At 47.6% G+C, this 247,710-nt stretch overlaps 5 protein-coding genes and 2 pseudogenes across 10 annotated transcripts; 5 read left to right on the top strand and 2 right to left on the bottom strand.

Annotated features, from left to right (window-relative positions):
* Nucleotides 1-102,043: 102,043 nt before the first annotated feature.
* On the bottom strand, nucleotides 102,044-105,501 carry LOC138997310 (nucleolin-like; annotated as a pseudogene).
* A 22,778-nt stretch (nucleotides 105,502-128,279) lies between these two features.
* On the top strand, nucleotides 128,280-142,297 carry ACP7 (acid phosphatase 7, tartrate resistant (putative)). Its single transcript, XM_070398578.1, has 12 exons — nucleotides 128,280-128,400; nucleotides 134,190-134,390; nucleotides 134,680-134,862; nucleotides 135,757-135,880; nucleotides 136,103-136,165; nucleotides 136,285-136,399; nucleotides 136,491-136,598; nucleotides 136,682-136,739; nucleotides 136,832-136,899; nucleotides 137,002-137,073; nucleotides 141,000-141,137; nucleotides 142,202-142,297. Exons 1-12 carry the CDS (start codon nucleotides 128,280-128,282, stop codon nucleotides 142,265-142,267), a joined length of 1,317 nt encoding a protein of 438 aa, XP_070254679.1. The 3' UTR covers nucleotides 142,268-142,297.
* A 5,233-nt stretch (nucleotides 142,298-147,530) lies between these two features.
* LOC138997503 (U6 spliceosomal RNA) lies at nucleotides 147,531-147,629 on the top strand (annotated as a pseudogene).
* A 9,915-nt stretch (nucleotides 147,630-157,544) lies between these two features.
* Nucleotides 157,545-211,096, top strand: PAK4 (p21 (RAC1) activated kinase 4). 5 transcript variants are annotated; one of them, XM_070397920.1, is made up of 11 exons: nucleotides 157,546-157,723; nucleotides 196,689-196,783; nucleotides 198,381-198,454; nucleotides 200,145-200,402; nucleotides 203,560-204,021; nucleotides 204,233-204,670; nucleotides 205,355-205,488; nucleotides 205,715-205,841; nucleotides 208,040-208,165; nucleotides 209,502-209,636; nucleotides 210,099-211,096. In XM_070397920.1, the coding sequence occupies exons 4-11, from the start codon at nucleotides 200,199-200,201 to the stop codon at nucleotides 210,252-210,254; spliced, it is 1,782 nt and encodes a 593-aa protein (XP_070254021.1). In that variant the 5' UTR covers nucleotides 157,546-157,723; nucleotides 196,689-196,783; nucleotides 198,381-198,454; nucleotides 200,145-200,198; the 3' UTR covers nucleotides 210,255-211,096. The 5 variants fall into 5 exon arrangements, with proteins under 5 accessions (XP_070254024.1, XP_070254021.1, XP_070254023.1 ...); XM_070397922.1 differs by lacking the exon at nucleotides 196,689-196,783 and having other exon boundaries at nucleotides 200,156-200,402; XM_070397919.1 differs by lacking the exon at nucleotides 196,689-196,783.
* Nucleotides 211,097-217,603: 6,507 nt separating this feature from the next.
* On the top strand, nucleotides 217,604-231,391 carry LOC138996815 (F-box only protein 50-like). Of its 2 annotated transcripts, none has more exons than XM_070398000.1 (7): nucleotides 217,604-217,633; nucleotides 228,461-228,847; nucleotides 229,402-229,464; nucleotides 229,545-229,596; nucleotides 230,196-230,291; nucleotides 230,803-230,941; nucleotides 231,065-231,391. In XM_070398000.1, exons 2-7 carry the CDS (start codon nucleotides 228,532-228,534, stop codon nucleotides 231,203-231,205), a joined length of 807 nt encoding a protein of 268 aa, XP_070254101.1. In that variant the 5' UTR covers nucleotides 217,604-217,633; nucleotides 228,461-228,531; the 3' UTR covers nucleotides 231,206-231,391. The 2 variants fall into 2 exon arrangements, with proteins under 2 accessions (XP_070254101.1, XP_070254102.1); XM_070398001.1 differs by lacking the exon at nucleotides 217,604-217,633 and adding an exon at nucleotides 228,184-228,200.
* Nucleotides 231,392-232,271: 880 nt separating this feature from the next.
* LOC138996923 (syncollin-like) lies at nucleotides 232,272-233,655 on the bottom strand. Its single transcript, XM_070398200.1, has 2 exons — nucleotides 233,261-233,655; nucleotides 232,272-232,440 (listed from the first exon to the last, which is right to left on the bottom strand). Exons 1-2 carry the CDS (start codon nucleotides 233,653-233,655, stop codon nucleotides 232,431-232,433), a joined length of 405 nt encoding a protein of 134 aa, XP_070254301.1. The 3' UTR covers nucleotides 232,272-232,430.
* A 10,059-nt stretch (nucleotides 233,656-243,714) lies between these two features.
* Nucleotides 243,715-245,186, top strand: LOC138997309 (interferon lambda-4-like). The gene is made up of 5 exons (XM_070398908.1): nucleotides 243,715-243,852; nucleotides 244,259-244,330; nucleotides 244,416-244,559; nucleotides 244,788-244,862; nucleotides 245,037-245,186. Exons 1-5 carry the CDS (start codon nucleotides 243,715-243,717, stop codon nucleotides 245,133-245,135), a joined length of 528 nt encoding a protein of 175 aa, XP_070255009.1. The 3' UTR covers nucleotides 245,136-245,186.
* The last annotated feature ends 2,524 nt before the right edge of the window (nucleotides 245,187-247,710 follow it).

The following is a 247,710-nucleotide window of genomic DNA, read 5'->3' as shown; positions in this document are numbered from 1 at the left end:
AAATGTACACTTAAAAGGGCTGAATTTTATAAGATGTAAATTACACCTCAATAAAGCCATCCAAAAAAACCCCCTGCAAATTTTATAGTTAAAGCATACAGGCCTGGCCAGTGTGGCTCAGTGGTTGAGCATCAATCTGTGAACCAGGAGGTCACGGTCTGATTCCTGGTCAGGGCACATGCCTGGGTTGTATATGGAGCATGCAGGAGGCAGCTGATCAATGATTCTCTCTCATCATTGATGTTTCTGTCTCTCTCTCCCTTTCTCTCTGAAATCAATAAAAATGTATTTTAAAAAAAGCATGTAAGACTTACATATGGTAACAGAGCAGACTAGATGTTATCAATCTCGACAGGGTGCAAGCAATTGCATAACCAAGACTGGAAATGAGAGGTGGGGGTAGGAGAAGCCAAGATGCTAGGCTCACCTACTTTATACCGTCATGGGAATCAAAAGCTGCCAGAATAAAAAGAAAATTAGAAGTGAAGCATAACATGTAAAGTTACAAAGGTAAATAAGAAATTATCTAAAAAAGTACACTTATTAAAAACTGGTGGAATGATAAAGCAGGGAAAGATGCGGTGGGTTAAACACCATCTTTCTTAGCAGACAGTAATAGATGGTTTGGAATTTCTCTCTGTTTCTCTGTCATTTCACTGTCATTACCCTCTCATTACCCAGCTGCCCTTTGGGCCACAGCGTGGGTGAAGTGGAGGCAAAGTGACTTCGGCTTTTTGTTATATTCTAATCTAAACGTAATGAACATCATGTGTAATGAAGATCAAGGTCTGGCCCTCGACAAATGTTAGCTGCCATTGTGACCCTGTTACTATGATTAGCAGTCCAAGTCCCGCTATGGGACTGCAGTCCTTCGCACGGTGTGAGGGGCCATGCAGCCACCGCAACCTTGACGAGAGGAACGTGGGCTGGGGGAAGGGGAGACATGCTTAGGAAGTAATGGGATAAGACAGAGCAGAACACAGTGGCAAGATCAGAGTCATCTGAGGAATTTTAAAAAGGAAAAGCGCCCTGGCTGGTATGGCTCAGTTGGTTGGGTGACATCTCATGCACCAAAAGGTCATCTGTTCGATTCCTGGTGAGGGTACATGCCAGGGTTTTAGGCTCGATCCTCAGTAGGGGTGTACAGGAGGCAGCTGATGGATGTCTGATGTTTTCTACCTCACATGGGCATTTCTCTCTCCCTCTCCCTTCCTCTCTCTCTCAAATCAATTAAAAAAAAAAAAAATCTCTAGGAAAAAGAGGGAAGAGCCGAACAGCAGGTAGGATGGTAACAGCGGTTAGTAGCAGGTGACCAGACAATGGTAAAGAAAAACCCTTCACAAAATGCAAACAGCTACTGTTAACTGCGCACCACCCCAACAGGTAGGCACTATTTGTCAGTTGGGGAAACTGCGGCTTGGAAGTGGGACACAACAGATCCAAGGTCCAAGCCGGTGGCAGAATCAGGATTTGAAGCTTGGTGTGGAGGACTGGGTTTGTGCCACTGTGCATATAACTTCATTTCTTTCTTAGTTTCTAAATTGTCTTTATGTTCCCCAAATTTTTACCATAAAAATTTCATCATATGTGAACATCCATTTTGTCACATATGCTTTCTCTCTCTCTTTTGATGAACTCTGAAATACTTCCACATGCATCTTCTAAAAAGAATAAGGGCATTCTACACCGAGACCCCATTTAACAAGAAGGGACATGCATTCTGCCTGCTAATCGTCAGCCCATGAACCATTTCCCCACTGCCCCCAGGTTTTGCTTCTTCCTAATAAGGTCCGGACCTCACACAGTGTTGGGATGGTTTTGTCTCCTTAATTCCTTTCAATCTGAAACACTGCCCTGCCTTTTCCATTTTCTCCTAAAGAGATTATTTTTATCATAGAAAAAAAAGGCAGACTCACTTCTCTTTGATTTGTGAACCATATGTCTAAGTTGACTGAATAAAAAATAGTATTTAAGTAAATATAAAAATTTTATTTGAAAAAAATATTTTTTATGAAAAAATATTTTTTAAGCAGACTCCTTAGCCAGGCCTCATAAAAATGGAAGCCAACAGATCCTATATATATTTACTGGAACAAGAAATACCAGTTAAAAAAATTAGCGTGTCACAAAAGTGGCCAATAGAGAAACGAAAAGAAATGCTGTGATTATGGAGGGGGAAGCTGTGCAGGGATGAAAGCTGTCCCCATCTATTTTTAGCAAGGGATTAGTGGGAATCGCCTAAAAGTTGATAAACTAAGAAATAATCCAAGAATTTGACTTAGAAATTTGGAAATAGTTCCCAGAGAAATAAAAAGCTGAAAAAGGTTTCAAGCGATGCACCACGGATTACAAGCTAATTTTGCCATTTGGGAAAAGTAATTTAATTTAAAAAAATGTTAATTGGCTGCGGGGCTGGGGGGAGCTTTTTAAGGAACTGTGATTTTCACGCCAAGCTTTGTTATGGGGAGTTACTGGGACCTTAAAGAAAGCTGCACTTATTTTAAAAGCAGGTTCGTGACGTGGCAGATTCCGGGCGGAGCAAACAGATGCTGTCTGAGCGACACAGCGCGCGGAGCGTGAGGAACGCGACTGAGCCCGAGCGGGGTCGCGTCTGGGAGGCGCGGCGGCCGGACACGCAGCGCCCGCGGCCGCGCGGAGGGATAGCCCGCTGCCCGGAGCGGCCGCCCCCCCGTCCTTCGGGGCGGGACTGACGTCACGGGGCCTCGCGGACTGCGGGGTGCAGAGACCTGGCTCCGGGGACCCGTTTAGAAAGGAGAGCGATCCGGGCTTTCACACGGGCGTGTGCGGCCTGGGCTTCACCGGGCACGGGTTGGCGGCGACAGCCCGGACGCCGGAGGGCGGGGGGGGGGGCCGCGGGGTACCGCGCTCCCGCAGGTCCCGGGCCTGGCGGAAGTCCCTCCCGGGGCGTCCCGTCCGCGTGGAGACGGGTCCGACCTGGGTCCCTACCTGTCCCGGCGCTGACCTGGCGGCCGGCTCGGAGGCGGCGGCGGGCTAAGCTCCCCTTCCCCACATGGCGCTGGAGGCGGTCGGGGGCCCCCGACGGCGGTGTGGGCAGTCGTCCTCCCCGCGGGCGGGGGGGCGGGCTGAGGTCGGCGCGGGGCGCGGGGGGCGGGGGCGACGGAGGGGCGGGATCTGGCGGCGCAGCTGCGGGGGGAGGGGCCGGGGGGGCGCGAGACCCAGCCCCGCGGCTCCGGGACTTGGGGGCCGCCCGGGAGCGAGTTGGCACTTTCCCCACGTGGTCGCCAGCGATTCGGGCGCCGCCACCTGAGACCCGAGCGCCCGGCGCGCTCCTCGGCGAGAGCCCCCCCTTCCCGGAGCACCCGCCGCGGGAGCCGTCCTGGCCGCCCTTCCCCCCAAATCCTGCTCTTTCCAGCCTTCCGCCCACAGCCGCCTGCGCCGTTCAAACACTCAAAACACCCGTCCCACCAGCTGCCCGCTGCGACTCCGATCCTGGGCCCCATGAAAACGCTTGGGTGAAAGTGCCCGTCCGCATGATTTTCGGTGTCTCCCCGGCAGAGTCTCAGAAAACCCCGCGCCCCCAGTGGAGAACTCGGAACCTTCCTCTGGCTGTGCCTACAGAGGAAAGCGATGTGAAAATGAAGAACAGTTATTTGAGAGATGCAATATTAAACTACTACTTTTTAAAAATTTTAACTGCTCTGGATCAGCAGAGTAGTTATCTTTCCCTAAAATGAAAAGCTACCATTTTCTGGGCATGACCTGCTATGCCCATGGCTCCAGCCTGTGATATAATTATTTAGAAAAAATAAAATCTTTATCAATGGGTTCCAAGTATTCCACAGAAGCCCACAGTTCTAATATGGGATGCTCTTTTTAGAAAGCAGTCCTTGAAAGGTACCTTCAATAGTCACTACCATTTACGATATGCACACTGTGATATGATTTATAATAAAAAATATATATTTGGTCTTCATCCCCATTCCTGGCACAGAGCTCTTGCTGATAGCAATAAAGGCATCTTTTGTTGTGTTAATGGCATGACACTTGGAAAGACCTCAGGTAACCTAAGTTTGGGGGCTGATTTCTTGGGGACTCAACCAAGTGATTAGAGGGTTGGAACCTTCAGTCCCATCTACTCCCCAAGCTAACTTCAGAGGAGAGGAGAGGAGCTGGAGGTGGAACAATGGGCAATGATTTAATCAATCATCAACACTAATCTACACTAATAAAAGAGAAACATGCAAATTGGTGTCACTCTGCTATGCTCACCAGCCAATCAAATGAGTATGCAAATCAACCCAACAAAGATGGTGGTTAATTTGCATACATTGGTGCCCAGCGGCCTGGGTCCTGGGAACATCATTGGCACCCAGGTCACTCCGAGGTAGGCCCCGTGTGGGCCCTGAGCAGTGTAGGAAGGGCCCGAGCCAGGGGGCACCTGGGCAGGGGCGGAGCCGGCCATCGGAGGGAGATGGGGGTCCCCTGCCTAGGCCTGATGCCTTGGCCAAAGGCATCAGCCCTGGGCGAGGGGCCGATCGGGCCATCGGAGGGTGATGAGGGTTGACACCTCTGGCTGAGGCATCAGGTCTGGGCGGGGAGCTGAGCCGGCGATCGGTGTGAACTACAGAGGAAACACCTTTTCTGACCGCCCATTGGCTAAGCTCCCTGTATGCCACTGGTAATATTCTTAGTAACCTGGGTAATAAGAATCCAAAATGGTGATCTAGGGTTTTTCACCACACTCCTGGCAAAAAAAATGAAGGTCGGCTGCTGGAGGACTAAGAAATGTCATTTCCTGCCCTAGCCGGTTTGGCTCAGTGGATAATGCCTCGGCCTGCGGACCACAGGGTCTGGGTTCAATTCTGATCAAGGGCATGTACCTAGGTTGCAGGCTTCTCCCTGGCCGGGGCCCAGGTCAGGGCTCATGCAGGAGGCAACCAATCAAAGTGTTCCTCTCACTTTGCTGTTTCTCTCTGTCTTTCCCTTTCTCTTCCACATTCTCTAAAAATCAATGGAAACATATCCTCAGGTGAGGATAAAAAAATAATAAAGAAATGTCATATCCTATGAAAGATACATCTTGAAAAATGCCTAAAGAAAATTGTCATTTTTTTCATGGTGAAGGGACTGGAGTCCATGTTGATGAAAAAACCTTGGTGGCTGCGGTGACTGGCAGTGGCTGCAGCAGTGGCCTGATCAGCCCTGTCGCCTCCCACAAAGGGAGGCCAGACTGCGGCTTAGGCCCGCTCCCCAAGGGGAGCAGGGAGCAGACCTAAGCTGTCAGTAGGACATCCCCTGAGGGCTCCCAGTATGTGAGAGAGGGCAGGCTGGGCTGAGGGACCCCCCCCCCCCCCCGTGCACAAATTTCATGCACCGGGCCCCTAGTGACTATATAAGAAACCCTCCTTGAAAAATCCAAAAGAACAGGATTTGGAGAGCTTCTGGATTGGTGAACACATGGAGATTTGAGGAGAGTGATATGCTTAGAGCAGTTATGGAAGTTCTGAGCCCTCTCCCCAAACCTTGCACTATGCATCTCTGTTACTGAGTTATATTCTTTTTTTAAAAATATGCTCATATTTTTTATCTTTTTCTTCTTCTTCTTTCTCTTCTTAAAGAATACCCTTCAACATTTCATGTAATACTGGCTTGGTGGTGATGTACTCCTTTAGCTTTTTCTTGTCTGTGAAGTTCTTTATCTGACCTTCAATTCTAAATGAGAGCTTTGCTGGGTAGAATAATTTTGGTTGTAAGTCCTTGCTTTTCATCACTTTGAATATTTCTTGCCACTCCCTTCTGGCTTGCATAGTTTCTGTTGAGAAATCAGCTGACAGTCAAATGGGTAGGTAACTAACTGCTTTTCTCTGGCTGCTTTTAAGATTCCCTCTTTGTCTTTTGCACTTGGCATTTTAAATATGATATGTCAGCTTTCCAACGGTTCTGGATGATGTTTGTTCTGTATTTTAGTTGTAATTTTGATGTGGTTGTGGGAGGTGGCGAGTATAGTCATTGACCTATGCTGCCATCTCTCATCGGTACTTCTCATTTGTACCAACTGCCTTTTTAAAAAAAAAAATATTTTCATCGATCAGCTGCCTCCTGCATACTCCCCACTGGGGATGTGCCCGCAGCCAAGGTACATGCCCTTGACCGGAATTGAACCTGGGACCCTTCAGTCTGCAGTCCAATGCTCTATCCACTGAGCCAAACCGGTTAGGGCCCAACTGCCTTTTGAAGCATTTTCTACTGCAGCTTGTAAAATTATTGTTATTAGTCAAGTTTTTAGTACAGATTCACACACAGTGCCTTATCTGAAAGGCTTAGGGATAGATGGTTTGATTCTGTTTTTATTTTTATTTTAGAATATTTCAATATTCCCAGCAGGGTTGGTAGCACTTCATTATCATATGATACTTCTGCTTCAAAGCATGTGTAGAGAAGAAAACACACTTAGTTATAAATAACCTGAGATCAGTTCAGTCAGGTCTTACTGCTTAAAGAGTTTGGGGGTCTAATTTATGAAGAAACGTTGTGTTAGTGGATAAGAGATTGTATGCCTGCCAGTATGAGGATTTTTTAAAAAATTGATAGTATTTATTATTAACCACCTGCTGTGAATCAGACTACATAGAATTTGTAGGTCACAGGCACTAAACAATCTATTTTAACAAATAATACCTGTGAATTACAGATAAATTAGGAAAAACACAGGGGTCCCAATAAAATAAATAACTGGATTGTGAAAGGATGCTAAAACCATTTGATTAACACTCAGCAGATGACTTCTTCATTATAAAGGGAACAATGTATATACCTAGTGTGTGGAAGGGGGTGTTTTCTGACAGACACCTTCTTCTTCTTTTTTTGAAAAAATATTTTTATTGATTTCAGAGAGGAGGTTAAAGGGAGAGAGAAATAGAAACATCTGCATGCCCTCACTGGGGATTGAGCCCGAAGCCCAGGAATGTGTCCTTGACAGGAATCGGACCCGGGACTCTCCAGTCCATAGGCTGCTGCTCTATCCACTGAGCAAAACTGGCTAGGGCAGATACCCTCTTCTTAACTAAGTGGTCAAACAGTATCCCCAATAGTGGGACAACCTGATATCAAGTGTCCCTTGATATGACACTATAGGAAGTACACAAAATTGCCTATGCAGATTTTTTTTAAAGTTAAATCTCCACTTAAGAATGAGGAAACAGCCCTAACCGGTTTGGCTCAGTGGATAGAGCTTCGGCCTGCGGACTCAAGGGTCCCGGGTTTGATTTCGGTCAAGGGCATGTACCTTGGCTTCAGGCACATCCCCAGTAGGGGGTGTGCAGGAGACAGCTGATCGATGTTTCTAACTCTATCCCTCTCCCTTCCTCTCTGTAAAAAATCAATAAGATATATTAAAAAAAAAAAAAAAAAAAAAAAGAATGAGGAAACAATCAGACTTTGAAAATGGGAGATATACCCAAAATAACTAGCCAGGACTTCTCAAAAAAGTCAATATATGAAAAACAAAGAGAGACCACGGAGACAACAACCAAATACAGTTCATGCACCTTAATTAGGTCCTGAATTGGCCATTTACTTTGGATGCACTCTTTTTTTTTTTTTTTTTTTTTAAATATATTTTATTGATTTTATACAGAGAAGAAGGGAGAGGGATAGAGAGTTAGAAACATTGATGAGAGAGATCGATCAGCTGCCTCTTGCACGCCCCCCAGTAGGGATGTGCCCACAACCAAGGTACATGCCCCTGACCGGAATCGAACCCGGGACCCTTCAGTCCGCAGGCCGACGCTCTATCCACTGAGCCAAACCGGTTCGGCGTTTGGATGCACTCTTGCTCATTGCTCGGTGCTGGTTTTCTTTTCCCATCCGGTGCCCCTTGCGTGCTTCTTGCTGTTCACAAATGACAGACAAGGCTGTAGGTGATGGGGGTGTGGTACCCAGTATAAACGTTGGACTGTTTTCCCTCCAGGCTTCTGCCCTGAGTTGGAGCATGAATGGGAGCGTTGTGCCTGGTTGTGGGCTTGCCCACAGTCTGGCTTCTCATGTGGGTGGGTGAGAGGCCAGGGGCCCCCCTGCTGGCTGCTCCTCCCTTCCTCCACAGTGCCAGAACAGGACTGGCTTTTTTCAGAAGCCAGTACCCACCCTAGTTACCACCTCAAGCTGTCGGAGAGCTGGATCTCTTTAGGGAACTGCCCTTTGGTCCTTGTTTTCCTGCGTGTGAATGTTGAGTGGCCTGGGCCCTGGGGAACGGGATAGGAAAGGGTGCAGGAAGCACCCTTGGTTATCTGTTCTCATTCCTGTCTGCTCCCTACAACACAGGTGGTGCTGCGCTCCTCTTCCCTGTAGTCCTCTCCTGAACGCAATGACCTCCTCTGATTCATGTCCCTAAGCCTCTGGTAGGTTTGTCTACCAGAAATATGTGGGAACCTCTCAAGTGTGGATGGTCTCTAGTAAGCTGAATAATTATCCCCCAAAGATATGCATGGCCTATTCCTTGGAACCTGTAAATCTGACCTTACAGGGCAAAAGGGACCTTGCAGATGTATTGAGTTAAGGAAATGGAGATGGGGAGATTGTCCTGGATCATCTGGGTGAGTCCTGAATATAATCACATGGTCCTTATAGAGGGAGCCAGGAGAGGTCAGTCGGAGGCACTGTGATGGCAGAGCAGAGAATAAAGGTGGCCACTAGAAGCTGAGAAAGGCCAGGACTTGGATTCTCCACTCAGCAACTCAAATAGAAACCAACCCTGCCAGCACCTTGACTTTAGCCCAGTGAAACTGATTTTGGACGGTAAAAGAATAATGTTGATGTTTTAAGCCATTAAGTTTATGGTAATTTGTTACAGCAGCAATAGGAAACTTAAGACTGTCTCCTTCCCAACCTCTTTGACATTATCAGCTGATTCCCTTTTTTATTCCATTATTTTATACAAATGAGAGTGTGTGTCTTCTAGGTTGCTAAGACAGTGGGCCCTGGGGTCAGACTTTATCTTCTGGTTACAGTGCTGGTTACTGAGAGACCCGAGGTGAGACATTCACTTTGTTGTCAGTTTCCTTACGGAATGAGGGTCAGATTGGACAATGCAGAAGTCAGGGCCTGGCAGCCTCCAGTTTATATCACAGATATGTCCTGTTTAGCTTTCAGTGTTTTAAATTCCTCTTTGTATTTATTTTGAATCAGATAATATATATACACTGGATAAAAATGTAAAAGTATGGCCCTGGCTGGTGTGGCTCAGTTGGTTGGGTGTCGTCCTGTACATTGAAGGCTTTGATTCCCGTCAGGGCATGTGCCAGGGTTTTGGTGGGGAGAGTAGGAGGGAGCCAATTGATGTTACATTAATGTTTCTTTCTCTCTAAAAGTCAATTAAAATATATTTTTTCAAAATTTTAAGTATGAAAAAGGTGTCCAGGGCTAATCACTCTTCTACCACTGCTCTCAGCTACCCCAGCTTTTGCCTCCATTCTGACATGTTCTTGCAGAGGTTTTTTATTTTTAAAATTTTTTGTTAATCCTTACCCGAGGATATTTTTCCATTGGTTTTTAGAGAGAGTGGAAGGAAGGAGGAGAGACACAGAGAGAGAGAAACATGGATGTGAGAGAGACACATTGATTGATTGCCTTCTGCATGACCCTGGGTATCGAGACTGAAATCAAGGTATGGTGCCTTTGACTGGAATTGAACCTGGAACCCTTCAGTCCATGGGCAAACACTCTGTCCACTGAGCCAAACTGGCTAGGGCTTGCAGAGGTTTTTATACATTGTCAAGGTGATGAGACTGGGCAGCTCCGAAGTAGTGGTTACTCTGAGACTGTCCTTGAGAATGGCCCTGAACCAGCCCAGCGGTCTTGTTGATGGCACAGCTGTGTGCTCCCCTCAGGGTCACATGTGCGCTGAGTGTCTTCTCACCTGGTGCAGGCTGGCCTCCCTACTCTGAGCTCTTTGTTCTGAGCAGGACCGGACTTGTTTCTATCCAGTTAAATCCAAAACCTTTTATCAGTGTGGCTTAATAAAGCCCCAACCTTTCTTTGTTGTGGTAAAATAGATATAACACATTTGCCAATTTAGCCCTTGTTAACTGTACCATGTCATAGCACTAATTGCATTTATAATGCTTTGTAACCATCACCATTCTGTCCCAAAATTTTCATCACTTCAAACAGAAACTCTGTACCCATTTAGCAATAATTCCCCATTCCTTCCTCCCCCAACTCCAGCCCCTGGTAACCTCTAATCTACTTTATGTCTCTACAAATTTGCCTATTCTAGATATTTTATATAAGTGGAGTCATATAATATGTGTTTTTTTGTGTCCGGCTTATTTCACATAGCATAAAGTTTCAACCCATGTAATAGCATATATCAGTACTTCATTTCTTTTTATGGGTAAATAATATTCCATTGAATGAATGTGCCATATATATGTCTTAAAATTGATTTGAGAGAGAGAGAGAAACATCGATGGGAGAAAGAAACATTGATTGGCTGCTTCCATAAGCATCCTGACTGGGAATTAAACCTGAAACCTGGGTATGTGTCCTGACTGGGAATCAAACCGGAAACTTTTTGGTGCATGGGACAATGTTCAACCAACTGAGCCACAATGGCCAGGGCTGAATTTACTATATTTTATTTATCTATTCACCATCCACTGATGGAAGTTTGGTTTGTGTCTACCTTTTGGCTACTGTGGATAAAGCTGCTATAAACGTTCGCCTACAAGGATCTGCTTTGGTCCCTGTTTTTCAATTCTCCTGGATATATATACCCCCAGGCGTGGAATGGCTGGGTCGTATGATTATAGTAAAGTAATTCTATGTTTAATTGTTTGAGGACCAACCATACCATTTTCCACAGAGGCTGCACCATTTTACATTCCTACTAGCAATGTACAAGGGTTTCAATTCTCTACATCCTCACCACCACTTATTTTCCATTATTGTTATTATTATTATTATTTTAAATATATTTTATTGATTTTTTTTTTTTTTTTACAGAGAGGAAAGGAGAGGGATAGAGAGTTAGAAACATCAATGTGAGAGAAACATCTATCAGCTGCCTCCTGCACACCTGCTACTGAGGATGTGCCCACAACCAAGGTACATATGCCCTTGACTGGAATCGAACCTGGGACCCTTCAGTCACAGGCCGATGCTCTGTCCACTGAGCCAAACCGGTTAGGGCCATTATTGTTATTATTATTATTATTGCCATCCTATTAGGCATGTGGTCGTATACAACCTCAACCTTTATGTTCATCAACCATTAAGACCTGAAATATTAAAACCCTATATGTTTGCTGATTCAGCATATTATCAAATGTTTTATTTTATTTTTAAAAAATATTTTTATAGATTTCAGAGAGGAAAGGAGAGGGAGAGAAGGATAGAAAAATCAATGGTGAGAGAGAATCATTGACAGGTTGCCTCCTGCACGCCCCCTACTGGGGACCAATCCCGCGATCTGGGCATGTGCTCTGACCAGGAATCGAACCATGACCTCCTGGTTCATAGGTCCATGCTCAACCACTGAGCAACACTGGGCAGACTATCAAATGTTTTAAATCTTTGCCTAAGTTGTGGAAAGTGGTTCCTCGCCATAGTCTTACTTTGCATTTCTCTTTTGAGGAGGAAGATGATCACCTTCTCGTGTTTAAGAACCACTAGCATTTCCTTCCCATGATTTGTCTGTTAATCAACCTTTGCCTACTTTTTTGCAGTTACTGGTCATGTGTTGTGTTTTAAAGATGGTGTGTTGGTTGCAAATACTGAAAAACCACAGGGGTGATATCACAGAAAAACCCAATTTTTCAGCTTCTTGTGGAAATGAAGAGGCTAGGTAGTCCTGGCCCACACTCAGATGGCAGGGAGTTCGCTGTAAGTGAGGATACACCATCTCCCACTGTCATGGTCCCACCCTGAAATGTACCATTCCTGGGCCCTTGTGTCACACCTGCCTGGCCCTTTGGGCATTTGTGGTGGCAGCTCTTGAATAATCTATACTAATAAAAGCCTAGGTGGCCCTTGTACCCTTGTATGACACCCTCACGTCATCACAAGATGGCCACCCCCACGTAGTCACAAGATGGCCACCACAAGATGGCCATCCCCACATAGTCACAAGATGGCCAGCAGGGGAGAGCAATTGGGGACGACTGGGCCTGCAGGGGAGGGCAGTTAGGGGCGACCAGGCTGGCAGGGGAGGCCAGTTGGGGGCCATCAGGCTGGCAGGGGAGGGCAGTTGGGGACGACCAGGCTGGCAGAGGGAAGAAGTTAGGTGTCAATCAGGCCAGCAGGGGGCAATCAGGCAGGCAGGCAGGCAAGTGGTTAGAAACCAGCAGTCCCAGATTGTGAGAGAGATGTCCAACTGCCAGTGTATTTCTGTGCTGGGTTTGATGCCAGGTAGGCAGCTGTGGAGGAATAGGGCCTAAACCTGCGGGATTGGGCCTAAACCGGCAGTCAGACATCCCCCGAGGGGTCCTAGATTGGAGAGGGTGCAGGCCGGGCTGAGGGACACCCCCTTCATGCATGAATTCGGTGCACCTGGCCTCTAGTAATTCAAATGCACTTAGCCCAGGGCCTGGCCCTGCTCACTATGTTGTGAGCCCTTAGGAAAGAAAAGAAGTCCCCAAACAGAGCTGGCTAGTCTCATTGTGGTGATGGTGGTTAAGAGACTGTTAATGAATTAGAAAGAGGTGATGGTGTGCAGATTTGGAAGCAGAGAGTTAAAATGAAAACACATTTCATATAGAAAAATATCTGAATGGAAAAGGGAAGTTTCAGGTGATGGGATCCAGGGCACACTATCCCAGAATACGGTATCCTGGCACATTAAATATTTTAAGTTGAGGGAGTTTTTGATAAAATGGCAAAAACAGGAAGATCACTCTGACTTCCTCCCCTCTTTGCCCTTCTTCCCTGAAGCAGGTCCTAAAATGCTCAGGTGGGAGGTGCCCTCCCTGAGCCTGGAGGAAAGGGAGTGTCCCTGTCTCTGAAGACAAAGGGACAGTTTATGACAATAACCCAGACTCCTAATCCACTTTATTCCTTCCTCCACAGCTGCCTACTTGGCATCAAACCCAGCACAGAAATACACTGGTCTGCTTCTTTGGGCTTCATCCTATATAACAACAGCCTAATATGCTAAGTGTCTGACTGTTCCTTAGACCGTTTGACTAATTGCTATGACATGCACTGACCACCAGGGGGCAGACACTCCAACCAGTAGGTTAGCTTGCTGCTGGGGTCTGGCTGATAGGGACTGGGCAAGAGGGGCTGGACACACCCTGGAGCCAACCTCCTGTGGTCTCTCCCAGGCCTCTAAAATATTTCTTCTAATTAATTTCCTTTCACTGTGCATGTATCCGCACACCAGGCCTCTAGTTTCCTTATAAAGGCTCTTGTGTCGCAGAACACTTACACAAACTTGTGTGCTCTTCTCCTGTCAATCTGTCTTGGGCAGTTTAATTTTCAGATACAGCCAGGAACAGTAAGAGGGTCAAGAAAAACTTTTTCCTTCCCTATATAAGAACCGATTTTGGGGGATGTAGGGAACAAAAATACAGATATAGGTATGGTATAGGTATCGATACATATGATCAAGAGCAGACACACACACACACACACACACACACCACACACACATACACACATGGAGCTGTAGGTGTTGTGAGAATAAACAAGTCATCTTTTCTGTCAAAGAACAATTTAGACAGCCGGTATTTTGGACTGTGTGACTTGGCAGCCGCCGTGTTGGCCACATGGCTTGCAGCTCCCCTGGGGGCCACCATCTTGAAACAGCAAAGGCCAACCCCTCCCTTTGAATTAGCCAATCATGAAAGACTGTGCGCCTGAGCTCCAATCAAGAGCAAGGGACAGGTCACATGCCTCAGGGGTTATAAATCTTGAGCAGATCCCCTGCCTGGTGTGCACACCTTCCAGACCATGTGTGCGCACCCTTCTACATAGAAGTAAAGATATTTGCCTTGCTACCTGGCTCCTGAGTATGTTTTGTATTCTACCAGGACCCCTGACTTGGGGGCTCACCTTATTTCTAACAGTACACACATGTAGAGTAAGCTCTGATGACATTCTCAATGCACGTACCACCCAGAGAGAACCCAATCCTCACCTGGTGGGGCCTGGCTCATAGAAGTGTTAGCACTAATGTCAGTGCTGTGGGCAGTTGGCACTGGAGTTAGTGAGGTGAACAAAGTACCAGGTTCTCCCACTCTCTTCCTCCCTCAGCCCCACATACATCTTTCAATCTCATCTCCCTTTATGATCATCTATGGCTGCTGTAACAAACTGCCCAGCTGGTGTGGCTAAGTGGTCGAGTGTGGACCCATGAACCAGGAGGTCAGGGTTCAATTCCCAGTCAGGGCAAATGCCTGGGTTGCAGGCTGGATCCCCAGTAGGGGACATGCAGGAGGCAGCCAATCAGTGATTATCTCTCATCATTGATGTTTCTGAAATAGGAATTTTAGGGGAATATAAGCAGGCTTAGGGAATTTTTAGAATTGGGGTCCATGGAAAAACACAGGGCTACAGATGGGAAGAAGGTACATTTCCATAAGACAAGGAAGCAGCAACAGTTGCATTTACATAAGACAAGGAAACAGCAACAGGCATCTACACTAATAAAAGACAAACATGCAAATTGACCATACCTTTGCTATGCCTTAAGCCACGCCCCCCAGCCAATCAGATCGACTATATGCAAATTAACCCAACCAAGATGGTGGCTGGCAGCCACGGAGCTGGAGCAAGCAGGAGGTTTGGTTGCCGAATGATGGAGGAAGCCAAGCTTCCCAGCTGCCGTGGCCAGCTCTGAGCTCCACTCAAAGCAACAAAGTTTCAATTATAGAAGGCAAATAAACCCCAGATACCTGCTTTCAGCCGGCCTGTGGCCACGGAGCTGGAGAGAGCAGGAGTGGGTTGCCCCTGGCGATGGAGGAAGCCAAGCTTCCCTCCCACCTGCCCAGGCTACAAAGTTTTAATTATAGAAGGTAAATAAATCCCAGAATAAAAAAAAAGAAAAAAGAAAAAAAGGAGAGGCTGGGAGCTTCTGTTGCCGGGGCGGGGCTTGGCCAGCCTGAAAATGGCCCTCAGCCCCTCACCCAGACTGGCCAGGCACCCCAGTGGGGACCCCCACCCTAAAGGGGGTGTGACCAGCCTGCAAACAGCCACCAGCCCCTCATCCAGGCTGGCCAGGCACCCCAGTGGGGACCCCCACCCTGAAGGGGGTGTGACCAGCCTGCAAACACCCATCAGCCCCTCACCCAGGCTGGCCAGGCACCCAAGTGGGACCCCCACCCTGATCTGGGACTCCCTCAGGGCAAACCAGCCGGCCCCCACCCATGCACCAGGCCGCTATCCTATATAATAAAAGGGTAATATGCAAACTGACCTAACAGCAGAAAGACTGGGAATGACTGGTCACTATGACACACACTGACCACCAGGGGGCAGATGCTCAATGCAGGAGCTGCCTGCTGGTGGTCAGTGCGCTCCCATAGGGGGAGCTCTGCTCAGCCACAAGCCAGACTGACGGCTGCTAGTACAGCGGTGGTGGTGGGAGCCTCTCCCACCTCCTCAGCAGCACTAAGGATGTCCGACTGCAGCTTAGGCCTGCTCCCCGCTGGCAAGTGGACATCCCCCGAGGGCTGCCGGGCTGCCAGCAAGTTGTCTGACTGCCAGCTTGGGCCCGATCACCCAGGGAGCGGGCCTAAGCCAGCAGGTGGACATCCTCCAAGGGGTCCCAGACTGCAAGAGGGCACAGGCTGGGCTGAGGGCCGCCCCCCTTGAGTGCACAAATTTTTGTGCACCAGGCCTCTAGTATTTCCATAAGACAAGGGAACTGGAAGTAGCCAAAAAGGTCTATATTTACAAAATAAAGAAGGAGGAGTAAAGCCCAGAGGGAATAGGACAATGAGGGAGGAGGGTCTTAGGAGTCACTATAGTAACCAATTCGAAAGGGAATATTGACCAATCAGAGGGGATATCAGGAACTGCAGCCTTTATAAACCATGGAAACAGGAAGTGGGTGGGACCCCATGGAAACAGGAAGTGGGTGGGACCCTTTCCCCCTCCCCACCTGGGAGTCTGTGGGTCTCTTTCCCTCTCCCCAGGTGGGAGTCTGTCCTTGTTCTTCAATAAATCTCCACCTTTGCTATACTACCCTCTGTCCCTGGATTCATTCTTTGACTCCGGCTGACAAAGAATCGGGTTCCAGTCCAAAATTCCGTATCATTTCCATCTATCTCTCCCTCTCCCTTCCTCTCTCTGAAATCAATAAAAAAATATTTTTAAAAACAAAACAAAACAAAGTGCCACAAGCTTACAGTTTCAAACAACACATTTATTCTCCTATAGTTCTGGAGGTCAGAAGTCCAGTCAGTTTCACTGGGCTAGAGTCACGGTGTCAACAGGACTGCGTTACCTTCAGAGGCTCTGGAGGAAGATGCATTTCTCACCCCTTCCAGCTTCCAGAGGCTGCCACTCCTCGGTGAGTGGTCACATCACTCCAGTCTCAGCCTCCTTTATCATATTGCCTCTTCCTTTTCTGCAGTCAAATCGGCCCCTCTGACACGTGATTACATTTAGGACTCATTGTATAACCCCCTCTACAGCCTTTTTTGCCCTATAAGGTAACATCTACAAACTCCAGGGACTGAGACCTGGATAATTTTAGGGGCCATTATTCAGCCTGCCACAGGTTATAGTCCTTTTATAATAATAGTGGTCAGCATCTCAATTGTTTTTGTTGTTAATCTTCACCAGAGGGTATTTTTTCCATTGATTTTCAGAGAGAGTGGGAGGGAGGGGGAGAGAGAAAGAGACATTGATGTGAGACATATTGATTGTTTGCCTTCCGCACACACCAACCAGGGCTGGCGATCGAACCTACAACCCAGGTACGTGCCCTTGACTGGGAATCAAACCCTTGACCCTTTGGTGTAAGGGCTAATGCTCTAACCATTGAGCACACCAGCCAGGGCATTATCCTAATTGTTATCACACAGTAATGTTCTATAATTGTTTGCTCTAGGATCTTATGTGCCAAGTGTTAGGCCAAGGGCTCGAGGTACATTATCTTTTTTTTTTTTTAAATATATTCCATTGATTTACTACAGAGAGGAAGGGAGAGGGACAGAGAGTCAGAAACATCGATGAGAGAGAAACATCGATCAGCTGCCTCCTGCATACCTCTCACTGGGGATGTGTCCATAACCCAGGTACATGCCCTTGACCAGAATGGAACCTGGGACCCCTCAGCCCGCAGGCCGACGCTCTATCCTCTGAGCAAACTGGCTTCGGCGAGGTACATTATCTTATCTAACCCTCCCAGCAACCCTCTGAGAGGCACCACCAATATCCTGAAGATACAGGGCAAGACAACATAGGACAGGGAGGAGCCCAGATCTGACCAGGAGCCTGTAACCACCATCCTGGGGTGATCTGTCTACGAGCATAGGAACCCTACTCACCCTCATCTGAGGAGGTTTGCTAAGGCTTTGTATGTCGAATCTTATACGAAATTGATTCATTGAGGTGCTGGCTCTCCATGAACTCCTCCTGCCATCATTTGTGAAGTTGGCCTGCTGAATCAGAGAATGCAGGACTGTGGGGACTTCCTCACAACCATGGGCTCAGGTCATGCCCCCACAGATCATCCTTCCAGGTGTTAATGTAAAAAACATTGAAACCTGTAAAGAATTTTTGTGAGTTTATTTGAGCCAAACTGTTGACATATGCTGGGAAGCAGAACCTCAACGAATTGAGATAATGCTCTGGAGAATGGTGGGTTACATCTGTATTTATACACTGCAAGCAAAGGAAGGGATGTAGGTGGGTTACATGAAATCCATTGGTGATAAACTAGAGAGGCGGGAGAAAGCAAAACGGGGAAACCCTTGGGATTGGATAAAAAGTAAAAGGATAGACACATATTTAGGTGGGTGCAGGAACAATTAACATGATAACAATGAAGGAATTTGTGGTATCTGTCCTGGCACCCGGCACATTAGATTGTGCCCCATAGGGTCCAGAAAAAGGGAAGTTACAAGTTATCCTGACATTTTAAAGATATGTTATTACAGATGCAAAAAGACAGATAGGCTCAGTTAAGGTAAAGGTTGACCTATTCAGTGTAGATACCGGCCTAGGATGTAACTACCCACCATAACTGCTTTTAGTTAAAGTTTAATTTCAGACCACCCTTTGTGGTTACTTTAGGTCTCTGAGTTTGCAAGACCGCCATGCAGGCCCCCCTGAGCTTGTCAGGTTAGCATGTGGCCCCTTTTGTCCACACAGGGGAACACTGGGCATAGTTCTCTAGGGCAGTGTTTGCCAAATAGCAAGTGTCTGTAAAGTGGATCTCCTCTGAAGATCCAGGCTTAGGAAGAAGGCAGCCAGTGGCTTTTGTTGAGCTGGCCAGCTGAGGTACTAGGAGCCTGGGGGGCTTCTGGCCCTGAGAACACAATTTGAAAAGACATGTAAGAATCTAGCCTTCATAAGTCATACTTCTCTGGGGCAAAGAAAAGGAAGAGCAGTGTTCCATGACTGATGGCATGTGGGCTGATGATGGGCTGCCCTATGACATATAGGAGACAATAAGTATTTATTGACCATGTTTTCTTGGACAAGCTGCTGAAGGCCTGTATCAAGCACACCAAACTGTAAGATATTGGTTATCATTGATCAGAAGGAGACTATTTCTTTCTAGGTGTCAGATGGCTTTTCACCACTACCACCTCCCCCTGTGACCATGTCTGGCTGCAAACAGTGGTTCTCAACCTTCCTAATGCCGCGACCCTTTAATACAGTTCCTCATGTTGTGGTGACCCCAATTTCATTGTTAGAAATTGAACACAATTAAAGCATAGTGATTAATCCCAAAAACAATATGTAATTTTATATGTGTTTTCCAATGGTCTTAGGTGACCCCTGTGAAAGGGTCGCGACCCACAGGTTGAGAACCGCTGCTGCAAGGGCATGTGGGAAATGTAGGTTTTCTTTCAGAGAGGGATCTTGTGTTGAAGCATAGTGGTCCCTCCTTTGGAAAATCTGCTGTTTGAAACTGCTGTTTGAACTACTCTATTATTCTTAGTCTCTTATTCTGTAGGTCAACTCTGTTATTTTTAGATTGTAAAATAACTTTGTTTTTTGCTTGAATAGAAAAGATAAACTTAACTGTCTGACCTTGCAAGCTAGCCATCTAAAGGGGTTGATACACAGATACTGATATTAATTCACATATTCTGCCAAGTGTTTGTTCATTCAAGGTTACAGGTGCCTATATAGATACTAGTGGCCCGGTGCACGAAATTCATGCACATTAAAAGGGGATTAATTAGAGGAAATATTTTAATATTGCTATTTGCCCTTTCTCTATAATAGAAGTGTCAGAGATGAAAGAAAATTAGTAAAATGCATATGAAAATCTTCCTCCTGTCAGAGTCTGGGGCACACCACAGGACCCAGAGTCAAGTCCCTGCCCACCCACGTGCACTTCAAAATTGCGCGAGACCCAGACCTGGCCGGCCCCCCTGTATTGGGCTAGATCCAGCCCCGGCCAGTCCCACCCTTGTCAAGCCCTGCTGGGCGGGGGCGGGGGGTGCAGCCTCAGGTCCCCTGGCCTGGTGCCAGGGCAGGAGGCATAGCCTGAGGTCCCCCGTTAAGCCCTGCTGGGTAAGGGGCATGGCCTGAGGTCTCCTGTCAAGCCCTGCTGGGTGGGAGGTGCAGCCTGAGGTCCCCCGGCCTGGCACCAGGGCAGGGGGGGTGGCCTGAGGTCCCCCGTCAAGCCCTGCCGGGTGGGGGGCATGGCCTGAGGACCTCTGGCCTGGTGCCAAGGTGGGGGGCACAGCTTGAGGCCCCCTGTCAAACCCCATGGGGGGGGAGGGCGCAGCCTCAGGTCCCTGCTGATTGTTCATTAAAGCTTGTTATGGTAACTCGACCTCCGCTGTGGGTGCCACCATCTTTGTGATGGAGTGACAGTCATTTTGCATATTCCCTCTTTATTATATAGGATGATATGTACTCAAAACTACAAGTTGTCTGTATAGATATGACAGGTGTTTGATTAGGTACAATATGTACTCAAGGTTACAAGCTGTCTGTATAGATATGACAGGTGTTTGATATGTACTCAAGGTTACAAGCTGCCTTACACAAAGAACTAGAAGGATATAAAAAGGAAATACTTCCTCCTGTGTTTGTTCAGATTTGACAGAGGTAATCTGCTCTGAACCTGCACACAATAAAGATGACTCCTAACTAATTGGCTGATTAAGGCATCTTGTCCAGCTCACTGATTTGCAATACAACAGTGTTAGTTAGCAAATTACCCCCTCTTCTCTCCCCCCAAAAAAGAAATGTAAAACAACTAACGTGCCCGGCCAGCGAAGCTTAGTTGTTGAGTATCAACCTATGAACCAGGAGATCAGGGTTCAATTCCTAGTCTGGGCATATGCCTGGGTTGCCAGCTTGATCCCCAGTGTGGGGCGTGCAGAAGGCAGCCAATCAATGATTCTCTCTTATCATTGATGTTTCTATCTCTCTCTCCCTTCCTCTCTGAACTCAATATAAACAACAACAAAAAACAAACACACCATCTTATATTTTCTGTAGTTAGGAATCTGGTACCTTGGCCTGAGGATCTCTCTCAAAACTACAAGTTAGGTGTTGGTAGAGCTGCAGTCGCCTCAATTCAGTGGGGGATCCTTTTCCAAGCTTGTGGGCAGGCTTGTTGTCAGCCTCAGATCCTCACTGGCTGCTGGCCAGACATCAGTCCCCTGCCAGTGGCCTTCCCCCAGGGCAGCTCCCAGCTGGCTTCCCTCTGAGCAAGAGAGCAAGTGAGAGAGAGCAAAACAGAAGTCACAGGCCTGTTGGAGCCTCGTCTCAGAAGTGACATCTCATCACCGCTGCCATTTTCTATTTGTTAGAAGTGAGTCACTGGGTGCAGCCCATGCTCCACAGGAGGGGATTGTGGGCAGCATGAACACTAGGAGGTGGGTCATTGGGGGCTACTCAGAGGTGGCCTCCCACAATTGTGGGCAAAGGAGATCATCAATGTTTCTCTCCCCCCCGCTCCAGCCCTCTCTCTTCCATTCTCTCTGAAAATCAATGGAAAGGAAAAAAAATATATCCTCTAGTGAGGATTAATTTTAAAAAATAAAATAAATAAAAATACTGTCTTCCTTAAGCTTCAAAGATCTACTTCCAAATATTATTCTATTTATAAATCTAGTAGATTTAAAGAGTCACTTTCAGGGCAGTCTTTGATTACTGTTCAATCAACTCCGATTTCAACAGTTTCACAGCCCATGTAGAATCTTTTTTTAAAAAAATATTTTTATTGATTTTAGAGAGGAAGGGAGAGGAAGAGAGAGATAGAAACATCAATGATGAGAGGGAATCATTGATCAGCTGCCTCCTGCAAGCCCCCTACTGGGGATCAAGCCCGCAACTCGGGCATGTGCCCTTGACCTGAATCAAACCCAGGACCCTTCAGTCTGCAGGCCAATGCTCTATCCATTGAGCCAAACCAGTTAGGGCTAGAATCTTAATTAATTAAATTCCCTTAATGTTTTGCTTTCAAAATTTAAACCGTTCAATTTTCTTCAGAAACTCAACATGAACTTCTAAGGAGCAAGACCTTCACAAGTACTTAACTCTTATAATAAATTATAAGAATATCAAGACCTTTTAAACATTCCAGTACAATTTAGTCATTTGGAAAAATTCTCTTTCATGTTTCTGTGAAAAAGTACAAGTCTAATATGAATGCCTCAATTACACACTTTACGTTGAAAGATTTACATTTATAGGACAAATTTGTCACATTTTCTCCTTTGCCAAATTCTCTTAAACATTGCAAATAGTACTTAAATACCAATATCCCAAATGTCTTAAACATAACACAAAAATATTAATTCTTTTGTGGGTTTGGTTGACTTTCTCTCTCTATTTAATTGTATGCCTTCCTTACAACTGGGCCTCAAAAGACACTCTCTAGGAGAATTTTACTAGTGAGGTGAGGTTAATTCTTGGCCAGAGATTTAGGATTGGAAAGGGAGTCTGACTTTCTAGTTATGAAAAAAGAGTCCTTTTAAAATAGTTACCACGACAAAGGGGCTTCATGGCTACAATATTTCGGTCGTCTGGCCTGAGTCCCAGATCTGGTGAAGCATTACCTCACCCGTGTACTGTTTCACAGCCAGTGAAATCAGAGGAAGCCTGTGGGGCTGCCCGCTGGCTCACAGCTGGCTTGGCGTCAGCTGGTCTGTCGACTGCGCAGCTCTATTCTGCATTCTTCCTTGGGTCTTGCAGTCTGGTCTGCCCACAACCCCTGGAGAGAGTTAAATGACACCCTGTGTGTTGATGGCACCGCTCCTCATCCCTTTGCCTCTGCTCCCAGCCAGGCTGAAGTCAGGGTTGTGACCCAACGATGAGCAAGGAGGTCTCAGAGATCCCTCGGGCATCGGGGAATCTAGAGATTGTCCCTGGGATGGACTGTGTCAGTGGAAATCGGGCAGGATAAGCAAGCCTGGAACTGACCAGCCTGGGCAGCAGGGTGTAGGGGAGCTGGGCTCAACTTCTTAAATACCTCAGAGCTGTGAGGGGCCACTTGAGGGGAGATCAGATAACTGTTATCTGATAACAGGCTCTGGTGGTGGTGGTGTGGGAGGCTGGAGGCCCAGACCTGCCCCTTTCACATGCACGGACATGAACCCAGGGAGGCAGTTCAGGTTCTCAGCTGGGATGATTTTGCTCAGGCAGAGTCAGCCCTACTGTGTGCAGCACCTACTACATGCCAGGCTCTCTTCCTTGGCCCTGCTCTTGTGGAGCTAAGCAAGTCAGCCAAGATGAGAGGGGATCCTGCCTGGGACCAGAACCGCGTGGCAGCAGAAGTGGGGCAGATTCTGCATATATTTTTAAGGAAAGAAACAGGATTTGCTGTGGGATTGGATGTGCTGTGACAGAGAGGAAGAGAGAGGAGCCAGGACAAGGCCAAGATCTGAGCGACTGGTTAAACAAGGGGGGTCTTTTCCTGAAGATGGCCTGAAGAAGTGGTTTGGGAGGCGTGGCATCAGTTCTTTCTGGGCATGTGCTGGGAACTTCAAGGCACAATGTCTTCCTGAAGTTTGAGCAAGGAATACCTTTTCCATGACAATCACTACACATGTAAGTAGACAGAATATCTTGCAGCCATATTTACCCGATCTATGTGCAGTGTACTCTGATAAACCAATTTTTAAAATTTCTTTCTTTTTAAAAAAAAATATATTTTATTGAATTTTTACAGAGAAGAAGGGAGAGGGATAGAGAGTTAGAAACATAGATGAGAGAGATTGATCAGCTGCCTCCTGAACAGCCCCCAGTAAGGATGTGCCTGCAACCAAGGTACATTTCCTTGACCGGAATCGAACCTGGGACCCTTGAGTCCGCAGGCCGATGCTCTATCCACTGAGCCAAACTGGTTCGGCTCTTTTTTTTTTTTTTTTTTTTTAGAGGATATGTTTTTTTATTGGCTTTAGAGAGAAAGAGAGAAACATCGATTGGTTGACTCCTGTACACATCCTGGGGCATTGAACCCGCGACCTTTTGGTGTATGCGACCAGGCTCCAACCAACTTAGTCATCAGCTAAGGCTTTATTTTATTTTTAAAATTGATTTACAGAGAGAGAGAGAGAGAGAGAGAGAGAGAGAGAGAGAGAAACATTGATTTGTTGTCCCACTTATTTATGTATTCTTTTGTTTCTTCTTGTATGTGCCTTGACTGGGTATTGAATCTGCAACCTTGGTGTTTTGGGGTGACACTCTAACCAACTGAGCTACCTGGCCAGAGCTTATTGTATTTTATTTTTTAAAATCTGCTAATTGTGCCCTAGCCAGTTTGGCTCAGTGGACAGAGTGTCAGCCCTAGGACTGAAGGCTCCTGGGTTTGATTCTGGTCAAGGGCATGTATCTTGGTTGCAGGCTCAATCCTTACCCCTGGTCAGGGCACATGCAGAAGCCAACCAATCTATGTGTCTCTCTCACATCGTGTTTCTCTCTCTCGCTGTCTCTCCCCGTCCCTTTCACTCTCTCTAATAATCAATGGGAAAATATCCTCAGGTGAGGATTAGCAAAAGACAGCAACGACAACAGCAAAAAACCCTGCCAATTGTGACTTATCAATGAGTCACAGCCTGAAAGTTGAAGACCACTGGTCTATGTTCTACCTCCTCAAGACTTGTGCTTATTACTGCCCAGGAGACATCAGGGAGCCCGGACTGACCATGGGGCAGTAGGGAACAGCGGGTGGCTGGAGGAGGGCAATGATGATGGCATCACATTGGGGACAACAGATCCCATGGCATTCAGGACCTGCTCTGTGACTTGCTATGAGTGAGGCCCACCCTGTGCCCCCACTGCCCCAGGGTGAGTCCAGCAGCTCAATTATGTCATCAAGGAACCTGGCTGTTTCTCTTTCCTCTCCACCAACCGAAGCATGTTGGTTTGTAGACTTCAAGATGGGGGCCTTGGCTGCAAGTTCTATAACCACACATGAAGGCAAGAAGAAGTGAGAACAGAGGCCACCAGAAGAACTCCTCTGCCCAGAACGGGGTCACAAGACTACCTTTTCTGCAAAGGAGGCTGAGAGAGCATCCTGCAAAGGGAACAGGTCTGCCATGGCTGACAGGCTCCAATTCATCTCCAGAGGCTGGGCCATTGCTGTGCTGAAAAAATATTGGGACTCTGTTAGACAGGAAGAGGGGATAGTTGACAAGAAACAGATTTGCCCCAGTAGGTCTAGTGGTGACATCCCAGTCTTTTTTGTTTGTTTGTTTTTTTGTTTGTTTGTTTGTTAATTCTCGCTTGAGGATATTCTCCATTGATTTTTTTGGAGAGAGTGGAAGGGAGGGAGAGAGACAGAGAGAGAAACATCTATACATTGATTGGTTGTTTCCCGCACACACCCTGACCAGGGCCAGGGATCGAGCCTGCAACCAAAGTATGTGCCCTTGACTGGAACTGAACCTGGGACTCTTCAGTCTGAGGGCTGATGCTCTAACCACTGAGAAAAACCAGCTAGGACTGGCTTTGCAATCTTTTTTAAAAAAATATATTTTTATTGATTTCAGATAGAAAGGGAGAAGGAGAGAGAAATAGAAACATCAATGATGAGAGAGAATCGTAGATTGGCTGCCTCCTGCACACCCCCTACAGGGGGTTGAGCCCGCAATTGGGCATGTGCCCTTGACCAGAATTGAACCCGGGACCCTTCAGGCCGATACTCTATCCACTGAGCCAAACTAGGGTTGCAAACTTTAATAATATAGTATGGCAGGGCTCAGTCATGAGTGACACAGGCTGGGTCTCAGTCGCACCCTGTGTGTCCCTTTGCGTATGGGGAGGTGAGGAAGTCCTGAGGAGCAGAGGGCACTTGGCAATGGATATTCACCAGCCTGCATGGTTCAATACTTAAACAGCCTGTTTGTCTGACAGAGGGGCCTTCCTCCAGAATCCCACGAAGTCTGGTCAAGAGCCCACCCCCTCCTGCCATTTGCTCTGGGATCCCCTTGGAATGCTCAGGAAAGCAGAACATCACCAGCTTATATAATAAAGAGCCAATATGCAAATGGTTGTCACACCCTCACGCCACCACGCCATCACGCTGTAACTGCTCAGATACTCAACACTGGGGAGAGAGAAATGGGAACCAGCCAGGCTGCAGCCTGGGAGAGGGACAAGCTGCCCACCCTGTGGTCCTGGGCACCAGCGGCTAGGGCTGTTGCCCAGGAGAGGGACATGTTACCCCCCCCCCCCCCCAGTGGTCCTGGGTGCCTGCGGCTGTGGCCCAGGTGAAGCCACCCACCCATGGTCCCCTGTGGCTGTGGCCGGCCCTGGGTGCCTGCAGCCAGCCAGAGGGAGGGAAGCCCGGGTCCTGGGTGCCTGCGACTGGCTGGAGGAGGGATTCCTGGGTCCCAGGTGTGGGGTGAGGCAGAGGCAGTTAGGGGCAGAGCAGTTAGAGGCAATCAGGTAGGCAGGTAGAGGGGTTAGGGGCGATCAGGCAGGCAGGCAGGCAGGTGAGCGGTTAGGAGCCAGTGGTCCCAGATTGCGAGAGGCAGTCAGACATTCCTGAAGGGGTCTTGGATTGGAGAGGGTGCAGGCTGGGTTGAGGGATCCCACCCACCCATACACAAATTTCGTGCACCCGGCTCTAGTCCTATATAATAAAAGCCTAATATGCTAAGTGTCCAGTCATCTGGTCATCTGTTCAACCAATTAAAGTGTAATATGCTAATGATATGCTAAGGCTGCTCAACTGCTCGCTATGACATGCACTGACCACCAGGAGGAAGATGCTTCAATTGGTAGATTAGCTTGCTGCTGGGGTCTGGCTGATTGGGACTGAGTGAGCCGGGCTGGACATGCCCTGGAGCCCTCCTGCAGTCCCTCCCTGGCTGGCCAACCTCCCGCATCCCTTCCTGGCCCCGACTGTGTACCAGTGGGGTCCCTTGGCCTGACCTGCACCTTCTTGAAGTCTGGGACCAGGCCGAAGGATGCCCCTGGTGCACTAATTTGTGCACTGAGCCTCTAGTATACTAGTATATATATATATTGATTGCAGAGAGAGGAAGGGAGAGGGAGAGGGACAGAGATAGAAACATCAATGATGAGAGAGAATCATTGATCTGCTGCCTCCTGAAAGCCTCACACTGGGGAATGAGCCTGCAACCCAGGATTGTGCCCTGACCGGGAATCAAACCAGGGACCTCTTGGTTCATAGGTCGATGCTCAACCACTGAGCCACACCAGCCTGGCAAACATCATCATTTTGCACATGAAGAACAGGCTCAAAGAGGGGAACCAATTCAAGATGCCTGCGAGGGGATATGGAAGCTTTTTAGCATTAAACATGTGCCTCTACTTCACATATAACAACAACAACCACCACCAACAGCTATGCTCAGTGCCAGGCCTTGTTCTAAGCACATCACACATATTACCACTAAGATTAATTTATAGGTAGATATAGCCCAAAACAAAATTCAACTGAGGAAATTTAACTGACTTTATTCAACAATTCATGAATCAGGCAGCATCCCATCTAGCAGGTAGTTTGGAGCTCCCAGGAACTGTACAAAATAGAAGATTTTTATAGGCAGAAGAGGCAGAGTAAGGAATTCTCTAGCAAAGAATGGATTGTTTGTGGCAAGATCAACCTTCCTTTGGGGACGAAAGTGGTCTATCAGATGGATTATTTCACTAGTGCTGACAAGTAATTCTAGACTGACTGGTTAAAGTTACATTCTTGGGAGAGGCTGAAATTGCAATTAGGTTAGGAATTAAGTCTTGATTTGGTGACATGAGATTAGCATAAGGATTCCATTTGGGGCCTGCTGTCTCTTTTATATTTTTATTTTTATTGATTTCAGAGGTAAAAGGAGATGGAGAGAGAGATAGAAACATCAATGATGGGAGAGAATCATTGATTGGCTGCCTCCTGCATGCCCCCACTGAGGATTGAGCCTGCAACCCGGGCATGTGACCTTGATCAGAATCGAACCCAGACCCTTCAGTCCACGGGCCGATGCTCTATCCACTGAGCCAAACCAGCTAGGGCTGCTGTCTCTTTTAACAGTACACAGTGTAGATATGGTATAACAAGTAAATATAGTTATTGGTATTATGTAGAGGAGAAGCTCTTAGAAATTAAGTGGTTTACCTAAGGCAGTGGTTCTCAAGTGAGATGACTGGGCAGTATCTGGAGACACTCCTGGTCGTCACAACTGGGGCCAGGGATGCTACTGGCATTTAGTGGGTAGAGGCCAGGGATGCTGCTAAACATTCTACAATCCCCAGGACAGCCCGTCACAGCCAAGGTTTATCCAGGCCAGAATGTCAATAGTGCTGAGAAACCCTGCTCTAGAGACACTCGTGCCCATGACTCCAGAGGCATGAATGAGAACATTCATAGCAGCAGTGAGCAATAGTCCCCAAACTGGAGACAGTACCCATGTCAATCAAAGTACCCATATAACATATGCACATGTTATAGTTTATTCACATAATGGACAAAATTAACAAATACCTATCTTCGTCAAAATGGGTGACTCTCGCTTGGCCAGGTGGCTCAGTTGGTTGGAGCATCGTCCTGTACACCAAATGGTTGTGTTTTGATCCCCAGTTGGGTACCTATGGAAGGCAACCGATCAATGTTTATCTCCCACATCAATGCTTCTCTTTCTCTCTGAAATCCATAAAAACATATCCTTAGATAAGGATTAAAAAGGGTGAATCTTGCATTGATGTTGAATGAAAGAAGCAGGTCATAGAAGAATACATGTTGTATGCTTCTGTACATACAATGTTCAAAAGCACACACACACACACACACACACACACACACAAAACCAAGAGATTATTACAAAATTCCAGATAGTGATGATCTCTGAGAGGAAGGAAGGGGAAGGACCCATAGCAGGCTTCCAAGGCAGTGGTAATGATCTGTTCCAGAACTTTGTTGTTAAACACATAACTATTTATTTTATTTTTGTTTAAAAATAAACACACATACACACACTCAGAGTTTTACATGTAGGGTCTTCTGGGAAACAGATTTGCTGCACAAGCAGATGGATTCTGGGGAATGCTCTCTGGGGCAACGTCCGTAAGGAAGGGAGGAGGCAGGATAGACACAGGGAGAAATTGCATTGGTTACAAGAAGGGTCTCAGTCTGTCCTATAGGGAACCTAGAGTTGCGATGGCCCTTCTAGGTTGTCCCCATTGAGGCATGGAGCCAGGCTTTTGTCCCCCTGTTGACCAGACATAGAATGGGGACTGCCCCTCGGAAAGGGGCATAAGCTTGAGTGAGATGGTTCTTTTCAGCTGAGGGCATTGCCCAGACAGAGGCTCAGCTGTAAGCGCTCAGCTGCCAACACTTTTCAGCCTGTGGCCTGTAGCCTAAAATAACTAGACTGCAGACACTTCTCAGCCAGCAGAGTTGGAAAAGCTAACACCCTGTGCTCTTGTCATTCAGACCCCTTCTAAAAACCTTCCATACAATGTCTCTGTGAGACGGAAGGCAACTCAGCTGCAAACATTTTTTGGAAGATGTGAGCATCACACTGGAGCTACTGATTCAGATGCCTTCAAGGTTGCCTCTTCCCAGGGCCATCGGGAACTTGTGTCTCCCTCCCGATTGAAAAAGACAACCGCATCCTCAGTTGCCAGCCCTTTCTGCGTGCGCCTTCGTACCTCTGGACTTTACTTCGCACCTCCTCTGAGTCTCAGTGTGCTTTTCTCTTTCCTTCTAGTTGTAGACTTTCCACTCAGCCAGCCTTCTGTGGTTCTGGATGATGTCCGTTTTGTCTTTTAGTTAGTTGCATCTTTGAAGTGGTTGTGCGAGGCAGCAATTTCAGGTGTTCACCTATGCCGCCATCTTGGTTTTCCGATGCAGTTAGTCTTTATCAGAGATCTTCTAGGGCTCGTGGTGCTCAGTGTGCAATTATACTCGGCTGAGATTGTGGTAGCGAGTGCTAAGGACTCACGGCCAGATCATAAGGAGAACGACAAAGTGGGGCCTGCACGACTTGTGTGGACTCCCTTACGCTTTCTCTCTCCCTGGAGGGTCACAGAGCACAACGAAAATACCAGCCGTGTGTGATGCTTCTGCCCAGGGAAGCCCATTAGAATGTCAGCTCCCAAGGTTCTCACGGGGCCATCACATAGGCACCCTCTGCCTAGCATGTACCACAATTTTAGACTCCAAGAAGGAATGCAGTGCTCAGCATAAACCACGTGTTTGCACGATCCCAGCTCAGTGATCCACCCTCATCGATTAGGGAATGATGGGCGCACTCTGGCTGCCAAGCTTGCAGATTCCAGCCAGTGGCCGACCTTGTAAGCAAGCCCTTTCGAAGAGAGCTGTCGCAGGCCTGCCATGCTAATTCCTGTACGGAGTCTACTTCATCGGCCCTTGGCCCAGAAATTTTTAGAGCAAAATTATTATCAGTAGGACCCCCAGGGCAGGTGCAGTATTGGCCTCAGCTATGCCTTCCAGGGTGTTGGATTTAGTAATTTAAAACAAATCCCATTAATCATAAGAGTCTGTCTTAGAAAGCTAAGTGACTTCCTCAAGTTTCTGCATGAACCTTTTTGCCTGGCCCAAGGGTACAGCACCCTCTGGTCACTAAGCTGAAGCTGACCCGAAAGTCTTCCCGGGCTGAGGCAGCACCAGGGCACCACACACACAAGCCCAGAGGGTGCATGTGAAACCCTGGAAGCAAGAAGATTCTAATTGTTAGGGTACCCCAGGCAGGGCATTCATTGATCGGGCAAGAGAGGTTAACAGCATCCCAGAGCCGTTCTTGCTCTGAGCCTCTGGCCCAGGGCTGCCAGATCAGCCCAGATGGTTCAGTTCAGAGAGAATGCTAAGGAAGTCAGTTCCAAACAGCTGGCTTTTCCATGATACCAGTTCATTTACTTCATGAGCATGGACAACTCCTGGAAGTGTCCTGGGCCCAGCCACCTCCTGTCATCCCCTAGTCCAGCGGTTCTCAACCTGTGGGTCGCGACCCCTTTGGCGGTCGAATGACCCTCTCACAGGGGTTGCCTAAGACCATCCTGCATATCAGATATTTACATGACGATTCATAACAGTAGCAACATTACAGTTATGAAGTAGCAACGAAATAATTTTATGGTTGGGTCACAACATGAGGAACTGTATTTAAAGGGCCAGAAGGTTGAGCCGATGTCAGGTGTGGCCAGGGGTAGGCTCACAGTTTGAATTCAAAGCAGCCGAGCAACTTGAAAACCCAACACTGGGCATTCCTCTCTCTGTTGGGCTGTCTTTTCTGGGCGTGTGTGTGGTGGGAACGAAGAGGAAGCTTCCAGGAGTAGTTCTGAACGACAGACAGATGTCTCTCCCCACACTCTGGTGAGTTTGTGTCTCCTTCTTTTGGTTACAAAATCAGTGTGGCTCACTCAGTAATCATAACTCTACATTTTTGCCCCAAAGATTCTCTCAATTGAGGTAAAATTCACAAGATATATAATTCACCATTTTAGCCATTTAAAAGTGTACAATTCAGGGGCTTTTAGTACATTCATGATGTGCAACCGTCTGCACTATCTAGTTCCAGAACATTTTCATTACTTCATAAAGCAGCTCTGTACCTGTCAGTAGTCACTCCCCATTCCTCCTCCTCCTCCCAAGCAGCCACTGATCCACTTCCTGTCTCTATGGATTTGCGTATTCTGGGCATTTCATATCAATGCCTATGATATGTAGCTTTCGTTCATTGAGCAAAATGTTTTCAAGGTTCATCCATGTTGTAGCATGGATCTATACCTCATTCCTCCCCCTTGTATTCCCTTGTATGGATCTATCTCGTTTAGGTTATCTATTTATCAGTTGCTGGACATTTGAATTATTTCCACTTTTTTGGCTCCTATGCTGCAAGTTTTTGTTTGAACACCTGTTTTCAATGTTTTGGGGTATATATGTAGAAGTTGGATTTCTAGATCATATGGTAATTCTGTGTTTGATTTTTTGAAGAACTGCCAAACTAACAGCCCAAATGCCCATCAGTAGGTGAGTGGATAAGAAAGCTGTGGTGCATTTACACCATGGAATACTATGCAGCAGTAGAAAAGAAGGGCCTCTTAGCCTTTGAGACAGCATGGAGGGACCTGAGGAGTGTTATGCTAAGTGAAATAAGCCAGTCAGAGAAAGACAAGTATCACATGATCTCACTCACATGTGGAATCTAATGAACAAAATAAACTGTTGAACAAAATAGATCCAGAGACATAGAAGCATGGAACAGACTGTTGAATATCAAAGGGAAAGTGGGGGAGGATGACTGGGTGGGAAGAGATCAACCAAAAAACTTGTATGCATATACGCATAACCCACGGACACAGGGTGGTGGAGGCCTGTGGTGGGGATTGGGGGTGGCCTCTAAGGGGTCAATGTGAGAGAAAGGGGGCATATGCAATACTTTCAACAATAAAGATAAAAACAAAACAAAAACTGCCAAACTGCTTTCCAAAGCAGCTGCACTGTTTTACATTTGCACCTGCAACGCATGAAGGTTCGAATTTCTCCACATCACGACCAACATTTATTTTCCATGTTTATGCCTCTAGTCATCGTAGTGGGTGTAAAGTGGTATCTCACTGTGGCTTTGATTTGCATTCCTAATGACTAACCATGTTGAGCATCTTTTCATGAAGTTATTAGTCATTTGTCTAATCTTCTTTGGAGAAATGTCTATTCGAGTTCTTTGCCCCTTTAAAAATTGGGTTATTTTTTCTTATTGTGTTTGTAAGAGTTTTTTATATATTCTGGATACTAGGCTCTCATCAGGTATATGATTTACAAATATTCTTATCGACTCTGTAGGATGTCTTTTCATTGTTTTGATAGTGTCCTTTAATGCACAAATATTTTTAACTTTGATGAATATCAGTTTATTTTTTCTTTTGTTGCTTGTGCTTTCTATGTTATATATAAAAATCAATCGCCAAATCCAAGGTCATGAAGATTTATTCCTATGTTTTCTTCTAAAAATTCTATAGTTTTGACTCTTACACTTAAGTCTTTGATTAATTTTGAATTTATTTTTTATATATGGTGTGAAGTAACGATCCAACTTCATTTTTTTTATATGTGGTTATTCAGCTGTGCCACACCATTTGTTGAAAACAAAACAAAACAAAACTGTTCTTTTCCCATTGATACCCTTGTTGAAAGTCAGTTGACTGTGGATATATGAGTTTATTTTGTTCTTTTAAAAGATTTTTTTTGGCAAGTTGGTACCCCTTGCAATTCCATATGAATTTTAAGATCAGCTTGTTCATTTCTACAAAAAAGGTAGTTGGAATTTCGATAGGGATTATAATGAATCTGTAGATCAGTTTGGAGAGTATTGCCACCTTAACAATATTAAGTCTTCCAAGCGATGAACATGGGTATCTTACCATTTATTTAGATCTTTAATCTCTTTCAGCAACATTTTGTAGTTGTCAGTGTATAAGTCTTTCACTTTCTTGGTTAAAGTTATTCCTAAATATTTTATTCAATTTGATACTGTTGTAAATGGAATTGTTTTCTTAATTTCATTTTTAGATTGCCATTGCTGATGAATAGAGATTGAAGTGATTGTCATATACTGATCTTGTATCCTGTAATATTCCTGAATTAATTTATTAGCTCTAACAATTTTTTCCTCCATTTGTGAATTCTTCAGAATTCCAATTATTTAAAAATTCTCATTCAAGGTTTTCACCCAGAAGGGTTGGATGCAGTAAGGAACAAAAGCATTTTCACAAAAAACATTTTTATACAACTAGAAAGACACAGTATCTCCAGAATTTGGTCAGGATGAAATCCCAAATTTTCAGAATCAATTTATACACCCCCACCCCCTTTGTCCTGATCATTTATCCCGTGAGCAGCCGGAAAAGATCAGCCCTCTGAGGACAGCTGCAGTTAGCAGTCATGTGTTCCCTAAGGTGCGTGCACCGGGAGAAGGCGAGGGGCCCAGAGTCAGGCTAGCAGACCACATTGCAAAACTGCAACTAGTCCTGAAACCAAGATGGCGGCATAGGTAAACACCAGAGATTGCTGCCTCGCACAACCACTTCAAAAATACAACTAAAAGACGGAACGGACATCATCCAGAACCACAGGAAGGCTGGCTGAGTGGAAATTCTACAACTAGAAGGAAAGAGAAAAGCATACCAAGACTCAGAGGAGGCGCAGTGCGGAGGTGAAATACTGAGGTGCAGAGGTGCGTGCGGAGGGGGCTGGTGGCTGAGGGCGCGGTTGTCGTTTTCAATCGGGAGGGAGTCTCAGGCTCTGAGCTCCAGATCTGGGCGAGTCTCTAGGGACCCAGACTCATACAGGAGAAGCGGGACTGTCTGTCATCGCTCAGAACCCTAAGGCAGCTTTCTCTCCGAGGTACTTGCAGCGATTAATGGGACACTGAGAAGCAGAGTCTCTGAGGGCAAGACTGAGAGCAGCCATAATTGCTAACCCTGCCCTGTTGACCCCGTGGGACCTGCCCCGCCCAAACCCTGCAGGGAGACTTTTGCTGGATAGCCTCAGGCAAAGGCTAGATTAGCACCTCCCTAGAGATCCAGGAGCCAGGAAGCCCAGAGGTCAGAGTGGGACCATCCAGTTTGCAGCTCCGTGGAACCATAAAAGACACACTCAGGGGGCAGACTCAGTGAGCACCAAAGCCCCATCGAAGCAAGTCTAGCCCCAGAGGGATGTCTCCAGCACAGAAGTTCTCCCACTGCAGACACAGCTGATTCTCACAGCCAATTGGCCTGGTGGTCAATTCCTCCCAGTGATAACTACAACAATCAAGGCTTAATTACAACAAGACTGTGCACAAAGCCCACAAGGGGGTGCACCAAGAGTGTCTACCTCAGGTAATTGGGACACTTAGCACAGAAAGGCACTCTATCGACACAGTGAAGCATAAAAAATGCCGAGACAAAGAAACAGGACACAGATGACAGAATTGGAGGAAAGCAAACTGCTAGATATAGAGTTCAAAACCACACTTTTAAGGTCTTTAAAGAACTGTCTAGAAGCTACCAATAAATGTAGTGAGATCTTCAAGAAGACTGGTGAGACTGCCGATAAATGTAGTGAGATCTTCAAGAAGATTGGTGAAACCCTCAATGTTGTGATAAAGAACTAACTAGAAATTAAGCATACAGTGACTGAAATAAAGAATATTACACAGACTCCCAACAGCAGACCAGAGGGTCGCAAGAATCAAGTCAAAGATTTGAAATATGAATAAACAAAAAACACCCAACTGGAAAAGCAAAATGAAAAAAGAATCCAAAAATACAAAGATAGTGTAAGGAGCCTCTGGGACAGCCTCAAGCGTACCAACATTCGAATTATAGGGGTGCCAGAAGAAGAGAGAGAGCAAGATATTGAAAACCTATTTGAAGAAATAATGACAGAAAACTTCCCCTACCTGGTCAAAAAAATAGACTTCCAAGTCCAGGAAGCGCAGAGAACCCCAAACAAAAGGAATCCAAAGAGGACCACACCAAAACACATCATAATTAAAATGCCAAGAGCAAAAGACAAAGAGAGAATCCTAAAAGCAGCAAAAGAAAGAAAATCAGTTACCTACAAGGGAGTACCCATATGACTGTCAGCTGATTTCTCAACAGAAACTTTGCAGGCCAGAAGGGAGTGGCAAGAAATATTCAAAGTGATGAATACCAAGAACCTACAACCAAGACTACTTTATCCAGCAAAGCTATCATTCAGAAGTGAAGGCCAGATAAAGAGCTTCACAGATAAGAAAAAGCTAAAGGAGTTCATCACCACCAAACCAGTATTATATGAAATGCTGAAAGGTATCCTTTAAGAAGAGGAAGAAGAAGAAAAAGGTAAAGATACAAATTATGAACAACAAATACACATCTATCAACAAGTGAATCTAAAAATCAAGTGAATAAATAATCTGATGAACAGTATGAACTGGTGATTGTAATAGAATCAGGGACATAGAATGGGAATGGACTGACTATTCTCTGGGGGGGGGGAAGGGATGTGGGGGTTGAGGGAAGAGATTGGACAATAATCGTGCACCTATGGATTAGGACAGTGGGTGGGGAGTGAGGGCGGTGGGTGGGGTGGGAACTGGGTGGAGGGGAGTTATGGTGGGAAAAAAGAGTAACTAATGTAATAATCTGAACAATAAAGATTTAATTAAAAAAGAAAAAAACAAAAAAACACACAAAAAACCAAAAACAAAACTGCAACTAGTTGGGAAAGTGGAACACAAGTCAACAGCAGTGAGACATCCCATCCTCACCCCTGGGGTCCAGAGTCCAGTCTGTTAGGAGTGTCCAGAGGGTCACAGTCCCTGTGACGTGGCCTCCCCTAACTTGCAGCTCTTGGCAGGAATCACAAATTGGAAACACATCAGAAGTTAGTATCTCCATCAGAAAGAGAGAGCCAAGCAGGGGCTTGATTTCAGACAGCTCCATCAGAGGAGAAGCATTTTCCTTGGGCATTTTTATGTGACCCAGATGGTCCTGCCAACATCCATGATGTTTTCACAGTTTAGGGGCATCCTAAATCTGCCGCGGTCCCTGAGTCGAAGTCCTGTTCATTTAGCATATGCCTGCTTTCAATTGAGCACAGGGTATGCTGAGAATGAAACGGCTCAGAGCAGAGAGTATCAGGTTTCAGCTTAGAGTCAGGTCCAGGCATTTAGGATCTGTGAATTCAGGAATTCAGAAAAGCCAGAGACATTTCTGCAGCAGCAAGCCCAGACACCGCAGGGCCATAACACTGTGTTCCAAGTCCAAATGATAAGACTGTGTTCCAAGTCCAAATGGACATAATAAGGACATAAGCCCTTATTACTATATCAGTCTTAGAGCCCAAACTGGCCCACTTAAAAATATACACTTCTTCAAGAGACTGAGAATACAAGCCACAGACTGGGTGGAAATATTTGTAAAAGATATCCTATATAATAAAAGGGTAATATGCAAATTGACCAAACAGCAGAACGACTGGTTGATATGGTGTACACTGACCACCAGGGGGCAGACGCTCAACACAGGAGCTGCCTCCTGGTGGTCAGTGCACTCCTACAGGGGGAGCGTGGCTCAGCCAGAAGCCCAGAAGCCGGGCTCACGGCTGGCGAGCGCAGCAGCGGACTGACGGCTTGGCCTAAGCTGTCAGTTGGACATCCCCTGAGGGCTCCCAGGACACAGGCAGGGCTGAGGGACCCCCTTGAGTGCATGAATCGAATCTCGTGCACCGGGCCTCTAGTATCTGATAAAGGACTATTATCCAAAGAACTCTTAAAATTCAACAATAAGAAAATGAACAATCTGATTAAAGAGGGGGAGCCTAAAGAGGGTGGCCACTGCACTCTTTGTCTTGAGGCATTATATACCCTGGAGATCCTTTCCCTTAATCTAGGACCCCTCACCTAGGGTTTCCCTGGGGCTGGTCAGGGAGGCACCCTCTCCTGCCCACTCAGAATGAAAGCAGTGTTCCGGGAGGCTATGCATGCAGACAGCCGTCTAAGCACAGGGAACCCTCCTCATCAGTTGGGATGTGGGAGGAGACTTCAAGAGTTGAAGTTCCCACATGCCTGCCAAGAGCCAACCTGGAAACTTGCCTTTCTCAGGAGAGGCTGGCTACACTCACCCTTTCCTGCACGGGCAGTTATTGAATCCACGTGGTTATCATGACTTCGTTGGCTGTATCGTAGTTCTGTAGCAAATGTCCTCATATGTAGAAATACACATTAAAGAATTTTGCTGTGATGTTAATGGCACATCAAGCTGGAGATAATCTAAATGTTACGGGGAACGAAGCTCTTTGTGCCATATCTATACCCCTACTTGGTAGGTTTGAGATTGTTTCAAAATACAAAATTTTGAAATAATATGAAAGAGAATCAATGGGGGTGTGGATTAAGGACTGGCCCCAACTTGATTACTGTTGCTGAGTAATCGATACATGGAAGTTACAATACTCTTCTTCATAACAAAATAAAACAGACGAAAACCCTGTCAGCTAACACGCTTCCTGAACGTGCTTGTTTCTAGAAGGGGAGGATGTTTTATTTATCTGTCATGTGGTATTTCTTTTTGTGTTTGTACCACCGATTTATTAAAGGAAAATGTCTGGGTTGCTGTAAAATTGTACTTTTGTATTTCTATACACACATACATAGGAAATGAGACACAGATCAGCAGAACCAGTAAATACAAAAATCACACCACGCAGAGATCACCAATGCAGTCATTTTGTAACATCTTAGTTCACATTCTTATTCTTCTGAACATATATGTACATATATGCAGAAGGTGACCCAGGATATGTATATGTGTGTGTGTGTGTGTGTATGTATATATATATATCTCAGTATAATTTAATTTTGACATTTCTATATACACACACATGTATATATACAATAACATGCCAAAAAATATACTGCTTTTTTTTCCAGGGTTTCCACCTTTCCCTTCTTATAAATGTTAGTCTACATTCCTCATCTCCAAATTTCCCCAGTTGACCCCAAAATGCCCTCTATGCTGAATTGTGCAAACCAGGATCTACTGTAGGACCACATCCCACATCTGGTCATGACTTAGGTATGTTTCAACCTGTCACAATCCCCTTTTGATGAAACCGGCAAAACTCGCCACCTCTGGGTGTGTCTGGCTGCTGCTTGGCTGGCGTTGGCCTGTTCGCCCTCCCCTCTCCCGTGTACTGCAGGGTGGGGCTGAGGGCAGGCCCGTCCCATGAGGCAGTTCAGGGAGGAATATATCGAAAGCAGTAGGAGACTTCATTGGCATCACATCAGGACACCTAGAACATCTCACTGACCCACCAGCAGCGAGGCTAGCCATGTCCCCTGGACCGGGGAGAGGACAGCCTGACCCGGCCATTGCACGGTGCAATGATTAGGAAGTTACAAGTGTTGTGTCACTGTGACACTGTACCCCTGTCCACCATCTGCCTAATGCTTTTAACCATGAACGACAATCTTGGTCTGAATCGATAATTTCCTTATGGCTTGGGAAATACTGTTCTAACTCTTCCATTGTTCCTACTGTAAAACACCTTCTACTGGTGGTTTCTTTAGAATTTCCCCTCTTCAATGGGGCAGCTTGTTACTCTGAACCAACTAGTAACCAAGACAGTAATGCTGTTTCTACTAAAAAGATCTGAGTTGCCTGGCCAGTGTGGCTCAGTGGTTGAGCATCAACCTATGAACCAGGAAGTCATGGTTCGATTCCCTGTCAGAGCATGAAGCTGGGTTGCAGGCTCAATCCCCAGTAGGGGAGCATGCAGGAGGCAGCCAATCAATGGTTCTCTCTCATCACTGATGCTTTTGTCTCTCCCTCTCCCTTCCTCTCTGAAATCAGTGAAAATATATTTAAAAAAAGATGAGGCACTTTTGGCAAAATAATAAAATTACATATGGTTGGCAGATAGATGTTGCTGATATATTATTCTCTCAGGGTTGAAAAAATGTCAAAATAAAATAATTTTATACACTGCACAGTGCAGGGGTCCTTGAGGATCAGAGCTGAGTTTAGGGAACTACCTCATTTTTCAGAGAAATTGGAGTGGGCAGAGCCATACATTTTTTGAGGTAGTTCGCTTTAATTTGGGAGACCCAGTTCCAAAAGGTTAAGTTCTCAAAAGGTTAAGTTCACCACTTAGCCATAGGAGGGGATTCTTGTTCCGAGATGAGCAAAGGGCTTCCCTGAAGGGACCAATGAAGTCCTTGAAATAGGAGGTGGGCCAAGGGGAGGGGCTGAACCAGAGGGCCTGGGCGGGGTGGCAAGGAGCCCTCTCAGGGACCAGGACCCCGCTGTGCTCTCCTGTGAGTCTCCCCTCAGTAGTACAACTACTGTAGCAGAGCATCAGCACTAGGTAGATCTGACGGAGGAACTTTTCCTTTTCCTTTTTTAATATATTTTTATTGATTTTAGAGAGGAAGGGAGGGAGGGAGAGAGAGAGAAAGAGAAAGAGAGAGAACACCAATGATAAGAGAGAATCATTGACCAACTGCCTTCTGCACGCCCTCACTGGGGATCGAGCCTGCAACCCAGGCATGTGCCCTCGACCAGAATCAAATCCAGGACCTCAGTCCACAGGCCGATGCTCTATCCACTGAGCCAAACCGGCTAGGGTGGTTTCTAGTAGTTTCCAGAACTTGAACACAGTGTATAGCAGGACCCTTGACTGGACCCTGGAGGTCTCAGGATGCCAGGGAGGTACAAGCCCAATGGTCTCAGCTCCTGGAGGCAGAGTTGGGTTGTTGTGCAAGGAGTGCCTTTGACTTGGAGAGAGGGATCACGCAATCACATGGGCTCCAGCCCACAAGTGGCCGAAGTGTCTGAGACATGGGTGACCTGTAGTAGAGGAAGAGCTCAGCACTGCTGTGCCAAGGCCTTGTCCTCAAAAGTTGAGTTTGGGTCCTTCTGGCTGATGGTGTTGTCTATAGACGCTGCAACAGCGCCTCCAGTTGCACAAGCTGTTCTAGAATCTTGGCACTCATCCAGTGGTGTCTCTAATCCCCAACCCCTTGAATTTGAGTGTGTCTGCTTGTGACCAAGAGTGTGGCAGGAGTCATGCTGAGTGACTTTCGCCAAGTGACTTCCAAGGCTAGGTCAGAAAAGACAAGCAGCTTCTGCAGGTGGCTCTGGACCCTCCTGGTGGAACCCTGAGCCACAGTAAGCAGCGTGAGTGCCCTGGGGCCAGGCCATGAGGAAGCCCTGACCAGCCCAAGCAGACATCCCACAGTGCAGCCCTGAGACCAAAGGCAGAGGGATACTTGGCCAGTTACCAACTGCTACACACACACACACACACACCCTGCCCTTCAGCTCCAGCCATTATCTGCATGCAACCACAAGAACAACTGGAACCAGAAGCACCCAGTAGAGCCCTCCTCATAGAAACCCCGAGAGGTAATAGAGTGACTGCTGTTGATGTTAAGCCACAGAGTTTTGGGGTGATTTCTTATGCAGCAGTAGAGAACCATGACAGGCCTACACCCTGTGAAAGACTCACCTGATGGCAGACATCGTAGTTCCACCACCAGATGGGATAAGGTATATCAGATAGTTCAGCCAGGATGGTCTGGGTGGCATCCAGAAGTTGGACAAGTGATTTGATATATACAGGTACTGTGGGGTCAAGCTGCCCACCTGTCGGCAGAGGGGGTCCTTGAAAGTTGGAGTTACCCCCTCCATCTCTTTGGGTATCTGCCTGCACCACCTGAATGGATTTGCCGTGTGTACAAATCCTAAATGTGATCCTCAGACTAGCACCATCAGTATCACCTGAGAGCCTTGTCCCACAGCATAACCAATAAATCAGAATCTGCATCAGCAGGCTCCCTAGATGCATGGACATTCATTCAGAAGCAATGACCTAGAGCAGTGGTCGGCAAACTCAATAGTCAACAGAGCCAAATATCAACAGTACAATGATTGAAATTTCTTTTGAGAGCCAAATTTTTTAAACTTAAACTATATAGGTAGGTACATTTTTATTAACTTAATTAGGGTATTCCTAAACTGGCCTTTGCTAAAAACGTCCTCAATCTGATTGAGGTACGTTTGCTGTGGTCGACCCCTTCCAACTCTCCCATCCACACTTGTCTTGTATACTTGTTTCAGGTAGAGTGTGGATGGGAGAGTTGGAAGGGGTCGACCTCAGCGAACGTACCTCAAAACAATGTACCTCCCCCTGCGCTGTGTATCCCGCGGCCCGCCTGCGCCACATCTCCCGTTGCCCAACCAACCGATACCCCCCACTTCTTCTAACGCCACTTCTTCAAAATAGACTCGCCCAGGCCGAAAACCGACTTCTGCGCATAGGCCACGAAGTTTCAATCGCACTGTATGTGCGTTCCTGCACGTGGTATTTTGTGGAAGAGCCACACTCAAGGGGCCAAAGAGCCGCATGTGGCTCTCGAACCGCGGTTTGCCGACCACTGACCTAGAGCAGTGCTTTTCAAGGTACCTCCTTCCACACTGTTAAGGAGACAATTTAAATTATTAATTCTATGTTTAAATGGTGGCAAAAGATGTCATTTTCAATTGTATAATGTTGATGTTTTAAACACAATTTTCAGTCATTTAAAAGGATCCAGAGGAATCTAAATGAATTGGTGATGAAAGACCCAGCAACATTAAAAAAGTGCAATGCCCATCCATGGTAAATGGATAAATTATGGTATGTTCACCTAATGGAATACTATATAGCAATGAAACTAAGCGCAGCTGCACACAATCATAGATGACTCTACAAACATGCTATTGAGTGAGAGAAGCCAGATACAGATATATGTGTACGTATGTATGCATAAAGTGTAAAAATGGACAAAAACTCATCTATAGTTGGGTGGGTAGTATTGGGAAAGGGGCATGAGGGGTGCTGGGGTGGGGTTTGCTGGCAACATTCTGCTCCTGACCTGGGGGCTGGTAATGTGAATGTGTTCACTTTATGACAATTGGGTTGGCACTTTGTTGTTGTTGTTATTAATCCCCACCCAAGGATATATATATATATTTTTTCATGTTATCAGTGTATTTACACTGCTCATTTTATTTTATTTTTTTATTTTTTAAATCTTTATTGTTCAGATTATTACATTTGTTCCTCTTTTTTCCCCCCATAACTCCCCTCCTTCCAGCTCCCACCCCACCCTCCACCCTCACTCCCCACCCACTGTGTTCATCCATAGGTGCATGATTTTTGTCCAGTCACTTCCCGCATCTCCCACACCCCTTTTCCCCCCAAGAATAGTCAGTCTATTCCCTTTCTATGTCCCTGATTCTATTATAATCACCAGTTCATCCTGTACATCAGGTTATTTATTCACTTGATTCTTAGATTCATTTGTTGATAGATGCATATTTGTTGTTCATAATTTGTATCTTTACCTTTTTCTTCTTCTTCCTCTTCTTAAAGGATACCCTTCAGCATTTCATATAATACTGGTTTGGCGGTGATGAACTCCTTTAGCTTTTCCTTATCTGTGAAGCTCTTTATCTGACCTTCAATTCTGAATGATAGCTTTGCTGGATAAAGTAATCTTGGTTGTAGGTTCTTGGTATTCAGCACTTTGAATATTTCTTGCCATTCCCTTCTGGCCTGCAAAGTTTCTGTTGAGAAATCAGCTGACAGTCGTATGGGTATTCCCTTGTAGGTAATTGAGCCTCTTTCTCTTGCTGCTTTTAAGATTTTCTCTTTGTCTTTTGCTCTTGGCATTTTAATTATGATGTGTCTTGGTGTGGTCCTCTTTGGACTCCTTTTGTTTGGGGTTCTCTGCGCTTCTTGAACCTGTAAGTCCATTTCTTTCTCCAGATGGGGGAAGTTTTCTGCCATTATTTCTTGAAATAGGTTTTCAATATCTTGCTGTCTCTCATCTTCTGGCACTCCAATAATTCTGATATTAGTCCGCTTAAAGCTGTCCCAGAGGCTCCTTACACTATCTTCACACTTTCGGATTCTTTTTTCATTTTGCTTTTCCAATTGGGTGTTTTTTGTCGAATCTTTGGTTTGATTCTTGTGCTCCTCTGGTCTGCTATTGGGTATAATATTCTTTATTTCAGTCCGTGTATGCTTACTTTCTAATTTCTTTATCGTAGCATCGAGGGTCTCATTAGTTTTCGTGAGGCTCTGCTCAAGTTTATTGCAAGCCCTCAAGATTGCGATTCTTAGCTCCATATCCTCCATTTCTGTCATGTTTTTTTGTCTCCGCATCTTTTATGCTTTCTTGGTGCACCCCCTTGTGGTCTCTGTGCGCAGTCTTGTTCTAGCCAAGCCTTAATTGTTGTAGTTAACACTAGAGGGATTTGACCACCAGGCAGACTGGCTTTAGGAATCAGCTGTTTGGAAAACGTCTGTCTTCTGGGGAGGCGCTAGTCCAGCCCTTGCCTGAGGCGATCGGCAAATGGCTGTGTGCAGAGCTTGGGCGGGGCAGGATCCACAGGGCGGGGGGAGGGAGCAGTTATGGCCGCTCTCAGTCCGTCCCCAGGGGCTCTGCCTCTCTGTCCTGGCAACCCGGCAACCGCTGCAAAACTCAGAGGGGCCGTAGCCAGACATTCCCGCTTCTCCCGTTTGAGTCTGGGTCCCTAGAGACTCGCCCGGATCTGTAGCCCAGAGTCTGAGATTCACTCCTGATTGAAAACGACAACCGCGCCCTCAGCCACCAGCCCGCTTTGCGCACGCACCACCTCACCACCGCACCACCGTACCTTTAAATTTTCCACACTGCGCCTCCTCTGTGCGTCGGAATGCTGTTGTTTTTGCTTCTAGTTGAAGAGTCTCTCCTCAGCCAGCCTTCCTGTGGTTCTGGTTGATGTCCGTTCCGACTTTTAGTTGTATTTTTGAAGTGGTTGTTTACGGCGGCAGTCTCCGGTGTTTACCTATGCCGCCATCTTCGATTCCTCTATCCACTGCTCATCCAAGGATATTTTTTTAAATTATTTTTGTTGATTTCAGAGAGGAAGGGAGAGGGAAAAATAGAAATATCAATGATGAGAGAGAATCATTGATCGGCTGCTTCTTGCACGCTCCCCACTGGGGATTGAGCCCCCAAACCTGGGCATGTGCCTTGATGGGGAATTAAACTGTGACCTCCTGGTTCATAGGCTGATGTTCAACCACTGAGCCACACTGACTAGGCCCAGGGATATTTTTTTCCCTTGATTTTTTTTTAGAGAGAATTGAAGGGAGGGAGTGGGGGAGAAGAGAGAGAGAGAGAAACATCGATTTGAGAGACACACGTCAATTGATTGCCTCCTACACATGCCTCAACAGAGGCTGGGGATCTAACCTGCAACCCAAGTACATTCCCTTAACCAGGGATTGAACATGTGACCCTTCAGTGCAGGCTGACGTTCTATCCACTGAGCAACACCAGCCAAGGTTGCATTGGCACTTTTGATGTTAGAAGTTAAAACTTAAAAACTTAAGAGTAATGGGGTGTAAAAATACATGAATAACTGCCTTCTTTTAGAGAGATTTCACATCACTCTACTTCTTAGAATTAGATGTCCATTCTCCTATAGAATTTTGTCCTAATGTAACATTAATAGATTTTTATGTTCAGAAGACTTATCAATTACCCTTTCATACTGCTGAGCCAACCACAAAAACAAATATAAATAGAAATTTAAAACTTGTCCTGTGACCATAAAGCTCTAAGTATTAATATTATTTTCTTTTGGGTCCAATTATTATCCCCTAGTGGTTCCCAAACTTTGCTGTAAAATGGAATCTTCTTGGAATGTTTAAAGGATAATGTGTGGAAAAGAATTTAGCCAGAGCCCAAGGTCTGGCTTTTGCCTTCAGAATCTGGGAAATAATCTGTGGGCCTTGGAATTTCTCTGCCTGATAGGAATATATTTTTTGTTTACTTGGGGACCTTAGGTCTACTGGATAATCTACCAATGTGATTTGGTTGGGCTGGTCACCCAGAGAGACCAACAGTGTGACTTGGAGTGAAGGTTCTACATCATACAGGATCATTGGACCTGGAGGCTAAGATTAACTGTGTGATGAATCCCTAATGAAAACTCTGAACACAGAAGCACAGGGGACTTCCCTGGTTGGCAATATTCCACATGTATTGTGAATCAGATCATAGTTTTCTTTTTTTAAAATATGTTTTTATTGATTTCAGAGGGAGAGGAGGGGAGAAGGCCAGGGAGATAGAAGTGTCAATTAGAGAGAAACATTGATCAGCTGCCTCCTGCATGCCCCCTACAGGGGATCATGTCCGTAACCCAGGCATGTACCCCCACCAGAAATTGAACTGGTGAACCCCTTTATTAAAAATTTTTAAAAATTCATTTTAGAAAGGAAGGGAGAGGTAGAGAGAGATAGAAACATCAATGATGAAAGAGAATCATTAATTGGCTGCCTCCTGCATGCTCCCTACTGGGGATGGAGCCCACAACCTGGGCATGTGCCCTGACCAGGAATCTAACAGTGATTTCCTGGTTCATGGGTCAACGCTCAACCTCTGACCCACATCAGCTGGGCAGATAATAGTTTTCAATGAGTTCTGTGAGTCCTTCTAGTGAATCACTGAATTGAGGGTGGTTTTGGGAATCCCTCAAACTTATAGTGCTAGAAGTAAGGAGGTTCTTGGGGATTGTGCTCTCTAACCCTGTAGGTGGCTCTAAACTTCTCACAGATGGGGGAAGGGAAGTTATGGTATCTTGAAAAGTACATTTGGTGGGTCCAGGTTGCCAGTGTCGCAAGAGGGCACTGAACTCATTCCCTCCCATGAGCAAACTCAAATATAGAGAAAATTACTCCCGTGAGCCAACTGAGGGCTGAATGGACAGCTTCTGAACAGCAGAGAACAAGACAAAATAGAGAAGCCACGGGAGCTCTCAGGGAGCTTCAGTACTCTCTGGGCCGGAAGAGCTTGTGAGCACTGTTGTTTATGTCCCCCTCTATTTCAACAGGACAAGTGAGAGCCCTACCAGGGTGCATTGATCTATCTGCAAGATCACCCCAGGACATTCCCAGCTACCTTACCAAAAGCCTTTTGCTTCCAAACAAAGGAAATAAGCAGTATTAACAGGGCAGTACTACATACACCTGACCTCTACACCTGGAGCCCCCAGCTGGGTGGACTATTGCCCTGGATGTCTTAGGCACCTGTTCAGCTCCTACCAGCCAGTCAAAACCACATGGTACAAAGCCTACACAGTGGCTGTTTCTATATAAGGCCCCTTTTTCAAGACTGAAAGAGATATCTATTTGTCTAATTAATATAAACAAACATAGAAAGTCAAACAAACTCTAGCCAGTTTGGCTCAGTGGATAGAGCATCAGCTTGCAGACCAAAGGGTCCCAGGTTTGATTCCGGTGAAGGGAATGTTGGTTATAGGCTCCTCCCTGGGTCTCGGTCTTGGTTCTGGCTCATGCAGGAGGCAACCAATCAATGTGTTTCTTTCACATCGATGTTTCTCTCTGTTTTTCCCTCTATCTTCTACTCTCACTAAAAATCAATGGAAAAATATTCTTGGGTGAGGATTAACAACAATAACAAAAAATTTAAACAAAATGAAAAGACAGAAGAATATTTTTCAAATAAAGAAGCAAGAAAAGTCTCCATAAAAAATCCATAAGGAAATAGAGATAAGTAATTTTCCAGATAAAGAATTCAAAGAAAGTCATAAGTCTCCTCACCAAACTTAAAAGTGGAATAGAGGAACTTAAAACTTTGACAAAAAGTTAGATTGTATAATCTAATTTTGCACATCAAAATTTCATAATGCAATAAGTGAAATGAAAAATACATTAGAAGGAATCAACTGCAGATGAGTTAATACAGAAGAACAGATCAGCAACCTGGAAGATAAGACTATGGAAATCAACCAACTAATCAGAACAGCAAAAAAAAACACAAAAACAAAAAAACAAAAAAAAACCAACTTAAAAAAGAGGATAGTTTCAGGGACCTCTGGAAAAAATGCACAAACATTCATATAATAGAAATCCAAGAAGGAGGGGGAAAAACGGTACAGAAACTTTATTTGAAGAAATCATGTCTAAAATTTTTCCTAATGTGGGAAAGAAGACAGACATTGAGATCTAGGAAGAACAGAACGTTCCAAACAAGATGACCCACACCAGGACCTATTGTAATGAAAACTGCAAAAGTTAGAGACAATTTTGAAGGTGGCAAGAGGAAATAACTAGTTACATATAAAAAGAAACTTGAGCCTGGCCAGCATGGCTCAGTGGTTGAGTGTCAGCCTATGAACCAGGAGGTTACAGTTCTATTCCCGATCAGGGCACATGCCCAGGTTGCAGGCTCCATCCCTAGTGTGGAGTGTGCATGAGGCAGCCAATCAATGATTTTCTTTCATCATTGATGTTTCTATCTCTCCCTCCCTCTCCCTTCCTCTCTGAAATCAATAAAAATATACATTTAAAAATAAATAAAAGCCCTAACCAGTTTGGCTCAGTGGATAGAGCGTCGGCCTGCGGACTCAAGGGTCCCAGATTCGATTCCAGTCAAGGGCATGTACCTTGATTGCGGGCACATACCCAGTAGGGAATGTGCAGGAGGCAGCTGATCGATGTTTCTAACTCTCTATCCCTCTTCTTTCCTTTCTGAAAAAAATCAATAAAATATATTAAAAAAATAAAAATAAATAAAATATGACATCAATAGCATAAAGCATGGAAGGAGGAGTAAGAATGCAGTCCTTTTAGAATATATTCAAACTTAAACACCTATCAGCTTAAAATAGGCTGCTATAGATAGAGAATGATATCCATAAAACTCATAGTAACCATAGATCCAAAATGTACAAAAGATACACAAAAGCTAAAGAGAAAGAAACTCCTCAAAACACAAACAAAAACCAGCAAACCACAAGACAAGTGATCAAGAGAAGAAACAGAGAGGAACTATAAAAACAACCAAAGCATAATTAACAAAATGACAATAAGCACATCCTATCTATTAAAGAGGGAATATGCTAATTGACCCTCACACTGTTGCAAAGATGGCGATGCCCACAGTCAATAAGGAGGGAATATGCTAATTGACTGCCCTGCCCTCAAAGATGGCGGCACCCACAGCCACAAGATGGCGGCACCCAGTCCCCACAACCCCGCCGGGGCAGCAGGCGCACGGCAAGGCCAGGCCCACCCCCAGGGGGCCAGGCCGCTCTACATGCCTGCCTCCAGAGTCCCCCTGTCCCCTCAGTCCCCCAGCCACCCAGGGCTGGCCCGAGGCACAGGCAAGCCTCAGATGGCAGCTGCCCAGCTGCCCAGGGCTGCCTGAAGCTCAAGTAACCAGGGCCGGCCAAGACTTGCGCTGCCGGCAGTGGCAGCAGCAGAGGTGTGATAGGGCATTGCCTTCCCCTGATTGCCGGGTCACTTCCCTGAGGGCTCCTGGACTGTGAGAGGGGGCAGACTGGGCTGAGGGACCCTCCTCCAGTGCATGAATTTTCATGCACTGGGCCTCTAGTATTTAATAATTACTTTAAAGGTAAATGGGCTAAATGTTCTAAGAAAGATACATAGAATGGCTGGATGGATTTAAAAACATGACACATCTATATGTTGCTTATAAGAGACTAACTTCAAATTGAAAGACAGAAAGTGAAGGGATAGAAAAGGATATTCTAGGCAAATAGAAAAGAAAGTTGAAGTAGCAACACTCAGACAAGATAGACTTTAAAACAAAAAAATGTAAAAACAAAGAAAAGACAAAGATAGACATCACATAATTATAAAGAGGTCATACAAGAGAGACTATAACAATCAGAATATCTAAATACCCAACATAGGAGCACCTAAATATATAAAGCAAATATCAATGGACATAAAGGGAGAAGTTCACAATTATAAGGAAATAATTGGGAGAACCAAGATGGCAGTGTAGGTAAATGCCTGTACTTGCTCCTCTCATAACCACATCAAAATTACAACTAAAATACCGAACAACCATCATCCAGAACCACCCAAAAGCTGGCTGAATGAAGTTCTACAACTAGAGAAGTAAAGAAAAAGCACACTGAGACTGGTAGGAGGGGCGAAGGCAGGGAATGGAGCTGGTCCTACACCCACGAGCGACATTTTTAAATTGAGAGGAAGATTGTCTCTGTGGAGGCTGCCTTTGAGAAGCAAGGGGTCCCAGCCCCACACCAGACCCCAAGCCTGGGCTCCCAGAGCTGGGAAAAGAAGTCCCCATAACTAATGGAGGTAAAAACCAGCGGGGATTGGGGCTGAGAGACACAGAGACTTCTGGAGACCCATATGATCCTCTTAAAGGGCCGGCACATGAACTGAATGTATAAGGTCCTGCTTCCTCTGAGCTCCAGTGCCAGGGCAAAGCTCTGGGGGACCCAGACACATATGAGGAGGAACTGGATTGTCTGGCACCAGGGCAGGAACTTGGGGTGGTTTTCTCCATACATAGGTGATAGCAGGAGGCATTGTTCCTGTGCTGAGACCTACCCTGTCACAGTGCTGACTGGCAGACATATCTGTTTGCTCAGCAGTGGTGATTCCCTGAGATCTCGCACCATCCAATTTGTTTGCCACCCAATGTGTTTGCAGCTGCTTTTGCATATGAATAGCTTGTCCTTGCTCAGGCTTCAGACTTTGCTAAAATTTCTAAAACAAGCTGCAGCTGGGGCAGTGAGCCCCAAACTTACCAGTAAAAGGCCCAAGACCTGTCACTAGCATAAGCCTGCCTTGCTTCACAGCTGGGCCTTGCCTGGGCACCTCCAAGCACAATACAAATAGCTTCTGCTGGGTGGCTCCAGGCAGTGGCTGACTTTGCACCTCCCTGGAGGCCCTAGAGCCAGTACACCTGGTGGACAGCTTCAGACCATAGCATATTACAATCCTACACATCCATAAACGACACACTCAAGGGGCAGACACAGTGAGCAACAAAATCCCATTGAAGCAAGTCCTGCTCCATTAGGGATGTTTCCCGAACAGCAATGCATCCACTGTAGCCACAGCTGGTCCTCACAGCCAATTGACCTGGAGGTTAGTTCCTCCCAGTGATGCCAACAGCAATCAAGGCTCAACTACAAGACTATGCACACAGCCCACACAGGGATGCATCTAGAGTGCCAAGCTCAGGAGACTGGGGAGGCTGAGCTACTGGGCCCTACAGGACACCTACTACACAAGGCCACTACCAATTCCAGGAGACATAGCAGCTCTACCTAATATATAGAAACAAACACAAGGAAGCAGCCAAAATGGGGAGACAAAGAATCATGTCACAAATGAAAGAAATGGAAGCAAGCAAACTTTTGGATACACAGTTCAAAACCATGGTTATAAGGTTATTCAAGGATCCTCATGAGACTTTCAAGGATCTTAGTGAGAAAGTCAAAGACATAAAAAAAGACCAGTCAGAAATTAAGCATACACTAACTGAAATTAAGAATAATTTACAGGGATTCAAGAGTAGAGTAGAGGAGTCCAATAACCAAATCAACTATGTGGAATATGAGGAAGCAAAACACACCCAATTAGAGGAGCAAAAAGAATTAAGAATCCAAAAATATGAAGATAGTGTAAGGAGCCTCTGGGACAACTTCAAGCATACCAACATTCACATTATGTGCGTGCCAGAAGGAGATGAGAGAGAACAAGATATTGAAAACCTATTTGAAGAAATAATGGCAGAAAATTTCCCCTACCTGGTGAAAGAAATAGACTTACATGTCCAGGAAGTGCAGAGAATCTCAAACAAGAGGAACTTAAAGAGGCCCACACCAAGATACATCATAATTAAAATGCCAAGGGCTAAAGACAAAGAAAGAATCTTAAAAGCAGCCAGAGAAAAGCAGTTAGTTACCTACCCATTTGACTGTCAGCTGATTTATCAACAGAAACTATGCAGACCAGAAGGGATTTGCAAGAAATATTCAAAGTGATGACTAGCAAGGACCTACAACCAAGATTACTCTACCCAGCAAAGCTCTCATTTAGAATTGAAGGTCAGATCAAGAGCTTCACAAACAAGAAAAAGCTAAAGAAGTTCATCACCACCAAACCAGTATTACATGAAATGTTGAAAGGTATTCTTTAAGAAAAAGAAGAAGAAATAATAAAAAATATAAAGAATAAAATGACAGCAAATACATATCTATCAACAATTGAATCTAAAAATCAAAATAAACAAATAAGAAATCTAATGAACAGAATAAACTGGTGCATAAAATAGAACCAGAGGCATGGAAACATGTTACAGACTGATGAATCTCAGAGGGAAGGGAGAAGTGGGGGCAGGAAGAGATTAACCAAAGATCTTACCTGTGGACACAGACAATAGGGTGGGGTGGGAACCATGTGGAGAGGCAGAATGGGGGAGGGTGAGTGGGACATCTGTACTACTCTCAAATAAAGATTTTTTTTAAAAAAGGAAATAACTGTCTTAAATGTCACATTAGAATATAGTGACTTAGTAGATTATAAAATATTTCATCCCAAACAGCAGAATAGCCCTAGCCAGTTTTTCTCAGTGGTTAGAGCATTGACTGGTGGACTGAAGGGTCATGGTTTTGATTCTGGTCAAGGGCATGTAACTCGGTAGCAGGCTCCATCTGGCTCCAGTTGGGGACATGTGCGGGAGGCAACCAATCAATGTGTCTCTCTCACATTGATGTTTCTCTCTTCCTCCTCCTCCCTTCCACTCTCTCTAAAAATCAATGGAAAAAGTATCCTCCGGTGAGGATTAACAAAAAGACCACAAAAACAAAACAAACACACACACACACAGCAGAACACACATTTTTTCTCAAGTGCACACAGAGCAGTCTCTAGAGTAGATCACATATTAGGCCAAAAATAAGCCTCAATAAAATAAAAAAGGTTGAAATCATATCAAGCATTTTTTCTGACTACATTCCATGAAACTAGAAATCAACTACAGGAAGAAAGTTCGAAAAAACACAAATATATGGGGATTAAAAAACATGTACTAAGCAACCAATATCAAAGAAGAAACCAAACAGGAAATAGAGAACTACCTTGAGACAAATGGAAATGAAAAAACAACTTTTCAAAATTTATGGGATACTGCAAAAGCAGTTCTAAGAGGGAAGTTCATATAGGCCTACCTTAAGAAACAAGAAAAATCTCAAATAATCTAACTCTACACCTAAAGTTACTACAAAAAGAATAACAAACAAAACATAAATTAGAAGGAAGAAGATAATAAAGATTAGAATGAAAATAAACAAAATAGAGACTAAAAAATAGAAAAGATTAATGAAACTAAGAACTGTTTCTTTGAAAGGATAAATAATACTGAGAAACCTCTAGCAAGATGCATCAAGAAAAAAGGACAGAGAGCCCAAGTAAACAAAATCAGAAATGAAAGAGAAGAGATTGCCCAGCCAGCATGGCTCAGTGGTTGAGCATCCACCTATGAACCAGGTCACAGTTCAATTCCCAGTCAGGGCACATGCCCAGGTAGGGTCTATCACATCGATGTTTCTCTCCCTCTCCCTCTCCCTCTCCCTCTCCCTCTCCCTCTCCCTCTCCCTCTCCCTCTCCCTCTCCCTCTCCCTCTCCCTCTCCCTCTCCCTCTCCCTCTCCCTCTCCCTCTCCCTCTCCCTCTCCCTCTCCCTCTCCCTCTCCCTCTCCCTCTCCCTCTCCCTCTTCTCTTTCTCTCCCTCTATATATATCCCGACAAACAAAAGCCCAAGACCAGAAGCCTTCACAGGTAAATTGTACAAAACACTTAAAAAATTAATACATATCCTCAAACTATTCCAGAAAATTAAAGACAGAAAGCTTTCAAACTTACTCTATGAGGCCAGTATTACCCTAATACCAAAACAGACAAAGTCATTACAAAAAAGAAAAATTTACAGGCAAATATTAATGATAAACATAGACACAAAAACTATAAACAAATCTTAGCAAACAGGATTCAACAATACATTAAAAGGATTATTCACCATGATCAAGTGGGATTTATTCCAGGGATGCAAGGATGGTTCAACATCATAATCAATACACTTTACATTAACAAAATAAAAGCATAAAAACCATATGATCATTTTAATAGATACAGAAAAGGCATGACAATATTCAACATGCTTTATGATAAAAACTCACAACCAAATTCCAGAAGGAACAAGACAAGGATGCCCACTATCAGTACTTCTATTCAACATAGTTTTGGAATTTCTAGTCACAGCAATCAGACAAGAAAAATAAAAGGCATCCAAATCAGAAAGAAGTAAAACTCATTATTTGCAGATGACATGATACCATATATAGAAAATCCTAAAGACTCTACCAAAAAGATTATTAAAATTAATAAATGAGTAAAGTTGTAGGATAAAGAATCAAAATACAGAAATATGTTGCATTTCTATACACCGATAATGAACGATTAGAAGTAGAAATTTAGAAAACAATCTCATTTACAATTGTATCAAAAAGAATAAAATACCTAGGAATAAATTTAACCAAAGCGGTGAAAACCTGTACTCTGAAAACTAAAAGAAAACTGAAGAAATTGAAGAAGATACAAATAAATGGAAAGATATACCTTGCTCTTGGATTAGAAGGATTAATGTTGTTAAAATGTCCTTACTACCTAAAGCAATATACAGATTCAGTGTAATCCTTATTAAAACACCAATGGGAAAAGAACCTTGGAAGAGACCAAGATGGCGGCGTAGGTAAACACCGGAGACCGCTGCCACAAACAACCATTTCAAAAATACAACTAAAAGACGGAACGGACATCACCCAGAACCACAGGAAGGCTGGCTGAAGAGAGACTCTACAACTAGAAGGAAAGAGAACAGCAAACCGAGGCTCAGAGGAGGCGCAGTGAGGAAAATACAAAGGTACCGAGGTGCGCGCGCAAAGCGGGCTGGTGGCTGAGGGCGCGGTTGTCGTTTTCGGTCGGGAGGGAGTCTCAGACTCTGGGCTCCAGATCCGGGCGAGTCTCTAGGGACTCAGACTCAAACGGGAGAAGCGGGATTATCCGGCATCAGTTGGAACCTGAGGGCAGCTTTCTCTCTGAGGTTTGCAGCGGCTGCCGGGGTTCTGAGAAGCAGAGCCTCTGGGAACGGGACTGAGAGCGGCCATAACTGCTCCCTCCGTCCGCCCTGTTGAGCCCGCCCCGCCCAAACCCTGCGCACAGCCATTTGCCGATCGCCTCAGGCAAAGGCTGGATTAGTGCCTCCCCAGAAGGCAGACGTTTTCCACACAGCTGATTCCTACAGCCAGTCGGCCTGGTGGTCAAATCCCTCTAGTGTTAACTACAACAATTAAGGCTTGGCTAGAACAAGACTGCGCACAAAGACCACAAGGGGGTGCACCAAGAAAGCATAAAAGATGCGGAGACAAAAAAACATGACAGAAATGGAGGATATGGAGCTAAGAATTGCAATTTTGAGGGCTTGCTATAAACTTGAGCAGAGCCTCACGAAAACTAATGAGACCCTCGATGCTACGATAAAGAAATTAGAAAGTAAGCATACACGGACTGAAATAAAGAATATTATACCAAATAGCAGACCAGAGGAGCACAAGAATCAAACCAAAGATTCAACAAAAAACACCCAACTGGAAAAGCAAAATGAAAAAGAATCTGAAAGTGTGAAGATAGTGTAAGGAGCCTCTGGGACAGCTTCAAGCGCACTAATATCAGAATAATAGGGGTGCCAGAAGATGAGAGACAGCAAGATATTGAAAACCTATTTGAAGAAATAATGGCAGAAAACTTCCCCCACCTGGTGAAAGAAATGGACTTACAGGTCCAAGAAGCGCAGAGAACCCCAAACAAAAGGAATCCATAGAGGACCACACCAAGGCACATCATCATTAAAATGCCAAGAGCAAAAGACAAAGAGAGAATCTTAAAAGCAGCAAGAGAAAGAGACTCAATTACCTACAAGGGAATACCCATACGACTGTCAGCTGATTTCTCAACAGAAACTTTGCAGGCCAGAAGGGAATGGCAAGAAATATTCAAAGTACTGCATACCAAGAACCTACAACCAAGATTACTTTATCCAGCAAAGCTATCATTCAGAATTGAAGGTCAGATAAAGAGCTTCACAGATAAGGAAAAGCTAAAGGAGTTCATCACCACTAAACCAGTATTATACGAAATGCTGAAAGGTTTCCTTTAAGAAGAGGAAGAAGAAAAAGGTAAAGATACAAATTGTGAACAACAAACATGCATCTATCAACAAGTGAATCTAAGAATCAAGTGAATAAATAATCTGATGTACAGAATGAACTGGTGATTACAATGAATCAGGGACATAGAAGGGGAATGGACTGACTATTCTTGGGGGGGGGGCGGGAAGGGGAATGGGAGATGCGGGAAGAGAATGGACAAAAATCGTGCACCTATGGATGAGGACAGTGGGTGGGGAGTGACGGCGGTGGGTGGGGCGGGAACTGGGAGAAGGGGAGTTATGGGAAAAAAAGAGGAACAAATGTAATCAGAACAATAAAGATTTAATTAAAAAAAAAACACCAATGAGATTCTTTTTAGAATTAGAATAACTAATCCTAAAATTTATACGAAACCACAAAAGACCCTGTATAACTAAAGAAATTTTGAGATAGAACAAAATGGGAGGTATGCTCCCTGATAGCCAACTATACAATAAAGCTACAGTAATCAAAATGATATGGTACTGGAATAAAAGCAGATATACAGACCAATGGATGCGAATAGAGAGCCCAGAAACCCTCACTATATGATCAATCAATTCTATGATAAAGAAGGCAAGAATATACTATGGGGGACAGACAGTGTCTTCAATAAGTGGTGTTGGGAAAACTGCTCAGATACATGCAAAAAAATAAAATTGAACTACTTTCTTACCTCACATACAGTATAAGCTCAGAATGGATTAAAGACTTAAATGTAAGCCGAAACCGGTTTGGCTCGGTGGATAGAGCATCGGCCTGGGGACTGAACGATCCCAGGTTTGATTCTGGTCAAGGACATGTACCTTGGTTGCGGGCACTTCCCCTGTAGGGGGTGTGCAGGAGGCAGCTGATCGATGTTTCTCTCTCATTGATGTTTCTAACTCTCTCTCTCTCCCTTCCTCTCTGTAAGAAATCAATAAAATATATTTAAAAAAATAAAAATGGGCAGAGGACCTCAACAGACAGTTCTCCAAAGAGGACATAAAAATAGTCAATGGACAGATGAAAAGATGCTCAACATCATTAATCATCAGGGAAATGCAAATTAAAACCACAATCACCACACACCTGTCAGAATGTCTATCATCAATAAATCAACAAATAAGAAATGCTGGTAAAAAAGAAAAAAAGAACTGCTAGTGAGGATGTGGAGAAAATCAAATATCAAAATATCAAAATATTAAAAATAAAGCTGCCATATGATCCTGCAATTCTACTTCTGGGTATTTGCCTAAGAAAACAAAAACCCTAATTCAAAAAGATATATGCATCCCTATGTTCATTGCAGCATTGCCAGGAATAGCCAAGATACAAAAGCAACCTAGATGCCCATCAATAGATGAGTGGATAAAGAAGTGGCATATAATACAATGGAATATTATTCAGCAATAAAAAAATAATGAAATCATGCCATCTATAACAACATCGATAGACCTAGAGGGTATTATGTTATGTGAAATAAGTCAGAGATAGACAAATACCATAAAATTTCTCATATATATAGAATCTAAAAATACAAAGCAAATGAATAAACAAAATAGAAACAGACCCATAGATATAGAGATCAATCCCGATCGCCAGCCAGGCCTAGGGAGCCCACCTGTGCACGAATTCGTGCAACGGGCCTCTAGTAATAATAATAAAGCCATGGCTGGTGTTGCTCAGTGATTAGAGTGCAGGCCCATGAACCAAAGGGTCATGGATTCAATTCCCAGTCAAGGTCACACACCTGGTTGCAGGTTCCAACTCAGTCAGGGCACGTGCAAGAGGCAACCAATCGATGTGTCTCTCACATTATGTTTTTTTTTTCTCTCTCTCCTCCTCTCTTCCTTCCACTCTCTCTAAAAATCAATGGCAAAAAAAAATTCTCAGGTGAGGATTAACAAAACAAAACAAAAGAAAATAGAATGAAAATCTGACCATACACTAAATATATATATTCCCCTTCTTGCTAAAAAAAAGAAAAGAAAAGAAAGATACATAATTGGTAAGGTGAAAATTTCAAATAGTCACTTTGCCTGGCTCACCATAGTTGTTACATCTGGAGACCATACATCATAGAGAGGGGCTTTTCCTCCCATGTCATATTGGAGGAGTGTTGAGAAAGGAATTGGGAAATGATAGCTCCCACCATAGATGTGATCTGTAGCAGATTGATTTTAGAACAGGGAACATATAACTGTCGAGGATTTGGAATAAAACTATCTGGGTCATGTATCCCTTGGTAAGTCTTCTCATACATACCTCGATTTCAAGACCATCATTACAGAGCACAGGCCTGAGCCGAATGCCAGGTCCTACCAAGCCCCTCCCCCACCCCCCCCCACCCCCCTTGCAACCAGGGTCAGTCACTCCCCTTTCTGAACCTCTCAATTTCTTGTGAAGCCCTAAGGATCTGAGGTCCTGAAATATACTTTCTCAAAGGATCGATTCAAAAAGGGTACTAAAGCAGTTCATACTTATAAAGCCCTTCTATGTGCTTGACATGTAATCCTATCTTATAAAGAAATAGAGGTACATTGTGACTTGTCCAAGGCCACAAAGGTGCAGAGCTAGGGTTTGAACCTGGGAGGTCTGCTCCAGAATCTAAACTCTTAACCAACTACCCTATATTGCTTCCCACGAAGGCAAGGAGCATCTCATTCAATACGAATTTTGTGCATGGGTAGGGTCCCTAGGCCTGGCCGGCGATCAGGGCCGATCTGTGAGGTGACTGGTGGGGTGATCCGGGTGGGAGTGGGGTGGGGGTGGGGCCTGAGGGCTGGAGGAAGCTCCTTCATGAAGCATTTGCCCCCTTGTGGTCAGTGTGCATCATAGCGACGGGTCATTCCACCGGTGGTTCTGTCATTCGGTCGATTTGTGTATTAGGGTTTTATTACATAGGACTAGAGCCCCGGTGCACAACATTTGTGCACTCGGGGGGGGGGGTTCCTCAGCCCAGCCTGTGCCCTCTGGCAGTCTGGGAGCCCTTGGGGGATCTCTGACTGAAGGTTTAGGCCCGCTCCCCGCGTCCAATCCGTCTGCACAAGTGAAAGTGGCCCAGGTAAGGAGGGTCTGGAGTCGTGGGCCACAGGCAGGCAGCTGCGGGAGAGCAGCAGCTGGGTGCAGCGGTCCTGGGCCAGCAGAATGAGCAGCCACAGAGAGGCAGCACTCAAGCAGTCTGCATGGAGGCAGGTGGTTCAGCACCATCAGGAGCAGCTCTGATGTGTGAGAAATGCTCACCTGTCCAAATTCTTATAACGGACTCAGAGACAGAAGTATGGCAAAAACGAGACTTTTTAAATATATTTTTATTGATTTCAGAGAGGAAAGGAGAAGGAGAGAGAGATAGAAACATCAATTATGAGAGAGAATCATTGATTTGCTGCCTCCTGCATGCCCCCTACTGGGGATCGAGCCTGCAGCGGTGTGCCCTTGACCAGGATTGAACCAGGGACCCTTTGGTCTGCAGGCTGAAGCAATATCCACTGAACCAAACCAACTAGAGTGAAAATGAGACTTTTTATGCGGTCTTGTAAGAGCTGGTTGAGCAGGCAATTTATCTCTAATGTGTGAAAGTCCCTCCCCCAGTTCCTCATTGGCTGAGTACTATGGGGTTAGCAGTTTTCCCCATAGTCACCTAGGGCTTATTGTCTCCTATTGGGTTATCTTAAAAACTGGACTGAGGCCTTTTCTAGTTGTCTCCACCTCCCTTTGTCTAGTTGTGGCAGGCGGGTCTTCCTGGAAAATGTGCTACTGATCACCTACATAGTTCTTTGTTCTTATACCCTCTCCCCTCCTTCCTATATCCTGTTTGACCTGGGAAAATTCAGTAACCGATTGGCCACTGTTAGATTTGATCAAATACTTGAATTGATACCCCTCCCCTTGGAACTGACCTTTAGGTCACTTCACAATGGACATTCCATTTCACTTAGACCACATTTCACTTGCTAAGACCATTATCTCTCCCCTCTGGACCTTCCCAGAATCTGGACCTGCACAAAGAATTCTCCCCCTAGAAAAAACCCACCTAGAGTCCTTTAAAAAACTCTGATTCCCTGCCCTAACCAGTTTGGCTCAGCGGATAGAGCGTCAGCCTGCAAACTCAAGGGTCCCAGGTTCGATTCCGGTCAAGGGCATGTACCTTGGTTGCGGGCACATCCCAGTGGGGAGTGTGCAGGAGGCAGCTGATCGATGTTTCTCTCTCATCGATGTTTCTAGCTCTCTGTCCCTCTCCCTTCCTCTGTAAAAAATCAATAAAAGATATTTAAAACAAACAAACAAACAAAAAACTCTGATTCCCCATCTTTGAGGGTTGGCACCATTTTGGGACTCAGCCCATCTAGTATCCAGATGACCTAATCCTATAAAATAAAAGGGTAATATGCAAATTGACCCTAACAGCAGAATGACTGGGAATGACTGGTCACTAAGACACACACTGACCACCAGGGGGCAGATGCTCAATGCAGGAGCTGTCCCCTGGTGGTCAGTGCACTCCCACAGGGGGAGTTCTGCTCAGACACAAGCCAGGCTGATGGCTGCCAGCACAGCGGTGGTGGTGGGAGCCTCTCTTGCCTCCTCAGCACCACTAAGGATGTCCGACTGCAGCTTAGGTCTGTTCCCTGCTGGCAAGTGGACATCCCCCGAGAGCTGCCGGGCTGCCAGAGGGATGTCTGACTGCCAGCTTGGGCCCGATCCCCCAGAGAGCGGGCCTAAGCCAGCAGGTGGACATCCTCCAAGGGGTCCCAGACTGCAAGAGGGCATAGGCCGGGCTGAGGGACACACACCACTCCCCCCCCGCCCAGTGCACAAATTTTTGTGCACCGGGCCTCTAGTGTTTTTAATGATTAGTCAAATAATGTAAATGATTAAGAAAAACTGAGGACTTGAGGAGTGAGGGGAAGCGAAAAGGAGGTAGGCACCTAGGATGGGAGATCACCGTGGTTTGGAAGGATTGTGGGGATTTGAGACTCTGGAGGGAGAGAGCTGGAAAGAGAGGTGAAGGGAGGAGAGAGATGCCTAAGATTGAAATTCTGAAGAGGCTGCCATTGAGACAAGGGCTCAGAGTGACCATGGGAGGGAGGGGCTGAGAGGAGAGCTGGTCAGAGAGGCAGAGGTGGTAGAAGGAAGGATCACCTCCCTGGATATGGAAGTCACCAAGAATGAATCTGGCAGCAGGGGGAGTGGCAGTGATCCTGAAGCTAAAATCATGGAGAAGTGAGGAATAGTGATCTGGGACAGCAGATGGCTTCCAAGGAGGGTACCATCTACTCCGATGAAAAGGCTCATAGCTGGGGACACTGGAGAAGGGAGAGTTGTCTGGAAGCAACACCAAGGAGCTAGGACAGCCGTGGGCAAACTACGGCCCGCGGGCCGAATCCGGCCCGTTTGAAATGAATAAAACTAAAAAAAAAAAAGACCGTACCCTTTTATGTAATGATGTTTACTTTGAATTTATATTAGTTCACACAAACACTCCATCCATGCTTTTGTTCCGACCCCTGGTCCAGTTTAAGAACCCATTGTGGCCCTCGAGTCAAAAAGTTTGCCCACCCCCGAGCTAGGAGATTTACCCACTAGGAAGGGCCACAGGAGAGCTGGGTTCTGGTTAGAGCAAGAAGGTGACAAGAATGTTCAGTGAGGAGACTGACGTTCATGAATGCCAGAGCCTGAGGAGTTGGGCAGGTTGCCGGATGGGATGGAGATGGTTTCATCCTAGGAGGTTTTCTAGCGTCTTCAGCATGCTGCCAGTACAGTGGTGGTGGTGGGAGCCTCTCCCGCCTCCTCAGCAGCACTAAGGATGTCCGACTGCAGCTTAGGCCTGCTCCCCACTGGCAAGTGGACATCCCCCGAGGGCTCCCTGGCTGCCAGAGGGATGTCTGACTGCCAGCTTAGGCCCAATCCCCCGGGGAGTGGGCCTAAGCCAGCAGGTGGTCATCCCCCAAGGGGTCCCAGACTGCGAGAGGGCACAGGCCGGGCTGAGGGACCCCCCCGACCCCGAGTGCACAAATTTTTGTGCACCAGGCCTCTAGTCCTATATAATAAAATCCTAATATGCTCAGTTTCCAGTCGTCTGGTCAGCTGTTCAACCAATCAAAGCATAATATGCTAATGATATGCTAAGGCCGCTCAACCACTTGCTATGATGTGCACTGATCACCCGGGGACAGACGCTCCAACTGGTAGTTTAGCTTGCTGCTGGGGTCCGGCCGATTGGTACTGAGTGAGATGGGCCAGACATGCCCTGGAGCCCTCCTGTGGTCCCTTCCTGGCTGGCCAACCTCCCGTGTCCCTCCCTGGGCCTGATCGTGCACCAGTGGGGTCCCTCGGCCTGGCCTGTGCCCTCTTGGAATCCAGGACCCCTCAGAGGATATTGGAGAGCCAGTTTTAGCCCGATCCCACAGGCCAGGCCGAGGGACCCCACTGGTGCACGAATTCATGCACCGGGCCTCTAGTAAATTTATAATCCTTTACCATGTTGGTCTCGTGTGTTCCTCCTTCAGCAACCCTAACATTTGGTGCCAAAACTGGGAGGGTCCCATGGGGAAGGGGAGCCATCACCCCAGCTTGAGTCACCCCAAGTTTGCTACTCAGAGAGCAGTAGACAATGGCAGTTCATCCTGGGCTTACCTCCAAATTCTACTCAGGTGACTCAATTGCCACCTTGATTAGGCCTCCCTCCATTATGGGCCCTCCAGAACCAGCCAAGGAGAATGCCGGATCGGGAACCTCTCCTTCTCCACTGCTGACCCTTCATATCACACTGGACAATCTTCTCTAGGTGAGTGACTTTCCACAATTTCCCTCATCTGGAGTCTTCTGTCCACTCACTCTGACTTCTCGAAAGTCCTCTTGTCTCCAAAGTCCTAGCGCTAGGCCAGAAGACTCTTTAGCTGTTCGCTTTGGGTTCTTCTGGATTGGGGATGCCCAGTCCAGAGGGTCACCTCCTCATTCTCATGGTGATTTGTTTAGCAATGGTGATGCCTGCCCTAAACAGTCACCTTTGGATTTGGGGTCTGTCATCCACCCTTCCTCTCTCGTGGGCCACGCTACATTCCCTCCCCTCTGTACACTCATGAGGGAGATCATGCCCAAGCACCTCATTTTCTTTTGTAACACTGTTTGGCCACAATATAAACTAAATAATAAGTCTCAGTGGCCTAAAAATGGCACTTTCAATTGTAACACATTGCATGATTTACATAATTGCTGTCACCAAAATAGAAAGTGGTCACAGGTTCCCTACATCCAGGCCTTTTTCACCCTTCAGTACCGACCCTCTCTCTCTGTCAGCACTGCTGACAGAGATCTTTCTCTTTCACACAAAACATCAGATCTTTCTCTTTCACACAAAACATCATACCTGAAAGGGCGAGGGCTAGGCCCTCTACCTTGCCCCAGGGTAAGGGCTAGGCCCTCCACCTTGCCCCAGGGTAAGGGCTACGCCCTCCACCTTGCCCCAGGGTAAGTGCTCCATCTTACCTTGGCCACATGCTTGGCAAGGAGCTTCTTCCCGGAAGTCTAAGCCTCTGCTAGCCACACCCAGGAACAAGACACAGACTTGTGCCTGGCCAATCAGCAGAGCACAGTCCTTTCTCCTCCCCTTCCTCCAACTCCCCCTATATAACCGGTCTCCACACAGAGTTATCTCTCTCTCTGCTTCCTGTCGCTGCGTCGGCAAGGTGGGGGAGCCGAGCTAGCTCGAATAAAGACTCTTATGCTTTTGCATCGGACTGGCTGGCTCCCTGATGTGGTTTCTTGGGGATCCTGAAATCTGGGCATAACAATACCCCTAACATTTCTGATTCTGAATCTACTTTTGACTTAGCAGACCACCGACTTCCATCACTTATGTGCCCCCTCCATGACCTGCAATAGATTCCCAAAACCCAGACCCTAACCAGCAACCACCTTCTCCCCCTACCCCTGAGACTTCAAATCCCTTGAACTCGAGTTCCAATACAGCCTTTTTCTCCACCTAACACACACTCTTGGGCCACCCAAAGACGGCCTTCCTCAACAGCCTTTTCTATTCCCATGTCCATTCTACCCCTGAGGAAGGTAGCAGAAACAGAGGTGATAGTCCAAGTCCATGTCCCATTCTCTATGTCCAACCTCGCAGATTGAGAGGGGTCTCAGGCCTTTTTCTATTGACCCGACCACTTTTACTAAAGAATTTGAGTACCTGACCCAGTCCTATGACCTGACCTGGCACAAATCTAAGTCATCCTGTCTTCCTCTCTAACCCCAGAGGAGGAGTGCTTCTGGCTAGCAGCTCAGGACCATGGGTTATACATATATGCATAAAAGTTCCTTGGTTGATCACTTCCCACCCACCCACCCTCCCCCACCTTCCCTCTGAGGTTCCGCAGTCTGTTCTATGCTTCTATGTCTCTGGATCTATTTTGTTTATCAGTTTATTTTGTTCATTATGTTACAGAATTTACCAGGGGACCAAAGAACACACAGGAGTACTTGGAGACACAGGAAAAAAACATTTATTTTCAGATATTTCACATGTACCGGTACAGTGGCTCAGGGAAGACCGTTTCTCTCCAAATCCTGAGCAAACCAATATGGAGGTGAAAGGGCGAGGGCTAGGCCCTCCACCTTGCCCCAGGGTAAGGGCTACGCCCTCCACCTTGCCCCAGGGTAAGGGCTACGCCCTCCACCTTGCCCCAGGGTGAGGGCTACGCCCTCCATCTTGCCCCAGGGTAAGTGCTCCATCTTACCTTGGCCACGTGCTTGGCAAGGAGCTTCTTCCCCGAAGTCTAAGCCTCTGCTAGCCACACCCAGGAACAAGACACTGACTTGCTCCTGGCCAATTGGCAGAGCACAGTCCTTTCTCTTCCCCTTACTCCAACCCCCACTATATAACCCATCTCCACGCAGAGTTATCTCTCTCTCTGCTTCCTGCTGCTGTGTCGGCAAGGTGGGGGAGCCGAGCTAGCTCGAATAAAGACTCTTATGCTTTCGCATCGGACATGGCTGGCTCCCTGATGTGGTTTTTTGGGGATCCTGAAATCTGGGCATAACAGAGGAAGCTTTCCCTTTATACCCTTTGGTTTCTTTGTCCCCCAAATATGGGATGGGACTTCCGGACCTTTCTCAGGCTTGAGGAAAGAGGGCCCTATCGGGAACTCAGGGGCGACTGGCCAGCAGAAGGATGACTGGTGGGATGGGGTGGAGCTGCAGCCCACCTTGGTCACTGGATTGGTCTGCATGGAATCTAAGGTGGTTTCTACCTGCCTATTGGCTTTAAACTGGACAATCTGTGGTCAGGGCTGCCTGTCACTATTTGAGCCAATTAAGCAGAGACAGAGTTGAATCATATATGGGCATTTATTCCAATATTGCTGGCAGTATTGGAGAGCAGCAGGTCATCCATAAAAATCTGCAACCCCCCATAAGCCAGCTGCTTATAGTGGGTAGGACAAAGATTACATGGGGAAGTAGGGATTACAGGCATGGGGAATAGGCAATGCGGACTGGGGCAGGACTCCATTGTTTGGACAACAAGGTAATTAATCTTTCCCTGATAGTAGGCAGTTCTTGAATGAGAATGGGCTGCATTCCAAGGTTGACTTCCTGGTCCAAGGTTGATTCTCAGGCATTGGGGAGGGGGGTGGCCTACAACTCTCAGCCAGGTTAGAATGTCCTTTCTTTAATCAGAACAAAGCAATCACGGTTAATAGAGCATAATTAATATTTCTTATAATGATAGCTAGTCCTAATATCCTATTTTTGCCTCCAATAGGTTAACACTATTATTCTTGGGGGCATTAAATTAAGGAATGATGTGTGGAGCCAAGAAAGTGGCTTATTCAGTTAGATTCTGAATCAGAATCAGGAAATAGTCTTTATCTGTGTGTGGACGAAAGGAGCCACATGCTAACTTGACAAGCTCAGGGAAGGCCTGCATGGTGGTCTTGCAAACTCAGAGACCTAAAGTAACCACAAAGGATGGCCTTGTTGTGAGAATAAACAAGTCATCTTTTCCGTCAAAGAACAGTTTAGACAGCCACCATTTTGGGCTGCGTGACCTGGCAGCGGCCATGTTGGCCACATGGCTTGCAGCTCCCCAGGGGCCACCATCTCGAAACAGCAAAGGCAACCCCTCCCTTTGAATTAGCCAATTGCAAAAGACTGTGCACCTGAGCTCCAATCAAGAGCAAAGGACAGGTCACGTGCGTCAGGGATTATAAACCTGAGCAGACCCCCTGCTCGGTGTACGCACCCTTCTACGTAGAAGTAAAGATATTTGCCTTGCTGCCTGGCTCCCGAGTATGTTTTGTGTTCTACCAGGACCCCTGACTTGGGGTGCTCACCCTATTTCGAACATTGTGGACCAAAGGGACCCCATGCTAACCTGACAAGCTCAGGTGAGGCCTGCATGGCAGTCTTGCAAACTCAGAGACCTAAGTAACCACAATGGTCTGAAATTAAACTTTAACTAAAAGCAGTTATGGTGGGCAGTTACATCCTAGGCCAGTATCTTCACTGACAAGGTCAACCTTTACCTTAACTGAGCTTATTGTCTTTTTGCTTCTAGGATAACATATCCTTGAAATGTCAGGGTAACTTGTAACTTCCCTTTTTTCAGGACCCCTCAGGGCACAACCAAATGCCCTGAGCACCAGGACAGATACCACAAATTCTTCATTGTTATCATGTTAATTGTTGACTGTAAACTATCCTGTACCCACCTAAGTATGTGTCTATCATTGTTTTCTCCCGCCTCTCTAATCTATCACCAGTGGATTTAATGTAACCCGCCTATGTCTCCTCCTTTGATTGCAATCTATTTATATAAAAACCCTGGGTGTAACGCGTCATGACTGAGGCTTGACCACCGGAAGGAAGTCAGTACTGCAGGGGTCGTCTTGGAAAACAGCTGTGCTCTCCCTGAGCTGTTTCCCGTGAGGGCGAGGTTTGAGGCAGGAACTGGCCCTCAGAGTGTGGAGGCATATCTTTATAAAGTTTTAATACATTATATTAGAGGTTGTGGTGGTACTGTTTTACCCACAGCATCTATAGGAATTGCTGCAAATTTACTTCTTGGTGGAAGCACCTTTCATTCCCAATATAAATTACCAATTCCATTAAATGAAACTTCAATTTCTAGACTCGATATAAACAGTGAAGTTGCTAAAACTCTTAAAAAGGCCCAACTTCTCATTATTGATGAATGCACCATGGCATCCAGTCATGCTATAAATGCCATAGACAGATTACTAAGAGAAATTATGAATTTGAATGTTGTATTTGGTGGGAAAGTTCTCCTTCTTGGAGGGGATTTTCGACAATGTCTTAGTATTGTACGCATCCTATGCGATTGGCCATAGTACAAACGAGTTTAAAGTACTGCAATGTTTGGGGATGTTTCAGAAAGTTGTCTCTTACAACAAATATGAGATCAGAGGATTCTGCTTATAGTGGATGGTTAGTAAAACTTGGAGATACAAACTTGATAGCAGTTTTCATTTAGGAATGGATATTATTGAAAACCCCTGTGAAATGATTTGTAATGGATCTATTATTGAAGCTACCTTTGGAAATACTATATCTATAGATAATATTAAAAATATATCTAAGCATGCAATTCTTTGTCTAAAAAATGAGCATGTTCAAAAATTAATGAAGAAATTTTGTATATACTCAATGGAGATTTTCACACATATTTGAGTGATGATTCCATTGATTCAACAGATGATGCTGAAAAGGAGAATTTTGCCATCGAATTTCTTAATAGTGTTACTCCTTCAGGAATGCCGTGTCATAAATTAAAATTGAAAGTGGGTGCAATCATCATGCTATTGAGAAATCTCAATAGTAAATGGGGTCTTCGTAATGGTACCAGATTTATTATCAAAAGATTATGACCTAACATGGTTGAAGCTGAAGTATTAACAGGATCTGCAGAGGGAGAGGTTGTTCTGATTCCAAGAATTGATTTGTCCCCATCTGACACTGGCTTCCCATTTAAATTAATTCGACGACAGTTTCCTGTGATGCCAGCATTTGCAATGACTATTAATAAATCACAAGGACAAACTCTGGACAGAGTAGGCATATTCCTACCTGAACCTGTTTTCGCACATGGTCAGTTATATGTTGCTTTCTCTGGAGTTTGAAGAGCATGTGATGTTAAAGTTAAAGTTCTAAATACTTCATCACAAGGGAAATTAGTCAAGCACTCTGAAAGTGTTTTCACTCTTAATGTGGTGTACAGGGAGATATTAGAATAAGTTTAATCACTTTATCAGTCATTGTTTGCATCACTGTTGTTTTTATATCATGGTTTTGTTGTTTTCATATCATGTTTTTGTTGTTATATCATGCCTCTGTTGTTGTTGTATCCTTTTGTTACTGTTTATTTATTAATAAATTTATATATTATTTTCACATACATTTTACTAACTTCCTTTCATCTCTCACACTTCTATTATAGAGAAAGGGCAAATAGCAATATTAAAATATTTCTGCTAATTAATTCCCTTTTAATGTGCACGAATTTCGTGCACTAGGCCACTAGTGTATAATAATAGATGAAAACCATCTATTCTCTGGAGCATTATCCCAATTTGTGTTCTGCTTCCTGCAATTGTTGACAGTTTGGCTCAAATAAACTAACAAAAATTCTTTACAGATTTGAACATTTTTACGTTAACATGTGCAACCATAATTTAATTTTTCTTGGTGGCAATTAAAAGAAAAGTGAGGTCATTCTGGGGTCAATTTCACACATGTGCTCTGAGCCTTCAAAATGAAGTTGTGCATGAGGTTGGCGTACTGTGTGGTGCTCTTGATGGGAATGCCTTCTGCGTTCACCACAGGATTCCCTGCACTCCTGACTTGGAAGTCACTTCAGTGTCTCTTCCACCTCTGCCATCTCTGACCAATCTGGTAGCTCCATGTCGTCAGCCTCCGTACATATATTTTTCAATAAATTTTTTAATCCCAAAAGTGACAGAATGAGCCAAGCACCTAGCTCTTGGCCAATCTGGTTGCATCTCTACTGAAAATTTCTCTACAGAACGGACTCTAGGCTCAGTGTAACCAGAATGGTATTTATTCAAGGCACCTGGTGCAGGTGGACTGATTTTGAGAAAGAAATCAGTGGTGAATGGGGAGAGAGCAGGCTTTTTATGTGCTCAGGGAAAGCTTGCAGATGGCTTTAGGCTGACACACATATGCTGGTGCCAGACGTCCTTCCTCAGCGGGGCGGGGGGGGGGGGGGGTGCTGTACAAGAGTTATGGTCTTCAGGAATTTCTGTAAAATAGCCACTCAAGGGGAGCATGTTTGTGCTTGCAGAACGAGCTTTCCTTTGTTAGCCCTTGCTAAGTTAGCCCTGTTTTTTTATTAACCCTTTCATCTACTCCCACCCAGTTGCTCCCCAGGCAATTGGAAACAAATCTTAGATATCACACCCTTCTCTCCAGAACACTACATTATTTTAATGTAATTATGTAAGCTGTGGGAATATTTTTCATAATAAGATTATGAAATTTGATTATGACCCAACTGTATGAGTTCAAAAAATGCTTTAAAAAAAAGGTTTAGTAACTTCAAGTAGGATAAAAGGGCAGGCACCGACAAGCCAGTTTCCTCTCCCATTCCTCGATTCTCCTCAGAGACCATCTGTAAATTCCTGGAATTACATCCCATGCTGTGTGCTCTGATTAAAAAGAAGAAAATATATAAATGGGGACAGAGTCGGCGGTTGGAAGATGGCGGCGATATAGGCAGACGCGTCCCAGGTCTTGTCCCGGAGCAAACGGAGTAAGCAGCTGAAACTAATAACACCCACCCCGAATTGGCAAATTTACTCAGCTGGTGAGACGGCTTGCAGCCTGGAAGGGCAGACCTCCCCTGGAAAGGTTAAAAACCAGGGATCTGGGCAGGAAAGTTTGCCAGACCTGAGCCCAGAGGGTCGGAGGGAGACCGCATGGCAGACAGCCGCGTCTCTTGGGACAGACACAGACCCTGACCAGGGTAAGGAGTTCCGCGGGTTTGCTGGCGCCAGGAGATTTGAGATTTGGATTTTGTGATTGCGGAGAACTGAGACTAAAGGGGGCATCCTGAGGAACTGATCAGACCATGCAGTGCCCATAAGAGAGGAGGGTTTCCCAGACCGGTAAGAGGGGAGCGTTTCCGCGGCCGGCCGGCGTTTGTCTGTTTCTTTGTTTTCACTGAACCCTGCTCATAGGACAGTTCGGATACAGACACTCACCTGTGCTGAAGAGAGGGTGAAGGTGCAGACGAGGGGAATCTGGGGAGAGGCTGAGGAAAGAGGGGGAGCCGGAGGAGGTGGCAGCGAATTGAGTGCTGAGACCCCCCCTGGGCCCAGGACTGGGGCAGCCATTCCTCCAGAGGGTGGAATTCCTCCCCCTAGCCCCCCAGGCAAGGAGCACAGCCACTCCCAGATTCCACCCTGTATGAGATAAAGGACTAAAACAAGCTGATTAGCCCCTGGGAGTTACCAGGGTCTGGCCTATAGAGGGATTTTCAGTCCCACCAACAACACAGAGCAGGGTAAGGATTAAAAAAGGATAGAGAAGCTGTATAGCCTCAGAGGCCAACCCAAAAACACTGCCACCCAGAGGCTGAGCCACAAACTGACTCTTAGGGGAATACAAATTAAGGCAGACTGGATCACAAATACGGCCTGCTTTAAAATCAGGACTGTGATTTACAACACGGAGGAAGAGTGTAATGCAGGCAAATTCAACACTCTCCTAAATACCTGGCAGGACTAAGGCGAACCAGGCTGAAGAGTAGAAGAACCGAAAGACCATCACTACTGCAAATTTTTTCTTTTTCTTTTTCTTTTTAATTTTTTCACCTTTTTACCAAGAAACCAAATTTTTTTTTTTCTCTTTTTCTTCTTTTTCCATCACCTGATTTTACCCTTTCAATTACCACATTTTTATTTTTAATCAGTATTATTACTGCTACCATTTTACCATTTTTTAAAGTGCCATTTCATTTTCTCTTTATTTTCTTTTGGGATTAGTGTTCTCCATTCTATTTTCATCGTTCCTTTAGCATTAATTTTCCCTATCTCAATTCCACCTCTTTGCTAAAACCCTCTTCCTTACTTTTCCCCTTTTGGTGTCCTGTTTCTCTTACCCTATTCCTGCTCCAGACTTTCCCAATTCCCTCTTTTTACCCCCTGTCTAATTCCACCCTACTTATATATCCTATTTCCAATCTACTGCTCTAAATCCTTATACACCTATTCTTTATCCTTCTTCACTTTCCAAACATTTTTTTCTCTCTTATCTTTATTGTTTTCTTGATTGTTGAATTTATTGGGCTTTTTTTTTTTTTTTTTTTTTAATTTGTTTGTTTGTTTTGTGTTGTGTTTTTTCTTCTTTTTTAGAACTGGTTGTGAGGTTGTTTTTCTTTTTCTTTTTCTTTTTTTTCTGCTGGTTTTTCCCTTCCCTCCTCCACCCCACCCCAGTTATTTTTGTGCTTCTGTTTTCCCTTACCCCTCTGGATATTATTGGTGGTTTGTAGTTTGCATTCATCTCCAGGGATCTGTTGCTGGAATTTGTTGAGATTAGTGGCAGTTCTATTGGAGTTTGCTCCTCATACGGGGAGTCTCTTCCACCCTTCTACTTCATTCTCTTTTTTCGCTCTCTTTTTTTCCCCCCTCTTTTTTCCCAATTCTATTTTTTCACTCCTTTTTTGTTTGTTTTTTTCTTATTTTTCTTTTCTGTTCTCTCTTTTATCTTCTTCTCTTCTTTCTCCCTTATCCCCTAATTCTCTCAATTCGGGTGGTCACCTTTATTTGGGGTTATTAATATTGTGAATATACTTGTGTTCAGTGCCTGGTACGTTGTGCCTTGCTCTGTTGTATTTTGTGCCTTTAAATCAACCCAGCAGATCCAAGCAACAGCAGCCCCCTGAGCACCGCAGCCTCCTGATCACCACAGCCTCCTGATCACCACACCCTCTGTCTGTGGAACAGCAACTGTACTTGAAGCCTCCCCCTACCAGCCAGAAGAGCCAACACAGCTGTGAACAACACCCACCAGAGGAGCTGCTGCCAACTGGAAAGCAGCTGCTACCGCAACCATCTGAGCAGCAACCACAACCCAAGGAGCCCCTGCCACCCAGGGAGCAGCCACTGAACATCTCAACATCTACATATGTCAGCGAGATCAAACATGGGTAGGCAAAGAAACCCCCAAAGGAAAGAAAAGGAGGACTCCCCAGAAAAGCAGCTAAGTGAGACAGAGATATGCAACATGACGGAAAAAGAATTCAGAATAAGGTTCCTAGAGTACATGCACCACATGTTCAAGAAGCAAGAAGAAACAGATGAAAAACTCAACTACTTATGCAAGAAGCTAGAAGAAACAGATGAAAAAATCAACAACTTAAGTAAGTCCCAAGAAGAAATGAAGAGTGACATAGCTTCAATAAAAAACTCCATTGAAAGTATCAACAGTAGACTGGGAGAAGCGGAGGACCGAATTAGTGAATTAGAAGACAAGGAAGCAAAACACACTCAAACTGTACGGCAAATGGAGAAAAAAATTAAAAGACAGGAGGAGAGCCTAAGGGAGCTTTGGGACAACATGAAACGAAACAACATACGAATAATAGGGGTGCCAGAGCAACAGAAAGACGAACATGGATTAGAAAACCTATTCGAAGAAATAATATCAGAAAACTTCCCTGAGGTGGGGAAGAAAAAAGTCACACAAGCCCAGAGAGTTCCAAACAAGGTGAACCCGAAAAGACCCACACCAAGACACATCATAATTACCATGGCAAATGTTCAGGATAAAGAGAGAATCTTACAGGCTGCAAGAGAGAGACGGAAAGTAACATACAAGGGATCTCCCATTAGATTATCAAATGATTTCTCAACAGAAACACATCAGGCCAGAAAAGAATGGACGGAAATCTACAAAGTGATGCAAAGCAAAGGACTGAATCCAAGAATACTCTATCCAGCAAGGCTATCATTCAAAATTGAAGGGGAAATAAGAAGCTTCACAGACAAAAAAGGGCTAAGGGAGTTTATCACCACCAAGCCAGCCATGCAAGAAATGCTAAAGGGACTGGTGTAAAAAGAAGAAATATCAAGCTCAGAAAGAAAACAGCCACATACACACACACAAAAAAGAAATGGCTACAAACAAATACCTTTCAATAATAACTTTAAATGTAAATGGACTAAATGCTCCAACCAAAAGACATCGAGTGGCTGAATGGATAAAAAAACATGTCCCATACATCTGCTGTCTACAAGAGACCCACCTCATTAGAAGGGACTCACACAGACTGAAAGTGAAGGGATGGAAAAATATCTTTCACGCAAATGGAAAGGAAAAGAAAGCTGGGGTAGCAATACTTATATCTGACAAAATACATCTCAAAGTGAAGGCCATAACCAGAGATAAGGAAGGCCACTTCATAATACTAAAGGGATCAATACAACAAGAAGATATAACCCTGGTAAACATATATGCACCCAATGCAGGAGCACCCACATACATAAGAAAACTTCTGGAAGATATCAGGGGAGAGATCGACAACAATACAATCATAGTAGGGGACTTTAATACACCACTGACATCACTGGATAAATCCACTAGACAAAAACTCAGCAAAGAAACAGCAATCCTAAATGACTCACTAGATCAGATGGACTTAATTGACATCTTCAGAACACTTCACCCCACAGCTGCGGAATATACATTCCTCTCAGGTGCTCATGGGACATATTCAAAAATAGACCACATATTGGGTCACAAGCAAAGTCTCCACAAATTCAAGAAGATTGAAATCATAAAAAGCTTCTTCTCAGACCACGATGGCATAATGTTAGAAATAAACTACAATAAAACCAACCCAAAATACTCAAACACTTGGAAGCTGAATAGCATGTTATTAAATATTGATTGGGTTACCGATGACATCAAAGAAGAAATTAAAAACATCCTGGACACTAATGACAATGAAAACACAACAATCCAAAACCTCTGGGACACAATGAAAGCAGTCCTGAGAGGAAAGTTTATAGCTCTACAGGCCTATCTCAAAAAACAAGAAAAAATGGTAGTCAATCATCTAACTCTACAACTCAAAGAATTAGAAAGAGAGCAACAAGAAAACCCCAGAGTGAGCAGAAGGAAGGAGATAATAAAGATTAGAGCAGAAATCAATGAAATAGAGACCAAAAAAACAATACAGAAAATCAATGAAACCAAGAGCTGGTTCTTTGAAAGGATAAACAAGATTGACAAACCCCTAGCCAGGCTCACCAAGAAGCAAAGAGAGAGGTCCCAAATAAACCAAATCAGAAATGATAGAGGCGAAATAACAACAGACCCCACAGAAATACAAATGATTGTTAAACAATACTACGAGCAACTCTACTCCAACAAACTGGACAACCTGGAGGAAATGGACAAATTCCTAGAAAAATACAACATTCCAAAACTCAATCAGGAAGAATCTAAAAACCTCAATAGGCCAATAACTATGGAAGAAATTGAAGCAGTCATCAGAAAGCTTCCAGCAAACAAAAGCCCAGGGCCAGACGGCTTCACAGGGGAGTTCTACCAAACATTCAAGGAAGAACTAAAACCTACCCTCCTCAGACTACTACAAAAAATTCAAGAGGAAGGAACGCTTCCAAGCTCATTCTATGAAGCCAGCATCACCCTAATACCAAAACCAGGTAAAGACATCACAATGAAAGAGAATTACAGGCCAATATCCCTCATGAACATAGATGCCAAAATCCTCAACAAAATCTTAGCAAATCGGATCCAGCAGTACATCAGAAGGATCATACACCATGACCAAGTAGGATTCATCCCAGAGATGCAAGGATGGTACAACATCCGTAAATCAATAAATGTGATACATCACATAAACAAATTGAAAGAAAAAAACCACATGGTCATATCAATTGATGCAGAAAAAGCATTCGACAAAATCCAACACCCATTTTTGATAAAAACTCTCAGAAAGGTGGGAATAGAAGGATCATACCTCAACATAATAAAAGCCATATATGACAGGCCCACAGCCAACATCATACTCAATGGACAAAAACTAACACCATTTCCCCTAAGAACAGGAACAAGACAGGGATGCCCACTCTCACCACTCCTGTTCAACATAGTACTGGAAGTATTAGCCATTGCAATTCGGCAAGAAGAAGGAATAAAAGGCATCCAAATTGGAAAAGAGGAAGTAAAACTGTCCTTATTTGCAGATGACATGATATTATACATACAAAACCCTAGAGACTCCATCAAAAAGCTACTAGACTTAATACATGAATTTGGCAATGTAGCAGGATACAAAATTAACCCCAAGAAATCTGAGGCATTTCTATACACCAATAGTGAACTTTCAGAAAGGGAGATCAGAAAAACAATCCCATTTACCATCGCACCAAAAAAATTAAGATACCTAGGAATAAACTTAACTAAAGAGGTTAAAAACCTCTACTCAGAAAACTACAGGACGTTGAAAAAAGAGATAGAGGAAGACATAAACAGATGGAAGAACATACCATGTTCTTGGATTGGTAGAATCAACATCATTAAAATGTCCATACTACCCAAAGCAATCTATACATTCAACGCACTTCCCATTAAAATACCAATGGCCTTCTTCACAGATCTAGAACGAACTCTCCAAAAATTCATCTGGAATAAAAAAAGACCCAGAATAGCTGCAACGATCCTGAGAAAGAACAAAGTAGGTGGGATCTCAATGCCAGATATCAAGCTGTATTACAAAGCCACTGTTCTCAAAACTGCCTGGTACTGGCACAAGAACAGGCATATAGATCAGTGGAATAGAATAGAGAGTCCAGAAATTAGCCCGAACCAATATGCTCAATTAATTTTTGACAAAGGAGGCATGAACATACAATGGAGCCAAGATAGTCTCTTCAATAAATGGTGTTGGGAAAATTGGACAGACATATGCAAGAAAATGAAACTAGACCACCAACTTACACCATACACAAGAATAAACTCAAAATGGATAAAGGACTTAAATGTACGACAGGAAACCATAAAAATTCTAGAAGAATACAAAGGCAGCAAAATCTCAGACATATGCCAAAACAATTTCTTCACTGATACAGCTCCTAGGGCAGTTGAAACTAAAGAGAAACTGAACAAATGGGACTACATCAAAATAAAAAGCTTCTGCACAGCAAAAGAAACCATCAACAAAACAACAAGAAAACCCACCTCGTGGGAAAACATATTTGCCAACGTCATATCTGATAAGGGCTTAATCTCCAAAATTTATAGGGAACTCATACAACTTAACAAAAAGAAGATAAACAATCCAATCAAAAAATGGGCAAAGGATCTAAATAGACACCTTTCAAAAGAGGACATTCAGAAAGCCAAGAGACATATGAAAACATGCTCAAAGTCACTAATCATCCGAGAGATGCAAATCAAAACAACAATGAGGTACCATCTCACACCTGTCAGAATGGCCATCATCAACAAATCAACAAACAACAAGTGCTGGAGAGGATGTGGAGAAAAAGGAACACTTGTGCACTGCTGGTGGGAATGCAGACTGGTGCAGCCACTATGGAAGGCAGTATGGAGGTTCCTCAAAAAATTGGAAATGGAACTCCCATTTGACCCTGTGATCCCACTCCTAGGAATATATCCCAAGAAACCAGAAACACCAATCAGAAAGGATATATGCACCCAGATGTTCATAGCAGCACAATTCACCATAGCTAAGATCTGGAAACAGCCTAAGTGCCCATCAGTAGATGAATGGATTAGAAAGCTGTGGTACATCTACACGATGGAATACTATGCTGCTGTTAAAAAGAAGGAACTCCTACCATTTGCAACATCATGGATGGAACTGGAGAGCATTATGCTAAGTGAAACAAGCCAGTCAATGAAGGAAAAATACCACATGATCTCACTCATTCATGGATAATAAAGACCATTACAAACTTTTGAACAATAATAGATACAGAGGCAGAGCTGCCTCAAACTGATTGTCAAACTGCAGTGGGAAGGCCAGAGAGAGTTGGGGGACAGGAGGGAGGGGAGTAAGAGATCAACCGAAGGACTTGTATGCATGCATATAAGCATAACTAATGGACATAAGACACTGGGGGGTAAGGGAGGGTAGGGGTTTGTCAAGGGGGGGGGGGGAAGGATACTTATGTAATACCCTTTGTAATACTTTAAGCGAAAAATTAAAAAAAAAAAAAAAAAAAAAAAAAAAAAGAAAATATATAAATGGGTTCCAGAAGGTCCTACCATCTAGAAGATAATGATTGGAGAATAATGACTCCCAGGAGGGGCATTTGGGGGAATTACAGGGCATTCTGGTGTCACAGTAAGGAGGGGTGCCATTGGGAAGAGCCATGCACAGGACAACGCCACCCAGTGGAGAACTGTCCTGGATTCCTCCTCCTGCAGGAGGAAAGCCTGTTTATCTGAGCCAAGATCCCAGTTCCATTTTGCGTGTAAATGTCAAGTGTGTTAATAGACACGGAACTGCCCAGGTCTGCAACTACTGCATCAATTGGAAGATTGTCCTTGGCTTGGTTAGGACTCTGCTAGATGTTCTCCAATTCAGAAAACCAGAAAGTCTCTTCACCCAGGCAGTACCAGAGATGGGCTTTGTGGAGCTTCAGGGATTTCACATGGAGGGACCAAGATCCTGGGGAGATATCAGATCCTCTGGGGAGATTTTTTTAAATGAAAATCTGACTTTTCAGGTCTACATGTGAAACAAATTTGAGATGGTGGTGGAGGTTGGTTGAAGATTATAAATTTCTCTCCTTTTATTCACCTTTCTATTATAGTTAGGGTATCCTATATAATAAAAGGGTAATATGCAAATTGACCCTAACAGCAGAACGACTGGGAATGACTGGTCACTATGACACACACTGACCATCAGGGGGAAGACGCTCAATGCAGGAGCTGCCTCCTGGTGGTCAGTGCGCTCCCACAGGGGGAGCTCTGCTCAGCCACAAGCCAGGCTGACGGCTGCCAGCACAGCGGTGGTGGTGGGAGCCTCTCCCATCTCCTCAGCAGCGCTAAAGATGTTTGACTGCAGCTTAGGCCTGCTCCTCACTGGCAAGTGGACATCCCCCAAGGTCTCCCTGGCTGCCAGATGGATGTCTGACTGCCAGCTTAGGCCCAAACTCCCGGGGAGCGGGCCTATGCCGGCAGGTGGTCATCCCCCAAGGAGTCCCAGACTGCGAGAGGGCACAGGCCGGGCTGAGGACCACTCCCCCCAATGCCGAGTGCACAAATTTTTGTGCTCCGGGCCTCTAGTTTTATTAATAATAGAATTATTTGTAGAGGTAGTTTTCATTATCTAACTATTTCATTTCAAGATAATAACGGTAGCCTGAGAAATTGTTATAAATGGTGGATTGGCACTGACTGCCACAGGGACAGGGACGGCAACAAAAGATGCAGGTTCATCTCCCTGCTGGAGATGCAGGTGGGAGATTGGGAGAAAACCTGCCATCCCCGTGTATAGAAGTAGAAAGTTTCGGAAACTCTGGTCTCTGGAGCTGGGTTGGTCCCACAGATAATTCTAAGTGCATTAGAGAAGTCATCCCTGCCCCAGGCTCTCCTGCATGACTGGTGTGGCCTGGGTGGCTGCATTTTGATTCTAGGAATATATTTTGATCTTCGAATAGAACCTTTATGTCAAGGGAGAGATGGGAGGGAGAAGGAGGTGTACAATAGTCAAAATCTGTGCTTTCAGAGGGCAGGGAGGGACTTGGAAAGAGAGTAGCCCTGGGTGGGGGTAATCAAGCTCCCTTTTCATGGTGATTCAGGCCTGGGGGGTGGCATGGGAAGAGAGGGCTATCAGTGTAGAAGGCTCTCAGCTCCCCCGCCCAACCCAGCCTCTAGGTCAGCGGTTCTCAACCTGTGGGTCACGTCCCCTTTGGGGGTCGAATGACCCTTTCACAGGGCTCGCCTAAGACCATCGGAAAACACATATATAATTACATATTGTTTTTGTGATTAATCACTATGCTTTAATTATGTTCAATTTGTAACTATGAAAATATATCCTGCATATCAGATATTTACATTATGATTCATAACAGCAGCAAAATTACAGTTATGAAGTAGCAACAAAAATAGTTTTATGGTTGGGGGTCACCACAACATGAGGAGCTGTATGAAAGGGCCGCAGCATTAGGAAGGTTGAGAACCACTGCTCTAGGTGGTCAACAGCACCATCAACTAAAAAACAAAAAACCCACAAAACTTCTTTGCTCTAGAGAAGTAATTCCTACTGAAGCCACACTTAGGAATAATCAAGACCTTAAGAAAAGTTCGCCACTGGAGCAGTGGGGAAGAAGAAGAGGGCCTAGAGGGCATAAATGGTGACGGAAAAAATAAAATCAAATTAGCCATAGCTGGTTTGGCTCAGTAAAGTTAGAGTATAGGCTCACAGACCATAGGGTTGAGGGTTCGATTCCTGGTCTTAGTTTCTACTGCACATGCCTCTGTGCCATCTTGGCTTCTACTGCACATGCGCCCAGCATACCTTAGTTGCAAGAACATGCAGAAGACAATTGACCTATATGTTTCTCTCACATCGATGTTCCTCCCTCCCTCTCTCTCTCTCTCTCTCTTTCCCTCACTCTCTCTCTCTTCCCCCTCCACTCTCTCTAAAAAAAAAGATCAATGGAAAAAATATCCTCAGATGAGGATTTAAAAAAGGGAAATTTAAATTAGAAAGAAAAGTTCAGTCAGATCCAGTTTTTGAAGTTAAACACACCAACAAAATAAGAGGCTTTAAAGCCTAAAGCTTTGTCTACCTGGAGGGTGACAAACTTAGCAGGCTTTAAGAAAAAAATTGGGCCAGGCAACAGGTTGGAGGGATAGAGATTTATACTGAAGTATTTTTGGAGGAAATGATATGGTGTCCAGGATTACTTAAAAATAATCCAGTGGGGGGCTGGGTGGAAATATAGATTTAAAAAAGATTGACCACAGCCTGGCCGGTGTGGCTCAGTGGTTGAGTGTTGACCGGCAGCCTGGGAAAAGACCAAAAGTCAAAATTCAGAGTATAGTTTTATGAAATGCATATTGCTTTCGCATCATCATACAGATGAAAATCGTTAAATTGAGCCATTGTAAGTTGGGAACCATCTAAACTAGTATGTTCACTGCAGCTTTATCTATCAGTGACTTGAGCCAGAAACAGATCGATGACCGCCACATCAGATGGATAAATCAATACTAGGCAGAAATGAGAGGACTGAGCTGCAGCTGCTGGCAACAATATGGATAGACTTTGGAAGCCTAAGGTTAAGGCCAGACACTAAGAAGCAAGTGCTGTGTGAGTACATTTAATATAGTTCGGGAAAGAAGGTCCCATCAGTGAGGTTATGAGTCAGGATAGTTAATTACCTGAGGACAAGAGAGGCCAGGCGTGATTGATTTCTCATTTCTCAGCCCGATTGCTGGTTATAGATGGGCTCAGGTTGTGCATTGTGTGTGTATATTATCTGTACTAATAAAAGCCTAGGTGGTTCTCGCGCCCTTGTGCAATGCCCTCATGTCATCACAAGATGGCCGTCACAAGGTGGCTTCTACTGCACAGGCGCCCCGCAGAGGATTTTCTCCTGCTGTTTTAGTCCTCCTTCAGCAATGACTGTAATGATCCTTCCTGCCCACTTTGAGGATTAGGTCCTGAGGGTGGAAGATGCAGCGGTCCCCTGGGGAGCCTATGAATGCTGCAACTCCCTATGAAGCAGGCTTATTGTATGATACAGTGCCCTAGTTTATTAGGCTTGATGTCTGATTCCCTTTGTTCGCTTTCTTTATTAATATTTAGCTACCTAGCTCTAGTTGGTTTGGCTCAGTGGATAGAGTGCCAGCCTGTAGACTGAAGGGTCCCGGGTTTGATTCCTGTCAGGGGCACATGCCTGGGTTGTGGGCTCGATTCCCAGTAGGCGGCATGCAGGAGGCAGCCGATCAACGATTCTCTCTCATCATTGATGTTTCTATCTCTCTCTCCTTTTCTGCTCCTCTCTGAAATCAATCTTACCTAATAATAGACAAACATGTAAATTGACCATACCTTCGCTACGCTAACCAGCCAAATAGGAGAGTATGCAAATTAACCTAACAAAGATGGCGGTTAATTTTCATACATAGTTGCCAGCGGCCTGGGTCCTGGGAACATCCTCGGGACCCAGGCCGCTCCTAGCCTGTAGGCCCGCGCATAGGCCCTGAGCAGCTGGGGTCCCAGAATGCCCCCGGCCACTCCGGGCCTATGGGCACCGATGCCAAGCAGATGTTCCCACCCCGTGGCCGCTTGCGCGTGTGCAGGCGCCAAGCAGCAGCCTGGATCCACACCTTCCAGCCCAGCACTCATCATGGGGGCGAACAGGCCAGGCCAGGCTGCCCCGCATCGATCATGTACTGAACAGAACAGGCCTCCCTGTGAATGATCGCAGGGCGAACAGAACAGGCCTCCCTGCAATCACTGGTGGGGTGAGCAGGCCAGGCCTCCCTGCGATTGTTCACGGGGTGAACAGAACAGGCTTCTCCTTGATTGATCACGGGGCGAACAGAACAGGCCTCCCTGCAATCGCTGGCGGGGTGAACAGGCCAGGCCTCCCCCAATCGCTCTCAGGGCAAACAGGCCAGGCCTCCCTGTGAGGCGAACAGAACAGGCCACGCCTCCCTGTGAATCCAGGCGAAGAAGCCGTTCTGCTGACCAGCCTGCTCTAGGGACCTGTTTGGGTGGGTGGTGCGGAGTCCGGGGTCTCTAGCCTGCAGCCACGGGAAGTCTCCCTCTCCCCAGAGTTAGGAGCACCAGCCCAGGTCCACCCAGCGCCAGGTCCTGACTGCGGAGGTGAGTTCCTGCAGGCTGGGGTTTGATCCCCAGGCATTAGCAGTAGGAGACCAGTGCCTTTGTTATTGCTGTGTGTCCGGGTATTAATTGGAAAAATGCCTGGCAGTCCCGGACGCCAGCCTAGCAAAATCTTTTAGGAGGAGAATTCTGTCTGGGTTTCCTCAAATTCCCTCAGCCACTACTCACCCCTCTGTAAAGGCACAGAGCAAGTGAGGCCCCTTAAATAAAAATCAGAGGTCTCCAGCAACGGTGGGCCTCTCTCATCAGAGTCATTTGGACTGGATGGCATTTGAGTATTTATCTAGGCACCATGACAGGAAACACACAAGCTCAAGTCATGATCTCTGCCCTGAAATAATTCACAATCTTATTAGAGCGAGTGGCTGATAAAAGCGCAGTAATGACATCAGAATGTAAGGCAACAATACAGAGAGGAACAGAGGCAATTGCTAGGATGATTTCCCAACAATTAGTACAAAGAGTATGTGCTGTGAATTAAATAAAAAAATATGTGTGGAAGTAGCTGCTTCATGAGTATGGGATCCCTTCCTATTTTAAAGGAAACTGAGTTCCATGTGAACTGTGTAATATGCTATGATATCTGAGGCACAGGACACGGAGGCCCTATGGGTACTATGCTTTGATATTTGAGTCATTCTTTATTGTTCAATGTGATTTATTTCTGCATGCCTCAGTTTTGTAATAGTTAAATTACTAGAATAATACATCTTGCTATAAAATATTACTAGAAGAGCAAATGATCAGGTGACATTTATTGTTATTTTCTATAAATGAACACAATCTCTGGTATGCTAAAGTGATAGGTATTATAGAAATATTCAGATAGGGGGACTTACAGGCTTGATTACAAGTTAGGCTTTCTATCACAACCCAAATTTATTGCTTAAAAAAAAAAGCAGGGAGCCAACTAGAAACTGAACCAAATATAAGCCCTTGAAGGGCAAATGTAAATTGGATAAGCTTTGCTATTACAAGAGCAAGAAGAAAAAATTCAGATGCAAGAATGAGAAGCACACTGCATCCACTCTAAGTTGCTGTTAAAGAAGAAGAATGATATACTATGAAAATACTTAATACAGATTGTAAAGAGATTTGTTCAAAGAGGATTTCCTAGAGTAGGTGGTATTTCAGTTAATTATTTTTTAAATGTGAAGAGGTTAGCTAGATAAGAAAAAGGTGTTGGGGTCCCAAATTGCAGACGGTGCAGGCGGGGCTGAGGGACCCCCCACGCCCTTGCACGAATTTCGTGCACCGGGCCTCTAGTAAAAATATATTTTAAAATATTTAGCTACCAACACTAACATATTTCCCCCCCTAAAAAATCTTGGACCTTGTAATCTTACAAGGGTCTTATCTTGAAGGTCTTACCTTCTGTAGCTTCTTCTTGCATAGTCCTGCCTATCCCTTGGCCCAGAGATTCTTGCTTTCTGCCAAAGAAAGAAATGAGCAAAAGGGAAGGGAAGCCTTCATGTGAGGGAGAGGGATTGTTGTAAAGTCCAGGGAAGTCTGTTGTTGTCCTTGGGAGGTGGCGTACGTGATGTTTAGGGAATGGCCATGCTAGACAAGTTGGCATTCTTGTTGTATTCTAGAGGTGACAAATTTGACAAAAAGGTTAAAAAGGCATAGTCCAAAAAATGAGATTTATAGCCACTAAAGGTCTGGTGAGAGGTAAGAACCAGGTGATAGAGGGAGGAACTAACTTTATAGTGTCCCAGATTAGGTTGAAGGAAGGGCTTCCCTGGAGGCCTGTGTTTCACACCTGCCTTAAGCCCTCTTGTTTACCATACTTAATTCAACTTGAGCTAAGGGGAACATTATAAGATCTTCCTGAAGCAGGCCTTTCCTGTCTGAACCATTTGGTCAGAAAAGGGAAGACAGTTTCAAGCACAGCTGACAGACTGCCCCATACCTCACTGACTCAATCATGTAGTCCTGACAAGTCAATCCAGCCAGACTGCCGAGTCTTATTTCAGGAGGGAGTGATGCAGATGAGCTTCTAAAGTGAGGCCCATACTGTGTTAACAAGCAATCAGGTAAACAAGGTCACAGGCATACTCCCTATGAAAGCAGAAGGGAAAAAACCATGAAGGTTCATGAACACAGCAAATCATAAACCGGTTTCTCAGTCTGCAAGACTGTCAGTTGAGAAGACTGCCAGACACAAGGCTTTTGCTGGAATGAAAACAACCAGTGACCGTCTGATAGATTCTCCTTGTCTGAAGTTTGAACGTCTCTGGTGATGTCAACAGGTGACATCATTCTGTATGGTAGGCCAGCCTTAGGAAAATAGTTTTAGTTCTCAACAATTCCTAGTCAAAGGATGGGAGGAAAAGGAAACATTAATTTGGAAGGTTGAAGACAACTATAAGAATGCAGGAATCAGTTCGGTTTATAGGTGAAAAATAAAACTTTGAAGACAGTTAACTGCACTAGAGTTTAATATCTACAGCTGGACATTGTAATTTCCAGTGAGACACAATTTCCCTAAAATCACCTTCACTTTTCATCAAAGAGACTGCGTTAAATCTAGTTTCAATTTGGCCAGTTTGTTTGCATAAACACAACAAGAATAGCAATAGATCATATAGGCTCTTTAAATCTGCTTTGCTGGAGTCTCAAAAGGAATCTTCAGATTGAGCTTTAATCAGCACCTCTGGGTGAAGAAGTCAAGCCACACAGCTGCCATCAGGCCTTTCCTGTAATACCTATAGGTTTGGGCGAATTCCTCATGTTCTTAAGGTCTCAAAAAATATTTTGAAGTTCCTTCCTTGCCATCTTTCAGGAAAGCAACCTTCGTTCCTTACCTGGAAAGACTGCCATGAACAATGTGAATAAGCAAGGTACCAGGCTACTTCTCCAATGAGCTTTTATCAGCTTCAAAAGTCGATCTTAATTCCTTAAAGTTTTCTGGTGACATTCAGGCATGACTCTTTTAGGCATGACATTCCTGTCAAAGTCTTGGGTAATGAAACCACAATTAGAAATTGGTCTTATTGAATTTATGCAAACATATATATTGCCATGAATCATTCATTAAGAATTGCCATATTATCCCAACTGGTGTGGCTCAGTGGTTGAGCATCGACCCATGAACTAGGAGAACACGGTTCAATTCCTGGTCAGGGTACGTGCCCAGATTGCAGGCTCGATGCCCAGTAGGCGGTGTGCAGGAGGCAGTCTATCAATGGTTCTCTCTCATTATTGATGTTTCTATCTCTTTCTCCCTCTGCCTTCCTTTCTGAACTCAATACAAACATATTAAAACACACACACAAAAAAAGAATTGACGGATGACAGCATGGTGCATGCAGGCTGCGGCTTGGTGACATGGGCACCAGGGGCTGAGGCAACTGGTTGTCAGGGAAGATCCCCACTGCTATCACCCTTGTGCTGCCCTCCAAAACCAGGAAATTGAATCTTCAAAAGCAAAGACTCTTAATGTGTTTTGTTCACTCTTTCCCCAGTGCCTTAAGTCCTGCAACTAATAGGCTCTTTGCCAAGTATTTGTTAAATGAGGGGGTCTTATGCCCAAGATAACACAAGAGTGTGGTAGTATTGAGCCCTGGCTGGATAGCCCAGTTGGTTAGAGAGTCGCAATAGCCAAGGTTGTGGGTTCCATCTGGTTTAGGGCTCATACAAGAATCCACCTATGAATGTATCAATAGATCGATGTTTTTATCTCTGAAATCAATAAATTAAAAAAAATTAAAAACTGTGGTAGTGTCAAGTTTTGGACCGTGTGGATTTGCCTCCATAACCTGGATTCATTATTATTATTGATTTCAGAGAGGAAGGGAGAGGGAGAAATAGAAACATCAATGATGAGAGAGAATCATTGATTGGCTGCCTCCTGCACAGCCCCCGCTGGGGATCGAACCCACAACCCAGCCATGTGCCCTGACCGGGAATCGAACCATCACCTCCTGGTTCATAGGTCAATGCTCAACCACTGAGTCATGCTGGCCGGGCCATAACCTGGATTCTTAACCACCGTCATATCCCCCTCACATCCTCCCCTAGTGAGAGCAGCGTCAGGGAGGGCATCAATACCATCTTACACGTGTTTTCCCAAGTGCATTAGTCATTCCCCATTTTAGACCCAGTTTTCCCAGGGCAGTTCCAATTCTAATGCATCCTTTGACAGCTTCAGTGTTTTCTACCCCTGGTAGGAGTTGTATGGGCAGGGTTCCGGACTTTTGGCATAAATCCTTATCTGGAGGTGGAAACACTGATGTCCTAAATCCCTGATTAAACAAGGCAGTTCATTCTGCCAGGGGGAGCACAGTACCACACGGGGAGGCGAATCAGCAGTTGGAACTGGGAAGCTGGCTCTGCCTTGTGCACATTCCAAAGTTTCTTGCAGATGAAGAAAAGACACCATGGCTTATAGCAGTGGTTCTCAACCTCGGCTGCACATTAGAATCACCTGGGAATCTTTTTAAAATCCTGATTTCTGGGCCTCATCCTCCGGAAAGTCTGTTTCTTTGTTACTAATGTCGTGGCCCCACCCCATAACAAAGAAACAGAATTTCCGGAGGATGAGGCCCAGAAATCAGGATTCTAAAAAGATTCCCAGGTGATTCTAATGTGCAGCCAAGGTTGAGAACCACTGGTTTATAGTAAACATTTAATTGGTTCCATCAGCAATTCCAGCACAGGTTTTCCTGAAAGGGAGGCAGAATCAATCTACCCAGAGGTTCTGAGGTGTGAGGGTCGCTGAGGAGCCCCTTGCCCTCCCCCCCTCAAAGAATTGCCAAATTCTGGAGGGTAAAGTAGGGAGAAAAATATAAAGCAAAAGGAAAATCCTTGTCCTTTTAAAAGAGTGAAAAGGACCAAACCCTAAGTCTGTATTAAACAGCTAAAAGGTAAGCAGATCGCATTCTTTACACGGGCAAATACATTTCATAACTTGTAGAAACATAGACTCCGTTATTGGCAAACATACACTTTTAAGAGGCATTCTTCCATGAGACAGGTATTAAAAAGCAGAAAGAAACAGCTACAATTGACTGAACAAGTTAAGCTGATTTGCTCAGATGACTAAGGTTTTTCTCAATAAAATTTACCTCCTAGAAATTTGCATTCTAAATGATGGCTCAGATAAGAATTTTTTTTTCCTTTTAATCCTCCCTGGAGGATATTTTTCCATTGATTTTTAGGGAGAGTGGGAGAGAGAGGGGAAGACAGAGAAAAACATTGAGGTGAGAGAAACACATCAATTGCTTGCCTCCTGCTCAAGCCCCAACCAGGGCCCAGGCTGGGAAGGAGCCTGCAACAAAGGTATGTACCCTTGACCAGAATCGAAACCAGGACCCTTTGGTCCACAGGCCAACACTCTATCCACTGAGCCAAACCTGCTAGGGCAAGAATTCTTAAAGAAGACCATACATTTGCATCTGAAAGGTACAGACTTTGGTTTCATAAAACCAGTTATCTATAAGCCCTTTCCTTGAGGGAGCCAGAGTTAAATTTCTGACAGTTGGTGAGTATGCACCCGAAATGGGATCTCTTGAGGCACTGTGGATGAAGGCGATATTGCCCATTGTCTTCGGGGAGAGAAAACGTTCTTCCCTAAAAAAGAGGAAGAAATTGGAAAACCGAGGGAGGCATGAGTATCCTCAGTGCTCCCTAGCCTCTGGTCACACAACCAAAACCCAGGATGGTGCGTGACCTCTTCTCTGCTGGCCATTGGCATCCCAAAGTTGTTGCTGCCATGCCGGCCAGCTGTGGGTCCCACTGCATGTGTCTTGCCCCTCCCCTGACGGGGCAGAGACTTTCGTGAAGAGGGTAATACATGTCCAGGTATGCGGCCTTACCAACAGTCACAGAAGTGGTCAGGCACTGCTTAGCTGGACTCACTCTGCTAAGGGTTCCTGGCTGTTGGCCTCCCGCAGTAGCTAGCCTTACGGGAAGTCCCCAACCTCATGTCTGTCTGCATGAGGGGTGCCTAGTACCGCCACTGCCTTGGGTGGAAAAGCTCATACTGTTAACTCTGGCCTTTAGCAGTTGGGCTAGTAACTTGTTGCCCTGCTTTTCCTGTTCTCAGCAGCTCCAGTCCTTCAAGAGGTCTAGTAAGGTTAGGGCAGCCTCTCCTAGGAGGGAAAGGAATGTTCCTGTTAAACTGTCCTGAGGATTAGCTGGGCTAGCCAGACAGAGAGAGCACCCAGCGCCCTGGAAGATCATAAAATGCTTGATACCCTGGGTATGAGAGGGCACGGAAGGTGTGAGAGAGATTAACATTCAGTCCGTCTCCAGTTTAGTTTCCTATTGTGGGGGTTCTTTTAAAATCATTATTTCCCAATCTTGGAGGGAAGGTGGGGAAGGGTGGGTGGGTGGGAGGTAACCAAGCAAGGAAACCAAGGTTTGCATATATACATGGCCCATGGACACAGACAACTTTGCGGGAGGTGAGGGCCTGGGGTGGGGGTGGGGGTGGCTGGAGGGGGTCAATGGGGGGGGGGGTGCAAGGGGAGAGAACATATATAATACTTTCAACAATAAGGAATTATTTGTTAAAAATAATAAAATTTTAAAAATAAAAAATAAATTAAAATCATTACTTCCCAATTAGTTTAATATAAACCTTCCTTTCTGTGAGTACTTGCATCTGAAGCTTTTTGCTTATTGTATACCTGCAGGAACATTAAGGAGGACTTGGATCTGGGAGTTTTTGGCCTTGGAGGCATGACTTAGTATGTAAACTGCACAGCTGGGGAATTCGATGTCCTGGGGTGCAGATAAGCAGTTGCAGTCACAGCATGAGCCAGGAGTGGGGGGCAGGCTGAGGTCCCCAGGTGGGCATTCTGGCTGAGGTGTCAGCTTCCATTCCACTGGGCTCCAGGCTGCGCATCAGGGGCTGCACTAGCCAGTCACAATTGCCAGGAGCAGCTCCCAGGTCATGAGCACGAGGCCAAATGGAGGTGCCTAGCCCCTCAGGCCAAAAGTCTATGTGTCTGGTGCTTTGAAGAGCCAAAACTCAAAACGGCAGAGTTTGGAATAAGGGAAGGTCTATCGATTGAGAAGGCGCCAACCCAGAAGATGTGAAACTTAGTGGCGCCTCAAATCCACCTGGCTCGCTGGACCAGGCCAGGAGTTTTAAGGGATTAGGGGGAAACAGGTATGTGGAAATGCTGGTGGTGCGAGTTTTAATTGGAGAACCTTGGAACTTGGCCATTTGTGGTCCAGAGATGTCAACACTGGATCTTCCTGGACAAGGACCCTTGGCTTTGGAAAGGGTTCTGTGTTCAAGTTCCTGGTATGCCCTGGTCCTCTGGTTCATAGTGGGGGAGGGGAATGAGACTGGTTCAGGTGCGTCAGCAGCATGACTTGCAGTTTGGGTCTGTTGACTCTGAAAGGCAACTCAGTATCTCGTTAAACAGGATCGGACCATTTTGATCTGGTTTTTCGTACAATTATATACTCCCCCAAAAATGGAAAGCAGAGTCTCAGAGAGATATTTGTAAACCCATGTTTATGGCACTAGAAGGTGGAAGTAACTCAAGCGTTCATCAATGGTTGGCTGGATAAACAAAACATGGTATATGCATACAGTGGAGTATTATTCACATTTAAAAAGAATAAAAAAGAAAATAAAAAGGAAAGAAATTCTGACACATGCTATAACATAGATGGACCATGAGGGCATAATGCTAAGTGAAATAAGCCTGTCACAAAAAGACAAATACTATATGATTCCCCTCATAGGAGGTACCTACACTAGTCAAACTCATAGGGACAAAGAGAATGGTGGTTGCCAGAGGCTGAGGTAGGGGAAGCGGGGAGTTAGTGTTTGATGGATATAGTTTAAGTTTGACAAGAGGAAAGGGACCTGAAGAAGGGTGGACAATCATGTAAATGTACAGTACATTAAACTGTAACTCAAAAATGGTCAAGTTGGTAAATCGGAACTGTTACCACAATTAATGAGCCAATGCGAAAGCACATCCTCAGGGCAACAGGAAGTGGGTGAGTACAAAATACCATTTACATCCAACTTGAAAACATAAAGCAACGCTATCTAATGATTGTGAGACAAAAGTATGTAGAAAAGGAGACATAACTCAGTGTTATCCTTCCCAAGACCGTGGCTGGGAGTGAGGGGTGGGACTGGAAGGAAGAGGGAGATGTGGAATATGTGGTTCGTCAGAGCTAGGATTTGAAACCTGGTATCCTTGGCTGTGAATCTGCAATCCAGCCCTTCCTCTAGGCTGAATGCCAAGTCCATGGGTTCCTGGTGCAGAAGCATCAGGGACTCAGGCACCTGCCTCCATCTGAGAGCCAGCTCCTGGCTGAGACAGCCTCCTGACCCAGTCACTGCCCTGACTCGGCGCCTCTCACAGCAGGTAAGAGGCCAGCTCAGGAACCAGGCTGCAATGGACCTGGGTCCAGCTGGGTGACTTTGGGTAGGCTGCTGCCCCCTCCCTGAGAGATTTAGTTTTTCATCTTGTAAAATGGAATGGAAGCAATATATAAATCAAGGGGGGCCCTGGCTCGTTTGGCTCAGCGGATAGAGCGTCAGGCTGCGGACCGAGGGGTCCCGGGTTCAATTCCAGTCAGGGGTGCATGCCTTGGTTGTGGGCTCGGTCCCCAGTTGGGGATGTGCAGGAGGCAGCCAATCAATGATTCTCTCTCATCATTGATGTTTCTATCTCTCTCTCCCTCTCCCTTCCTTTCTGAAATCAATAAAAATATATTTTAAATCAAGGGGGAATTGAGAGGAGTTGATGAAATAGTGTTCCTAAGACTTTTAGCAATGTGCCAGGGACAGGGAAGGGCATTAATATTACTTTTTAAAATATGCTTTTATTAATTTAAAATTTATTATTTTATTATTTTTTTAATCCTCGCCTGAGGATAATTTTCCATTGATTTTTAGATTAAACTGGAAGGGAGAGAGGAAGGACAGCGGGGGGGGGGGGGGCGGGGGGGGGCATCCATTGGCTGTCTCCCACATGTACCCCAACTGGGCCTGGGGATCGAACCTGCAACACAGGTACATGCCCTTGACCAGGAATCAAACCCATGACCCTTTGGTGCAAGGGCCGATGCTCTAACCACTTAGTAACATAAGCCAAGACATTTTTTATTGATTTTTAGAGAAAGAGGAAGGGAGGAGAGAGAAATAGAAACACCTGTGAGAGAGAAATACCCCGCGCAAACCCCAACTAGGCCCAGGGATTGAACCTGCAACCCAGGTACCTGCCCTGACTGGGAATTGAATCAGCGACCTCTGGTGCATGGGAGGACGCTCAACCAACTGAGCCACACTGGCTGGCCGGGCTTACTGTTGTTTTTAAAATTATTATTACATGTTCCCTGGGTGGGAGGGCTTGAGAAAGCTCAAACATCACCCAATGGTAATCCAGTTGGCCCTTGACCTCCCCATTCGCATAACAGATAGAATCGTACCTCTCTGGGGCAAGGACAACAACATTCACACTAACACCAGTTCCCTCCAATGAGGCTGGCACCAAATCAGAACTCAGACATACTCAGAACATTCACCTCCCCCCAGGCCCCACGTCCAGCACCAGCTGGGCAAGTCATATATTTTTATTGATTTCAGAGAGGAAGGGAGAGGGAGAGAGAGATAGAAACATCAATGATGATCAGCTGTCTCCTGCATGCCACACACTGGGGATCGAGCCCGCAACCCAGGCATGTTCCCTGACCGGGAATTGAACCTCGCCCTCCTGGTTCATAGGTCGATGCTCACCACTGAACCATGCTGGTATGATCCCTGGCCCTGATCCGGGCATGTAGGGGAGGGAACCAATGGATGTGTCTCTCTTTCTCTCTCCCCTTCTCCTCCCTACTCTCCACTCTCTCTCTCTCTCAAAAAAAAAAAAAAAATCAATATAAAAAATATCCTCAGGTAAGGATTAAAAACAAAAAAAAGGAACTGCGACCCTGTGAGGGAGTGCTGCAGTTTACTTCTGAATTCCACACGCATTTATGCAGCACCAACTTGCAAGTGGGCACACAGCAGTGAACAAGAAAGGCAAAGTGTTTACCCTTCTGGAGCTGAAAACAGGCAATAAATAAGGAAAGATGTAAATAATAGAATATAGGAGGGTGGTAAGTACTATGGAAAAAAAAAAGAAAAGCAGGGAAGGGGGATAAAAGTACAGGGGAAGAGGGGCCTCACCAAGAGTTTGAGCTGAGATCTGAAAGGGATAAAGGATAAGTCATGTCAATATCTGGGGAAGGAGTGCTCCTAGAGGGGGAAAAGGAAGTGCAAAGGCCCTGTGGCAGGAGCAAGGAACAAGAAGGCCTGTGGGCTGGACTCCAGGGAGCAAAGGAGAGGGTAGTAGGAAATGTGTCTAGAGAAATGATGGGGACAGGCTGTGGGGGCTTTGTGGCCATGGTGTGGACTTTGTCTTTTCTCCTTAGTGAGATGGAGCCACCGCAGAACTGAGCAGGGGAGGGATGTGCCTGACTCAGGTGTTTACAGACACCTGCTGCATGGGAAACAGGGTGGAGATAGGTAATACTGGAAGAAGGATGCTGCTGTGATACAAGTGTCAGCAGAGGAGGGTGGACAGGATCAGGGCAGGGCCATTGAGCAAGAAAAGTGGACTGCTCCTGGATACACAGGGTGTCCCCCCAAAATGCATACACACTTTAACAGCTGATAGCTCAATTTTGAAAATGAAATATCCTATATAATAAAAGGCTAATATGCAACTAGACCGAATGGCAGAACAGCCAAAACAATCGAACAACCAAACAACTGAACAACTGGTCGCTATGACATGCGCTGACCACCAGGGGGTGCGTGCGGAACATGGCGGGTGTCGGCAGTAGGCAGCAGAGCATGGAAAATGGCAGGCATCGGTCGGGGCAGGATGGTGGAGCAGGTGACCGGGGGCACCAGACCAAGGCGGGGCACCGGTTGCTGTCATCAGGGCAAGCCTCTGGTGGGTACTGAAAATTCTTTGCTCCCACACACTGCGGTCCTGCTGGGCACTTGCACCTGCTGCTGGTGCCAGCCCTGCTCGCACCCTCTGCTGGCACTGAAACCACCGCTCACACCTGCTGCCAGCGCCCAGTGCTGGCCCTGATTGCTCAGTGCTGTCAGCGGAGGCTGCCAGCCCTGATTGCCCCTCAGGGCTTCTCCACCTCCCCCTACTTCTGATGGGCAATCAGGGCAGCAGTTTCCACTTGCACCGCTGCTGGCACCAGCCCCAATTGCTCTGTGCTGTCAGTGGGTGCGAGTGGTGGTGGCAGGAGCAGGGCTGCTGGCTGACAGGGGACCTGGGGCCATGGCAGTAGGGGCCAGGCAGGGGCACAGAGGATGGGCTGAGACCCGCCTCTGTGCCCACCACCACAGCCTCATGGCCCACAGTTTCTTTCAAGGTGCACGAATTTGTGCACTGGGCCCTTAGTATTTTAATAAATACTGCCTTTATAATTATTTATAAACTACCTTTATAATTATTCAAAGTGTGTGTATATGTTTTTGGACAACACCCTATATTTGCTGGAGAACTGGGTGTTGGGTGCAGGGCCACATTGGGGATGCATGGAGCCGCAGGCAAAGGTTTTGTGTGGAGACCGTGTCTATAGAAACTATTTGACTGAAAAATGTGTTACCAAATTCACAGACCTCAATGAGATATAGTGATTTTCCAATGAAGATTTAGAATAATGGATAGAGAAGAAGTACTATGTGTTTGCTTATCATTCAGAGTGTCCAAGTACCATCTCTTTATGTTCTTTATTGCCCGTTGTGTCATTTCTGGCTAATTGAATAGTGCTCATCATGAGAATGAGGCTGCAATACTGTTATTCCTCATGTTCTTCTTGCCTCTGCTGATCTCATGTCCTTTATTTAGCTCTGGTCACATCATAATTCGTGACACCAGGAACACCATCATACCATCATGAACACCAGCTTCTGGTGACCTTTTCTAGGTGTTTATTTTTTTAATGTATATTTTTATTGATTTCAGAGAGGAAGGGAGAGGGAGAGAGAGATAGAAACATTAATGACGAGAGAGAATCACTGATTGGCTGCCTCCTGCATGCCCCATGCTAGAAATTGAGCCCAAAATCCGGGCATGTGCCCTGACTGGGAATTGAACCATGACCTCCTGGCTCATAGGTCGATGCTCAACTACTGAGCCACGCCGGCCAGGCCATTCTCAAGGTTTTCATGGGCTTTGCTGATGATGAACACAAATGCAATTCTTTTTAAAAAATCTTTATTGTTTGAAAGTATTACATATGTCCTGTTTTTCCCCCACTGACCCCTTCTAGCCGGCCCTGCCTCCCATCCCAGGCCTTCACCACCCTATTGTCTATGTCCATGACAAATGCAATTTTTAATCAGAGGATGTAGGAAAATGTGAGCGAGATTTTTTTCTGGTCAAGTTAAATGGTCGTGTTTAGAATTTCCTGGTGTAAATGCAGAACACATAATCTGATCAGGTGTTTCTTACTAGTACATTCTTTAGACCATGATCCCTGCAGTCCTAGAATCTTTCAACCTTGACCATGCCCTTGCCTTCCACACACCACCCCCAGCGAGGATATAGGAAGCAAAAGGGAAGCATGCTGTTGCCCGTTGCCTGGAGGGGACCATGGGGTTGCGGAGTCATGGTCTCGATAGCCCTGGGAGGGAAATCTTACCATTTGCCGAGTATGGAGAAGACACTGGCCAGTCTTTTAAGAAGCTGCTGTCTCTTCCAGGCAGAGGGGTTACAGGCCATGAATAAGAATAGTTTCTGGGGTCCAAATACAGGGATTGTCACCTATAGCAGAGAAAGAAGTTGGCAACTGCTCTCTGCAGGGACATGGCCTTATTGTAAATTCAAGTTTACTAAATAATTAGCCTCTACATTGAAAATTGGGGAAAGCACAATTCTCAGATAATAGGCCATTTAGATGAGAAGAAGATGCTGAGCGTTTATAATCTGTATTTTGATCAGGAAGCGTATGGTGGATTCTGATGATGCTTTGTTTAGACTTATAAAGGAAAACCCGGTTTCTCCTCCCCACCCAGGGAAAACCCTGCTTTCCCTGTGAGCGTTTCTCCTTTGAGTCTCCTTTACTTTTCACACAGAGCACTTCACTTCTGATACTTCTGGTCACCAATGCGTCAGTGTTTCCCCACAGCAAGCAATTCTGTGCTGACATTATTTATTGGGAAATAGCGTCAGATCCCACAGGTTAAGGGCTCAGTCCCACAAGACTGTCCACCTGAGCTTCTGACCAACTGACTAGATTGGAGGTTTCCACGACCCTCTCCTCAGGTTCGATTAAATTGCTAGAGTGGCTCACAGAACTCAGGGAAACACATTTGCCATTTATTAAAGAACTAGAGGCCTGGTGCACGAATTCGTGCACGGGTGAGGTCCCTCTGCCTGGTCGGCGATTAGGGCCAATCAGGGCGTCTCACCGAGTCCCAAGTGGGGCCTTTCAGGGCCGGCTGTTTGGGGGTGGAGAGGGATGGCAGGAGGTTGGCCATCGGGGAGGGAGGGGCCATGGGAGGTTGGCTGGGGGAGTTCACTGACTACCAAGGGGCAGCTCCTGTGTTGAGCATCTGCCCCCTGGTGGTCAGTGCGTGTTAAAGCAGCTGTCAACAGGTCATTCCAGTCATTCTGTCATAGCGGTCGCTTAGGCTTTTATTATATAGGATAAGATAAAGGATACAGATGAACAACCAGATGAAGGGATACAGAGGGCTAGGTCTGGGGAGGGGAGTGGTCCTGAGCACAGGAGCTTTGTCCCCATAGGCCTGAGGTGTGTCAGCCTCCTGGAGATGTGCTCGCCCACCTGTAAGCTCTCCACACCTCGTACTGTATTATGGAGGCTCCCTCACATAGGCATGGTCAATGTTAACTCTGTTTCCAGCCGCCTCTCCTCTCTGGAGAAGGAAGGAGGGGCTGAAAATTCCAAGCTCTGAGCATGGCTTGCTCTTTCTGGTGACCAGCCCCATCCAGGAGCCAGCCAGGACGGGGTCAGAGACCAAATCTTAGAACAATAATGTTCTTATCACTTGGGAAATTACAAGGGTTTCAAGAACCCTGTGATAGGAACCGAGAGCAGAAAAAGAAACCTGTGTTATCCCCACCCCACCCTGGGTGCATTGGACTGGAGGCATCTGGGTGGTGAGAACTGGTGCTCAGACCCACCTACTCGGCTCCAGCCCAAGGGATGGTGGCAGACAGCGGCTGTTCCAGAGCCCTGCGCTTGTCCCGTGTTTCCGGGTGAGGCATCCAAAATCAGCATGCCCACACTGTTTTGGCAGCTGGCCATTAGGAACCATCAGCTTGTCAGGCTGCTCATCTGGAACTGGGGTCCAGCCACAGGGCCCTGGATGACCCACCCCGTTAGGACAAAAGGCTTGGAATTCCTCAGGGCTTCTAGAGGACCCCATGTAAATGTGGGGGCGGGGTGTAGGGGTAGAGCCTGGAGAACATCTTAAAGGGAAGAAACAGAATGGGACCCACAGGGGTCCTGGTCTGAATTCGGGCTAACCTGCCAAGACAGCACGGCAGCCCTGGCTTAGAGAATATGGAAGAAAGTGCTGCAGAGTGCAGGGCTCCCACTTCCTGGTCTAAGGATGCTCCTGGTGGGGTGTGAGAGACACAGAAAATCCAGATCAACTCCAAGGTTTCTGGTCTAAGAACAGAAGAGATCGCGCTGCCATTGACAGATCCAGGAAGTATGAGGGAGAAGCAGGTGGGGAAATCAGGACTCAATTTTGGGGAAACTGAGGCTCAGAAAAGTTAATCCCAAAGACGTAGTCAGGTAAGGATGTGAACCGACTGTGTCTTGTCGCCCCAGGCGACACTGCCTGCCCCAACCCCATGTGAAGTACCATTTAAAGCATTTATGATACATGAAGCCTAGTGCTGTGCATGTTTCATAAATGAGCTCAGTTCGTCCTCCCAACAATGGGCATTCTGACCCCCTTTTAGGGGAAACAAAAGAGGCTCAGAAAAGATCTTGTGTAAGGCCTCAGACTAAGGAGGTGGCAGAGACCAGTGGGCCTTGAATCCAAGCCCATGTGTGCACTCCCAGAGCCATTTCTCCCCTTCTGTCCTGGGACTGTTTCTCCTGAGGTTCCCTCCTGTCCTCCCACTGGGAATCAGGAAACTGAAGGGCCTCATCTTTGCCTCCTTGGGAGCCACAGGCCTCATTCCTGCTATTTTATTTGCGTTGCTCAGAGCCAGCTGGCCCCAGCCCAGTGTGGCCTGGTATCACTAGCCCTGCAAGGCCATGGGAAAGGCACACAAAGGAAGGCACCACTCCACCTGAGAAAGGGCCATTGTGGGCCTGTCCATATCTCCAGGACCCAGGTGTGCCCAGAAGCAGGGTCCCTGCACTATTGGCGTGGGGGACTTCACTGTGGATTGTGCCCCACGCCTGCCAGGTGTCCAGGTCAAGTACTCAACTGTTTTCTCACACCCACATCCAACTCTCAGCAAGCCCTGCCAGTTCCAACTTCATAAATCCATCTAGAACTCACCCCTCCTCTCTTCGCCACGGTGGCCACCCTGGTCCTGTTCACACTCACTCCCGGTCTAGCCAATTGAAATAGTTCCTCTACAGTCTCCCCACTCTCTCTCCCTCGCCCTCAGTCTGTCCCTACACCTAGAAGGTCCCTGTGAACACCTGTATCAGTCTCCTCTGCTCAGAGCCCTCTGGTGGTGCTATCCTACACGGGGCAAAGGTCAGAGTCCTCACCATGGCCCCTGAGGCCCCACACAATCTTTCCCCATCTCCTCTTTGCCCCCATGGCCTCCCACTTGCCCCCTTGCTTCCCTATTCCAGCCACTTGGGCCTCCTTGCTATTCCATGAACACCTCAAGCATATTGCACACCTCAGGGTCTTTGCACTGGTTATTTCCTCCTGGTGGGACAATCCCCATTGCTCCCTCTCTCCCCTCCTTTAAGTCTTTGCTCAACTGCCACCTTCTCAGCCAGGCCTTCCCTGACAACCATGTTTAATATTACCACCCACCCCTTCTATGGTCCTGACCCTGCTCTGTTTCTCTCAGAAGCTTTCCATGGGCTTTTCCACCAGCTTCCCTTCATGGTCTCACTCATCCAGCTACTGGGCATGGCCACCTTCCCAGACTCCCCTGTGCATTCCTTGCCCACTGTGCCAGTGCTCCAGGGCGGCTGGTCAAGTTGGTGGCTTAAAACAGAAATTTATTGTCTCACTGTTCTGTTGGACAGAAATCCAAAATCAGCTTCACTGGGCTAGAGACAAGTATCACTACGGCTATATTCTTTCTAGAGGCTCTAAGGGAAAATTCATTTCTTGACTCTTCCAGCTTCTGGTGGCTGCCAGCTATCCTTGGTTTGTGGCTGCATCACTTCAATCTCTACCTCCAAAGTCACATTGTCTTCTCCTCTTCTGTGTGTAACTTCCCTCTGCTCCTCATTTATAAGGACACTCGTGATGGCATTTAGGGCCCATGGGGATTATCCAGGGTAATTTCTGCATCTCAAGATCTTTAACTTCATCACATCTGTAAAGGCCCTTTTTCCATAGGTGGTGGTGTGGTGGTGGTGGTGGGGAGAAATCATTTCCCCCTGGCCAGGTGGCTCAGTTGGTTGTAGTGTTGTCCTGTACACCAAAAGGTTGCAGGTTCGATTCCCAGTCAGGGTACATACCTAGGTTGCGTGTTTGATTCCTGGCTGGGGCATGTACGGGAGGCAATGGATCAGTGTTTCTCACATCTCTTCTCTTTTCTCCTTCTCCTTCTCCTTTTCCTTCTCCTTCTCCTTCTCCTTCTCCTTCTCCTTCTCCTTCTCCTTCTCCTTCTCCTTCTCCTTCTCCTTCTCCTTCTCCTTCTCCTTCTCCTTCTCCTTCTCCTTCTCCTTCTCCTTCTCCTTCTCCTTCTCCTTCTCCTTCTCCTTCTCCTTCTCCTTCTCCTTCTTCTTCTTCTTCTTCTTCTTCTTCTTCTTCTTCTTCTTCTTCTTCTCTTTTTTCTCTCTCTCTCTCCCTCCCTTACCTTCTCCCTTCTCTCTCTTGAATCAGTAAACATATGTTCAGGTGAGAATAAATAAATAAAATCATGTTCTCTTTACCCTTCTGAGTTCTTGGCTGAGGCCCCTCTGTAATAAAAGACAGATTAACAAGAGAAAAACAAATAGAAGTTTACTAACATGTATACCTCACTCACGCATGGGAGATATCTGGGGAAATGGAGTAATTCCCCAGGTGGCCCAAGCCACTACCTTAAATACTATCTTCAGCTAAAGACAAAAGGATGGGTGGGTAGGGAGCACTTATGGGAAGTTACCAAGGAAAGAAAAGCAAACAGCGGGTAAGGCTGTTTGTAGATTTAAGTGGGTGCCTTCTTCGTTGATAAGATTCTCTGATGATTTACAGTCTTCTATCTCTTTCTGAAACAGAGAGGGAGACACCCTTACCAAGGGTGATTTCCTTACAAAAGTCCTTTACAGAAGGGTAACTTTTCTCTGGTTTTAGAGTTTCTCTTGTGTTTGCAGTTTTTCAAAATGATCAGCTCAAAATAATCCCTACACCAAAGAGGCTATTTTGCAATGGTGTATTCTGCTACCTTTTACATATAAGATAACATTCATAGGTTCCAGGGTTTGGAACCTGGATATATTTAGGCATATATATTTGTGACTGGTAGTTCACAACATGTGTTACTTAAATTGTCACCTGTGGTCACTTATCACTTACAGGGTTAGCTCCAGTCCACACGGCTCTCCTTGTCGACCAAGGAAAAAGGCCATTATCAATCAGGGCTGTCTGCTTCCTTGTTCTTATTTCTATTTTCTCCCTGAAGCTCCTTTGAAATGCAAGGGCTTCTTAAGTACAGAGAAAACTCTCCTGGTCTCTCATGGGCTAAATGGTAGTGGGTCCTGGGGAGCTCAGCACATTTCCACCTCAGCGTGTACTTGATGTAACAGACTGGCATGTGGGAAAGCCTGCTGTGGATGTCAGACACCCTGGAGGTACCCCCACACTCCTCCAACCTCTTCTCTGGTGAGGAGCCCCTCTAGGGACCAGTTCTGATTAGGCTGATCAGTGAACCACATATCCTTTGGCAGTTATTGGTTCAGATATGGGCAACAGGCCCAATTCTGGCCAATGGGATGTAAAGGGAAGTTTGTTGGGGGGGTAGGCGGGGGGTGATTACAGGAAAATGTAGAAAAAAGGGATCACAGATCTCAGAGGCTTTGTGGTTTACTAGAATGACATGGAAGGAATTACTGGGGACACCTACAAGTTGGATGAGTATCACATTCCCATTCCTTGAGAGGTGTAGATTGTCAGCCATAAAAGAAGGAAGTAAAAGACAATGGATTTCTTTTAGGACCATAAATCATGGGGCCAGCTGGTCTGGTAGAATCTTACACTGTTGGGAAATAGTGTGGGCTGTTGAGTTGGCAATCAAATCATAGATTAGCCACTGTTTTCATTTTTTATTTACTTATTTTTATTTATTTATTGCCACTGTTTTTAAAGCTGTCTGCAAAGGTTCTGATGACATACTCTTGAAGGGATCATAGTATTGGTCCATGATGAAGAAAACACAGGAATCTATCACGTGGATTGAGATCTTAGATTTTCTCTAAATGACAGTCTACACAAAATGTAAATCCATCTACTAAGGCAGCTGATCTCTTCTTTGACCTGTCGTTTGAGAGGCACCAGAATATGTCACCCCAAAATATGCCATTGAGAACCAGCAGACACAGGAAAAGCTCTAAAACAGGGCACAACCAGGAGGCAGCCAATGGATGATTCTCTCTTGTCCTTGATGTTTCTATCTCTCCCTTCCTCTCTGAAATCAATGAAAATATATATTTTTTAAAAATAAATAAAACAGGGCACAAGTTTTCCTTTTGTAAAGTGTAAAATTTAATAAGGAAAACCTTGCTAAGATAGAGTTGGGAGGCCAGAAGAGGAGCCCTCATGCCCTACCACTCATGGTCAGTGATCACAAACAGGAAAAGACTTACCTTGCATATCTAACAGGAAGATGTTTTCTACTTTGCTACCCCAGGCAGGAGGAAGATCTTCTTATCAGGCAACAGCTCAGTCAATGAGAGATTGTCACAACTCAGCCAACAAAAAGCCACTATACTTCGAACTCCCAGTTCCTCTAATGGACTCATTGTTTATACCAACCTTCCCATCTCCCTCCTTTCCTCTATAGAAGAACACTAGTCTCCTTTGTTCTCCAGGCTTGCCTATGGTTTTGCCACAGCTTGCATGTCCCACATTGTAATTCTTTACTGTTTCTGAATAAATCGATTTTTACTGGTAAAGTAACTAATTATTTTATTATTTAGGTTAACAAAAGGAAATTTACATTTATGAAGGAAATTTTCACTTGTAGGTTTCCCTCTCCTTACCAGGAACAAGAGGACTCTTAATAGCGCTCATCAATGGAGAATACAGGACCCCAAGCTATATAACAGATCTTATTAAACAACCTTTTTTACCAAACTTTTCCCAGACAACTTCCCTTAACTTGCCTCCCCTTTTATCCAAAGCCCCAAACTCTTTTTAGTTTGTTTTAGCCTAAGATAATATATTAACTTGAGTTGTAACCACTCCTTTGGCTTACTCAGCAATGGGTACATCCATGTGCACGTGTGATGCACGTGTTACTAAACTTCTTGTTAGAATGGAAAAAAGGGCCTTTCTTTTTCTTTGCTGTAGCCTTCCACAGTTTATGAGAAGCACCTGGAAATTAAACCCCAAGATTGTTAGCTCCTCTGATTCAAACAGCCCCTCTTGTTCAAACTGCAAGACAAGATAAGTTACTCTCAAAGCTACATTTTTGCATACACCTCCTCCCTGTTGGTTTACAACCCAGGGATAATTAGTAGAAAGTTCCCTTCTCTGCTCCTCTTCAAACAAGCCTCTTTTGAACTCTTCATAACTTTTGCTCTAAGAATAATTTACAGGCTTCAGAAAAATTCTGATAAGACACTTCCCTAGGACATTTGCCCAGATTCTCTCCTGAAGAACTAACAAACTACAACCCCTCTGATGTCTGCTCAATTTCAGCCCCCAAACCCCCTCCTTTTCTTGTCAACAGCAGCCAAAATTTTAAAAGGGGGAGCAGTTTTTTGTTCTTTGCTTTCCTACTGATTAGTAATGCATTGGCCCTTTCCCTCTGGGGAAAGTAAAATAAATTCCCTCTCTCTATATCTATCTCTTCTCTCGGTTGTGAATTCTTCCAGATGACTTTCTGGACGAAGCCGGGGCTGTGAAGGCCTACTCCTGCACAAATTTTTTGCATAGGGCCTCTAGTATTTATAATAACTGTTATTCTTCTTTTGATTGATAAATACTTTTCACTTGCTTTATCTGATAGTATAGAAATATATGCTTTGAAATTGCCTCTTTCTTTTAGAGTAAACCAGACCTTAATCCTAGATGAGTGAGAGAGACCACTTTTTAATTTATTTTTCTATAACTATATTATAGCTCCCTGGGCACTTCAGATTTTAAAGGGGTTTCCCAGAATGTTTGTAATAAATGAAATTTGGTTACTTTTTTTTTTTAAATGATGACCAGGGTTCTGCTTTTCTAAAAATATGGGGAGGTCTCCTGTATCACAAAATAAATTGGGATTATCACAAATAAAAAAAAGTTTCATTGATTGATTTTACAGAGACAGAAGAAGAAGAAAGAGAGAGAGAGAGAGAGAGAGAGAGAGAGAGAGAGAAACATCAATTTGTTGTCCCACTTATTTAAGCATTCATTGGTTGATTCTTTTTTCCCCCCAGAGTTTAGGACTTTTAATTTGTCCTATAGCTGATGAAGCAAAATTATGATAAAACATTCTGCTTTTCTTTATACCCCAACACACGCACACACACACAAAAATCTATTTGTAGGGAAAAAAATGGTTTTGTACATGGGAAGAAACAATATAAATTCAAAACTTACAGATAAGGGTTAGCTCTATCACTCATCTCTTTAAAAAGTTTATACGAATATCCAGACAAAACCAACAGGGTATATCCTTTGAAATGTTACCTAAATGGATTTCCAAGTAGACCACAGGACTGTATACTGTCTTGGAATGTCCTTAGAAGGCTCTGTCATTGATCAGGTAACAGAGTGAAAACACCAGAGTCCTTTCTTTTTCAAATGGAAGAGGGAAAGACAGGGATAGAAGAAACTATTCAAACTTCGTCTTCTTTCCTTGTGGCTTATGGTCTCCTCCTCCTCCTCTGCCTCCTCGACCTTCAAAACCTCCCCGGCCTCTACCTCCAAAGCCACCTCTGCCTCCACCATGACCCCCGAAACCACCTTCACCCTTAGGCTTGGCCCAGTCCAAAGTAACTTTGTTTCCACCAATTTCACCATCTTTCATGCCTCCTTGGCAGCTGTGGCATCTCCCTCACTGTTGAAGTTTACAAAACCAAACCATTTGGAAGAGCCCGTCTCCCGATACGTGACTATCCTTGCCCGGATAGAGCCAGCAAATGACTCCTTCAGTGTCTCTTCCGCAGTCTCCTCAGACAGACCTTTGACAAACAGAGTTTTGGTTGGCTGGCTATCATTAGGCGATCCTCTGGGTCATTGCAATTCTAGCCTGATTTCTCTGCCCTCGATTTCTCTTTTATTTCAGGAATTTAAAGCTTCTTTAGCATCTTCAAATGAAGCAAATTCTATAAATGCATACCCTTTAGATTTGCCATTTTGGTTCTGGGGCACTTTGGTAAAAGTTGCCTTCTCAAATACTTCCTGAAGAGTTTCTTCTGTTGCACTGTAGGAAAGGTTGCTTAAAACCAGAATTTTTGATTTACCACTCCAAGTGCTGTTCTTTCCATCCCTATGGTCTCGATTTTGACCTTTCCAGTATAGTACAGAGAAATGGATCGCCCATCTATTTCTGTTCCCTGCTTTTCTTCCAAGGTTTTCTCTGCATCAGCTTCTGTCTTAAATTCAATATAAGCAATCCCTTTATTCTTCCCATCCTTGCTGACTAATCTGATCTCCATAGCATCTTCAAACACTTCTTTTAATTCATCCTGAGTAACTTTACCACATAAGGCAGATTTTTTTGCCAAAAGTGTTCTTGCATCTCCATCTTTCTTACTGTCTTTTTCCTTTGGTTTTTCTAGTTTAATTTCATTGCCAACAACTTTTATGATTGAACCTGAAACCTGGGTATGCGCCCTAATGGGGAATTGAACCCACAACCTCTTGGTGTATGGGATGATGCTCCAACCAACGGAGCCACCCAGCCAGGGCTGCCAACAACTTTTAAACCAGTGAGTTCTAAGGCTTTTTCCAGGTCCTCAGCAGATTAAAAATCCACATAGCCTAACTTCCTGGACACACCAATTCTGACATCCACAACAGCAAGATTGTTTTTAGCAAAAACATCACTGATACCCATTTTTTAATTCAGGAGCAGTCTTGCTGGAGTTCAGGTTTCCAACAAAGAGACTGAAAGCCATAGTTGGTTCTGTGGCTTCCAATTTCTATTTCTTGGCCTCAGGAGCAGCTTTCTGTTTGGCCATTTCCTTCTTTCATTTTCCAGGTGCTTCTTTGACAGGCTCCTCTTCATCCTCCTCCTCCTGTTCCTCATCATTGTCCTCCTCATCAACTTCATCCTCCTCCTCTTTATCATCCCCCTCTTCATCCTCAGCTGTGCTCTTAGCCTTCGCAGGAACAGCTTTTATGGGAGCTTTCTTACTTTTGGCTGGTGCAATCTCCATAGGTTCTTTTTCAGAGTCATCTTCTTCATCATCCTCATCTTCATCACCATCTTCACCGTCATCTTCATCATCATCTGAGGCAGGAGCAGCAGCAGTAGCTTTCATCACTGCTGGCTCAAATTCATCTTCATCCTCCTCCTCCTTCTCCTCGTCATCATCCTCTTCCTCATCCTCCTCTTCACTGTCATCATCATCTTCCTCATCACTATCTTCCTTCTTGGCATTCTTGCCGTTCTTTGCTCTCTTGACTGGGGTGGCTGCTTCCTTCTTATCAGGGGTTGCTACCAGTGCTTTGCCTGTTGTGCCTCCCTTCTTACCAGGTGTGGCTAATGCTTTGGCTGGTGTAACTGCTGCCTTTTTGCCAGGGGTGACAACCGCTTTCTTGTCTGGTGTGGCAACTGCAATCTTTTTTGTTGGGGAAACCATCATCTTCTTTCCTGGAGTTGTGGTAGCCTTTTTTTTTTTTTAATTTATATTCTTTATTGTTTAAAGTATTAGGTGAGTCTCCGTTTTCCCCCATTGACCTCACCCTGGCCACCCCCACCCCCAAGTACAAGCTCTCATCCCCTATCTGTGTCCATTGGTTTTGCTCATATGTGTGCATACAAGTCCTTTGGTTGATCTCTTACTCCCTCACCCCCTGCCTTCCCTCATAGGTCGTACAGTCTGTTCGATGCTTCTATGTCTCTGGTTCTATTTTTGTTCATCAGTTTATGTTGTTCATTATATTCCACAAATGAGTGAGATCATGTGATATTTATCTTTCTCTGACTGGCTTATTTCACTTAACATAATGCTCTTTAGTTCCATCCATGCTGTTACAAATGGTAAGAATTCCTTCTTTTTTACAGCAGCACAGAATTCCATTGTGTAGATGTGCCTGTGGTAGCCTTCTTGACTTTTTTTTCTGAGGAATGATAACCTCTTCTCTACTGCTTTCATCTTCTTCATCTGACATTTCCTCATCTTCACTATCTTCTACCTCCTTTGGAGGAGGAGCCATTTTCTTAGGGTTACCTTGATTTTTACCAGCCTTTGTGAGCTTCACTATAATGGCAGCTTATGACAGTGGAATGTGTGCCCAGAGGAATCAAACAGCGTCGATGGTGGCCGCTGGTACCAGAAGAACCGGAACACGTTCGTTTCGCTACCAGCTAGAGCTCGAGACTTCATTGGTTGATTCTTATATGTGCCCTGACTGGGGATTGAACATGCAACCTTGGAGTATCAGGATGATGTTCTAGCCATATGAACTACCCAGCCAGGGCTAATTAGCTGTGTTTTTTCTAAGATGCCTTTTATAAGCAAGGTATCTTAGAGTTGATGAAATAGGGTGTATGAAAAGGCTAAGAACAGAGCCTATAGCACTGAAAGTGCCAGGTAAGTGTTAATCAGTGTCATTACTAATTGCTTCTTCTGAACACCTGAACAGTATCCTTCTCACTCTTGGGGAAGGTTCCTCAGGAAGACAAGGTGTTCTCTCTCTCTCTCCCTCTCTCTTTCTCTCTCTCTCTCTCTCTCTCTCTCTCTCTCTCTCTCTCTCTCCTGTCTTTCTCCCTCTCTCCTGCTGAAGTCAAACAAGGAGTCATGTTGTATTGGTGTTGGCAGCCTTCCAACAATCATGTGAGGGTGAAGCTGAAACTAGGGACCGCAGAGTAGGGAAACACAAACCTGGGCTGCCAATGACATCACTGAGCATCTGGTCAGACCATCAAATCTCTGTATGTTTATTTGCAGCCCAAAGCATTCATTCATGGAAGTTGTGTGTGTATGTGGGCGTACAAGTATGAGTGAGTGTGCGTATTTGTAAACATTTTCCCTGAAACACTGGTGGGTTCTGAGAGTTCTGAACATGAGCTGTTTTTACTAGTGTTTTTATTTGGCCTCTGGCCCACTCTAAGCCACCTACAGGAGTATTCTCCCAGACACTCTTTCACCACCCCATGCTACAGATGTCTGGGAAGCCCAGTGCAAGAGATTGATGGGTAACCAGGATGTGGTTGTTCAAAAGTGCTCAGAGGCGCCTGGTACCCCATCTCCCCAGTACCTTTGACACAGCAGCAAACTCTTCTGTTTCCAACCCCGGAGGGCTCTGACTTTATTACCTCTCCTCAGACACGCAGCCAATCATTCCTGTCTTCTCTTCTACATCTCTGGGCCAGTTTCCCACCTTCAACAAAACAATCTCTCTGGAAATTGTCACCTACTTCCTCCCAGAACAGCATCTCCCAAAGAGTAGAACACACTAGTGAGATCTTACGTGGTACAAAAAAATGAACATTTATTTTTTCAAAGAAAAAATGTTAAAAAGTGATATAAAGTTACCCTTTAGCTAAAAATCTCAAATGGTACATGATCCACTGAGGTTTGGGAAACTTGGCCTTAGAGAAACTGCACTGTTTCCCCAGGTGATAGCCTCAATTTGTGTGGTTTGGACACAAACTGGGGCTATCACCTGGGGAAACATAGTTCAGAGGTTTACCCTCTTCCTTTCTTGGGTCTTCTCTTCATGTGCATGGGTGTCCAACACCTAGCTGGCCAAAATGAGGGTTGATGGTGGTCGCCAAGCAGCTAGCTGTCTCTTGTGAGAAGCATCAAAGAGATTATATTTACACTAGAGGCCTGATGCATAAAATTTGTGCAAGAGTAGGCCTTCCTTCCCCTGGCTGCAAGCACTGGCTTCCCTCTGGCACCCGGGACTCGGGCTTCCCTCACAGCCCTGGCTTCATCCAGAAGGTTGTCCGGAAGGATGTCTGATCTAATTAGTATATTACACTTTTATTATTATAGACTAGAGGCCCAATGCACAAAATTCATGCATGGGGGCTGGGTCCCTCAGCCCGGCCTGCACCCTCTCCAATCCAGGACCCTCGGGGGATGTCCGACTGCTGGTTCAGGCCCAATCCCCATGGGACATCCTTCTTTCAATCCGGGACTGCTGGCTCCTAACCACTCATCTGCCTGCCGGCCTGATCCCCCTAACTGCTCTCCCGTGCCGGCCTCATCACTCCTAACTGCCTCTGCCTCAGCTCAGCCACCATGGCTTTGTCCGGAAGGACATCCGGAAGGTCGTCCAGAAGACGTCCTGTCTAATTAGCATATTATCGTTTTATTAGCATAGACTAGAGACCCAGTGCATGAAATTCATGCACAGGGGGGAGTCCCTCAGCCAGGCCTTCACCATCTTCAATCTGGGACCCTTCAGGGGATGTCTGACTGCCGGTTTAGGCTAACTGCCTCTGCCTGCCAGCCTGATCACCCCTACCTTGCCCTCCTGCTGGCCTGATTGCTTCTACCTTGCCCCCTTGCCAGCCTGATTGACCCTAACTTGCTCCCCTGGCAGCCTGATCTTCCCTAACCGCCTTTGTCTTGGCCCTGGCCTAAGCCCCAGTCTGGCCTCCCTCTGCAGGAGGCAACCTGGCAGATCAGGGTAAGATGCCGCCCCCATTACCCCACTGCTGCTGCCACTGCTGGCCTGATCCTGGGCCTTTTGCAGCCACCCACAGCTGCCTGAGCCTGGACCCTTCACAGCCATGCCTCGGCCCTCACAACCGCTCCGGCTTTGTCTGGAAGGACTCCCGGAACATGTCCATCCTAATTAGCATATTACCCTTTTATTAGTATAGATGATTCAAAGTCAGATGCAATTTGGAAAACTTCTCCTGAAGTAGCACCTGCAGGTAATGCTCACAGTCATGTTTCTTAATGCTTGTGGAAGCATGGGGGTGGGCGGGGGGTGGCTATGGAGTACCGGTTAAGCTGTGGAATGCAAGACACCAGAGTTCAGTTCCAGGCTTTACCACTGACTAGTTATATGATATGAACAAGCTACCTAATCACTCTGACCTCAGTTTCCTCATCTGTAAAGTGGAAATGACTAATAAGGAAACATACTTCCTGTGCTGTGAGCACTCAGTGAGATAAGGAATATACAATCCTTTGAGTGCTTGAAATCAATAAGGGAGGATAGACAAGTTAGGTGACTCCAGAAGTGGGACACTGTAAAGAGCACCCACCCTGGACTTCTTCAAAAAGTCACCATCATAGAAAATAAATGTATGTGTATGTGGAAAACTGTTCTAAACTCAAAGGGAATACAGGCACATAACAACCAAGGCCATGTCTGAATCCTGATTGAATCGTGATTTGGAAAACTGAGAAAGGAAGGGGAAGGGAGGGAGGGAGGTAAGGGAAATAAAACCCACTATAAAAGACAATCTTGAGGCCATTAGGGAAATTTGAGATGGACCAAGTAGAAGGTAATATGGACTTAGGAGGGATGATGGCAGTACCTGCGTCTGAGAATGACCCGATTCTTAGACGTGTGCTTAAGTATTTAGGGTGAACAGTCATCATGTCTGCAACTTACTCTCAAACGGCTCAGAAAAAAACCAAGAACAAAGCAAACAGAGCAAATTATTAATAATTATTAAATCTAGATGGAAGTAATAAGTTGTGTTTATACTATTCTCTCATTTTTCTGTATGTTTGAAACTTTTTAGTAAAAAAGGTTTTGCAAACAAAACACCCATTGTGACAATAGATTCTCCTGACTCAAGGCAGGGCTGGAAACCCATTGGGGAGGGGGAGTGTTTAGAAGAGATAGGACTCCACTTGATGCTCAGAGTTTCTATCGATGGTAGATGTACCCGCTGAACTAATGGACACGTTGCCCACCCCACAGCCGAGCCCCTTACCCCTGGATTAGAGAGCCCCATTTTTTCAGGTACCAGTCAGCAATATTCTCAGGGAATTGTTTTCATTTGAGGTTGAGATGTCCAGGTCTATGGGAAGAATGATGGGGATGGGCTTTGGGGAGTTCCTCCTGCTTGATAAAAACTGAGGTAGATACACTCCCTTGAGTTGGAAGGGGTTCTGAGATTGGGAGGGGCATGATGAGGGGGACTTTGGGATAAGGCAATGCTCTATTTCTTGGTGGTTACATGGGTGTTTGCACTATAGTAACTCATTTATGCTGTATAGTTAAGTCCTTTTCCATGTGCATGTGGCAGAGTTGAGTGAAGATACAGTCATGCAGGAAGCACTGGAGCCATCTTGGGACAACAAGGAGGCTGGTCCCAGGACGGGTGCCACCATGCTGAGGAGGAGGAAAGAGAAAAATGGCCAGAGATGCCCCTTGCTGTCATCGCTGAGCCACTGCACTAACCAGGTATAGCCCTGCCTCAACCCTCCTGGTTCTGAGGGAGCATCCATGCCCTTATCTTCAGAGCCTTTTGGAATTGGGTTTCCTTTCGCCACATCCCAGATCGTCTTGGGCAACATGTTGGGGCCCTCCAAGATCCTTTGGGTTTGGTCATTCACTAGGTGCACTCACAGGACTCAAAAGTTGTAATCCTCACAGTTATAGTTTGTTACAGTAAAAGGATCCAAAGCAAAATCAGCAAAGGGAAAAGGGGGAGAAATTCAAAGGAAACCAGGCACAAGCTTTCAAGAGTCCTTTCCCAATGCAGTCACACTGGATGTACGTAAGTCCCCCAGCAATGCATGTGGCAACACATGCAAAGTGCTGTCTACCTGGCAACTCAGGAGTCCAGAGTTGTTGCTGTGATCTGCCACTCAGGAACACGGTGCTTGAATGCCTGGCCACAGTAACTGAAACTCCAGACCCCTGGAAGGAAAGCAGGTGTTCAACCACAAAGGACCTTGTTTGCACACACTATCTAGACAGATGCTTGGGGTGATTTAAGACTCCAAGCATGCAAGACACTTATCAGAACGTTTAGAGAGTCTAATTCCCAGGTGCTGGCCAAGGGCCAGTCATGACAACAGGACCTTCTTGAGAATGTGCAGGATTTGAGCAACTCAGGTCTGTTGAGTTAATTCTTTTCTGCATAATTATTATCATGATCCTCATTTTAAAAAAATATATTTTTATTGATTTCAGAGAGAAATGGAGAGGGAGAGGGAGATCTAAACACATCAATGATGAGATAGAATCATTGATTGGCTGCCTCCTCCATGCCCCACTCTGGGTATCGAGCCCCCAACTTGAGCACTAGGGACCAAGCCACACTGGCTGGCCATTATCCTCATTTTTAATTTGAGGAAATGGAGGTCCAGAGGAGTTAAGAGATGCACCCAAAGTCACCCAGCTAATAAGGGGTGGAGTTCTTAAGTCCTTGTGTTTCTGCTTCAAGTGTCTCCTTTCAAGTTGGCCACACCACTAGGGCCCACTGTCTGGGTCAGAGTAACATGACTGTGGGCTGGCCTTGGCTCAGGGGCCTGCAGGCTACATGCTTAGAACATCTGGAGATTCCACTGAAATGCCTTGCAATCAAAGAGGGCAAATCCCCAAAGGGAAAGGAAAGGAGGAAGACCAGGCAAAGGGATAGACAAGTCAACAAATTTCTCGAGGAAAGAACTTGTTTGGGAAGCCATTGCCCCTGGAACAGTGAGAGGGGACCCCGGGCCACGGCCTGCAGAATGGGCCTGCAGGATGAGCAAGGTGAGGCCAGGTGGGAAGTGGGAGGGAGACAGGAAATCAGGGGCTTCACTGGCTAACTGGCTGCTCACACCCTCTACCTTCCTGCTCCTCCCCACCACAAAGCCCAGACAGCTCAACATTTGAACCCAGGACCCCCAAAAATAATGAGACTATTTTCTACAGCAATGCTTTAGGAATTGTGGTAGAGAGACTCATTCCTGGAGTGGCTGCTGCTCCCCAGGGGTGCTTGGGTTGTTGTTACAGGGATTAGGGGGAGACGAGGAGGCCAAATGTCCCGTGAGGTGGCCCACAGTGTCCCGGAGAGTCAGTTCCATGAGACATTGGAGGTAAAGAACCTGTTTCTAGTTACCCAGACTCAGTACTGAGCTCCATTTTACTCATAAAAAACATTTACAATTTTCTAGAATGCAAATACTGGTTAAAACAAGGGAGGTTTATCCTTAGCCAGTTGCTCAATGGTTAGAGTGTTGGCCTGGGGACCAAAGGTTTTTGGGTTTGATTACCAGTCAAGGGCAAATACCTCGGTTGCAGGTTCAATCCCAGCCCTGCCCCTATCCCCTACCCCCCATCGGCCCCAGGAGGCAACCAATCAATGTGTCTCACAGCCATGCTTCTCTCTCTCCCCCTTCCCTCCCTCCCTTCTATTTTCTCTAAAAATCAATGGAAAAAATATCCTCAGCTGAGGATTAAAAAACAACAACAAGGGAGGTTTGTGCTTTGTTTACCGTTTTGTTCTTTGAATCGCCAATACAGTGTGCTTGGGTCTGTTTTCATTTGTGGTACTCCCGACAGCATTCTTGAAGATTCTGCCCCTAGTACAGACCCTAAACCCCATAATTATGTTTTGCAGTTTAATCAGACTGAGCATTTCATAATTGTATTACAAATAACTTTACTCTTATTCTTCCTTTGTATTACAATGAGACTATTATCTTGATTAAATTTTTTTGTATGGGGATAGGTTACATTATCCATAAATTTCATTACAGGGTAGTAAAAAGAGCCTATAAAAACATTTATTATAACACTAATCTATGGCAATAAATATCAGAACAGCTGTTATCCCCAGGTGTGAGGGTGGGTGGTGAGAGGACTGACAATAAAGGGGCACAAAAGAACTTTCTGGAGTGGTAGAAATGTCCTCTACCTTGACTGGGTGGTATACAATTGTCAAAACTCATCGAACTGTGTATTTATAGTGGCTGTATTTCATTGTCATAGTGATGTAAATTATAGCTCACTCAAATTGAATACAAAACATAAATTTTTAAAATATCTGAATAGAAAAGTTTAAAATACATATTTGTTATAGAAAGGAAGCTTTGGGCCTGCTAAGGCCTTGAAATGAATGAAGTGGATTTGGACAGGCATTTAACACAAAAGTGAGAAAGAACAGAACAGCCTACCTCAGCCAGCACTGCTGTGGACAATGCTGGGTTGGGCATCCTACACAAGATATAGAAAACTTTCAGCTAAATAATAGATGCAGAGATGTATGTGTGCTGAGATATAATGTAAATACTTTTCTGATTCTGAACTGTAGGCAAGAAAGTTTGAAAACCACATTCTAAAATAGGAGTCACTGGATGTTCAAAATGATCAGCCGTCTTTTGACATAAGACCCACTCAGGACAAAGGTTTCAAATGGTGATGCCTGTCACACAGCCTTCTTGATAATTTCTGATTCTCCTACAACGACGACAACGTTATTGAACGTGACTACATTACCCCAGCTCTACCTGAGAAGCCTGCGGTGAGGAGTTCGTGTTTCCAAGATAATTAAATGTGGTAGCTTAAGTTCTCATAACAGGAATTACAGGGGAGGGAGAGAAAGGGTGGTGGGCTAAGACATTTAAACCTTGATCTTTTTTTTTTTTTTAAAAAAAGAATAGTTTATTGACTTTTAGAGAGAGGATGAGAGAGGGGGAGAGAAAAACATCAATGTGAGAGAGAAACATCAATCAGCTGCCTCCTGCACGCCCCCTACTGGGCATGGGGTTTTCAACCTGGGCATGTGCCCTTGACCAGGATTTGAACTGGCAACCACCTGGTGCACCAGGTGATGCCCAACTGAGACACACTAGCCATGGCTAAATCTTCATCTTTTATAGAGAAAGTCTAAATTTGATCAATTCAGAATTAATACCACCAAAAATGGGGAAAATACAAATCGTATCACACACTAAGGGCCAATTTCCCTAATATGTATATAAATTTCCCACAATCAAGGCACAATTCCATGGGGGGGAAAATGCACAGAGAATATGAACAGATAGTTCCTAGAAAAGGAAATAAATGTGGCTTTTCAATATATGAGAAGATAGAAGGCATGACTTGAAGTAAAATAAATACAGATTGAAACAGTACTGAGATATCACTGTTTAATAAAACAAATTGGTAAGCACAAAAAGGTTGGCAACACCTGTATTGGCAAGACCCCAGTGAGGGGAAGAGCACACATTGTTGGTGAGAATGTCAGCTGGTAGACAGCTTGCGACAGCGTTAGAAATGCACCTACTCTCTGACCCAGAAATTCATGTGTAGGAGAATGGCACGTGCAGAGAGTGCAAGAAGATGCGTGCGTGAGGTTCGTCATTACAATGCTCTGAAATAGCAAAAGATAGGGGACAACCTAAATATCCCTCAGTAGGGAATTGGTTACATAAGTCATGGTTCTTCCAACACAGCATGATGTGAAGTCATGAAAAACAAATCTATCAATAGTTCCTCACTGTCACCAATGACCTCTGTGTTGCTAAATCCAGAGTTCAATTCTTTCAGTAACCTTGGTCCATCAGCAGCATTTAAAAAAATATGACAGAGAATCATTGATCGGCTGCCTCCTGCATGCCCCACACTGAGGATTGAGCCTGCAACCCTGGCATGTGTCCTGCCTGGGAATCAAACTGTGACCTTCTGGTTCATAGGTTGATGCTCAACCACTGAGCCCCTGGCGGGGCCACAAGCAGCATATGGCATGGTTAAGCAATCCATCCTTCTTTTTTTGTTTGGCTTTCAGAATAGTACGCCTGTTGGATGTTCCTTTGATATGGGATTTTTGGACTGGAACATGAGGTGTTCCCCTGGGCAAGATGGCTTCCCCCATTCTTTGTCTGTCAGAGTCGAAGAATGAAACCACGGACAGAAGATGGTATAGCAAAGGTGGAAATTTATTGAAGAACAAGTACAGACTCCCACATGGGGAGGGGGAAGAGTCCCACCAAGTTTCTTTTTCCCGGGTTTATAAAGGCTGCAGTTTTTGTGCCTCGATATCCCCTCTGATTGGCCACTGTTCCCCTTTGATTTGGTCACTATAGCAACTCCTGAGCTCAAAGGTCAAACCTCACAGGAGACATGTGAGGCCCTCCTTCTTTATTCTGTAAATATAGACCTTTGGTTACTCCTAGTTCCCTTATCTTATGGAAATGTAACTACTGCCTCTCCCAACCTCTGTGTCTTATGGAAATGTAACTTCTGCTGGCTCCCTGCTCCCTTGTCATATGGAAATGTACCCTTTTGCATCTCTTAGTCCTGTGTTTTTCCATGGACCCCCTTAATTTTAAAAATTCCCTAAATCTGCATATTTCACCCCTAAAAATTTCTATTTCACCTTCTCAGTCTCTTAAGATTTGGTTCTTGGTCTTGACCTCTTCCCATTGGTGTTCACAGCCAGTCTCATGGCCTTAAATACCATTGGTAAGCTCTTGGCTTTCAAGTTTCTCTCCCCAGCCTGATCTCTCCCCTCCACTCCAGATTCCTCATCCAACTGCCTGTTTGGCATCCTCATTTGGATGACTAATAGGAATCTCCAGATGAACACATTGAAAACCAAATTCCTGATTTTCTTGCCCAAATCTTTTCTCTCTGCCCTTAGCAAAAGATGTCTCATCCTTCCAGTTGCTCAAGCCAAAACCTTGGGGTTGTCCTTTATTCTTTTGTTTCTCTTTCATTCTCTATCCAATCTGACATCAAATTCTGTCAATTCTACCTTCAACATCTACTCAAAGTATGATCACATTTCACCACCTCCATCCTCTCGCCATACTTGGTCCTGTCCATTGTTGCCTCCTGCCTGTATCATCTCAGCAGCCTCCTCACTGATCTTCCTGCTTCTATTTGTCTCCTTCTTGTGTCCACCTGAGTTGATAAAAATAGACCCTTCCCAGGATATATCACAGTAAAAATTCAGAACTCTGGGAACAAAAAGATTTAACAAGCTTTGGGGTGTGTGTTGGGGGGAAAGTGACAGATCATCATCATCATCAACAACAAAAGATCAAAAAACAGAATGGGTTTAGATCTTTCAAGAAGAAGACAAGGAGAGCAATGCCTTCAAAATTCGGAAGGAAATTACTTTCTGTTCCTGAATTCCTTAGCCAGCCAAACTATCAATCAAGGAAGTTGAAGACAGTTTCTGATGTGCAAACTCTCAAAAACTGACCTCCTGAGAAACCTTCCTTAAGAAGCTACAGGATGTGCTCCACCAAAATGACAGCATCACCAAGAAAGAGGAAAGACTAGGGTTCCCAACACAGGACAGAAGTGAGGGGAGTCCCCAGGGTGATGAAAATTCCAGTGTGCCAGCTGGGTATCAAGGTTAGAGGTCAACCAGTTCAAATAGGCCGGTGTGACTCAACAGACAGTCATGTTGAGGGCTGTCATCACCAGCAAGCCAACCGCCATTGTACTGTTTTGTTTTGATTTTTAACCTGAAGAGATAATGGCTAGGTAAGGTGAACTACATTCTTTTCCCTACTTGACTTGTCCTGTCTATGATGGAGTTACCGTTCTCCCTCCAGATCCACTGAGGATGCTCACTTCTCCACCACTAAATGTGCTGCTTGGCCCCCACTTGTGAGAGCTTGTGGGGGGCTGGAGTAGTCTCAGAAGTGGAAAACACAGAGCTGAACACAGTCCTGCTGGCCATTCAGGACACGGCCCACATTTCAGCCCTGACAGCTACTCTCATTTGTGGTTAGCCATGTGCTTTCTAGGATTCACTCATGTCCTTGCCCACTCAATCCACCAGAAAGGGTTTGCTAGACTCTCAGGTAAGCTGACACCAGATTTTGACCTGGATATGGTCCAGCTCATCCTCTCCCAGGGACTTCTATTTAAGAGTGGACAGCCTAAAAACTCAACCATATAGTGGAAAACAGGTAAAATTTAAATAGTATGTAGTCTAATTAATAATATTATACCAATATAAATTTGTTAGTTTTTCCAAATGTACCATCTATATATATAAAAGGCTAATATGCTAAGTGTCCCTCCTACTGTCTGACCAGTCGCTATGATGCACACTGACCACCAGGGGGCAGGTGCTCAATGCAGGAGCTGCTGTAACATGCACTGGCCAGCACCACTGACCTGGCACAGACAAACCAACATTTGGCTTCCCCCAAGTGGGACACAGGCCCTGGCACCACCCCAGAGTGACACCCCACAAAATTGCAGCCAACGCTACCAAGACCCCATGGCACAAAATGTAGCCCACAGCCCAGCCCAGCCTGGAAATGGTTGCTGTGGGCTCCGGGTAATGATGTCATGTAGCAATGCCTGGCTTCCTCTCCCTAGTGACTAGCGTCCTTAGACTTTCTTCAGCCCAGGAACACGACTTGCTTTATAGCCAGGTGGAAATATTTTACACTTTAACCAAATGTTTCTAAAGTGTTTTCCTTTGACTCCTCTCATTTGATCCTCACAGAAGTCCTGGAGTAGGTAGATAGGAGACTCAGTGAAATCTTATTTTCTTTTCATTAGCCAGAAAATGGAGATTTAGAAAGTTTAGAAACTTGATCCAACTGAAAAGAAGAAATGGTGGACCTTGAAAATGACTTCAGGTTTTCTCACTGCATAGAATATAATCAAACACTGCTGCAGTTAAATATTTTACCCTTTGTTCTCCCTGCATGATCTACAATAATAACCTGCTTCATGTTGATATTTACTGCTGTTTTGCTGACAATTACCTGAAAAAGAAGTTGGGGTGCTTCACTGGGCTGGAAAAAGTTTAGTTAAATCAGAAAGCAGGTCTAATTAAGCAATTTTATCTCTCTATATAAAGCTCTCTCTGGCGTCAATCACATGTGTGTGTTTCCATCTGTCATTGTCGATTGTGAATTTGGTTGACACTTCTATTATAGAGAAAGGGCAAATAGCGATATTAAAATATTTCTTCTAATTACTTTCCTTTCAATGTGCACAAATTCATGTACCGGGCCACTAGTAGTGACATAAAATCCTCCCTCACTCCTCAATGCAACTCCAACAGAAAATGTAGCCAAACAACAGGATAATAAAGTTGGGCAAATACTGATGAGAGCTCTCATTTGTTGAGGATCTATTCTGTCCCAGGTCTCAATCCTGGATCTTGCGGAGTCATCACTCCCACCCCATGGTTGCACAGTGTTAGGAGATGCTGCTGTACTTGAGGCCTGAAGCCTAGGATAGCCAATGTCTTGGCAGAGGGATGAACTGGAGATGGTGGAGCCCAGTGGTTAAGGCTGGAAGCACAGGGCCCTGGGGATGAATCTCAGCTCTTCTTCTTATTAAGTGTGATCTCAGGTAGGTGAGCTCAGTTTCCTCTTCTAGAAAATGAGAGTATGAAGGAAGGTGTATGGAATCCACAGTCACACTCATGGTACCTGACACAGAGTGAGTGGCTAACTGGCTGTCGCCATGTTTATGAGGATGAGGATTCAGGGGGGCTGCCCTGGGTCGGTCACAGGAAGCTTCCATATCCAAGATGGTGAGTCACCTTTCCTTCCTGCTATAATTTGAAGCAGGGTGGAATCTCTCAGGAGGTGAGCTGTGCCCTGGGCATGCCCCTCACCTTTGGTGGCTCACAGGTCCCCTGACATGTGACATCACAGTCAGAATGAAGTCATGGAGCACAAATGTTGGGATGAGAGGAAATGGTTCTCTGCTTGCCTCTTCCTCCCAACCTCAAATGCTTGGACCCAGCATTTAGCCGGGTTCCTTCTGAAGCCGTGGGGCCTCAGGGATGGGCACTGCTGTGTAACCTTAGTTGGGCAGGGATATGGAAGTCAAGATTAGGTTCACGCTTTCAATAGTCGGTAGGACTCATCCACATGTCCAATGGTTTAACGAATCTTTATTGTGCACCTACATGCGCCAGACAGACCAGCTCCCTGACTTCCTAATGTTGACAGTCTAGTGGGGGAAGTTAGACAGTAAACATAACACATAAGTAAATATTATAGTCAGTTGGGAGGTAATGATCGCATGTGAAAATACTGGGCAGGATAAGCTCAGGGCAGTGGTTGGCAACCTGCAGCCTGCAGGTCAAGTCCAGGCCATCATTTGTTTCTGTACCGTTCCCAAGCAAGAATGGTTTTTATATTTTTTTAATGTTTGGGAAGTCAAGAGAAAAAGATTTCATGACACACAAAATTTACATGAAATTCACATGTCCATAAATAAAGTTTTATTGGAAAACAGCCAAGCTTATCGGGTTACATATTGTCTGTGGCTGGTTTTGTGTTATAACCACAGAGTTCAGTGGCTGTGACAGAGACCATATATAGCTCACAAAGTCTAAACTATTTAATATCTTGCCCTTCATAGAAAAAAGTTTGCAGACCTCTCTCTGGCTTGGGGGACTGTGAATGGTATGTGGAGGTGGATTGCAATTATATTAGAAAGTCAAAAATAGCCTCACTGAGAAAGTGATGTTTGGGTAAAGCCTGAAGGAGGGAGAGAGCTATGTGTGCCTTAGGGGAAGAATATTCCAGGTAGAGGGAACAGCCAGTGCAAGGCCCTGAGGTAGTATGTGTCCACTCTGTTCAAGAAACAGTGCAGAAGCCCCTGTGCCTGGAGCAGAGTGAGCAGGGGGTGAGTATTGGGAGATAAGGGCAGATGGTGACGGACAGATCATGTGGGGTGGGCCGTGGGGAGGACTTGGGCTTTACCCTGAGTAAGATGGAGCCACACAGGGGAGGGCCATGATCTGACTCCGGTGTTAGCAAGCCTCACTGATTGCATGTGGGGAACAGACCGAGGGGGCAGGACTAGATCAGGGGGACTCGGGAGGGGCTACTGAAATTGGCCAGAGGGAGATGATGAGTAGAGGCTGGGGCAAGGAGGGAAGTGGGCAGATTCTGGGTAGATTTGAAGGTGGAGCTGACAGTAATCCAAACAGGGGGAAAAGTCCTTCCTAAAAGTGCTCACATTCCAAGCTTTCAAATCAGACACACCAGGGTTCTCATCCCAACTGTGTAATCTTAGGTAAGTTGCTCAGTTTCCTCATCTATAAAATGGGGTAAATAACTGGGGTGTAATATCAGTGGGATCATTCATGCACAGCACTTAGTATGTGATCTGGCACACGGGGAGTGCTCCCCACAAGGCAGCTGTGATAATAGAATCATTCCCCAGCTTGATCCAGGTCACTGTCCCTGAGGTGTATGTCCCTTTTGGAAGGGAGCTGTCCCTCCCCCACTCACCTCATCTGGCTCTCACACTCCTCCTCTGCCCCTTGCCAAGTCAAGGGTCTGACGGTGGCACAAGGAGGTGCTAAGCCTTGCTAAGCCTCAGTTTCCTCATCTGTAAAATGGACTTTGTAAAATCTGCAGTAGATAGGGCCATTAGATGAACCATTTCACATCCAGAGCTCCTGGTGAACACCAAGTTCGCAGGAACCAGCAGCGGCTCTGTTTTCACCATGACCATCAACAACAGCTACATGGATCTCTTTAAATATTTTCCCAACATTTTATGAAAATTTTCAAACACACAGGAAAACTGAAAGATTTTACAAGGAGCACACACATATACCTACCTCCTGGATCCTACCATTAACATTTTACTACTTCTGCTTTCTCCACCCACCTGTTCATTCCTCTATCAGTCCATTTTATTTTTTTATGATGCATTTCATCCAGCAATATTTTTATTAAGATTTTAAAGACTCAGTTTACACTAAGCACTGTTTTTAGCACTGTTCTTAGTTCATTACATCCTTTTATTCATCTAATTCTCATAATGGTTCTCTGAAACATATCAAGTATGCAGTGTGGCATATTATTCACATTTTGTAGATGAGGAAATTGAGGCACAGAGAAGCAAATGACTTATAGCTACTAAAGATTAGAGTTGGGTTTGAACTTGGGCCATCAGGCTCCAAAGCCTTGACTTTTGTCCCTAATGCCATCTCTCTTCTCAGAATGGGTGAAGTATGCCCACAATGGATATCATGCAGCCAGTATATGAGAATGTTTGTAAGAGTCCAGTAAAAATAACACTGGGCTATGGTATGATCATGATTCAACTCAGATCCTATGTCTAAGAAAAAAAACAATGCTCCAAGGAAGGGCACTCACTGTTACTAGTGTTAGCTTAGGGGTAAATGGACACTGAATGATTAAATGAAATCCTTTGTTAATAATTGTAGCTTCTACTAATTGAGCTCTATCTTTGGGCCCCACCCTGTTTTACAGGTTTTACATGCTGTATCTTTCCAAGCACTTGTGAGGTAAGCACTGCTATACCCATTTTAGGTATTAAGACACTGAGGCTACAAGAAGGGCAGGGCCCACCCAAGGTTCCCCAACCAAGAAGTGGCAAAACCAGGATTTAAATCCAGGCTTGTCAGTTCGCTGAACCATTAATCTCTTTGACTCTTCCTACTTTCTTATTTTTCAGTAATAAAAAAAAATTACTTTCATCATGAAAAAATATTATTTAAAAAGAAATTTTCTTAAGAAAATAGACTCATTTATCTTTATTTTATTAGCCATGTATGTTCCTTTGATGAAATTTAAAGCCCTACCTCGCACCATACACAATTCTAGATAGATTGCCAATTTAAATGTAATGCAAAATGATAATGCTTTTGGGAAATAACATAAGAGAATATCAGCATATTTTGGAGGTATGGAAATATTTCTTATACCCTAGCTTGTGTGGCTCAGTTGGTTGGGTGTTGTCCCATGCGCAGAAAGGTTGCCGGTATCATTCCTGGTCAGGGCAGATGCCTGGGTTGTAGGCTCCATCCCCAGTAGGGGACATGTAGGAGGCAGCCAATGGATGTCTCGGTCTCATTGATGTTTCTCTCTCTCTATCTCCCTTCCTCTCTCTCTAAAAATCCATTTTTAAAAAGCTATTAGTATTTTTTAAATATGATGTAAAAGTAACTATCCTTTAGGAAAATTTTGAAAAATTGGACTATGCTAAAATTAAGACCTTCTCTGCATTAAAAAATGCCATTAGGCCCAGCTGGTATGACTCAGTGGTTGAGCGTCGGCCTATGAACCGCTCAACCAGAAGGTCACAGTTCGATTCCCAGTCAGGGCACATGCCTGGGTTGTGAGTTTGATCCCTGTAGGGGACATGCAAGAGGCAGCCTATCAATGATTCTCTTTCATCACTGATTTTAAAAAATCTTTATTGTTGAGAGTATTACAGATGTTCCCTCCCCCTCCCCCATTACACCTCTCCACATAGTTCCCATCCTGCACCAGGCCTTCATCACCCTACTGTTTGTGTCCATAGGTAAGATCTTTGGTTAATCTCTTCCTATTCCCTCCCACCCCCCATTCCCCTCAGAGATTCATCAGTCTGTTCCATGCCTCTGATTCTATTTTATTCACCAGTTTATTTTACTCATTAGATTTCTTGTTTGATTATTTTGATTTTTAGATTCAATTGTTGATAGATATGTATTTGTTGCCATTTTGTTGTTCATATGTTTTATCTCTTCTTCCTATTCTTCTTCTTCCTCTTCTTAAAGAGTACCCTTCAACACTTCATGTAATATTGGCTAGGTGGTGGTGAACTCCTTTAGCTTTTTCTTGTTTGTGAAGCTCTTTAGCTGACCCTCAATTCTAAAAGAGAGCTTTGCTGGGTAGAGTAATCTTGGTTGTAGGTCCTTGCTATTTGTCACTTTGAATATTTCTTGCCACTCCCTTCTGGCCTGCAAAGTTTCTGTTGACAGTTGTATGGGCACTCCCTTGTAGGTAACTAACTGCTTTTCTCTTGCTGCTTTTAAGATTCTTTGTCTTTAGCCCTTGGAATTTTAATTATGATGTGTCTTGGTGTGGGCCTCTCTGGGTTCCTCTTGTTTGGGACTCTTTGCACTTTCTGGACATGTAAATCTATTTCTTTCACCAGATAGGGGAAGTTTTCTGTTATTATTTCTTCAAATAGGTTTTCAATATCTTGCTCTCTCTCTTCTCCTTCTGCTATCCCCATAATGTGAATGTTGACATGCTCTCAGAGGCTTCTTACACTATCTTCATATTTTTGAATTCTTTTTTCTTTTTGCTCTCCTAATTGGATGTTTTTCACTTCCTCATATTCCATATAGTTGATTTGATTCTCAGGCTCCTCTACTGTTTAATCCCTATAAATTATTCTTATTTCAGTTACTGTATACTTAATTTCTGACTGATCCTTTCTCATGTCTTTGACATTCTCACTAAGATCCTTGTAAGTCTCATGAGGATTCTTGAGTAATGTTATAACCATGGTTTTGAACTCTGTATCCAAAAGTTTGCTTGCTTCCATTTCTTTCATTTGTGACACGATTCTTTGTCTCCCCATTTTGGCTGCTTTCTTGTGTTCGTTTCTTGATATTAGGTAAAGCTGCTATGTCTCCTGGAATTGGCAGAGTGGCCTTGCATAGTAGGTGTCCTGTAGGGCCCAGTCTCCTGAGCTGGGCACTCTAGGTGCATCCTGGTGTGTGCTGTGTGCAGAGTCTTGTAGTTGAGCCTTGATTGCTGTTGGCATCACTGGGAGGAATTGATCTCCAGGTCAATTGTCTGTGAGGACCAGTTGCAGCTACAGTGGGAGACCTGCTGTGCAGGAGACACCCTTATGGAGCAGAGTGGGGCTTTGGTGTTCACTGAGTCATCCCCTTGAGTGTGTCATTTATGAGTATTTATAGTTGTAATCTGCTATGGTCTGAAGCTGTCCACCAGGTGCACTGGCTCTGGAGCCTCCAGGAAGGTGCAAAGTCAGCCACTGCCTGGGGCCTCCCGCAGGAGCTATTTGTAATGTGTTTGGAGATACCCAGGTGAAGCCCAGCTGTGAAACAAGGCAGGCTCATGCTAGTGCCAGGTCTTGGACCTTTTATTGATAGGTTTGGGGCTCCCTGACCCAGCTGCAGCTTGTTTTAGAGATTTTAGCAAAGTCTGAAGCCTGAGCAGGGACAGGCCATTCATATGAAAAATCAGCTGCAAACAGGTTGGGTGGGGCTGTGAATTGGATGGAGTGGGGTCTCAGAGAATCAGCTATAGATGCCAGTCAGCCCTTTAACCAGGGAGGTCTCAGCACAGGAACAATGTCCCCTGTGAGCACCTCCGTCTAGAAGAAAGCCACCCCAAGTTCCTGCCCCAATGCCAGTCCATCCAGTTCCTCCTTGTATGTGTCTGGGTCCCTCAGTGCCTTGCCCTGGCCCTGGGGCTTAGAGGAAGTTGGACCTTGTAAGTTCAGTTTATGCACCAGCCCTTTAAAAGAAACCCCTGCATCTCCAGCAGCCTCCTTGTCACTGAGCCCCAATCCCTGCTAGTTTCTACAGCTTGAAGTTATGGGAACTTCTTTTTCCATCTCTGGAACCCTAGGCTGGGGATCTGGTGTGGAACTGGGACCCCTTGTTCCTCATGGGTGGCCTCCACAGAAATAATCTCCCTCCCGATTGAAAAAATGGCACATGTGGGTGTTGGTCCAGCCCATTCCAAACTTCTGCCCCTCCTACCAGTCTCAGTGTGCTTTTTTCTTTACTTCTCTAGTTGTAGGACCTCCACTCAGCCAGCTTTCAGGCCGTTCTGAATGATGGTTATTCTGTATTTTAGTTGTAATTTTGATGTGATTGTGGGAGGCACGAGCACAGGCGTTTACCTGTACCACCATCTTGGTTCTTTTGCCACATCATTGATTTTTCTATCTCTCTCTCCCTCTCCCTTCCTCTCTGAAATCAACAAAAATATATTTTTTAATTAAAAAAAATTTTTTTAGTCCTCACCCGAGGATAATTTTCCATTGATTTTTAGAAAGAGTGGAAGAAAGAGGGAAAGTCAGAGAGAAATATCATGAGAGAAAAACACTTTGATTGGTTGCCTCCTGCATGAGCCTGGACCAGGGCATGCCTTTGACTGGAATTGAACCCAGGACCCTTTAGTCCGCAGGCCAATGCTCTATTCACTAAGCCAAATCAGTTGTCTCCTGCATGAGCCTGGACCAGGGCTTGGGCTGGGGAGAAGCCTGCAACTAAGGTACATGCCCTTGACCGGAATTGACCCCAGGACCCTTCGGTCTACAGGCCGACACTCTATCCACTGAGCCAAACCGGCTAGGGCAAAAAATATAATTTAAAAAATGCCATTAAGAGAGTGAAAAGGCAAGCCATAGAGTAGATGTGTATAGTATGTACAACTAACAAATGGCTGGTATCCAGAATATATAAAGAACAAGTCCATTTTTTAAAAAAATGGACAACCCAATAGAAAATTGGGCAAGACACTTGAACAAGAGCATCTTGAAAAGGATGTCCAAAAGGCCATGAAAAGTGTTCAATGAAAAGTGTTCAATTCTATTACTCATCAGGAAAATGCAAATTAAAACTACAATGAGCTACATCCAACAAAATGTTTAAAATTAAAACGTCTAACATGGCCAAGTGTTGGCAAGGATGTGGAGCAATGGAAATGCCCTGGAGGGAGAAGAAATTATTACAACTGCTTTGGAAAGCTTTTGGTTCTATTGACTAAACACAGACACACACACAGACACACACAGACACACACACACACATACACACACATACACATACTCTATGACCCAGCCAGTCTTGCTTTCATACCCAAGAGAAATGTGTATATATATATATATATATATATTCACATTATGTTGTGAATATTCTAGAACAAAATATGTACTAGAATGTTAAGAGCAAAAAGCCAACAAAGGGAAACAATTCAAATTCCCATCAACCATTTCTGGCAGATGACAGAAATTGCAGTGTACTCCACAGTAGACTACTACTCAGCAAAGAGAAGGACTGAATTGCATTTCCATACTCAACCCAGATGAATTTCACAATCATAATGTTGAGTGAAAAAAGCCAAGCACAAGAGTCCATACTGTATAATTCTGTTTACATCATGTGGAAAGTAAGAAAAGGGAGCCCCTGTATTCAGGAAGGCACACTTTTACCTACGTCAGTAAAATGGGCACCTTCATAGGGAGAGAGAAAGTAGTGCCTGGCAGGAGGCAGAAGGGGGCTTGTGGAAAGCTGGTAAAATTTGCTTCTTCATCTGGGTGGTGGTGACACAAATGTGTTCCCTTTGTCAAAATTCATTAAGTGGAATATTTATGTTTCAGGTACATTTCTGTATGTGTGTCATATGTCTCAATAAAAAAGATTCGAATAATGTAAAAATGACTTACTGGCCAGTTTGACTCAGTGGATAGAGCATCGGCCTGCGGACTGAAGGGTCTGGGTTTGATTCCAGTCAAGGGCACATGCCTGGGTTGTGGGCTTGATCCCCAGTGGGACCCAACTGGGGCGTGCAGGAGGCAGCCAATCAGTGATTCTCTCTCATCATTGATCAATCTCTCTCTCTCTCTCTCTCTCTCTCTCTTCCTCTCTGAAATCAATAAAAATATATATTAAAAATACTTTTAAAATGACTTTGAAAAGTAGGTTCACCATAGCCTTATCTTACAAACTGGACAAACTAATGTCTTAGGTACAATAAATAATTGGAAGGAATGTGTGTGGTATTTGCTCTGTTTAGCACTGTTCTAAGAGATTTATAGCTCCTACCTTATTTAATCCTCACAACAACACTTTGAGGTAGTTACTATTGTTATGTGCATTTAACAAATGGGGACACTGAGGCATAGTAAGGTATGCTCAAGCTAGATCTAAACACAGGCCATCTAGTCCTACAGTATATGCTCTGCTCACCACAGAGTCTTCATCCTAAAGAGTGAAATAAGAGCCCTGCTGGCATAGCTCAGTGGTTGAGTATTGACCTATGAAACAGGAGGTCACAGTTCGATTCCTGGTCAGGGCCTATGCCTGGGTTGTGGGCTTGATCCCCAGTGTGGGGCGTGCAGGAGGCAGCCAATCTTTGTTTCTCTTTCATCATTGATGTTTCTATCTATCCTTCTCTGAAATCAATAAAAATATGTTTTTTAAAAAAGAGTGAAATAAGAAATAGGGAAGTGGAAGTATATTTCTCAAAACACAAAGGTATCTAAAAAGAGAAACTAGAAATCATTTGATGGTTGTCCTGAGAGTAGGGGAGGGGCTATAAGTGAGCTATGAGCCCTCACCCACCATGATTCCAGTGGGGCCTTTTAACTTAAATGGTACATGGAATTCAGGGATTGTGTGAACTTGGGTGGGAAAAACAACGACTCTTTGCTTTTACTACACACTTTAATTGGGCAGTCTTCAAAATGCAGTTTGGAAACCCTGTTAGTCCCCAAGACCCTTTTCAGGGGGTTAATGAAATCAAACTATTTCATAATAAGAACTGCTGATGTAATTGCAATTTAGCATGCCTTTCTGCCATGTGGTGGGGAAGTGTGGGGGCAGGGGAAAGGGCTTGGGGTGTGTGTGAACAGACCACAGGATTATTAGCAATCTCTAGCTTTGTCATGAGAAGAAAACACATGTTTTCAAATCCCATACAGTCACTGCAGGACTCTCAAACATCTTCTACACACTCATCAAAACTTCTAAATTACCATAGTTTTGGGACCTGCCACTAGGACCTGAAGTTTAATGCATGAAAAAAGAAGCATATACTATGCTGCTGTACACCTGAAACTAATACAAAATAATAATAAATGAAAACAGTAATTGAAAGTAAAATAAAAAGGAAGCACATAATTCAACTATAGTTAAATGAGGAATAAAGTCAAATATAAAAACTCAAAAAAAGAATCACATATACTACTGTATCACATATTTGTTTAAAAAATACTTGTACATCTATAAAAAATATTTGTACATTTGTACTTTTGCTGCTGCTCCAGGAACCCTCAAGCACACTTTGTGGCAAGCCACCCACAGCCTTCCAACAGCGCACAAAGGTTTACAAATTCTCACTTGCTTCCTCCTAGACCACAGGGCATTTCTGGAGTTCATGCATTAGTATAGAAATTACAGCTGGTTCTTATCCAGCCCTCACTCTGGGCCAGGCTGCAGTCTCAGCATGAAGTTTCATGTGTCAACTGGTTTAATCCTCACAACAGCCCATTAGGGTACGTACCATTATCACCTTCATTTTACAGGTAAAGAATCCGAGACCCGCGCGACCAGCATGGCTCAGTGGTTTGATTCCCGCTCAGGGCTCATGCCCGGGTTGCTGGCTGGATCCCCAGTGTGGGGCATGCAGGGGGCAGCCCATCAAGGATTCTCTCTCATCATCGATGTTTCTAGCTCCCTCTCCCTCTCCCTCCGAAATCAATAAAAATCAATATATTTTAAAAACAAAAAAAGAATCCGAGACGCATCGAAGCCGAGTAACCGGCCCAGGGCACACAGCTCGGAAGCAGCACAGTCCTGCCTGTGTTTTCTGCGGCCAAGGGGTGGGGGTGGAGTGGTCTGGGGAAGAATCTGTGGGCTTAGCTTGTGGAGGGAGGCAAGTGGGAGGAACTGGGAGGAAGATGAAGCCTTCGAACGGGAAGGGGATCCCACGGGTCCACGGGTCGCAGGCGCTGGTGCCAGGACACCTGGGCACCGAGGGATCCGTCAGAGGCAGGGGTGGGGGTCGAGGCCCGTACCCTGGGGGCTCCGCAGCTGCGGGGCGGGGCGCCTGGGGGACAAGCGCAGCCTTACCCGTCTGGGCGCTCACCTGGTGGCCCGCTTGGAGGTGGCGGCGGCGGCGGCGGCGGCGGCGGCGGCGTACCCAACCTTTCTGGGTCCCCCTTCTCACGCCCCGCCCTGGGGGAGGGGGGCGGGTGGGCGTGGGACGCCCAGGACCGGCCGGACCTGTGGGACCCGGGGCCCTAGTTGTCTGCGGAGCCTGTCACTCGGAGAAGGCAGGCTCTTCCGGGGCTGGGACGGCTGTGGGCGGCGGGATGCCTCCGCGCCTGCAAACTCATAAATACCGCAGCCGTACTGGTGGCCGGAGACGCGCGTGCAAGCAGTTGGCGCCCTCGAGGGTGAGCCGGGACCCGGAGGGCGCCCCCGCCCCAGCTCCCTGCCCTGGCAGGTCCTGGGGAGCCGGGACCTACCTGGAGCCGGCAGGGAAGGGCTGCGGAGAAGGGGGGTGGGTATAAGGTGGAGATGGGGTGGGTGGGGACTGGGGTCACAAAGGCAGGATGGGGTGCTGGTGGGGGGATGGCAGAGGGGAGGGGCCGCTCCAGGTAGGATGGACTTCTGAGGGATCTGGGCATGGAATGCAGCATTCAGGTCACTAAGACCAAAACAGAAGGCTGGAGGATGGAGTAAAGTGATGAGGTCCCTGAGGGCAGGGTGGAATGCTAGGGATGTAGGGAATCGGGTAGAAGAAACTGGGGTTACTAAAAGCGGAATGGAATGCTGGGGGGTGGGGTTGACAAAGGGAACTTCCTACTCGAGCCCCCTCTCACGCCCAAACCTCTTGTGCTGAGAGTGAGCTGTGGTTAAGAGCCAGGGCTCATGGGTTCCAATCTGGGCTCCATCACATCCGAGCTGTGCAGCTGAATCACTGGGTTGCTCATTTTCCTAATCTGTGATATGGGATGTTGATCACAGTGGCCACCACACGGAGGAATGCTGCGAGGCTCCCATGAGTTAATCTATGCAAAGTGCTGGGCACCCAGGAGGCTCAGATTGCGTTGGCTGCTTGGTAGTGATCATCTTTTTGTTTGCTCTCCAGCATCTGGATAACCATCCCTGGAAGACCTCCCTTCCATCCTGCCTCACTCCCAGTGACACTGCCTGATCCCCCTCCATTCTTCATCCTCCCAGTCCCTCCTGCTGTCCCTGACGGAATCTGATCTACTACGGCCCCCATCCCTTTCCCCTCTCTGCCCCCTCCACCACCACCATGTGCCCCTTTCTTCCCTGCTGGTCCTGGTGCTGTCTGCTCCTGTTTTTCTCCCTGGGAGTCCAGGGGGTCCGAAAGGATCCCCTTGCTGCGCCGGAGCAAGTCCACCTGTCGTACCCAGGTAAGTGTCTGTGACCCCTCCCAGGACATTTCCCAGTGAGGCCCTTTGGGTTGGGGGCTCAGGAATCACACACTGATGGCTGGGAGGCCCTAGGCTGGTGGCTGGCCCTTCTTGAGCCTCAGTTGTCTGCCTCTGTTAAGTGGGGATCACCCGCAGGGTTGGTTCATCTGGCTGTGTGGGAGATGATTCTGGTGCCCAGCCTATAGTAAGTGCCCTCCAAAGGGGGCTGCTATTGCTCTTGTTCATTGTGTAACCGCTCATGGTGTCCCCACAAGGCTGTCTCCTGATCCTTGATCTCGAGGTGGTGGTGCACTGGGTAGTAAGGTCTTGGGCCATGGACCCTTTGCATACAGACTCCTGGGTTTGAATCCCAACTTTGCTACCTACCTGCTGTGTGACCCTGGGCAAGTGACTTGACTTCTCTGGACAACAGAATAACAGCAGTGTGATCTCATAGTGAGGAGAAAATGAGATGTTACCTGTGGAGTGGCAAAAAGAAAAACAAACAAAAACAAAGCTTGGTGTGTAGCAGAGGTTCTCATATGTTTTTGTCTCAGGACCCCTTAGCACAGCTACAATTCTTGAGAACCTCAAAGAGCTTTAGTTTATGTGAGTTATATCCATAGTATTTGCCATATTAGAAACCAAAACCATTTAGAAATATTTATTGTCATTTAAATGAATAGTAATAAACCCATTCTGCATTAAGGTAAATGACATTTTTCATGAATAATAACTATATTTTACAAAGAAAAGAAATCTAGTGAAAAGAGTGCCATTGAGTTACATTTGTTTAAGTCACTTTAATGTCTGGAGACAGCTTGATCCTCCTCACATCCTCTTCTGCTTCAGTCTGTTTCGATAATATGCTGCTTTAGAAGATACATATGAAGAAAATTTGGTCTCATGCAGGCATGTGGTTGAAACAGAGAAGAGGATTTTAAAAGGAGTTTCAAATAATTGTGGCTATTCTTTTTTTTGCACCAAAACTCAACCCACCCTCCTGTGTTCCTTCCTTCCCTCGTTTCCTCCCTCCCTTCCTAATTATTTTAGCTTTTTATTTTGAAATAATTCTAGACTTACAGAAGAGTCACAAAGATAGTGCACTTCCTGTACATCTTTCACCCAGCTTCTCTTTATGTTGATTTCTTATGTGTCCATGGTACCATTGTCAAGCTAAGGACTTAACATTGGTATCACATTACTAACTAAACCATGGATTTTTTTTCATATTTCACCATCTTTTCCACTAATGTCTTTATTCTAATCCAGGGTCCATTGTAGGATCGCATGTTGCATCTAGCTGCCATGTCTCTAGTCCCCTCCTATCTGGGACACTTTCTCAAATGTTCCTTGTTTTCTGTGTCCTTGACACTTTTAAGGAAGATAGTTTCTTAAAGATTAGTTGCAATGTGGAATCTGAAACTGCATGAATGAACTAGCTTTGGCATTTGTTGACCTGTTGACCTTGGACAAGACACTTTGCCCGGAGACCTCTGAGATAAAAGGAACTACAATAAAATCCATCTCAGGCAGCTACTATGAAAATCCAGAGATCACAAAATGATAGCAGTAAATATACTCTGACTAAGTGCTTCAGAAGGATCACTCAACTGACCTCATTCTGGGCCTTAAGCTATAGGTGCTATTGTTATTCCCATTATACAAAAGAGTAAACAGGCTCGTGGAGATGGAGAGTCTGACCCTAGGTCACACATTCTAGAATTTGAACCTAAGCAACTCAAGAGCCATGGTATTTGTTTTAAGACATTATATTTTTTACTAATTTTAGACTTAACAGAAAATTTGCAAAAATATTATCAAGTTTCTATATCCTTCCACCCAGTCTCTCCTAATGTTTACATCTTACCTAACCATGGCACTATTTTTTTAAAAAAATATTTTTATTGATTTCAGAGATGAAGGGAGAGAGAGAAAGAGATAGAAACATCAATGATGAGAGAAAATCATTGATTGGCTGCCTCCTGCACGCCCCCTACTGGGGATCCGGCCCACAACCTGGGCATGTGTCCTGACTGGGAATTGAACTGTGACTTCCTGGTTCATAGGTCAACGCTCAATCACTGAGACATGCTGGCCAGGCTGGCACTATTATTAATACCAGTCACATTGGTACAACGCTATTAACTAAACTACAGATTTTGTTCGGACTTCACCAGTTTTTCCACTGATTTAGTTATTTAACATTTAGTTGTTGTGTCTACTTAGTATCCTCCAATCTCCATTTTCTCAGTCTTTCCTTACCTTCCATTATTTTGACATTTTTGAGTACTGAGCAGGTATTTTGCAGGATATCCCTCACTTTGTGTTTGTCTGATATTTTCTCATGATTGGAGCTAAGTTATGTGTTTTTCTGGCAAATGACAAAGATGTGATGTTGTGTCCTTCCTAATGCGTGATGCCGACTGGCTTATTGCTATTGCTGGTGATGCTGACTGTCATTGCTTAGTTCTTGGGTTTCTCCATTGTAAAGTTTTTATTCTTTCCTTTGTTGTTAATAAATATCTTGGGGAAGATTCCTTGAGACTACAAAAATCATATTTCTTTTTAAACTTGTCCACTAATATTAGTATCCATTGGTGAATCTTGTCCGCAGCAATTATTAGCATGATGTTCACCTAATTGTGATTTTGTAATCTTCTAATTCTCTCTTTTCATCTAATTGAAATTTTATTCTAAAGAAAGGCTGTCCTTCCCTCCTCCATTAATTTATTTATTCAATTATTTATTTATATCAGTATAGACTCATGGATACTTATTTTATTCCATGGCTTAAAATTCTGTACTATCATTATTTATTTTGTGGCTCAAATTGTCCCTGATTTGGTCTTTTGCAATTCCTTCAGAATGGCTTCTGTGTCCTTTTATTTTTATTTTTTATTTTTGTTAATCCTCACTCACGGCTATTTTTTCCATTGAATTTAGAGAGGGTGGAAGGGAAGGTGGTGAAGAGAGAGAGAGAGAGATAAACATTGGTGAGAGAGACACATCGATTGGTTGCTTCCTGAACATGCTCCGACTGGGCTAGGGATCGAACCTGCAACCCAGGTATGTGCCCTTGATTGGGAATCGAACCTGTGATCCTTTGGTGCTCGGACTAACGCTCTGACACTGAGCAATGCTGGCTAGGGCAGCTTTTGTATTCTGTTCACAAAGCCCCTTCATTTTTGAGCACTTCCTCACTGTCTGGCACCTCAAATTATTCCAGGCTCATCCTGTATATTTCCTGCCCATCTCTGTAATCAACAACTTCTCCAAAGAGCCCTGATTCCTTCCATTGGAGAATGGGTAATTAGAAATCAAGTTCTGAACACTAGGTGTGCTCATTGCCACTGAGGTGTGATTGTTTCTAGGTCCTCACAAACGAAGCTAGGCCATACGTGTGGGTATGTTTATTAGCACGTGCCACGCCTATACTTCTGTATCTATCTGTATATATATTAAATGCCATGGGATCACACTGATACCTCTGATTTCAGTCCAACATCAAAGGTTTATTTGTCCTTCTTTCTTTGTTTGTAACTTCTTTCTCCAACATTGAGAACCATAGCTCCCACTATCTACATACACTTACTTGTTCAGTGCTACTCTATAATAATAAAAGGCTAATAAGCAAATGGTCATCACGCCCTCACGCCGTAATGACTGATCAGCAGGAGGCTGCATTCCTGCCCAGCGCCGGCTGGGGACGTGATGCACCTGCAGGGCTTGATGGGAGTGGGGGGCTGGCTGGGTCTGGGTCTCGCCCAACGGGGGTGGGGCCAGCTGGGTCTGGGTGTCGCTCGATTTTGAGGCGCACATGGGTGGGTGGGGACTTGACTCTGGGTCCTGTGGTGTGCCCCAGACTCTGACAGGAGGGAGGAGGGAGCCGGATACCCACACCCAGGACCCACACAGCAGGGCGGCGGCAGTTAGGGGCGATCAGGCCAGCAGATAGGTGAGCAGTTAGGAGCCAATGGTCCCAGATTGTGAGAGGGATGTCCGACTGCCGGTTTAGGCCCAATTGGACATCCCCTGAGGGGTCCCGGATTGGAGAGGGTGCAGGCTGGGCTAAGGGACCGAGCCCCCCCCCCCCCCATGCACGAATTTTGTGCACTGGGCCTCTAGTATAGACATAAAGTCATTTCAGAATTGTTTGCCAGTATCCCTGTGAGAACACTTATTGAACGATGGCACTTATGTGCAGTCCTTTCTCTCTGTCATCTTACAGTGCCCAGTCAAGACCTATTTTCCACAGTTACTTTTCTTCCCCAGCCCTTCAGTGTGGTTACTTTATTCATTTTTAAATATAGTTACATCCATTTGTTAGTGTTTATATTCCATACTAGCTCCTCCCTACATCCTGGTAATTTTGTTAGTTTACTTTTAGGGTGTATGAAGGAGATATGAAACATGACTATAGCTTTTAGAATTCAGAATTTTTATGCAAAAAAGATAGACTCAGAGCAGTATCCTCCCTCCTCATTCCTACTTCCCCATTTCTCCTTTCTCCTACCCTTTACTTTCCCAACCACCCCAGGTAAGTAATCCATCTCTTTAGTTTCTAGTATATCCTCCCTGTATTTCCTTTGTACAAATGAGCATATCTTTGTGTATTGTCTTATATCCTCGTCCATGAAGAGTAGCTAACTATACTCTTGTATACTTTGCTTTTTAAATTTAACTGTATGTCCCGGACATCATTCCATATCCTAGAGCTCCCAGAGCTTGTCCTTTTTCTTTTTGACAGCTGCATAGTGCTCCACTGTACACATGTTGTAGGATTTATTCAGTCACTCTCCTACATACGGGCCTTTCAGTTGTTTCTGGTATATGGTGATTGCACAGTGTGGCAATCAGTAACCTTGTGCGTGTGCATTTTCATGGTGCGGGTGAAGTTATTATCATTGCTGTTGTGACATGAGGGAACAGGGAACCAGATGGGAGGTGAATACTCAACATTACCCTATACCTCATGATATTTAAAAAAAAATTTTTTTTAAATGTATATTTTATTGATTTTTTACAGAGAGGAAGGGAGAGGGATAGAGAGTTAGAAACATCGATCAGCTGCCTCCTGCATGCCCCCCACTGAGGATGTGCCTGCAACCAAGGTACATGCCCTTGACCAGAATTGAACCCGGGACCCTTGAGTCCGCAGGCTGATGTTCTATCCACTGAGCCAAACCGGTCAGGGCTTAAAACCTTGATTTGGTTGCTAATGTTTAAGAATTTGGAACAATCACTTAAAAGTCTGGATTTGTGTATCTATCTATATATACTCGGGACATAAAAACCACAATATAAAAATTTACTCTAGCCCTAACCAGAGTATAGTTAGCTACTCTTCCTTGGGCAAGTCACTGCCTTGCTGTGCCTCAGTTTCCTTATCTGTCAAATGGAATAATAAAGTACCTATTCTATAGGGTTGTTATGAGGCATAGATTAATAAATATAAGTATTTGAAACAGTGCCTAGCATGGTTAGGGTTATATGAGTGAATGGATATTATTATTATTAATATTATTATTTACTATGTGCAGGCCTTGTGCCAAACATTTTACATACATAATATCATTTAGGGGTTATAAACTCAGATGTCTAGAGGCCAGCTAGGTAATCTAAATGGAAATGGCAGAGCTGGGATTGAACTTGGGAAGCTCCACAACCTCTGTCCTTAACTACGGAGTCTTCAGGAGCTGTTAATCATTGCCCTCACTCTCTCTGCACATCTCTCCCTGCCCTGCCAGGCCTCACTGCCCAGCCCCTCTCTATTCCTTTCTGCCCAGGTGAGCCGGGCTCCATGACTGTAACCTGGACCACATGGGTCCCAACCCACTCTGAAGTACAGTTTGGGCTGCAGCTATCAGGGCCCCTGCCCCTCCGGGCCCAGGGCACCGTCAGCCCCTTTGTGGATGGGGGTTTTCTCCGGCGGAAGCTCTACATACACCGCGTCACGCTGCAAGGGCTGCTCCCGGGGGTCCAGTATGGTGAGAGGGGTCCCAGCCCGGGTGTTGAGGAGGGAATGGGAAGAGGAGTGGGATGTGGATTGGAAGCTGCCACTGGCAGGTGGCTCAGGCTGGGCTCGTAACTCCTCTGCGTGTCTGAGACACTGGGACAAAAATGGAAGGTGTTGGGGACCTGGGGTGAGATGGACAGAAGGGGCATGGGCAGACTCATTCAGCCCCCCTGCCTCTTCCCTCTACCAACTGAAGATGGGTGGGGGTGGAGGAGACACACGGAGGCCCCCCGCTGACTGTGACCTTCCCCTCCCCCCAGTTTACCGCTGTGGCAGTACTCAGGGCTGGAGCCGACGGTTCCGCTTCAGGGCCCTAAAGAATGGGCCCCACTGGAGCCCCCTTCTGGCTGTATTTGGGGACCTGGGGGCTGACAACCCGAGGGCCCTACCTCGGCTGCGCAGGGACACTCAGCAGGGCATGTACGATGCTGTTCTCCATGTGGGTGAGGCATTGGCAAGGGTGTGCCTGGAGGTATGGAGCGGGGGTGGGGTGGGGGGAGTGGGAAACTTGGGTGGGAGGCAACGCCAGGACTGTAGAGGGGGCTGGGGCAAGGGCCAGTGTGGTTCCGAGGGGACTGGGGATGAGGCTGGCCATGGAGATGGTGTCTGTGATGCCGGACTTCCCCGGTTAAAATCCAGCTCCCACTTGAGAGCTACCGCATGGTTTTCTCCTGTGTTATTATTACTGGACTAAGATGTGTTCAGAATTCATGGGACTGTTGTGATGACTAAATAAGTTGGTATTGCCCGGCACGTCAGTGTTAGTTATTATCATTGCTGCTGTGACGTGAGGGACAGAGCCAGATGGGAGGTGAAGCCTGGGCTGGTGTGGTTCGAAGCCACAAACTCGAAGTGGACCCCTAGGTGCGATTCCCGGATCGTCACTAACCAGCTCTGTGACCTTGGGCGAGTGCTTAACCTCTCCGGGCCTCAGTTTCTCCACCTGAAATGGGATGATAACACCCACCTCAGAGAGTGTTTTGAAGATTCTAATGATCAAGCATGTAAAGGCTTTGGGACTGTGCCTGGTGTAAAACCAGTACCAAACTACGTCAGCCTCAAAGTTCTGGGAGGGCACAGGAGGCCGGCAGAGACGAGGCCGCTGTGATCGGAGCACAGGAGACTAGTTTGGTCCTGTGGGGTCTCAGGGGCCAGCGGTTCAGGAAACACTTCAAGTGCTCACATGGGTGGACGGGAGGCAGGGGTCAGAGACCTGGGATGGCTCAGAGGCCAGAGGATGCCCAGCCCACACCTGAGCAACCAGTCTCTCCGTTCTGGAGAAAGCAGAGCTAGTTCTGGGTCCTCACTCTCCCCTCGCCCCCTGCCCCTCTCCCCAGGAGACTTTGCCTACAACATGGATCAGGACAACGCTCGTGTCGGCGACGAGTTCATGCGTCTCATCGAACCTGTGGCTGCCAGCCTCCCATACATGACATGCCCTGGGAATCATGAGGAACGCTAGTAAGGGCCAGCGGCTTCGGGGTGGGCATGGGCCTGGCCAGTGAGAACAGATAGGTCCTTTTTAGTGTTTCACCTTAGTCCCTCATACTGCAGCCGCTCCTTTGTGGTAGTGAGAGGAGAGGAGGGATGGTCTGGGAGCCAGACTTGACCTCAGGGTCCTCAGGAGATGGGTGGATGGGGCACCCAGACCCTCCCCCCATCCTTTTACTTCTTTTTATCCAGCAACTTCTCTAACTACAAGGCTCGCTTCAGCATGCCCGGAAACAATGAGGGCCTGTGGTACAGGTAACCTGGGGTGGGGGTGGGGGGAGGGAAGGGAGCACTGGGGGACTGACCTTGCTGCCCTAAAGGATGGGAGATGTAGCACAGACCCTATCTCTGATCCCTGCCTTTTGACCCCTCAGCTGGGATCTGGGCCCTGCGCACATCATCTCCTTCTCCACCGAAGTATATTTCTACCTCCACTACGGCCGCCACCTGGTAGAGAGACAGTTTCACTGGCTGGAGAGAGACCTCCAGGTAACTGGGTGGAGGTCCCTGTCACCTCTTGGACCTGCCTCCCCTCCCCTCCCCTCCTACTCCCACCTCTCACTCTGGCCCTTCTCTCTAGAAAGCCAATAAGAACCGGGCAGCCCGGCCGTGGATCATCACCATGGGTCACCGGCCCATGTACTGTTCCAATGCGGATGTGGATGACTGTACGTGGCATGAAAGCAAGGTGAGGGCCCCTCCCTGGGCAGGGTGCTGAGAGCCAGGAGGGGATCTGCCCGGATCATCCCTCACTCTGCTCCTCCTGCCCAGGTTCGAAAAGGCCTCTTCGGCAAGTTATTTGGATTAGAGGATCTTTTCTACAAATACGGTAAGTGACTCGGGGGCCGGGAAGTGCTCCCTGGCCCCAGTCCCACCCTCAACCTGGATGCAGGGGCCTGACCCCCACTTGCTCTGTCTCAGGGGTCGACCTGCAGCTGTGGGCTCATGAGCACTCGTACGAACGACTGTGGCCAATTTACAACTACCAGGTGAGGTTCAGGGAGGGCTGAGGGCTGCTGTCAATGGACCCTACTGAGACCCTCTGGTCTGGTCTGGTATGACTCACCCCTCTTCCTTGTCCCCTTCTCCAGGTATTTAACGGCAGCCGAGAGATGCCCTACACCAACCCTCGAGGCCCTGTCCACATCATCACAGGATCTGCTGTGAGCAGGGTGGCAAAGGGTGCCTCTGGCTTCTCTCCTGTTGCTATTTATGGAGGGTTGAACTTGTACCAGCTGGGGTGCTGCATGCTTCATACAGTCACTATCACTAACTCAGCCTAGCAACATGCTCACTGTACAGATGTGAAAACAGAGGCTCAGACAGTAAAATACTCATTGACAGTCACAAGTTCAATAGGTGGCAGGGGTTGGGCACTTGCCCAGGTCGACTGGATGGATCCACAGGCAGAGGGCTTATTATTATTATTATTACTAGAGGCCCGGTGCATGGATTCATGCACATTGAAAGGAAATTAATTAGAAGAAATATTTTAGAGGCCAGGGAGGGACCACAGGAGACTGGCCGGCCGGGAGGGACGGAAGGAGGGCTCCAGAGTGTGTCTGGCCCTTCTTGCCCAGTCCCGATTGGCCGGACCCCAGCAGCAAGCTAACCTACCAGTTGGAGTGTCTGCCCCCCTGGTGGTCAGTGCACGTCATAGCAACTGGTCGAACGGTTGAACAAATGGTTGGACACTTAGCATATTAGGCTTTTATTATATAGGATTATAATTGAACTCCAGACTTCATTCACATTCCACCCCTTTGTCACTAATGGCTTATTTCTGTTCTAGAAGCCAACATTGTATGTAGTTATTGTGTCTTAGTCTCCTCCAATCTGTCACAGTCCCTCAGTCTTTCCTTTTCTTTCATCATTCACATATTTGCAGACCCTCGTGTTTTGCAGAATGCCCTCAGTTTGGGTTTATTTAACATTTTCTCATGCTGAGATTCAGGTATGCATTTTGGGCAAGACGATCACAGAGGTGCTGCCATGTCCTCTCAGCGCATCAGACCAGGGAATATGGGATGTCAGTGTGTCTCTACCCTGGAGGGGTTTCTCTGAATCACCAGCTTAAGGAAGTATCTGCTGGGTTCTCCACCATAAAGTTATTATATCTCCCTTTTAAATTAATAAACATCTTGGGGGAGATCCTTTTAGACCATGCAAATGTCTTGTTTCTCCTGAAACTTTCGTGTATACATGTATATATATGCACAAATTTTTGACTGTCAGTGGGTCTTGCCTGCAACAATTAACATTGTGGTGTTCTCCTGGGATCTTCCAGTTCCCTCCTTCCTCCTAGACTTATTATAATCCTCTTGTGAGGAAGCGCTGTCCCTCTGCCTCACTTATTTGGTTAGTTAGCTATTGATTTATACCGAAGTGGACTCATGGGTAATTATTTCATTCTGTGCGCTATGATCCAATGCTATTGACTCTGTTGCTGCTCAGGTTGCTCCAGCTCTGGCCACTGGGAACTCTTCAGGTCAGTCCCCTGTCCTTTCGACCGAAGCACTTCCTTACTCTTTGGCACAATAAGGTGCTCAGGATCATCTTGTGGTTCCCCTGCCCCCACCTTGGAATCAGTCACTTCTGCAAGGAGAGAGGCTCATTTTATTTATTTTATTTTATTTTATCATATCATTATTAGTTTTTCATGGTGAAAATGAGATTTTTAACAACACTCTTGAGAGCAGGTGCCCATTGCACAGGAACACCGAGAGGCTCATTTTAAAAGCTGATTCTTACAAATTAGTAAGAGCCTCTGGTGATAAAAATTCAAATAGTACAGAGGTCAGGAGGTGAACACCAGCCATCTACACCCCTTCTTACTCCCACTCTCAGTTGTTCCCTCTCTTGCTAGCATTTAGAACAGCTTGGGCAAACTACGGCCCGTTTGAAATGAATAAAACTAAAAAAAAAAAAAAAAGACCGTACCCTTTTATGTAATGATGTTTACTTTGAATTTATATTAGCTCACACAAACACTCCATCCATGCTTTTGTTCTGGCCCTCTGGTCCAGTTTAAGAACCCATTGTGGCCCTCGAGTCAAAAAGTTTGCCCACCCCTGATTTAGAATGTTCTCTGCATGTACAAGTAATTGTCTACATAGAAATGTGTTACTACATCACCCACTTTAAAAAAAATATATTTTTCTTTATTGATTTCAGAGAGGAAGGGAGAGGGAGAGAGAGAGAGACAGAAACATCAATGATGAGAGAGAATCATTGATCGGCTGCCTCCTGAACGCCCCCTACTGGGGATCGAGCTCACAACCCGGGCATGTGCCCTTGGCCAGAATTGAACCTGGGACCCTCCAGTCCACAGGCCAACGCTCTATACACTGAGCCAAACCGGCTAGGGCTATATCACCCACTTTTTAAAAACAACTTGGATCACCCTTCATACCTTTGCAGTTCTCAACCTTGGTGCCTGTTAGAATACCTGAGAGGTTTTAAAACTCCGATGACTGGGCCCTACCCCAGACAAAACACCAGAACCTTAAGGATGGGCCCTGGTGATACACACCTGAGTAGTCACTCCAGGAGCAGGAAACAGAACGCAATCATCACCAGAGGCTCCTCAGGCCCATAGGTGATCGCTATTCTGATCTTTATTAGCACAGATTAGTTTTTCTCTAAATTAGAATTTTGAAATGATTTCACATGTATAGGAAAGTTGCAAAAAATAATACAAAGACTTTCCATATCCCCTTGACCAAGATTTCCCAATGTGAACATTTAACCATACTTGTTTAAATCCCTCTCTATGTATACATGTGTATATATGCACATATATACATTTTATTATTATTTTCAGATCCAGTGAAGAATATGTTTCAGAAATTATGCCCCTGTCCCTCTCTGTCTTTCCTAAAAAACAAGGACATTATCTTATCTCTTATCATTACAGTGTAATAATCAAATCCAAGTAGTTAACCTTGATAAAATACTATTACTACCTGATCCACAGAGCTTATTCAAATTTAGCCATTCGTCCCATTCCTGTCCTTTAAATCAAAGCAAAGAATTTTTCTGGCCCAGAATCTAGTCTAAAATCACATGTTCTATTTCGGTGTCTTGTCTCTTTAGCTTCCTTTAATCGGAAACATTTCCCTACTCTGTCTTCATTTTTCATGACCTTGAAAAATTTGAAGAGTATAGTAAAATCATTTTGTAGAACATACCTCAATCTGGGTTTGTTTGATGTTTGCTCAGGTAGATGGAAGTTAATCCCTTTTTGATAAGAATACACAAAATTGATACCGCGTTCTCAGGACATCCTCCTAGGAGGCACGTGGTATCTCTTTAACCCCTTTAAGCCTCAGTTTCCCATCTTGTAGATGTGGTAGGGAACGGTCTCATTACTGATGGTGTTCACTCTGATCACTTCATTAAGGTGTGTCTGCTGGCCTCTCCACCATAGTCCTCTCACCACTCTTTTTAATTAACAAGTGTGTCCTGGAGAAATACTTTGAGACTATGCAAATATCATGTTATACCTCAAACTTTCACCACTAGTTAGTTTTACCATCTAGTGATAATTCTTGCTTCAGTCAGTTATTATAATGATGGCTGCAAATGGTAATTTTTTTGAGCTCCCTCACTCACCTGGCATATTCTCCTGTAAGAACGAGCACTCCTCTTTTTTTTGGTAATTTTAAAAAGATATCTTGGAGTGTCTACCGTTCAGTGAGGGCCGAGACCCTCCAATTTCTTCTGCTTTGCAATTGCATTTTCCCTTTAATGATACATCCTGGCCCCTTTCTCTATCACCCTGCTTTGTAATGGCTGTGCTACAATTTACTTAACTGACCCACTGATGGGCACTTGGGTGGCGTCCAGCTCGGGGCTTTTACAGAAAACGCTGCAGTGGACAGTGTCATACGGCCATGCACTTTCCAGAAGACCCGGCCAGGATGCCTGGCTGGGTCAAACACGCACTTGTGAGCATTATTGACGTCAAGTTTTCACTGACTTTTTCTCCCTTGGGGGCAGCAGGGTCCTGGCCTGGCAGGTTGTTTCTGCTCCTCTGCGGGTCCCCGCCTGCCCCGGCCGCCCCGGTCTGAACAATTGTCCCTTGCAGGGCTGTGAGGAGCGGCTGACCCGCTTCACCCTCTTCCCGCGGCCTTGGAGCGCCGTGCGGGTGAAGGAGTACGGGTACACGCGGTTGCACATCCTCAACGGGACCCACGTCCACATCCAGCAGGTGTCCGATGACCAGGTCAGTGAGGGGTGCCCGAGTCACCATCCTGAGTAGCCAGGCGCAGCTGAGAACTCTAGAGCCAGGAATCTTGGGTTCAGATCTTGCCTCTGCTACTTACCAGCTAGATGACCTCAAGGAACTTAACTTTGAGCCACAGTTTTCACATCTGCCAAATGGAGATGTTTAATAGTTTCTACCTCACAGGATGATATGGGGTTAAGTGACTTATTATATATAAAGTACTTAAAACAGCTTTTAAAACATGGTAAATTCTATAGCTACTCGTCAACATGAAGCAGGGGAAAGAAAAAGATAGGTGCTGGGCGGTGGGTAAGGGAAGCCAATACCAGGTGTGTGTGGTCCAGGTGGCTTCAGGTTAGATGGACCCAAATGATCATGCCCACGTTTCTTTATTTTTGTTATTATAATTTTAAAATAATGATAATCACTATGATTTGTTGAGCACCTATTATGTACCAGGTGCTGGGCTAGACACTGTATATTTAGTAGCACTTTAGTCACAACAATCCCATGAGGAGGATTTTCTTTCCATTTTACAGATGAGAGAACTGAGCTCAGAGAGAGAAGTAATTTTCACCCAGCCAGAGGGTGGCAGAACTGGCATCTGACCCCAAAGACCATGCTCTTTTTATTACACGTAACTACCATTTATTGAGTGGCACGTACGCCAGGACAGGCTGTTGTGCGTATTACTTTTTTCTGTCCTCCCTAGTTTATAGAACATGGAAGTTCGGCTCAGAGTCAGGTCACGTGCATAAGGCCACACAGAGTGGCTGCGCTGGGGTTAAAGCGAGGTTTGCCTGACTCCAGGGTTTGTGCTCTAACAGCAATAACCTACATTTACACAGCCCTTTTCAAATCTCATCTCATTCCCACCACATCTACAAGGTGGATGCTATTACTATCATCTTGCAGATAAGGAAAATGGAGGCTCAGAGAGATCCAGCAAATTGCCCAAGGTCGCACAGCACATCGGAGGCAAAGCTGGCATTTGAACCCAGGCTACTTGGCTCCAGAGTCTAGGCCTTCAGTCCTTATGTCATCTTTTTTGTTACTTGCAGGATGGAAAGATTGTGGATGATGTATGGGTGGTGAGACCCCTGCTCCACCGGATGACGTACCTCTAGGGATGGGGCGACTCTGAGCCTTGCGGCCTATGTAACCGGACACCACCCAAGCCCGGCTGGGGAGTCAGGGCAGGCCTCTGCCTTCCTGAGGGCCCGTGTGGATGAATGCAGCCCTGAGGGGGCTGGGCAGCTCTCCCCTCCTGGAGAGGTGGGGGTCCCCAGCGGCTGTGTTTGAAGGGCAGTTGCGGACACAGACAGACACAGACGCACAGGTGGGTGGCACAGCCCTGCCCCCTGCTGCATAGCACCGACTGGGCGGGTGCCCGCAGGGCCTCGGGAATAAAGAGGCTTATGGCTGTGGCTCCTTGGACTCTGCACTTCTGCTGGGGATGCCCGCTAGGGCACACCTCTCCTGCCTGTGCGGGAGAGGGGGTGGGGGGCGAGAGGCGTGGCCAGCCCCAAGTCTGAAAGGTGGGCACAGCCATCAGGCACCACTCTCCAGCAGGTGGCAATGGTGACTCCCTCCCCACCCCACCCCCAGGCCTGCCCTCAGCGCACCCATAGCCAGAAAATGCTAATGACTGTCTTTTTGTGTCACAGTTCCCCAGCCTGGCAATGGCTTATCCTGGAAGTGGAGAAGGGTTACTACTCCTGCCTTCCAGCTGGGGTGGCTGCCAAGCCTTAGGTGCTCATTGACCTGCTGTTTCCTTCCCTTTTTCCTCCTTCCCCTGTTTCCCTTCTTCCTTTCTTTTATTCGACCATTATTTATTGAGCACCTACCGTGTGCCAGGCTTGTTCTCAGTCCTGGGGAGACAGCCATGAACAGGACAGAGGTCTCTGCCCTAGTGACGTTCTACCCGGTGAAAGACGGCAAACCTAATAAATAAGTAAAATATATAATGGTGTCACTATTTAGTGATAAGTGCTCAGAAAAAGCAGGGAAGAGGGATGGAGACTAGGGGAGGGAGTATGAGGCAGGGGCCACCTGAGGAACCACATGGGCAGTGTTCCAGGCAGAGAAGCAGCTGGTGCAAAGGCCCTGTGCCACAAACGTGCCTGCCCTGTCAGAGGATCAGCGGGGAAGCCAGTGTGTCTGGGGCAGAGAGAATGAGGGGGAGGTGGGGGTAGTGAGTGAGGGGGCAGACTGTGCGGGGCCTTGTGGGACACATCCTGAGTGAGATGGAGTCACGGAGGGCTCTGAGCCGGCTGATGAACGTGCTCTGACTCCAGCTCTCCCGAAGGTATCCCGTGACTTCCAGTTCTGCAGGCCAACCTCACATCTGTTCTTCCATTGCGCTGTCAGCCTCCTCACATCTTATTCCCACCCACCCCCATCCAGCCCAAAGCACACTGGCTCCTGGCAGTTTCTTTTTTTAAAAACTTTTATTTGTATTGTTGACACTATTACAGATGTCCCCATCCCCCACACACACACTTTGCCCACCTCCACCCAGCCCCAGCCCCCCTTTCCTCTAGCCATGACCTCACTGTTGTCTGTGTCTGTGGGCGATAATTATGTTCTTTAGCTAATCCCTTCACCTTTTTTCATCCAGTCTCCCCACCCCCACTCCACCCCCGACCCCTGCCCTCTGACAGCTGTCAGTCTGTTCCATGAATCCATGCCTCTGTTTCTACTTCGTTCATCAGTTTATCTTGAACACACCAAGCTGCTTCTGCCGTGGGGCCTGTGCACTGGATCTTTGCTCTCTGAGTGCCCTCTCCCCAGCTCATCCCAGGCTGGCACCATCTGAGGCCTCGGATCACAGCCTTCCCCGACAACCCAGTTAACATAACCACACCCAGTCTCTGTCCCACCCTGTGTACTTCAATTCTAGCTCTTGGCTTTCTACAGTTCTCCTATTGATTTGTTAACCATTCATTGTCAATCTGCCCTGCTGGGCTGGGGGTCTGTGAAGGCGGAGACCAAGACCATCTTGTTCATTCCTGCGTCTTTCACCTCCCTCAACCTCTCCCAGGCCCTTCTCAGGCTGGGTTAGGACCCGGACACCCCCACTTCAACCCCGCCCTTTCTGGGCCAGCACTGTCTGGGGGTGGGTCTGTCTCCACCACTGGACTGTCAACCCAGGAGGGTGGTGTCCAGGGCTCGAACCAGCCCAGCCCAGCACAAGATAGATGCTTAATAAATATTTGTTGCCTTGATGAAGGCTGCCACATGCCAGACGCCGGGCAATGCCGGGACAGACAGCAATGAATCAGAGCCGGTCAGGCCTGGCATGTCCTGTGTGTGCTGAGTGAGGCTGTGAGCATGCCCGGGCGATGGGGTCCACAGAGAGCAAAGGCCTGGCACGGGAGCCAGACAGAAACCCGGTTAAATCTCAGCTCTGCCACTTCAGTGGGATGTGGAGTCCCTAGCCCTCTCTGAGCCTGTTTCTTCATCTGTAACAAAAGAATGATCACACCTTGTGGGGTTGCCTTGGGATTAAATGAGTTGAAAGCTTTGGTGTTGCTGTCCTTGACTCCTCTTTTTTTCATGCCCATATTCAATTACCTAATAAATTCTGTTAGTTTGTCTTTAAATTTATCTAGACTGTGTCTCCTCCCATTTGTAAGGCCCCACCCTAGCCTAGTCCTATCCACCTTATCTCTCACCTCCTGCTCGGTCTGGCTGCTCCTGTTCCTGCCACCACCCTCTGCTTCTCACACAGCAAAGGGACCTGGGGACTCCACATCAGCCATGTCTCTCCCTTGCCTGCGCCCTCTGTGGCTCCATCGCACTTGGGGCAAAAGCCAGTGTCCTCCCTGTGGACCGTCCCACATGAACTGACCCCAATACCTCCCTGCCCTTATCTCCCACTAGTTGTCCTTGCCCGCCCTGCTTCAGATCTGTCAGGTTCCCCTCCTCGGTTCTCACTGGCTGTTCCCTGGGCCTGGGACGCTGCCCCCAGGTACTCACATGGCTCCCTCTCATGCCTTCAGGCCTCTGATCAAATCTCACCTTTTCAGGGACCCTTCCCTGACCACCTGTTTGAAAGAATATTTCATCCCCCCCCTCCCAGCCCCTTTCCCTGCTTTATTTTCCTTTGGCCACTTCGACTTTGCGACCTACCATGTAGATACATGTTTAGTTACGTATTCTTGATTTCCTCCATCAGAATGTGAGCCAGGGTGCAGGGGTTTCTGCAGCCCCAGTACCCAATACATATTAGTTGCACATTGTAATTACTTGGATAGAAGTTGGTCGAATGAATGAAAGAAGGAGAAATAAAGGTAAAATCCTTAACACAGGCCTGGCACTGAGGGAGCAGGTAGCAAATAATAGGGATGACGGTGATTCAGGTGAATCAGATTAAAGCCCAACCCTTAGGGCACCTGCTGCTAGGTGCACAGGAGACTGGCACGTACGGCTGGTTGCAACACCTGTGATATGTGACGTGCACAGGAAGTGACAGGTTGCAGGGCCTGAGCCTTCTGGGAGACAGAGCTGAGCAAGGCTTTTGGAGGCTGCACAGAGGCCTGCCTAAGCAGGACTGGGGCGAATGCTCCCAGAAGCAGCAGCAGGGCCCAGGGGAGAGCTTGTGGGGTGGCTGGGGGTCTGTGCAGAGATAAGGAGTGGAACGTTGCGGGTTTTTCGATTCATTCATTAACAACTTTTATTTACTAAAGTCCTTCATTGCTCACATCACTCAGAAATGGTTTCTGTTGATTGTAACCAAGAACCGTGAAAGATCTGTGTGCCTATGGTGCAAGTGCTGGAAATACTGTGGTGGCCCAGATGACATTTTCCTCCTTGTGAAACTTAAATTCTACCCGGGGAGGTAAAGAAACCCTGAAAACATACTATCACATGGTAATTCCAGTGTGGGATAGTAACGTGGCTCTAGATGTGGTATCCAGAGAGGAGGTGACATTTGAACCAAAAGACAGGGAGTTGGTCAAAGCAAAGACATGGAAGAGTGACCCAAGCAGAGGGGCCAGTGGGTGCAAGGCCCTGAGGCAGGACCGAGTGTGTGTGTTTAAGAATCACACACTCAGGCCAGGGTGGCTGCTGTAGAGTGAGCAGGATTGCCAGGTACAATATGGATGCCCAGTTAAATTTGAATTTCAGATAATAAATACATTTTTAGTGTAAGTATGTTCCAAATATTGCATAGGATATATTTATCCTAAAAAAATGACTTGGGGTTTCTTGAAATTCGATTTTAATTGGGATCCTGTATTTTTATTGGCTAAGTTTTTATTGCAGTCCTAAGTGTGAGCAAGAAAGAAAGTTGAGGAGCTGAGGACAGAGGACATGGAGAGGGCAAAAGTTCTCCTCTGGGTGCTACATGCAATCATGAGGAGACAAGGGACTCTCTGAGGTCTGTAGGGGTCCCTACTTCCCGGGCAGTGGCTACACCTCCCAACCCTCACCTCCCTTCAAAGGCCTCCTCCAAGATCTTTGCTGCTTAATTTCAGCAAATTTAAAAGATGATAATATCCTTATTTTTCTTCAGGAGAGAAAATAACACAGTCAAACTCAAACCATGCAAAAATCTATACATATAAAAGGCTAAGTGACCATGCGACTGGCCGGTAGGTATGATGTGCACTGACCACCAGGGGGCAGACACTCAATGCAGGAGCTGCCGAGCTGCGGTGACTAGGCAGCAGTGGTTCTTGGGTGATGCACCCAGAACCAGAGAGGAGGGAATCTGATTCCAGGGTGTGTCACCCAAGAACCACCATCTCCCAATCTGGGACCCCTCAGGGGATGTCAGAGAGCCGGTTTCAGACCTATCCATGCAGGCCAGTCCAAGGAACTCCACCTGCTGGAGGGACCCCGCTCACTCTGCAGACACCCTTTGAGCCACAGTGCCACCCCAGGAGCAGCTGGCTGGGGAGTGGGGAGGGACCACAGGAGGTTGGCTCCAGGGTGTGTCTGCCCCCCCAACCCCACCATCTCGCCCAGTCCTGCCCTGCCGGCCCCTTCTAATTAATTTCCTTTCAATGTGCATGAATCCGTGCACCAGGGCACTAGTAAATAAATAAAATAGAGCCAGAAAATTTCTGGCTGTCCTATTCCTAACAGCTTCTAACTTTAAACATTTTAATATTTTTCATTATAACCCTAGATTTAAAAGAAAACATGTAAAGCCCAGCAGGCGTGGCTCTGTGGTTGAGTGTTGACCTGTGAACCAGGAGGTCACGTTCAATTCCTGGTCAGGGCACATGCCCAGGTTGTGGGCTCAATTCCCAGTGTGGGGCGTGCAGGGGGCAGCCAATCAATGATTCTCATCATTGATGTTTCTCCCTTTCCCTCTCCCTTTCCCTTCCTCTCTGAAATCAATGAAAATATATTTTTTAAATGTAGATACTATTGAACTCGCTTTGGCAGCACATGTGCTAAAAGTCTAGTGATACAGAGATTACCATGGCCCTGTGTGAGGATGACATGCAAAGTCGTGAAGCATTCCATATGTCTCATTTGGCAATACAGCATAAACAAATATTGATTGATTCTGTTGTACACCTGAAACTAACACAATATTATATGTCAATTATGTCTGAATTTTTAAAAAGAAAGAAAATACTAATATATGATGTGGGTGAGTTTGTACCCTGCTTTTCTCTCCCACATAAATTAAATTGGGCAGAATATCATCTCCATTTTGTTGTTGATTTTTTTCATTTTAAAAAGTAAACTTTATTTTTGAAACAGTTTTAGATTTACAGAAAAATTTCAAAGATAGAATAGAGTTCCCATAAACCCCATACCCAGTTTCCCCTGTTATTAAAATCTTCTCCTTAGTGGAATACATTTGTCACAATTAAGGAACCGCTATTGACACATTATTATTAACTGATGTCTATACTTTATTCCACTGCATTTTAGTTTAAATATAACGCCAGTGAGATGTAATTTAGAAAAAAAAGATGTAATTTAGTACAATTAACTTCACCCTTTGAAAGTGTACAATTTGAGTTTTGACATGTGCATTCCCATGAAACCACAATCAAGAATCAGAATATTTCCATCACCCCACTTTCCCTTCTGTCCCTTTGCCATTAATCCTTTTCTCTGTCCCCCAGCCTCAGGCAATAACCAATCTGCTCTCTGTCACTACAGAACTACCTTTTCCAGAATGCTAGCAATGGAATCAGGTAGTATGTAACCCTTTGAGATTGGCTGCTTTCACCTAGCCTAACACATTTGTAATCCACCCAAGGTGTCCTGCTTATCAATAGTTCCTTTTTATTACTGAGTAGTGTCCCATGGAATGGATCTCCTGCGATGTATTGATCTGTCAACCATTTCAGGGCCATTTGGGGTTGCTTCCAGTTTGGGGCAATTATGAAAACAACTGCTTTGAACATTCCTGTGCTAGTCGTGGATACACAGGGATGGGCAAAAGTGGGTTTATAGTTGTTTGAATGGAAAAAGACATGCAGATTATGATTATTACAATAGCTTTATTAACTCAAAAGAATATTACAATGGCACAGTCTCACTTAGGTACAATCTCATAAGTGCTCAAATTGCCGGCTTTCATTATTTATACGTTCTCGTACTCTACTTCCTAAACTCCCTGTTTTGCGTACTCACAACTGTATACCTCCGTTTGCCCACCCCTGTATATGTTTTCATTTCTCCTGAGTAAATACTTAGGAGTGGGCTCACTGGGACCTGTGTCTTCGGCATTCTGTGGCTGCATGGATGTTTTTCATGACATGTTTTGAGTTCTGCTATCACCTTATTTTGTTATATTATTTATTTGTTCATGTGTTTATTATCTATCTCTTGAGCATTTGTTCTCTGAAGAAGAAGAGAAATAGGCTCCTAAACCCTGAAGCTAGGCTGTTGAGTGACTTTAGAGAAGTTATTTAACCTCTCCATGCTTCAGTTTGCACATTTATTGAATGGCGTGCATAGGGCTGTTGCAGAGATTAAATGAAATAGTAAAGGGCCTGCTATACAAAAAATGCTCAATAAATGTCTGTAGTCATCATTAGTCAAGATGGCTTGGCATACAGATGGCATTCAATGAATATATTGAATGAATTTGAGCCATTCTAAGAACATCAGCTTTGAAGTCAGACTTCCTGGTTAAAATTCCAGCAAAGCTGCTTAGAGGTGGTGGGACTTTGCTCCACTTCCTACCCTACTCCCATGCCTGTTTCCTGGCCTGTTCAATGGGGCTAAGGATCCCATCTTCTAGATAAGTGAGGAGACAGGTAAAATCATGTAGTGTTTAGAGAGGACCTGGCATAGAGAACAGTGAAAAGAAATGGAAGCAACCTAAATGTGCAAGAATAGGAGAATTGTTAAGTATAATACACCAAATTTAATACACAGTATAATACACCAAATTAAGAAATAATCATGATTTTAAAAATTCTGACAAAAAAAAAAAAAAAAACTAATGATGAACGGTTGCACATTTACACCTTTGTCTATGCCTTTCTTTTCCTTTAAGAACAATTTCTGGAAGTAGATATCAAAGGGTGGACAGCATTGTTAAGTCTTTTGATGGATATTGCCAAAGCCTGCCCCAGATTAGTGGTACAAGTGGGGTATGAGAGTGACTGTTATCTAGTATTTGATCAGCACTGATTTAATATTTTAAAAATATTTTTTCTAAGAGATGAATAAAAGAGATCTGTGCAGCCATTATGGAAAGCTAGAGGCCTGGTGCACAAGATTCATGCATGGGTAGGGTCCCTCAGCCTAGCCAGTGATCAGGGCCAATCAGGGCCGGGCCAATTGGGGCCTGTTGGCCAGGGTGAGGAAGCCAGCCCTCGGCCCTGCTGCGAAAGGAGCAGTGTCTGCCACCACTCACCCCGGTTTCCCTGTTCCTGCCGGCCGGGAGGAGGAATCCCTGGAGTTTGGCCAGCTGGGGGAGATTGGCTGTGGGAGCACACTGACCACCAGGGGGCAGCTCCTGCGTTGAGCATCTGCCCCTGGTGGTCAGTACACATCATAGCGACCAGTTGTTCTGGTCATTTGGTTGTAATGGTCGCTTAGGCTTTTATATATATACTAGAGGCCTGGTGCACAAAATTCATGCACGAGTGTGTGTGTGTGTGTGTGTGTGTGTGTGTGTGTGTCCCTCAGCCCAGCCTGCACCCTCTCTAATCTGGGACCCCTTGAGGGATGTCCAACTGCCTGTTTAAGCCCAATCCCTGTTTAGGTTGGGATAGGGGCTAAATGGGCAGTCGGACATCCCTCTCACAATCCAGGACTGCTGGGTCCCAACCGCTCACCTGCCTGCCTGATAGCCCCTAACCACTCCCCTGCCAGCCTGATCAATGCCTAACTGCTCCCCTGCAGGCCTGGTCACCCCTAACTGCCCTCCCCTGCCAGCCTGATCTTGCCCCCAACTGCTCTCCTCTGCTGCCTTGATCTCCCCTAACTGCCTCTGCCTGCCTGATTGCCCATAACTGCCTTCCCCTGCCGGCCTGGTTGCACCCAACTGCCCTCCCCTGCAGGCCTGATCTCACCCCCAACTACCCTCCCCTGCTGGCCTGATCTCACCCCTAACTGCCCGCCCCTGACGGCCTGATCTTGCCCCCAGCTGCCCTCTCCAGCAAGCCTGATCGCTCCTAATGTCCTCTGCCTCAGCCCCCACCACCATGGCTTTGTCTGGAAGGAAGTCGGACATCAGGAAGATGGCCAGTTGACCTGGTTTAATTAGGATATTACTCTTTTAGTAGTATAGGTAGATTATATAGGATAGGATTGCTTAAATGCGGGGGGGTGGGGGGGGAGCCTTTTTTCATCAGGAGGAGATGCTCTTGGCAGACAAAAATACATAATCCTTATATCTGGACTGATAGCCAGCCATATGCACTATACTGCTAAACATTAAAAATTGAACTGCTTTCTTACACCTTACACCAAACAGCTGCTGCCCTTAAAACCCCTCCTCAGCCCCCACCTTAGGTTCTGCCTTCGAACTTCACCCAGATTTGGTTCTGATTTGTCAGTTTATATGCCAGTCAGCATCTGCAGGCCAATCAACAGGCCTGATCAGAGAAGTGAGGCCCGAGAGAAAGGGAGGTGTAGCTGCTGGCCAGGCCTGGAGTGAAAGAGAGAGGCAAGTGCTGATCAACAGCTGCCATGGAGGCTATGGATCAGACCCTGCTTCTCTCTCCAGGCCTGATCCACAGCCCCCTCGGCAGTCAGTGCTGGGTTGGGGCACCCGCAGCAGCGGCAGTCAGTGCTGGGTCGCCACAGCAACCCAGCACTGACTTCCGGTTGGTTGAGCCTTTGGTCGTTTTGCATGTTATGGACCCTGGGTTTTTATGTATTAGGATAGATAGTATGGAGTTTCCTCAAAAAATTAAATATGGAACTGCCATTTGACCCAGTGACCCCGCTTCTAGAAATATATCCTAAGAAACCTGAAACACCAATCAGAAAGAATGTATGCACCCCTATGTTCATAGCAGCACAATTTACAATAGCTAAGATCTGGAAACAGCCCAAGTGCCCATCAGTAGATGAGTGGATAAAAAAGCTGTGGTACATTTACACCATGGAATACTATGCAGCAGTAAAAAGAAGGATCTCTTAGCCTTTGAGACAGCATGGAGGGACCTGGAGAGTATTATGCTAAGTGAAATAAGTCAGTCAGAGAAAGACAAGTATCACATGATCTCACTCATATGTGGAATCTAATGAACAAAAGAAACCAGTGAACAAAATAGATGCAGAGACATAGAAGCATGGAACAGACTTCGGAACCTCAGAGGGAAGGGGGGGGGGAGGGGCGGGGTGAGATCAAAGAACTTGTATGCATATATGCATAGCCCATGGACACAGACAGTAGGGTGATGAAGGCCTGCGGCAGCCTAGAAGGGGTCAAGGGGAGAAATAAATAAATAAATAAATAAATAAATAAATAAGAAAAAAGATCTGTTTAATAGTGTTAAAGAACAAAACTCAACAAAATAAGTTTTAGGATCTAATTAGCTTTGTTAAGTGATTCATTAATTAAGTAGCACTCCATCTAGCAACTAGAAGTGAGCATCAAGGAGTTGTACAAGGAGGAAGGTTTTAATAGGCAGAAAGAGGATGGAACTAAGAAAAGAGTAGATTTTTAAAAAATCTTCACCTGAGAATATTTTTTCCATTAATCTGTAGAGAGTGGAAAGGAGGGAGAAGGGGAGAAAGAGAAAGGAGAGAGAAAGAGAGAGAGAGAGAGAGAGATGAGAGAGATAGATCGTACCTCCTGCATGTGCCTGACTAGAGCCAGGAATTAAACCCACAACCGAGGCACGTGCCCTTCACCAGGAATTGAACCCATGATCCTTTGGCACCGATATTCCTGAGGCAAACTGGCCAGGGCAAGAGTGAATTTTTCAAGCAAGATCACCTTCCCTTAGGGCAGTGGTTCTCAACCTTCCTAATGCTGTGGCCCTTTAATACAGTTCCTCATGTTGTGGTCACCCCCAACCATAAAATTATTTTCATTGCTACTTCATAACTGTAATTTTGCTACTGTTATGAATCATAATGTAAATATCTGATATGCAGGATGTATTTTCATTGTTACAAATTGAACATAATTAAAGCATAGTGATTAATCACAAAAACAATATGTAATTATGTATGTGTTTTCCGATGGTCTTAGGCGACCCCTGTGAAAGGGTCATTCGACCCCCAAAGGGTTCGCGACCCACAGGTTGAGAACCACTGCCTTAGGGGAAGGCATGGGGTTTCTTATCAGGTAGATGACCTCATTAGTGTTGATCAAGAAATTCCTGACTCGTTTAAAACTCCACTCTTGGGAGAGGCTGGAACTGCAATTAGGTTAGTTATTAAGTTTTGGTTTGGTGACGGATTTAGCAAAAGTGACTCCATTTTGTTGTAGCCAGTTTTCCTCAGTGGTTAGAGCATTGGCCCTCAGAGTGAAGGGTAGCAGGTTCAATTCTGGTCAAAGGCACTTACCTCAGTTGCAGACTCGATCCCACACATGTGTGGGAGGCAACCAATGGATGTGTCTCTATCACATCACATCAATGTTTCTCTCTTTCTATCTCTCCCCTCCCATCCACTCTCTATAAAGGTCAATGGAAAGAGTTTCCCCAGTTAGAATTAATGAATAAACAAAAAAGTGACTCCATTTTGGCTGTTTCTTTTTTTTAATATATTTTATTGATTTTTACAGAGAGGAAGGGAGAGAGATAGAGAGTTAGAAACATCGATGAGAGAGAAACATTGATCAGCTGCCTCCTGCACACCTCCTACTGAGAATGTGCCCGCAACCAAGGTACATGCCCTTGGCTGGAGTTGAACCTGGGACCCTTCAGTCCGCAGGCAGACGCTTTATCCACTGAGCCAAACCGGTTAGGGCTTAGCTGTTTCTTTCTTTCTTTTTTTAAGTAGCCATTTTATTAATTTCTTGTTCACCAACTTAATTTTTTTCTTATCTATTGTTTGTATTTTTAACTTTTGTTCATTTCCTTTGCCTATTTTTCTATTGTATGTTCACCTTTCATATTGGTTTTTAAATGCTCTTTACATATGAGGGGAGAAAGCTTTGCTTGCCATTCATATGTTGTCACTTCTCTTTTTCCTTGATGTATTGACATGGATCATTTTTATTAACCCAAATCTACCTCACCCGCCTTTCCTATTTCTATCCTTTGAGGGTCACCTCCTCACCACCACCTCCAGGAAGCCTTCTCTATAGAAGGCTCTTTAGAGATGATTATTTTTTTCTCCCAGAACTCCAAAATGAGAGGGCCTGATAGCCTATCCTGAATAAGCCCTTGGAGCAGGTCTGTCACCAGGCTTATTCCAGGGGTCTGATCTCTGGCAGATTCCCAACTAAGTTACAGGAGTGCTTCCTTCAGAATGGGTTCTAGAGCCTAATGCCTTGCAATTTGTGCAGGGCATTGAAGAGGCAAAGGCTGTACCTGGCTCTCCTCCTATCACTGTGACCCGACTAAAGTGCAGACATTTCAGTTACTAGCCTTGAATGTGTGATGTTTTTTGTTTGTTTAAATATGTTTTTATTGATTTCAGAGAGGAAGGGAAAGGGAGAGAGAGATAGAAACATCAATGATGAGAGAGGATCACTGATCGGCTGCCTCCTTCACGCCCCCCACTGGGGAACAAGCCCGCAATCTGGGCATGTGCCCTTGACTAGAATCGAACCTGGGACCCTTCAGTCCGCAGGCCGACGCTCTATCCACTGAGCAAACCCTGCTAGTGCTTGTGTATGTTTTTTTAAAAATGGAAACTCTGTACAGATAAAGAGTTCAAAAGTGTGCAAAACCAAGAATGTTTAATGCTGGCGAGGCTACTTTATTTAAAGGGCATATTCCCTCTGAATGCGGTGGGGTGTGAATTGGATCCCTGTAACACAATTTGGCAATGTGTGTCCCAGGCCATGTGGAGGCAGCAGAGGGCAGTTAGTGAGAGCCTGGGAGTCAAAGCTGGGATGAATCCTAGCTCTGCCCCTTAGCTTGTGAGACTTTGAGCCTCAGGTTGCTCCTCTGCGAAACAGGGGTGGTCATAGCTACTGTTGTTAAAATTACATGGCCTAGCACCATGCACAGAAATGCTAGAAACATGGAAACAGTTACTATTTTTTTTTTTAAATATTTTAATAATTTTTATTTCTTAAAGTATTACAAAGAGTATTACATATGTCTCCTTTTTTCCCCCCCTTGACATTCCCCCGGCCCCTACCCCCCGCCCCCCCCCCCCCGCCCCGTGTCTTGTGTCCATTGGTTAATCTTATACGCATGCATATAAGTCCTTCAGTTGGTCTCTTAATCCCCCCCCCCCCCCCAACCCTCCCCAGGCTTCCCACTGTAGTTTAACATTCTGTTCAATGTTGCTCTGCTTCTGTATCTACCCCTGTTCATCAGTCCATACTGGTCCCCTTTATTTGTCCCAACCTCACTGGAGTAGTCTCAACCTCACCAGGGCCGTCTGAGCCTCACCAGGGCCGTTTCAACCTCACCGGGGCCGTCCCTACCTCACGGGGGCCGTTTCAACCTCACCGGGGTCGTCCCTACCACACCGGGGCCGTTTCGACCTGACCGGGGTTGTCCCTACCAGACCGGGGTCGTCCCTACCTCACGGGGGCTGTTTCAACCTCACCGGGGTCGTTCCTACCTCACGGGGGCCGTTTCAACCTCACCGGGGCCATCCCGACTTCACCAGGGCCGGAAAACAGTTACTATTATTAAATCTTAAAAATGTGCATTTCTTCTGACCCAGCAGTTCCATTTGTGATAATTTATTCAAAGGAAATAATGGCAATAATTATTATTATCTTAATTTTTATTTATTGATTTGAGGGAGAGAGAGAGAGAGAGAGAGAGAGAGAGAGAGAGAGAGAGAGAAAGAGACTTGTTCATTTATTTATGCATTCATATTATGTATGTGCCCTGATTGGGGATTGAACCCACAATCTTGGCATATCAGGATGACACTCTTACCTACTGAGCTACCTGGCCAGGGCCAAAGGCAATAATTACTGATGTGCACAAATATTTGGCTGCTTTGATTTATTTGTGGGGAGAGATTATTTATAATAGCAAAATATTTATCACAGCTTAGAAGGTCAACAAGAAAAAGACTAATGGTCACCCTGGCCCCATTGCTCACTTGGTTGAAGCGTCCGTCCTCCCAAACAATAAAAGGTTGGTGTGTAATTCCTGGTCAGGGCACATATCTAGGTTATGGTTAGATCCTGGTTGGGCATAAGGGGCAGCCGATAGATGTTTCTATCTCACATTTCACATCAATGTTTTTCTCTCTCTCTGGGTGAGAATTTAAAAAAACTAAAAAGCTAAAACTAATGATCTAGAAGAATACTTAATGGCATGGGAAGTATTGGTGATATTTATACTCTTGTTTAAAAAGATGCAAAATTCTTTACTATTTTTTACATATTTAAAAATTTTCAATTATAGTTGACATCCATTATTATATTAGTTTCAGATGTACATCATAGTGGTTAGAATTTATATAACTCACCAAGTGATCCCTTTCATACATAGTTATTACAATATTATTGACTATATTCTTATGCTGTACTTTACATCTCCATGACTATTTTCTACCTACCAATATATGCTTCTTAATCTCTCACCCTTTTTACCCAGTCCCCCAATCCCACTCCCATCTGGCAACCATCAGTTTGTTCTCTGTAAAAAGATACAAAATACTTTATGAATGTGTGTTTCTGGTTCTATTTAAAAATGTAGTTAAAATACAGAAAAAAATGACTCATCATGCATTTATTCATTCATTGCTTCCTAAGACATTAATTAAATGTCTATTATGTGCTAGACACTGCGCTGGGGCAGGGGAGATGCATTAAACATTTAAGAGTACCTCTGAGGAGATGGAATTACAATTCATCCAACCATCCATTCAACAAATGTTTATTGAGCATCTAATCTACATGCCAATAATGCCAGGCCCTGGGCATGCACAATGAGCAAAACACGAACATCCACGCTCTCACGGAGCTGACATTCCAGCAGGAGAGACAACCAAAAATCAACAACTATGAATAGCTAATTATCCAGGATGTTAAAAGGTGTTTTGAGCAACAGAAAATAAGAAAAAACAGACAAGGTAAGGGATAAGAGGAATATTTGCTGCTGTTGTTAGGGTGGGAGGAACAGTCCCACTGATAAGGTGTCATTTGAGAAAAACCCTGAAGGAGCAGAGGGAAGGAAAGAAAGAATACCTGGGGGAAGGGTGTTTCCAGATGGAGGGAACAGCCACGCAAAGACCTTGAAGTGGAAGAGCACCTGGTGTTTTTATGGAAGAGCAAAGTCCTGGAGCCCAGTGAGTGAAATCATAGAACATGTTGTCCGAGTTTAGTTTATGATTTCTGGTGTGGTGATATATATATATATATTTTAAATTTTATTTAAAAGGTTAAGATCAAATAGAATCTTGGTTCCAGGTAAAGTTCCCGGACTCAGACAAAACTCATTCTTTACTTCTTGTAATCCCAAACCCTTCTGAGCCTCAGTTTCTTTACCTGTAAAATGGTTATCAATAATACAATCGGGTTGTAGTGAGTGTTCAGCAAGACAATGCCTTGCTGGGTGTCTGGCAGATAGTAAATGCTTAAGTACTGTTTCTGGTCGTTATTGTCCATTACTGCCTTCCAACCCCTGAACTTCTTTCCGGGGAAGGTGGGAATGACCATTACAAGAGAATAGTCATTTCCCCTTTAAGAACTAGAGTGGGCTGGGATCCAGCCTCCCCGCACCTTTTCCAAATTTCCCAATCCCGGCTTGGCATTTTCCGCCCGAAGGTCTCCGATTGGACAATCTGCACCAATCAGAGGCTGGAGCGGGCGCTGCCAGGCGCTCAGCTCCGCCCCTAAGCGGGCCCTGCCCCCTACCCGGTCAGCCCTGTTGCTATAGGGACTGGTGGGCGGCGAAGGGGGAAAGCCCCGGATGTTCGTTGGGTATTCAACATGGCGGCGGCAGTGGCCGCGGTGGCGGCGGCACAAGAGACCTGAGGGCGACGCGAAGGCGCGGAGTCCCGAGCCGAGCAGCCAGGCCGCGAGCGTCTACGGCGTCGAGCCGGTAGGATAAGCAGTCTGGCCAGGGTAATGGGGTGGTCTGGGCGGTGGAAGTGGGAGTGGGTTAACGTAGTAAAGAGGGGGCGGGGCCGCTGGGGTCAAAGTTCACTCGTGGAGGGTAGGGTCGCGCCGCGTGTCGAGGGTCAGTGGTAGGGGAGGTCAGAGGTCAAACTAACGAAGGGGGTGTGGCCAAGGGTAGCGCAAAGTTCGAAATTTGAAGTGGGGGGCGTGCTAGAGGGGGGTGGGGCGAGTGTCAAAAAAGGGGGTTAAAATAATAATTTGAGGAGAGGGTGCGCCTCCGATGGTCAGAGGTCACAATCTTGGGGGGATAGGGGGACAGGTGGAAGGTTAAGGCAGCAACCAGTGGGGCAGATGAATGAGATTTAGGTTGGGGGGCATCTTTTATGGGATCAAAGGTGAGGCATGGACAAAGGGGAGAAATCATGTTTCCAAGGGTCAAAAGTTAAAACCCAAGTGGGACATATTGCCCGGATGGGGTGGGGGATAGGACATCCAAGAGAGAGGTCAAAGGTGATATTTGGTGGGGGAGAGGGGAGCCCCCTTCCACAAATAATGACAATAATAGCAGACAGTCACAAAGCCCTCTGTGTCAGGCCCTGTGTGTATTGAATCTGACTACAGCCCGGTGGGGTTGTGCCTTATAAAGGCTACGCGACTGCCCCAGGGCCACATAATGAGGAAGTTTGCAGCTGGGATTCGAACTCTGAAGTTCTGGGCTGAGTTCTGTGCCTCTTAAATAATCACAGTATTGGTTAATATTTAATGTGGGTTAGCACACCGCTCAGTGCCCTGTGTGCCTGGTCTTATTATACCACGATCTTGTGAAGTGGGTACTAAGTAGACCCACTTTACAGACAGAAAAGTGAGGTTCAGAGAGCTGCTAAGTCACAGGCAGATAACAGGCTGGGTCTGAATCCCAGAGCTCCCACCCCTGATCACTACATTGTAAATTGCTGAAGGTCTGTTGTTTTTTTTTCATATATATATATATATTTTAGAAAGGAAGGGAGAGGGAGAGAGAGAGAAACATCAGTGATGAGAGAGAATCATTGATTGGCTGCCTTCTGCCCGCCCCCCACTGGGGACCGAGCCCACAGCCCGGCATGTGCCCTTGATCAGATTCAAACCTGGGACCTTTCAGTCCACAGGCTGACGCTCTATCCACGAGCCAAACTGGCTGGGGCTGAAGGTCTGTTTTTGGAAGCAGAGACCGGGCAAGGCTGGGCCACTCCCTGAGCAGGAAAGGATTGTCTGTTTGGCCTCCATGGAAGGGTGTGATCTGGGAAGAGAGGTTCCCCTGGGCTTATGGGATGGGTGTTTGTGGGTGGCCTGGAGTCCAAGTATGTCTAATGGGCTTCTGGCTGGGAGGGTGTCCTTGGGTGGTACCCTGTACAAAGCTGGGTGTTTTCTCTACTTAAAACCCTAAGCTCTCATCATGGTCCTCAATTGCTCCCCCTTCATTTCCTCCTGCTCTCCCATTCCTCGCCTCAGTCCAACCACATTGGCCTCTTTGCTGTTCTTCAGCTCTGTAGACTTACACCTGCAGGTCTTTGACCTTCTTGTTCTCTGTGCCTGGAATCCTTTCCCACCTGCCCCTCTCATTTGTCAGTCACCCACAGCCCTCCCAGGACCACCCAGCTCTCCCTGCCCTCAGACACTCGCTTTTTTTTGTTTTCTCCCCAGCCCTCACTCTGTCCTTACCTTGGTTGTCAGCCTCTCCCACTAAAATGTGAGCTCCTCACTGGGCAGAAATCGCTCCATGTTGCTCTTGCCCTGAGTCCCCACTGACGCGCTGCCTGGCTTGTGCGGATGCTCTGTTGTGGGGGTCGAATGTTGGGTACTGTGCTGGGTGCGGGAACTGTAGCAGTGGACAAGACACATGGAGCCTCTGGGGCTCTGTGTCTCTTGGTTGGAGAAGACAGCCTGCGAGTATGTGTTCAGGGAGCCAGGAGAGTGCCCGGACCTGGGCCCCAAGCTGGGCTGGGGACTGTCCCTGGGAACATCCCCTGGGTAAGTTCTGAAGGATGAGTAGGATGAATGGGAAAAGGCAAACCAGGCAGGAGGAAACATTCTGTCTGTGAGTGGAGGTCAGGGATGGATACAGATTTGGGGGCTAGTCGGTCACAAGCAGCCTGTAGGCTTACACCTGCAGGCCTGTGGGAGACCACTAGGGTGCCCAGTCTGGGAGGGGGATGGAGCAGAGGTGGATGAATAGCTTCCTGTGTCTGTGGGGCTGTGAGGCAATACTAGGGAGTAGTTCAGAAAGCAGACACGAGCAGGGATGCCGGGTTCTCACCCCGCTCCATCACTCACAGGCTGTGTGACCGTGGGCAGGTTGCTTAACTTTTCTGGGCCTCAGTTTCCTCTTCTGAAAAATGGGCCTAGTGATAGTGGCTACCTCACAGAATTGCTGTGAGGATGCACAGTGTGCAGTGTGCCCAAGGCCTGGCACACAGTAGGTGCTGTGTATGCACTAACTTGATGTTACTGCTGCTCCTGCTACCTCAGAGATGATGGAGGGGCCTCTCTCTACCTGCCTCCTGGCTTTCTCTAGCAGCCACCCATCCCTGGCTCTAGCAGTGTCACTGAGTGGGTGGACTCTCTAGGCAGCCTTGTGAGGCCAGCCCAGCCCTTGTGGTGCAAGCTCACTCAGCATCTCAGGGCTCAGCACAGGGAAGGAGCGGAGGGGCTTGGCGTTGAGGACCCACGTTCTGGACCCTGCCCTGTCACTTACCAGCCGTGGGACCTTAGGCAAGAGATTTCTTATGTGCCAGTTGTGTTCCTTATGATACACTTTAGACTATCAACAAAAATAGAGTTTTCAAAAAAAAAAAAAAATAGAGTTTTCAGTATACCAGAACACCGACATCTCCAGCATCTGGCCTGGGACAGAACATGTAGTGGATGCAGTTAAAAGCTCCACTCCTCTGCCCACCCCTCCCAGTCCTTCCTGCCAGTGGCTGCTCCTGTCCTGGAATTTGGTGTATAGCGTTTCTCTGCAGCCTGTCACACTTTTGCTGTCCTGAATTATATTCACAAATGCTAGAGCAATAGCTCTCAACCCCAGCTGCACATTGCTATGTATTGTAGTCACCTAGAGAGCTTTCAAAACTCTGTTGCCCAGGCCCACCATAGATATTCTGCCGGGTTCCTGGCCCGGGCGGGGGTGGGTGCGTTGCAGCAATAGTATGAGGTTCTCGGGGCCTGCCAGGGTTGACCACCACCATTTTACAGATCATGTAAATGGGATCACGATGAGCAGTCTGCTTCTACGCAGCATTAGGGTTGGGTATTTCTTTGTGTGGATGTGTGTAGGTCTAGGGCAGTCATTCGTTTTCCTTGCTGTCGAGTGTTTCTTTTTGTGATTTCTGCCACACAGGAGTTCACTTTTTGGTGGCCATTTAAGTGGTTTCCCATTGGGATTGTTAAAAACAGCACTGCAGTGAACCTTCTAGAAAGTGTTTCCTTTTGTACTATCAATGGCCAGAGTCTCTCTTGAGCACATGTCTTGCTTGCCTTCCAAATTGCTTTCCTGAATGTTTGTACAGTGTGCTTCCCAATAGGACTTGCGGGTTCCCTTTCCTCTGCATCCTGCTTTGGGCACTTTGGTGGCTCTTGCTGAGATGATTTATTCAGTCACGAGATGGTAGGTTTTATGGCCTCCCAGGCTGGTGGGGCACAGCTGGGGAGATGGTTCATGTGATGGGCTTAGGTGGGGCCTGACAAGCACCGCTGAGCCCCAGAGGGCTTCGGCCTTTGCTTCTAGGGCATCTGGGACAGTGACTGCAGCTTTGACCCAGCTCTCCTTGGGCTTCTCCCAGGGCACACAGTTGGGGAAGGAAACTATACTGCCTTGGACCTCCTCAGGAAGGAGGCAGGGAGAAGAAGGTGAAGCTTGGAAGGGAAGGGCAAAGCCTTGCTACACTCATGTGTCTGACTATTGGTCCCAGTGGTGACCAGCACAGCCATTGGCCCATCCCTCTTTCCATGGCCCATTGTATTATAGTACAACTAGAGGCCCAGTGCACGAAATTCTTGCACAGGTGGGGTCCCTAGGCCTGGCTGGTGATCAGGGCCTATCGAGGCCGGGCTGGCCGGGGCCTGCCAGACGGGGGGAGGGACCGCGGGAGGTTTGCCAGCTAGGGGGAGGGACTGGGGGAAGTTGGCTGGCCGTGGGAGGTTGGCTGTGGGAGCGCACTGACCACCGGGGACAACTCCTGCATTGATTGTCTGCCCCCTGGTGGTCAGTGTGCATCATAGCGACTGGTTGACTTGTCGTTCCGGTCGTTCAGTTGTAACTGTCACTTAGGCTTTTATATATATGAAAGAGACAGACTTGTCCTCAGCCAGTGACAGCCCAGAGTGGTCGGGGCTGGGATAGGGAAGGCACATGGACTGTAGGAATCCAGAGGAGGTGCCTGTCACAGCCTGGGAAGTCATTGAGAACTTTCTGGAGGAAACATCTGATCAATAAGAGTGAGACAGGCCTACAAAGAAGATGGAAAGAATATAACAGTTAGTGAGGATGGAAAGTACAAAGGCCCTGAGGTCCACATTAGTTTGGGATGGTCAAGTATCATCAAGGAGGCCAGTGTGGCAGAGTAGGCAATGAGATTGGGGAGGTGGGGAGGATGTGGAAGGTAGAGCAGGTGCTTTCAGATTGAGGGAAGGATGGATTTCACTGTGAGTAATGGAGAGTCATTGGAGGGCTTTAAGCAATGTCTGGTTTCCTTTCATAAAGATTTCTCAGGCTACCCTGTGGGGAACAGATCATGGAGGGCAGTGGCAGGGAGACCTGAGGGGAGGTACTGTGATAGTTGAATAGAAGAGGGGGCATAGGACGAGGGTGGCAGTGATGGAGGAGGGTTAGATGTGCTGGCCAAGATTTACACACATTAACTCATTTGATCTTCACAACAACCTACAAGGTAGGTACTGTTATCCCCATTTTAGAGATGAGTAAACTGAGATCCAGAGAAGAATGTTACTTGTCTAAGGTCACACAGCAGGCAAGTGGCAGAAGCAGGACTTAAACTCCACACCTTCGGGCTCCAGAGTCGCTGCTTGTTGTGGTTACTTGCAATGATTTGGAAGTGTTTTTTGTTTTTGTCTTTATTGATTTGAGAGAGAGAGGAAGGGAGAGAGGGACAGAGAGATAGAAACATCGATGAGAAATATTAATCGGCTGCCTCATGTTCACCACCTACTGGAATTGAGCCCGCTACCCAGGCATGTGCCCTGACTCAGAAGCAAACAGTGATCTCATGGTTCCTAGGTTGACACTCAACCACTGAGCCACACCAGCTGGGCCCAGGCTGCTCTTTAGATGGAAGCTCCTTGAGAGCCTGTTCAACCTGCATAGTTTCTGGACTCTGGGTCCCTGTCTCCCTCAGGGACCCCCACAACCCTCTTGCCTTTTTTGTCTATCACCTCATCCCTCCTTGTCCTGCTGGCTCACCGTGAGCCAGACTTCCTGGCCAGACGCCGCTTGGGGTGTCCCCAGCAGCTGTTTCTCCCATCAGCCGAGCCGGGTGGCCACAGATGCAGCCAGCAGGAAGCAGTCTCCTTCCAAGGCACAGTTAGGGAAATGGGACCCTTCCCGCCCCAACCACCCATCCGGGGCTGGGGCTTATTGTCTGCCAGCTGCCTTGGCCCACAGGAAGGGTGGGGGGGCAAGGAGGGTCAGAAGGGGAGCTTTCCTAAGTCCCAGGGAGCCAACCATGGCAGATTTGGCAGAAACCACTATTCACTGTAGCCTGTCTCCTGGGGCCCTCTGGTCCCACCCTGACCTTCCCCAGGATGCGAGATGATATGCTGCTGCCCTCAGGGCCACACTGGCCACACATGTCCTTCAGCCTGACCCCACTTTCCCCAGCTGGGGCCCCTGAGGAAGAGACATTTGTAACCTGTTGAGAGAATTGGAGGAGATAAGGCTATAGAGTGCTTTAGTACATTGCCTGGCACATGGTAAGCTGGGGGTAGGTGTCCTCCTCTGGGCTGCAGCCTCCTCCTCACCTTTCCCAGCCTCTAGTGACACTGCACTAACCCAGCAGCTCCCTGCTTACCAGGCGCTGGATTGTGCTTTACGGCCATCAGCAAGTGGCACCACCCGCAGACCCTGAGGAGGAGGTGTTATTAACCTCATTTCTCTTTTCCTGCATTTTAATTTTAAGAAGACACATTTTTGCTCCATGGGCATGTATTATCTAGTCTCCTAAGTAATCACTGAAACACTGAGCCCAGCACAGAAGGGCATACAGTGACAGGGACATCTCTTTCCCATTCTGGCTGGCTGTCCCCTTCCCAGAGGCAGCCATTATTCCCAGTTCTCTTTTTTGTGGTATTTGTTCCTACACATGTTCTCCCCCCTTTGTTTTTTCGCCAGTGGAGCCAACTTCCCATGTTTGTATTCTGTCCTGCCCCCTTGCATTTTTCACTTTATTTTTTTTTTGTTAAGTATATTTTTATTGATTTCAGAGAGGAAGGGCGAGGGAGAGAAAGAAACATCAATGATGGGAGAGAATCATTGATTGGCTGCCTCCTGCACGCCCCCTACTGGGGATGGAGCACACAACCCGGGCATGTGCCCGTTACCGGAATTGAACCTGGGAGCCTTCAGTTTACAGGCTGACGCTCTATCCAGTGAGCCAAACCAGCTAGGGCAGCATTTTTCACTCTTAAGTTCTGCGTCAGGACAGAGTGCTTCCTTGTGCTGGTGGTGGCTGTCATATCCCGTGGCATCCGATGGCCATTCAGGCCTTCTGGGCTTTCCCTCCTCTGAACAGGGCTGCACGTGCCTGGGAAACAGCTGTGGATTCACCTCTGGAGTTGGGCTGGTGTCCAGTAGCTCGCCGGCGGTGTTCTGGCCTTCCTGAGAGCATGTTCCCCTTTATACCCCCATGCCAGTGGCTGATGGCACCAAGGTTTCCTCACCTGCTGGTCATGTGGACAGGGTGTTATCTGATTCTTCAAACTTTGCCTGTCAGATAGGTACCAAATGACTCTTGTTGTGGCTCTGATTTTAACATGAGTAAAGTCTTTATGTTTATTGAAAGCCATCTGGGCCTCTTTTTCTGGGAGCTGTCTATTCATGATATTTTTACTTTACCTGAGAAGTGGAAATGAAGGCATAGCCTGGAAACCCCACAGCAAGTAAGCCTGACCCCGACTTGAACCCAGGCTTACCTGGCTCCAGTTTGTAGCTCTTTTTTTTCCCCTTTCCAGTTTGTAGCTCTTAACCTGTCTGACACAGTGAAGGGCATGGACTCTGGGCCGGCTTTGCCACTACTGGCTGTGTGATCCCAGACAAGTCACTTCACCTCTCTGTGCCTCAGTGTCATCTGTAAAATGGGATGTTAATGGTATCTCTTCATAGGGTTGTCTTGAGGTTATAAATGCATAATCATCAGGTAGAATGCATAGCAAGTGCTCAAAGACAGTTATCTGCTAGCATTACTACCCAGTATTAGTCTATATTGTAGTATTCACAGAAAGTACTATTCTTTCTGTGAACTAATGTGTTGGATCTTCCCAGCACCCCCAAGTTGTAGGTGTTACTATTCCCCTTTCATAGGGGAGGAAATTGAGAACCTGGGAGACTTGCCTGGGGTCACAGAGCCAGCAGGGCTGGGATTTGGCCCCAAGCTGCTGGCTGCCCAGTCTGGCTCCAACCACTATGACACACCACCTGTGCTACCCCCTTAACTAAGCCTCCCTCCCGCCCCCTCTTGTCTCCTCAGTCCAGGCAGGCTGCAGCAGAACTATGAAGGGGAACACCTTGACAGGTGGGGTCACCAGGCAGGGTCCCCACAGAGGGCCTCCCTCTTGGGCCCTCCCTGCTTCCTCTCCAGGTGTCCCAGCCTGGAAACTCCTGATAAAGGAGCATTGTGCTATGGTTTCGGCTGGCTTTCCCAGTCTGGTTTCAGCCACTCCCACACCAGGGAAGTAGCCTGCTGTCCTGGGCCTCCCCCCACCTCTCCTCTCTCTCTCTGCCCTTCCCTCCTCAGTCAGTGCTGGGAATGGGGAGAAAGTAGGACATTGCAGGAGGGCAGGGCTCTTCTGTATATCAGCCCCCGGGTGAGGATTCCCCCAGGGAGTTCTGCCTCCTCTCTCCCTAGGGACCCCTCCTTTGCTGTCTGCAGGGGCCTCCACAGCCCCAGTCCCCTTCCCCCACACTTCCACAGCATCCTGGCCCCAGGTTATTTGACTCTGAAATGCCGTGTATATATACACATAGAAAAGTGTATGTCAGTTTGATAGATAATGACAAGGTGAACAGACACTTCACCCACCACACCAAGGTAAAGACAAGAGCTCAGCATCCTAGAAGCCCCCATCACCCTCTTGATCACAACTCCACTAGTAATCACTCCCCTTATCTCGGGAGTCACCATGTCCATGTTTTTCTGGGTAGCTTTTACCAGGTGTGCATCCCTGAATTCTAGAGTGCCACCTTGCCTGCTTTTGAACTTCACATAAATGGGATCCTTTGCATGTCCTTGTTTGTGTCTACCTTCTTTCATCCTCTGTCCCCATGGTTGCATATATTGTCAGTTCATTCACCCTCCTTGCTGTGTGGTATCCTATGCTGTGAACAAATCATAACTTAGTTCTCTGTCTCCTGCTGCGCAGGTGTGAACATCCTCTTTGAATGTGCCCACTGTGCGTGTGTGCACGAATTTCCCCAGGGAATAGGTGCAGGGTGCTCCGGTCAGAGGGTAGGGTATCATCACCTTTAGTGGACCCCGCCCTGCAGCTTTCCAGAGTGCTGTACCTGTGCACACGCCCAGTCCTCACCAACACTTGGTTTGTCAGACGTTTGAATTAACCTTGAAACATTTTATATTCTGTTCGTCTGCAAAAGTAACACGTGCTTGTTATCATTGAGATGAGTCCCTCGTGTCATTTTCTCCTCCCTGTGTTCCTGTCCATGCCAGCTCTTACCTGTCCTACCTACAGAAGTCAAGTGCTTATTCCTGGATAAGCCCTGTGCTGGGGGCACGGGACCCAGAGTTGAACACAACAGGCTCTGTCACTGAGCTCAGTCCTAGTAGGGGACACAGAGACCGGAAAAAAAGCCCCATCTCCCCTCAGTGACCTTGTTTGGGTAACAGGCACCCCATCCATCCTCTCAATTGGGCCAAGAATCTGGTATCATCCTGACTCATCTTGCCCTTTTCCTCCATATCCATGAGATCAGGAAAGCCTGTTGCTCTACCTTCAGAATAGAACCTGGTGCCTTTCCCTCTTCTTTATCATTACCCCCAATTCAACCCACCCTCATCTCCCCCCTGGGCCATTCAGCAGTATCCTCCCTCCTCCCTTCCCCGCTGGCTCCATAGTCTGCCCCTACAGAAGCCAGAGGGAGCCTGAGTCAGATCATGACCCTTTCCTGCTGGGGACCCTCCTGTGGCTTCTTTTCTCTTAGGAAATGCCTCCAAGGCCCCACAAGATTCTTGTCCAGTTTTTCTTTTCTCAAGGATATTTTTTCCATTGATTTTTAGAGAGAGTGGAAGGGAGGGGAAGAGAGAGAGAGAGAGAGATGTGAGAGAGACACATTGATTGGTTGCTTCCCGCATGCACCTGACTGCAACCCAGGTACATGCCCTTGACCAGGAATGGAACCCGTGACCCTTTGGACCCCAGGCCAATGCTCTAACCACTGACCCAAAACCCACCAGGGCTGGCCCGGCTTTTCTGCTCACCACTGCTGTACCATTCCTAGAGCAGTCTAGGCTAGGTCCTGTCTCAGGGCCTTTGTTCATGCTGCTCTTTAGTAACTTGTCTCTCTTGCCCCCCACCTTCCCCTGCTTGATTTTCTCTATAGCACTCATCATTACTACTTACATTACATTATGATTTGTGGTTCTGTTGGTTTATTGTCCCCACTGCCCATAACTTAGCTTTATAACTTAGCTTACTGTGTCCCTTTGCTATATTCTCAGAGCATGATGTGTAGTAGTCGCTCAGTAAACACTGGTGGACCAATGTGAATGAATGAATGAGTGAGCTATAATAAGTAGTGAGTTTCATTGCCAGAATGTAGGATGGGGACCCGCCCTGAGTGAGGGGTACAGGGAGGCTTCCTGAGGAGGAAATGGCACTTGCAGCTTAGAGAGGAGGAGGGTAGGGGCACTGGTGGCTGCGGGAGCTGCCTGTGCAGGAGTCTAGGCGGGAGCATGCAGGGGCACTTGAGGACCTGAAGAAAGACCAACATCAGTGTCAGTTCTCCAGGTGGTCTGGAATCGAACGATCACAGCCACTCGAGCCTCTCTGTGTCTCAGTTTCTTTCTCTCTCTAGACCTGAGGTTACTCTGGGTGTCTGGACATCTCTGAAGTTCTGCTCCTAACATACTTCCCCAGGGCCTGGCATGAAAATGTGAATGTGCTTGTTTTCTTTTTCTTCCCACAAATACTCCGGAGTGCCTGGCCCTTAGTGGCCTCGAGGGACACGGTGGTAGATAAATAGACCCAGTTGCTACCCAGTTTGGAGCCTGCCTCCGGGACTCTGAGCCTTCTGAGGCACCCCTGCCTGGAGGCAGGAGAAGGCCTGAAATAATCGTGGGCCTGGGCGTCTTTATTCCTCAGGCTGATTGAGTATAAGGAAAACAAATTGAGGGTTTGCAGTGCCAGGCCCAGTGACCCACACAGCACCACCCACTTCTGCCTAATCCTTCCTGGAATCCCAGAAGGTGGCTACGACCATCGGACCTGCTTCACAGATGAGGGTGAGAGTGACACCAGTGGTGTGTGCTTGGCTTACCCTGCAAGCACATGTGGTGGCATCTCCTTGTGGTGCTAATTTGCATTCCCCTGGTGGCAGGTCAGGAGAAGGAGCTCTCCACATGTTTTCGAACATCCCGAGAGCCTGTCCTGTGAAGTACCCCTTCATGTCGCGTGCCTGTTTTTCCCTTGGGCTGTCTGCGTGTTTATTTATCTCTGAGTTAAATCCTGGATTCTGGAGAGCCTTTGTTTCTAAGATGTTACACTATCTCCTCCCAGTCTGCAGCTTGCGTTTTCACTTTTTTAAATTGTCTTTTGATGAACAAAAGTGCTTAATTTTAATGTCAAATGTGTCACTCATTTCCTTTGTAGTTTTATGGTTCTGCTTTTCACATTTATTCTGTTTGTTCTGGAATTGGTGTGTGTGTGTGGTAAGCATCCAGTATTATATTTTCCACCTAGATCCCCATTTATGAAAAACAGACCAACTTTTCTCCACTGCGGCCCTGATCATAAATCATGTCTCTGTCTAAGTGGGCCTGTTTCTGAGAGCTCTCTTCCTTTCTCACTCTGTTTTTCTATTCCCGTAGCAATACTACACTGTCCTAATTTTAGTTATAACAAGTCTAGATCATGGGAAAACAAGCCCTCCCACTTATCTTGGCTATTCTTGGCTTTTTGTAATTTTGTTTAAATATTAGACAAGCATCTGTCACACACACAGATATGGCATAGACTCTTTCATTCCATGAATGTGGTCTATATTTATTTATGTCTTTTCTGGTGGCTCTCAGAGAAGTATCATAGTTTTCCATCACAGTCCTTGTTCACCTCTTGTTGGATTTTTAAAAAATATATTTTTATTGATTTCAGAGAGGAAGGGAGAGGGAAGAGAGATAGAAATATCAATGATGAGAGAGGATCATTGATTAGCTGCCTTCTGCACGCCCCCTTCTGGGGATCAAGCCCACAACCCGGGCATGCGCCCTTGACCAGAATCGAACCTGGGACCCTTCAGTCCTCAGGCTGACACTCTATCTACTGAGCTAAACCACCTAGGGCACCTCGTGTTGGATTTACTCCCAGGTACTTCATGCCGTGGCAGGGGGAGCCTGGGCCCTCCTCTCCAATGAGGTGCCTTGCTCACTAGGTTGGGCCTTGTTGGGTGAGACTCTCATAGCAGCGGCAGGGCCTACCTCCCCCATTCCCTGCTTCCTCCCTGGCACCATCCTGGGCCCTGGCAGAGGACAGGCAGGGTGCCTGCAGAGGAGGTTGTAATTTTCCTGAATGACTTTAAGCCTAATGAAAGGTTTTCCTTGACTAGTCAGTTTATGGTTTAATTATCTGGAACAGGCTCAGGAATACGGGAAGTAGGTCTGGTGGGATCTCACGGTGTGGCTAGAAGGAGCCAGGGCATAGCCCTACCCTGGGGGGTGGCAAGACTGGTAGCCCCCAACGCCCTGCAGCAGGCCAGTTGGGCTTCTCCATGTCTGTGAGAGAAGATGTGGAGGGCAGGAGGTTCGGTTGAGGTTAGAATGGGTCCCTTTCTGCTTAGAATCCTTCACAGCTCTGTTGCCCAGTGAGGAGGCCAGGACCCAGTCCCTCCTCTGGTCCATAAGGCCTGCTCCCTTCTGCTTGCTGGCTGCATTAACACCTGGCTGGCCTTTGTTTAGTGCTCTCACTTCATTTATTCTTTGGGTCTTGGCCTGAAGGTCACTACCTCTGGGAAGCCATGTCAAGCTGCCCCACCAGCCAGAGCAGGTCCAGAGCAGGTGATAAGCTCCACCCTCCCCATGCCTGCTGTCAGGGTTACTCATTACACCACTGATAAGTGCTTCGCAAAGGGGGTGCCTGGGCTGGGCCTTATGGTCTAGCACTTGAGTTGCAGGGGACCCAAGAGAAGCCGTTCAGGACTGGTGCTCCTACGTGAGGGCTGGAGTGGGTGTTCAGGCCTGGAGGACTGTGTGCTGGCGCCTGGCTGGACTGGACTGGACTGAGGATGGGCTCCGGGGAGTTTGTTGAAGGGGGAGGGGACCTGGAGATGGCCGTGCCAGGCCTGGCTTCATTCCTTGCATTCCTTAGCAGGCCCCAGACTCTTGGTGTCCTAAGGTGGGGGAGGGTGGACAGGCAGAGCGGGGTCCTCCTGGGCAATTGACCCTGCCCCTCCCCACTCCTCCCCTCCTTGTCCCTCCCTCTGCCTGCCTCATCAGTGTGTCTCACTCTATACTCCTTCCAGAGGCTCAGGCCTGGGTCTGTGTGTCCAGTCCTTCCTCCAGCCCCCTCATCCCACACTCACCCTTGGCTACACATTAGAGTTACCTGGTGGGGCTGTACAGGGACCCAAGCCCAGACTGTTTGAATCCAAATCTCTGGCTGTGGGGCCTAAGTGTTGGTTTTTTTTCTTAAAGCTCCCGGGTGACTCTAGTATGATGCCGAGCTGGGATGAGAGCCACTGGCCTACAGGAATGACAGCAAACATGTATTCGCTTTTGCGATGTTCAGGACGCTTCTCTAGGCTTCTCACATGGCGTGATTAAGTCATGTCCCCCTCACAGGCACACTATAGGAAGACATTACTCCCATGTTATGGATGAGGCCATGGAGGCCCTGGCGGTGCAGCCTCTGCCACTGTCCTGTCTCCCCCCACCCCCATCCCTGGTCTGGACTGCATCTCTCTGTCTCCCCACCTTCTGTCTTTCTCCCTGTCTCTCTCCCTTCTTCCCACCCTCAGTTTCCACTCTCCCCCACCCCACCCCCATCCCCCAGCAGAAGCTTTCCCAGGCTCCCCGTTTAGAGCCAGGATCCCCCTGATGCCACAGAAGGGAGCTGGTTTCTGCAGGCCCAGGGCAAGGATGGGAAGGATGCAGATGTCATTGTGCACCAGCCTCCCTCACTGCTTCTGGAGTGCAGGGAGTCGGGGAGGGCACCCATCCTACTAAAGTTGGGGGTACTGGGGCTGGCTCTGCAACCTTGTCGGGAGGACCATCTAGGCTGGTGAACCCTGACAGATCCTGTGACCCTTACCCTTCCATGGGCCCCAAATTTGGTGTCATCTGTTACCATTAACATTTCAGGATCCTATGGAGCGGCTGATGGTTTAATTTCAGCAGAGGTTTATGCTAAGATGTGATGGCTCTGTGTCTGGAGCCTTTATTATTTGATGGGAATGAGAGCTCAGTGCTCCCATGCTTGGCAAGGACTGGGGCCCCCAGCTACCTCTGTGACCTTGGGTCAGGCCCTGAGTCCCAGATGTCTCTCCATTGGTTCCCACATCTGGAGCAGGAGAAGGATTCTGGCTGCCTCCCAGTTTAGCTGGGTGCATTAAGTGAGTCAGTGTGAGTGCCTGTGTGACGCTCAGCAGAGGGCTGCCATCATTATGTCATTATGGTTGCTGTTGCCTTGATTACTGTTACAGTTATTAGAGGCAGGTACATGTTTGGATTAATAGTTAAGATTCACGGGGTAAGTGATCCATAATTCTTTGCCATTATGACTAGGTCACATTTCCTGTTGTATAATGTTAAAAGTCTCATAAAATATCATATACTTTAACTATAAATATTTCAGATTTTCCTCCTTTAAGAGATAAGGAATCTTTTTAAAAAAATATCCACAATACCATTGTCACAGGAAAAAAAAGAAACAAAATAATTCCTTCATCTCCTCACATTTCCCCAATTATCTGTCACCTTTTTTTCAGTTTGTGTGTTTGAGTTGGAGTGCAGACAAAGGTCAATGCTTTTGGATTTGGTTGGTATGTGTTCTGTAGTCCATAAGATTTACTCCTTCAGTTCTTTTGTGTCCTTGCTGTTTGGGTCATTTATCTTTCAAAGACCCTGGCCTTTTGTCTACATCTGGCTGATGCTTTTTGCGGTGTCATCTAACATGTTCCTCTATACCCTGTGCTTTTTGTAAATGGGGACTTAGGTTAGAGACTTGGTTATAATTAAATTGTGTTTCTTTTATGAACAGTATGTGCCTGGGTGACTTTAAAAATAAATTTAGTTAAGTTTTATAAAAAGTGAGTGGATTGAAAAAAAAATCTTCAGTTGCTGCTAGTAGGGCTGGTACCCAGATATAGCAGAGTAAGAGGGGGGAACTGAAGGACTGAGATTTGGGAATTCCTGAGAACAGAGGGCTCAGTATTAGCTCCCAGCCTGCAGTGAACCTCTGTCATAAATGCACAGCTTTGGGCTCTTGCTTTGCTAGGACGTAAGCCCCCAGATGAGAACTGTCCCTGACTCCTATCCCCTTCAGCCTGGCCTGGTGGTTAAGCCTTAGAGACAGAGCTAGACTCTGCCCTTGGCCACACTGGGAACCTTTCTCATCCCTCTCCTGCTTCCTCCTGCATAACATGATGGGGAGGGCTGTGGTCAGGACTCAGTGACCACACGGAAAAGGGCATGGTGCCTGGCGTGTGCTCTAGAGCTGCTGTTCTGCATTTAGTGTAGATTTCTTTGACCTCAACTGCGTCACCCTCCCCTCCAACTCTCCCTTCCTGCCACGCTGGCCTCCACGCGCACATCTTGAAATGTATCAGGCGGGCTGTAGTCCTTGGGCCTTTGCAGTGGCCATTCTCCCCACCTTCAGTGCTCTCCTCATGGCTCCCTCACTTCTTCTGGTCTTGCTCACATGCCACCCCCCAGACCTCCCTGACTGTATTCTCTGGCCCCTCTCTCACTTGTTATATACATTTTTATTTACTTGTGTATTGTCTTATATCCAACACTAGAATTTCTGCTCCAAAAAAGAGGGACTGTCTTATTCACTGCTGTGTCCCCAGAGCCTAAAACAGTGCTTGACAACTGAGTGCATAATAAAGGATTGCTTAATGCGTGAACTAATGAGAGAATGAACATGGTTAAGTGAATGGACTTTGGCACAGGTTAGACCTGCCATGGAACCCTGACTCTGATATACACCGTGTGACCTTGGGCCAGCACCTCTCCTCCCTGAGCCTTTTTCCTCCTCTGCAACATGAGGGTGTTAGCAGCACCTTGTTTTGCAACAGCATGCTACCCACATATATGCTTTTTAGCTGGCCTCACGACTGTCCTTTGTCTCCAGCACAAGGCACAGATGAGCCAGCCAGGGCTGTTCCTGCCATGGAGACACTTTATCAAATCTTAAATAAGGCCTTCTAGTCTGTGTGACCAGCTGTGGTGCCCCAGAGCAGTCCAAGGATATGGATAGGTGAGTCCCCAGGGCCAGAAAGGCTCCCTGGGGAAGGTGACTCACAAAGGACATGAGAGTGCCAGGATGTGGAGAGACCTGTGTGTTGTGGCCGAGTCTGAGGGCTCTGTGGCTGGCTACTTCCAGGCCGTTGTCTTCCTTTCAAGAAGCAAGCAAAGAGCTGCAAGGGCCAAGAAGGACTGCTGCTCTGATTACAGTAGCAGTTCCAGGAGTGTGTGTGTGTGTGTGTGTGTGTGTGTGTGTGTGTGTGTGAGAGAGAGAGAGAGAGAGAGAGAGAGAGAGAGAGAGAGAGAATGTACGCAATCTCATCTGGCCAGCATAGCTCAGTGGTTGAGCATAGACCTATGAACCAGGAAGTCAGAGTACGATTCCCAGTCAGGACATATACCCAGGTTGCAGGCTTGATCCCCAGTGTGGGGTGTGCAGGAGGCAGCCAATCAATGATTCTTTTTCATCATTTATGTTTCTCTCTCTCTCCCTCTCTCTCTCTCTCTCTCTCTCTCTCTCTCTTCCTCTCTGAAATCAATAAAAATCCTATATAATAAAAGGCTAATATGCAAATTGTCCCCTCATCTAGGAGTTCAACCAGGGGGCAGAGCCGGCCAGCTGGTCAACCGCCTGCGGCCCCTCTCCCCGGCTGGCCCCACTCCTGATCAGCATCCCCAACCCGATTAGGGGCGGGGCTGTTCCCCAACTGTCTGCGGCCTGATCGGCCCTGATTGGGGCAGACCAGCCGAACCCCACCCATGCACGAATTTGTGCACTGGGCCTCTAGTATATTATAAAAAATAAGAGAGCCAGCGCGAACATGCATGTGTAGATGAAGCTGCATGTGTAGATCGAGCTGCCAGCTGTCAGAATTGCTATCACTGGTGTTTCCTGCATGGGAGTGTAAAATATGACAGGTACATAAAAGTGTATAGAACCTCCCTGTTCAGTTTACTGAATAATTATAAAGCAAACACTCATCTGTTGACAACCTGATGAAGACATGCATCGCCAATGCCCTAAAAGCCCCCTCCTTCATGTGCTCTTTCTAGCATTATCAAATAAATGCAATAATCTTTTCTTCTTTTAATTATCACCTCTTTTTGTGAATTATGAAAGATTTCAGATGTCCCAGGAGAATAGAGAATCACCTGATGAACCCCCTCAGGCCTGATGCGCAGCTAGGAGAGAAAACACTCTTGCTATGATTAAAGTCCTCCAGATGCCTTCCCCCAGGTACCCAAGAGCCTCACTGTGGTCCCTCCCTGGGCTTTCCTAAATAGTATACTGGATGATTCTCCAGGTTTTAAAACGGTGTAAATGATCCCAGGCTGCCAGTACTTGGCTGCAGCTTGCTCTCAATATTTTGCTCTTGAGGTTTCTCTGGGTGGATAAGTGAAGTTCTGTGCCAATAGGGATGCATCCAGCATGGATCAGAGGCCCCCCCACCCCAGCCAGATAAAAGCAGCCTGCCCTGCTGGAACTCAGGAGGGCACTTGGGGCTCCTCTGTCCCAGGCCCACAGCCCCCACCCCAGCCTGGCATTGCCTCCAAGTGAAAGTGGGCATTTTGGGGGGTGGGGAGCACTGCTAGCTTTGCAGGTCACCAAATGGAATTCAGTTGCAGGTCCTTGATGTGTAAGGGGCTTCCCCTGAGCATCTGTAAGGTAAGAATGGGTTTTCACCTGGGATCTGTCCAGAGAAAGCTGAGACCCTCCCTCCATGTGGGAATAGATTGGGGGTTGTGGTGGGAGGGTCCCTTCTCTTTGGCTTCTCCTGAGGGCCCTGTTTAGTGCTCTCATCTAGCAGCTCATGGAGAGGCCTTCTGGGTTGGAGATTATTATCAAAGGCTCTGGATCTGGAAGCCTGGGTTTGCCACCTGGCTCTGCCATCTACTAGCTGGGTGACCTTGGGCATGTGGCACCCTTAACCCTTTGGCCTGTTCCCCCATTTATAAAATCAGATTTTATAAAGGTTATTTCATCTATGTAAAGCACTCAAAAGAGAGCTAGCACATAGAAACCTCTTAATGAATCCTAGTTCTCAGTATTATTGTCATTATTGCCATTCACTCATTCATTTTGTAGATACTCACTGAGTTCATCCCTGGGCTGGCTGATGCCTAAGACAGGCTGGTGGCCTGATAGCCCAAAGTCCTACCCTCATGGAACTTGAGGCAGTGACATTCTAGAGCAACCGTGGGCAAACTACGGCCTGCGGGCCGGATCCAGCCCGTTTGAAATGAATAAAACTAAAAAAAAAAAAAAAAGACCATACCCTTTTATGTAATGATGTTTACTTTGAATTTATATTAGTTCACACAAACACTCCATCCATGCTTTTGTTCCGGCCCTCCAGTCCAGTTTAAGAACCCATTGTGGCCCTTGAGTCAAAAAGTTTGTCCACCCCTGTTCTAGAGTCACCTTGGGGAAAGCACAGTCCAGAGTGTCCCAGCTCTAGCCTAGGAAATCAGGGAAGGCTTCCTGGAGTAGGAGACATCTGAGCTACTGGCTGGAAGAGGAACAGAAGTTAGTGTGTGGAAGGCTGTTTTAAGGAGCATGAACAGCATATTCAAAGGCTAAAAGCTGGGAAAGGGGCTGGCATTTTTAATAAAATTATTTTTAATTAAAAATTTTGAGTTAATTGTTGATTCACATGCAGTTGTAAGAAATAATTCAGAGAGAGCCCTTGTGCCCTTTACCCAGTTTTCCCAATGGTAACATTTGGCAAGTCTATAGTTAGTACAAGAACACAACCTGGATATTGATGTGGATATGGTCAAACTACAGAACATTTTATCACAAAGATTCCTCCTGATGCCTTTTTATAGCTACATCCCCTCCCTGGCCCGTCCCTAACTCCTGGCAACCCTATTCCCCGTTTTTATAATTCTGTCATTTCAAGAATCTATCTATCTATATAAAAGCCTAAGTGACCATTTGACCTGTAGCTATGATGCACACTGACCACCAGGGGGCAGATGCTCAACGCACAGACATAGAAACATGGAACAGACTGATGAATCTCAGAGGGAAGAGGGGAGGGGAGAGGGCGGAAAGAGACTAACCAAAGATCTTATATGTATACTAGATGCCTGGTGCATGTATTCGTGCTTCGGTGGGGTCCCTCAGCCTGGCCTGCAGGGATCCGGCAGAAACCAGCCATTTGACACCCCCCGAGGGGTCCCAGATTGTGAGAGGGCGCAGGCCAGGCCGAGGGATCCCACTGGTGCATGAATTGTGCACCAGGCCTCTAGTATATATATAAAACCCTAATATGCAAATAGACCGAACAGCGGAACAACTGGTTGCTATGACATATGCTGACCACCAGGGGGTGCGCGCAGAACATGGTGGGCATTGGCCGCAGCAGGATAGTGGAGCAGGTGAGCGGGAATGCCAGAAAAAGGCAGGGCACCTGTTGCTGTCATTGGGGCGAGCCTCTGGTGGTTACTGAAAATCCTTTGCCTCTGTGCACTGCGGTCCCGCCCGGCACTTGCACCTGTTGCCAGTGCCAGAACCGCTGCTCACACCTGCTGCCGGCGCCTGGTGCTGGCCCCGATTGCTTGGCGTCATCAGCAGATGTGAGCAGCGGCTGCCAGCCCCGATCGCCCCTGAGGGCTTCTCCTCCTCCCCCTGCTCCCAAGGGGCGATCAGGGCAGCAGCCACCGCTCACACCCACTACTGGTGTCGGCCCAATCATTCTGCACCGTCAGTGTGTGGGAGCAGCGGTGGCAGGAGCAGAGCTGTCGGCAGACGGGACTGGGGGCCGGGCAGGGGCACAGAGGATGGGCCAAGACCCGCCCTCTGCCCACCACAGCCTCGCGGCCCACAGTTTCTTTCAAGGTGTACGAATTTGTGCATTGGGCCCTTAGTGTTATATAAATGGAATCATGCTATATGTAACCTTTTGGGGTTGACTTTTTTTCACTAAGTATATTCTCGAGATAAGTACCTGAATTCATTCCCTTGATATGAATGTACCACAGTTTGTTTAACCATTCACCCATTGAAGGACATCTGGGTTGTTTATAGTTTAGGGTGATGACAAATAAAGCTGCTATAAACAGCCACATACAGGATTATGTGTGAATGTAAATTTTCATTTCTCTGGGACAAATACCCGGAAGTGCAGCTGCTGGGTAGTATGGTAGCTGCATGTTTAAAGAAACTGCCACATTGTTTTCCAGCATGGCTGCACCATCTTACATCCCCACCAGCAATGCAGTGCATGGGCGATCCAGTTTCTCTGCATCCCCACCAGCATTTGTTATTGTCACTATTTTTCACTTTAGCTGGTATAATAGGTGTGTAATCAACTCACTGTGGCTTTGACTTGTATTTCTCTAATGGCTAATGATGTTGAAAACCCTTTCAGGTGCTTATCTGTCATCTGTGCATCCTCTTTGGTGAAGTGTCTCTTCCTGTCTTCTGTCCATTTGTTAATTGGATTGTTTGGGGTTTTTTGTGTGTTTTTCAAACTAAGTTTTGAGAGTTCTTTGTCTCTTCTAGATATTACTCCTTTGCCAGATAAGGAGTTTGTAAATGTTTTCTCCCAGTCTTTAGTTTTTTATCCTCTTCACATGGGCTTTTGCAAAACAGACATTTTTAATTTTGATGAGGTGTAATTGATTAAATTTTCCTGTTATGGATCTTGCTTTTGGTGTCATGTTTAAGAACTCTGCACCTAGCCCTAGATTCTGAAGATTCGCCTATTTGTTGTCTAAAAGTTTTATACTTTTAACATTTTACATTTAGCTCTATGATCTTTAATGAATTAATATTTGTGCAAATTGTAAGGTTTGGATCAAGGTCCATTTATTTATTTATTTATTGCATATGGGTATCCAGTTGTTCTAGCACCATTTGTTGAAAATGCTGACTTTTCTCCATTGAATTGCTTATGCTTCTTTGTAAAAAAAAATAAGTTCCCAGAGTAAGATACCTGTTTACACCTACCAAGATGGCTATTATTTAAAAAATAGGAAAATAACAAATATTGGTGAGGATGTAATATTCCTACCATACAGTACTGGTAGGGATATTAAATGGAGCAGCCACTGTGGAAGACAGTTTAGTCATTTCTTTTTTTTTTTTTTTTTTTTTTTTTCAGCACTTTATTTTTTTAGGGTTTTTATTTTTTTATTTATTTTTTATTTTTTTATTTTTATAGCTTTATTTTTTATTTTTTATTTTTTAAATTAAATCTTTATTGTTCAGATTATTACATTTGTTCCTCTTTTTTTCCCCCCCGTAACTCCCCTTCTTCCAGCTCCCACCCCACCCTCTGCCCTCACTCCCCACCCACTATCCTCATCCATAGGTGCACGATTTTTGTCCAGTCTCTTCCCGCATCTTCCACACCCCTTCCCCCCTCAAGAATAGTCAGTCCATTCCCTTTCTATGTCCCTGATTCTATTATAATCAACAGTTCATTCTGTTCCTCAGATTATTTATTCACTTGATTCTTAGATTCATTTGTTGATAGATGCATATTTGTTGTTCATAATTTGTATCTTTACCTTTTTCTTCTTCTTCCTCTTCTTAAAGGATACCTTTCAGCATTTCGTATAATACTGGTTTGGTGGTGATGAACTCCTTTAGCTTTTCCTTATCTGTGAAGCTCTTTATCTGACCTTCAATTCTGAATGATAGCTTTGCTGGATAAAGTAATCTTGGTTGTAGGTTCTTGGCATTCATCACTTTGAATATTTCTTGCCACTTCCTTCTGGCCTGCAAAGTTTCTGTTGAGAAATCAGCTGACAGTCGTATGGGTACTCCCTTATAGGTAACTGAGTTTCTTTCTCTTGCTGCTTTTAAGATTCTCTCTTTGTCTTTTGCTCTTGGCATTTTAATGATGATGTGTCTTGGTGTGGTCCTCTTTGGATTCCTTTTGTTTGGGGTTCTCTGCGCTTCCTGGACCTGTAAGTCTATTTCTTTCACCAGGTGGGGGAATTTTTCTGCCATTATTTCTTCAAATAGGTTTTCAATATCGTGCTCTCTCTCATCTTCTGGCACCCCTATAATTCTGATGTTGGTACGTCTGAAGCTGTCCCAGAGGCTCCTTACACTATCTTCGTATTTTCGGGTTCTTTTTTCATTTTGCTTTTCTGGTTGGGTGTTTTTTGCTTCTTCGCATTTGAAATCTTTGACTTGATTCTTGCGCTCCTCTGGTCTGCTGTTGGGAGTCTGTATAATATTCTTTATTTCAGTCCGTGTATGCTTAATTTCTAGTTGGTTCTTTATCACAGCATCGAGGGTCTCATTAGATTTCTTGTAGATCTCAATAAGTTTATCGGCGACTTCTAGACAGTTCTTGAGAGACCTTAAAAGTGTGGTTCTGAACTCAGTATCCTCCCTTGATAGTTTTGTCCTGTTTCTTTGTCTCCGCATTTTTTACGCTTTCTTGGTGCACCCCCTAGTGGTCTTTGTGCGCAGTCTTGTTGTAAGTAAGCCTTGATTGTTGTAGTTAATACTAGAGGGATTTGACCTCCAGGCCAACTGGCTGTGAGAATCAGCTGTGTCTGCAGTGGGAAAACTTCTGTCCTCTGGAGAGGTGCTAATCTAGCTTTTGCCTGAGGCTATCCGGCAAATGGCTCTGTGCAGGGCTTGGGCGGGGCGGGTCGCAGGGGACCAACAGGGCGGGCGGAGGGAGCAGTTATGGCTGCTCTCAGTCCCGTTCCCAGAGGCTCTGCTTCTCAGCAACCGCTGCAAACCTCAGAGAGAAAGCTGCCCTCACGTTCAGACAGATGCCAGACAATCCTGCTTCTCCCGTTTGAGTCTGGGTCCCTAGAGACTCGCCCGGATCTGGAGCTCAGAGTCTGAGACTCCCTCCGATTGAAAACAACAACCGTGCCCTCAGCCACCAGCCCGCTCCACGCGCACCTCCGTACCTTTGTATTTTCCACACTGCGCCTCCTCTGAGCCTTGGTATGCTGTTCTCTTTCCTTCCAGTTGAAGAATCTCTCCTCAGCCAGCCTCCTGTGGTTCTGGGTGATGTCCGTTCCGTCCTTTAGTTGTATTTTTGAAGTGGTTGTTCGAGGCAGCAAACTCCGGTGTTTACCTATGCTGCCATCTCGGTTTCCTCCCCAGTCATTTCTTAAAAGGTTAAATACAGAACTACCATAGCAATTCCAATCCTAGGTACAAGTCCAAAAGACTTGGACAGATATTTGTATACCAGTGTTCATAGTTGCATTATTCACAGTAGCTAAAAAGTAAAAGGTTTAAGTGTCTATTAACAAATAAATGAATACACAGAAGAATCAAGATGGCGGCATAGGTAAATGCCTGTACTCATTGCCTCTCACAACCACATGAAAATTACAACTAAAATACTAAACAACCATCGTTCAGAACCACCTGAAAGCTGACTGAATGGGAGTCCTACAACTAGAGAAGTAAATAAGAAAGCACATTGAGACTAGTAGGAGGGGCGGAGGCGCAGACCAGGACTGGCACCCATGTGTGCCGCTTTTTTTAATCAGGAGGGAGATCATCTTTGTGGAGGCCACCCATGAGGAACAAGGAGTCCCAGACCCACACCAGACCTCCAGCACAGGGTTCCAGAGCTGGGAAGAGGAGTACCCGCACCAATGGCTGTAAAAACAGTATTTTGTGGCTGAGTGACACCAAGGCTGCTGGAGACCCAAGTGTTCCATTTAAAGGGCTGGGCACAAACGTACTCGGACTCCCAGCACTGGTGGCTTTGGGGAACACAAACACATATGGGGAGGAAGTGGGTTGTCTGGCATTGGGGCAGAAACTTGGGGTGGCTTTCTCCCAGATGGGGTTACTCACAAGGGTCATTGCTCCTGTGCTGGAAACTCCTCTTTCGCAGGGCTGACTGGCAGCCATATCTGAGTCTCCATCAGCCTAGACCACAGTGTTTGCTGTATCATGGATATTCCCTGACACCCTGCCCCAACCAATTTGCAGCCCTGCCCAAGTTTGCAGCAGCTTTTCCATATGAATGGCCTGTCCTGGCTCAGGCTTCAGCCTTTGCTAAAATCTCTCAAACAAGCTGCAGGAGGTGACAGCATGCCCCAAACTTATCAATAAAAGGCCCAACCCCAGCACTAGCACCAACCTTCCTTACTTCCCAGCTGGGCCTTGCCTGGGCACATCCAAGCCCAATACAAATAGAAAATAGCAGCCATCTGTAGATCCTTCTATAGCTCCTGTTAGGTGGCCCCAGGCAGTGGCTGACTTTGCATCTCCCTGGAGGCCTTAGAGCCAGTGCACTGGTGGGCAGCTTCAGACCATAGCAGATTACAACTCTGCACATTCACAAGCGATGCACTCAAGGGGCAGACTCTGAGCACCAAAGCCCCACTGAAGCAAATCCTGCTCCATTGGGGTATTTCCTGCACAGCAGCTCTCCCACTGTAGCCACAGCTGGTCCTCACAGCTAATTGGCCTCCCAGAGTCGCCAAAAGCAGTTAAGGCTTAAGTACTAGACTGTGCACACAGCCCACACAAGGGTGCACCAAGAGTGCCCAGCTCAGAAGACTGGGGAGGCTGAGCCAATGGGCCCTACAAGATATCTACTACACAAGGCCACTCTACCAATTCCAGGAGACATAGCAACTCTACCTAATACATAGAAACAAACACAGAGAAGCAGCCAAAATGTGCAAAGAAACATGTCACAAATGAAAGAAATGTAAGCAAGCAAACTACTGGGTACAGAATTCAAAACCATGGTTATAAGGTTGCTCAAGAATCTTCATGAGACTTTCAAAAATCTTAGAATGTCAAGGACATGAAAAAGGACCAGTCAGAAATAAAGCATAAACTAACTGAAATAAGGAATAACTTACTGGGATTCAATAGTAGAGTAGAGGATTCCTAGAATCAAATCAAGGATTTGGAATATAAGGAAGCAAAAAACACCCAATCAGAAGAACAACAACAACAAAAAGAATCCAAAAATATGAAGATAGAGTAAGGAGCCTCTGGGACAACATCAGGTGTTCCAACATTTGCATTACGGAGGTACCAGAAGAAGAAGAGAGAGAGCAAGATATTGAAAACCTAGTTGAAGAAATAATGACAGCAAACTTTGCCTACCTGGTGAAAGAAATAGACTTACAAGTCCAGGAAGCACAGAGAATCCCCAAAAAGAGGAATCCAAAGAGGCCTACACCAAGACACATAATTAAAATGTCAAGGGCTAAAGACAAAGAATTTTAAAAGCAGCAAGAGAAAAGCAGTTAGTTACCTACAAGGGAGTGCCCATACAACTTGTCAGCTGATTTCTCAGCAGAAACTTTGCAGGCCAGAAGGGAGTAGCAAGAAATATTCAAAGTGATGAATAGCAAGGAACTGCAATCAAGATTACTCTACCCAGCAAAGCTATCATTTAGAATTGAAGGTCAGATAAAGATCTTCACAGACAAGAAAAAGCTAAAGGAATTCATCACCACCCAACCAGTATTACATGAAATGTTGAAGGGTATTCTTTAAGAAGAGGAAGAAGGAGAAGAAGAGGAAGAGATACAAATTATGAACAATAAAATGGCAACATATATATCTATCAACAATAGAACCTAAAAATCAAAATAAATGAACAAGAAATCTAATGAACAAAATAAACTGGTGAGTAAAATAGAGTCAGAGGAAGCGTTGGACAGACTGACGAATCTCAGAGGAAAAGGGGCGGGGGCGGTGGAGAGTGGTAGGAAGAGATTAACCAAATACCTTAACTATAGACACAGATAGTAAGGTGGTGAAGGGGCGGGGCAGGAATTGGGTGAAGGGAGGCAAAGAGGGGGAAAATAGGGGGACATCTGTGATACTCTCAACAATAAAGATTTTCTTTTTTTTTTAATTTTTAAAAAAATATATTTTATTGATTTTTCATAGAGAGGAAGGGAGAGGGATAGAGAGTTAGAAACATCGATGAGAGAGAATCATTGATCAGCTGCCTCCTGCATACTCCCCACTGGGGATGTGCCCGCAACCAAGGTACCTGCCCTTGACGGGAATCGAACCCAGGACCCTTCAGTCTGCAGGCCGACACTCTATCCACTGAGCCAAACCGGTTAGGGCCAACAATAAAGATTTTAAAGAAATAAAATACGTGGATACACAAATTGTAGAATATTATTCAGTCATGTAAAAGGAAGGAGACCTGGCCGGTCTTGCTCAGTTAATTGGGTGACATCCTGTGCACCAGGAGGTTTCCTGTTCCGTTTCCGGTCAGAGCACACGGCTGGGCTAGGTTTTCAATCCCAAGTAGGGGGTGTACAGGAAGCATCCTATCAGTGTTGTGGCCTCACATTGATGTTTCTTTCCAGAAACCAATAAAAACTATTCTTTAGCCTTGGCTGGTATTTCAGTGGTTAGAACACCAACCTGGGCACTGCAGGGTTGCGGGTTCAGTTCCCAGTCAAGGGCATGAACCTGGTTGCAGTTTGTTCTCTGCCCTGGTCAGGGCACATGCTGGATGCAACCAATCAATGTGTCTCTCTCACATTGGTGTTTTCTCTCTCTCTCTCTCTCTCTCTCTCTCTCTCTCTCTCTCTCCACCCCTCCTTCTTTTCTACTCTATCTAAAAGAAACGAAAAAATATCACCAGGTGAAGAGTAATACAAAAACAAAACAAACAAAACTATTCTTTAAAAAAAAAAAAGGAAGGAAATTCTGATATATGCTACCAATATGAATGGACTTTGAAAACATTATACTAAGTAAAATGAGCCAAACATGTGGCTCAGTGGTTGAGTGTCAACCCATGAACCAGGAAGTCATGGTTAGATTCCAGGTCAGGGCATATGCCTGGGTTGCGAGCTCGGTCCCCTATAGAGGATGTGTAGGAAAGAGGCTGCCGATCAATGATTCTCTCTCATCATTGATGTTTCTCTCTCTCCTTCTCCCTTCCTCTCTCTGTAACCAATAACATATTAAGAAAAAAAAAGAAATGAGCCAACCATAGAAGAAATAATGCAAGAATCTATTTACATAATTTGCCTAGAAAAGGCTAATTCATAGAGACTGAAAATGGAATAGAATTTACCAGGAGCTGAGGAGGAGAGGATGGGGAGCTATTGTTTAATGTATACAGGATTTGCATTAAAGTTTTGGGTAAAGACAGTGATGGTGATTACACGACATTGTGAATGTATTTAATGCCATGGAATTATCCATGTTACATACAGCTAAAGTGATAAGTATTAGGTATGTTTTAACACAGTGAAAAATATCAGTGTTTTAAAATATTAGGTATATTTGTGTGGATCTGTTTCTGCGTCCTCTCTCTGGTTACTGATTTATGTGTTTATCCACAGTCCTGATTACTGTAGCTGTCTTTTAGGCTGTTATATTAGATACAGTGAGTCCTCCCACTTTATTCATCTGTTTCAAAATGGAGCTGTTCTAGGGCCTGGGCCTGGCAGTTTTGGAGCTCCTCTCAGGCTCCCTTGTGTGGAAAATGGCACTATGGTTTACCCAGCTTCAGACTCACCCTTGGCACCTGCCTTGTCCTCAGTCCCCTCATCAACGAGCCTTGCTTTTTCTTGGCAGACATAGCTCTATCTGTCCTCCTCTCTTCATGTCCAACCTTCCTGACTACCTTCATCAGTTGTCCTCACACCTCTCTGGCCCCCTTAGTTCCGTCCTCCACAGATAAGGCAGCCAGAGTTACGTCTTCCAAATGCAGGTCCTCTGGCTCACCCATGGCGTGGCTCCACCACACCCCTGTCCCTCCAGCCTGTGAGTCTCAGCTGAATTTCACATTTAATTTGTGTGATTTTTGACTTTAAGCCCCACAGGGCAAGGACCATGCTGTACCCCCTCCCCAGCCTGTGCAGCACATGGTGGACACGCATTGGACTTCTATTGGTGGAATCCATGATTGTGGGAAGGAAGCTGCATGCTGCTGGAGCTGATGACTGGAGGAGGAGTGTGTTGGGAAATGAGACCGAGAGGTGGCAAGAGCCTGGGGAACCTGGGGAGGAGGTAGCTTTAGCTGTGCTGGCCACAGTAAATAAGGTGAGGGACACCAGGTTTACAAAGCTCTCCCTGACCATGCAGAGAAATAGGCCATGACTTAGAAGAGATACTCAGCAGAAAAGGAATTCTGACTCTTGTGAAAGTATGTGCAGCCTGCTAAGCAGAAAAAAGCAAATGGCAACTAGGCTGAGGGGACAACTTCACCTATCTGACTGGCAAGGAGTTTGACAATCCCATGGGCTGTGAGGCCCTCACACTGGACAACTTGGCAGTGCTGAGCTTTGCCTGCAGTTCCACTTCTAGACATTTGACCCACAGGCACACCTGTGAAATGACATCTGTACGTGGTTGTCATTGCTGCACTGTTTGTAAGAGCTCAAGGCTGGAAACCACCAAGGCTGGAAACCACCGGTGGTGACTGGTTCAAGGCACCTTGGCCCTTCCATGCAGGGCTGCGCTTTGCGGAGATCAAGGCATGGAAAGACTAAGATATACTGTATGTATTTTTTCTATTAAGTTATAATAAGGTTTTTATTAATAAACAAAATAGATAAACTATAAATAACATAAGTAAATATAATAACATTTTAAAATAATATAAATTGTTAGTATACATGCTGGAAAGTGAATAAAGCATAAAGACATAGCATAACCAATTATTATAAAGGGAAGACCTACATAGCCCCTGCCTCCCCAGGCCCTCCCGCCCCAGTGGCAGCCCCTTCCTTGACTTTCGAGGCAGTCACGGCCTTGCTTTTCTCTCTGGTTTTACCCCCTCTGTATAGGTCCCTAAACAGTGTATTTCATTTTGTATGGTTTCAGACTTTTTCTGGACAAAATCCTAGGATGTGTTTTATGTCTCACTTGTTTTGTTAGCATCATTTTGCTATTCGTGCACATGCAGCTATGGTCATTCCTTGTCACTCTTGTGTACTATTCCATGCAGCCAGTAGATCACACTTGATTATCCATTTCCTGTGGATGAGCATTTGCATTGTTTCCAGTCTCTGGCAGATTCAGATTGTGCTTCTTGAACCTTCCCATACGTGTCCCTGGAGCCCAAGGGCCAAATTTTGCGTGGTAGCTCCCAGGGGAGCGCTGGCCAGGTCCCAATGTGTGTCTTCACCTTTACTAGATGCTGCCGAACTCCTCCTGGTGCCAGCAGCACAGGAGAACCAAGAAGTGTTCTTGAAAAAAGCAGGTGCAGAATAGTCTATGCGGTATGCTGCCATTTAAAGAGTGTGTCAGTGTAAGTGTGTACCCGCATACATACGTGCATTTGTAGGCTCTCTCAGAAAGGACAAAAAACCCACTAGAGGTTGTTTCCGGGGCCAAGCTAGGACAGGGCAGGAGGCCATCCTGTCACTGCTTACCCTCTGGTGCCATTGGCTTTTGAACCATGTGTCTGCATTATAAAGAGACAGACACTGAGATGGAAAGAAAGAAAGGGCAGAGAGGAAGCCCAAATGTGTCAGAATGTTAATAGTTGGGAATCTGAGTAGTAGATTTTATGGGGGTTCACTGGTTTAGTCTCTATTTTGAGGTATGTTTAAAAAGTTTATAATAAAATCTGTTCCAGTGTGAGAGGATCTTCGATGACCTCTCCTGGCCCCTGAGGCCTATCACCAGAACCTCTTGTTTCCAATGAGACTTCTAGAGGCTTGGTGCACCCTACTTCCTCTCTTCCCCTTCTCTCCTCTGTGCCTCCCCTTAGGCACTCGCTCCCCTTTGCTGGCCACTACTCGCTTCCCCCACCAGAGCCCAAACTAGCCTATCCAGTTTGGGGAGGTTAGAGGAGCCGCCTCCCTTGGCTCATGTCTGGGTGGCTGCCTGACAGGTGCTCCACCCTGGTGGGGGAGGGAGTGGCCTGGGATCTGGGACTTCTGGGATCCCCTGCCTACCCTGCTGTAGCCCTGGGAGCCTCTGGCTTACTGAACAGGTGATGGACAGGAGGGGGGGAGGGATCTCCAGGCCCTCCTGGTCTGAGTGATGGGAGTCCTGTGGGAGTTGGCCACTGTAGGGGAATGGGAATGACTCAGGTTTCTGTCCCCCTGTCTGCCTGGGCTGCTCACTATTCTCACTGGGCTCACCAGCAACTGGGCATTTGTCCTGGACCCAGCCACCTACTCGAACCCGTTCCCTGTCACTCACAGGACTCTTCAGTGAGGAAGCCCAGGGCAGGGAGTTTTGTCTAGTTTGTTCATTGCTGAGTTCTCAGGGCCTCCAACAGGCCTGCCTGGTATGTGCTAGGAGCTCAGCCCATGTGTGAACCAGTGGGGGAGACAGACATTCAGAGACAGTGACAGCCGGGAGTGGTAGCACTAGGATAAGGCCCAGAGGGGGCATCTGACCCAGCCTAGCGTGTCAGGAGGGCATCCTGCAGGAGCAGCCTGTGGTAGGCTCCAAAGGGTGAACAGGGATGAACCTAATAGCTGCCCCCTGCCCCCAAGTCCTCTATCATGGGTGAGACAGACAGAAACAAACAAATTGCACACCAGGAACTCTGACCTGGGCCAGCGAAGGCTTTGTAGAGGAAGTGAGATCTAAGGGCAATGGGTGTGAGGTAGGGCAGCACGGCCCCTTCTCAATCCCCCTCTCTGAGTGTCTTTTTCTCCTGTTCTGGAATGGGGGTTCTGAACAAGTTAGCCTACTGCTCAGAAAAGCTGGTTCAGGGCACAGGCACTGGGACAGGTGGCAGGCACCCAACTTCCCTGCCTCAGTTTCCTCTCATGTAAATGGGCCAGATAAAGTACTTGTCCATTGAAGGCAGCAGTGAGGTAAAATGACTTATGTGTGTCAAGGCTAAGAGTAGAGCCACTTATTTTCAGGAGGGTTAGTCACATCCTGGAAGACAGAGCCAGCATGGCACAGCCCTTTCTCTCTCCCCATTCCCACAATCCATATCTCCCAGCCCTACACCTAGAGATGGTGATGTGGGGGTTTCACCAGGAACTGGATCTTCCCCTTCTGGTTAGGCTGCAAGTCTCAGGCCCATCCTCATGCATGAGTGGGGCAGAGCTAGAGAGGCTACCTTCGTTGTCTTTTCTCGAAGCTCTTGCTGGACTCACAGCCTGGAAGTGGGGGGAGCAGAGACTACATCCAGCCCCAGATCTCCAGCCACCCCTCCATATCAGAGCCCCATCCCTCTGTCCTGCCCCCAGCCTGGATCATTGTTTCAAACCTAGCTGCCCGCCAGCTGCTCTTAGGCACTGTGCAGCACTGCTTGCTTCCCTAACCCCTGGCTTCTAGCCTACCATGGGGAACGAGGTGGGGGTGTGGGAGTGCTAGTGGGGTACTGGCCCTCTGAAGCAAGGGCTGTGGTTGGAGTCTCCTCTGCCTGTGTCCCTGCCTAACCCCTCCCTCTGCCAGACATTGTGGTGATGGTGATGTGGCCCAGGCTCTCCAGACTCAGCTCCGCCTCCCTCTATCTCTCCCTCCCATTCTCCCCCTCCCTCCTCCTGTGGGCTGGAGCCACAGGGATCTCAACTTCTGCCAGGGCAGGGCAGCGTCACCACCCACTGCCAGGGAGGCTGGGGCACAAAGCCCAGCCAGCTCTCCTTGGTGGGTGCGTGTGTCGGAGAGCCAGGGGAGCCCCCTTGGTACCTGCTTCCTGCTCTCCCAGCTGGAAGCCTCTGTCTGTGGCTCACCCCAATGAGGGTGGCCCAGGACCCAGGGAAGAGGATGGTGGAGGTGAGCTGGCCCTGGCCTCAGGCAGGAGGGGAGGATAAGGAAGGGCTGCGCTGGGTGTGAAGAGGGTAGTCCTGCTGCCTGGTCACCTGAGCCAGTGTGAGCATGTGATCAAGGGGCCACACCTTTACTGGGCCCAGGAGCAGGGTTCCTGTGTTGGTGGCAGGTGTCTTTGCTGGGTCTTACCGCATGTCTCAGTTCAGGTCCCTGAGCACGTCAGTGGGAGCGCCTTCCTGGGGTCTGGTTTGCATGGGGTGGTTCTGAGGGGCTCTGCCTCTCTAGGTGACTCACCCTGGAGTTGGCCGTGGCTGTGCCTGGGTCTGCCATGGGGACTCATTGCATAGTGTGTGTGGATCTGGGCTTGTGTGGGTCTGTGGTCTAACTCTGTCTTGGGGAATGTTCCTGGTGTGTGTATGGTGTCCTGGGTCTGCCTTTCTAGGGAAGTCCAGCATTATGATGCATCTGTGGGATTGTGTGTGTGCATGCATGCGCCTGTGTTTCTGGCTGGTGGCCCTGGTCTGTATCGTCTGTGCCATTGGCATGTGTCTGTGGGTCTCTTTCAGGAATGCCTGCACCTCTGGGATGTGTGTGGGTCTTTATAGTGGGTTTGGAGGGGTCCTGGGTGCATGGGTGCTTCAGGGACCTGGCTGTGACTGTCCTAGTGTCTGACCCTTCCATGCTGAGAGCTACCTCTGAGCCAGCCCCACTTTGACTGCTTCCCCCACCTTCTCCCATGATGCCTCACATTTCCTTTGGACTTGCTCTGTGGGTGCCCATATCCAAGAGGCAGGAGCTGAGGCTCAGGGTGTGATGTCCCTTCCCATGCTCAGGCTCTACAGCCGCTGCCTCTGTGGAGTTGGCATGACTGCTGCTGGCTCTGGCTGCTCAGGGAGTTTTCTGTACGACCATGGTGTGTGTTCCTGTGCGTCTGTGGTTGTGTAGCTGGATGTTTATGCTGAGTCTGTGATATGGTCTCTGTGGATGACTGTGCTTCTGTGTCCAGGGAGTGTGTTTGTGTCAGGGAGTTGCATGGCAGGGGAGGGCTTGAGTTCCGGGGACCTGGGAGGACTCCAGAGCCTCTTTTCTGCCTGTACCCTCTCCCTCCTTCCTGCCCTGCCTTAGGGAAGAATGAATGAAGTCTAATCTGATTTCCCCGTCCCTGCGGACTCACCCACACTCAGGTTTGCTGTGGCATTCATTCCCACCCTGGGCACCTCTGGGGGGAGAGGGATACCAACAGAGCCCTTTGTGTCTGTGCCCTCTTGTGCCTGGCCAGGAGGGCAGGGGTATTCGAGGCTGGGGCTGCCAGAGGAGCTAACTGGCCTCCCTTGAACCTCTGAGCACCAGCCTGGGCCCAGCTGGATAAAGGAAGTGGCATCTTTTCATTCAACCACAGTCAGAGCTGTGCCCCCCCCCCCCCTGCCTTTGCTGGGCAGGGCTGGGCACACAGGGTGGCTGAGATGGCCCCAGGCCCTGTCCTCTTGGAGGCTCCCAGTCCAGCGGGAGAGGCACATGTGTCCTCAGACAGTGGCCACCCATTACACTCCCCCATTCCAGCCCTAGAGAAGGTAAGACTTAACAGAGATGGTAAGACTGGCACATTTGCTCTGGCAGGAGAGGAACTTGCCCAGCATACTCTTTTATTTATTTGTCCCTGATTCATTCAGCAGCAGCAGCAGCAACAACAATGGCAATAAGTATTAATAACAGCAGCTAACATGTAGTGAGGACCCATGGGTGCCATGCACTCTTTTAAATGTCATCTCATTCTATTGTCTAGACATTCCTGGGACATAAGAGACTTGTTCCCCTCCGTTTGCAGATGAGGACATTGAGGCCCAGAGAGGTTGAGTCACTTGCTCAGAGACACACAGCTTGGCAGTAGTGGAGCTGGTATCTGAGCCTGGGCAGTCTGCTCTTAGCCACCAACTGCCTGCTGAGCGCTTGTACTGGCACAGTCTGTATGAAGGCCTGGGGGGGGGGGGGGGGGAGAATGGCACTGTGTCTGGCCAGAATTCAGAGAGCAGGGCTGCTTCTCACTCCCCAGACTGCTGACTCCAGGCTCTGCTTCCCAAGACCAGGGTGAACCCAGATAGATCTCTGTGCTTCTGTGGGCTTTCACCCGCTGGGGGAGACTCATGGATTTCCAGCAGCATCCTCCACTCTATGACTTGCCTCTTGTCTGTAGCCCAAATATGCTGCCCCCTTCCTCAGATTTCCAGCTTAGGCCACATGGCTGGGGCAGGCCTCCCTGTGGTGGGGAGGACCTGGGATGGACTCCCAATGGGTGCTTCTTGTGTTTGGGACACACACCTGGTTATTTACTAAATAGCCAGCTTCACTAGGACTTGGGCCCCAGTTCCTTCTCAGCCATCAGGTCAGACTTCCAGACAGTGTGGGATGGGCCTTGGGGCTCCTATCTGCCCTCTGCCCCCAACACCCTTCCCTGCCTCTCCTCAGGTTCTGGACTCATCACACTGGCAAGGGCATCACTCCTTGTCCACTGATATTTACTGAGTGCCTACTGTGTGCTCGGGTCCTACTCTGGATGGCAGGGACACAGCAAGAATAAGACAAAGGCCCCTGTTCTCCGGGAGCCGACATTGTACTGGGGGGAGAGGTGATGCCAGGTAGTAATAAAAGCCATGGAGAAATTGTGAGAGGGGGTCAGGGGAGGCCTCTCTGAGGCAGTTTTATTTACACTAAGACCTGAATGTCAAGAAAGGGTGAGCCATGCAGCTCTGGGCAGAGAAAATAGTAGGTGCAAAGGCCCTAAGGCTGGAACAAGATTCCTATGTCTAAAACGAAAGACGAGACACCAGTGTGGTTGGAGTAAAGTGAGGGGAGGAGACAAGGTCCTGAGGTTGGCAGGGCCCACTGGGCAGTGCCATGTTAAGTCACAGTTTGAGCCGAGGTGGAAGCCCTTGTCGAGTTTTATTTGTTTAACATTTTTTCAGATTCCCTCCTAACCAAGGCAGCCTTTCTGATCCTGATTCTGGTTATCACTCGTGGAATTGTCTCTGTCCTGGTTCTTATCCCTTAAACCTCTGGGGTCTGTTGTCTGGAATGGAGGCACTGGCTAGAGCCAGGGCCACTGGGAAGCAGGAGGCTGAGGAGGCATCAACAAGGCCTCTCGGTCAGTGGGCGCTTCTGTGACCTGGTGCTGGGCAGCCCCGAGCAGTGACTTCCCCTCTCTGGGCCTGTTTCCAGGTTTGGGAAACAGGAAGGAAGAGGACTCCATACCCACCCACCCAGGAACTATTTGGAAGGCTCATCGTGGCCCGGTCTGCATGCCTGGCATAGGCTCAGGCCAGAGTCAGCATCGAAGCATGTCTGTGTCCTCTCTATCCACCCAGCTGCCTCTAAGGGGTGACCTGTTCTAGGTGCTGAGATCTGGTCATGACCAACCAAAATGTGGTTCCCACCTGTGTGGAGCCACAGGAGATAACAATAGACACACTCATAACTGTATAACAAATTAGGTGATACTAAGGGCCAGCAGAGAGTGGACCAAGTGCCAGAATGTGCCAGGTGTTTGCGGGATGTGTTGATGGGCAAGACCAGACCATGCCTCTGCCCCCGGGGAGCTCACACTCCAACTATTACTAAAGTTGTATCATCGGTCCTTGGCAAGTCCTACCAACTCGACCTTTATAGCGAGCCTGGAACCTGCCCACTGCTTCCGCTTCCACCATCCCCATGTGGTCTCCCGCTGGACCCTCAAGCCTCCTCTTCCCTGGTTCCCTGCTCCAGTCCCAACTCCAGGGTCTGTGCTTCTCGCACAGCGTCAGGCCCTGTCTCTCCCCTGCCAGATCTTTCTGTGGCTCCATCTCACTCAGGAAAAAGCCAGTGTCCTCCCCCGTGGTTCACAAGTTCCTACTCGATCTGCCCCCACCGCCTGCCTGCCCTCCTCTTTCATCACATGCTCTCTCGCTGCCCAGGCCCCAGCCACTTAGACTGACTTCTACTCTTTGACTGACTTAGTCTGACTTCTACTCTTTGTCCATATCAGGCATGCTCCTACCTCAGGACATTTGCCCTGGCTGTTCTTGCTGCCCGTGCTCTTCCTCCAGGTACCCACATGGCTCCCCCTTCCCTCCCTATTCAGGTCCCTCCTCAAGTGTCACCTTCTCAGCAAGGCCCTCCCAGACCTCATTGAAAAGTCTAACCTCCCCTTACCCTCCTGATCCATTTCATTTTCTTCTCATCACTTATCTGACTTATTAGCTGTTTTTCGGATTTATCTCATCTGTTGACAGTCTCCTTACCCCGAAACCGTGAGCTCTGTCGGGGCAGGGATGTTTCTGGCTGTTCAGGCCACTGCTGTCGGCCCTGCCTTGCCTGGTAGATATCAGCTCTCAGTAGACAGTGATGTTTGGATAGTGGGTTCGTGAGTGTCATGGGGTCATTGTGGGTAGAGTAGGTGTTTGACAAGGAGGGGGGCATGTGTCAGTCACAGGTATGTGAGGATTTCTTGGAGGAACTAGGCCCATGGGGAGAAGCTTGAGTGATTTGGATGGGGGACAGCAAGAGCTGAGGAAGGGTGGGGAGGTGGGAATGGCATGGGATGTTAAGAGGGACAGTGAGGAGCTTGCTGTCAGCTAGAAAACTGGCTTTTCCCTCCATTGTCAGAACACAGCCCAGAGAGGTAGGCAGTAAACTGAGGTAGGGAGAGGTTTCCTGGAGCTGGAAGGTAAAGATCACGGCAGAAGGGTGAGCAGGAGCCAGTGGTGGAAGCCCTGAGTGCAGCTGGGGACAGTGAGCACTTCATAGTCCCCTTCCTGGTTTGGGTTTCAGTTTGGTGAAGATGTTGTGATCCCAGTTACATCCCCTCTCTGCCCCTGGACCCCTGGGTTCCAGCTGGGTCAGCTCCCTTCACTACCAGGGGAGCAGCTTTATACAGAGCCTGCAGCAGGGAGGGAGCAGGAGGTAAGGGTTTTACACATGCGCACATACACCCAGACAGCTTTGTCACACAGTGGCTCTTGCTCTTCTGCCTGTTTCCTCTCATGAAAGGTCAGAGGGTAGAATAAGCCAGTGTGACTGGAAAACTGAAACTTTTGGTAGGACAGCTTGAAAACTGCCTGTTCCACATGAGAAATGATGTAATTGAAAAGATTTTTTAAAATTGAAACAAACATTTTAGAGTAGGATGCAAAAATGTGTCTGCATTCTTGGGATCAAACACTGGACTTCAGAGGGGTCTGTGTCCTGGCTGGTGGCTGCGGGCTTCATGCTGTCCTCTTCATTCTGTCTGAGTGCACTGGTTCACGCTCTGCCTCTGGGCTCCAGGGCTTTCTCTGCCAGTTTCATAGTCTGCCTGTGCAGAGGCTGAGACACGAGAACAGGAAAGTAATGTAGTGGGTACAGATGAATCTGTGGGCCCAACCATGTTGCAGTCATTGGGGTACAGTGGGGAGCAATTGGATGACAGGCCCTGCTCTCATGGATCAGACAGTCTAGTAGGTGAGACAGACACTGAAGAATTACACACACACACACACACACACACACACACACAATGTATGGAAATGCAATGAGGAAAAACAAAGCAGAGAAAGGGGGCATAGAGAGTGATAGGACAGGAACAGGGACATTTGAGCAGAGATGTGGGTGGAGGGAAGGAGAGAGAGAGCCATGTGCAAATCAGTGAGAAGTAAGTTCCAGCAGGTAGCAACCACCAGTGCAAAGGCCCTGAGGTGGGAGCATTTCTAGGGTTTGAAGAATAGTGAGGAAGCCCATGTAGCTGGGGTAGAGTGAGCAAGGGGGTGTGAAGAAGGACAAAGGGGAGAAGTGATGGGCCTTGTGGGTTACAGGGAGGAGTCTTTGTGGGCCAAAGTAGGATTTAAGGATGTTGACTCTGGAGTGAATAGGATTGTCTCCCAACCTCAGTTCTGCTGGATGCCCTTAGTGCAGGATTTCACTTTGTGAGCCTCACTCAGTTTCCACATCTTCAAAATGGGCATGAGAATAACCACTTCACTGAGATTGTGAGCTCAGCATCAGCATCTGTGCAGGGTTGTGAGGTCTTCTGGTGTTGATGGGAGTATAAATACTGGGGCTGAGCCTCAGCGAGCCATATGTGGTGGTAGGGACTGGCTTTCAGACACCTTTTCCGCTGCAGCCTGTCACATCAAAGGCCTGTGGGAAAGGGGATAAGGAATCACGGGGGAGGGGAGGCAGCTGCCCCACTTGTGCTGCCTCTTGCTATCCCTGGGGGCCAGGGCCAGACAGGTCAGATAGGAAGTAGGGACCCTCCCCCTGAGAAAGGTTCAGGGCAGGAGAAGAAGGACAAGATCTTGGTGGGGAGAGGGGAGGAGGCCAGGACCTACCCCAAGATGATGATGATGATGATGATGATAATAGCATGGCTGCAGCCTGGCTGGTATGAACATTGACCCATGAACCAAGAGTTCACTGATTCGATTCCCGGTCAGGGCACATGCCCAGGTTGCAGGTTCAATCCTCAACAGGGGGTGTACAGGAGGCAGCTGGACAATATTTCTCTCTCATCAATGTTTCTATCTATCCCTCTTCCTTCCTCTCTCTCTAAAAATCAATAAAAACATGTAAAAATTAATTTACAAAATAGCATGGCTGCAATCCTCAGGGGCAGAATAGGCAGCTAAGAGCTTGGACTTTGGTGTCCAACTCTCTAGGTTCAAAGCCTGGGTGCCCTGGACAAGGGGCTCATCTCTGAACCTCGGGTCCCCATCTGTGAATTGGGGATGATAAGAGTGCCTCTCTCAGAGGTTACTATGAGGATGGAGTGGGATTAGGCACAGAGAACATCAAGCAGGGCCCAGCACATAAAAATCTCCCAAGAGGCAGCTGCTGCTAATTTCGAGAACTGGGTTGGACAGGCCTGAAATCTCATGTCCACGCTGCTACTAAACTGTGTAACCTGGCGAGGGGGTATGTCCTCATCCTCTCTATGCCTTGTGTTTTATTGTCTTTTGTTTTTTCACCTGTAACCGGGGTCAGGTCTGTAGCCTGGGTCAGGTGTGCAGATTAAATGAGGGACTCTGGCCCTAACCAGTTTGGCTCAGTGGATAGAACATCGGCCTGCGGACTGAAGGGTCCCAGGTTCGATTCCGGTCAAGGGCATGTACCTTGGTTGCGGGCACATCCCCAGTAGGGGGTGTGCAGGAGGCAGCTGATCGATGTTTCTCTCTCATCGATGTTTCTAACTCTCTATCCCTATTCCTTCCTCTCAGTAAAAAATCAATAAAACATATTTTAAAAAAATAAATGAGGGACTCTGGGTTGAGTGCTTAGAAGAGGGGCTAGAACCCAGCAGGTGCGCAGTAAGTGTGGGTGACCTCTCTAAAGGGCACACTTCCTTCCTATGTGCAGTTCCTAGGGGCCTGGCCATCAGTGCCTGTGCTCTCTGTGACTCCTTACAGAACTCCAGGAGCTGTCATCGCCCACTTTTACAGGAGGAAGCTGAGGCACAGAGTGGCTGAGCTGCCAGTGCAGGGCCACACAGTGAGCTCCCAAGGTGGGTTGGCTCATGCTATTTCACGGGCACAGAAAATGAAGTGGCACAGTATGTAACAATAGAGCCCAGGTTTGGGCCCTGGGCTGACTGACTCCTAAGTTCCAAGCTTGTCTGGGAATCCCAGCATCCCCCATTCCTGGTGCAGGCCCCTACCTTTAAGTAGCAGCTCCTCTCCTTTTTCTTCTGAGGCCCCCATAAGGTCAGGAGCTTGGGGACTTAGTGGGAAGGGGGGCGTGGTAAAGGAGCCAGCTGTGCTTGGAGCTGCCCCAGGGTGGGGCTCCCGCCGCCTGATCATTATAAACATGGCCAGTTCCTCTGTTTGTCCTGCCCTCCATGTGGTGCCAGAGGGAAGGGGTGGCCCCAGGCAAATATCCGGAGGTGTGCCCCTCTACCCCCTTCCCCTGTGGGGTCACTGCTGGCACTGTGCAGAGGTGGCTTGGCGGTTTATAGGTGGGTGTTCTGGGTTGGCTGCCCCATGTGCCAGGCTGCTGCCTGCCCACCCATCTGGATCCTGAGCTCCCTCTTCTTGGTTAGTAAGGGGTCATGTGGCTAACCCTCTCCTGTGAGGCCTAGGCTGGGAGATGGAGGATGGGCAGAGCAAAGAGTGAGAAAGGCCAAGGGGAAAAATGAGGCTAGGTCTGGGGCCAAAAGGGGTTACAGCTGGGAAGACAGTGCAGAGGTGATAGGATATAGGGCAAAGATCTGGGGTGACAGAGCAGGGAAGATGGGAGAGGGTCGGGTGTAGGGTGTAGTGTGGGTCAGGGTCACCAATGGGAGTCTGGGAGGGAGGGCTGGACAGTGTCCAGAATGGGAGTAGACACTGAAGGGGCTCCTGGTTTGGTTGGGGCTATAGAAGGGTCTGAGGCAGAGGCAGAGGCAGAAGCAAAGAGGCCCCCTCCCTGACCAGGGCTGTCCCACCCCATATCTAGACAGCTAGGGTCCCTGGAGCATGGAGGACAGTGCCCTGGCTGGGGGAGCTCGGCCCAGATCTGATTCTGGCCACCTGCTGGCCAAGAGGCCCAGACCAGTTGAGACAGGTTAGCTGCTGGGTTCCTGCCCACCTCCCTCCACTGCCAAACCGGTTCTCCTGGAGGCTGCCCATTGATGGTCCTTCCTCTGAGCAAGGGGTGGCAGCCTATTTGGCCTCACCTTACAGAGCTGCTCCCACAGGAAAGGAGCAGCTCTCTCATGGGAGGAGAGCCAGGGGCTGAAGAGGCCACATCCCAGACATGCTTCTGAGCGTCCTCATAGGTCATAAGACTCACTGAGCTTGTGACTGACCCTGTGCCAGGCACTGGGAAGCTAGCCATGAACCAGACAAAATCCCCACCTGGGTGTTTCCTCTCATCCTTAGATATAAGCTCACAAGCACCTCCTCTGGGAATCCTCCCTTATTTCCACCCTGCCATTCCTCCATCTGGGTCTGGTGCTCCCTGACCCAATCCCTGCCACTCTGGGCTGTCAGAAGCTGTCTCTATCACCGCTGTGTCTCTAATACCAACCAGCACAGGCTGGGCACAAAGGAATGAGTTATTACTGAATGAGTGGGTGAATAAATGAATGGATGAGTAAAAGACGTTTTGTTCCCATTTTACAGATGAGTAACCCGAAGCCCCAAGAGGAGATGGCACCTGCCCAAGGGCACTTCTAGCACAGCCAGTGTCACACCAGGTCTGTGGGCTCCGGGGCTGTGTGTGGGGCAGGGGAGCCAGACCTGAGTCCCCCTCCCTCAGGCACTGCTAGAAGTAATCCTAACCATCAACATCGTAAATGAGGACAGGCCCTCCTTCTGTGCCCAGCTCTGTTTGTATTAACTCATTTAATTCTCACAGCAGTCCTAAGGAGGTTGGTCTAAGCACAGAGAAGTGAAGTCACTTACCCAAGGTCACACAGAGCAAGTGGCAGAGAGAGATTTACTCTCTGGGCGTCTTGCTCCTTCCCATTATTTCTCTGGTCTCCCTGTGGGACTCCACCATCAGGTGTCTCCCCTTTGGCCCCTTTGGATTTTTTGTTTGTTTGTTAATCCTCACCCAAGGATATTTTCCCATTGATTTTTAGAGAGAGTGGAAGGGAGGAGGAGAGACAGAAAGGGAGAACTACCATCTGAGAGAGACAGGGAGACACATTGATTGGTTGCCTCCTGCATACGCCCCAACCAGGGCTGGAGATCGAGCCCACAACTGAGGTATGCACCCTTGACTGGAATCAAACCAGGGACCCTTCAGTCCCGAGGCCTACCCTCTGTCCACTGAGCCAACTGGCTAGGGCTGTCTCCTTTGTTTGTTTGTTTTAAAATATATATATACACACACACACACACACACACACACACACACTTTATATTTTATTGATTTCAGAGAGGAAGGGAGAGGGGTGAGAGAGAGAGAAACATCAGTGATGAGAGAGAATCATTGATCGGCTGCCTCCTACATGTCCCCTACTGGAGATGGAGCCCACAACCTGGGCATGTGCTTTTGACTGGAATCGAACCCAGGACCCTGCAGTCTACAGGCTGACGCTCTATCTAATGAGCCAAACCAGCCAGGTTTTTTAAATCAACTTTCATTTACACTGTGCCTGGTACTATTCTGAATACCTGACTGGAGACCCCACACCCTAAAAACAGGGACTGTGTTGTCTGTGAGTATCTGTTATGATGTGGGTCTTCCCAAATGTGTGATCTTGGTGAGGCGCTTCCCTCCTCTGGGCTGCGGTCTCCTCCTCCGTGGAGCGGGAGTGGAGCAGCCAGGCTGCCTAGGCGTGGCGAGGCTCAGTGACCATTTGTTAAACAAGTAACCAGAGGGGTGTAGTGTTCCTGGCCCAGAGTCTAGGCTGGGAAAGCATGATGGTTGTGACCAGGCCGTTAGGAACGGGTCATGAGCACACTGTGTGCCAGACACTGTGCCACGCATGGGGGTGGGACATGGGGAGCCTGGGCAGAGGAGACCTGGCCTACAGCACTGATACTCTAGTGATGGGGCTGTAGACGCTAAACTAGTAAACACAGGAATCAACAGCAGAATTTCTAGAAGTTAAACGTGCTATGAAGTGGAGCGTGGGCCTCTTTCTCTTGGGGTAGTCAGGAAAGGATTCACCAAGGACTCTGAGACCTGAAGGAGGGGAGGGAGGGAGCCATGTATGGATACTGGGGAAGAGTATCCCTCATGAAGGGGACAGCCAGTGTGAAGGCCCTGAGGTTAAAAAGCCAGTGTGAGCAAGGGGAGATACAAGTCGAGAGGTGATGGGGCAGGCCATGTGGGGTGGATCATAGGGACGACTTGGCTTCTCCCCTGAGTGAGATGGCAGGACCAGAGAAGCAGGGAGAAGTGGGCAGGTTCTGGTGAGTGGCTCCCTCCTCCAGGCCTGCCGCAGGAGCCCACGTCTGCGCCCTCCTGGTACTAAGAGCCTTGGCGCCATGTTTGGGAAGAAGAAGAAGCGGGTAGAGATCTCGGCACCATCCAACTTCGAGCACCGCGTGCACACTGGCTTCGACCAGCATGAGCAGAAGTTCACGGGGCTGCCCCGCCAATGGCAGAGCCTGATCGAGGAGTCAGCTCGTCGGCCCAAGCCCCTCATCGACCCTGCCTGCATCACTTCCATCCGGCATGAGGCCCCCAAGGTATACTGGCACCCCCACCTTGCCTGACCCTCGCCAACCCCACAGAGGGACCCCAATCCTTAACCCCACACTTGACCCTGTGGCCAACATCTCCTCGCTGACCCCCATCCTTTATGACTTCCAGATACACGCCCCAACCCTCCACACTCATCCTCACCCCCAATGCTGCCCTTTCACCCACCCCTTTACCCACTGACGCCTTACCTAGCCTCCAGCCCTGAGAACCCCACACTTACCTTGATCCCTCCAACAGTCCCTTCATACCAGCTCCTAAGCTGTGCTCTCCCAGAGCCTCACATCTAGAGCTCTGTGTTCCTGACCCCAGTGCCATCCATAACTTGTCCTTGGGTCTTTACAGAGCTCCCATGGCAGTGGGGGGTGAGGGGGGAGGGCAGACCTATTCCCAGATGGTGAGCCCCCTTAAGTGGTCAGGGCTGGGCTGGGGAAGCCCAGAGAAGAGGCCTGATCCAGGCCTGGGGTTCAGACCCACTTCTCAGAGGGGACACCTGAGCTAAGCCCTGGGGACTGAGGAGGAGAAGGAGTCCTGGGCAGATGGTGAGCAGCAGGGCTTCTAGTGGAGGAAGAGGCCTGTGTGAACCTTGGGGATTGGGGTTTGGCATTGCCAGCAAACGAGCAGAGCTGGGATTGGTTCATCTTGCTCTTTTTTGAAAATATATATTTTTATTGATTTTTTTACAGAGAGGAAGGGAGAGGGATAGAGAGTTAGAAACATCGATGAGAGAGAAGCATTGATCAGCCGCCTCCTGCACACCCCCCACTGGGGATGTCCCCGCAACCGCACCAAGGTACATGCCCTTGACTGGAATTGAACCTGGGACCCTTCAGTCCGCAGGCCGACGCTCTATCCACTGAGCCAAACCAGTCAGGGCAAAAGGCTCATGCTCTTAATCCCTTTCCTGCCTCCATGGTTCAGGTGCTCTGGCATGGCCTGCAGTGAGGCCGGCCTGGTGGCATGGACTTTATCCCAAGGGCAGTGGGAACAGGAAGGGCCTCGGGCCAGGGGAACGAATCAGGGCTGTTCCAGGAGTGGAGGTGGGTGTAGCAGGCTCAGCGCCCGGGACCAGGCTTGCAGATGACTCATCCTCTCCAGTTGCCCAACCCAGCCTGGCAGGAGGAGGCCCCAGGTCAGTGAGGTGGGTGTAGACACAAGTGTGGACACTCTCCCACCAGGGTCTCAGTCTGGGGGCCCACTGAAGTGTTCCTGTGTCCCACGCAGGATGCTTCTGAATATTTTGAATTGTTTGTCACCTCTTATAAAGTGAGAGATTTCATGTCCAAACTTCTGTTTCTGGCTTCTCCTGACTGATCAGCTGAGGCTGAGTGGTAGCTGCCTCCAGAGGCAGGGCACTGGCTCCTCTGAGGTACAGGCCCCACCTGGGCCACCAGGAAGAAGAGGCACCTTGTCTTAATTCACACAAAGGTGCCACACAGGCTAGCACTGTCCTGGGGCCCCTGTGTGTTTGCTGCCCAGTCCTCCCAGGCCCTTCCTCCCTCCCCCAGGCACTTCTGACCCTGAAGCCTGACCAGCTGTCTGCCAGGCTTCCGGGCTGGCAGCCAAGGCCCAGCAGAGGCAGGGGCAGGCCCCATAGGTGGGTTTTGTGGGATCAGTGTTTTCTGCACAGTAGAGGCAATCTGACTTCGGGCTATCTGGCAGCCCTGGGCCTATGTCCCTGTGTGTCCGTGGTTGACAGCACAGAAGTGGGGGCCATATTCTCTGCTTTCCACAGCCTCCACTCAGCTCCCCTCACTCCCTCACGGTTCAGCAAATGTTTATTGAGTGCCTTCTGCAGACCCACACTGCTCTAGGTGTTCACATTTATCAAGAGCAGAAACAGGAAGACCCAATCGCTGCTCGCACACACATTGCACCTGGGGAGCTGTAGGTGTGTTTATATCCACTGGTTTTATGTACTTTATTTTTTTAATAAATATATTGTATTGATTTCAGAGAGGAAGGGAGAGGGAGAGATAGAAACATCAGTGGTGAGAGAGAATCATTGATCAGCTGTCTCCTACACGCCCCCTACTGGGGATCGAGCTCGCAACCTGGGCATGCGCCCTTAACCGGAATTGAACCCGGACCCTTCAGTTCGCAGGCCGATGCTCTGTCTCCTGAGCCAACCCAGCTAGGGCTCCACTGGTTTTAAGTGCTCTAAAGAAAAGGCAGGGAAGAGGGTCAGGGAGTGTTAGGGGCTGGCATTTTAGATGGCTGCTCAGCAAAAGCCTCCCTCTGAGAAGCTGAGTTTCCAGCAAAGACCTGAGGAGAGGAGGGAGGGAGCCATGGCATACTTGGGGGAAGATGTTCCAGGCAGAATGAAGGCCCTGAGGTAGGAGCTGCCTTTGTACTTGAGGAGCAGTGAGGCCCATGTGCCTGGAGCTAAGTGGGGGACAGGGAACCCTGGAGACTCTTTCTCAAAGAGGGAGTCAGGACCTGAATGAGGGTGGTGCCCATGGAGAGGGTGAGCACTGGGTGGATTTGGGACACACGCTCCACCCAGCCCCCATTGGCATTCTCATTGCCATCCCCGCTCCTGGGGTACTTTTGCCCTCTATGTTGGGCCCAATCCTTTTTGACTCTCCCTATACCCAACCCTTGGCTTCCAGAGGAACAGAGAATGTGTTTTTGGGGTTAACAACACTGGCAGGCTGCAGGGGAGGAAGCACCAAGCTGTGCCCTGGCCCCAGCATCCTGTAATTTGCAGCTCTCCAAGGCTGATTATGGAGTGGTGTGGCCTCTGCCCTCCCCCTTCACCCACAGGGCAGAAACCCCGGGTCCCCCCCCTCCACCCCCCACCCCCCCCCCCCAAGCCAGGAGAGCAGGAGGCAGGAGGGTGCTTCAGCTAGCTTCCGGCTGGGGGTGGGGCGGAGGCAGCCTGACTGAGGGGAGGTTACTCCTTCAGCCCTCCCCCTGCAACTGACTTCTCTGTGTGGGGTGGGGGAAGGGTGCTGCGGGGCCTCCCTGGTGCTGCCCCCATCTGCCCAGCCCCATCATCACCCATAGCATTTCTTCATTTGTCTCTGTCTTGTCTCTGTGTGTGTTGTACTGTCCTGTCCTTGTGTGTTGGTTACATATCCTTTGTCCCCCTCCTACTTGCCCGGCCCTTCTCCCACCACTGCCCTGGATCCTGGACCCCAGACCATCGTGCGGGGCAGCAAAGGTGCCAAGGATGGGGCCCTCACGCTGCTACTGGACGAGTTTGAGAACATGTCAGTGACACGCTCCAATTCCCTGAGGAGAGACAGCCCGCCGCCGCCACCCACTCGTGCCCGCCAAGAAAATGGGATGCCCTCGGAGCAGGCTGCCATAGCCAGAGGGGGCCCAGAGAAGGCGGGCAGCCAAAGCCGGGTTGCTGGTCACCGTGAGGGGAGTGGCAGCAGTGGTGACAAGCGGCGGGTGGGGCCGGAGAAGAAGCCAAAGTCTTCCAGGGAGGGCTCAGGGGGGCCCCAGGAATCCTCCCGGGACAAGCGACCCCTCTCTGGGCCTGACGTCAGCACCCCCCAACCTGCTGGTGTGGCCAGTGGGACGAAAGTGGCTGCTGGCCGGCCCTTTAACACATACCCGCGGGCCGACACGGATCATCCATCCCGGGGCACCCAGGTAACTGATCCCCCACCCCAAGACCCCGTATGTCTCCTTCCCCAAAGCTTTTCCTATCCCCACCCACCTACTCCACCCTGTGCCCAGCCCACTGTGCATCTCCATCCTGACCACCATGTGTCTGTGCCACAGCCGGGCCCCTGTCCTGCTCAGGAGAGCAGAGCTGGCCCCTGTTCCCTCCACTGACAGCCTCCTCTCCTTTCTGTTTCAGGGGGAGCCTCACAACATGGCCCCCAATGGGCCATCAGTGGGGGCCCTGGCTGTCCCCCAGTCCTCTTCCTCCCGGCCTCCCACCCGAGCTCGGGGCCCTCCCAGCCCTGGAGTGCTGGGCCCCCATGCCTCCGAGCCCCAGCTGGCCCCTCCAGCCCGAACCCTCGGTGCCCCTGCTGGCACCCCCGCCTCTGGGCCTCCCGGCCCCCGCTCTCCACAGCGGGAACCCCAGCGTGTGTCCCATGAGCAGTTCCGGGCTGCTCTGCAGTTGGTGGTGGACCCTGGTGACCCCCGCTCCTACCTGGACAACTTCATCAAGATTGGCGAGGGCTCCACAGGCGTTGTGTGCATCGCCACTGTGCGCAGCTCAGGTCGTCTGGTGGCTGTCAAGAAGATGGACCTGCGCAAGCAGCAGAGGCGTGAGCTGCTCTTCAATGAGGTGGGCCTCCTGGCCTCCCTGTCCTGCCCTCACCTTCCTCCCAGTGCTCCTCCACCTGCTGGTGTTGAGGCCCGAAGGAGGTGGCCCCTCTGCCAGCAAGCTTGTTACAAAAGCAGACACTGCTCCTTGCAGAGGGCTCTGTGGGAGCAGCCTCTGGACTCTGATGCAGGGTCAATCAGCACTGTGCCCCACAGCCCGGCCCTCGCCCCACCCTCCACCCCCCCCCCCCCTTTACTATGAGCTTCAGTTGAATGTGGCCCTGAAAGCAGTGTGTTCCCACCTCCCCCATCCCCATCCCACCTTCCATTCTAACCTCGGCTCATACCTACTTGTCCTGATCTCAGCCCTGTGCTCAGACGCTCTCTTCCCACTTCCTCTCCCAACACCAGCCTGGTCTTCAGGGCCACTCAGAGACCAGCTCAGGACTGGTTACAGATTGGGATCAGAAATGTGTGTGCATGGGGAAGAGAGCGCCCTCAGAATGGAGGCTTCAGGCCTAAGCTGCCTTTGTGGTCTGTTAATTTTGGGGAAGGCAGTCCAGGGCGATCCCGATGAGCAAGAGTGACAGGTGGAACTGGGCCTGCAGTGCGGCAGAACCCAAACCCTGGCCCGAGAGTGAGGTAGGAGGGCGGCTGATGGCTGGCGGCCCTCCCCCTACCACGCTGACCCAGCCTCCCTCGCCAGGTGGTGATCATGCGCGACTATCAGCACGAGAACGTGGTGGAGATGTACAACAGCTACCTGGTGGGCGATGAGCTCTGGGTGGTGATGGAGTTCCTGGAGGGAGGTGCCCTCACTGACATCGTCACCCACACCAGGTACTGCCAGGCAGCACAGCCCTGGCTGACACCCAGCCCACTGTCTCCCCAGGCTCCCTAAGGTGGCGCTAGATTCCCCCCAGACCTCTTCTGTGACAGGATGAAGTCCCCTCCAGACCCCTTGGGGTGGCGGAGCCAACAGGGCTATATCCCCCTCAGACACCCAGGGTTGGACTGGATCCCCTTTGGACCCTGTTTGCCCCAGTTGCTTACTCCTCCCACACAGGATGAACGAGGAGCAGATTGCCTCAGTGTGCCTCGCCGTGCTGCAGGCCTTGTCTGTGCTCCACGCCCAGGGCGTTATCCACCGGGACATCAAGAGTGACTCCATCCTGCTGACCCACGACGGCAGGGTGAGGATTCGGGTGGCTTGGCCTTCCGCTGCCCCTCCCCAGCTCCCCTCTGCCATCAGGGCAGGCTCTGGCCCCAGTGCAGCATCTTGAGGAGCAGTCAGCTTGTTCCTTGGGCAGCAGTCCAGAGTCAGGTTGTTGGTGGGGCTCTGCCATCAGCACAGGACACTGGCACCTGTACTCTTGCCCTAGGCTCAGAAAAGGGAGAACACATTTGGGTGGCCACCACAGTTTGGCCATGTGCTTCTCCCACCCCTGAGACCAAGCACCTGAGTGGCCGTGGACCCCAGCCTGCCTCCCGTCTTCTGGACTGAATGAAGTTCTGAATCTGGTCTATGGATGAGCCACAGAGTGCCCAGAACCTGCATGTACAGTCCGAGAGTGGACTCTCAGTGGGAGGGCCCCTTGACTATCATCCAATTCTTGGAGATTCGACCTCCCTCTCCCAGGAAAGTTAATCCAGACAACAGAGGTGGCAGTGTGGAGCTCTTTTCACTGGGAGGGCTCAGGGGGGCAGCTTCAATCTAGGGCCATGGTCGGCAAACTTCGGCTCGAAAGCCACATGTGGCTCTTTGGCCCCTTGAGTGTGGCTCTTCCTAAGCCTTAGGAGTACCCTAATTAAGTTAATAACAACGGAAAAACACATAGCGCTAAGGGGAGCAAACATATTAAGAACAGTATGCTATATACGCCAGGTCCCTTGAAACATATGCTGTGCAGACGTTTCTTCTCTGCAGTGACTGTCAAGCAGCAAGGATGGACCGGCTCCCGGCACAAGAGGGTACAGGCCGGGCTGAGGGACCCCCGCTCCTGTGTGCAAAAATTTCGTGCACCAGGCCTCTAGTTAGTACATCATCTTCTTAACATCTATGTCATATCTTTTGTATGAATGGATCTTAATTTAACTTACCTCCCCCTTTATATGTATTGAAGTTATTTCTAGTCTTTTGTTAATATAGGGTGTCCCAAAATTCACGCAAGATTGCAAATGGTTAGGGGTGATCTTGCGTGAATTTTGGGACACCCTATATAAACAATGTTGCAATGAGCATCTATTTTTTTCACTCTTATTATCTGTAGGAAAAAATCCTAAAAGGAGAGTGTGTCATTATCCAAATGAATAACTCTAAAAACATTTCATTGATTAGCAAGAAAAGATAAATACTGAATGAACCCTGTCCTTGTATGAAAACACACCTCAAATTTCTTTCAACGCTTTTCCTGATGAGTTCAACTAGTTAACATTACCACAAAATGATTTGCTTATGAATTCCAAAGTGACTAAATTAAGTTTGAGGGTTTACAGGTATTTCATAGACTTTAAAATAGGAGAATAAATGGCCATTAAAAAATCCTATATAGCTCTAACTGGTTTGGCTCAGTGGATAGAGCGTCGGCCTGTAGACTGAAGGGTCCCAGGTTTGATTCCGGTCAAGAGCATGTACCTTGGTTGTGGGCACATCCCCAGTAAGGGGTGTGCAGGAGGCAGCTGATTGATGTTTCTCTCTCATCAATGTTTCTAACTCTCTATCCCTCTCCCTTCCTCTCCATAAAAAATCAATAAAATATATATTTTAAAAAAAAAAAAGTTAATAACAACGTACCTACCTATATAGTTTAAGTTTAAAAAATTTGGCTCTCAAAAGAAATTTCAATTGTTGTACTGTTGATATTTGGCTCTGTTGACTAATGAGTTTGCCGACCACTGGTCTAGGGCCTGTGAACCCCTGAAGATGTCTACAGAAGTGTTTTAGGGACATGTGTAGCCACCTAAACTTGCACACACACTGGGCAGGCTTTCCGGGGTTGCGAAACACAGACATCCTCAAGAGTCTGGAGGCCTGCGACTCAAAAGAGGTGTGCATCCTTGGTTCTGCGGGCCTGGTTGTCGCAGAGGCAGGCCCAGTGTCCTCACGCTCCAGGGAAGCAGAGGCCCAGGCGTGAGCTTTGGGACCCAGCTCTGGTCTCGGCCCCAGCATCAGCCTGGGTACCCGTAGGACTCAGGCCACTTCCCCTCACAGCCCCAGGGCAGACCCTGTCTGGCAGGCAGATGGTGTGATGTGGAGGCAGTGACACACCTAAGGGCTCCCTACCAGAGGTGGAGACCCAGCATGTCGGAGGCCAAGGAATTAATAGGGGGCTGCCTCTCTCACCCTCCCCATGCCAGCACCTCTGACCTCGCTGCCTGCCCCCTGCCCCAGGTAAAGCTGTCAGACTTCGGGTTCTGCGCCCAGGTGAGCAAGGAGGTGCCACGGAGGAAGTCATTGGTTGGCACTCCCTACTGGATGGCCCCAGAGCTCATCTCCCGCCTTCCCTACGGGCCAGAGGTAAGCCAGAGGGAGCTGATGTACAGCTGTCAGCACCAGTTCGTGCTGTGAACAGCATGAGTGGCGGGGTTCGGAACAGCCAGAGTGATGGGGTGAAGTGGGTCTCAGTCTGGGGAATGGGTCTCTAGGGATGATTTTGGAAGAAGAGGTAGACATTCATTCATTCATTCATTCTTGATTGGGTACTAGTTTTGAGCCAGGCCGAGTGCTTGGCAGTGAGAACAGAATGCTGAGCAGAAGTGGTCACGGCTTTGACTGACAGCTGGTGCAGAGGTCACAAAGTGGCTGGCTCCTGGCTGGTTGGCTTGAAGATGCTTTTGCAAGCATTTAAAAAAGATAAGTCTCTCATAGAAGTCCAAATTTCCATTCTCCATCAGAAAACCAAGATGTTTGGTCACATGGAGGCCAAATTCCCACATGGCAACAATCAGCAGCACAGATAGGCTGCTCTGCTGTAGAAAGGCAGCCCCTTCTCCTTGGTCGTAGCCCCCACCCATTCCTATTAGGTATACTGACCTGCGTCACTGCCATCACCTGCCTGGCCCTGAGGCCTGTGAGCTGGTGCCCAAGGCCCTGAGGATTCCTCCACAGTCGGTCAGCAAGACCTGACCCACTGCCTGGCCCTGGGACAGGCATCCTGGGAAGCACATCTTGGGGGGCCTCAGGCTGGAGTGGGGTCACTGGGAGGGGAGACTAGTATGAGATTCTGAGGGGACATCTCAGTCAGGACAGCCTGTGAGTGACAAACCCTGCTCAAATGGATTTAGCAAAACCTGGAAGCTAAGGGTCCCCAAAATTGTGACAGGCTTCAGGCCTAGCCGTCCACATGCTCCCTCCCTTCAGGCCCTGATTTTCTCTGCAGTGTTCTCTCAATCAGGTGCTCCCCTTGTGACAGCAGAGATGACCTTGACAACTGGGACATGTCTCCCTGCCTGTGAACACCATAGGATATTTGGCTTATAGTCTCAGGGTCGACTCTGATTGGTTCAGCTTGTGTCATGTGCCCATTCCTGACCCAGTTACTGGTCCCAACCAACCTGGTCATGCCCTTGCCTCCCCTTCCCCCCGCCTGCCCCTGGCTAGGTGTGAGGAAGGGTGGGGGGTCCACCAGAGGAAACTGGTTGTGCTTAGCAAAAAGAAAGGGGACAGGCTAGGTGGGCAGAACCCTCCAGGGGGTTCCCTGGGTGAAGAGTGCATGGGGTTGGCAGGCTCATGTCAGAGCAGGGATTCTGGGTCCGAGGCTCAGGTTGCAGAGAGGCAAAGGTAGAACTGGGGGCTGTCCCTCCCCGGGCTGGGCCACCCAGCACAAGCCCTGCCATCCCTTCCTCCGCTGCAGGTGGACATCTGGTCGCTGGGGGTGATGGTGATTGAGATGGTGGACGGGGAGCCCCCCTACTTCAATGAGCCACCCCTCAAAGCCATGAAGATGATTCGGGACAACCTGCCACCCCGACTGAAGAACCTGCACAAGGTGGGCCCTGCCGGCAGGCAGGTAGTGTGAGGAAGATACACAAGCCCGGCCTCACACCCAAGCAGAGCACTGGTGGTTGGTGTGGACTGAACTGGGGCATTGATATCTCCTGGGATGGCATTTACTGGGTGCTAGACTCATTGCCCTCCTCATCCCACAGAGGTGCTCACGCTGGCCTGACTGAAGGCACACAGCATGGTCAGGCCCCGGAGAGGGGGCTTCTAGGTAGAGCTTTCTGGGGAGAAGGGGTGCCTCCAGGGCCCCACTGCTGCCAGCTCCTCACCAAACTTGGAAAATAGGGAGGAAATGAGTCCGTGGGGCCAAGCTCTAGACACAGGACACCTCTTTCCTCCCGACCTGGACAGTAGATGTCAGCCCATTGACAGAGAAGAGGCGACTGAGGCCCCCACAGCGAGTGAGCAGTGGAGCTGGCACTCAGACCCTGCCTTGCCTCCCCCACAGGTGTCACCGTCCCTGAAGGGCTTCCTGGACCGCCTGCTGGTGCGTGACCCAGCACAGCGGGCCACGGCAGCTGAGCTGCTGAAGCACCCGTTCTTGGCCAAAGCGGGCCCGCCCGCCAGCATCGTGCCCCTCATGCGCCACAACCGCACCAGATGAGGCTTGGTGCCCTGTCCCTGAACCAAAGAGCCCCTTGGGTTACCCCTGCCTTGCCGAAGGCCAGTAGGGGGCCGGCCCCTGCTCCTCCTGGCCTGGGAGACACTCCATGTGGCACTGCCTTTGTTACTGGGGCAGTGTGTGGGACCCTACTACTGAACTCCAGTTTTGATTTTGTGACTCAAAATATGGGATTTGTGGGAGCAAGTGAGGCTCCCAGATCCTCCCTACAGGACAGGCCCTCCCTGTGTTTCCCTGTCCCCAGGAAGGACAGGCAGCTTCCCATCACTGGAACTCTGCAGTGGGGGCTGCTAGGGGTGGAAAGAACACTACGAAAGATGCGTGTTTGTGTGTGTGTGTGTGTGTGCGTGTGCGTGTGTGTGTGTGTGTGCATGTGTGTGTACATGGGTGTGCACACAGTGGAAGGTCCAGCTCCTCTGTCCTCCAGACTGCGAGTGGGTGTCTCTGACCTTGCCTCACATACAACCCCCTCTCCCCCTGAGCCATGGTGGGGGTCGATCATGAATGTCTGAAGAGTGGCCTTCTCCCTTAGCCCTACATCTCCTTTCTGTGGTTGGATGGGGAGACAGGTCAGGGCTTCCCCCCACCCCCAGCCTCTGCAGAAAATGACTACTGCACCTGGACAGCCTCTTCTTTTCTAGAAGTCTATTTATATTGTCATTTTATAACACTCTAGCCCCTGCTCCCAGCTGGGACAGATGGTCCCTGTCCTGCGGGGGGCACCGGGGACAGAACCACTGCTTGAAGAATCAGGTTCCTGTCCCCTTGGCGCAGCCCCACCTTCCCTCCCTCAAGTTAGTTTTACAATTAAAACATTTTCTTGATTTGTGTGTGTGTGTGTGTGTTTGTGGAGCGTGTAGAGGCCGCTGCCTGCCCACACTGTCCAGGCGGAGGGACTCTAGGGTCAGGAGTGGGCGAGCCTGGCCTACCCAGGATTCTAGCCCAGCTTAGGGCAAGGGCTATGTCTGTGGGCGAGTGGGGAGTTCCAGGTCAAAGGACAGCCAGTAAAGCTCCTGCTCACAGGGCACATTGACACTGCCCACCCCCTTTCTCCAAGCCTGGAAGGAGTCAGTTTACAAGTCCATGTGCCGTGATGACCAGTGTACCAAATCTGCAATTTCTGGCGACTTGTTTCAAAGGTTGTCTTGAGCGTGTTCAGTGGGTAGGAATTAATCCGTGTTGTGTTGATGCTAGTAAATTGCTCAATGGACAAATGGGCTTTGGGGCTTGGCTAAGGTGGATGGACCAAGGCTGCCAGCTTCCCAGAGACTCCATCAGTCAAGCTCTTCCCTCCAGGCTGACTCGGGCCTGGGCCTAGCTCCCAACAAGGGGAGAAGGAGTCCAGCTGTCATCGAGTGACAGTGCAGCGTTCTGGACACTGAGCACTCCAGGGCTTTGTGTGTCCTCCCCAGCATGCTGAGAGGTGTTGGGCAGGAGCAGCTTCCTGGGGGCAGCTGGGAGCACAGGAGAGAGCCCCTCTCCATAGCCCTCCGGTGTCACTGGCACCAGCAACCCCAGCCTGGTTTGTGGGTGGAAGTGTGTGGTGAGGACGGAGAGATTCCAGCTTGGTCCACACTACCACTCTCCTCCACTATCACGTGACTATCTCCAGAGCACCCCTCTCCACTGGCCCCGACTTCCCCCAAGAATTGGGGTGCTGTTTCTGTGACAGCCTAGCCGAGTCCATGCATGGTCTAGATAAATATTTAATTGCTGTATGTGAATGTGTCTGGAAAAAATATGCCAAAATTGGCATAAGGAGAAATAACCAAAAAGACCAAAATAACCCCCGACACACACTTTTTTAAAAAATGCTTTGAGCTTGAATACCTGTACAAATGAGTTGTGCCAAGCTTTGAAGTATCAGGTAATTCCTACCTTGTACAAATTGTTCCAGAAAACAGGAAAAGAGGATAGCTGTCGGAGGCTATCGTTTAGGAGCCTGGAATACCCATAATCCCCCAAACAGATAAGGGTGATGAAGAATGAGCGTTGCAGCCACACTGGACGTCTGGAGGTGCCACTTGGTGGAGACGCCCACCGAGACTCAGCGATGACATTTGCCCCTTAGGTTGTGGAGGAAGAGCCCACGGCAACTCTGCCCTTACTGTGTCTTCAGTCACATGACTGCAGTTTTAAAGAATGGCTTTGGGGAGCCCCTTGTCCAGCCCTCCTGCTTCCCCCAGCTGCCGACGTCCATGCTGGAGGAGTTCCTACGGTATCAGTAAGAAACTCCTCTAGTTTCAAACAGGATTTAATACAGGGGGTTGGTTACCAAGGCACTGGGGAAGCTGGAGGAGCCACAGAGGGCCAGGAACCCAACCAGTAGTCGTTAAAGGCAGGAGCCTCCACTGTGGGGCTAGAGGGACGAAGGGTCAGTGGCCCTACTAAAGTCCACTTGTGTCTCTGCTGCACTGAGCAGAATGACAGTCCAGCTTCCCACCCTCTACTCCCACTGGAAGCCCCTATTGGCAGGACCTTACTGATTCCAGCTGGCAAGGGAGTCGTACAGGCAGCTTTTCAGGCTTCCCGCCTCCGTGGAAAAGGAGGCAGTCGGAAGGGCAGGTGTGGCGGAGCGGCAGTCATCTGCTCCGCTGGGACGTGGCACAGGGGTCTCACTCTGTCCAGATGTTACTGTGCAGACATGGCGCTCCACAAGGAGTGTTAGCCACAGCAAAGGTCCCGGAGAGGGAGTTAAGGACGTGTGAAGGTCAGACTTAAGTCAGACCAGTGGTTCTCCAAGTGTGGTTCTGGACTGGCAGCATCCCTGGGAACTTAATGGGAATGCAAGTGTCTGCATTCACCCCATCACACCGTGTGGGACCTGGCTGTCTGTACTACACACAACAACCTGCCTGGGGATTCTGAGGCCTCTCAAGTGTGAGAGCCACTGCGACCTATGATTGGCCAAGGAGTGTGGGATTTAGCCCTGCCCAGTCAGCAGGATCCCAACCTCCTCCTATCTCACGCTCCTCCATACTGGGACTGTGGCCTCTCCCCGCGGTCCAAGAGCATTGCCACCACCAGAGGGAGCCAGAAAGAGGGCGCCTGCCTTTAAGGATAGGACCCCTGTGGTTGCACCAGGGTCTCAGTGGCCAGAGCTTAGTCAGGTGACCACAGTCAGAGCAATGAGGTTAGGAAATGTAACCATTGTGTCCAGCTAAAAATTCTATTACTATAAAATTGTGCTCCTTTACCCCTGCTGATAGACTATAAAGTTGATAGAGGAAAATATTTAATGGCCTAGAGCAGCCGTGGGCAAACTACAGCCCGCGGGCCGGATCCAGCCTGTTTGAAATGAATAAAACTAAAAAAAAAAAAAAGACCATACCCTTTTATGTAATGATGTTTACTTTGAATTTATATTAGTTCACACAAACACTCCATCCATGCTTTTGTTCCGGCCCCTGGTCCAGTTTAAGAACCCATTGTGGCCCTCGAGTCAAAAAGTTTGCCCACCCCTGGCCTAGAGTCAGAAAAGGATTTAATTTATTTTTATTTTTATTTTTTAGAGAGGGAAGAGGAAGAGAGAGAGAAACATTTATGTGAGAGAGAGACATCAATCCATTGCCTGCCACTGTTGGTACCCCAACTAGGGATCGAACCCACAACCTGGGCATGTGCCATGACCAGGAAGTGCACAGGATGACATTCAAGCAACTGAGTCACACCAGCCAGGACTTCTTCAATAAAACTTAAAAGGAACAAATTATGAAGAAAATAAATTTGGTTATATCAAAAATTTGTTCAAGGAGGGACATGAGCAAATATAATAGGTTCAGAATGGGGGGGAAATATTTGCAAAGTATAACACCTTGTAAGATTTTTTTAACAAGAAAAAGAACAACCCTAGTAGAAAAATGGTCAAAGGCTGTAAACAGGTAACTTATGGAAGAAAAACCCAAAGGCCAACAAGAGTGCACAGGTGCTCAAACTCATTAGTAATCATAGAAAGGCAGCTTCCATCACTAAGCTGACCCTTGAGCAACACAGGTTTGAACTGCATGGGGTCCCTTATATGTGGACTTTTTCTCATAAATACCTCTACTGTTTTCAATCCCCCGTTGAGAGTCTGAGGATATGGAGAGCCGACCATGCATTGAGCTACGTCTTTTTACATAGGGGACTTGAGCATCTGTGGATTTTGATATTTTCTGGGGGGTCCTGGAACTAATTCCCTATATATACCAAAGGGACAAGTTAAGTTTTGGGGAAGTCAGAAGTTATACATGGATTTTAAACTGCAGGAATAAAGGGGTTGACACCCCTAAGCCCCACATTGTTCAAGGGTTAACTGTATTGCACATTAGTATTTCCCAGTAATTAAGCTCCTGGCTGACTTACCAACGAAATCTCACTTGGGACCACGTAGGAGCGAGCCTGAGGATGTTCACTGCAGCAGGACGGATGGGATGGGAGCTGGAGGCAGCCTGGGTGTCCACCCCAGTGAGAGAGTGAGACACCAAGGGGTGCAGCCGGTAGGACCATGTATGCCCGCAGGGGGTGGGAGCCAAACCAGTTATGGAAAAGTAAAATTAAGAGCTATATTGCCAGATAAGGTGTATGAATTACAAATTGTGGACATAAAACAATCATTTTGCAAGACCAAAAAAGAGACTCATTTACATATTACAATGGCTCCCAATGGGAAGCAAGGGAGGAGGATAAAGGTAAAGAATAAATGAGACTGGTCTTGGAGGTGTAAAGGCCTCGAAGGCCATGCTGAAGATCTGTTCTATAAGCAAGGGCAACCCCCTTAGTGTGGATTGGGGCCCAGGTACTGGTATTTAAAATGGAAATTATCCAGATGATTCTAACACGCAGCCAGGATTCAGAAATGCGAAAATGGCAGCTTGTCACTGTTGACCTCAAGCCTCATGCCTACCTCTTGCCAATACCTCACACCTTCTCAGGGAACATTTCACAGATGTGGAGACTGAGGTCCCCAGAAGGGAAGGGCCTGCCCAGGGTGACAGGGCTTAGGAAGGCCAAACCTAAACTCTTTATTTATTTATTTTTAATACATATTTTTATTGATTTCAGAGAGGAAGGAAGAGGGAGAGAGATAGAAACATCAATGATGAGGGAGAATCATTGATTGGCTGCCTCCTGCACGCCCCCCACTGGGGATCAATCCCACAACCCAGGCATGCGCCCTCGACTGGAATCGAACCTGCGACTCATCAGTCTTCAGGCCGACACTCTATCCACTGACCCAAACAGGCGAGGGTCACACATGCCTTTTTGAAGGGCTGTCACTACTCAGGCCACTGTGGGCTTAGGAGAATCTGGCCCCACAGTGCTAAATGTTCTGATTTTTCTCCAAAAATCCTCATGTTCATGGAAAAGCTCTTGAATCTAAAAGATAGGCAACTCACTCAAAACATTTAACAATATTGTATGGACCAAGCAAAATCAAGATCATAGCTAATATTCATCAAGATCTTACTGTGGCCCTGGCCAGGTAGCTTAGTTGGTTAGAGTGTCGTCCCCATACCCCAAAGTTGTGGGTTTCCCTCGTCAGGGCACATTCGAGAAACAACCAATGAATCCATAAGTACGTGGAACAACAAATAAGTGCTGCTCTCGCTCTGAAATCAATAACTAAAGCCCTGGCTGGCGTGGCTCGGTTGAGCGCCGTCCCACGCACCAAAAGGTTGCTGGTTTGATCCCCAGTCAGGGCACATGCCCAGGTTGCAGGTTGCAGCCCCAGTAGGGGACGTGCAGGAGACAGCCGATGGATGTTTCTCTCATTGATGTTTCTTTCTCTCCCTCTCCCATCTTCTCTCTCTCTAAAGTTAATAAAAACATTTTAAAAAATGAAAAAAATATCTTCTTGAGCTCCTAATTGTTTGACCTCACTTAATCGTTAGTGAGTTGAATGCCACTCCCCTACCCCCATCCCACCCTTCACCCCCCCACCCGCCACCAAAAGACATGTCCCAGCAGAACCTATTAATGTGCCCTTATTTGGAAAAAGGGTCTTTGTAGATGCAGTTAAAGATCTTGAGATGAGATCATTCTGGTTTGTCTGGGTGGGACCTAAATCCAGTGACATTTGACACAGAGGAGAGGCCGTGTGAAGAGGCGGAGAGTGGAGTGATGAGGCACCAGCCACCCCACACCCCACCACCAGGCTTCAGGGTGAGCATGGCCGTGCTGACACTGATTTCAGGCTCTGGCCTCCAGAACTTGAGCAGAATACATTTTCTGCTATTTTCAGCATCCAAGTTTGTGGTAATTTCTTACGCAGCCACAGGAAACTAATACAACCCTCCTAGCAGCCCTCCCAGGAAGCACCTCCCTCACCCCATTTTACAGCTAGAAGACTGAGGACAGAGGCACGAAGCCACCAACCAGGTCACACAGCACGAAAGGGGTAGAGGCTGAGTTTGAACCCAGGCACTTAGCCTGGGAGTCCCTCCATGAGATCATCACGCCACAGCCTCCCGAAGAACTTCCGAGCCTGAGGGACCACGTGTCAACCTCTGTCTTCCTGTGTGATCAGTCAACTAGGGCCAGACCCCAACAAGGGGACTCTGGAAGAAAGATGGTTGCTCAAGGAGAAAGCCTGGGGCTGAGAGATGTTTGGGCTGGGGGATGAGATGAACAGCAAATAGAGTCCTGGCCGCCAGTTTGGGGAGGTGGGGACAGCTCAGAGCCTTTTCCTGGAAGATTAGAGGCATCTATAGAAGTTTGGGGCCTCCTGGATTAAAAAAAAATTAAACTCCCTTTCTTCCTCCCTCTCTTCCTCCCTCTCTTCCCCATTCCTTTATCTCTGACTTACTTTCTCTCTCTCTCTCTCTCTCTCTCTCTCTCTCTCTCTCTCTCTCTCTCTCTCTCATTCTTATTTAGTATTTGAACAGGTAACCTTAGCACATGGCACAAAATTCCAAGGGGGAAAGTGCAAAGTCCACCTCCTTCCCCATTGCAGCCTCTCCACCCCTCCCCAGAGGCAGCCACCGGTACAAGCAACTTGCATCTCCTTCCAGAAATGCATGCGCGAACCAGGACACACCCACAGGCATATACAGACATGCGTCCCACTGTACATAACTCCACAGTGCACCTTCTGTGCCTGGCTTTTTTCTACCCAACATTGTATCTTGGTGGTTGGTCCCGGCTGTTACATAAGAAGCAACCTGCTAATGGAGCATGTGAAACATGATTTATTCATATCATGGTTTATTGAATGTCCCTGTTGATGGCCATTCAGGAAGCTGGCAGTGCTCCACTGTTCCCATCAATGCCACAGCAGAGATCTGCACGGACTTCATGTGTGACACGGGGCATAGTTCTCTGTGTGCCCTGCCTTGCCTCCTCCCCGGCCGCTACAGGACTCCCACCTGCCCCTGTCCCAGGTAATGCTTCCTGGGTATTTCTGACCTCTGGGTCCTTCCCTGGCTCTGGTCAACCCCACCTCAAGGATGTACATCTCTTTCTTTCTGTCTCTGCTTCAGCCTCTCTAGATCTCTCTACCTCTTCTCTCTTTTTATCTTTGTCTCTCTCCCTCCCACCCCCCTTCCCTCCCTTTCTCTCTGTCCCTTCTTATTTCTTCCTTCTATCCTCACTCATCCCTGCCTCTCTGCTGCCCCCTGCAGGGTGAAGCTGGCTCCCAGCACAACTGCTCCCCACCCCTGTGGTTTATATTAAAGGAGACAACACCCAACCCAGCCCACATTTCTCCCACCCTCAAGCCCCCTCCTGACCTGGCTGGGCTTTCCCATCCCCCACAGTCCGGCTCCTCTAAGCCCCTGTGCCTGCTGTCCAAGACACCATCCCCCCATTCTCTCTATTAGGGGGATTCGGCCTTGGGACAAACTGACACTCCTAGGGGTGACACTGACTTTGAAGCAGGAATGGTGAGAACTAGACTTGGGTGCGTTGAATGTGGTTCCTTGGCTGGCAGAGTCTTGTACTCCTGCCAGGGGCCGGGCCTTCTTGCCCTCCCTGTCAGCAAAGAGAGCAATCAGTCTATGTCATCTCTGAGCTGGGCACAAATAATAAACAAACCACCCAAGGCCCTACCCTGGTGAGTCTGACATTCTCACGGGGTGACAGTTCATGACCAAGTGAGCATAATCATATACTTAAGGTATTTACAAATACCTAAGTTCATGAAAGAAAGAACAGGGTGTAGCAATAGGGAATAACAGGGGAAGGCCCAGATCACTGTTGACAAACCAACAGGGAACAATTACCAAGATATATTGTTAGGTAGAAAAAAAGCCAGAAGGATATGTGCATTATGAAGAGGTGACATTTCAGTGGAGATGAAAGCAGCCATGGAAGCATGGAACGTGAAGCCTTGCAGGCAGATGTGGCAGCATGTGCAAAGGCCCTGAGGTGGAAGGAATTTGTAGGTCAGGGACCAGCAAAATGATGGGACACCATGAGTGAGGGGGAGAGTGGCACAGTTTTATAGCTGAGAAACTAAGGCTTGGAAAAGGAAGTCCTTTGCCCAAGGACACACAAGGTTTGAAATGGGACTCGCAATATCTCTGAGGTATGCCTGTATTGCTTTTATTACCTCATTCAGCCCCGCATTTGTGTCTCAGCCCTGACCCTGTCTCAACTCCAGCCTTGAACATCAGCCACCCCTGGTTATCGCCCTTTGGATGCCCAGGACCTAACACATGTACAATGGAATGCTTGATTTCCTGCACCGCCCCATCTGTTCTGGTCTCTCTTCCCCTCTCTGCAAATGGTGCCACCTTTCGCCTATTGCTCAAACAAAAGACTGAACATTTCATCAACCCAGGAAGTCTACTCCCATATGTCTTTGCAGTTCATCCCCAGCTCAGGCTACCCTCCACCTGCTCTTTTTTATTCCAAACTAAAGGTCCAGGGCACGAAGTTCGTGTACAGGTAGAGTCTCTAGGCCTGGCCAGCGATCAGGGCCAATCAGAGCCTTCCGGCTGCCAGCTGGGGCCTTCCTTCATTCTGCGCCACCCCCTGGTGGGCAGCACACATCATAGCGAGTGATTGAACTCCCAGTCTCATGGTTGAACTCCCGAGGGGACAATTTGCATATTAGGCTTTTATATATGTAGACTAGAGGCCTGGTGCATGAAAATTCATGCACTGGAGGGGGGGGGTCCCTCAGCCCTGCCTGTTCACAGTCTGGAAGCCCTCAGAAGTGGGAGGCAACCCGGCCATCAGGGGAAGGAGATGCCCCCATCACACCTCTGCTGCTGCCACTGCCAGCAGCGCAAGCCTCAGCCGTCCCTGGTTACCTGAGCCTCGAGCCTGCCCTGGGCAGCTGGGCAGCCAACATCCGAGGCTTGCCTGTGCCTTGGCCAGCCCTAGGTGACTGGGGAGCCACCATCTGAGGCTTGCCTGCACCTCAGGCCAGCCCTGGGCAGCTGGGGGGCTGAGGGTAGGTCTGGCCACACTATGTGCCTGCCGCCCCACTGGCTGGGCTGAAAGGACTGTGGGACTCCAGCAGCGGGAGCAAGGAGCAACCAGACCCGCCTGCCACTCCCAGCGGGGCTGAAAGGACTGGGGGACTCGGGTGGGGCTGAGGGGACTGGACACTGCCATCTTGTGGCTATGGGCACCGCCATCTTTGTGACGGTGTGAGAGTCAATTTGCATATTCCATCTTTATTAGATAGGATTACTGTTGTCTTTTCTAGAATTTGATATAAGTGGAATTATATCATGCTCTTTTTTCACCTGGCCTTTGTCACTCTTTGTGATGATTTTAGTTTCGCCCATGTGGTTGCATGTTTCAATAGCTCAGGCTTTTTTTTCACTTAGAATAGTCCATGGTATGGATAGAGGTCGCCTACATTATCCATTCACCTGTTGATGGACATATATTGTTCTGATTTGAAGCTATAGTTGACTCTTGAACAATGTGGGGGTGAGGGATGTACAGTAAAGATCTACATATAACCATTTTTTTGGTTAATTCTCACCCTAGGATATTTTTTTTCATTGATTTTTAGAGACAGTGGAAGGGAGGGGGAGAGAGAAAATCATTGATGTGAGAGAGACACATTGATTTGTTGCCTCTTGCACATGCCCCAACAGGAGCAGGAGATCAAGCCTGCAACCAAGGTAGGTGCCCTTGACCAGAATCAAACTTGCCACCCTTCAGTCCTTGGACCAACACTCTAACCACTGAGCTAGGGCTCCACATATAATCTTTGACTCCCCCCAAACTGAACTGCTTATAACCTACTGTTGACCAGATAACCTATGGCAGTGATGGCGAACCTATGGCACGCGTGTCAGAGGTAACACACGAACTCATTTTTTTGGTTGATTTTTCTTTGTTAAATGGCATTTAAATATATAAAATAAATATCAAAAATATAAGTCTTTGTTTTACTATGGTTGCAAATATCAAAACATTTCTATATGTGACATGGCACCAGAGTTAAGTTTTTCAAAATGCTGACACGCCGAGCTCAAAAGGTTCGCCATCACTGACCTATGGTCTAACTGATAACATAAGTAGTCAATTAACACATATTTTGTATGTAATATGTATTATCCTATATAATAAAAGTGTAATAAGCTAAGTGTCTGACCAATCGGTCAACCGTTCAGTCGACCGCTCGACCAGTTGCTATGACGTGCATTGGCCACCAAGGGACAGACATTTCGACCAGTAGGTTAGCTTGCTGCTGGGGTCTGGCCGATAGGGACTGGGTGAGAGGGCCGGACACATCCTGGAGCCCTCCCGCAGTCCCTCCTCGGCCTGCCAGCCCCCATCGGCCCCCATCGGGACTGGGTGAGATGGCCCCCAATCGGCCCCGATTGCTGGCCAGGCCAAGGAACCCCACCTGTTCACGAATTCGTGCACCAGGTCTCTAGTGTACTATATTCTTACAATAAAATAAGCTAGAGAAAAGACGATGTTATTAAGAAAATTATAAGGAAGAGAAAATAAATTTTCAGTATTGATTTAAAAAACCTGCCTGTAAGTGGACCCACACAATTCAAACCCATGTTGTTTAAGGGTCAACTGTATTTTTAGAAAGTGTTGGGTGCAGGTCTTTGTGGGGACATGGCCTTTCATTTGAGGCTAAATCCTAGGAGCAGGATTGCCTGGTTATAGGGTGGGAGGATAATCAATTTTAAAAGAAATTGTAAAATTGTTTCCCAAGTGGCCGCATCATCACTCATGTTTTTTAATGTTTCCTGATGTATGAAGGGTGGCTTTTGGGGAAGGGTGCCATTTGGTCAACAGACCTGTTTGGAAAGGAGACCTTTGAGCTGTAATGCTGAAAGCCACTGGGATTTGCAGGGCTCTGGTTGTTCTCCTGGATCCCTCAGAATTAGGTAAAAATGTTTCTCATAGTAGGAATGTGGGATGTGAGCTTCTTAACTTTTATTTATTTATTTATTTATTTATTTATTTATTTATTTAATCTTTATTGTTGAGATTATTACAAATGTTCCTCTTTTTTTCCCCCATAGCTCCCCTCCACCCGGTTCCCACCCCACTCCAGGCCTCCCCCCCCACCCCACCCCCCGCTTTACCCCCACTGACCTCGTCCATAGGTTAAGCTCTTTGTCCAATCTTTTCCCACACCTCCCACAACCCCTTCCCCACCCCCCCAAGAATTGTCATTCTGCTCCCTTTCCATGCCCCTGATTCTATTCCATTCATCAGTCTGTTCTGTTCATCAGGTTTTTTATTTATTTGATTTTTAGATTCACTTGTTGATAGATATGTATTTGTTGTCACTTGTTGTTCATAATTTTTTATCTTTACCTTTTTCTTTTTCTTCCTCTTCTTAAAGAATACCCTTCAGCATTTCATATAATACTGTTTGGTGGTGATGAACTCCTTTAGCTTTTTCTTGTCTGTGAAGTTCTTTATCTGACCTTCAATTCTAAATGATAGCTTTGTTGGGCAGAGTAATCTTGGTTGTAGGTTCTTGCTATTCATCACTTTGTATATTTCTTTTTTTTTTTAAATATGTTTTATTAATTTTTTTTTACATTTTTGATTTTTTTTTATTAAATTTTTATTGTTCAGATTACATTTGTTCCTCTTCCCCCCCCCATAACTCCCCTCCTTCCAGTTCCCGCCCCACCCTCCGCCCTCACTCCCCACCCACTGTCCTCATCCATAGGTGCACGATTTTTGTCCAGTCTCTTCCCGAATCTCCCATTCCCCTTTCCCCCCCAAGAATAGTCAGTCCATTCCCTTTCTATGCCCCTGATTCATTACAATCACCAGTTCATTCTGTACATCAGATTATTTATTCACTTGATTCTTAGATTCACTTGTTGATAGATGCATGTTTGTTGTTCACAATTTGTATCTTTACCTTTTTCTTCTTCCTCTTCTTAAAGGATACCTTTCAGTCTTTCGTGTAATACTGGTTTAGTGGTGATGAACTCCTTTAGCTTTTCCTTGTCTGCGAAGCTCTTTATCTGACCTTCAATTCTGAATGATAGCTTTGCTGGATAAAGTAATCTTGGTTGTAGGTTTTTGGTATTCATCACTTTGAATATTTCTTGCCATTCCCTTCTGGCCTGCAAAGTTTCTGTTGAGAAATCAGCTGACAGTCGTATGGATATTCCCTTGTAGGTAATTGACTCTCTTTCTCTTGCTGCTTTTAAGATTCTCTCTTTGTCTTTTGCTCTTGGCATTTTAATTATGATGTGTCTTGGTGTGGTCCTCTTTGGATTCCTTTTGTTTGGGGTTCTCTGCGCTTCTTGGACCTGTAAGTCCATTTCTTTCACCAGGTGGGGGAAGTTTTCTGCCATTATTTCTTGAAATAGGTTCTCAATATCTTGCTGTCTCTCATCTTCTGGCACCCCAATAATTCTGATATTGGTCCACTTGAAGCTGTCCCAGAGGCTCCTTACACTATCTTCACACTTTCGGATTCTTTTTTCATTTTGCTTTTCCAATTGGGTGTTTTTTGTCAAATCTTTGGTTTGATTCTTGTGCTCCTCTGGTCTGCTATTGGGTATAATATTCTTTATTTCAGTCCGTGTATGCTTACTTTCTAATTTCTTTATCGTAGCATCGAGGGTCTCATTAGTTTTCGTGAGGCTCTGCTCAAGTTTATAGCAAGCCCTCAAAATTGCGATTTTTAGCTCCATATCCTCCATTTCTGTCATGTTTTTTTTGTCTCCGCATCTTTTATGCTTTCTTGGTGCACCCCCTTGTGGTCTTTGTGCACAGTCTTGTTCTAGCCAAGCCTTAATTGTTGTAGTTAACACTAGAGGGATTTGACCACCAGGCCGACTGGCTGTAGGAATCAGCTGTGTAGAAAACTTCAGTCCTCTGGGGAGGCGCTAATCCAGCCTTTGCCTGAGGCGATCGGCAAATGGCTCTGCGCAGGGCTTGGGCGGGGCGGGCTCAACAGGGCGGGGGGAGGGAGCAGCTATGGCTGCTCTCAGTCCGTCCCCAGGGGCTCTGCCTCTCTGTCCCAGCGACCGCTGCAAACCTCGGAGGGACCGTAGTCAGACAGTCCTGCTTCTCCCGTTTGAGTCTGGGTCCCTAGAGACTCGCCCGGATCTGGAGCCCAGAGTCTGAGACTCCCTCCTGATTGAAAACGACAACCGCGCCCTCAGTCACCAGCCCGCTTTGCGCGCGCACCGCCGCACCACCGTACCTTTAAATTTTCCACACTGCGCCTCCTCTGAGCCTCGGAATGCTGTTGTTTTTCCTTCTAGTTGAAGAGTCTCTCCTCAGCCAGCCTTCCTGTGGTTCTGGTTGATGTCCGTTCTGTCTTTTAGTTGTATTTTTGAAGTGGTTGTTCGAGGCAGCAAACTCCGGTGTTTACCTATGCCGCCATCTTGGTTTCTCCCACTTTGTATATTTCTTGCCACTTCCTTCTGGCCTGTATAGTTTCTGTTGAGAAATCAGCTGACAGTCGTATGGGTACTCCCTTGTAGGTAACTAACTGTTTTTCTCTTGCTGCTTTTAAAATTATTTCTTTGTCTTTTGCCCTTGGCATTTTAATTATGATGTGTCTTGGTGTGGTCCTCTTTGGATTCCTTTTGTTTGGGGTTCTCTGCGCTTCCTGGACTTGTAGGTCTATTTCTTTCACCAGGTAGGGGAAATTTTCTGTCATTATTTCTTCAAATAGGTTTTCAATATCTTGCTCTCTCTCTTCTTCATCCATAATTCGGATGTTGGTATGCTTGAAGTTGTCCCAGAGGCTCCTTACACTATCTTCATATTTTTGGATTCTTTTTGCTTTTCTGGTTGGGTGTTTTTGCTTCTTCATATTTCAAATCTTTGCCTTGATTCTTGGAATCCTCTACTCTGCTTTTGGATCTCTGTATATTATTCTTTATTTCAGTCAGTGTATGCTTAACTTCTGATTGGTCCTTTTTCATATCCTTGAGGGTCTCACTAAATTTCTTGGAGGTTTCTAGAAGATTCTTGAGTAACTTTATATCCGTGGTTTTGAACGCTATATCCAGTATTTTGCTTTCATCCGTTTATTTCATTTGTGACTTATTTCTTTGTCTCCACATTTTGGCTGCTTCCCTATGTTTGTTTCTATGTACTGGGTAGCTACTAAGTCTCCTTGAGTTGATAGAGTGGCCTTGTGTGCTAGGTGTCCTATAGGGCCCAGTGGCTCAGCCTCCCCAGTCACCTGAGGTGGACACTCTTGGTGCACCCCTTTGTGGGCTGTTTGCACAGTCTTGTTTTAGTTAACCCTTGATTGCTGTTGGTGTCATTGGGAGGAATTGACCTACAGGCCAATTGGCTGTGATGACCATCTGTGTCTACACTGAAAGATCAGTTGTGCAGGAGACACCCTTATGGGGCAGGACTTGCTTCAGTGGGGCTTTGGTGCTCACTGAGTCTGCCCCTTGAGTGTGTCTTTTATGGATGTGAAGAGTTGTAATCTGGTAAGGTCTCACTCTGACCACTGGGTACACTGGCTCTTGGATCTCCAAAAAGGTGCAAAGTCAGCCACTGTCTGGGGCTGCCCAGCAGGAGCTACAGAGACATCTGCAGATTCCTACTCTTTGTATGGGGTTTGTAAGTGCCCAGATGAGGCCCAGCTGTGAAGCAAGGCAGGATGCTGCTGCCGGCCTTGGGCCTTCTTTTGGAAGCTCTGGGGCTCTCTGACCCAGCTGCAGTTTGACAGGTTTTAGGTGGAGAGAGGACAGGACATTCATATGCAAAAGCTGATGCACACAGCTTGGGTGGGATCCTAAAGTGGGTGGGGCGGGGTCTCTGGGAATCACCAGGACAGAGCAAACAGCAATGGCTGCCAGTCAGCCCTGCATCTGAGAGGTCCCCGGGTCTCCGGGTCCCACGCCCCCGTGCAGGAACAACGATCGCTACGAGCACTTCTGAGAGAAAGCCACCCTCGCATTCCTGTTCCGATGCCAGACAGTCCAGTTTCTCCCCATATGTGTCTGGGTCCCCCAGAGTCTCACCTGGAACTGGAGTTCAGAGCAAGCGAGAGCTTGTATCTCCCTCCTCATTAAAAGAGCAGCACATCCAGGTGCCAGCACTTGCCGCGCCTCCACACCTCTTACCAGTCTCGATGCACTTTCTTCACCTCTCTAGTTGTGGAACTTCCACTCCGCCAGCTTTCCCGTGGTTCTGGGTGGTAGTTGTTCTGCCTTTTAGTTGTAATTTTGATGTGGTTGTGAGAGGCAGCAAGTATAGGTGTTTACTTATGCTGCCATCTTGGTTCTCGCTTCTTGACTTTTAGATTCTGGGGGCAGAGGGACTGAGTAGGACTCCTGGGAGGAGGGCTTGAAAATACACATTTTAAACAAGCTCCCTGGGTGAATCTGAGGTGCCTTAATGCTTGGGAACCTCTAAGTGTGGGGGTGTGGGGAGAAGGCAGGGCATTCCAGGTGGGAAGAACTTCAGGAGCAAAATCCCTGAGATGAGAGAGAACAGATCACAGAGGCGGGGCTCAGGGATCTGGGGCCTCGGATGCCTGCCAGAAACCTGGGACTTGCTGAGGACACTGGGGAGCCATGGCAGGTGTAAGTGGGGGAGTGAGTTGTTGGCTTTGGGCTTTCATAGAACCCCCTGGCTGCCACCGTGTGTGTGTGTGTGTGTGTGTGTGTGTCCACTCTCAGGGAAGGAATGATATGGAAACCATGGCAGGCAGGGGGCAGGCAGAGGAGGGGGTGTCGATTTCCACTTTGCAGACTCTCCCTTGCCCTTATTTTTAGGTGCCTGGCTCCCAGCAGCTCCCTGCCCTGCCCTGGATTCTAACCTGGAGACAGCTCTGACTCTATGGGCCACACTCTTCTTTCTCCTCCTCGTCCTCCTCCTCCTCCAATGAGGACAGGTGGGCAAGCCACCAGAGAGGGTGTGGGTTTGTGATGCCTGGGGAGAGTCTCTGGTTGTTGGGTTGTCCTGGGCTCTTTGAGTGCTTGTCTGGAAGTCTCCTGGGAGCTTCCATGTGCAGTGGGGCTAGGCGCCAGTATGTATTAGTTGGTTTGTCCCCTCCCATGGGTCCTTTCTGCCTGCCAGGACCCTAAATTGGCTTATTCCCAACTTTCCCAGGCCAGGTTGCTTCACCTCTCTGCCTCTGATCTGTGAATGAAGGTATTATTATCAGTTTCTGCTTCCTGAGGTTGTTGAGAAGTTCAGGGAGTTAAAGACAGACAATAAATATGACCATTATTATCTCCTGTCTGCTTCTGTGTGTTTCTCCTTGGGTGTGATTTGAATCTGTGTCCCTGTGTATCTTATCTGAAGTTCTGTGTGTCCAACGTGCCACATACCAGCTGTGCAACCTTGTGTGAGTTACTAGACCTTACCGTGTCTCAGTTTCCTCGTCTGCAAAATGAGTTTAGTATCTGCTTCCTAGGGAGGATGCGGAGATTGAATTAATCACCCCACCTGAAGAGCTGGAACAGTCCCTGGCACAGTCAGCCCTCAGTTGCATGAGTGTCATCACTGGGGTGTGAACTCAGCTCCCAGTGTCTGCAGCATGTTTCCCCTCCAATCTGGGGCAGAAAGCTCCCAGGCCTGTGAGAGTGGCCTCTGTTTCCTCATCTGTGAAACAGGGGTAGCAACAGCACCCACATAGGGTTGGTGTGCATGTGAGATGGGACTGGAGCACGTGGGGCGCACACAGCTCCACAACACGTTTGCTGTTACCTTTCCGTATAATAGCAGCACCTCCCTCCTCTGGTCTTAGAGGATGAAATGAACGTGTGCGCACTTAGACGGGCACCCAGCAAGCAGAAAGCACTGGCTGACACGGAATCTGTGTGGAACTCTGCGCCTCTGCTGGCCTGGTGTGGGATGTGGCGTGGGCAGGATGTGGCCGTGGGCATCTGGCCCTACAGGTTTCTCCACCATCCCACTTCCTCCACACCCCCACCTCCTGCCCCCGCCACGGTCCCACCCCTCACTCCAAACTCCTCCTCTGAGGGAGGAGGCTTTGGCAGTCTGTGTTGCCTGCCCCAGCCCCAGGAAGGGGTGCTGGCACCCCAAAAACCCAGAGAGTGTTGCTGCTTCCGTCTCTGCTGCTATCTCAGTGTCTCACCAGGAACCCCCATGTGGGTGACTCCCTATCTCTGACTATAGGTCTCTTTCTGTCCTGCACCTCACACCTTGGTTTCCAGAACAGGAAATGTCAGGGTCCCAAGGGCGTGTCCCAGGTGGGGACAGAGCAGGACCTCCCCCTCTGCTGACACCCCCTCTGCTGAGAGGAGAGGCTGAAAGAGGGGGTCTTCATTAATTAACCCCCTGCCAAGCTGGATCTTTTTAAAAAAATATATGTTTTTATTGATTTCAGAGAGGAATGGAGAGGGAGAGAGAGAGAGAAACATCAATGATGAGAAAGAATCATTGATTGGCTGCCTCCTGCACGCTCCCTACTGGGGACTGAGCCTGCAACCCAGGCATGTGCCCTTGACCAGAATAGAACCCGGGAGAACCCTTCAGTCCGCAGACCGACGCTCTATCCACTGAGCCAAACCAGCTAGGGCCCTGCTGGATCTTAATGAGGTGGATGGGCCTCCTTAGAGAGCGTTAGCTCCCTTGTCACACCCCAATCCCAGGCCCGCGCTCCGGGGAAATGAGCAGGAGGCTTGGGAAACTGAGGCGGGGCTAAGACCTGGCCTCCTGGTCTGAGACAGGAGGGGGCTGGGGGCCTGAACTCTTGGCTCTGAGGGAGGAAGGGCTGGGGACCTGGCCTCCTCCGTCCGAGGGAGGAGTGCCTGCGGGCCCAGATCCTTCCCACTACACACCCCTCTCTTTAATTTCAGCTGGAGAGCCCCGCCCCCCCGACCCAGTTACCCCGAGCCCTGCGGCGGAGCCCGGACAGTCGCCCGCCCGGATGGAGGAGGTGCAGGAGGGACGCGAGCTCGGCGCCGGGATGGATTCCGAGGAGCCCGCGAGCCCCCAGAGCCCCCGGGAGCCGCCCTCGCCACCGTCGCCACCTCCACTGCAGTCGCCGCCGTCGCCCGCTACCCCCGAGAGCCCCGGTGTGTCCCCCGCAGAGGAGCCGTCGGAGGCCCACGCGCGGCAGTTGCTGCTGCAGGAGTGGGGGCCGCCGGGCGCGAGCCTGGAGCTGCCGCCGGGCCTCACCTGGAAGCTGCTCTTCCTGCGGCGGCCGCTCTACCGCAACCTGCTGCGCTCGCCCAACCCCGAAGGTGCGGGTGCCGCCAGCCTAGCTTCCTCCCCAACGCTGCCTACCCAGGCCGTCTGCTCTTCTTCCATCAGTTCCCTTGTCTCGCTATCCCTGTTTCTGTGCCTTTGTCTGTTATTTGTACCTCTGTCTGTCTGCTTGAGGCTCTGTCCTGCCTTGTATCCCTGCCTCTGTCTCCTTCTGTGCCATGTGTCTCTAGCTCTCCCTGTGTCTCTTGTCACCCCGGCTCACTCCCTTCCTCCTGCTCCCCGTCCCCCCCGACCCCCACCCCCGCTCCTCCCGCTCCTCCCTCTACCTATATCCTAAGTGCCTTTTTCTTGGTGCCTCCCTGTCCCTCTGTCTCTGCCTCACCAGAATGCACCTGGTCCCTCTCCCCCAGGACATTCTCAGGGCTGTCCCTGGGCCCTGGCTCACTCACCCCTGCCAGACTGGTCTGGCCTGGTGGGTGGCACAGCTTCCTGCCCTTCCAGAGGGGCCCTGGGGGTAGGGTGCGGGGAGAGGGTGGACAGGGGCAGCTCCAGCAGGCCTGAGGCTCTGTGTATCACCTGCCCATTTCAGGCATCAACATTTATGAGCCAGCGCCCCCTACTGGCCCCACTCGGCAGCCCCTGGAGACGCTGGGTGAGTGCTTGGGGGCTGGTCCCCAGGGGAGGGCGCCAGACACTCTGTGCTTTCTCACCCTTTGCTCCTCCACCTGGCAGGCAACTTCCGTGGGTGGTACATTAGGACTGAGCAGCTCCAGCACAACTGCAGGTGAGTGGGCAGGCCCCGGGCCTGCGATGGATTCCCTCCTCCAGCCTTCCTTGCTGGGGGACCTGGAGAAAATGACTTTGCCTCTCTGGGCCTCAGTTTCTTGCTCTGTAAACAGTTAGTCACCTGCCCAGAAAATGCTCCTAACACACAGCACAGGCTATGGCCAGGTCTGGCTTACACATGGTAGGTGTTCACAAGTAGCAGCTATTATTGTTCCTCTGCTGAGCCTCTTCCCCTGGGAGGAGGCGAGTCCCCAGTTCCCGTCACCCTCTGGTAGTGGGTGAGATGGTGTAACTCAGAGGCTCAGAGTCACGCTGGCCCGGAGCTTCTTTGCTGCTTGACATTGGGCAACTCACTTCCCTTCTTGAGCCTCGGTTTCCCCACTGCAGCACAGGGTTCAGAATGCATCGCCTGCCGAGAGGGTGATGGGAACTGAGACTATAAGGCGCCCAGTGAGGGCCCAGCGCCCATACCGGGGTCCCCTGGATATGAGGGTGCTGTGATCAGGTTTCCTGCTCCCTGGGGTCAGGCTGGCCTGGGAGATGCCCAAGAATGCCAGCAGGTCCCAGAGCCCGCCTCCCCTGTGCCCTCTCCCACAGCTGGACGGTGAAGCATCAGTGTGTGGATCTGCTGGCCGAGGGCCTGTGGGAGGAGCTTCTTGATGACGAGCAGCCAGACATTACTGTCATGGACTGGTACGTGCCTCCCCCCACCAGGGTGCACACAGGGGATCCCCAGGGCACAACCCCGCCCCGCCCTCCCCTTTGGTCTGAGCCTCCCACCAGGACTCTCCTGTCCCTGCAGGACCCAGCCCTGCCCACCTCTGTGGCCCCTTCTCTCTGACCCCTTCAGGTTTTGAAATGTGCCAGGCCCAAGGCTGTTCTTTCCTCTTCAGATGCTTGTCTTTCTCAGGACGATTCGTCCTTGTCCTTCAGGAGTCAGTTACACATGGCTCCACCGGGAAGTCTTCCCTGACCAGCCCCCATGCTGGTCCTGACTATTCCTGCTGGTCACTGCCTCCCCACTGGACTATGGATCCCAAGAGGGGCGGGCAGGGGGCTGTGTTGCCAGCACCAGCCAGCCCAGGGGCGGGGGCGGAGGGGGGGGGCGGTGTCAGTGAGTGGTGCTAAATGGTGATTGGGGCAAGACATTGGGGTGGGGATGTTGGGTCTGAGGTGGCAGCTGAAGGCCTTCCCCCACCCCCAGGTTTGAGGACAGCCGGCTGGACGTGTGTGTCTATGAGTTGCATGTCTGGCTGCTGGCAGCTGACCGACACAGCATCATTGCTCAGCACCATGTGGCCCCCCGGACCTCTGGGAGGGGCCCTCCTGGCCGCTGGGTCCAGGTGAGACTCCCTGTCCCAGCTGCCAACCCAGACCCGTCCCAAGACCTCACAGAGGGAGGAGGGGGGAGAGCAGGGCTCATGGGTCCCTAATAAGGACTTCTTTCTGACCCGCTGCTGCCACAGGTGTCCCACGTATTCCGCCAGTATGGCCCTGGTGTGCGATTTGTCCACTTCCTGCACAAGACAAAGAACCGCATGGAGGCTGGTGGGCTGCGGCGAACAAGGGTGACTGACTCCTCCGTGTCTGTGCAGTTCAGGGAGTGACTGGCTGTTTTGGCCCCTTGTCTCAACCTGAGTGTCTGACTTCATCGCCCTCCCCACCCCCAACATATAAATCTTTGGCATTTCCCCTGCATTCTCGGGGCTCCAGGAGGGCAGGGACCATGTCTTCCCGAGGCAGTGCTCAAAGACAGTAGGTGCTCAATAAATCTTGTGGACTAAACCAGTAAACACCTGTGCCCAAGGATTCTGAGTATTTTGCCATCTTTGCTCCTTAGAACTTCGCTGAGTTCCCAGCCCACTCGCACACCCTCTGCTCTGTGATCCTCCAGCACCTCACACCTGCTCCACCTCCCACGCCTCCCTTAACCTCTGATCTCTTCACATACCCCCACCTTATGGTCTCTTACCATCTCCACTTACCTCCTTCCCCCACGTTTCTTAGCTCTCAGAATCCCCCCGAATTCTCCTCCTCCATCCAACCCCAAGCTGTCCTCCCCCCTGAGCTGTCCCCATACCTTTCCTTCCCAGGACCCACAATTCTCTTCTTTAGCTTCTCCTAAGAGCCTCCAGACCCAGGTATCCATCAAGGGCCCCATCCCTGGGGGTGGGGGTGAGAATAGGTTGCAAAGTCACATTTGCAGCAATATGCAAATTTGCACTAAAGTGCCTTCCATGTGTAGGGGAGGGGAGGGTTGAAGGATTGAACAACCCATAAGTCCTAGGCTCTGGCCAGATCTCACAACAGACCCTGGCTTGGCCTGGGCTGGTCCTTGAAGGCCTCCTGCTGTCTCATGCATGAATCCTGAGTCTGGAGGTCCCTGGCAGGCCAGAGCAGCGGGGGTCACTCAGGAAAGGGCTGTGCACCGAAAGGTCTGGGAAGCATGTCAATGTCTAATTATCAGCAGCGGTGCCATTGCATGCCACACTTGCTTCCTGTGTGCGTGTGTCTGTGCACACCTAAATCCACGTCAGAGTCTATGGGTGCGTCCCCAGTCACAGCACTGCCCCAGGTAGGGCTGATCCTGGCATGACCACCCTGCTGTCTCCCCATCCCACCCCCATCCTGTGTGGACTTGGGTCCCAAGCACAAGCAGATGGCAGACAGGGGCAACTTCATAAGGACTGTATTGCGGGGAAGGCAGGGTGGGAGGGGGCAGGCAGAAAGCTCTCTTGTTTGGGACGTGGGGCCCTCAGCAGGCCCCAGGGACAAGGCTGGGTGAGGGGCTCCCCATTCTGTGGGGGCTGGAGATGAGGGGCCTCTGAGGCATCAGTAGCACCTGCAACAAAATAAAAACTGATCACCACGAAGTGCCAGGGGCTCAGAGATTCTTGGCTTGGGGAGCTCTAGAGCCTGAGATAAGGTGTGGGCTGGGCTCCCACTTCAGGAGCAGGGGCTCCTGGAGCTCTTAGGGGGTGTCGGGGGTGGTGGTTTGGAGGCTACTGTGGCTAGACTTAGGGTCCCAAGTCCGTGAGTTTGCATATGTGAGTGCAGGGTGGGCTCAGGGCTCCAAATGCTCCAGAACCTTCCCAAGGACCCTGGGACTGGGTCCTGGTGTTGAGGCTGTCCTAGAGGGTGTGGGTGGTTAGGGAGCATAAGGCCCAGGCAGGGTGTCCCCAGATATGAGTCTGGGGTCTTGAGGTCTGGGTCAGATGTAGAGTCTGGGAGGCCCGAGGCAGCTCTGAGATCTGACGATCTGGGGAGAAGGAAGAACTGGCTTTGGTTCTGGGGCTCCAGGGTGAGGGGTAGATGGCTCCACATCCCAAGCTCAGCTGGGCAGCTCAGGGGTTAGTGGCCCTCACTGAACAGTGTAGCTGTGGGTAGGCAGGTGGGGATCAGGAAGGTTGGGGGGTGCTCCCTAAATGGAGGGGGTTGCGTCACTTCTGAGTGGGAGAATCCCAGAACTGGTCTGAGAGATCCAAGGGGCATGGGCTTCGGGGAGGGATGCGGGTGAGAAGGGGCCTCCAGGATGGGTCTAGGGATTCCCCATTTGGGTCAGGGACTCAGGGGTCTGGGCAAACTGAAGCTGGGGGTGGTGGTGGGGCTGGGTTCTGTGCTGTGGAAGCGATGTGCGCACTGGCACGGGGACAGGAGGGCACCTGCAGTAGATGGAGGAGATGGCGTTGGACCAGTGGCCAAAGATGCCCCTGCGGTACTCTTCAAGGCGCGGGTAGGTGCCTGTCTTGAACTTGCGAGTTTTGCCACCCTTGCCGTTGCGGGACCACACGGTGAGCTCACAGCGCGGGGCCACCACCAGTGAGGAGATGACGTTCCTCCAGTCATAGGGCAGGAAGGGCAGGTCGGTGTCTGTCTCTATGGTCAGCTCCGCGCCTTGGCAGCAGTTCTCATAGTATGGGTCGCTCTTGTCATAGAACTTGGCGCATATCCGTGTCCCATTGGGGTTCTTGAGTTCAGCGGCTGCCGGGCAGGCGCCTCGGACACCGGGGATGGCCACCAGGGCCAGGGCCAGCAGCAGTGGGCACAGCGGGGCCATGGCGAAACTGCAGGGCTGCGCCCCTGCGGGCTTTTATGCTCCTGACCCGTGGGAAGGGACAAGCTGCGAGATTAGGACTCTGGGAGGAAGGGGGAGGGGGAGCCCTTCCTAGTCCAGGTCGCAAACCCACAAGGAGAAATACAGGATGGACATATTTGTATGAAACAGCAGCTTACATCAATACACAGGACTTGAGGGTCGGTCACTGCAGCACAGAGGGGACAGGGTTAATAGGTTGGGCAGGAAGAGTTCTTACAAACTGACCTGGAATGAACCACCCCACCTCACCCACCTCCTTCAACAGGAGAGGCTGAGGGAGGGGGAAGAGGAGGGGGGCTGGGCCTTCAGGCGGGGCAGGTCTCAAGACCTTGGGAAAGTAGAAGCTGGAGATGGAAGGGGGGGGGGGAGGGGTGGTGCAGGAGGAGGGACAGGGAAGAGCTCCTTCACTCAGGAGTGGGAGATCTTCCTGACCAAGTTCAGAAGCCAGAATCTGTGAAATATGAGATAGGCCTATTGTGTAACACTTACAGCCATTACAGCCCGGCCAGTGTGGCTCAGTGGTTGAGTGTGGGCCTGTGAACCAGGAGGTCACAGTTGGATTGCAGGTCAAGGCACATGCCCAGGTGCAGGCTGGGGGGCCTGCAGAAGGCAGCCGATCAGTGACTCACTCTCACCATTGATGTTTCTATCTTTTCTCTCCCTTCCTCTCTGAAACCAATAGAAATATCTATTTTTAAAAAGCAAAGAACGAAAACCATTGCAAGGCCCCCTGGTGGGTGTGGCTCAGTTCGTTGGGCCTGGTCCAGTGCAGGGAAAGCTGCTGGTTCCATTCTCTGACAGTCAACAGGTCAACCAGTCACTTTGATGTGCCCTGATCACCAGGGGGCAGGCGCTCCAATCAGTAGGGTAGCTTGCTGCTGGGTTCTGGGAGCGGGGGGAGGGGGGGCTATGGGGTTGTAGGTTCAATCCCCTGTAGGGGGCATGCTGGAGGCAGCCAATCTATGTTTGCTCTCACATCTATGTTTCTCTTTCTCTCTCTCTTTCCCTTCTCTCTCTAGAAAATGAATTTAAAAAACACCACACAATGCATTGCAAGGCAATGTGCAAAGGCTTGGGGAAAATAGCTAGAAAGGTAAAGAGTGCTTACAAACTGACAAGATATCAAACAGCCCCCTGAACCCCTAGAAGGATAAGCCTAGGAGGGGAAGGGAGGGCAGAGAGGCTGCCACCCCACTACCACTTCCTAGGAGTTCTATTTCCCACAAGGTTGGACATCTTGATCTATAAAATAAATACGATCTATTGAATTGTATACAAATTTTAAACTTGTATAGCAGCAAACAAACAAACGAACAAAACCAAAAGTGTAATGCAAGAGAAAAGAGACAATTCTTGTAAAACACAATGAGTGCTTACCAATCGGCACATTTCACTGAAATTAGCTTATTCGCCTTTTGTGAAGAAAGGGGAATTTTTGCCAGGAAGGATGATCCCATCATACTTCTAGAACCAGCGCATGGCCTCCTCTTTGCTGACTCATGTTTGGCCCCCGTGTAGCCTGTCCTTGTTTCTTGCCTGCGATGCTGAAACCTGGCCTACCCAGCACCTTATAAGCCAAAGGAAAAAGTAGGAAGCAAGACAGGAAGGGCAGGGAGCCTGGGATCTCAGGATGGGACAGGGCCCCGGGCCCTGGGAGCCTGGCCCAGGCCCTTCAGAGGCTCTTTGACTTTCCTGGTCTCCTGCCAGAGAAGAACAGGGTCAAGGATGGGTGAGCTGCTCAGACAGACAATAGTTCAAGCCTGTGGTTCTGTGGGTGAGTGCAAGGCTGGGCCTCAGTTTCCTCATCTGTAAAATGGTAATAATTCTTCCTACGCTATAGGGCTGTTGTGAGGACTTTAAGGGATAATGGGAAGTTCAAGAGTAAAAGGAACCGCCTGGCACCAAATCCCAGCTCCTCCACGAGTTCTGCACATGCTTCCACCTCGGGCTCATGGAGACAATGGTGGTACCCACCTCAGAGCGCTGGTGCAAGGAGTAAGTGGACCAATCCACACAACAGCACTTACAGTGGGCCCACTAAGTGCCATAGGAGCATGTGGCATCATCATTCTCATGAAAGCCTGGCGCACAATAAGGTCTCAATAAATGTAAACCAGCACAACACAACACCTACAGCGATTTGCTATTATCCAGTCACTCAGCTAAGACTCCCTCCCTACTGGTCCCCTCAGATGCTGTCTGCCACCTCGGCCAGGGTGATACAGTGATTAAAAGCCAAAGGCTGGACCACAGAAGTGGGTTCAAGTTTGACTCTGTCACCTTGCTGAGCGGCATTGCTTGCTGTGTGACCTTGGGCAAGTGAACTCACCTCTCTGAGCTTCCGTTTCCTCCTACCTTCCATGGGGTAATAGAATATGATAATAGAAATAGAATATGATCCTGTAAAATCACTTTCTATTATAAAGTAATTTATAGCTAATATAATAAAATATTCATAAACATGAATAATCCACATAATTGTTATTTATAAATGTAATATAAAAAGTACTTAATATGTAAAATTGAATAAGATAACAGCATAAATCCTATATAATAAAAGCCTAATATGCTAAGTGTCTGGTCATCCAGCTGGCCATTCAACCAATCAAAGCATAATATGCTAATGATATGCTAAGGCTGCTTGACCACTTGCTATGATGTGCAATTACCACCAGGGGTCAAATAGTCAACTGGTCAATAGTCACTATGATGTACCCTGACCACCTAGACCAGTGATGGCGAACCTTTTGAGCTCGGCGTGTCAGCATTTTGAAAAACCTTAACTCTGGTGCCGTGTCACATATAGAAATTTTTTGATATTTGCAACCATAGTAAAACAAAGACATATTTTTGATATTTATTTTATATATTTAAATGCCATTTAACAAAGAAAAATCAACCAAAAAAATGAGTTTGCGTGTCACCACTGACACGCGTGTCATAGGTTCACCATCACTGACCTAGACGCTCCACCAATAGGTTAGCTTGCTGCTGAGCTCTGGCCAATTGGGACTGAGTGACAGGAGCCCTCCCATGGTCCCTCCCCTGCTGGCTAATTTTCCACATCCCTCCCTGGCCCCGATCATGCACTGGTGGGGTCCCTTGGTCTGGCCTGTGCCCTCTCGCAATCCGGGCTAAAGGAGCCCACCCCCAGTGCATGAATTCTGTGCACCGGGCCTCTAATATCCTATCTAATAATAGACAAAGATTCAAATTGACCGTACCTTCACTACGCCCACCATTGGCTAATCAGAGCGATATGCAAATTAACTGCCAACAAAGATGGCGGTTAATTTGCATAAATAGGTGCCAAGCAGTGGAGTGAAGGCTGGAAGCGGCTCCGCCCCAGAGCAGCAAGGGCTGGAAGGCGGCTCTGGCCGGAGCAAAGGCCTGGGTCCCGGGTGCTGGAAGAAAACCGGTGCTGGCAGCCAGGCCTCTAGTAAATATATAAAGCATGAAATACACTGCCCAGCACATGGTAGTTGCTTAATAAATAGGAGCTATTGCCCTAGCAAGTTTTGCTCAGTGGATAGAGCATCAGCCTGCGAACTGAAGAGTCACGGGTTCGATTCCATTGAGGGCATATGCCTGAGTTTCGGGCTTGATCCCTAGTAGGGGGTGTGCAGGAGGCAGCTGATCAATGATTCTCTCTCATCATTGATGTTTCTATCTCTCTCTCCCTCTCTTCTTCTCTGAAATCAATACAAATATTTTTATTTTTATTTTTTTTTTTAATATATTTTATTGATTTTTTACAGAGAGGAAGGGAGAGGGATAGAGAGTTAGAAACATCGAGAGAGAAACATCGATCAGCTGCCTCCTGCACATCCCCCACCGGGGATGTGCCCGCAACCCAGGTACATGCCCTTGACCGGAATCGAACCTGGGACCTTTCAGTCCGCAGGCCAACGCTCTATCCACTGAGCCAAACCGGTTTCGGCTACAAATATTTTTAAAAATAAATAGATAAGAGCTATTATGAGTATTCTTATTATGATTTTGAGACCCTGGACCTTGGCCTGGCCCTGCCCCAGACCAGATCTGGATCCTTCTCCCTCTTTTCCTTCCAGGACCTTGTGAAATCTAATCTCCAGCTGCTAACTTCCCAGGTCCTTGACCTCAAGGACACAAAGCCCCACCCTCGTAGCTCTGCAAGGGCCCAGACTCAGGGATGGAGACATGGTAAGTGCAGCTTGCTTAGACCTTGGATGCAGTTACCTGGAGTCCACCTGCCCAGGAGGGCCATGGGCTTCAGACAGATGGTGACGTGGGTCAGCAAGGAGACCTGGAGAGGGAGGCAAACCAGGGACAGGAACACAGGACCCATTGGGCCACAGCAGATCGTAGCATCCCCAATCCAGGCACACACACATGGGCAGGGGGAGGGACACTCCTTCACACAGTCAGCGTCTGATGGCCACCAAATCTCATTGGTGACTATGCATTGAGTGTAGGCACATGCTCGATACACAGTCCCAGAGAAACATAGTCCCAGACCATGTCCCCCCACAGAAGCACACAGCCACCATCACCCACAAGCCCCAGCTCCCAACCACTCCCACCCTACACCCCATGAAATCTCAAACTCGAGAACACACTGACATGTCCATGTGAGGACACACACAGCGTGTTCACCCCAAAGCAATTTCCTCGCTGTTCATTAACACAAATGGGACAAATTGTAGAAAAATAAATAACTCCAGTTTACACATTTTTTTCTTCAAATGGAAGAATGCCTGCCCTTGACAAACCCATGAGCCCTGGAGAAAGTCAGACGGTAAATCAATACATTTGAACACAATATAAACAGAGTTATAACAGAGGTATTGCAAAGGACTCTGGGAATGCAGTGGGAAGAATACCCTGGTTTGGGTTTTGATTTTATCCCCTGATATATTTTGATTCATATAATAAGAAAAAAAATCCTTGATTTGACCAGACCATAAAAAAGGAGATGGGTGTATATGTGAAATTGCCACTAGATGAAAAAAGAAAGAACTCATCTCAATCAGGGTAGTACCTGAGCATAAACATGATAGGTGGCATTAATCTAAATGAAAATGCTGTCTGTTGCATAAATATAGGAAAATATTCAGTCAGTGCTTAAGTTCATGCTGGCTCATCAGAACTCAGTACTCACACTTCTGCAAGGATGTCACTGCATGGGGTTATTTCAATGGGAGTAACATGATCCTCCAAGGCAGCCATAACTGTGTGGCTTGGAAACAGTGGTCCTCCAAGTGTGGTCCCTGAACCAGCAGCATCAGCATCCCCTGGGGACTCCTTGGAAATGCAGGTGCTGGGCCCCACCCAGTCCTACTGAGTCAGAAGTTCTAGGGATGAAAGCCCAACAACATCCAGGGAAAACAGGGGACCCCAGTCATCATCAAGAAACGTCCTCTGAAAGTATTTCATCTATTTATTCAATAAACATCTACTGAGTAGGTACTCACAGGAGGGGTCCCCAAACTACGGCCCGCGGGCCACATGCAAATACAAATATTGTATTTGTTCCCGTTTTGTTTTTTTTACTTCAAAATAAGATATGTGCAGTGTGCATAGGAATTTGTTCAAAGTTTTTTTTTAAACTGTAGTCCAGCCCTCCAACAGTCTGAGGGACAGTGAACTGGCCCCCTGTTTAAAAAGTTTGAGGACCCCTGACTTACAGCCAGGAGGCCCACAGTTCCGAGAGAGACTCCCCCAAGTTCACCCAACTCGGAGCAGGGAGCCAGGGGGGCAACATGGGCCCTTGCTTATCTCTAACTCCAGGTCCGGGTCCACAGGGTGGGCTTCTTCAAAACCCTGTTGACTGCACCAGGTAAATGTTCATGTAAGAAACATCCGAACCTGTAGAGGATTTTAATGAGTTTATTTGAGCCAAACAGGCCACGTATGCTGGGGAGCAAGATCTCAAATGCTCGGAAGAACGGCAGTTTTGCAGTTTCTCTTATGCATTTGTAACTAAGAAGTAAATTCAAGGAAGATTACTTGAAAGTGGGAGAAAGCAAGGCAGGGATTGGATTACAGGCTCGTTAACAAGATTCTGTGCTTTCTTAAGGGTGTCTATGCCTTTGAGGGGTATCACTTCTGACTTCTCAAAGGTGTGTTAACCTGGATGCACAAGAACAATGGACAGAGCTGATTTAAAAGCCTCTCACTAAAGTAGCTATCAGCCTGGGGCATGACTACCCACGTAGGAATTTATAATCAGATCACCCTGAGAAGTTGCTTTCCATAGAACCCCTTCTATCTATTTCCCTGCTGGACTGTGGGCTGGCAGTCCTGGTGTCCCAGAATCTCTGCCCGGGGACTAATAGCCACTCCCTCTTGTGTTCCTTCCGGTTTAGGAATGGTAGTAGCTTCTGGCTCTTAGCTGGGCCTGCTGCTTACCTTTGCTGATGTCCCTTAGCCATGCCCCACCACTGTACACTGTTGCTTAAACAAATCCCTTTCTCCATTTGATGGTGGCATTGGTCTCCTGCAGGGACCCTGGCTGATACAGTCACATAGTCACACCCACACTCATCTCTAGCAGGAGGGATGGGAGTCCCATGCTTGGTTTAGGTCACTGTCGGAGCAGCCAGAGCACAGCTGCTCTGAGTCCGTATATTCTTCTGAATTCTGCTCAATTATGCCACCTGTCAGGACGGGTTCCCTCTCAAACCCTATCCATTGCACTAACTGTTGGGTCTGAGCCCCTCTGCCGGGGGCTTGGACCTTCTTGGGGCTGGGTTTAGATGGGGAAGCCATGAGCAGTGTGGGTGTATAAGAATGAGTCTTTATTGTAGAAGCCAATGGCCATATAGTCATCAAACAAAACAGTTCTTCACAGCAAAGTCCCATACAGGCAGCTGCACACCGGCTGGTGAGCAAATACATCTTTCCCACAAAAATAGCATTAGCCTCTGTGCCCACACCTATTATCTGAGCAGCCACATGCTGCCCCTAGACTCATGGCCTCACATAGTAGCGGCACCTGAGCTCTCTGCCTTAGCAGCTTCTTCTACCTCTCCAGCCTTTCCTGCACATATAGCAGCTGCATCCTCTGCGCCTGCCTCTTCCCCCAGCACTGGCTGGCTAACACGCATTATACTATTTAGACCAGCGGTTCTCAACCTGTGGGTCGAGACCCCTCTGGCAGTTGAACGACCCTTTCACAGGGGTCACCTAAGACCATCCTGCATATCAGATATTTACATTATGATTCATAACAGTAGCAACATTACAGTTATGAAGTAGCAACGAAAATAATTTTATGGTTGGGTCACAACATGAGGAACTGTATTTAAAGGGCCAGAAGGTTGAGAACCACTGATTTAGACCAAAAAGGCTTCTTTCCAAGTAGTGACCCTGCTGCGCACCTTCACATAGTCCTCGGATATTCTGATTAAGATTCCCATGTTCAGAGTGGCCTTGGCGATCCGGCGTACTATCAACAAGGCCTCCACACTCTAATTAGCCTTGGCTATTCGGCAACTGTGGTGTGGTTCCCACAGTTACTCAAGACTCACCAGGAATGATGTGGGGTGGGGGGGCTTTGCCGAAAAGAAGGCATGAGAAATTTTTGTTTGGCTGGCAGGCAACAATGGTGTCTCTTTTATCCAGTTTAGAGACAGGGATAAAGTCCCTCTCTTATTTGACAGTTCACATGTTAGAGCTTTTTATTTTATTTTTTAAATATATTTTTTAATTGATTTCAGAGAGGAAAGGAGAGGGAGAGAAAGATAGAAACATCAATGGTGAGAGAGAATCATTGATCGACTGCCTCCTGCACACCCCTTACTAGGGATCGAGCCTGCAGCTGAGGCATGTGCCCTTGACCAGAATCAAACTGGAGGCCCTTCAGTCCTCAGGCTGACACTCTATCCCCTGAGTCAAACCGGCTAGGGGGATAATTTTATTTTTTTATTTTTAAATATATTTTTATTGTTGATAGTATTACAGATATCTCCCATTTCCCCCCTTTTTACTCCCTCCTCCCAGCCCCTACCTACCTACCCCAGGTCTTCACCACCCTATTGCCTGTGTCTATGAGCTATGCATATAAGTATAGAAGTTCTTTGGTTTATCTCTTCTCATCCCCTCAACCCCACATCAAGGTATGTCAATCTATTCCATGCTTTGGGTCTTATTTTGTTGGCAACTTTATTTTATTCATTAGATTCCACAAATAAGTGAGATCATGTGATATTTGTCTTTCTCAGATTGGCTTATTTTATTTAGCATAATATTTTCCAGGTCCATCCATGCTGTCCCAAATGGTAAGAGATCCCTCTTTTCTACAGCTGCATAGTATTCCATAGTGTACATGTCCCACAGCCTATTTATCCACTCATCTACTGATGGGCACTTGGGCTGTTTCCAGATCTTAGCTATTGTGGGTAATGCTGCTATGAACATAGAAGGGCAAAGGAAACTAAGGAGAAAATAAACAAATGGGACTACATCAAAATAAAAAGCTTCTGCACAGCAAAAGAAACCATCATCAAAATGATGACTATATGGCCATTGGCTTCTACAATAAAGACTCATTCTTATACACTTTTTGCATGTGTCTGTCCAGTTTTCCTACATCCTTTCTGATTGGTGTATTGGGGTTTTCAGGATATATTCCAAGAAGAGGGATCACTGGGTTAAATGGGAGTTCCATTTTTAATTTTTTGAGGAAATTCCATACTGTTTTCCATAGTGGCTGCACCAATCTGCATTCCCACCAGCAGTGAATAAAAAATTGATTTCTTTTTTATTATTATTGATTTCAGAGAAGAAGGGAGAGGAAGAGAAAGATAGAAACATCAATGATGAGAGAGAGAATCATTGACTGGCTGCCTCCTGCATGCCCCCTATTGGGGATCAAACCCGCAACCCAGGCATGTGTCCTTGACAGGAATCAACCTGGGGCCCTTCAGTCTGCAGGTCAACGCTCTATCCATTGAGCCCAACGGGCTAAGGCCATTGCTTTTTTTATGATAGCCCATTCTGACAGGTGTGAGGTGATATATCATTTTGGTTTTAATTTGCATTTCTCTGATGATTAGTGACTTTGAGCATTTTTTCATATGTCTCTTGGTCATTTGTGTGTCCTCTTTGGAGAAATGTCTATTCAGGTCCTCTGCCTATTCTTTAATTGGATTGTTTGTCTTCCTTTTGTTGAGTTGATTGAGTACTTTATATATTTTGGATATTAACCCCTTATCAGATGTATCATTGGCAAATGTATTCTCCCATACAGTGGTCTCCCTTTCATTTTGATGATGGTTTCTTTTGCTGTGCAGAAGCTTTTTATTTTGATGTAGTCCCATTTGTTTATTTTCTCCTTAGTTTCCTTTGCCCTAAGACCGTGGTCAGCAAACTCGGGAGCCACATATGGCTCTTTGGCCCCTTGAGTGTGGCTTTTCCTAAGCCTTAGGAGTACCCTAATTAAGTTAATAACAATGTACCTACCTATATAGTTTAAGTTTTAAAAATTTGGCTCTCAGAAGAAATTTCAGTCGTTGTACTGTTGATATTTGTCTCTGTTGACTAATGAGTTTGCTGACCACTGCCCTAAAAGATGTATCCATAAACATATTGCTACGTGAGATGTCTGGGATTTTACTGCCTATGTTCTCCTCTAAGATTTTTATGGTTTCATGCCTTACATTTAAGTCTTTTATCCATCTTGAGTTTATTCTGGTGTATGGTATAAGTTGGTGGTCTAGTTTCATCTTTTTGCATGTGTCTGTCCAGTTTTCCCAACACCATTTGTTGAAAAGACAGTCTTGATTCCATTTGTCAAACATTTACTGACCATAATGGTGTGGGTCAATTTCTGGGATATCTGTTCTGATCAACCGGTCTATATGCCTGTTCTTGTGCCAATACTAGGCTGCTTGGTTGTAATGGCCTTGTAGTATAGTTTGATATTCAATATTGTGATTCTTCCTACTTCGTTCTTCTTTCTCAAGATTGCTGCAGCTATTCAGGGTCGTTTATGGTTCCATATAAATTTTTGGAGTATTTGTTCTAGATCTGTGAAGTATGGGGCTGTGGGTCTTGGTGACAGTGAACGGGGTGGCGGACCCCGGTGTGACCGAACCCAGGCGCTGCTCCCTCTCTCACTACCGCTGGTTGGACCCCAGGGCGCTGGAGGCGGTCAAGGCGCTGAGGGACCACTACGTGAGTGATGCCCGGACCCCCAGTCCCAGGGGACGCTGGTCCCACCAGGGTCGGGATCCTGGTCCCTATCCCGAGGGCCCTGGCATCCTAGCGTCACGCAGGCGCATCTCAGATCTCAGGTCTGAATTCTGACCAGCTGCATCCTAAGCACAGAAAGCACCTTCCTGCCACTGACAAAACGGCGCCCCCAGGTGGACCCGGCTCACGTCGGGGTGCAGCGCTCCGCAAGGGGTGCATTTCATTCCCCTTTCCCGTCCTCGTCCTCGGGGAGCTCTGAGGCTCCGTGCACAGCACGCACGACCATCCTGCACCACACAGTCGGGTCACGGACATGAATCCCCGACTTCCCCGCACTTCAGGGCACAGGCGAGGGGCGCAGCCTCAGCCCCACCATTGTCCCGCCCAGGAGGAAGAGATGCTGAGCTGGAGGCCGCGGAACTGCTCCTTCCGCCCACGGAGGGTTTCCCCGCTGCCCTGGGTGAGGCCCGCGTGTCCGGCGTGGGGTGGGGGTGGGGGGACAGGGCGGCGGTCGCGGTGTCTCTAACTCCATCAGGTCCCCGCAGTCGTGCGCGCGGCTCCGCCTGGTGGCCCGGGGCCTCTCGGACGCCCAGGCCGTGCTGAGCAGCCTGCCCAGCCCCGAGCTGTTTCCCGGCGTCGCCCCCACCCTGGAGCTGCTGGCGTCCGCGAGGAGGGACGTGGTGGCCTGCGTGAGTGCCCCCGCGCCCGGCCCCTGCACCCCGCACCGGCCTGCTCTGCGCTCTCCGGCCCCTCTGCTAGGTCGCCCGGGTCCCATCTGTCTCGCGGAGCCCCAGCCCGTCCAGGCACAATTCGCGTCCCGCTGGTGTCCGCAGGGCTGCGCTGGGAGGCTCGTGGGCTGAGTTGGTGGGAGACTGGGTCCCTTCGCCTCCTTGCTTTACCTCCTGTGCCCCCTCCAGCTCGAGCTGGTGCGGCCAGGTTCCTCAAGGAAGTCCCCGCGGGCACCCAGGAGGCGTCCCCAGAGGCGGAGAGCTGTGAGTGGCGCGGGCGCGGGGCGGGTAGCTGGCAGGGCTGGGGCTGGGTGCGGGGGCTGGGGGTGCGTTTGCGGGGGGTGGGGGGGTCGCGTGTGGTGGAGCGGCCAGGAGCCGAGGGTCCCTCATGAGGAAATCGCTGCCTCAGCCCCGCTTCGCTTCCTTCCCGGGTTCCAGGACTCGCCTCGGTGCCATGAAGCCACCATCATCTTCAACCTCCTGCGCCTGCTCACGTGGGACCTGAAGCTGGCGGCGCTCTCAGGGCCTTGTCTCTGACCCGACTGCGAGGCGGGACCCGCGGCTCCGCAGGCGGGCGGCTTATCGGGGCTCTGTGCTGCCCTCTGGTCCAGGCAGGTCTCCAGCCAGTGGGCGCCCGGGCTCAGGAGACTCTGCCGCCGCCGCCGCCGCCGCCGCTGGCCTCACCTCGATGGCCTGCGCTGAGCGCACCGTGAAGCGCGGGTACATTTCCTGAGAGGACAACGCGTCCCCTGGGAGCAGGGACATGTCTGTGGAATGCATCGCCCGAAGACCCGCCAGGGGCCTTGTGTGGCAGGAAGAGACTTGAGTCCTGGGTCCACGGGGGGCGCTGACCCCACGTACCCCGGGGAGGCTCTACTTCTCTGGGTACCAGCAGCCCAGAACCGAGCCTCCATGACAGTTCCCACGCCCTGGTTGGAGCCTTCAGTGTCTCCTACGAGATTCTATGAATCTGTGACTCCTGCATCTCTCCACTGGAGAGGCCTGGTCCCTTAGGGATGAGGCAGTGACAGAGCCCGAAGTCCTTAGGTTACTGCAGAATTTTGGATTCTGTCACCCGTGTGTCTTTTGTATTTGTGAAATCCCTGAGTAATGGGCTACTCTGTCTTTCATTATTAAATATTCTTACATTTACACTGGTCGTTCCCCTGTGATCACTCCGAGTGGCACTTTCAGTTAAAAATGCTTAGCCAGGGCAATCAGGTGATTTGAGTGCAACTCTGACCCTGCCTCTTAATCATGGTGTGACTGGGCAAATTACTTCTCTGTGGCCTCAGTTTCCTCATCTACACCGTGGCATTATCATCCTTCCTTTGCGGACGAGTCGTGTACATTTAAGTAGCATTTATTCAGCTTCCAGTGGAGGCCATAGGATGATCTCTATTAAATAACCACACACACCTCAATACACAAGTGATTGCACTTCTTTATTTGTCCAAAGCTGTGGGCTGGAGAGCTTTGCTGCCAACTGCAGGGCTCCTCGTCAAGGTCACACAGCAGGTGAGGATAGAGCCAGGTTTGAATCCCAGACCCTTCAGCTCCATGGTCCATGCTCTTAAAAAAAAAAAAAAAATATATATATATATATATATATATATATATATATATATAATCCCTAGCCTGCTTGGCTCACTGGATTGAGCATTGGCCTGCAGACTGGGGGGTCCTGGGTTCAATTCTGGTAAAGGGCACATGCCCAGATTGGGGGCTGGATCACCAGTTGGGGGAATGCAGGAGGCAGCCAATCAATGATTCTCTTTCATCAATGTTTCTATCTCTATCCCCCTCTCTGAAATCAATACAAATATATTAGTATATAAAATAAAAATAAAATATTTTTAATTGATTTGAGAGAGAGGAAGGGAGAGGGAGAGAGATAGAAGCATCAGTGGTGAGAGAGAACCATTGACCAGCTGCCTCCTGCACACCCCCTACTGGGGACTGAGCACACAATCTGGGTATGTGCCCTGACTAGGGATCCAACCCTGACCTCCTGGTTAATTGGTGGACATTCAACCACTGACCACACAGGCTGGGCTGGAGACTGTTTTTAAAATACGTCACAACACTAAGCTTCTCGCTCACTCTATCAATGTTACTTATATTTAAAAATAGATGCCTGGCATATGAATTTGTGCACAGTGGGATCCCTAGGCCTGGCCAGCAATCAGGACTGAACAGGGCCATCTTGCCCAGTCCCTATAGGGGCCTGCCAGCCATGGGGAGGTACCAGGGGAGGTTGGTCAGTCCTGGGAGGTCGGCTGTGGGAGAGTACTAACCACCAGGAGGCAGCTCCTGCATTGAGCGTCTGCCCCCTGGTGGTTAGTGCACATCATAGCGACTGGTCGACTGGTCCTTGTGATCATTCTGGTGGTTCAGTCATAATGGTTGCTTAGGCTTTTATCCTATACTAGAGGCCCGGTGCATGAAATTCGTGCATGGGGGCAGGGGGTCCCCTCAGCTCAGCCTGCACCCTCTCTAATCCAGGGGCCCTCGGGGGATGTCTGACTGCCATCGAGCCTAAACAGGCAGTCAGACATCCCTCTCACAATCCGGGACGGCTGGCTCCTAACTGCTCACCTGCCTGCCTGCCTGATCACCCCTAACTGGATCCTCTGCCAGCCTAATTACCCCTAACCATTTCTGCCTGCTCACCTGATCACCCCAAACTGCCCCCCCTGCGGGCCTGGTTGCCCCTAACTGCCCCACCCGCTGCCAGCATGGTCTCCCCTTACTGCCCCCCCCGCCAGCCTGGTCACCCCTCATTGTCCCCCCTGTTGGCCTGGTTACACCACGCAACTTGCTTGTTCAGTCATTTGGTCATCCCTCACCACCCCCCTGCCGGCCTGATCACCCCACGTAGCCTGCTGCTCAGTCTTTTGGTCATCCCTCATTAACCCCCATGCTGGCCTGGTTGCCCCATGCAGTCTGCTGCTCAGTTGTTTGGTTGTCCCTCACTAACACCCCTGCCGGTCTTGTTGTCGCACTCAGTCTGTTTGGTCGTCCTTGCGGTTTTTTCAGGTGTGACGGCCCCTGGCTCTTTATATAGAGAGATAATAAAAGCTTAATATGCAAATCGTCCCCTCCACCCAGA

Source organism: Myotis yumanensis, unplaced genomic scaffold (genome assembly GCF_028538775.1).
Source record: "Myotis yumanensis isolate MYYU_CA2020_CCGP unplaced genomic scaffold, mMyoYum1.0.hap1 SCAF_18, whole genome shotgun sequence".
NCBI lineage: Eukaryota > Metazoa > Chordata > Mammalia > Chiroptera > Vespertilionidae > Myotis > Myotis yumanensis.
Note: the sequence above shows the minus strand (reverse complement) of the source record. Positions and strands in the feature narration are given on the sequence as shown.

Bases quoted from the DNA above. Each gene is read 5' to 3' on its own strand.
- ACP7 (XM_070398578.1), top strand. From the start codon at position 128,280: ATGTGCCCCTTTCTTCCCTGCTGGTCCTGGTGCTGTCTGCTCCTGTTT. The intron at 134,863-135,756 runs GTGAGGCATTGG...CCCTCTCCCCAG, and splicing joins CGATGCTGTTCTCCATGTGG to GAGACTTTGCCTACAACATG. The intron at 136,740-136,831 runs GTAAGTGACTCG...GCTCTGTCTCAG, and splicing joins GGATCTTTTCTACAAATACG to GGGTCGACCTGCAGCTGTGG.
- LOC138996815 (XM_070398000.1), top strand. From the start codon at position 228,532: ATGGAGGAGGTGCAGGAGGGACGCGAGCTCGGCGCCGGGATGGATTCC. The intron at 229,597-230,195 runs GTGAGTGGGCAG...CCTCTCCCACAG, and splicing joins CAGCTCCAGCACAACTGCAG to CTGGACGGTGAAGCATCAGT. The intron at 230,942-231,064 runs GTGAGACTCCCT...CTGCTGCCACAG, and splicing joins CTCCTGGCCGCTGGGTCCAG to GTGTCCCACGTATTCCGCCA.
- LOC138996923 (XM_070398200.1), bottom strand. From the start codon at position 233,655: ATGGCCCCGCTGTGCCCACTGCTGCTGGCCCTGGCCCTGGTGGCCATC.
- PAK4 (XM_070397922.1), top strand. From the start codon at position 200,199: ATGTTTGGGAAGAAGAAGAAGCGGGTAGAGATCTCGGCACCATCCAAC. The intron at 200,403-203,559 runs GTATACTGGCAC...CCTGGACCCCAG, and splicing joins TCCGGCATGAGGCCCCCAAG to ACCATCGTGCGGGGCAGCAA. The intron at 209,637-210,098 runs GTGGGCCCTGCC...CCTCCCCCACAG, and splicing joins GACTGAAGAACCTGCACAAG to GTGTCACCGTCCCTGAAGGG.
- LOC138997309 (XM_070398908.1), top strand. From the start codon at position 243,715: ATGGGGCTGTGGGTCTTGGTGACAGTGAACGGGGTGGCGGACCCCGGT. The intron at 243,853-244,258 runs GTGAGTGATGCC...TGTCCCGCCCAG, and splicing joins AGGCGCTGAGGGACCACTAC to GAGGAAGAGATGCTGAGCTG. The intron at 244,560-244,787 runs GTGAGTGCCCCC...TGCCCCCTCCAG, and splicing joins GGAGGGACGTGGTGGCCTGC to CTCGAGCTGGTGCGGCCAGG.